Source organism: Gobio gobio (genome assembly GCF_949357685.1).
Source record: "Gobio gobio genome assembly, chromosome: 9".
Lineage (NCBI taxonomy): Eukaryota > Metazoa > Chordata > Actinopteri > Cypriniformes > Gobionidae > Gobio > Gobio gobio.
In genome coordinates, this window is record NC_137115.1 from 49,091,016 (window position 1) to 49,379,373 (window position 288,358).

At 39.2% G+C, this 288,358-nt stretch overlaps 8 protein-coding genes across 23 annotated transcripts in view; 7 read left to right on the plus strand and 1 right to left on the minus strand.

Annotated features, from left to right (window-relative positions):
* The window catches only part of plekha7a (pleckstrin homology domain containing, family A member 7a), a 159,947-nt gene extending 158,119 nt beyond the window's left edge, over positions 1 to 1,828 (plus strand). For 13 of the 14 annotated variants that reach the window (XM_079825010.1, XM_079825015.1, XM_079825014.1 and 10 more), the window contains 3 exons: positions 965 to 1,098; positions 1,175 to 1,317; positions 1,399 to 1,828. In XM_079825010.1, coding sequence (XP_079681136.1) covers positions 965 to 1,098; positions 1,175 to 1,317; positions 1,399 to 1,421 — 300 coding nt within the window. In that variant the 3' untranslated portion in view covers positions 1,422 to 1,828. The remainder of the gene's footprint in view (positions 1 to 964; positions 1,099 to 1,174; positions 1,318 to 1,398) is intronic. The other variant, XM_079825007.1, reaches the window with a different exon arrangement.
* A 1,247-nt stretch (positions 1,829 to 3,075) lies between these two features.
* cUnh11orf58 (chromosome Un C11orf58 homolog) lies at positions 3,076 to 7,500 on the minus strand. Its single transcript, XM_079825032.1, has 5 exons — positions 7,338 to 7,500; positions 6,753 to 6,836; positions 6,586 to 6,646; positions 3,878 to 3,987; positions 3,076 to 3,711 (listed from the first exon to the last, which is right to left on the minus strand). Exons 1-5 carry the CDS (start codon positions 7,392 to 7,394, stop codon positions 3,511 to 3,513), a joined length of 513 nt encoding a protein of 170 aa, XP_079681158.1. The 5' UTR covers positions 7,395 to 7,500; the 3' UTR covers positions 3,076 to 3,510.
* A 2,713-nt stretch (positions 7,501 to 10,213) lies between these two features.
* cd81b (CD81 molecule b) lies at positions 10,214 to 23,780 on the plus strand. The gene is made up of 8 exons (XM_079824754.1): positions 10,214 to 10,390; positions 12,078 to 12,192; positions 18,819 to 18,916; positions 20,041 to 20,115; positions 20,210 to 20,323; positions 20,422 to 20,523; positions 22,915 to 22,998; positions 23,105 to 23,780. Exons 1-8 carry the CDS (start codon positions 10,325 to 10,327, stop codon positions 23,165 to 23,167), a joined length of 717 nt encoding a protein of 238 aa, XP_079680880.1. The 5' UTR covers positions 10,214 to 10,324; the 3' UTR covers positions 23,168 to 23,780.
* A 627-nt stretch (positions 23,781 to 24,407) lies between these two features.
* LOC307131387 (tripartite motif-containing protein 14) lies at positions 24,408 to 37,197 on the plus strand. Its single transcript, XM_079825018.1, has 7 exons — positions 24,408 to 24,705; positions 25,802 to 26,685; positions 27,015 to 27,110; positions 30,220 to 30,468; positions 31,283 to 31,305; positions 31,729 to 31,877; positions 34,529 to 37,197. The coding sequence occupies exons 1-7, from the start codon at positions 24,480 to 24,482 to the stop codon at positions 35,083 to 35,085; spliced, it is 2,184 nt and encodes a 727-aa protein (XP_079681144.1). The 5' UTR covers positions 24,408 to 24,479; the 3' UTR covers positions 35,086 to 37,197.
* A 3,057-nt stretch (positions 37,198 to 40,254) lies between these two features.
* On the plus strand, positions 40,255 to 43,363 carry LOC307131402 (uncharacterized protein). 2 transcript variants are annotated; one of them, XM_079825034.1, is made up of 7 exons: positions 40,255 to 40,589; positions 41,177 to 41,250; positions 41,491 to 41,530; positions 41,614 to 41,697; positions 41,848 to 42,053; positions 42,221 to 42,380; positions 42,479 to 43,363. In XM_079825034.1, the coding sequence occupies exons 1-5, from the start codon at positions 40,532 to 40,534 to the stop codon at positions 42,021 to 42,023; spliced, it is 432 nt and encodes a 143-aa protein (XP_079681160.1). In that variant the 5' UTR covers positions 40,255 to 40,531; the 3' UTR covers positions 42,024 to 42,053; positions 42,221 to 42,380; positions 42,479 to 43,363. The 2 variants fall into 2 exon arrangements, 1 of the variants encoding a protein (XP_079681160.1); XR_013817164.1 differs by having other exon boundaries at positions 40,495 to 40,589; positions 41,483 to 41,530.
* A 34,174-nt stretch (positions 43,364 to 77,537) lies between these two features.
* Positions 77,538 to 210,144, plus strand: tp53i11b (tumor protein p53 inducible protein 11b). The gene is made up of 8 exons (XM_079825030.1): positions 77,538 to 77,666; positions 152,346 to 152,483; positions 199,301 to 199,359; positions 202,569 to 202,617; positions 202,732 to 202,828; positions 205,944 to 206,045; positions 207,228 to 208,752; positions 209,309 to 210,144. Exons 2-7 carry the CDS (start codon positions 152,355 to 152,357, stop codon positions 207,359 to 207,361), a joined length of 570 nt encoding a protein of 189 aa, XP_079681156.1. The 5' UTR covers positions 77,538 to 77,666; positions 152,346 to 152,354; the 3' UTR covers positions 207,362 to 208,752; positions 209,309 to 210,144.
* A 5,629-nt stretch (positions 210,145 to 215,773) lies between these two features.
* Positions 215,774 to 255,489, plus strand: cd82b (CD82 molecule b). The gene is made up of 9 exons (XM_079825027.1): positions 215,774 to 215,930; positions 227,032 to 227,104; positions 229,535 to 229,607; positions 244,233 to 244,357; positions 246,175 to 246,249; positions 250,569 to 250,667; positions 250,901 to 251,086; positions 251,854 to 251,937; positions 253,472 to 255,489. The coding sequence occupies exons 2-9, from the start codon at positions 227,042 to 227,044 to the stop codon at positions 253,547 to 253,549; spliced, it is 783 nt and encodes a 260-aa protein (XP_079681153.1). The 5' UTR covers positions 215,774 to 215,930; positions 227,032 to 227,041; the 3' UTR covers positions 253,550 to 255,489.
* Positions 255,490 to 281,656: 26,167 nt separating this feature from the next.
* Positions 281,657 to 286,799, plus strand: LOC307132070 (uncharacterized protein). Of its 2 annotated transcripts, none has more exons than XR_013817254.1 (7): positions 281,657 to 281,746; positions 284,649 to 284,722; positions 284,925 to 284,972; positions 285,056 to 285,139; positions 285,296 to 285,495; positions 285,663 to 285,822; positions 285,913 to 286,799. XR_013817254.1 is itself a non-coding variant. In XM_079826217.1 (7 exons), exons 1-5 carry the CDS (start codon positions 282,329 to 282,331, stop codon positions 285,463 to 285,465), a joined length of 393 nt encoding a protein of 130 aa, XP_079682343.1. In that variant the 5' UTR covers positions 282,026 to 282,328; the 3' UTR covers positions 285,466 to 285,495; positions 285,663 to 285,822; positions 285,913 to 286,799. The 2 variants fall into 2 exon arrangements, 1 of the variants encoding a protein (XP_079682343.1); XM_079826217.1 differs by lacking the exon at positions 281,657 to 281,746 and adding an exon at positions 282,026 to 282,345.
* Positions 286,800 to 288,358: the final 1,559 nt, after the last annotated feature.

Below are 288,358 nucleotides of genomic sequence, written 5' to 3' on the forward strand. Positions count from 1 at the left end.
GCCTTTTATGGGTCTTGGGAGTGTAAATGTACTGAATGCCAATGGAGGCCTATCTGAAGCCTTTCTCAGCCATCAGCTTTCAACAAAAATATCTTCATTTGTGTTCCGAATATGAACGGAGGTCTTACGGGTGTCGAACGACATGAGGGTGAGTAATTAATGACAGAATTTTCATTTTTGGGCGAACTAACCCTTTAACGAATGAAAAATGCAAGTAAGTTATTACCTGTTCGTGGTCAGTCAATAGCCGCGTGTGGTGTACAAGTTTGTAAATAAAAAGGCTTACAGGCTCTGTCGTTTCAAAGAATAGCACAACGCTGGCAAGCGCGTCGAGTAAACACCTCAAACGACCGAGGTGCGCGGGCACCGGGCAGTCAGCGGAGGCTCGTGCCGCAGAGCCAAACGAAAGTATAAACGAGGCTTAAAAGGATAGTTCACCCAAAAATTAAAATTAGCTCATGATTTCCTCACCCAAGTCATCCTAAGTGTATATGACATTCTTCTTTCAGACGGATAAAATGGGAGTTATACTAAAAAAAGGCCTGGCTAATCCATGCTTTAACAGATTTGGTTCGTTTGTGATCCTTTCTTGCATTGTCTTGAGCCATCACTTTGCCAATGATATGCTATATTGTTAGTAGCCTGGATAGCCCACAGTCATTATGCTACATCATATCGCCTTCTACTGGATGTAAAATGCTCTGTAGTAACCTTCATTTTAGAATGTTAAGTTCTACTTCTGTAGTTATTCTGGTGAAAGTAACTCAAAAGTGATACAGGAGTAATGTAACGCATTACAATTCTGAGACAGTAATATTGTAAGGAAAATAATTACTTTTAAATAACAGTAAAAAGTAATCTATAATGTATTACAGTTTGGAAGTAACTTGCACAACACTGGTTACTTGTAATGTGTTACCCCAACACTGGTTGCGGCTAAACTTGCCCCCCTGTCCCACCTCAGCTGTCTAGGCCACAGAAGGTGCCCATCCCAAAGCGCCTCATGGACGTGGAGTCAGATGAAGACCTGACTCCAGAAGAGATGGAGGTTCGTTCTCGCACCGTAGCAAAGATAAAAAGCCTACTGTCTAAGTCAAGGTACGGAGGGAAAATAAGACGCAAACATGTAAATGGACTGTGCTTGGATGTTGAGTCTTCTGTTGTGACATTTCAGTGTGAAGTCTAGGCCACAGTCGGTGGATGCGGAGCAGGTAGATTTCACTGAGCTGGAACATGCGCTGCAGCAGCAGGACAGGATCATGAGCGTTCCTCGCGCTCTCGCCACAGAGGCCTCCATCAAGAGGAAGCAGGTCACAGGTGAGACATCTGGCATCACTGGGAATATTGAACATTTTATCGTGCAGTGTCATCCTGACATTTTAATGTTTTGTTTTGCAGCCAAAGCCATGTCTGAGTGCTAAATTGTGTTGAGAAGCTTTCTTGGGAATCCAAAGAACAATTTTTTTGTACCAAATATTTATAATTCACATTCAATCATTCAGGTTCTCAGATGTTCAGAACGATTTATATGTTTTTATACATTTTACTGGTGAGTGCTTTGCCAGCTTCACTTTGTTTTACTGTTCTAACATCAAAGTGGTCCATTTTGCGTGCTGTTATTTTTTGTTAAAAAATTATGTAATTGTGACTTAAGGTACTTAATCGTTTGCAGTGTTATGTATTTTAAAAAATACTGTTAAAATTGTGAGATACATTGTTTTCATTCTGCAAAACTCAACTGTTATTTGATTCATTAAAAATCATAATTTTCATACTCTGACAGACAATAGAGCTCATGCTCTAAATAAAGATTTTTTTTAAGTCGCAAGCTTATTAGTTTTCATGTCCCAAACAGTGGTTCCAGATACACCATTATTCAACTTCTAAATGATCTCTAATTTCATAATTGTTTGCAGACATGAGGTGTTATATTTCCTTTATATATATATTCAGGTGTTCCCATCACTTCCATGGCACAGGTGTATAAAATCAAGCACCTAGGCATGCAGACGCTTGTGAAAGAATGGTTCGCTCTCAGGAACTCGGTGAATTCAAGCGTGGTACCGTGATAGGTTGCCACCTGTGCAAGCAATTGGGAACAACAGCAACTCGGCCACAAAGTGGTAGGCCACGTAAAATCACAGAGCAGGGTCGAAGTGCTGAGGCGCACATTTCAATAGCTACAGACCTCTAAACTTTGTGTGGCCTTCAGATTAGCTCAAGAACATTGCGTAGTGAGCTTCATGGAATGGGTTTCCATGGCCGATCAGCTCATCCAAGCCTTACATCACCAAGAGCAATGCAAACCGTAAAATGCAGTGGGGTAAAGCACACCGTCACTGGACTCTAGAGCAGTGGAGACGTGTTCTCTGGAGACCAATCACGCTTCTCTGCCAATCCAATAGATGAGTCTGGGTTTGCCGGTTGCCAGGAAAATGGTACTTGCCTGACTGCATTGTGCCAAGTGTAAAGTTTGGTGTAGGGGGGATTATGGTTTGGAGTTGTTCTTCAGGGGTGAGGCTTGGCCCCTTAGTTTCAGTGAAAGGAACTCTTAATGCATCAGCATACCAAGACATTTTGGACAATTTCATGCTCCCAACTTTGTGGGAACAGTTTGGGGACGGCCCCTTCCTGTTCCAACATGACTGCTCACCAGTGCACAAAGCAAGGTCCATAAAGACATGGATGAGTGAGTTTGGCGTGGAGGAACTTGACTGGCCTGCACAGAGTCCTGACTTCAACCTGATGGGATGAATTCGACCGGAGACTGCGAGCCAGGCCTTCTCGTCCAACATCAGTGCCTGACCTCACAAATGCGCTTCTAGAAGAATGGTCAGAAATACCCATAAACACACTCCTAAACCTTGTGGAAAGCTTTCCCAGAAGAGTTGAAGTTGTTATAGCTGCAAAGGGTGGGCCAACTCCATATTAAACCCTACGGATTAAGAATGGGATGTCATTAAAGTTCATGTGCATGTAAAGGCAGGTGTCCCAAAACATTTGGCAATATAGTGTGTGTGTGTGTGTGTGTGTATGTATATATATATATATATATATAATTACAGCATAAGTGTAAAAATTGGAAGTTTTACGTTTATAATCACAATCACAGAACAACTTTTACTATTTATTGATATTCACAGACTTAATACACACAATTTACATTTTGTCTGCAAATGAATGTATCTCAGGTTCTTGATAACCTCAGTTTCTGCTCATCCTCGTGTTTATGTGAAATCTTAAGAGCCGAGGAGATTGAGACAGGATTTCATTTCTTGCAGGAACCATTTCTTTAATTTGTATAGAAGAAACCGTTCAAGCAAGTCCAAATATCATGGCACAAACGTAATTACATTTTAAAATTGAAAACCACCATTTTTTTTCTTCCAATTTTAAAGGAAATAAAAATGTGCTCTCACTCTCAATGAATTACGTCGACATTTAAGGAGATGAAGAAATTGCAAAAAACAAACAAACAAACAAAAACAAATGAAACCAACAAAAAGCCATTTATTTGGCTTTTACAAATGACATCTTAAAAGTTTTTTTCTTGTCGTCTGAGTCCGTTTCCTCTTCCTGTGGCTTGAGCTCTGTGTTAGATGAAGGCGTTTTCTCTTCCTCGTGTGGTTCTGATGGTTGTTCACTGGCCTTTTCTGAACTGTCCGGCTTCTCGGGCACAGCAGCGCTCGGACTCTCAGCGGGTGGATCGGGCTGTGAAGAGGACGCACGGTAGTTCACAACAAAACAAAACATTAGGTGTTCATCACTTATACTGTACATCCCTCAAAGTCATAGGCAATATGAATAGAATTTCAATATGAAAATCTCAATTTATCAACATTATTTCACACCACAGCTTATAAGAGAGAGTTCAGACCTCACTAAAGCCCAGGCCGCAGTGTCTTCGGTTCCTCCCGGATATCTTCCCATCCAGACCCTGCTGGTACTGGTGTTCAAGCTCTGCGTTAATCTTCTGATCCTCGGACCCTACAGACACACAATCAAATACAACATCACATTACAAACAATAAAAGGTCAATATTTTCAAATATCAGTATAAGAGCAAGTTTGGAAACATTAAGGTTATTTGATGTTTTTGAAAGCAAGTCTCTTAATCTCAGGGGTTCATTTATTTGATTAAAAAAATACAGTAATTCTGTGAAATATTATTACAATTTAAATTAACTGTTTTTGTAAATTAAAATGTAATTTATTCCTGTGGTGGCAAAGCTGAATTTTCAGCATCATTACTCCAGTCTTCAGTGTCACATATACATTGCTCAAAACACACCCCTTGCAGAAACTGAATATGTAAATACTTTTAACTAAATAAGAGGAATCATACATAATGCTAGGGCTGGGTAAAAAAAAAATATTGATTTCTCGATTTTAATCTATTCTCATTTTTACGAACCAATATCAATTCTTAAATCCCAAGAATTGATTAGTCATCCTGTTTTCAGTTGATGAATGAATTGTATCGCAATAATCTTTGTGCTTTGTTACTATTGATATGAAACAGTCTCAGATTTTAAATTACGTCCATTTTATTATGGAATTCAAAAACCTAAATACCGTTTTGGTGCGAGATGCTCTGGCACAGCTCAGCTCAAGAGAAAATGAATGGATGTTCTCTTTAATACCACTTACAGCGCAAAATAAACATGAATGAGCATCTGAAAGTGTGTTAAAAGAGAGAGTACAACTTACAAAAATCCGTGTCATGTCTCATGAAATCAGTGTTTCAACCGCGGAAAGATATCAGTAAAACGGCTTGTAAACAATGTCACGTAACGTCACATTTACCTCAGAAAACCCATATCCAGTGTCCATAAATGCGTTAGTCAGCAAGAAAAATGAACTCTAAAGAGAAGCATTTTGCTGAATATATGCACCATATTACATATTCATGATTTTTTTTTATTTTCTTCAATATTTATTGCAAGTTTGAATAAATCTGGAAAGTTATGACAGCCACCAGTTAAATGTTTATATTTCATATAACTATTATTATTTATTTATTTAAATGTTTGTATAGAAATCAATTTTAACCTTCAATATTATAGAAGGCTAATGTAGCCTAGTATCTGACTCCCATAGTTTACACCATTATTTTAGAGATTTGTTTTCCTTGAAAAAATGTGCCATGTACTGTACCTGATATATATATCCAAAATAATCAATATTGAATCGAAATCTAATCGAATTGTGAAATTTGTGTCAATACCAAGCCTTACAAAATGCATGTTATTTTTATTTAGTGTTATCCTGAATACGATAATTTACATAAATTATGTTTGCATATAATCCACTAGACAAAAAAATTTTTTTACATATTGATTCTTAATAAAGTGTGTCATTCCCTGGATGATCCACGGCTGTGTGTGTGTTTTGTGATGGTTGTTCTTGACTCTCTTGTTTGTCCTGAGCAGTTAAACTGCCCAACGTTCTTCAGAAAACTCCTCCAGGTCCTGCACATTCTTCAGTTTTCCAGCATCTTTTGAACCCTCTCCAGCAGTGACTGTATGATTTTGAGATCCATCTTTTCACACAATTGAGGGACTACTATTAAAAAAAGGTTCAAACATTCACTGATGCTCCAGAAGGAAACATGTTGCATTGAGCCAGGGGGTGAAAACTTTGAAGATCACAGTAAATTATATTAGTCTTCCGGAACACATGTAAGCATCATATGTAGCTTCTGAAGGGCAGTACTAAATGACTAAAAATATTATCTTTAAACAAAATAAATATTCATCCTGTTCAAACGTTTTCACCCCTAGGCTCTTAATGCAACAAGTTTTCTTCTGGAGCATCAGTGAATTCCAGCAAAAGATGCAAAAAAACTGAAGAATTTGCAGGAACTGGAGGATTTTTCTGAAGAACGTTAGGCAGTTTAACTCAAGAACAACACAAAACAGCCGTGGATCATCCAGGGAATGACACACAGTATTAAGAATCAAGGATACGTAAACCTTTGAACGGGGTAATTTTGATAAATTCAGCTATTTTTTTATCTTATGGACTATATGTAAACACCTTTTAATGTAAAATATCTCATTCAGGACAGTATTAAACTAAATAAAAAAACTTGTTTTGTATGATCCCTCTTTTTGTTAAAAAATATTCACAGATTCTGCAAGGGGTGCGTTTACTTTTGAGCAAGAACACCACATATGCGTGTGTGTGTGTGTGTATTTTTTTGCTTTAATGCTGATGATATAGCATCAAATAGAAACGAATACAAAGCACTAATAGAAATTCAAAAACAAAATGTCTCCCTCGTGGTTTGTCTCACACAGCTTATATCATTAAACTTGATAAGGTAGTTTTAAGGTAGTAATATTTTACAAGTGTACGCTGCATTGTATCATAGTCCTATGAGCACGGTAAATGACAGAACATTACCGGTGGTTTGTTTAAAGGTCAGAGCATGTTCTCTAAAGCTGCACAGTAGGGAAAAGGATATGCGGCGTACAGGATGTCATCTGATGCGGTCCCCATGCAACCGGGGATTTTGAAGGGTCTCATCCAACACAATAGATCACTTTCCAGCAACCCTTCACTTCCACCCTAGAGACTCACCACTGCGGAAATGGGACGTTGACTTGTGATCCCCAATTACAAGACGTCCAGTGTGCTCTTTCTGTCAATGCACGAAAACATTTGTAGCAGGTATGTGTGGTGTTCATGTTATGATTTCATAAATGCCTGAAACAGTTGAGACGATTTAATAACGGAAAGAAATATACCTTTCCTGCTCCCATCAGCCTCAAAAACTTCTGCTTCCTTTCGTCTGTCCCTAAATCTGCCGTTGTCCACTGTGTGGATCCTGTCTGCATTAACAGGTCAAAACAGATTCAGTTGAATTAGTGTTTTAGAAAAGCACATATACTTAATTATTTCTAATAATATAATATGAAGTATGTATGTATGTATATATATGTGTATACATATACATATATATATAAAAATAAATAAAAGATATGCATATATACATGTAATTTATGTATATACATACATACACACACACACACACACACACAGACATACAATTAACGTGTATCTATGAATGCAGAAAACGCTTAACAGATATCACCTGGAACTGAATTATCTGGTACAGTAGTTATGCTAAATTATTTATAGCCAAAGCGGAATAAAGTACCAAAAAGGCAGATAATACACAAGTAAGATGCATTTGTAACTCCTTTGGCACACGACTAACATTTAAAAATAGTTGCAACAGACTGCTAACAATCTGCTAACATTGCTGGTTCACCAAAATGTCAGATCAGCTGCAGTTAATTCAAACATTCATGAAGATGGAAACCACATACTTCATCTGGAGATGCGGGTCGTTTTGTGCCTTTACATTTTTCGTCTGAAGAACTCATTTTCAAAGGTTTTGAACAACAGTGGTCAGATCAGCATTGCTTGCGCCTGCCTGCTTCACCGTTTAACTAGCACAGCAGCTAGCAGCTATCGTGACCTGCGCGCAGTGCATCTTGGGTGTTGTAGTTTCCACGACGCAAACTCGAGTCTCTAATTTTTAACCTAATGTTTTGTTTGTTTGTTTTCAACCAACCGATATACCATATGCATTATAGAAAGCATAGTTGAAACCAAATTGTTGGTCTTCGAAATATGAGATGAAGTAGCCAATGTGTTGTTTACGATCATAGGACTTGTACTGTATTATTTTAATGGTCTTTTAATGTGATTCGTATGTTTATGTCTTTCCACCTTTGTCTTTGTTTTTACGTGTTTGTGTTCACTGTGTTCTGTATAGAAGTGTGTTTCCGCCACAAAAAATAAAAATTAAAAAGGTAATTGCGACGTACTTTTTATCTCAAAATTCGGACTATTTTTCTCATAATTTCGTGATATAAACTCGCTATTGTGAGTTATAAAGTCAGAATTGCGTAATATCAAGTCACAATTGCGTGTTATAAAGTCAGAATTGCAAGATAAAAAGTCAGAATTAAAATTAATTCTGTGGCAAAAACAAGCATCCATAGTTCTTATAGCTATGCTACTTAAAGTCACAATATGTAATTTTTCGCCACTAGAGATCGCTTATTCAAAACAAAGGCTTAGCTTGATGACGCCTGGATTTCGCAGAGCTTTTATTATGCCGCAGACTAGCACTTCCACCTTTTCCTATCATGTGTATGTGGGGTAACGCAGCGCTGTTTTATCATATTGCATGTGTTGAAAGTTATGTTATAATGCTACTCTGTGCGGTCACGTCTACTATGAGACACTACCAATATTAGGCATGGTAAATCATGGTACTCGCGGTAAATCAAGAAAACGGTGTTTAGCTATATAACAATTATTAGTTTTCTGTCGATGAAAGTATCCTGTCTAATAAAACATAATATATTAAAGCGTCTTTGGTGTTTCCATGGTTTCTACAAAATAAAACAAAACCGGAAATCGAAGGTAACGCGGACATGATGTCATTGATAGTCGACGCACAGACACGTTCCATGTCCTGGTTAAAATTACTTATTTCTCTGGATTTAAACATTCTTAGGAACATTTGAGATAATATATGTACAAAAGTCAACAAAATATAGTATAACATTGTTCAAGTGTTTTTTTTTTTATCCAAAAATCTTACATATTGTACCTTTAAATAATAAATGAATACATATATTCATAAAATGTTCATCAACACATTAATATTGTAGGCCTATATAACTTGTAATAGATACCTTATTGAATATACAACATAGAGGACACAATATATGTAAATGATCAGAGGTGGACAAAGTACACAACTCCATTACTCGAGTGAAAGTAAAAGTACTACTGGTCAAAATTACTCTGTTACAAGTGAAAGTTGTAAAACCATTTTTACTTAAGTAAAAGTACAGAAGTACTTGCTTTTAAAAGTACTTAAGTATCAAAAGTAAATTTCCTTTTTTATGTCAATGCATTATTTTATTTATTTTGTTCCATTGTTGTATAAATGCACGCTATGCCATGGTGGTTTAAGCCAGTCAGTGATGCTCCATCCGACATGCTAGCATACAACCACCTTGAACTAATTTAAATACTTAAAAGTTACAAAGCTTTTTACAAAGCTGCTGTCACTTTAAGGCAGAATGCACAAATCCTACACACTGATACACATCCGATATTCCCCCAACTGTTTACATTCACTTAAGACATAATCAACTTTGCTTACGTGAATACTTTCCAAAATGAAAATTTTGACATTTTGTGTGTATTGGTCTGTTTAAGTGCGAAAAAAAACATAAAAGAAAGCTATTCAGTACTCGTGCTCTGGCATCTCAGAGGCACAAAAAACAGACTGAACTGAGCTCTTTCATCATGCTTTTTCAGAATCATCCATTTGTCTACGCATCTCTTTCTCCCAGACATTTACATTTTGCAAAAAAAAACAAAAAAACGTTTAAATAGGGCTGTCAAAAGATTAATCGCGATTAATCACATCCAAGATAAAAGTTTGTGTTTACATAATATATTTGTGTGTACTCTGTATAATTATTATGTATATATAAATACAAACACATTCATGTATATATTTAAGAAATATTTGCATGTATATACTGTATATACATTTATACAATTTATATTATATGTAAATATAAATATTTTATATATAAATATAATACATTTTTCTTAAATATATACATTGTGTGTGTTTTTATATATAAATAATAATTATACACAGTACACACACATATATTATGTAAACACAAACTTTTATTTTGGATGAGATTAATCGCGATTAATCTTTTGACAGCCCTACTTTTAAAGAAGAAAAAATATCATCCACTGACTTGCAAAGCTGCTACAGAAACGACTTTTGACTTCGAGGACCTTGATAGAAATGTAGTGGAGTAAAAAGTAGGCTACGATATTTGTCTTTCAAATGTAGTGAAGTTAAAGTAAAAGCTTCCCTAAAAAATAATACTTCAGTAAAGTAGCCAGATACTCAAAAAGTGTACTTAAGTACAGTACTCAAGTAAATGTACTTCGTTACTGTCCACCTCTGTAAATGATACAAAAGAGCCAGTCTTTGTACCAACTGATGTGAATTTAGATTCGCCATGCATTGCCGTTTAATCAATTAAAACAAGGTTTTATACATATGTAAATTTGGGGCAGAGCTTGGCTCGGGAAATCTCTCTTTTTTTCTGGCTCGGTGCGTTTATATAAACACATGAGCTCGTGGGTAGTCTCAGAGATCCGGTCTGGCTGCACATCCACTCAAATCCATCTGAGGAACGGAGACTGACACTCATCTTCCTCTTCTTCATCATTTCATCGCCTTTGACGACATCAAGCCATGGCTGTAACCGGCTGCTCTCAGTGCATCAAATATATGCTTTTCTTCTTAAACTTCATTTTCTGGGTAAGTTTGTTTGTTTACCATTATAAATATGATTGTTCCCTGTACCATTATAATCATTGAAAGCAGTCCTAAAACACCTTCTAGTAAAACATCGTCGCTATGTTCCCATTAAGTTCTGAAAACGTTTTTCTGAATGTTCTCTGTCCAGTTTCTTCAGTCGCTAAGGAAACATTTATCTTTCTGCAAATATTTTTGGAACGTGACTTTTGAATGTTCTCCGAAGATTCAAAAAAATTTAACATTTTAAAAGCGTACAACTAAAATAATTGTAATATATAAACAAGTGCTAATGTTTTGAGAGCATGATTAAAGACCAGGTAACTTTGAACAAACTGGAGGAATGTTTGTTCTGAGAGAACCTATTCCCAGCCAAAGTTCTGAGAATTTGCCCTGTTTAGCTGGGATGTTTTATTCTTTATCAAGTTATTTTATGATATTATAGGCTACATTTGTACCATACTAATATTTGATATTACTGAAATAGTGTAAAATACTACTATATAAATATGACCAAACTTGTAATTTTTCATAAAAGATCCTGATTTAAGCAATTGTCCCATCTGAAGGGATTAGATGTGCTTTCCCCTCCATTTCATCTCACCATCCTTCTCACAGATTTGTATGTTTGTGTGTTAGAGTTTAAGGACATTTAAAACACATACCTGTACATTAACTAATAAATAATAATTGCATTCCATGTTATAGATAATTTGGTGTTTCCAAATTCCATGCATAATGTTTTGTGCATTTCACAGTCAGTTAAATAGTGTAGTCAGGGTTTGTCTTGTGTATGTGTTTCTTGACATAAAGAAAATTAGTGTCTCTGGCTCCAGAGAGCTTCCTGTAGAATGAGGGTTAGCTGTGGTTTTTCTATATTTTTACACTCTATAATTATGTCCGTGTGCTTTAGGGACATGAATACACATTAAAATAACTTGAGCAGTTACGAAAGAGCACAAAACGTACACACAAACACACAACAATTTACGAAGTTATTGCAGCATATGTTGTCTTTTTCTTTGTCTCTGTTGACATCACAAACAATGATATCATAGAGTAAAACTAACTATGAGTTTTGAGAGATGTCAAATTAGCATTTAGCAGCAAGATAAACATTATGGAATAACATTCATTACTGGAAATAAATGATGTTTACCTCAGTTCTGAGTTTAAAAATAAAAATCACGTAACTTTTCTGACTCATCTTAATAAAAGTACAATGCCGCAATTAAATTCACGTTTTCATTCAAGACCTTCAACATTCTTGCATGATGTTGTGTGATATCACATCCACAGCGCCAATCCCAAACCCTCTTGAGATGCGTATTGTTTCCTGTCATTGTACTTTACACACTGCCAACACAAAAATATATCTGCCTGACTGGCGCTTCCTGCTGCACAAATGACAAAAAAATAAACAAACAAAGAATATCACAGAGGACTGAAGAGGACCCCCACCCAACTTTTTTGTGCGTGAGTAGCGCTAAACCTATCAGCTGTTTCTTCCCCAAATGCAGGAAGAAATGACCTCCGGGATGACCTCCGGAAAAAGAATTCAAACAAACATTTGTGGGCGACAACGATCTGTAGAATGATTTTAAATTCCAGCTGTTTTAATCAGTCATCAAATGTATTTAAGTAGTGACCCTTTTCTCTGTTTTTCTCTTTGGTCTTCTCTTATTTTTAGCTGGCTGGTGGTGTGATTCTGGGTGTAGCTCTGTGGCTTCGCCATGACAGTCAAACCAGCAACCTCCTAATGCTCCAGTTTGAGGGGACTCAAGCACCAGGAACTTTCTATATCAGTAAGTGCTGGCTAGGCCATTGATGACAAAGGTCTAATTATTAAGTTCAGTTATACAATTGTCAGCCTCCTGTACAGTAAGAGTGAACCCATAGCCTTTTCATCCCTCAAATAGGTTCAGATTTAAAATGTGAACTACTATTTTTGTTCCCATGATCCAACCTTGTTATTTAAACCAGCCACCTAAACCATTATCTTGCCCATTCATTACCGACTTAATTGCTCACTTCTGCTCGATTAATTATATCCTCCTGAAGTGTGGTTTACTTGGACTGTGTCAGTGTTGAGTCTTACGTAACACTTATTTACTTATGTATGTTTTATTATTATGTATGATCCTGTACAATTTTGTGAAAATTAGCAGACCATTTCAAATTATTACTATAAATCATTATTTATTTCTCAACTTCTGTCTGCTCACAACAAAAATGCAGAAAAAACAAGATATGCAGAACAACTGAAGAAGAACATATATTTATTTTTTAGTAATTTGAACAGATAATGCATTGAAAATGTATAAACTTGCATTTGTCCTGTATGTGAGATAATCCATGGCTAGTTGTGCATTAAATGATTTTAATGCATGACATGGAGGGAAAGAACCGCTGTTATTGACGCTTGCCATGCAATATTTGACCGTAAGGATAAAAATGATGGTTATTTTGAATGGCGGTCAGTTGGGGGTCATTAGATCAAGCATTCTGCCCGCTTTAACCCTCATCCTCTCCACCCTTACCTCTAACAAATCCTTCTCTCACGGGTCAAGATGACCCGAAGCCCTAAAATTATAATTATACTATCCAGAAACCTTATATCATTTCATTTTTATAATTTTTTTTCTATTTTTAATGCAATTTATTTGGAGAGATTTTTTTATTTTATTTACCTCTAAATTACTAGATTGTATCAATAATGTTAATATAAATTAAATTATATGACACATTTATGTTCTGCGTTGTAAATGTGTTAAAATTTAACCACTTTATACCTGCGTGCAGTCTGCATTGTGACAAAAATTCAGTTGAAAAAAAAAAAAACATTTATTACTCCCATTCATTTTAATGGGAATTCCTAGGTGTGTGTGTGTACATGTCTGGATCGTGCCAGATTTTTAATAATTTGTTTGACAAAAAAACATTTGCCCTTTTTTTACATTTCCCATTCATTCCTATAGGGGGTCAAATTGACCCGCGAGGGAAGGATTTGTTGCTATTTTTATTACAACCACATAAACTCCTTGAATACAGTAATTTTTTGTGTATTCCAAGTTCAAGTGCGACAAAAATCCTAAGGTCTTGGACCACTCCGATGAATACTTAATATTTAAAAAATGTAAAGAAAATGAATTTCGGGTCGAAAAGACCTGAGTAGAGGATGAATCAGACACAGAGATCAAGTAGTGCTGTAAGATGACATTTATTTGAATGAATGAATGAATTATAGCATTTATTTGAATTAATTATTGAGAGAGAGAGAGAGAGAGAGAGAGAGAAAGAGAGAGATGATAGATGCGTTCGTTTTCAAATTAGCTGCATCTGTTCAACATCTCTCTCTATTAACAATGAAGCTGTGAGATGAATTACTTCAAAATCAGTGATGTTACCCCCAGTTGCTGAGAAATATAATACTTTATAATACTACTTTATTAATGAAAGTCATAGGGCAGTGTTGATAACAAGTGTCTTTGCTCCTGAATGTTTCTGCCTTGTGACTTGTGTGTGTGTGTGTGTGTGTGCTTCAGTGAAAACAGTACATTAATATAGAACGGTGATTAAACTGACTGGAATGACTTGTGCATTAAAACTGTTTAATGCACACCTTCTAGCCAATTAGAATCGAGTATTCAGACAGACCATGGTATAATAATAATGTGTTGAAGTTGGCATGAAGCCTATCGTGGCCTTTTCTTCCCAAATCTAGATTATGAAGGCAAATTAATCTTTAAAATAATGATGTGCACAGATAAATCATTTATAATAAATCCTGATGACCTTGCATGATCAGGAAGTGTTTGCACTATGAACTTTGAGAAACAATTACTCCTGAAATAGAGGTGCAAGTCTCCTCAAAAGATGCAAACAGGAAACTGGGTCTAAGCTGGACTTGGCTGGCCACTAAATCACTTGTGTGTCTGTGCGTGTTCAAATAACGAATATGACGGCAGCAGCAGCGCAGTATCATCGGCGCACAAGAGCTTTGATCCTGTTTGTCATGTAGTCAGTCATGTCGTCGTTCCTGTATTTTCTTTAATAACACTTCATTTTACTGTTTTCACATGAAGCCAGTGATTCTACAGACACACCCACAGGGTGTTTTAAAAGAACCAGGGAAAGACTAAAAGTTACCACAGGGCGTGTTCATACTCCACCCGTTTGTGCACATACATATGCTCACACACACACACACACACACTTAACCACAGCAGATGCACACAGAGAGTTCAGTGGCACAAGGTCAGCATGTTGTGGGCACTCGGATAGAGTCTGCGCCCATTCATTTTTGCAGAAACCATCGGGTTGTCTCTCTCCACTCAGTATAAGTACATGTAGGAACCAGAGCTCCGCCTGTTCCTTTTTTTAGCAGAAACAACCTTTTCTGATTAAAGAAGTTACGGTTGTTGGTCTGGCCCACCCAGAGAAGAAGAGAGAGATGAAGAGTTCTACTCCCACTGCTACTGAACATCCATGTAATTGAAAAAGCCCTGCTCATGTGCCCGTTACACCGCAAATTAGAATGAGCAGTGCTTGGGTTCGCTCAAGTGCCGGTTAAACAACCCTAAAAATATGTTCAAGCCCGGCCGCCCCAGCAAATCATTACAGCTTAGAGGGGAATCTGGCTGGAGAATACTTTCAAATCCCTAAATATAAGTTTTAAACAGAGAGTGGAGCTTGAGCGGCAGGGATGGCAGTGTGATTTGTGCAGTGAAATAAACCTAAAAGAGGATACATCATCATATTGTAACGGTCGGGTGAGCACAGGAACAGGCTGAAGACTCAGAAGATCAAAATGCAAACTTAAACTTTAATAATGATGCTCAGGAACAAACAAAGGCTGCGAAACCTACTCTAACATAACGGTGACAAAGACTGAAGGTGAGGGTGCAACTTAAAGAGATAGTTCACCCAAAAATGAAAATTCTGTCATCATTTACTCACCCTCAAGTTGTTCCACACCTGTATACATTTCTTTGTTCTGCTGAACACAAAAGAAGATATTTAGAAGAATGTTTGTAACCAAGCAGATAGAGCAACCATTGACTACCATAGTAGGGAAAAAAATACTATGGTAGTCAATGGTTGCTATATCTGCTTGGTTACAAACATTCTTCAAAATATCTTATTTTGTGTTCAGCAGAACAAAGAAACTCACACAGGTTTAGAACAACTTGAGGGTGAGTAAATTATGACAGAATTACAATTTTTGGGTGAGCTATCCCTTTAAGTAGAGAACAGAAACAAGATGATTTACTAAACAGCTGAACAGAACTTAACGAGGGTAACCAAGGAAACAAGTGGCGGGAAACTAAGACAAAGGAACACGTGACCGAATCAAAACACAACTGAAAAATCAAACAAACGGACAGACATGTGACACATATAGGCTACTTGTTTCATATAAAAGATGATATATGAGATAAGTATATGCATCATACACAATCTTTTTTTTCTTCTTATATACCCACATAGTCGCATCAGTGAGGGTCAAAAGCAACCCATGTTGAAAAGAAGTGTGCTTAATTGTATTAAATGCTGTACACTTCAACCATATTTAAAAGTCAACAGAAGTTATTATTAAGTTAAAAGATGTACTTAAGTCCTATAAATTTAAAGGGGTGATGAATTGAGAAATCAACTTTCCCTTGAGCCTTTGATATATAAAAGTTAATTGTGATAAAAGAATATCCTGTAAGTTTCAAAGCTGAAAACTTCCTTGTTAGTCAAAGAAAAGCTTTTATAGACACCAGGCCCAGCAAACGCTCCTTCTTAGAATATGTCGACCCTTGACCTCATCGTGTGATGAAGCACCGCCTCAACAGATAAATATGTACGCCTGATTCTGTAGCCCCGCCCACCGACTCGTGGAGCTAAACAGATCGTGCTACCGAGCAATAAACATGCCAAAGATAGCAAGATATTGCGCTGTGCCTGGTTGTGGAAGAACACTGCATAAGCTTCCTTCGGATTCTAATATTGGAAAATGTGTGGTTGAACTTTATTTTTAATGAATATCCAGCTTACGTGGGGAAGACATTGCACGTATGTTCATTTCACCACGGATTCGTTTGTAAACAAGAGACTGGACAGGATGAGATTACATGAATGAATGAAGCAATACACTTATGTGAGTAAAAATGTTTTTTTAATATATGACAGTATTGCATTGTTACAGATCAAATACATTGTTACATTGTGTACATGTCTAACCAAACACAACTTACCACGCTGTCACAGGGCTCGCAAAGCCCAACGTCCCAGGGCTATGTGTTTTTCAGACGGGCTACCAATAGGTATCATCTTAAATAGTGAAATAACATTCCTTTCTTGATGTACGTTGTTCACTCTCTTGACTTGATATTTGAAGGAAAAATACAATCGCAGAAGTTTTGATCATGCTGTCTGCAATGTACTTGGCACGCGCATGTATATCCACCGACCGGGCGGGCCAAGTAATATAAAAATACATTCATATTAATTGCGAGAGATAAATTATTGTGTTTGTTTCATAAAGACATTTTGCGAGTCCTGTGGGACGAATCAGTCCGGTTGCCATTTCCCACCACGCTTTCAAAACAATGCCTCATGCGTACTCATTGGGGAGCCGAAGCTCATTAAATATGCAAAGCTTATCCAATCATAGCAGTGGGCGTTTACTTCCAAGTCTTCAGTGCGGCACGCTAATCAAAACCGAGTGTGTCTTGAGAGAGGCTCAAAACCAGGGCAGAAAATAGCCTATTACTTATTCATTATGAAGTTTTTTAATGTAAAAACGACGCAAACGTCACAAGTAGACCTCAGACAACAGTATAAAAAAAAATAAAAAGCCAGTTCCTGATACCTTTAAACTACAATACATTTCCATTCATTTGCTATTAACATACAGTTTAGTGTCTAAAAACATTACATTCAGTTTGCATATTCTTTTAAAGTATATTTGTATATGCGTAGGCTTTATATTAGGACTGTGTAGTATACACTGTAAACCCTAATGCTCAAAATAATTAATTAATTTGAGTAGGGTAAACAAACTAAACAAATTAGTTCAGTCAAATGAACTTTTTTGAGTATTTAGCACTTTCTTTTTCTTTTGAGTTACAAAACTGACACAGTAAGTAATCTGAATTGTATCATAGTTTTGAGTTTTATGAACTTGTTTCTTTTAATTTAGTCAAACTTATATTTAACTGAAACTGGGCTGGGATTTCTATTTCCCAGCATGCTTTGCCATGAGACTTAAAAGGGAGAGTAAATACTAAAATTAAGTGTTATATAATGTTTGTTTTTTTGTGTGCAGGATTTTGTGTGAGACTTTGTAGTGTTTAATGTTTTGCTATGCTAATTTAGAAGAGTTTCTGTTATGTGAGGTTTTTGGAGGGTTACCATCATGGCGACGAGTGAAGCATGAGTTTGATTTGAGAGCAGATTTCTGTTAAATGTTATATAATGTCATACTCATTCAGCAATTGCCATGCTAATGCTATCAAATCATTGTGTTTCCAATTAGCAAGTTAGCATTTACTGAATTGGCTAGTTAAAGCTACATTACATGATCATTCTAAGCTTACTCAAATATTTCAAGTTAAGAGCAATTATCTACATTTTTTTTTAGTTTGTCAACTTATTCACTTCCTGGAGTATTAAACAGTGGGGTGTTGTGAGTTTAATACTAGGGTTTAGAACAAACTCCATAAACTTTATGAGCAGTAATAATAATGATACATTTACAGAGAAGCTGAAAAGCAGATGTTTTAGATGTGTTTAGAGACGGGCTTGTTTTCAGATGCTGTTGTACGTGTCTGATGGGCACAGAAAGCAAATCTGGCTCTGCTATGTGGAAGTTTCCTGTTTAGACTAGATCTTCCCATGCCTGTTTATAGTTTGTATGCAACATGCTCTTTTACCAATAAGTCTGAGCCTGAGATGTTCTCGCTCTCTCTGTTTTTGCAGTGTTTAAAGCGAGTGTTTAAATCAGACTGGAAAATTTCAGTACTCAGTAGCTTTTTAGTTTTTGCCTCTGAATCTCACATGAATCTCATCAAAGTGAGACATAAAAGAACGGAATTGACTGCAGTTCAACTTTGAGTTGCAGAAATTGCAAGAAGAAAAAGAGCAGTTAGTCAGTGCATTATTTTATTTATCATTCATTTATTTAGCTTTCATTAGGATGAAGACTATATACTCCACACACAGAAGTTTTAAATGCATTCACAAATATACTAATAGGGTTCAAATTTGAGGTAATGTTTAACACAGTTGCACACATGCCATCTAGTGGCAACATATTGCATTAGCCGGTTACTTTTCTACAAAATCACAACACCTGTTCATAAAAATGAGCAGTCCTGTAGAAACATGTGCAATGACTGTGAATCTCTCAGGCTCATGCATATTATTTGTGTTGCTCTTTCAGGTGTGTATGTTCTCATTGCGATTGGGGCTGTAATGATGTTTGTGGGGTTCCTCGGCTGTTATGGAGCTATTCAGGAATCTCAATGTCTCTTAGGAACGGTGGGTTTTGCTCGACTCATTCTGTTCATTCTGCATGCCTCTAATGGATTTACCATTCATCTTCAAAAGACCTTTACGAGAACTATGGGTTACTTACTCAAAACCATTGAATTTTGCATGATTTGTTCATTCATTTCATCAGACGTATATACTTAAGTGCAAACTGTTTGTACTTGGACACTTAACTGCACTGAAGTTAAATTAAAATGTAGCTAACACTTTATAATTTGTTAACATTGTAGTTAAGTACATTAGTTAACATGGACTAACAATGAACAATACTTCTACAGCATTCATTAATCTTAGTGTTAATGTTAATCTCAACATTTACTAATACATTATTATGATCAAAAATTGTTAACATTAGTACCCTGGGAACTAACATGAACATTTTTATTAACTAACATGCTGTAAGAATATATTGCTCATTGTTAGTTCATGTTAGTTAATGCATTAACTAATGTTAACAAATGAGTGTTACCAAGATGTATTATTTGCAATCATATTAAATGCAGTTAGCTGAATTTTAGAGTACTTTTTGATGCACTTAAGAAGGACTTAAATACATATTATATGTAATTTCATAATTCATAATCTTTTAAATATGTTTAAAGTGTAGTGCTAAAGGTAGTGACAACCAAACTAAAATATATGTAATTCTTCCTATTGAAATTTGTATATGATATAATTAAGTGTATTGGTAATTACACATTTATAATGACGATGTTGCAATTTAGTTACATTTATTTTAAAGAATATTAACTTTAAAAGTAATATCAAACAATACATTGCAGTTAAAAATGTGCCTCATTATGGTAGTCAACAATAAATGTAGCCTACTTCTTTAAAGCACACCTAATTATTAAAACATAATTACATTATGACGAAGTGCACTATTTAAAAGTCATGAAAGTGTCGACTTAAAACTAAACTTAAGTGGCCATTTGCAAGTTCATTTTTTTAAAACATACTTTTAAGATTTAAAGTACACTACAAGTACACATTCAGTACAAGCACACTTCCTTTTCACAACAAGGGTTGTGCTATTTAGTCATGATGTTTTTTTATGATTTTTTTGCATTAAATCGTTTATTATCACATATTTTTGTCTTCTTCTCCCTAAGTTCTTCACATGTTTAGTGATGCTCTTCGCCTGTGAGGTGGCAGCAGGAATATGGGGCTTTATTAACAGGGACACAGTATGTACACACACACATAAACACTCAAAGAGCCTGTCTGTATGTTAAGAACTTCCTTTTGAGCGCGTCACTTTCCCGCTTTCTCTCCATCCAGATCTCCACTGAGCTCATTAACTTCTATGATACGGCATACATTAAAGCGGTGGATCCTGTGGAGACACCATCCAGACAGGCAGCTGCCAAAGTTCTGGAGGTCTTCCATGACACAGTGAGTTGCCTAAGTCAGTTCTCCAATTATCAAAACCCCTCTGTTTTTTCCAGCTAATAATCCCTATCCCATCTTTTTCACACTCTTTCGATATCTAGCTTGAGTGCTGTGGTAAAGGGGATGATAATGAACTTTTCACAGCTGTCCAGGCCTCTCTGTGTCCCAAGAAAACCAACCCTGTTGATCTGCTCATCTCTCAGGTATGATAGAGATCTCATGTTCTGGAGGCAATAATGTATACACATAATCATGGGCGTCGGAACCATTGTATGTGGGTGGGACAAGACCCACCCACTTTTTACGATCAATGATATTGGACCCACTCACTTTTATCATCACTAACATTCAGCATGTCTGTTTACCTACCCCTAACCGATAAACACTTATTATTAAACACGTTAGACACTTTATTTCCACTTTTTTAATATTTTCTTCATTTTTATTGAAAATAAATGCCTTTCCGATCTGATATGTGATGGGAAAAGGGAGAAGATTGAGCTCGGCGAAAGGCGGACTCGAACCGGGGGTCGATTTGTGTCAAAACTAGATGCCGTGCGTCTTACCCCTACACTACTGCCGCTCTCATTGATATGGCGATTTCCGTAGTTTTGTCTTTCCGAACTATACGTTTAGCAAGCGAAGTGGTATATTTGTACTTAATGTAATTGACATCTACTCCAGTAAAAAAATTCTGAGGACCCACCCACATTTGTTTTGCTTCCGACGCCCATGCACATAATCACAATATTTCTATTACAATAAAAGACTGTGATGGTTTTAACTCCTCTAGGAATTTTAAGTTGATTCTTATGAAAAGATTTTTAATGAAATGAGGCCAGATTTTGTTTTAATCAGAGATATAGGGCCCTATCATACAAGTGTTTTTTGCCCGTTTCAGCCCGCCGCAGTTTTAATTTTCACATCCAGCGCCACGTTGTTAAATAGCAAATACACTCGCGCCCATCTGTTCTGTGTGCATTTGTTGGCACTTTGCTATTTTGAGGCAACTGAAAACGACTGCGCCCTTTGACCTACAGTATTTTTTGTGTTATTTAAAGGGCGCTTTACTAATATGCGGGTGCACAACGTGCGTACACTCTGCTTGTTACACACACAGGTATCTGCAGCAGCACACAAACATTTTTAAATATTAAAAATAAAAAATATTAAAATTCCTCTCTGGAGAAGCACTCAGTCTTTCCTCTCGCAAATTCCCCCATGGTGCAGGAGCAACTGGTTTTTAAAGGGAATGGGAGATGAGACTCTGATTGGTTTATTGCACGTTACGCCCAAAACACACCCATGACTCATTAAGAGACTAGGTACAACCCTTTTAGACCATGCGCCTGGCGTGCTGACCATTTTTTCCGTCGTTAAACTAGCAAAAGTGGATTCGGACACACCCTGAGTGCACCTGCACCATGAGCTTCAGACCATGAGCTCAGATCTTTAAAATGGGGCCCTTAGACTTTAAAACAAAAAAAAATATTTCTTGTTTCTATAGGTAATTATTTATTTACCTTTTCTATTTTTCACTTGTTGAATTGTTTTCACAATTCACAGATTCATACTAATTCTAAGCAGTTTGAAGAAATTAAAGGTGAAAAATATGATTGTTTAAGTAAAAACCAATAGATGCAAATAATTTAATAGATCCTTGAGAAATCGTGTCGGTTTATGACATTAGGTTTATTATAGTTTATGTTAAAACTGTAATCCAAATTGATAGAAATTTGATATGCAATTCAAATACATAAATCTTATATTTAGGCCTAAATATTTTTTGAGTTGCTGGCATGGCGCTAAATTATATATAAACAATCAGCCCATAACAATATAAAATATGATATTTTGATAGCTGACTTTTTGCTTGTGGATGGACTGTTTTTTTTTTCAATCGCTTTGGCTCAATTTTCGTATAATTTTTTTCCCTCAAAACAAAGAGTTCAGATTTGAAATTTGAATTTCTTATTTATGTAAGCAAATTACATGTGGGCAAAAAAAATAAGTACAATATTGTCTACAATTTGCTCAATAACTAAATGCACATGGCTTGTTGATCAAATCTGATGAGTTGATTCTCAATGAAATTGTCACAACTCTTCACAACGTCTAGACATTCTTTCATCGTGTGCGCCATCACACGCAAAACGATCCATTCAGTTATCAAAATCTGTCAGACATGCATTAATATATTCCATAAATATCTGACATGCAATGTTTGTAATGTCTGCTAAATTGGCAAGTGGCCTTTCATTATAATGAAAGAGGAATCACAATCGTATTAATCAAGTTTGGAATTGTATGGAGTTTGGCCAGCACAATCATTTTACAATTTTTGAACATGGAGGAACGTCACAACCCTAAACAGCAGCAGCAGCTACAGCAGGACTGCATGAAGACATTTATGTCAATTTACTGACACAGTAACTAGGTTTTGAAGCATGAATGAAATGTTTTGGGCGAGTTGCTACATTTTGCAGACATGCAATAGAGTTCTAATGTTGCAGCAAACCGATGCGACAATTGCACTTCCATTTTAGAAAATGTTAAACGATTGAAAAAACTATAACTGATGTTGTGCACTTCAGAGTTGCCACATGAAGCTAAGGGACCTGTTCTCTGAGAAACTCCATGTCATTGGATTGGCCGCCCTAGTGATTGCCGTCATTATGGTGAGAACGTACACACATGCACAATTACAGACTTGTACTAAGAATATATCGCCACCCCTCCCAAAATTTCCCTGCGTGTATAATTTCCTCTCTGCTTCGTGTCTAGGTTTTTGAGATGATCTTCACCATGGTCCTCTGCTGTGCGATCCGCAATGCTCCTGCGTACTGAGTTTCTGGATGAAGACCAGGCTGATCACAGTGATGGGCAGGAGGCCATTTGACTTTTGCATTCCCTCTCTTTTCAAGTTCAGATGTCCAAACACTGACCATTGATCCCTGTGTTTGTAGAGAGGACTTCTAGTGTGAATGCACACCGAACGCTATAATAAATAAACCAATAACTGATATCAGGGAAGAGGAATAATGTGATTGACAATAATATGGATAACATTGCTATTATGTTGTATTGTTTTACTTTTATTTAATCAGTTTATTAGATTTTCTCTTACATTGCTCTTACAGTCTATTTTTAACTTTTAGACGTTAAAGTAAAGTAATGTTAGTGTGTGTGTTGTGTGTGCTTGTTTTGTGAAGTAAATCAATGCTATGTTTATTGAGAGATAACCTATGAATCTGTTATGCAACAAGTACATTTGTGTCTTGCATATCCCTGTGCAACATTGCATTGGTTTTAATTAGTCCCTAATGATGATGGCATGATAATCTAATGATTTAAACCCACATGAAACAAATCAAATTATTAATTACTCAATGAGCCCATACTGTTTTTATTTGGGGGACATTCAGTTTATTTCTAATAAATCTTAACAAAAAAATCGGCCAAATTAATGTGTCATGAATGTTGTGTTAGTAATGAATAAGGGTGGGTCCACTTTAGGTTGGGGAAGTGGGGGTGTGTTCCCCTCGGTCCATTCGCGTTCACCGCGTGGCTACCTAAAGCCCGGGGCCCAGTGTGCTTCGACCAAACTTTACCAAACATATTTGCATAAATGTTTAGGGAAAACACATTATTGTACGTTTATTCCAATGTGAAGACTGTCGAAATTGATAGACCGGGTCGTGCACAGAAAAAAATGGTGCACTGTCGCTTTAAGAACAGTGTTTGCAGGATTAAAAATATAGATAGACAGACAGCTAAATAAATAGATAGATAGTCATGCAAAGAAAACATTGAGATAGATAGATAGATAGATAGATAGATAGATAGATAGATAGATAGATAGATAGATAGATAGATAGATAGATAGATAGATAGATAGATAGATAGATAGATAGATAGATAGATAGATAGATAGATAGATAGATAGATAGTCATGCAAAGAAAAAAATTTGCACTATCACTTTAAGAGCAGTGTAGATAGATAGATAGACTGCGTCGTGCACTGCACAGAAAACATTGAGCACTGTCGCTTTAAGAGCAGTGTTTGCACGATTCAAAAGGTGAGGCTCCGCCCACTCCGTGTTGGGTCAGTTTCGTTTCTTCTATCGTGAGACATTCTGCTGTAAATAAACCTTCAATAATGGGAGCATCTAATGGGAAACCTCTGAAATGCCCTCTGTGTCACGAGGAGTGTCGGGATCAGGTGACGCTGGGATGCAGCCACAGCTTCTGTCAGTCTTGTATCAGAGAGTTGTGGAGCGGATCAAACACCGGACCTTATTACTGCCCCGAGTGTCGGTACGAGTACCAGCATCTGCCGGACTACACGGACGGAGCCTCGACGTCTACAGCCACACCAGACACACGTACGTTCATTAACAGAGAACAAAATAAAATAAACGTTGACTTTGTTGACCTTGATGACTTCTAGCCTATGTTATATATGTAGTGTACATGTGACGTAGGCCACAACTACTCCTGTGTATTGGTCTGTTGTAGTTGATTAGTTGTCGCGTGTCAGGTTTCAAGATTTAGGCTATGTTTATTTATTATATTTTTGTCATTTTCAGTCATGATTATTTCCACCACAATATCATCAGTAAGGCAACATCAAATTATGTATTATATTTAAAAGCACTCTATTATAGAAATTACATTTATATTTATATATATATATATATATATCCAATATATATATATTTCAGGATAAAATAGCAGACGGTAGATTTGATTTTAATAGTTGAATAATATTTCTTTTACAATTTGTGCATAATTTTAATTACAAATTGATTTGAAATTATGCACAATAAAAAATATTAGTAACACTTTAGTTTAGGGTCCAATTCTCACTATTTATTAGCATGCATGTTACTAGGATATTGTCTGTTTATTAGTACTTATAAAGCACATATTAATGCTTTATTCTGCATGACAATATTCCCTTAATCCTACCCAATACCTAAATGCTACTAACTATGAATAATGAATAGGAGTTTATTGAGGGAAAAGATAGTGAGAATTGGGCCCTAAACCAAAATATTTAGTTTATTAGTGACATTTTGCACACTTCAAATAATTCATATTATCTCTTTGGTAAACAAGTTAAAAAAACAACGACCACAGCTTTATTTGGGGCAAAATTGGTGGTTGTGATGGAAATAACACCACAACTGGTATAATAATACAAAAAAATATTGGGTGAAGTTAATGATTAATACTTTTTATATTTTATTTAATAAATAAATCATTTTTATAATAGATTTTCATAGATTAAGAAGGCCAATCATATGGGTCTAGGATATTAAAATACGTAAAATGGTAAAAAGCTTTCCAAGACAGTTTTAATATGACTTTCATAAATCAAAAGTTTGATAAAAATCAACCTCTAAACAAAAATAAAAAAGCAGAAGCTGAAGAAAAACACTTATAGTACATACATTAATGTAATGTCATTTCATCTAGATTGGGGCTTTGGAAAGAAGCTGCATGGCCAGCACTCAAAGAAATGGCATGGGAAGAGGAAGTTCAGTTCGACGTTCCATGGTGGTGGATGGAGACTGGGCACATCACCGTTTAGTAACATTGTCAGTGGCCCTGATGCAATCAACATAGATGACTCTGATGAAGAAACACCACGGAAAAGAAGGGCCACCAGAGATGAACGCCCATCTGAAAGCCAGGCTCCACCTGTGGTTTGGGGGGCGACGTCTACGAGGGACACATCAACACAACGCACACCTCCAGAACCAGAGGAGACCACATTTCCTCATGTAGAATCATCTCCTGAGAGGAACACAAGTTCTTCTCAGCAAGACCAGCACACTGTGGCTCATGACACGGGCTCGTCCAGGACAAGCAGCCCACCTCAGGGAGAGAACGCCCCCTCAACAGAGCCATCAGCCACCTCTTCCAAAGCCAGTGACTTACCAGCAGTCAACGCCGCCACTCGTTCGCTTGGAAAACGGGGAAAAGACAGTGCTTCTAACAGCGAAGAAGCCCTCAGGATCTTCTCTACATCATCAGAGAGACTTTCCAGGAGCAGCTCTGTGCCCTGCCATTACTGTCCCAGTTCAGAACAGAAGGTGGCGGTAAAGACCTGCCTGGTTTGCGGGGCCTCCATGTGCTCCGAGCACCTGCGGGCGCACCTGGAAAAGCCGGTGTTCCAGAACCACCCGCTTGTGAACGCTGTGGCGGATGTGTCTCTCTGGAGGTGCCAAGAGCACCAGGAGATGAACCGGATCTACTGTCGGTCATGTGCAGTGTGTGTTTGTACTGTGTGTTCCCTGGTCGGGTCGCACAAGGGGCACGAGTGCATCAGCATCCGCGAGGCAGAGCAGGAGCTCAGAGTGAGGCATTATTTGGCACTTTTTCTTCTTTCTAATTGGGCATATTATCTTTTAAAAGTTTAATTTTCAGCATCATTACTCCAGTCTTCAGTGTCACATGATCCTTCAGAAATTATTCTAATATGCTGATTATTATCAATGTTAAAAACAAAGTTGTGCTGCTTAATATTTTAGTTTGAAACAGTGATACATTATTTCAGGATTCTTTGATGAATAGAAGGTTCAAAAGAACAGCATTTATTTGAAATAACGTGATAAATGTCTTTGCTTTCACTTTTTATCAATTTAATGTGTTTTTGCTCATTGGTTTATCTACATTCATTTCTCAGGGCTCACTGAAGAATGAGATGCAAAAAATACAAAAAACGGAAAAGTCCATTCAGGAAAAACTCTCTGAGCTCAGTGAGAAAAAACATGGTGTCCAGGTAAGTGTAAGTGTGTCATTTTGTTGATTGGGATTGTTGCAGTTTAGAAAGTTTTTTATAATTTTGTTAACTTGTTCATGTTTTTAAGCTTTCTTTGATCCAGTGTTGTTATAAACTAAAAAGTAACTTAAAATAGTTTTTGTTAAAGGATTAGTTCACCCAAAATAAAAATTTTAAAAAATCCGAGAGGTTTCTGAACACCATAGGCAGCAACGTCATTGCAACTTTCAAGTCCCAGAAAGGAAGGAAAGACATCGTTAAAATAGTCTATGTGACTTTAGTGGTTCAACCTTAATTTTATAAAGCGCACTGCAGCACTTCCGAGTAGTGCTGGATCAGAATATTTGTTCGATGGGTTGGTATTCGATTTTCAAATTCGGGATTCAAATATTTGTTTGTTTGTTTTTTCTTGCACACCTGGCATCCCCCTCTAAACGGTTCTCATTCACGCTTGCATATGTTTACACTATAAAATCTGGCGAAATACAATACTCTTTTTTTTTAGGATGGACAGTTGAATTGGAACCCAACCTCTTTATACTTAAAGGGTTAGTTCACCCAAAAAGTAAAATTCTGTCATTAATTACTCACCCTCATGTCGTTCGACACCCGTGAGACCTCTGTTCATATTCGGAACACAAATGAAGATATTTTTGTTGAAAGCTGATGGCTGAGAAAGGCTTCAGACAGGCCTCCATTGGCATTCAGTACATTTACACTCACAAGACCCATAAAAGGCACTAAAAACGTCGTTACAAAGTCCATCTCACCACAGTGGCTCTACAATAATTTTATGATGCGACGACAATAGTTTTTGTGCGCAAAAGAAAAATCAAAATAACGCCTTTATCCAACTTGTTCTTGTCTTCCGTGTGTGCCTCCACGACGCATGCGCGAGAATATGACGTAGCGCTGGCGTTCGGGAATCCATGAAATGCACACTTTAGCACCATTTGAGAACTACGCCGAGACCTAAAGCATGATCAATCAATGTAGAATCCAACAGCTTAGACACGCGCGTCTTCCTCTGCTCGTAAACAAATCGCTTCTGGGTCATGTGTCCGAACGCCGGATCTGCGTCATATTCTCGCACATGCGTCGTGGAGGCACACACGGAAGACAAGAACAAGTTGGATAAAGGCGTTATTTAGATTTTTTTTTTGCGCACAAAAACTATTGTCGTCGCATCGTAAAATTATTGTAGAGTCACTGTGGTGAGATGGACTTTGTAACGACGTTTTAAGTGTCTTTTATGGGTCTTGTGAGTGTAAATGTATTGAATGCCAATGGAGGCCTATCTGAAGCCTTTCTCAGCCATCAGCTTTCAACAAAAATATCTTCATTTGTGTTCCGAATATGAACGGAGGACTTACGGGTGTCGAACGACATGAGGGTGAGTAATTAATGACATCATTTTCATTTTTGGGTGAACTTACCCTTTAATAAATATATTTGCTTCTTAATGTTCCCTGCAACAGAGTATTCTCTGTCTAGAGCGCACAACTGCATGAACTTATATGGAAGAAGCGCATGCCTGAGCTTGCATTTTGGATTTTCGTTTGACATTGTGGAAAATAGAATTATATAATCGAATATTCGATGTTGATTACTACCAAAGCTTCGAAGCTCAAAAAATGGTATTCGGACCAGCCCTACTTCCGAGTTCTGCAGCAGAACGGCGGCTCACCATTGGCTAGCTCCTGCGTCAGCATCACACGCATGTGTCGTGGTGCTCGTGTGAACTGGGAAGAGCTCCACTGTATTTACTACGTCAACAGCATAAGAGAATGTCACATGGACTATTTTAACGATGTCTTTCCTACCTTTCTGGGCCTTGAAAGTTGCAATAACGTTGCTGCCTATGGATGGCTCAGAAACCTCTCGGATTTCATAAAAAAATATTTTAATTTGTGTTTCGAAGATGAACGAAGGTCTTACGGGTTTGGAACGACATGAGGGTGAGTAATGACAGAATCTTCATTTTTGGGTGAACTATCCCTTTAATTGAAATAAAACTTCAATAAAATAAAATATCAATATTAGATGAAAAACGGAAACTTAAAACGTGAAAATTAGAAATGTTGCCTGGGCTAAAATAAAATAAGTTGAAGTTGAAGCACTGAAATGACTAAAACTAATATAAATATTTATATAGAGATTTAAATAGAATCTGAAATTGCCAAATAGAAATTAACACATAGAAATAAGCACATCACAAAATGACTAAAACATAAACTACAATGAAAACTGAAAATATAAAAGTAAAAGCTAAAAGTACTATAATAGTATATAAAATAATTCTAAAATAATAGAATTAATTATTATAATAGTCTTGCACATGATCTCTTAAGTCAAGTCAATATTACTGTTAAAAGCAAAGTTTATTTGTAGATCAGCTTTTAAAGGGTTAGTTCACCCAAAAATGAAAATTATCCCATGATTTACTCAGGTGTATATGACATTCTTCTTTCAGACGTATAAAATCGGAGTTGTATAAAAAAATGTCCTGGCTCTTCCAAGCTTAATAATGGCAGCCCATATTTAAAACTTTATAAAGTAAAATATCTAGCTTCCGCCAGGCCGTCTTCTGTATTCAACTTATTAAAAAAGCGTGACTGGCACGATGCATAACGTCAGACGTAGAGTAAGCGTTTTGAACTGCGAGAGGCGTTACACTTTTTGCGTAAGCTGAATATGGAAGGCGTTCTGGTGGAAGCTAGATATTTTACTTTATAAAGCTTTAAATATGGATATTTTTCTTACACAAACCCATCATTTCACGTCAGAAGGCCTTTATTAACCCCCTGGAGCCGTGTAGTTTAATTTTTAAATGAATGGATGCGCTTTTTGGGCTTCAAATTTTGGGTTGCCATTATAAAGCTACTTTTTTATATAACTCTGATTGTCTGAAAGATGAAAGTCATATACACCTAGGATGGCTTGAGGGTGAGTAAATCATGGGCTAATTTTCTTTTTTGGGTGAACTATCCTTTTAAATCAACAGAAGATGGGAATGAACAAAGCAATACATAAGCATACAATAGCATAAAATAAAATGTGAACTCTTAGTGCAGTAACTCTCTTGTTTCCCTCATTGTTCCTGTTGTAGACGGGACTGGAGGACGTGCGGACGGCTGTTTTGCAGCAGTATCAAGTCATGCGGGAGGCTCTGGAGCAGGAGGAGGGGCAGGCATTACGCTGTGTAGCCCAGGAAGAGCACAGGGTGCTGGGATGCATTGAAAAGCAGCTGGACACATTACAGAGCGCCTTGATATCTAGCCAAACCGTGTTAAACACCTTGCAGGGATTGACCAATACTGAAGGGGTGTCACAGTACCAGGACCAGGCCTTCATCATGGTACGACAAGCAGCAGTGATCATTAGCTATGTTTCCATCTATTTTTATGCACATTTTGGGATATCGCATAAAAAAAAACGCTGGATAGAAACGGCGAGATGCGCATAAATTCAAAAAAACGTATGTGCTCAATTGAGGCGGTACATTTTTATCCGATAAGAAGACGTGCGCATGACCTACGATGGAAACACATTTACTGATTAAATCTTTTTATGCACAACACAAAACACACGTGACTGAGGATGTGATAACTGGACTAACTAGAAGATGCTGTAATTATTTGTAATTCAGTAATTCATTGCTCAGCATCTCAAATGTTGTTTTAGTTATTCTGAAATGCCTGAGCAAAAGTCTATCATCAAAATGATTTGGTTTAATTCCTTCCCAGAAGCGTCTCACATGATTGCGTTCACAAACACCAGCATCCGAACACAAGATAACATGACAGTGTTTATTGCGTTTTGTCTGTGCGCTCTGAGTCACAAGTCATTTATGATGTAGGGAAAAAAAAAGAGCTACAGTTGCTTTGCCGATTGCAGGAACTTTACCAAATTTCCCAGGAAGTGACGATTTTGTTCTCCTGAACACATGGTATAGAAACACAGCTTTTTTTGCGGATGTTTTATGCGATATTCTAATTTTGCTCACAAGTTAAATTCGCAACTTTGGATGGAAACATAGCTATTGAGTGATTTGTAGATCAATTCAACATATTAGTCTAATAGAAATGCCATTTTTTGTTTATTATTCATCATTTGGTACTTTCATTTTAGTAAAGTTGTAAATATAAAACTACTCTTACTGTTTATTTCAGGAATACAGCAAAATAGCCGGACAGTAAGTAAAATGGTTCAATTATTTTGTCATTTGGATAAATATACTCATTATAGAAGATAGTTCAACTAAAAATGAAAATTGTCATCATTTACTCACCCTCAAGTTGTTCCAAACCTGTATGAATTTCTTTGTTCTGCTTGACACAAAAGAAGATAATGTTGTGTTTGAAACCAAACATTTGTGGGGCACCATTGACTTGCATAGTATGGGGAAAAAATTCTATGGAAGTTAGTGGTGCCCCACAAATGTTTGGTTTCAAACATTCTTCAAAATATCTTCCTTTGTGTTCAGCAGAAGAAAGAAATTCATACAGGTTTAGAACAACTTGAGGGTGAGTAAATGATGACAGAACTTTAATTTTTGGGTGAACTATCCCTTTGAATGTGTTTGCTTATTTTTACTAACCATCCTGTCTTCATCCAGACTGACTGCACTGTCTGACCCGGTGCAAAACCTCCAGCCTCCTCAGGAGATAAACCAAGACCGACTGGACTGTCTTCATGACTGGACCGAGAGGAGAATGGAGTCTGTGCTCATATCACTGCCTCACAGAGACCCTTTCAGACTGCTGTGTGAGTCATTTACTCTCCTAATTATACTAGAAATACTGGGCATATACATATAAAAGCTATAATAGTGCTGCTGACTCAGAATATGGCCATTAAAGTTCTCTCTCTCTGTAAACTCACACATTTGGATGGTGGGTTGTGCTGCTTAAAGGGATAGTTCACACAAAAATAAAAATTTCTCACCCTCATGTCGTTCCAAACCCTTACTTCAGCGATTAGCATTAAGTTTTGTATCAGTAAAACCCAGCAGTATATTCGAATGATCGTGCTTCCCCCTCTCAGACGAGATTTATGTATTTTATGTCTGAAAAAAGCCTCCGATGACACAAACATCGTCATCGTCATTTGTGTCATCGGAGGCTTTTTTAGCCAGAGGCTAGAGACTACAGCCAGTAGTAGGAGTTAGTTCAGGATTACTAGAAGGCTACAGGCAGGTGAATTTGATCAGGGTTGGAGCTAAATTCTGCAGGACAGTGGCCCTCGAGGACTGGAATTGCCCACCCCTGAAATGCTCACGGCGAATGAACCTCATTGGTTCTTGAGGAAGCTCAAATGTGCTGTGTAACACGAGAACGAACCTCACTGATTATTGAGGAAGCTCAAATGTGCTGCGTAACACGAGAATGAACCTCATTGGTTCTTGAGGAAGCTCAAATGTGCTGCGTAACACGAGAATGAACCTCATTGGTTCTTGAGGAAGCTCAAATGTGCTGCGTAACACGAGAATGAACCTCATTGGTTCTTGAGGAAGCTCAAATGTGCTGCGTAACACGAGAATGAACCTCATTGGTTCTTGAGGAAGCTCAAATGTGCTGCGTAACACGAGAATGAACCTCATTGGTTCTTGAGGAAGCTCAAATGTGCTGCGTAACACGAGAATGAACCTCATTGGTTCTTGAGGAAGCTCAAATGTGCTGCGTAACACGAGAATGAACCTCATTGGTTCTTGAGGAAGCTCAAATGTGCTGCGTAACACGAGAATGAACCTCATTGGTTCTTGCTGAAGCTCAAACGTGCTGCGTAACACGAGAATTAACCTCATTGGTTCTGCTGAAGCTCAAACGTGCTGTGTAACACGAGAATGAACCTCATTGGTTCTTGCTGAAGCTCAAATGTGCTGCGTAACACGAGAATGAACCTCATTGGTTCTTGCTGAAGCTCAAATGTGCTGCGTAACACGAGAATGAACCTCATTGGTTCTTGCTGAAGCTCAAACGTGCTGCGTAACACGAGAATGAACCTCATTGGTTCTTGCTGAAGCTCAAATGTGCTGCGTAACACGAGAATGAACCTCATTGGTTCTTGCTGAAGCTCAAATGTGCTGTGTAACACAGGAATGAACCTCATTGGTTCTTGCTGAAGCTCAAATGTGCTGCGTAACACGAGAATGAACCTCATTGGTTCTTGCAGAAGCTCAAATGTGCTGCGTAACACGAGAATGAACCTCATTGGTTCTTGCTGAAGCTCAAATGTGCTGCGTAACAAGAGAATGAACCTCATTGGTTCTTGCTGAAGCTCAAACGTGCTGCGTAACAAGAGAATGAACCTCATTGGTTCTTGCTGAAGCTCAAATGTGCTGCGTAACACGAGAATGAACCTCATTGGTTCTTGCTGAAGCTCAAATGTGCTGCGTAACACGAGAATGAACCTCATTGGTTCTTGCTGAAGCTCAAATGTGCTGCGTAACAAGAGAATGAACCTCATTGGTTCTTGCTGAAGCTCAAACGTGCTGCGTAACAAGAGAATGAACCTCATTGGTTCTTGCTGAAGCTCAAACGTGCTGCGTAACATGAGAATGAACCTCATTGGTTCTTGCTGAAGCTCAAACGTGCTGCGTAACACGAGAATGAACCTCATTGGTTCTTGCTGAAGCTCAAACGTGCTGCGTAACACAAGAATGAACCTCATTGGTTCTTTAAACTATCTAAACTATACCTTAAATATTTTTGTGGAAAACATTTTTTCAGGATTCTTTGATGAATAGAAGGTCCAAAAGAACAGAATTTATTTGAAATAGAAATGTTTTGTAACATTATAAACGTCTGTACTCGATCAAATTCCATAAATGCTAATAAAAGTATAAATTTGTTTTCAAAAAATTATGCTGACCCCAAACTCTTGAACAATTGTGAAGGTACCACTTACACTTAACACATTTTAAAATAATTAATACCATGTTAAGGTTAAATCAATAATATCAAATAAGTAATATCAATAGATAAGCCAATTGTGCTAAATTAATTTTTATTAAATTTGATATTGTGATACATTATACTGTAATGGCAGATAAACTAAGTATATTAGATGTCAAAAGATGAAAGGTAGATGTGTAGTAGTTGGCGAGTTATGAAGGAAAATGATCGATTATCACCTACTTGCATATTTCATCATTGCACTATTTTATTTTATTAGTACTAATAAAGCACATATTAATGCCTTATTCTGCATGACCGTATTCTACATCCCTTAATCCTACCCTTAAACGCTACAACTACCTTAACTATTAATAAGAAGTCATTCGGAGTGTATTGAGGCTAAAGTCATAGTTAATAAAGTGTGATCTTTGTTGTTTTGCTGCCCAATGAAATAAAACGATTAAATGAAGTTTGGCACACACAAATATTATGTCTGACAGCTGATGTTTCTGTCTGCAGATGGGACAAGCCCAACTCTGGATCCTGATACTGCCCACCCAAAGCTGCTGCTGTCGGATGAAAACCGCACGGTGCAGTACAGCGAGAGCCAGCAGGACTACGCCGAGCAGGAGACGCGCTTCAACACTTTCCCCCAGGTGCTGGGCTCTCATGCCATAGACGGGGGCTGCTGCTACTGGGAGGTGGAGGTCTCTCTGGATGAGGGCCGCTGGAAGGTGGGCGTCTGTGATGGACAGATAGGCAGAAAGGGGCAAAAGGACGTCTGCCGTATTGGCTTCTACCCCAATTCTTGGTGTTTAATTTATGAGAAGGGAAAGGTGGAAGCTCTGCACGATAAGGTGGCTTCACCTGTGTGTGCCGCTGAACTTTGGAAGGTCGGAGTGCTGCTGGATTTTAAAGAGGGTCGCTTGTCTTTTTATAGCGTGTCCCGGGAAGGAGCTCTTTCTTTGCTGTACAGTTTTGAGCATAGGTTCACTGAGCCCTTGTATCCGGCGCTGGCGGTTTCTAAAACTCAGCTCAGCGTCTGTGATATATTTACCAAGACCACTGCAGACTAGACTAGACTTTTTTTATTATACTAAGCAACACAAATCACTTTTACATTCCACAAAACATCATTCCAATATCACTACTGCCGAAAGCAAGAGGTCTTGAAAATGGCCTATTGTTTGCTGAATAATTGATGATGATCCTCGGAATTTTAATGGGGAGTATTTACATATCTGAACCTTTTTAAACTCCATTCCAAATATATGTTTTATATACATTTATATATCTTCTGGAATTAAGTTTTTTCAAAACAATCTTGCACAGCCTTTGAACTTTTTTCAACCATTTCTCAATCCTTTTATGTTTTTTAGGATTCATTTTATAATTTTCGACAAATAATTTTGTATTTTTATATGAAGTAAAATATAAATGCGCACTGTATTTTCATGTACACTGAAGGCCAGGAGAAATATTGGTCAGTAATCTGTTGGAACTAAGCATTTTAACCAAGACTAGATTAAGTGAAACATTCCAAATGATAGTAAGATGTCAGACTTTCTGAAGCCTCGTGTTCTTATTTCAGTCTAGAATGAATGTAAAAAAGGACGTTTTTAAACATGGAGCATTTTTCTATCCAGTATCCAGGTTGTCTTTTAATATACAGTGGCAATAAAAAAGTATGTGAACCGCTTGCAGAATCTGTGAAAATGAAAATCATTTTAACTAAATAAGAGGGATCATATTACAAAATGCATGTTATTTTTTATTTAGTACTGTCCTGAATACGATATTTTACATGTTTACATATAGTCCACAAACAAGACAAAAAAATTGCAGAATTTATTAAAATGGCCCAGATCAAAAGTTTATGAAACATTAATTCTCAATACTGTGTCGTTCCCTGGATGATCCACGGCTGTGTGTGTGTTTTGTGATGGTTGTTCTTGACTCTCTTGTTTGTCCTGAGCAGTTAAATTGCCCAACGTTCTTCCGAAAAATCCTCCAGGTCCTGCACATTCTTCAGTTTACCAGCATCTTTTGCATATTTGAACCCTCTCCAGCAGTGACTGTATGATTTTGAGATCCATCTTTTCACACTGAGGACAATTGAGGGACTCAAACACAACTATTAAAAAAGGTTGAAACATTCACTGATGCTCCAGAAGGAAACTCGATACATGAAGAGCTGGGGGTGAAAACCTATTGAATTTGAACATCAAGGTAAATTGTACTTAATTTGTCTTCCGGGAAACATGCAAGGATCTTCTGTTGCTTTCGAAGGGCAGTAAAAAAATGAAAAAAAAATTATATTTAAACAAAATAAGAAACATTTGGACATCTTCATCCTGTTCAAAAGTTTTCACCCCCAGCTCTTAATCCATCGTGTTTCCTTCTGGAGCATCAGTGAATGTTTCAACCTTTTTTAGTAGTTGTGTTTGAGTCCCTCAATTGTCCTCAGTGTGAAAAGATGGATCTTAAAATCATACAGTCACTGCTGGAGAGGGTTCAAATATGCAAAAGATGCTGGAAAACTCTAGAATTTGCAGGACCTGGAGGATTTTTCTGAAGAACGTTGGGCAGTTTAACTGCTCAGGACAAACAAGAGAGTCAAGAACAACCATCACAAAACAAAACAACAGCCGTGGATCATCCAGGGAACAACACGCAGTATTGAGAATTAATGGTTCATGAACAATTTTTATTTTATTTTACAAAATTAAGTAAAATATCTTATTCAGGACGGTACTAAATAAAAAATAACATGCATTTTGTATGATCCCTCTTATTTAGTTAAAATTATTACCATTTTCACAGATTCTGCAAGCGGTTCACATACTTTTCTTGCAACTGTATATATATATTTCCAGTATCTCCAGCCATTTTCTGATGATTTTTAAATATTGACTAGCATATCTATATCATTCCATGTTGAGTAATCTTTCAGTCTGTGTGCTGGATATTCCATTTCAACTCTAGGTGGCAGTATTTGTTCAATATCTAATTTGAAATGTCTAACTGCAGCAAAGCTTATGGCATTACATTTAGATATTTCTTAAAAAATAACTGATTGTTTTTAATGTTATCTGCTTCACATATGTTTAATAGCACATATTTTTCTTTTTCTGTGCTGTACTGTGTTCATGAATTTCCTATGAGATATTTGTTGATAAAGCCTGTGTTGTCACAAAAGCTTTTCTCGTTTTGTACATTTTGTCATGTTATTTTCATTCGAGTCCTTCGGGAGTCATCCGTTCTAAATCTGCTCTCACAAATCAATTCATTTCAGGTCAATATAATTAGTGAAGGAAACATTACAATTATGTGGGGATAATAGAACTTCTTGGAAAGTCAATACATGGCTGTATTGACGGATTCAAACTGACTTTCTCTGTAAACCCCAGACGTTTGCATGAAAATCCCAGTAGATCAACAGTTTCTCAAATACTCGGACAGGCCCGTCTGGCACCAACAACCATGCCACGTTCAAAGTCACTTAAATCTCCTTTTCACGGGTTCACACTTACAAATAATCAGATATAATAAAATGTATGCGTATTTGGCGTGCTGGGGGAGGGCTCCGGGCTCTGAATTTTGGCCCGAACCCAGAGTACTCCCCCCGTCTCTTCTGATTAGTGTGAGGAGACGGGGTGGTGGTGGGATGCAGGAAACAGTCGAGGAACCTAGGTGAGTTGGCTATGTATATATACACTCACCTAAAGGATTATTAGGAACACCATACTAATACTGTGTTTGACCCCCTTTCGCCTTCAGAACTGCCTTAATTCTACGTGGCATTGATTCAACAAGGTGCTGAAAGCATTCTTTAGAAATGTTGGCCCATATTGATAGGATAGCATCTTGCAGCTGATGGAGATTTGTGGGATGCACATCCAGGGCACAAAGCTCCCATTCCACCACATCCCAAAGATGCTCTATTGGGTTGAGATCTGGGGCCTCATTTATAAAACTTTGCGTAGGATTTGCGTCAGAAGTGGCGTACGGATGAAACATAGGACATGCGTACGCACAGAAATATTCGGATTTATAAAACCGTGCGCACGCACATCCTACGCAGTTTTCCCTTAATAAATCACAATCAATTCTAAATGTAGCGCAGCTTTTGCGGCTTCATGTCACGCCCATAGTTGCCCATAAATAGTCCGTGAAACGCCCAAAAGTTAATATTCATAGGTTGCGAAATCATGGCAAACACAGAGAGGAAATTAAAAAAAAACGTAACTTCACTCAATGTGAGGTAGAAGTTATCGTTGGCGAGGTTGAAAAGAGAAGAAAAGTGTTGTTTGGAGGGCACAGTGTGGGCATTACTAATGCCAAAAAGACACTTGAGTGGCAAGGTTGCAGACGCCGTAAATGCTGTAGCCTCACAACCTCGGACAATCGCCGAAATAAAAAAGAAATGATCGGACATCAAAGTCGAGGCAAAAAAGCGTCTAGTGCTCCATCGCCAGAGTGTGTCCTCTTGCTGTCCGAAGATGCGTTCACTCCGAATCCTTCCATTCGCCACATCTTCTAGAGCACAAGATCAGCCATTGTGCGTCATTACTAGGGTTGGGTACCGAAATCCGGTTCCAATATGGCACCGGTACTTATATAACCGGTATGTACCGGACCGAATCAGAACGCAGATTTCGGTTCCTCATTTCGGTGCCAAAATTCAAACGTGCTTTCGCGCTTTGGCTGAGCCAGAGACAGACGCTCAGCGCTGGTCACATCACAACTCATGACAACTATTCAGTGTTTTCAACCACAACTCATGACAACTATTCAGTGTTTTCAATCATGTTTATTTCAGGTTTCAGACATTTAAATGCTCATAAATCGGCTACTAGCAAAAAACACACACTGATGTCTATGAAAGCGGCAATGACAATCCTTTCAGACGGTTATAATTTGACTAACGTTACGTGTTTTATTCACATCAGATAAATGCACATTATACAGTAACTATATAGTTTACTCTGTTCTTCTTCCAGTTCACTGGTCACTTACTTTCATGTATTTCGTGAGACGAGAATGAACTCAAGTGTTGTAAATCCGACAGATCCGATTCTGAGGCGCAAACTAACATGGCGCCGCCGCCCATTGCGCTTTATAGATCAACTTACACACATTCACTCACACATTTGAACATCAGATAGTTCGTGACACAGTTAAGAAGTTTGTGAATATTTTGAATAAAAAGAAAAAAACGAAATAAACCCGATACAGCTGAGCTGTCAGCGCTATTGCGGCTGCTGTGTGTCATGTGAGAAACATCCCAGATAGCAAAAAATATCGGCACGGCTTCTTTTTGCCGCCGGCCCTAAGCTGTCGGCTATAGGTGCGTCCCGCTGGCGGTGATGAAACGTTTGCCGCCGAATACGTCACTCCCATTTCTTGCGAGATGCCGCGGCCGACTAGCCGGCGGGCCGCCGGCTTCATTTTCTCTGGCGGTTGCCTCCGCCTAATGGACCGCGGCCGGCTGGCGGCAAGCCGCTGTGAAATACAAGGATTTCTACTCTCAAATTCGACCAGCCACGTTGGCTATGTTTGGCTTGTTGGGAAATAGAGTGGAACTGACAGCATTTTAACTAGTTCTCACATTTGAAGCGATTATAAAATCATAATAGCCTATATGTGAATTATATCAAATATTAGTTTTTTTTTGCTCCAAAGCCATTAGGGTTTATAACAGATTCTTGACTCTTGATTCCATGATAAGGTTAGGTTTAGGAAATTACATTTAAATTTTCACTTGATTATTTGCATGTCGAGTGTGTTTAAACAGTGTTGGTCAATTTGACCCATAATGGATGTAATACTTTTTTTTTTTTTTTAGCATAATAGGAGGGTTAAGAAAGTTTGAAAGTTCATTTTAGGATAACACTTATTTTTGTATTGCCCTTTTTTCTATTTCTTTTTGGACTGACTTTAAAATAGACATGACAAAAAATTAGAACTAACTTCATGACATTTTACTTTGTTTTCAAAACCCATATTTTTCTGAAAAACAAAAATATATTATTAATTATTTAGGAAAAATTCTACATTCATAAGACAAGAATAACTCAAAAGAAGCCCTCTAATATTACCTCTTATAAAGCTGATTTTTACAATATTTGAAACCCTCTCAAACATGAGGTCGCAAAACAAAAAGCTTACAAAAACAGAAACCTGAAAGCTTTTCAATTTCATGTGACTGCCTTAATATTATAAAGTATTTTCTATCTCAGAATTCTTATTTTTATTATTTATTTTATATACAGTGTTACATTTGTTGTTATTCTTTGTTCTACATATTCGGAACTGTACCACAATGCTTTATTATTTTTATTTTTCTCTCATTGTACTTTTTGTATTGTACTTGTCTATACATGTACTAATTTAAATAAAAATAAAATAAAAAAAAAAACAGAGAAGTACCTCCACCGGCCGAGAGGGGCAGTATACCTAAAAAAGACGGAAGACAAACCGGTAAAACATACAGATTTACCATCAGCGGCCGCTCATCACATGGTTTTAGTATTTGAAGAGAGGAGATCAGAAAATATCCTCGACTACGAGCGTTTAAGTAAGTACATGTTTCCTTTTTGTGTCACACAATATTATGTTCATTTTTGATGTATATACCGGTAGGTTGTTTTAATTAGTTTGTTCAGACACGCACGCTGATATAGTGCACAATACACAGTGTTAGCTAACACGTGCTGTTTCGCCTTTTTTACACACTGAGTTCAAGCATGTGCTACATGTTAAAATGTATCTAGCTACTGTAGGTAAGTTAGCCAAAGCTTTACATCTAGAAAGACTTAAGTTTAACTTTTGGTGTTTTCTAACAAAACAGAATGATGTATATAGGTTATTTAAATTATTTTGTTAGTCCGAACAAGCATGCTGCTAGGTCAGTTTTAGCAAGTGTTAGCTAACATGTGCTGTGTTGCTACTGTTCTTCTAGCATTTAAGGTCATTTATGAGTTATTTCTCTGAACTGCTGTACTTATTATGTTTGAGGACAATGCAGTTTACTTGATTCACTACACTGAATGAATACATTTTACTGTTCCACATTTGGCTGACCAGTTTTTCCCCCCACAGCATAGCTACTGTATATTCTGTATTTAACGTTAACAATGCGGTTTTGTTCACATTTTCTTGCAGATACCTTGACCAGAGCACAATCGGTTATCTTCATCCAAGAGACCTATTGTTGGACAATCGTTTCGGCTTTCAAGGTAAATAAATTGTTAGTCACAATGTCTAGTTATTGGGCTATAAGGAGAAGAATATTGAAAGGAGTTGAGATGGACAAACAGGAAATTGCAGATGTTGGAAACTTTAACAGTATGGAAAATTGTGCCTGTAGTTGTTGTTTTATATATATATATATATATATATATATATATATATATATATATATATATATATATATATATATATAATTAAAATAAAATATTTTTTATGTAGATTTCCAGAATGAGAACCAAGCCCTGAGGGAAAGCAATGCACGAGCAGGTGAGAACATGCACTCTTTCTTAAATTTTACTTTTTTGACTGTGATGTAGGTCCAAAATTACCAAATGCCTTTCATTTTGTAGCTTCGGATGACAGCGGCTCACTTCATGAGCAGGTGAAGCAAGTTGGGACAATGTTGACGACGTTTGCTCGTACTGGGCAATCAGGTACAACTTGCAAACAACACCTGTGGTTGTTGGTTTAATTCCCACTGGGGCCACCTGTACATGTAGTAGACCTAGTTGTAAATGTCATAGTTTAGTAGTTGAGGGACCAGGACTGACTGCTTTATTCTTTTATTCTGTGAACCCCTGTAGGTGCAGATCAGACCCTAATGCTGCGACGTCTTGGAGAGTTTGGCGATGTTGTGCGTAGCATGGACAACAAAATGGACACTATGCTGCAACATTTCAGTGCCAATGTGTCTTTTGGAGAGTTATCCCTGCCAGGGGGTCTGTTACTCCCCCTAGACAACCCATTTGGCGTTGCTTGACAACAGTTTGAGGCAGGATAAAGAGCTCCAGTAAGTGTGCTGATTTTGTTTATAATGCTGTAGGGTAATCTAAAAAGTAAAATTTAAGATTGTACACTGCATATTCTACAGTCTGAATCACAGCCTGTCACATTTTTATATTTATGTATGAGAAGCTTCAGAGATATGTAATTTGTAACACTTTTTTGTATTTTCAGCTTCGGTTTTTGGCAATCAAATGTGGGAGGGACCTAAAGACAACCGTGTGGCGAATGCTTTAGAGTATCTTCTCTAATCACCTTTCCATTAATACAACCTGGACGGGTGTAGGGGATAAAGCATGTTTTAGAGACATGTTCCTGAAGACCATTGTTCAAAGTAATATATATATAAATATATAAATTTGTTATATATTTAAGTAGATGTGTGTGGCCTTATGACATTCACATGGAATGACAGATCTGTATTTTCTACAGGAGCCATCCGGAAGAACCCGGCAACCCAGGATGCCACTGATGAGGCGGTCCAGGTTAGCGCTATGCGTTACCTGAAAGGAGCATCTGATCGTGAAGGTGGAAAAAGACGCCGCACAGCTGAGAGGGACCCACAGCCGACCTCTTACACCTAGGCTGACTACTGACACCTGGAACCCTTTCTTTATCCTGCAGTCAGTAACATCAAGACCCCTAAAGAAGCCAGAAGTTTCAGGCTACACTCACCCAATCCACACTGTTCACTGTGGAAATTACTTTTTTTTTATTCCCTGTGACCCTGCCTTGAAGGCAGCTCCTTGGATAGATATGGGATGGCGAGGTTGTTTGTCCTTTATATAGGCGCACAAGAAATCACTGAAGATAAGCCAATTTGCGCTGCCTCATTCTGGAGGTCGGGGAAAACCGGAGAACCCATAGTCAGGCTTGTTATAATGTTCTGTTCTACTACTGTTCTATTCTTCTCCAGAGCTTTACTCTAAATTATTACCATTTATGCTATTGTTAGAAATGGCTTGTTAAATGTGATGTTATACCTAGATTTATTTGGTATCCTGCACATTCTTTGGTACCAAATATCCTCATTATTTGATATAATATTTAATGGTAATTCTTTTCATCCCAGAGCTGACCTATTTGTTATTAACAAATATTGTAAGTGTTATAATTTGCTTGTAAGGCTGTTTTTTTTTTTTTTTTTTTAAACCAAAATTTAATTGGAAACATGCAGGTTCTTTAGTAAAAATGTTTTTTGTTATTTATAGGCCTATTTAAGCTTATTTATTGTCTGTTATATTTAATTTATATTATCTTGTATCATTGACAGTTAATGTACTTTGAAATGTGGAATAAAAATGCCAAATGGGAATGTATCTGGTTTGTTCAATTATTATCCATCATAAACTGCATGTTACAAATATATGAATAATAAATAAATATATATATTATTTATTACACAATAAGCGGAGGCAGATCGTTCGAAAAAAGCGTTTGCCTCCGCCGGGCCGCCTTCTGGTATAAAGGCGGCGGAACGGCGGTTTGCCTGCGGGCCGGCGGCGGTACGAAGGCGGTAGGAAGCCGGCTGCCGCTTTTAAAAAGCGGCTGCCGCCGGCGGTGCGCCGTCAAACGTGTTTGCGATTACGCAATTCTGACGCTTCTACAGCCGCCGGATCACCGCCGGTGGTCCGCCGACTCATTGCTATCTGGGATGACGCGTCACCATGGAAACATTAAGGCGATGCGTTCAAAAATATTTAGCCAGAGAATATGATCATATTTCAAAATAAAGCTGAAGCTCGAAGCTGGTTTGTAGCAGAGCAAGAATACAGACTACTGCTGTTATTACTGTAACTGTTTAGAGGGTTAGGTGGCTTAGGTTTTACTGTGAATTTGTAAATATGTCAATTATAATTTGTAAATAAGTAAATTGTGTTTTGTATTTATTTATATTCATACATTTAAGTATACATTAAACTTTTAATAAATTGTTCAATTTAAATAATAAATAAATAAATAAAAAGCCATTTAATGTCATCCACCTCGTTTGGTGGCCTTTTAAAAAAAAAAAAAGTATCGGTTCAGGCACCGTTTAGGCACCGGAACCGTTTTAAAAGTATCGGTTTGGCACCGGAATCGAAAAAAATCCAAACGATACCCAACCCTAGTCATTACGCATTGAGATGGGCATTTTATTTCCATCCATTTAATTGAATCTGACAAGCTACAGATGTCGGTTATAATCTACGTGGAAATGGGAAATAGTTCCGTGCAAATGTAATGTCTTGCAGCTTTCTGAATGGTTGAGACATAGTTCATACATTATTTTATCAAAAATAAAACTAAAGGCATATGCATGAATACCATGAACGTAGCTGATGAAGAAATTTTACTATGAAAACAACTTTCCCCAGTGGACAATTAATACATCTATCTATTTATCTATATATCTCCCTAATTATCTATCTATCTGTCTAATTGCATCTATCTGCTCCGCCAGACGGACACTTGACGAGAATATCAGTTTTGTACATTAGCTATTTCGTTGTTTACCATATTTATGAGGATGAATTGCAATGCATAACATGCCAATATTATTGCAGAACATATTTCACTTTTCTTTTTGCAAATATGTGTTAATTTGCATTTATGTTGTCATTTTCGTTTGATTTTGTTTGTTTTACACTGCAGATCGATCAAACGGGTGTTCGTGTAGGCTGTTCATTGTAAGACTTGCTTTGTGAAGTCTTAATGTTATTTATGAGAGGCATAGCCATTTCTTTTACACAACGGTCTACAGTTTCACACACTTCACGTGTTTCTTCCATCTGCCGACGGTGTCGCCATTTCTCATTTCACCCGTTTTTGTGCGTACGCCTGGGTCAGAGCTTGCGTGAAAGACCGCACATTTTCCCGTCAAGTTTGCTTTTTATAAATACCAATTATTGCGTAGAGAGCGGCGTACGCCTTCTTTTGTGCGTACGCAACGTTTATAAATGAGGCCCCTGGTGACTGTGGGGGCCATTTTAGTACAGTGAACTCATTGTCATGTACAAGAAACTAATTTGAAATGATTCGAGCTTTGTGACATGGTGCATTATCCTGCTGGAAGTAGCCATCAGAGGATGGGTACATGGTGGTCATAAAGGGATAGACATGGTCAGAAACAATGCTCAGGTAGGCCGTGGAATTTAAACAATGCCCAATTGGCACTAAGGGGCCTAAAGTGTGCATCCCCCGCACCATTACACCACCACCACCAGCCTGCACAGTGGTAAAAAGGCATAATGGATCCATGTTCTCATTCTGTTTACGCCAAATTCTGACTCTACCATCTGAATGTCTCAACAGAAATCGAGACTCATCAGACCAGGCAACATTTTTCCAGTCTTCAACTGTCCAATATTGGTGAGCTTGTGCAAATTGTAGCCTCTTTTTCCTATTTGTAGTGGAGATGAGTGGTACCCGGTGGGGTCTTCTGCTGTTGTAGCCCAGCCGCCTCAAGGTTGTGCGTGTTGTGGCTTCACAAATGCTTTGCTGCATACCTCGGTTGTAACGAGTGGTTATTTCAGTCAAAGTTGCTCTTCTATCAGCTTGAATGAGTCGGCCCATTCTCCTCTGACCTCTAGCATCAACAAGGCATTTTTGCCCACAGGACTGCCGCATAATGGATGTTTTTCCCTTTTCACACCAATCTTTGTAAACCCTAGAAATGGTTGTGCGTGAAAATCCCAGTAACTGAGCAGATTGTGAAATACTCAGATCGACCAACAACCATGCCACGCTCAAAATTGCTTAAATCAACTTTCTTTCCCATTCTGACATTCAGTTTGGAGTTCAGGAGATTGTCTTGACCAGGACCACACCCCTAAATGCATTGAAGCAACTGCCATGTGATTGGTTGATTAGATAATTGCATTAATGAGAAATTGAACAGGTGTTCCTAATAATCCTTTAGGTGAGTGTATAGGCCTCAATCTCGTACTGATTTGGTAGCCAATTTGAACGAGTTCCTCCCGAACTTTGTTTATGTTAAGTCCTCATGAAATCAAAATCGATCTTATTTACTTTGTTAGCACACATTACAGGTCTTAGGGTGAAAAATTAATCTGTGCAAGTTATATGGTAATCTTTAATCAACATCTGAAAAGTAACTTCCGGTCTGGAATGGCGTTTCCTTTCCGATGACGACTGTGTGAAGGCTTGGGTTTGAATATCCTTAACCTCTCCCCTCCAACCGTTAGTCTGCTATGAGCGAGAGATGGAGAGGAGGAGCGCTGAAGTAAAACCCTGCCCTCTATTCAATATTCCGTTTCACTTGGAAATACGCCACAGCACTGAAATAAAATCAGTTGCAACTTCCGGTTCACTGGGACTTTAAAGACACCTGTTACAACTGAGTGAGATTGTATCAATTTGAATGATATAAATTGCACTCATTGCGTATACTAGCATGTGCAACTCAGTTTGTTTTCTGAGCTTCACCTTTACTTCTGAATAATAAGTTCCACCTCATTTTTGGTAAAACATCTCTAGGTGCAGTGCCATGGCAACAAACCTGTGGCCTAAGCCAGGCTGTATCTCAGCGGTGCAGACATGTGGTCAGGGGTCATTTTGCTCCCAGCTGCCTGTGAAAACAGGTGCAGAGCTGCCTGTCACTCTGCGGTAACTGGCAGAATAATCGGAGCTGCCTTACAGCTGCTCGCCGTACTCTGAGCGCTCACACATCGCCGCTCCCCCAGTGTGAATTTACACCGTTCAAAACAGCTGAGACATGAAGGGGACACTCAGTCCTACTGACATAGAACTAATTCACTGAAGAAATGCATTTGTCATGTGACGTGTCTTAGGGCTGAGCGCACTCGATGCTAATTCCATCTTATTTTTGATATTCTAATATTCAGAATTTGTTTTTCTATTATAGATCACTTCTCTTTCATCGTGGTGGTGATAAACAAGCAAAGCTGTATTGATTACATTTATTGCATCTTTGTCTTTGGGTATTTGTTCACTGTAAAAATGATATGATCAGTACTAAATCATAACAGCATGTTTTTCCGTTATTTATAGGGGTTCTTGATTATGAGTTCAATATTTAAATTTGAGTTAGTGTGTAATGTTGCTGTTTGAGCATGAACGACATCTGCAAAGTTACAAAGCTCAAAGTTCGATGCAAAGGGAGATATTTTCTTTTACAGAAATCACTTTTTAAGGACTACAACAAATGACTGGTAGGGACTACAACAAGCTTCTTCATGGGTTAGTGACATCACTAACCTTAAAATTTACATAAACCCCGCCCCCGGGAACATGCAACAAAGGTCGTTGAGGCCATCGCTGCGTCCCAATTCGCATACAACCGTACTAAATAGTTTTCGAAAAAAAAAAATAGTATGTCCCAAATTGTAGTATGTTGAAAAAAGTATTCCAAAGATTCCCGGATGGTCTACTATTTCCGGTCAGAATTCGAAGTGCAGATCGATGCGCACTCTAACGGCTGATATTGCCCACAACCCATTGTGAGATGGAGGAGGATTCGATTAGGGCCCTGTCCCAAATGGCACCCTAAACCCTCACGGTCTTCCTCTGAGTCCGCACTTTCATGACGTAATGCGGCTTTGACTGCCAGGATTAAGTCCGCTGTGTAACCCGCACCAGTGCGGGCTCGGTAGAAGAGCGCATCGAGGGCGTATATCGACCTCAAAGGGGGGCGCTCGCAAACACCCTTCTGAGACCTAAAATGACAAACGGGACACCCTACGGCAGGGGTGGGCAATTCCAGTCCTCGAGGGCCACTGTCCTGCAGAGTTTAGCTCCAACCCTAATCAAACACACCTGAACCAGCAAATCAATGTCTTCAGGATTACTAGAAGGCTACAGGCAGGTGAATTTTATCAGGGTTGGAGTTAAATTCTGCAGGACAGTGGCCCTCGAGGACTGGAATTGCCCACCCCTGCCCTACGGTCTCGTGGACTCAGCGGCCATTGTAAGTCCACAAGACCGAAAGTGCACATGAAGTGTGCCATTTGGGACAGGGCCTACAACTACAAACGCAGACAAAAAGTGTTAAAAAACTATAAACATGGCGGTTATGCGAGTCCAACGGTAGTAGAGAGGGTTAGATAAAGGGGTTTGAGTGAGCAATTATCATTATTTAACCTGACGAAAAGATATTTATTCAATATTATCCACATTATATTTCTCTTGCAGCAGCATTTTTAAGTTTTGTAATGATAATTTTGGCCATTAACTTTTAAATGCATTATTATATTTAAACTGCAAACACATGAGGGAAGTCTCTGCATTAAAGACCCACGAATGGCAGATCAACATGCGTCTACATTTCTCTCCGATAGGGTAGGAAATTAAATTGAATGTGGAGGATTTGAACTGGGACAATGATTGACAGGGCAGTTTAAACGGTTAAAGTAGTATGTCCCAAAGCTTGCATACTCTTCTGCTACACACTCAAAAGTATGTAGCCTACTTTTTCTTCACAAAAAGAGTACATACATTTAGGTTGTAGTATAAGTAGGTGAATTGGGACGCAGCACATATGTTGGCTATACGTAACACAAATGCAATAGCATGGTGACAGAATATGCTAATCAATGACTTGAAGACAATAACTCCACATCAGCATCATAAATTCATCAACTAACCATTCAGAAACGTCCTGTTGCATTCTACCTGTTGTCACTTCTCCTTGAATCTCTCCATCATTGTCCATTTGAACATAAAAGGCTAAACAGTTTCTGACATTTTCAGTGCGTGTCTGCTTGAGGTAATCAGAGCTGCTAACATGAGCTCTTGAAGCTCCGCCCTCTTCTAGAAAGGGGGTGCAGCTCATTTGCATTTAAAGGGACACACAAAAACAGCACGTCTTTGCTCACCCTCAAAAGGCGACAATTTTAACATGCTATAAAATGATCCATGGGGTATTTTAAGCTAAAACTTCACATACACACTCTGGGGACATCAGAGACTTATTTTACATCTTGTTAAAATGGGTATAATAGTACCTTTAACCAGTTTCAGGGTTTTTTTTAAGCTATACACTCTAAAAAAAAGGCTCGTAATCATAGGGGAACCTTTTTTAGTGCTATATAGCACCAGTTTTGGTGCTTCAGTGGTTCTTCAGCGGTTCTTCAGAGGTGCTATATAGCACCTTAGTCAAAGAACCGGTGAAGAACCTCTGAAGAACCGCTGAAGAACCTCTGAAGAACCGCTGAAGAACCACTGAAGCACCAAAATTGGTGCTATATAGCACTAAAAAAGGTTCCCCTATGATTACGAGCCAAGAACCATTTTTGGTGCAATATAGAACCTTTTTTTTTTTTAGAGTGATTCAACTTGTTTTTTAAGTCAGTTTATATAATATTAATGTCCACATCCAGTTTGATTATACTTTAATACAGCGACTGAACTTAAGTTTTACAGTTGATAGACAGAATTAATTTACAGTAGCCTGGTTAGGTTGCACATGCTAGCATACGTAATGACGGAAATGTATATACCGCATATTTATAATTAGAACCTCTTTGATCAGTGCCTTTAAAAGCCCTAAGGAAGCCCTTTGTTGTTCACATGTGTGTATACAACATCTCTTTACACACTAGACAGTTCCTCTGGCAACAGTGCCTTTGACTGCTCTACATCCTTGAATATGCTATACCCAACGGCAATCCACAGTGCATGGAGCTTTTGTCTGAGGTTTGCAGACTTTTCGTGCCGTTGAAGCAAGTCTTTTTTTCTGAATATTTGACTTTGAATTCTCTGAGTACATCGCCTCATCATTTTCGTCACTTTTTCTCATTGTTCCCATGAGGATGTTCATTTGAGCCTTTAGCACAGATGGCCTGGGACAGAGAATGTGGCCAGCTGGCTAATATACATATTGCAAGACCTCTCTCAGAGGAAAAGACTTTTGACACTGTCCTCAATTTGACTTGACACTCAGAACACGGCGTACACTGTATCAAAGCGATTCCATCTACTTAACCCTAGAATGCATGACCCAAAAAAACGCATGAATGCTTAGTTGCGATGTAATTGATGTAGCAACAGATCTTTTACTCTGTTGTTACGTACATCCAGGTGAAACTTATTATCGAAAAAAGAAATGCAGGAATGGTTCTACCCATCGGTTGTTGATTGGATGGAGGCAAATCTGAATGGGAGCTTGTAAGAAAGGGCCAAATGAGTAAGTCTTTCGTTTTCACCAGAAGATAGAATTTTGATATTTTGAGGTGAATTTTTCAAAATGAAAACATGCATGGATGAATCATTTACAATAAGATCATAAACATACATTTAGAAAATGGATAGGGTGAATTTCCATTTAATGGTGACTTTAAAGGGGGTCGAAATCACCTGTTTTGGATTCAGTGGTGTTTCTTCAAAGTAAAGGCGTCCTGTTTTAACTGAATTTTCTGTGTATTGTTTATCTGACAAATTTTAATTTGCCGTAGTAAATATAATATGCAGTGCCTAGACTTCTGAGAGCCCTAAGCAAAACTTTGTAAGGGGGCTCCTGTCAATGCATTCATAAAAACCACAAAATGACCCCCAACCCAGCTTGATCTGTTCTTTCAGGGCATTTTTACTGTCACAAACAACAGTGAGTTAAAATAGTCTGTAAAAACATACAAAAATAAAATTACAAACAATTGCACAAATATACGGTGACGCATAGCTGCCACATAATAACGAAATATGTCATTAACACAACATATTTTTCTCGATAAAACGACATATATTTTCTCCTATTAAGGACATGTGTTGTATAGTGTTGTGTACAAAAATATGCCTGTATTCACATTAGAGAATTTATTTAGCTCATATGCCTTTGTCACACTTCCATGTTTGAAAAGCAGAAGCAAGCTCAGCGTAAAATAGGCTCTTCTGCTGCCTGTATCAGTGGCAGTGCCCATAGCTCGAAATTGTTGTAATATATTGATGTAGCCTACAGTTCAGATAGCCATGGGTAACAGGTGCCATTGGCCGCTCATGATTAGCCTCAGTGGCGTAACTCTAACCTAGTAATGACGGACCCCGGTGCAGCCACAAATGTCATAACTACACTCACCTAAAGGATTATTAGGAACACCATACTAATACTATGTTTGACCCCCTTTCGCCTTCAGAACTGCCTTAATTCTACGTGGCATTGATTCAACAAGGTGCTGAAAGCATTCTTTAGAAATGTTGGCCCATATTGATAGGACAGCATCTTGCAGCTGATGGAGATTTGTGGGATGCACATCCAGGGCACGAAGCTCCCGTTCCACCACATCCCAAAGATGCTCTATTGGGTTGAGATCTGGTGACTGTGGGGGCCATTTTAGTACAGTGAACTCATTGTCATGTACAAGAAACCAATTTGAAATGATTTGAGCTTTGTGACATGGTGCATTATCCTGCTGGAAGTAGCCATCAGAGGATGGGTACATGGTGCTCATAAAGGGATGGACATGGTCAGAAACAATGCTCAGGTAGGCCGTGGCATTTAAACGATGCCCAATTGGCACTAAGGGGCCTAAAGTGTGCCAAGAAAACATCCCCCACACCATTACACCACCACCAGCAGCCTGCACAGTGGTAACAAGGCATGATGGATCCATGTTCTCATTCTGTTTACGCCAAATTCTGACTCTACCATCTGAATGTCTCAACGGAAATCGAGACTCTTCAGACCAGGCAAAATTTTTCCAGTCTTCAACTGTCCAATTTTGGTGAGCTCGTGCAAATTGTAGCCTCTTTTTCCTATTTGTAGTGGAGATGAGTGGTACCCGGTGGGGTCTTCTGCTGTTGTAGCCCAGCCGCCTCAAGGTTGTACTCAATACTCAGACCGGCCCGTCTGGCACCAACAACCATGCCACGCTCAAAATTGCTTAAATCACCTTTCTTTCCCATTCTGACATTCAGTTTGGAGTTCAGGAGATTGTCTTGACCAGGACCACACCCCTAAATGCATTGAAGCAACTGCCATGTGATTGGTTGATTAGATAATTGCATTAATGACAAATTGAACAGGTGTTCCTAATCATCCTCTAGATGAGTGTATATGTCTTAATTACAGTAGGCCTATGTAGTTATGATATTTGTGGCTGCACCGGGGTCCGTCATTACTAACCGCAGGCCCCGGGCCTGCAACAGGAAGGCAAACGGATAGCAACACACACACTTAAGACAATACCGGACACTGGCCGTGTCCCAAATGGCACCCGAAACCCTAACGGTCTTCCTCTGAGTCCGCACTTTCACGACGTAATGCCGCTTTGCCTGCCGGGAAGAAGTCCGCTGAGTAACCTGCGGGCTTGGCAGAAGTGCGCAGCGAGGGCGCATATCGACCTCAAAGGGGGCGCTCGCGAGCACCCTTCTGAGACCTAAAATGACAAGTGGGACACCCTGCGGTCTCGTGGACTTAACGGACATGCGCACGCAGCGGCCATTGTAAGTCCACAAGACCGAGAGTGCACATGAAGTGTGCCATTTGGGACAGGGCCACTGAACTGAACATATGTTAAATGTTAAAAAACAGGTGTTAATGATGGTGACTGATGAGTGCACAGCTGAACGTGATTAGTGTCCGTGACAACAAATGAGTGTCGTAGGCAGGTGATGACAAAACATAACAAGTCCAAACTAATGTGAATGTTTCCGCCCTTTTGTGCATTATGGTACATAGAGTGGCATTTGTGAAACATTTGTCTCAAAATGAAACATGTATGATATTAACCAGGTTGCTTTGGTTGCAGTAACAATTTACGAACAATGTAGCCTACACTATATGACCTCTCAAAGGACTTTTGACATCATCCTCATTTTATTGACACTATTCCAACAATTTAGAGAAAATGCAATCAAAGAATTGAAATAAAAAGTGACATAGCCAGCTCCCTAATTCATTAAGCCGAAATATTTCACTCCGAGTTAGTTAACATAGACTAACAACACTGTTGTTTCCTCTCTCATCCTCATCATTTTCATTAAATGGGATTGACAGAGTATGTCATTCCTTTAATTAAGCTGTCACTCAGTGGATGGATGGAACAGATCTCTCAGTTAAGACTGACAGTCTGGGTATTGTAATCGAAATAGACATATCCAGCTCCTCGAAACTAATTTACATACAGCTCAAGCTCCTAAGCATGTTTGATCCTTCCGAGACTTTTACTAACAGTACGATCGAAACGTTTTCTGAGTCAGAGCTTTTCCCACTGCTTTGTAGGCTATATTGGTGTTGTGGACAGGTGTTGATGCCATAAATTCATGCACTGGCAGTCTATTCAAACCAAGCGGCAACCTCCCGCAGTTTCTCTTGAAGCCAATACGGAAGTGCCTCAAACTGCAATTCATCGACTGGCCGCTAGGGACAGGATCCAGAAGGGAGCAGAATCTCATTGAGCCCCATGTTAAAATGGCCAACTTTAGAGCAGAATAAAACATGTTTACAGCCTGGTACAAATTGTGCTTTTGGTCTATACGGCTCATTTTGCCCTTCATGACAACTGTGAGGGGGGTGAATTTTTTTATAACTCATTCGTTTACATTATATAAAGCCTTAAAATTCTGCATAATTAAGGGCGTGGCCATTTCGAGTGACAGGTGGATAGCCATTTATCTGCTGTCTGTTAGTCATCGCGTCACTTAAGCTCCGCCCACATCCCGCCTTTTTGCCCATTTTCTGTTATCCGGGAGTGACGCGCGATGACGCGCTATGACACGCTGCCAAGAAAAAAAAAATATGGGTTGCCTGTTAGTATGCAGACAGCCTATGACTAAAAATCATTAGAAAGGTCTAAGGATTTACTGTAAAATATATATATATTATTATACAAATCTGTGTTTTTTATCTGTGAAATCAATTTCTGAAAGTCTATGTCTTTAATATGAAATATGAGCTTCTTATGCATCCACTGTGGGGATTAAAACTCCTGTACACTGAAGGAAAACATGGATTGTCATATACATGTATTTAGAAGTATTCTTTTTTTTTATTTTCTACCAAAAGTTTAATTCATACTGGAAGCCAGAGGGCGCCTTCGAGCAGAAACTCTGCATTTTCCTCAGAGAAGTAATCGATTTCAGGAAATCCCCCAAATCCCTAACTAGCGCTATAAACAAAATAAAAAAAGACAGAAACGCTTTGACTGATTAAACATGAGGATAATACTTCTGCGACAAGATATGTTGTATTGAGTTCTTCAAGCCTTCTCGGGTATTTTCATATAATAAAGTATTCAGTGCTGATTGACATTCTGTGATAAGAAGCCACATCAGCTTGACTGACTAAATGAAGTGAGTTGAAACATGTTATTAAAAGTATTTTGTTGGACAACAGGTTTATGAACGCTTCACATTACTAGTTTTGAAGATGTTTCTTCACACTTTGAAAGATATCTTCACATTGTAATGGACTATAGTTTCTTAGCAGATGCATAAAGACAATATACAGGTAAAATTCAATTAATTTGAACTCAAATCAATATTTCATGTCCATTGCTTTGTTTGAAATCACCTCCTATATCCTCATTCACTATTCCCTACATTACTCCACTAAAAAGTCCACTTGAAGGAGTGAATGAAAACGAGTGAAAGAAAGCCGCTTTTACATTGTTTGTGATTTGAAACCAGGCTGGGAAAGATTTATCTTGAACCCTGCCATGGAAACTAGCATGTATAAACAGGAATTAAACCATTTAAAAATAAATTTAAAAGGAATTTATACCTCTATGATATTACAGCAGTTTGTAAAATGGATGGATGATTGATTTTGTGCGCGACTCTCAGTGCATTATGAGTATACTCTAGCCATTGAGCATACATCAGTTGTACACACTTTATTGTGGGATTGAACGAGTGTAGGCCTACTCAATAACGTCCACAATGGTTTCGGACACCAATACAAATGGCTGTCCCTTCAAAAAGTGCCCTATTTAAGGGTATATGGGGCAATTTCTGACACAGCCCATGATGAGCCCATGTACTTTTTTTAGTAGCTGTGTAGTGAGAAAGATACAGTCAGGTGGTCATTATCGCAAAATAAACCCTAAGCGTTTAGCAACAAAATGAGCTTTATCTGTGCAGCCATCCCATAAATCCTCAGTGACTCCCAAAAAGCCACTTGCATAAGAATCTGATTTGATCTCATTCGTGTTATTTCTTTGGAGACTTTGAGGCTGTTGGGGAGACAGTGGGAAATGCTCAACAGTGCAAGATCACATAGTCAACACTGTCTGTCTACCCCAGAGACAAGGGAGCATTGAGGGAACGTGCAGCTCATCAGTGACATTTAACATCCCAACAGTGATTTTACGGCGAATGGGAATATGATTCTGTTTCAAAGGCTTGTATAGATGTGGTCCTTCCTGTAGCAGTGGACATTTTCCTGGCCTCTTTCATTAATCTTGCTCTGGATGACATCATCACATTGCTGCTGTCACACGAGCCAATTGTTGTTGAGAGACTGGGTTATGACTTCATAACATCTTAAGCACGGTGAATATTTTCCAGCTGTGTTGCAGACAAGCTACACAAATAAAGTTGAAGTGAAGACTAATTAAGAATTAAAGGGACGCGTTCACCTAAAAATGAAAATTAGCCCAAGATTTACTCACCCTCAAGTCATCCTAGGTGTATATGACATTCTTCTTTCAGACGAATAAATCGGAGTTATATTAAAAATATCCTGGCTAATCCAAGCTTTATAATGGCAGTGAATGGTTGTGTCGTTTTTGAAGTCCATAAAAGAGCATCTACCCATCATATAACTGCTCCACACGGCTTCGAGGGGGGTTAATAAAGGCCTTCAGAAGCGAAGTGGCACGTTTGTGGAAGAAAATATTCATATTTAAAACTTTATAGACTAAAATAACTACGGCGGTCAGCGGTTCGCGAGTTGACTTGCGCTAAAAGAGTAACCCCTGAACCCTTGACGCATGCGTATTGACGACCGCAGAGGATAGAGCAAAACAAAACGTAGTGTCGGGGGTTACTCTTTTAGCACAAGTTGTACTCGCGTAAGTTTTAAATATGGATATTTTTCTTACACAAACACGCCACTTCCCTTCAGAAGTCCTTTATTACATTTTTGGGTGAGCCAGGAGCTGGGTAACAAAAAACTACCCAAACACTGGGTTGTTACGTCTGACCCAGGATCTGGGTAACACAAAAACTACCCAAACACTGGGTTGTTTTGTCTGACCCAGGATCTGAGTAACACGAAAACGACCCAAACACTGGGTTGTTACGTCTGACCCAGGATCTGAGTAACACGAAAACGACCCAAACACTGGGTTGTTTGACCCAGGATCTGAGTAACACAAAAACTTCACAAACACTGGGTTGTTACGTCTGACCCAGGATCTGAGTAACACAAAAACTACCCAAACACTGGGTTGTTACGTCTGACCCAGGATCTGAGTAACACAAAAACTACCCAAACACTGGGTTGTTACGTCTGACCCAGGATCTGGGTAACACAAAAACTACCCAAACACTGGGTTGTTACGTCTGACCCAGGATCTGGGTAACACAAAAACTACCCACACACTGGGTTGTTACGTCTGACCCAGGATCTGGGTAGCACAAAAACTACCCAAACACTGGTTTGTTACATCTGACCCAGGATCTGGGTAACACAAAAACTACCCAAACACTGGGTTGTTACATCTGACCCAGGATCTGGGTAACACAAAAACTACCCAAACACTGGGTTGTTACATCTGACCCAGGATCTGGGTAACACAAAAACTACCCAAACACTGGGTTGTTACGTCTGACCCAGGAGCTGGGTAACACAAAAACTACCCAAACACTGGGTTGTTACGTCTGACCCAGGAGCTGGGTAACACAAAAACTACCCAAACACTGGGTTGTTACATCTGACCCAGGATCTGGGTAACACAAAAACTACCCAAACACTGGGTTGTAACGTCTGATACAGGAGCTGGGTAACACAAAAACCACCCAAACACTGGGTCGTTACATCTGACCCAGGATCTGAGTAACACAAAAACTACCCAAACACTGGGTCGTTACATCTGACCCAGGATCTGAGTAACACAAAAACTACCCACACACTGGGTCGTTACATCTGACCCAGGATCTAGGTAACACAAAAACTACCCACACACTGGGTTGTTACATCTGACCCAGGATCTAGGTAACACAAAAACGACCCAAACACTGGGTTGTTACATCTGACCCAGGATCTGGGTAGCACAAAATCTACCCAAACACTGGGTTGTTACATCTGACCCAGGATCTGGGTAACACAAAAACTACCCAAACACTGGGTTGTTACGTCTGACCCAGGATCTAGGTAACACAAAAACTACCCACACACTGGGTTGTTACATCTGACCCAGGATCTAGGTAACACAAAAACGACCCAAACACTGGGTTGTTACATCTGACCCAGGATCTGGGTAGCACAAAATCTACCCAAACACTGGGTTGTTACATCTGACCCAGGATCTGGGTAACACAAAAACTACCCAAACACTGGGTTGTTACATCTGACCCAGGATCTGAGTAACACAAAAACTACCCAAACACTGGGTTGTAACATCTGACCCAGGATCTGGGTAGCACAAAATCTACCCAAACACTGGGTTGTTACATCTGACCCAGGATCTGGGTAACACAAAAACTACCCAAACACTGGGTTGTTACGTCTGACCCAGGATCTGGGTAGCACAAAAACTACCCAAACACTGGGTTGTAACATCTGACCCAGGATCTGGGTAGCACAAAATCTACCCAAACACTGGGTTGTTACATCTGACCCAGGATCTGGGTAACACAAAAACTACCCAAACACTGGGTTGTTACGTCTGACCCAGGAGCTGGGTAACACAAAAACTCAACCCAGGATTTGGGTAGAAAAATTAGGCCAAGATTTTTTAGTGAAAGAAAAACATCACAGGAAAGCATTCTTCAAGCCATTTCATGAGGTCTTTTGATTGGAGATTTAGCATGTTTCGCTGCTGCTGTTCAAAGGGATTTCAACACAGTAACTGTTGTCACCTTCCTTTATCAAACCAGGCCATGAAATGAAACATCTTGTAATTGATGCCAAAGAATTCTTTGTACCTCCCTACATATATCCCGCCTACAGCTCGCCTGTCTCATATAGAACAGACTGAAACGAATGCCCACTCAAATGCAGCTCTGACTGCCTGTGTCACGCAGCATCGCTTCGCTTTACCCACCTTTGCTCCTGTATCTGATCTCCTTCAGTCCACCACGACTGTGCTTTTAAGAGAGCATTATATAAACTGTTCTTTCCTCGTACAATAAACAAAACATTTTCAAGTAATATTTAACTTTTAAATGTATCACACATTTTACAGTTGAGTAGGAATTGTAATTGGTTGAGTTCCTGCTTGAGTAATCTTTCTAAAGAACATTGTTTTGGTTGTGCTTCAGCTCTGTGTGACTGCGGATGAATATGGTTCTTTCTCATAAATAAGAGAGAGAGAGAGAGTTTTACTGCTCATAAAACTGATGCATATGGCACACTTATCTGGAAACACTTCAGGAGTCTCGAAGACGTCATCTGATTGGTTGAATTCTACAGGATGTCTGCGAGGTGTGTGTGTGTGTTGCGTTCTTTAATGGTCCGCCTAGAAACAAATGCCCTGAGGCCAAACTCCCTCATGGAAGAACGCCATCCGGTTTAGAACTGTGACAATGAACATGCGCGGACCAGGATCAACTAATGACTGGATTTTCAAAAGTATTTGAGGATTAATTTATAGATGCACGCCTGTCTGTTATTGTAGGTACATTGACATTTTTACGTCCCTAAAAATGACGCGGATGCCAATGTTGATTCTTGTTTTATTACGAGCTCTGTTGCCTTTTCTTTTTGTCAGCAGACTCTCCTCTGTTCGGGGTTTTAAAACAGGTGATCACAGGCTGGAGATTTAGCTTCTCCATGTCAACCTTTCTCGCTCGTTGTGACAACTAACCTCTGCCACTCACACACCATAGGCCCTGTCCCAAAGGGCACGTAGGGTGTCCCATTGGTCATTTTAGGTTTCAAAAGGGTGCTCATGAGCGCCCCCCTTTGCAGTCGATATGCGCCTTCGATGTGCACTTTTCCTGAGCCTGCACTGGTGTGAGCGCCGCAGCAAACTTCTTCTGACCCAGGAGTGACCTTCTTCTTGCCACAAAAGTGCGGACTCGAAGACCATGAGTGTTTAGGGTTCCATTTGGGACAGGGCCATACACACGTCAATGTAAGGTTTGAGGACAGGCAACAGGAACGAGCGCAATTGACAATGGAAGGCGAGGAGACTTACACACTGTAAGTTGTTTTTTCTGTGCTTTCGTTTAGTATTTAGATGGATGTTGAGGCTTTTTAGGTCGAGTAGAATCTACGATCTCTGAGCCAGTTTGTTTGCTGGCTTCCAGTAGCTGTGTTTTCCGCCAACTGGCAACCTGTGGTGGCGAAATACTATTGGGTGAAGTGTCAACGAGCGGTATCTCACAGACCAAAACAAAAACAGACATTCCTATACGGAACGTACATTCAGAACTGTAGCATGTAGCATTGTTTTTCAGAGAAATTAGTTTGTGAACTGATCATGTTTCCTAAATATCTGCAAACATATTATGGTATTTTTATACTTTAGTACATTCAAAAATGTAAATACAGCACCTTTAAGATTGTATTGGTCATGTCAAGCACAGTACTGATTGCCTACGCTCTAAAAAAAAAGGTTCTATATGGCACCAAAAATGGTTCTTGGCTCGTAATCATAGGGAAACCTTTTTAAGTGCTGTATAGCACCAATTTTGGTGCTTCAGTGGTTCTTCACCGGTTCTTTGACTAAGGTGCTATATAGCACCGCTACCATACAGAACACGTTAAAGGGGTGGTAAAACACAATTTCACTTTTCTAACTTTAGCTAGTGTGTAATGTTGCTGTTTGAGCGTAAACAACATCTGCAAGGTTACAAAGTTCAAAGTTTAAAGCAAAGGGAGATATTTGCTTTTAAAGAAATCAATTTCTAAGGACTACAGCAAACGGCCGTTAGGGACTACAGTCATTCCTCCAGGGTCTCTGACATCACCAGCCCCAATATTTACGTAAACCCCTCCTCCGAGAATAAGGGGGACGAGGCCATTTTTTTATTGCTGTGGAGAAGAGTTGTTGTGGTATTCTTAGATTTCATGTGACGTCACAGTGGCACAGGCGCCATTTGTAGGACTGAAATTGCAACATGCCGTCTTTCTTCTGTGGGCTGTGAACAGCAAATCTGGTTAGTAGGCTGGAGTGTTGTTGCCGCAATGCAGACGAAAACACTGTTATTTTCATCCGGATTGCACGTCCACTTTGTTCAGCCTTCCTATGGACGGAGGAGTTAGGGATCAATGGTTATTTCGCTCTCTGTGCTGCTCATTTTATGGAGGAAAGCTTCCACAATCTTTGTGAGTTCAATGCAGGATCCGCTCAACGTCTTGTCCTGAATGATGGAGCAGTTCCAACTTTAAAAACAGAAGCTGTTTACGGGTATGATTTATTTTTCGTCAATGTGTTTTCCTGTAATAGTTTGTATTGTTAATTGTACGTTGTAGCAAGGAAGTAAACAGATGACAATGCTGTTTGGCTCTGCAAACCAGTTTGTTAAATGCTCATTCATACTTAATCCGACTTCATCCGACAAACACCTACGTTACAAACTTTTTTAAAATCTCAACAGCGAACTTGGAATTAGTGTAAATTATTCTTTGATTAGAGCTTTTATGTATTGTTTATCTACATGCTTGTTTATCTACAGGCATGCTAAACATGGTTCTGTGTTTGATTTGTCTACTATAGTAAAGCCAAGTTTAATGTTTAGTGTTCGTTTTGGGTTAATAGTTCTTGCGACAAATATTTGGCTATAATCATTCTAAAAATACAAAAGTAACGGTGCCATTCAGTAGCGATCACTATAGATCCGCAGTCTTTACTCAAAAAAATCCCTTTGAGGACTATACAGGCTATACAACAACAACAAAAAAAAAAAAAAAAACATTCTGAAACGTCGTTTAACAGCCGTTCTTGAACAGGTTCTGCTCGATCATCTTCACTAAAATGTTCTGGGTCCGATTCAGGCTCAAATTGGTATGGTTTTATTGACGCCATTGTTTCTAATACTACTCAAGCACAGTCTACCGGTAAAGGTAAGGGGCGTGACGTTTCCGAAAAATGTGCATTAGGCGGTTAGCGAATCACAACACACCGGGCCAGCTAACCAATCTGAGCCCATTGTGTGTTTTTGAGGGACCGGCTTCATAGAACCCAGAAACCATCAGACCGTTTTTACTAGGAGGGACAGAGCAGTGTAGAATAAAGGTCAAATATATTTAAAAACGAAGCATGAACACATGTTACAGTGCACCCCACAAACACAATCAAGCCTTCGAAAGAATGTGTTTTACCACCCCTTTAAGATTTGGTGCTATATAGCACCATAAGTGGTTCCTCTATGAGTACGACGAAGAACCATTTTTAGAACTTTTTTTTTAGAGTGTACACTCTAAAAAATGCTGCATTGTTTTAACCCAAATTTGGGTAAAATATGGACAAACCCAACAACCGTTGGGTTAAAAATATTATTAAAAAAAACCCCCAGTGGCTGGATTTGTCAATATTTGACCCAACTTTGGGTTAAAACAACCCAGCATTTTTTAGAGTGTACACCAAACATTGATCCGTAAACCTACCCATCACTGTAACCAATGAAATTAGCTGCAGGGCTGGATTTCTGCTGAAGTGGTTTGGAGGGGAAATCACACTTCCTCATTAACTTTGACACAGGAAGAGGAATTGAGAAGACCCTCACACCTAATTCTACTTCATTTACTTCTTATATTTCTCTTTTTATGACAGACGGCACTGAAACCCACTCAAAACCTATACCATTATGTCTAAAAACCCTTTAAATCGGGAACCTGCATAAAACAAATCTGGTTTCCAAGGCAAAACAGGGATGGGGAGTCACTCACAAGGTAACAATTTGGATGTGGGCGGGGTTGGATGTCCTCCGCAGGATGCAGCGAGCCCGACTTGGCCAGACACGCGTCAAAAATGTGTCTCTATTTACAGATATAACAAGACTTGCATGGGCGAGTAACGAATACGCAATTTCCTGTGAAAACCACCCCGTCAGGTCTAAAATATAAACATTTATAACAGGCTTACCACAGTTACCATCACTCTAAAAAATAAGGTTCTATATGGCACCAAAAAATGGTTCTTCGTCGTAATCATAGAGGAACCAATTTTGGTGCTATATAGCACCATATCTTAACGTGTTCTGTATATGGTAGCGGTGCTATATAGCACCTTAGTCAAAGAACCGGTGAAGAACCTCTGAAGAACCACTGATTGGTGCTATACAGCACTTAAAAAGGTTCCCCTATGATTACGAGCCAAGAACCATTTTTGGTGCCATATAGAACCTTTTTTTTTAGAGTGATGTTTTGGGAAAAGAAAAGGATTGATTAAGTATTTTCTCTTTATTTAAATGTAAAAAGTTGTGTAAAGTAGTGTAACTCTAATAGCTTCCTTTAATAGTGTAACATGAATACGCCTCATGAAGTCAGTCCGCAGTGTGTGAATCAGTGTGATACTATAAATCAACTCTTGCATTCAATAATTTATCCCTGTTTGCTGGTGCCAAGAGGTCTGAAGAGATCCGCCAGTTAATGTGTCAGACTCCTTTACTCTGTATTAATAAATTCAACGCTTCAGGCTCACAGGAGAGAAAAAAAGAAGCAATTGTTTGTTATCTGATGATAATCTATTTTTAACTGTTTCTATCTATCTATCTATCTATCTATCTATCTATCTATCTATCTATCTATCTATCTATCTATCTATCTATCTATCTATCTATCTATCTATCTATCTATCTATCTATCTATCTATCTATCTATCTATCTATCTATCTATCTATCTATCTATCTATCTATCTATCTATCATCTATCTATCTATCTATCTATCTATCTATCTATCTATCTATCTATCTATCTATCTATCTATCTATCTATCTATCTATCTATCTATCTATCTATCTATCTATCTATCTATCTATCTATCTATCTACCCACCTACCTACCTTTCTATCTATCTATCTATCTATCTATCTATCTATCTATCTATCTATCTATCTATCTATCTATCTATCTATCTATCTATCTATCTATCTATCTATCTATCTATCTATCTATCTATCTATCTATCTATCTATCTATCTATCTATCTATCTATCTATCTATCTATCTATCTATCTATCTATCTATCTATCTATCTATCTATCTATCTATCTATCTATCTATCTATCTATCTATCTATCTATCTATCTATCTATCTATCTATCTATCTATCTATCTATCTATCATCTGTGACAGAAAACAACTAACAAATATTTTATCTGCATTTTGGTTCGTTTCAACTGGTTCGAACCAAAGCAATCAGTGTGGTGTGAAAAGGAACCAAAAAAGCTGAAAAATGCTACAATGTATAATTGTTTGCCCTTGGTTCAGACCAAATGAACCAAACTAGAGATGTGAAAGCACCCTAAGAGGTACAGAAATGTACCCTTAAGGGTGCCACCCCAGTGACGGCCACTTGTACCTTAAAAGGTAAAATTTTGTACTCTTTTTTTTTTTTGAGAGTGTGAGCATAAGAGACTTCTTTCAGAAATATTACAAACTCTTATGTTCCCAAATCTTTACTCTTAAAACTATGTTTTTGTTGTTGTTCATGCAATGTTCTGGACCTTATTGACTTTCATAGACTATGGGCCCTATTTTAACGATCTGAAACGCAAGAGTCAAAGCGCGAAGCGCAAGTAACTTTGTGGGCGGGTCTCGGCGCTGTTGCTATTTTCCTTGCGGGATAAATGGCTCTTGCGCCCGGCGCAAATCTAAAATGGGTTGGTCTGAAGTAGCTTCATTATTCATAGGTGTGGTTTGGGCGTAACGTGAATAAACCAATCCGAGCGTCATCCAACATTCCCTTTAAAAGCAGGTGCGCAAGTTTCATTATGGATTGCTATTATTATGGCGTATTTACCAGGCGCACGCCAGGAGCGGTTCACAGCCGAGGAGACTGATGTGCTTGTAAGAGCAGTGAAAGACAGAGAAGTGAAGTTGTAATGTTGTACATTATGGTAAAGGTGATTTCACAGTCTTTTTTTTTCAGTCTTTCAGTTTTTTCAGTTTTTCAGTCGATTTTTTTTCCTGGTTCTTGACGGACAAACCAATTTGTCAGATGTCCTTATATACATATATGTCTTGCCACTATTGGGCAAACAGGTCTTATCCTTAATTATTACAATTAGCCTGAATCATTTGTAAGCTAGATTTATGCCTATTTTTTCACATCTTCGTGGCACACCACAATGATTTCCGTCATCTCATGTGTTAATATTTTTTTAGTGTAACAATTTATGATTTGCAAAAATAACTGTTGCATCTGTGTAGGTTACATGAGCAAAGTGTATGCGCGTTGTGCACGTTATACATTATGGTCAAGCATGCGCCCTTAAAATAGCATAATGAACAACGCGCAACGCGCCACTGACTTTAGACTAGTTTTTTTCTGGTCAGTGGCGCAATTGTTTAATGGAACAGCAAAATAGCACCAGGGATTGTTTGCGCCGGAACACGCCTCCTTTTTTGCGCTGAACCGCCCAGGTAGCGCAAGTTCATTCACTAGTTTAGCGACGTGCTTCTGTGGAGGGAAAAGCGCGCTTTGCGCGGGTGCAAAATAGGAATGACACATGCGTCGGTGTACAAAGTCAATTGCGCTGGGTGCAAGATAGGGCCCAATATATATTATCTTCAAAATATCTTTGTTGTGTTCCAAAGAACAAAGAAAGTCATACAGGTTTAGGATGATATGGGAGTGAATAAATGATGAGATTTTTTTCTTTTTGTATGTTGCATCCCTGACTGTTCTTTCTCATTCATACTTTCACGGACTCTAACTGGCATCAGAGGCTGCCTTAATTTCAGCCTCATTTAGCAGAACAAACATTACGTTTTAGCCTGAAAGCTACAATTTCACTCTCACTCTTCCTCTCCTCTCTTCGTTCTTTCTCTTCAGAGCTGTCCTCATTTTCCCTGTTGTGTTGTCTAAAGTTAATACTCCCACTCCTGTTCCTCCTTCCTCCCACACGTCTCAGTGCTTTATGTATTGAAAAAGAGCCCCGGGCTATGGCTAGAAAGCCCTGTGCCCCTGCTGTTCTGTGCAGCATCGCCACAGTCGATGATTTCCAAAACCTCCAATCCATCGAGCGTTTCTCATTAGAGCTGACAACTGCGCGCTGAAACCACCTGCTAGACCGGAGCACAAGGGCTACATGCAATTTGTCACCACAGATCACACTACCTACTGATTTAATTGCCATCTAATTGGAGCTTTTATCCCAGACGTAATTTATGAGAACAATTAAACCAGAGGAGGGTTCAATTATGAAGACTGACAACCCATTTTGGGGGGTTGAATCTTCATATCTCTCTCTAAATTATATATCCTAGTCTCATGCATGCACCTTTTCTTATAAGACTGTATATTTAATTGGGGTGAAAGAAATTAAATTTACTGAATGTTAGCTTGCTTTGCAACCAAGAGCATGATCTATTTAAATCCACGTCATGTTAACAAGAAACCACGATTAAATTGATCTTCAGCCCAACAAGACTGTACAAGACTGATTCATACAGCAATAAATGTCTGATTCTTGTGTTCTATCAGATGTGTGAGAACTTGATGGACAAGATGGTTCTGCCAGACAATGACATTCAATGTCCCCCGCTGTGCGCTCAAACGGTCAACCTTTCTGAGTTTCCTTTCAGAGATTTTTTTTTCAACACTTGCCTAGAAGGAAACTTTTTTTAGCCTGTAATAAAAATGTCAGGTGTTAAAGGCTTCCAGTAAAAACCTGACATTTCTTGGACTGAACACGTCCGTGACCTGGGGATTAAGATGCACGGATGGTCTAGCAGAGCAAGAGCACAGGGCATTTTAACAGCAGCGTGAAGAGAGCATCTCTTTTATTTACCAGTGTTATTAGAGGCGTAAATCACACAGATATTCACTGGTTTTATTTTCTGTTTTATTTAATCTATCTATCGGTCTGTCGGTCGGTTTATCCATCTATCCATCCATCCATTGTCTGTCTGTCCTTTCATCCATCCATCCATCAATCGTCTGTCTGTCCGTCCATCCATCCATCAATCGTCCGTCTGTCCTTTCATCCATCAATCAGTCATTCAATCCATCCATCCATCCATCCATCCATCCATCCATCCATCCATCCATCCATCCATCCATCCATCCATCGTCTGTCTGTCTGTTCATCCATCAATCAATAATTCAATCAATTCATCCATCCATCCATCCATCGTCTGTCTGTCTGTCTGTTCATCCATCAATCAATCATTCAATCCATCCATCCATCCATCCATCCATCCATCCATCCATCATCTGTCTGTCTGTTCATCCATCAATCAATCAATCATTCAATCCATCCATCCATCCATCCATCCATCCATCCATCCATCCATCCATCCATCATCTGTCTGTCTGTTCATCCATCAATCAATCATTCAATCCATCCATCCATCGTCTGTCTGTCTGTCTGTTCATCCATCTATCAATCAATCATTCAATCCATCCATCCATCCATCCATCCATCCATTGTCTGTCTGTCTGTCCATCCATTCATCCACCCATCAATCATCTGTCCATCTGTCTGTCTATCTATCTGTCGGTCAGTCAGTCAGTTTGTCTGTCCATCCATCCATCCATTGTCTGTTTGTCCTTTCATCCATCCATCCATCCATCAATCGTCTGTCCGTCCATCCATCCATCCATCCATCCATCCATCCATTGTCTGTCTGTCCTTTCATCCATCCATCCATCCATCCATCCATCCATCCATCCATCAATCGTTTGTCTGTCCGTCCTTTCTATCTATCTATCTATCTATCTATCTATCTATCTATCTATCTATCTATCTGTCGGTCCGTCCGTGGCGTCCATCCATCCATCCATCCATCCATCCATCAATTGTCTGTCTGCCCGTCCATCCACCCATCGTCTGTCTGTCTGTCTGTCTGTCTGTTCATCCATCCATCCATCGTCTGTCTGTCTGTCCATCCATCCATCGTCTGTCTTTCTATTCATCAATCAATCCATCCATCCATCCATTGTCTGTCCATCCATCCATTCATCCTTCCATCAATCGTCTGTCCATCTGTCTGTCTGTCTATCTATCCATCTATCTATCTGTCGTTCGGTCCGTCTGTCCATCCATCCATCCATCATCGTCTTTCTATCTGTCAGTTCGTCCGTCCATCCATCCATCTATCAATTGTCTGTCTGCCCGTCCATCCATCCATCGTCTGTCTGTCTGTCTGTCTGTCCGTCCGTCCGTCCGTCCATCCATCCATCCATCCATCCATCCATCGTCTGTCTGTCTGTCTGTCTGTTCATCCATCCATCCATCCATCGTCTGTCTGTCTATTAATCAATCAATCAATCAATCAATCAATCAATCAATCAATCAATCCATCCATCCATCCATCCATCCATTGTCTGTCCATCCATCCATTCATCCTTCCATCAATCGTCTGTCCATCTGTCTATCTATCTATCTATCCATCTATCTGTCGTTCGGTCCGTCTGTCCGTCCATCCATCCATCCATCCATCCATCCATCCATCCATCCATCCATCCATCCATCCATCCATCGTCTGTCTGCCCATCCATCCATCCATCCATCCATCCATCCATCCATCAACCAATCAATCAATTAATCCATCCATCCATCCATCCATCCATCCATCCATCCATTGTCTGTCTGTCTGTTTGTCTGTCCGTTTAAAAAAAAAATCAACTCGATCTTCTGGTGAAACGACAGACTTCTCTCTGGTGACATATGCCAAACTTCTCCAATTATTTTGTCCTCACAAAACCTGACCCTTTCTTAAAATCAACCATAACTTTGCATTCAGATTTGCCTCCATCCAATCAACAACCAATGGATAGAACTAAAGTCCTGTCTTTTTTCTTTTTAAACAATTTTTATTCTGATGTCACAATATGGGGGGAAAAGGATCTGTCGCTACTTCCATTTTAATAGCGCAACATTAATTGTGCTGGACAATAGTGCCTGTTTCCAGTGCCTGGTTAAACTGGATTGCATTTGGTTATAAGATGCAGGTTTTTTTTTTTTACTGAAATACCATATTATACACAACTTAAGACCTGGTTCAGTAATATGTGTGTAAGGTTAGAGAAGAAGAGAGACCACATAAGCTCAAATGTGAACTCATTCTCTGTAAGAGCTGCACTTAGACATTCAAACAGATGAATTTTTAAAACCTCATTACCGATGACCCTAAGTCTTCATAGCATTTGCAAACTGTAAATAATAATTTTCTGGCAAGCTTGATCTGAGGAGGTGGTGGGAATGAACTGATGCAGGAGGTAAAACTTTTTAATTTTTTTAAAATACCATTATCTCTGTATTTGTATGTAACCTTATACACTATAAGTGTACAAAAATGTTACCTTTGCTACAAGAGCTTGTCACTGGGGCAGCACCCTTAAAGTAAAGCTTTGATCTACCCATAAAAGGTTCATATTCGTATCTTGGAGTACCCTTATAGGATTTCTATTAACGTTGTAGGGGCAAATAAAGTACAACAATGTCCCTTTGATGGTACAGCACCAGTGACAAGCTGTTGTACCCCTTAAGGTACAATTTTTGCACATTCTGATAGTCTAGTTGCAATCCAAAAGTTATCTAAACACATATATCCAAGGAGTCGAAAGCTGCACTCTCATGACTTGTCAAAAATGTTTTTGTTGCCACACATTTATGTTCAATGCTTTTTATTGTACTATTTGATGTCGAGTCGTGCATTCAATTAAGCTTCAGAGCTTTTCATTTCCAGTTGTGAACCTGAAAAGGTTATACTGAGTGTATTTGAAGTTCTTTCAGCGTTTAAACATAATTTCTGTCACAATGAAGTCTGTACAAATGTAATCTTCTTTAAAGCTCTGGTGCTTTACTGTCATTATTTATGATAACAAACCTGGGTTTTCTCTTTTTTTGACTGGGAGACAGAAAGAATTAATTAGTGACTTCACTCAGCAATTTAGTTAAGTGTGTAGTTTGTGTGTAAAGGTATGTTTATAACTTGCTTTTATAGCTTAGCACAACTTAAAAGAGGCTGTGTACGCTTTCACTGCACTAATTTAATCAATTTATACATAAAACTGGAAGTTGTGCAACACTTAAACGGTCATCATTTGCTTACTTAAAGAAGATATTTTGAAGTATGTTTACATTTTCTTTTATTTTTTGGGGGTCCAATGACATGACGGTGATACAATTATGACTTTTTGTGTGTGTGTGAACTATCCCTATAAAAACCAGCCTCAGGTGCATTTAAAAGATAAGTGTTTATAATTTGGTTCTTGTGTTAATGTTATATTTTTCCCCAAGTGAGCCACATGAATCCTGAAAAGGGAAGCCAAAGCGTTTTCGATGGTTGGTCCGAGTATAGGTCATAAACCCCGCCCTCTCCATGTAATATAATGGGACATAGACAAACTAAACAATCAAATTACACTTCAAATACATTTTTTCCCAAAGATGGTTTCTGTCATTTTAGGCTGTTTATCACGTTGATGTTAGTTCGAGTGTTAGTTCTTTAAATAAGTTTGGTTTTAGTTAGTTATTTGATGCTATAAAAACGGGGGTGTGACGTTATGATTGACAGCTGAGATTGTTCAGGGGCGTTTGATTGATTACATGGGAGTATTGGTGGGACCTTGATATCTCGGCTCCACTTCGCGTTCACTATTGCGCAGAGTCGGGCTTCAAGATGTCAGCGCCATATTTGGACACTGGCGGCTTCACTTACTATCAATTAAAGAGAGTGAAGGTGTGTCCATCTTTTTTTACAGTCCATGTTTTTTCCACTATCACAAAGACCGAACTCAAAGCTGACATTAGCTCATCACAGGTCAGTTTCATATCGATTTAAGTCAGTCTGTTCTAGATAAGTGGAAAACTGAAAGGGGATCAAATGGTATATGGTGCACAATAATAGCCAGTGTCATTGATTTGATCAACAGTACGAAGGGTCCATTTGGGTGGACTAAGTTTGTGAGCCATGAGGCTTTACATAGGGAACTCGCTGTCTATTTCTGGTTTAGTCAATGTAAAGGAAGTCAATGTAAAGGAACACCCACCCCAATAATGACAGCTCTCCTAATGACAACAGAGCAGCAAAGTGAACAAAGCATCGTCTTGACATGTTCTGATTGATCTAACTGGCATCTCTGAGCTCAGATCTATGGGTAATCCATACAGATGTGTGTAGGTGGTAGAATTAAACGACACAGTCGTTCTGCAGTCTTGTTAGAACTGTTGAATAATTGGGCCTCATTTATCAATCTAATGTTGAAACGAGCGCAGATCCAGTTCGGAAATCTTATGACATGATTAATGTGTGATTCATGAAACATTCGTATGCCACCAATCCCATCGTACAAATGATTAGAAGTTGATAAATGTGGTGGCTGAAAGCAATCGTCATTTAAATGTCTCGCCCCGATAAATTCACGGTTTAGAAGCCTTGCGAGTTTACAACATGGACTGCGTCCGAAAGCTTGACTTGTTGCCTCACTTCCCTATCAGGCAATGACTTTTCAGGCAGTGTTTGTGCATGAAGGCATCTCACAAAGCTTATTCCAGACAGACTTCTAAGGTTTTGAAGATCTAAAATCTAAAAAGCAAAATACAGAGAGCTTTGGTGATAATAACTAAGCAAATATGTATTTACTACAATAGTAATTTATTACTAGAAAGGACATCAAAAGTTGAAAACATTGGTCAAGAACGTACATTTACACACAAACTGACCACCAACCGCAACTTTCAGACGGCATCTTCATTTTAGCTGAACTGTCACCAAATGGAAAGCACAGGATTGTGGGATATCAAAGGAATTCTAAGGATAAATCTATGCTGCTTTCGATCAGATAAAAGTATTGCTACCTTCACATGCTATTGGAATGATCGTAAATACGAGTTTCCTAGGTAAAAATTGCACATGAACGCCCTCTGATGTCATATTTACCTCTGGGAAGTTCTGAAATAATTTTGACACCCAAATTCCTGAGATGGGTATGCCATAAACTTTAAACATAGAACTACTTAAGTCAGATTTATTAGGTTTATCCCAGTAACAGCTTGATTGTCTTGTCCTTAATGTAGTGCATATTTACATATGAATAATCATTTGAAGTATTGTAGCTATGTTTTATACACAGCCTGCATTTGACCGAAATTACAGAATCGGCAACAAGTGAACTATCATTGTGAATGTTTATATGGTTGTCCGGGCATGGGGTACTACATAGCCTATTGAATAATTTATTTTTTTCCCAATAAATAGGCAAGAATAAAACTGATTCCTGTTCATTCCGACCACAGAGCACTTGAATGCAGCAAGCATCTAGCAGCTAGCGTGCCTCTTGAAGCCAGAGGAGTGAGGTTTACACACACAGCTCTTACTTGCCAACATTACACTCACCCCCCTAAACCTCACTCTCATCTGAGTCATGGCACCAAAAGTAACTGGTCCTACCTGACCCTCTCCGAGCGGTATTCAAACTGGGGTGTCTGGTGTGGGAGGTGGGCGTACTAACAAGGACGCTAAAGACCGAAGCCTCTAACATCAGTTGCTAGTGTGTCTCTTGAAGCCAGGGGAGTAAGGTTTACACACACAGCTCTTACTGGCCTATGTCTGTTACACTCACCCCCCTAAACCTTACTCTCATCCGGGTCACGGCACCAAAAGTAATCGGTCCTACCACCTGACCCACTCCGAGTGGGATTCAAACCGGGGTCTCTGACGTTGGAGGTGTGCGCACTTATAAGGATGCTAAAGACAGGAGCATCTAGTGTCAGTCGATAGAGTGTCTCTTGAGGCCAGAGGAGTGAGGTTTACATGCACAGCTCTTACTGGCCTACGTCTGTTACACTCATCCCCCTAAACCTCACTCTCATCCGGGTCACGGCACCAAAAGTAACCAGTCCTACCTGACCTGCTCCAAGCGGGATTCAAGCAGGGGTGTCCGGTGTGGGAGGCGGGCGCGGTAACAAGGATGCTACAGACCACAGCCTCTAGCGCCAGTCGCTAGTGCGCCTCTTGCGATCAAGGGAGTGAGGTTTACACACACAGCCCTTACACAGACACGAGTTGAAACCTGATGTGAGATTTGATCATAGCCACCACTCACGTCCATATTGATAAATGCGTATATGCGTACAGAATAACTGTAACTATGTTTTATATAACATTGTGAATGAATGTTACAGAGGCAGTGCATGCTAGAATAAACAGTCCAGATTTCATTGGTGCAATGCAGTGCTCTTGAAAAAAAAACATCGGAGCAGCTATACAGAAGATCAAATGTGATGAAGAGCTGTGAGAATGCATTGATATTCATATCATTTATCCTCAAAAGCCTGCATGTGACATTTATAAATGCCTCTGTCCTTAGAGAGGTTGAAAGATGTTGCTTGAGTAAAGAATATTGTTTGTTTTCCCTGCAGTATCAACACATTTAACATGTGTCATCTTTATCAGAGCAGTTTTCATAAAAGAAAACTGTTTATATCATTTATTTTTCCAAAAATGATGATGGAATTATCTTGGTATTACTGTATATACCGTCTGTAAAACGGTTTGATTGTTTTCCAGCTGACAGACGTCTTAAAAATCTGAAGTTGAATTACATGAAGTGAAAAGCCATGAAATTGCTATTAGGGGTCTGGATGAATTTGTTTGGTATATGAAAGCTGCAACCATTTGCATAATATTTGTTTATTATTAAAACTGCAACCATTTGCATAGCGTTTGTAGGCCTATTTTAAGGATAGTCAAGGAAACTGAACTGTACACTTCACAAAAATAGGCGACAGTTTCAAATAGCAGACTGAAAAAATGAATGAATCACGATCCGGCAAACACGCAGCTCAAGGTTATGAAATATGTTCTTCCTCTAGGCGTCTAATAAATTACTTCATAATTGCTTCTGGAACTTTTTTCACAATACAAAACAATAGGCATTTAAATGTAATGGCCCTCAACACTGCACTGGATTCAGTAATCCAGATCTTATGGCAAGAATGTGCAAATTACTGTTCTCATTAAGGATCCTTATAATCGTTTTAATTGCCCCGAGTAATGAGTCAACACAGACACGCATATTACAAGAATAACCAACCACTTATTACAAACTTTTGGCATTTTGATCACATTTTCTTTAAATACTGAGCTGCAGGACACTTCATTCCTTCTCTTAAATAGATTCAAAAGTTAAGGCGTCAATCAGTTTTCAGGAATGTCTTGGAGGAAATATGCTTTTCTGTTACGTAAACTATATCTCTTTTCACATCATAATCCTTTTCCATCTTAAATAGTAAATTTTTACATGCATTCTTGGGTAAAAAGCAGTGGCGTAAAGTATTTGAGTAATTGTAATTAGTTACTGTACTTAAAGGGTTAGTTCGCCCAAAAATGAAAATTCTGTCATTAATAACTCACCCTCATGTCGTTCGACACCTGTAAGACTTTTGTTCATCTTCGGAACACAAATAAAGATATTTTTGTTGAAATCCGATGGCTCAGAAAGGCCTCCATTGGCAGCAATGACATTTCCTCTCTCAAGACCATAGACTGTAAAAAAATATGGACGTAGTGTCCGTGACGTCACCCATAGGATTCTGAAGAGCAGTTTTAAAGCGTAAAGTAGGGACGATCTTGGCAGCGCGTCTCCCGGATAATAGAAAATGGGCAAAGAGGCGGGACGTGGGCGGAGCTGAGGTGACGCGATGACTAACAGACAGCAGATAAATGGCTATCCACCTGTCACTCAAGCTGGCCACGCCCTTAATTATGCAGAACTTTAAGGCTTTATATAATGTAAACAAATGAGTTATAAAAAGATTCACCCCCCTCACAGTTGTCATGAAGGGCAAAATTAGCCGTATAGACCAAAACCACAATTTGTACCAGGCTGTAAACATGTGTTTTTCTGCTGTAAAGTTGGGCATTTTAACATGGGGTTCAATGAGATTCTGCTCCCTTCTGGAGCCAGTCGATGAATTGCAGTTTAATGCTGCGTTCCAGGCAGGTTTCTGAGCCCGTAAGTTACAACTTCAAACCACGACTCATGACTTTGTAGCGTTCTAGGCAAAGTCACGCCAAACTGCCTGAGCGCAAGGAATTGTGTGGTAGCTAGATGTAAACAAAGCATGGCGGACCGGACGGGGCTTATGATCATTAAATCATTTCTATAGCTAAATTTGCTTACTTGCTTATCTGAGGGAAAACGGAGCAGAGAAAAACGGTGCATACGGCAAGAAAAGCTGTTATACCTTTTATTTAACGTTATTTGTATATTTGTTTCATAAACACCGCATCCGTAGGGGCTGTCATTGTTGTTTCGCGGGCTATGTGACGTCAGGTGCCGGTTGCATAAACCGTTAAGACTAGTCTTACAAGTTAGACATACATTTTTTTCTTTAAGACTGTTCATAATTTTTTTTAATCAGTTACATAAAAACATAGACTGGCCTAATTTGAAACGAAAAGTAAGATTGAATGCCACTTGCCTAACTGCTAGTGGCTCATACTAGATCTTAAGACACTATCTTAACATAATGCCTTAGTTTATGCAACTGGCCCCAGATCTTGTAACTGGGAGTACATCGATCTAGTACGAGTTCACGGGTTGGAGGTCACGGGTTTGACTGCCGTTCCAGTGCACTTTCATGGGTAGAAGGATGGAAAAACACGGGTTGCGGGTTGCCTGGAACGCGCCATTAAGTCACTTCCGTATTGGCTTCAGGAGAAACTGCGGTAGGTTGCCGCTTGCTCAAGACCCATAAAAGGTACTAAAGACGTTGTTAAAAGGCCATCTCACTACAGTCGTTCTACAATAATTTTATGAAGTGACGAGAATAGTTTTTGTGTGCAAAAAAAAAAATCTAAATAACGACTTTATTCAACAAGTTCTTGTCTTCCGTCTGGGCCTCTGACGTGAACTCACGAAGCACCACGACGCATGCGCGAGAATATGACGTAGAGCCGTACTTTTACTCAAGTATGGTTTTCTGGTATTCTTTACACCTCTGGTAAAAAGTAAAATTGCACACACAAACTGTCATCAGCATAGCTCACAATGATAGAGGCATGCTTATATAATATTATTGAAGTTCATGCATCACTGGGAAAACGAGGACATTGACAGTGTTTTTTCTTTTCTTTTGCGAGCATATACTACCGTTGAAATATTAAACATTATGTTGGCAAGATGCTTCTGTTTAAAGAGTGAGTGGGTTGGTGTCTCATGAGACTATTTCAGAATTCTTCATGGGCTGCTTTCATGTCCAGACTTTGCTTTTACACTCCTGTGGAAGATTGTCTTACTACGGAGTCAACAGCTGAAGCAATTATCTGTGCGTATTTGATTAATCGCAAATAGATTGTAAGCTATCAGTCTGAGGTATTTTAAGGTGCACAAGGTTATTTAGATCATTTATGACACCCGCTCCTCACCTGTAAGGACAATACAGAACAATACAGAGGAACCACATTCACCTCTTCGCCATCTTTGATAAAACAATTTGATTGTATGATTGCCTGTAAAATAGCAATGGAAGCTCATTTACGCCACAAAAAAATCATGCTTGTGTAAATTGTAATTATAAAAAGTCAAAATGATGATATAAACATTTCAAAATGATGACAGTAAATCGAAATTATACCATAGAAAGTCAATTTTAAAATTTTAATCTCATAATGATGTTTTCATAATTGTCATAATTTAAAGAAATGATGACAGTAAATCGAAATTATGACAAAGTAAATTTCATTTTTTCATATCATAATTATGACATATGATCATCATGTCATAATTGTCATAATTTTCAAACATTATGGCAGTAAATTGAAATTTTGACAGATTTTTGACTCTCATAATTGAGTTATTAATCTCATAGCTATGACCTTTATTATGTGATTAAGACTTTAATATGTCATAATTTTAATATTTCAAAATCATAATTTGTCAAAATTGTTATTTTATTAATTGCATCTAGTGTGGATGTGTAATTTCGTTGACTGGTACAATGAGAGTTTAGACATTTCATGTTAGAATTTTGACTTTTTATTTCACAAATATGACTAAGTTGGCTGTCACAATTACATTATGTCATATATTTAAGATTTGTCATAATTTTTACTTTTTAGCTCATCATTTTGTTTTGGGAGGCTGTCAAAAATTTAACTTTAAACATTTCTAAATTTTGACATAGTAAATTGAAATTATGACAAACATTGAAATAATGACATAAAAAGTCAATTTAAATGTTTTTTTCTCATATGATAATTGTCATAATGTTGTCAATTTTAACGTTTTATATTATTATTTTGACATTATTTCATAATTATGACTTAGTATGTCATAATTATGACGTCATAATTGTGACTTTTTGTCTTATAATTATGACTTAGTTGGCTGTCACAATTACAGTATGTCATAATTTATGATTTGTCATAATTTTGATTTTAAGATCATAATTATGACGTAGTATGTCATAATTATAGAACAACATAATCATCAGTTATATCATAACTTTTTATCTCATAATTATGACTCAGTAAGTCACAATTATGACGTAATATGTCAGAATCCTATGACAGAAAGTCTATTTCAATTTTTTTTAAATCTCATAATGATGACTTCATAATGTCAATTGTCATAATTATGAATTTTATGTCATAATTAACACCTTAGTATGGCATAATTTTGCCTTTTTATTTCACAATTATGACTTTGTTGGCTGTCATAATTACAGTAGGCCGTATGACATAATTTATGATTTATGTCATAATTTTAGTACATAATTATGACTTAGTATGTCTTTAATTATGGCTTTTCATTTCATAATTGAGATTTACCAAAGCATTTTTATTTCTGTGGTGGAAATGGCAGTATAAGTAGCATACTAAACAGCAGTATTAAGCTATTTCTTGCCTAAACGTATGATCAACACCACTCATATTAATGAAGGTGTCTGAAATGCATTGGGAAGCAGTGCTGCAGCCACTTTAAGCATTGAAGGGGACACTTCACATCAAATAGCCTACTCTGATTGCTTATTGACCAAAATGTTTTTCAATGCTTTTATCCTATGTTTACCTTTAATCAAGGGCACAGTTACAGCCTTGTTTGGAAGTCAACGGTATTTTTTTTACAATCTTGTTTGAGCTATAAAAAAATAAACCTTAACAAACCACGTTCTCAGACTATAAAGATATAAAGATAAAGATTTGATGTGAAGTCACGTGTACACGAGCGCTCTGTGTATTACGGTAGGCAGAGCTGCGCTGACACTGTGTATGTGTGACATTACGGTAAATTTATAGATCCGTCGGGAGTCTTGGTTGTTTGCAAACCCAAAGAGCACTGCAATGTAAATTTATCTAGAGAATAATCGGACAGCATACCGAAAATCGCGCAGGAGAAACGCAGAAGACCTCCGAAGCTTCTTTCAACTAAACTGGTGAGAAATATATTAATTTTGTGGATTTTTATTACATGTTAAATATCTTTTTTGTGCGGACGCTACACCTATCCATCTCACATAGTTATACACATGAGTGCTGGCTATTCTCTTTTGATTTATATCCGAGCAAACCTATAAGAGAAACGCACGCGGTGTCGCAGGCATGACAGAAAAGTGCGTTTTCTTGCTGTAGGAAGTTAATTTTAATTCACTCTTGAACAGACCACGCGCAACACTGCTCAACATGTGTTGTATAAAGTGTATGGAGTATACAAACAGCTTGGAGTACTGAAGGTATGCGCGCGCGCTCGAGCACGCGACAACTTCACCAAACGGACTCCAGTTATGAGCGTTTGTTTAAGAAGACTTCCTTCAAAACGTAAGATTGGATTGCCAAGACTTGGGTTGAGTAATATCCCACTTGCTGAGTTGCTTGAAACACATTTCTGTTGTTAAAAGCTTATTGTCACCAAGCGGTGCGTCTCGCGCGGCTCTGGACGTTCCCTCACATCACAGCCTTTAACGCGCACAGGTTTGTCTATGTGTGTTTTTTTTGTCTCTAGGTTCGGTCTTTCCTTCAAATGGGTCTCTTTTTCATCCTGAAAAGTGATTTTAAAGTAAATTTTAAAGATTTGTGGAAATTGCTGCCATCTCAAACTAAAAGGAAATTTGTAGGCTATACATTTTGGGACATAGAAGCATAAGACATGCCGTTTTTTTAAACAAATAATGGGTTTTTGGATTATATACTAATTATATAACAATTATAATATGCATAATTGCTATTGAAGTAAGGAGAAGTTGAAAACACAGGGTCACAAAAGGCATCCTTTTTTGTGGAATGATATTTATTGCAGTGTTTGATTTATTCTGTACCATCAGGTTTCATAATCATCCTTTAACTATATGGAACATTTTCATTGTACAAAAGGTTTTTTAGATTATTTAAATGTTCTTCACACTTGTAGGGAAAAAAGTAATGTTAAAGTGCCCCTATTATGGCTTTTCGAATATTCCCTTTTATGCAGTGTGTAATATAGCACTGTTTGTGAATGTAAATGTTCTACACAGTTGAAAGTCGAAAGTGTATGATAAATAAAGTTATGGTCTCCCAAAAGAAAGAATCGACTCTGAATTGCCAAAAAGCGTTGTCAGGAATTCGAATCCCAGTGCATTACGGTTCTACGTCACTAGGAAATATATTTGCATAATGTCCGCCTATGTTGTAGCCTACATAGTTTGCCCGCAAACAACTTGACCCGCCCTCAAACACGTCATTTTACTGACGACTAGGGCTGAACGATACATCGAATTTTCATCGTCATCGCGATATGAACTCGCGCGATGAACACATCGCAACAGACAGCCTGACACGATGAATAAGGGAATACAGTTTATTACATGCGCCAATCTGAGTAACGTATTATGAATACTATTACTTCCACATTGAATTGCATTTTATACGTGTAGGAATGCGGCCATCAAATCCTGCTTACTAAACATATATTATAAAATATTTAGCTAACGTCAAACGGGGCCAACGGCTCTTGGGCTGGTAAATCAGCGCATAGGAGAACATAATGCGCTGATTTACTAGCCCAAGAGCCGTTGCACGTCAACTAAGCAGGAGCACCTGCGGTGGTCAAAATACTTTTTTTTTTTTTTTTTGTATGTGAAGCTGTACGTGAATATTATGACACGAGTGAAGCACAAAGTTTTAATTACAAAATAAATAATAGGTTCGCAGTTAAATGTTACATCACAGCCATGGAAACATATGGATTCATGCCGATCGAGGCTTTATGTGGTGAGCAAAATTTAAGTTTGCTTGCGTTTTGCTATCTGGTCACACGATTTTCCCCGAATTTAACAATAGGCTTACTCCATTTTATTCTACTGGACATGGAATCTCTTATTTATTTTCCCAAATCCTCATTTACGTCTCTGACAGGGGATTAAACATTTCTTCCTTGTTTGATTTATTTAGGAGTAGGCTAGGCTATATTCGAATCATTTACTGTGGTAAAGTAGAAAAGGTAGGACAGATACATTTTACTTCAAAATTTACTTTATTTAACACAGTTTGTGCTGCTATTAGACTTGGTTTTGTGAGTTTTTGTGTATAGCGCATTTCATACACGCCGGAGATTTTTAGTTTCGCTTTCTCAAACAAAGCCTACGTTCTTGACCCTGTGGAAGATAATTTCGTTCTTCACATTTTACTACAAGTAGCCTATCAGTTTTGGAACATCAGAAGAAAACATGAAGATATTAGAAAACGATGCTTCTTTCCTGCTTTTGTCATCCCTTTCAGCGCAAAGGCATATGACGCACGTCTGTGGGGAAATATAAACGTTTTTTTTCTTTAACTAATATTTAACTTATATTATTTCTCAATTCTCAATTCTCAATTAAATAGCCTACATTTTGAAAATAAAAAATATAAACGAATAATATATTTAACGAATTTTTATATATATATATATATATAAATGGGTAAAAATATATATTGGCCTAGGCGTGCGTGCGTATCTGCCACCGCGCCACTGCACAGTTGCACTGCCGTGTTATATTTCGTTCTCCATTCTCTTTTTTTCTTTAATATGAAATGCTGTTTGAATACATGTATTCCGTTACTGCCAACACTGAACACGACCTATTAAAGCAAGCACTAAGACATGGGAACAGTAGGCTATAGCTACATTCACATTTGAATATTTATCGCAAGTCATATCGTCATCGCAATATTAAACAATGTTATCGCACATCGCAGCTTTTCCTCATATCGTGCAGCCCTACTGACGACTGCTTCTCAAATCCCGGAGTTCAACGCGGGATTCGCACAACACTCGTTCTTGAAAGATGGGTCAGTACCCCGTTTATTTGGACCAGCTTGCTCCTCAGAATCACAACCTGTAATTATGATTAATTATTGATGTATATATTTTATACCGGGAGTTCAAAATACGTAGTTTTGTGTTTTATATCGTGTAAGTTTCAGGCTAACCGGCTAACTCACGTTATTACTGTCTTGCTGAAATACTTCTGCTCATCAGCTGTGGGCCACTATTACCTAAAACTGTGTCTATTAGTGCAGATTGTCTGTCGTTTTTACTACTTTGAGTAAAGATAAAGGATTTGTTTTACAAACTTTAATGTTACATTAGTCATTCACTTTTAGTGCTCGGCTAATGTATGCACTGTTGTTGATACAGTTCCCATACGTGTGCCGCAATAAATTAGAAATATTTACATGGGTTTGTTGATGGACATAAACTTGGAATTACAGTTGCATCATCTTATGATGTAACTCAAACTGAGTAGAGCTATGACTGAGAAACGTCCTGCTCAAGTCGTCCTTGCGATGGATGTTTGGGTTAATTAACTAGTTCTTCCAATGTTTTATCATCGTACTCGCGGATATGGTAAAATCAATGTCATCGTTACTGTCTTTACAGTGTGTATTATCGCTGAGCTTTAGGAAGCCTCTGGACGGAGCTGAAAAAATGGGTGTTTAGCTACCGACCATAGACTGTAAAAAAATATGGACGTAATGTCCGTGATGTCACCCATAGGATTCTGAAGAGCAGTTTTGAAGCATAAAGTAGGGTCGAGCTGGCCGTTGCCATCTTGGCCACGCGTCACACCCGGATAACTGAAAATGGGCAAAGAGGCGGGATGTGGGCGGAGCTGAGGTGATGTGAGCAAACAACAAACGTCGATCCACCCGTTAGGGATGTCAAATAAAATTTCGAATATTTGTCGAATTTACAAAAAAATGCATTTGAATTTTTGGTAGAGGCGTGCGAGACATGACGATGACGGAACTGATGCGGTTTGTTTATCCAGTACAGCACTGTGCGGCCGTGTTGTTCATTTGAAAAAGGCGGAAAAAACAGTGAGGACTCGGAGTCAGAGAGAAAATGAGCGACAGTGTATACAGTCAGACACAGAGCAGTGCAGAACAAGGTAATCAGGGCTTTGGAGCATGAGATGGATATAAATGAAAGAGAAGATATACGCTTTCTGCTGACGAAAATCCTCTCTGTTGGTGGCAAAATCATGCAGTTTAATGTTATGTATCCACATATTGCACAGCTGGCAAAGACATATCATACCTCACCAAAAACGCTCAGCACTCGCTGCAGGTCAAGTTGTCCGTTTGGTGTTTTTGACGAACAATATGTAGATGTTTATTGAGTGGAAATGAATTGTTTCTGAATGTCCGTTTGGTGTTTTGTGTTCACGTTACGTTTCTCAGGTTACTGATGCACTTGCAGTTTTATGCACTTTTGTTACCTAATTTTCCTTACATGCTCATTAATGAAATTATATTTCATTTAATAACAATTGTTTGAAAAGTTAATGCTCTGTAAAAAGTGAATGTCATTTCAATAAAAGACGCAATGCTTGATTTGGTTTGCATTTGCTTGTTCCTTCTTGTGGGCATAGGAGACAATACAGTACTTCTCCCCTCTTAAATTAAGTATTGCTTTTAGAATTCGAATATAATTCGAATTTTGATAATATTTAAGAAATAATTTCGAATTTACCACCCGTCACTCAAAGTGGCCACGCCCTTAATTTGCCGAACTTTAAGGCTTTATATAATGTAAACGAATGAGTTATAAAAAAAAATCACCCCCCTCACAGTTGTCATGAAGAGCAAAATTAACCGTATAGACTAAAACGACAATTTGTACCAGGCTGTAAACATGTGTTTTTCTGCTGTAAAGTTGGGCATTTTAACATGGAGCTCAATGAGATTCTGCTCTCTTTTGGAGCCTGTCCCTAGCGGCCAGTCGATGAATTGCAGTTTAAGTCACTTTCGTATTGGCTTCAAGAGAAACTGGCGGAGGTTGCCACTTGCTTCCGACACGCGCTGTAAACGATTGACCAATCACAACAAACTGGGCCATCTGACCAATCAGAGCAAAGTAGGCTCGCAGAAAGGAGGGATTTAGAGAGACCGATTCATCCATCAAGTCGGTTGAGAATCATGGAACAATGTGGTGATGTGCAATGTATATTATGAGAGAATTAGTTTTTGATGCATGTAAACCTGTTGTAGGAGACCTCCAAAACCAAATTATTGCATAATAGGGGCACTTTAAGAACTGCTCAATTCTTTGAGGGGCCAAAAATGGTTCTTCTATGGCATTGCTGCGAAAACCCCTTTTTCAAACCTTTATTTTTAACAGTGTACTTTCTGTAAGTCATCTTCAATTGTAGCCAAAAGAATTTCTTAAGTGTGTGTGCATATTTTAATGCTTGTAGTGTATCTGTTGATGATTCCTGGGCAACGGAACATTATATTATGTAATAAGTCTAGAGTTTTTTTTTATTTTTGAAAAACTGCAGCACTGTTTACTCTCGGAAATGTTTTTAAGCCACTGTCTTTGCAGACAGAGATTTTGAGCGAAGCAGGGGCTGAATTTTAAACTTGATATAAAACAAAAAAACTGCACACTCATGGCATTTCTATGCAAGAAGCTTTTGGAAAAGACCCACATATTGTGTCAACAAAGACATTGAACCTTACCAGCATCTGAGCTTTGTTTTGGTTTCAAGTATTTACTATCAGTAGTTTTGCTGCATGCAATCCTGTTCTTGGCATTGTAAATGTTTTCTTGGAAGTATCCACTCCCTGTCTGTGTTACTGGCTCTGTTTAAGGTCAGAGAGTAATTGTTGCTTACAGTCTTAGTCAAACGCCGTGGACAAGGACAGCTGCAAGTATATGTTTTGATAATGTTTTATGTCCTTGTTTCTTGTCACATTCACACCAGTCCTTTTCCACCATTTGTTTCTGTGTGGTTTGTCACGTAACAGCTCAACTCAAATAACCATCATGGTCTCCTTTAGGCTGAGGTGATTCCTCAAGCAGCTGATTGATGAGAAAATCCACGCCGCTGCGATCAGCAACCCATAACACTTTTTGAGCTGCTGATCATAAAGCATAAAGCACAATGCAGCGGTCGTAGTCATTTGTGTTTTCCTGGTCTTCTTTCTGGAGACAGGTGTGGGCGGTGAATGTGTGGGAATTTATTACGCAAAGGAGAAGGAAACGCTATCCCGTTCTTCCCGATTCTGTTACCATGGTAACATAAGGAAACAGGGGCTATGCATTTTATATGAAGTGCGGATACTGACCGTTTGCTTTGTTTGAAATGGGGGGGCTTGAAAGGGCATGGTAATCTAAATCTAGATCATATTTGCACAGGACCAGAATTGCCTTTTGTCCAATTTCAGATGTCTCGAGAGAACAGAATGTGTAGTTACGCCTGTCAGTGTGGTTGAAATATGGAAGAAAACACCTTTCTGTGTGCAGTCTAAGATTGATTATGGTGAGCTGCATGAAATATCTTCACAAATGATGACATTTCTGGGTGGCAATGATATGAAGTGACCTGTAAAAAGTGTCTTTATCCTTTAGGCTGTTGTAGCTTTTACCCTGCTCTCACTCTGTGAGGCTGGGAAGTGCACTTCAAGTCAATATGATCACTTTGTTTTACTAATCACATCGATAGTGATGATGAGGTTTTAATGTCACTGGTAAGAGGCAAACCACTCTGTTGCTAGTCATCGAGAGCGCGGCACTCTGGGTAAGACAAGCAGATGGTGACCTGCTTTCTGTCCTGTCTTATTCTATCACTGGGTTGATTTATCAAGCACTGTACTGTGAAACTGTGACGGCACCATATTTTCAGATACTCGCACCAAAGAATCTTCAATTGCCGTTTGATCCCATGGTGATGGACAGTTTAGTAGAAAATGCTGCTGTGATTAAAGATGATTTATCATTGCTGATGTTAATAGTAGTGTTTTGGATAAAGTATTGTAAAAAAAAAAATTCTACACTGCCTGGTCAAAACAGTCACAGTGTGGATTTAAATAGGCAAATGCTTTAAGAGTCGATGATTGGATCATTATTGCTGTGATTATCATGTTTCTTGCATGCTATATGTTTGGCAACAGTTCTTCTAACTCTAGTTGACGGAGTGTGTAGCTTTTCAACTCTTAACCAACCATGTAGGAAGACACATCATGGCCATATTCCAGGAGGACAGTGACAAGATTCATCAGGCTCAGATTCAGTGAAAGAATGGTTGGGAGGGAGCATGAAGAAACGGCACCTCCGAGTCCAGACCTTAAATTCATTGAAAGTCTTTGGGATGTGCTGGAGGAGAGTGTTGGACTCTTGCATTGGCAATACAAGATCTTGACCAAAAATGAATGCATGATGATGGAAATAACATCACCACTAGGGGTGGGAGAAAAGGTTGATGCATCAATGCATCGCGATTCATTATCCAACGATTCAGAATCGATTCTCAAAAATTCAGAATCGATTCTGTGTTCAATTCAAAGGCCTCTTCACCACTGTGCGCGCGCACACGGTCACCGGTCAAACAGAACAACCCGTTGATAGGCGAACATTTGTATGCTGGTGAATTGGCTTTGTTTAAGATAAAATGGACAAACTACGACCTGCTCAGAGGCGTCGCACCCGTGGGGACACCTTTCCCGGTGAGAGGGTTCAACACCCGCACGTTTTATGCAGTTTTTCCACAGTTTTGCTCAAACGCCTTACAGCAGTCGCTCCTCCGTTTCTCTGGCCGCTCTTGTGTCTGCGCTCGCTGCGGCTGCCTCCCCATTTCAAAAATGTATTTTGCCTATTAAATGCAAAGTTTTTAATTTCAAAAGCACTTCTAAATTAAGTTCATATTTCCAACAAACGAAATTCTGAGCCAAAATAACGAAGTGGTGCTCAAGTAGGTTATAAGGCGCTTTCCTTGCCATTAATGCTTAATAACACTCCTATTTCTCTGATGCGGTGGCCGGGACATAAAACTACCAACATCCGTGTCAACATCAAAATTCTGAACAAAGACTTCGTTTTGGTGAGTGATTCGTTAAATGCCTCTAACATGACTGTTGCAGCTCGGCAAGTTTTCTCATGTGAGATGTTATGCGCACACACTGAATTTGGCATCTCAGCGAGCGCTAAAGTTGTTTTTCTTCTGCATTAGCCTATGTTTGAAAGATTTTTTTGTGGCTCTAACCAAAGTAAACTTTTTTTAAAGACATTTTTTGTTAAAATGTTCTAAAGAAACTAAACAGTTCTCAATTTACAACTAAGTGTGACAATTTTTCATTCTTAATGATTGTTCTTTGCAATTGTATATAGCCTATGGCTTACCATGTTTCATTCAGAGCTTGTTAATCTTGAATATAACTTTGTTAATAAAATAAAAGTATTGAAAGAAATCTTCATAATAATTTTTTATATGGCAATACTATCAAACAGATATTCTAACTAAAAACAAAACGCATAGCTCCAATTTTGGTTAAAATGTAAAGTTAATGTATTTGCCCAGCAGGATAATTAGTTACCAAAAATGTATGTTAAGAATCATTTTGGGAATCGAATCGTTACTCCCAGAATCGTAATCGGATCGAATCATTAAGTGCCTTAAGATTCCCACCCCTACTCACCACAACATTTATTTCCACTTAAACATTTGCCTATTTAAATCCAAACAACGTCTTTTATCCGGCAAGGCAGTGTATAAAACGTACCTGTTATCAAAGTGCTTTTCACAGGACTTCAGAGTTTCTAAAGTGAACAAACACTTGAGTTGAATGTCTGATTGGGACAGAGTCGTGTTTCCTTCAGTCATAGACTGTGCAGCATATACAAGATTCAAGATTCAAGAGATTCAAGAGATTCAAGATTCAAGAGTTTTATTTGTCACATACACAGTTATATACACAATATACAACTGGCAGTGAAATGTAAACAGGTCCGCTCCATGGACAGTGCAAATAACAGTTACAAGAAATTAAAATAGAAATAGAATAAAGTTAGAATAAAAAGTATTAACATAAGTAGAATTATAAATAAATCAAGTAAAAGATAAAAATAGGAAATAAGATAAAAATAAAAATATAAAAAATATGTGGATGATAAGTGAGATAAACTGTAGACTTAAAAATAAGTGGTTAACATAAAATATATAATATGTATATATAAAGAAGTATAATGTGCAAGGTTTATTACAGGTTGTTACGCAGTAACAATAGGGACGTAAAGTAAAGTGCAGTGCAATTGCAGTATGTGGATGTTAATGTTGAAAGACTGGATGTTTATGTGTGTGCGGGGGTGAAGTGAAGTCACGTGACTGAGTTCAGGAGTCTGATGGCCTGGGGGAAGAAACTCCTCCTGAGTCTTTCAGTCTTTGCCATCAGGCTACGGAAGCGCTTACCAGATGGCAGCAGGGTGAAGTGAGAGTTTGCAGGGTGATTAATGTCTCTGATGATTTTAGTAGCTCTACCTCTGCAGCGTTTGGTGAAGATGTCCTGCAGAGACGGGAGAGCTGAGCCTGAGATGCGCTCGGATAAGCGCACCACTCTTTGCAGGGCTTTGCAGTCGTGACTGGTGCTGTTCCCGTACCACGCTGTGATGCACTGAGTCAGGACACTTTCTATCGCCCCTCGATAGAAAGTTTTCAGGATGGCTGGTGAAACCCTGAATTTCCTCAGCTGGCGCAGGTGGTACAGTCTTTGCCTGGCTTTTTTCACCTGTGTCTGGATGTGTGTAGTCCAGGTCAGATCCTCGGAGATGTTCACACCCAGGTATTTGAAGCTGCTCACTCTCTCTACCGGTGTCCAGCTGATCATGAGAGGGGAGTATGACCGATGCTGTCTCTTCCTGAAGTCCACAATCAGTTCTTTGGTCTTGTTAACATTCAGAGAGAGACAGTTGTCCTGGCACCATGATGTCAGTTGCTCCACTTCGTCCAAGTATGCCGTCTCATTGTTGTTGGAGATGAGACCCAGGACAACAGTATCATCAGCAAACTTGATGATGGAGGTGGAGCTGTGTGTGGACAAACAGTCATGGGTGTAGAGAGAGTAGAGCAGGGGACTCAGCACACAGCCCTGTGGAGCTCCAACACTCAGGGTGATGGAGGTGGAGGTGAACTGGCCTACTCTCACCGCCTGGGGTCTGCCAGTGAGGAAATCTTCAATCCAGAGGCAGAGAGAAGAATTCAGGCCTAGATCCAGGAGTTTGTGTGTTAGCTTAATGGGAACTATGGTGTTAAAGGCTGAGCTATAGTCAATAAATAGCAGCCTGACATAGTTCCCACTTTTGCTGTCGATGTGAGTGAGGCAGGAGTGAAGGACGTGAGAAATGGCATCTTCAGTCGATCTATTGGGACGATAGGCAAACTGAAGAGGGTCCAAAGTGTCAGGAATGGAGGAGCAAATGTTGTTTTTAATGAGTCTCTCAAAGACCTTCATGACTAAAGATGTGAGAGCCACTGGACGATAGTCATTTAGGCAAGAGGGTTTACTGATCTTAGGTACAGGGATGATGGAGGATCGTTTGAAGGAGGTGGGGACAACAGATGTAGCAAGGGACTCGTTGAATATGGATGTAAAGAGCCCTGCGAGCTGATCAGCACAGGACCGCAGAACACGACCTGAAATACCATCCGGCCCAGCAGCTTTCCTGACATCCACACGTTTGAGTGCCCTCCGAACCTCGTCCTCCGAGACAGAGATCACGTGACCGTTGCTGCTCTGAGGGACTCTCTCTGACGCGTCACTCGCCGGAGTCGCGCTGCCGCGATTACCATCAAAGCGAGCGTAGAAAGAGTTTAACTCGTTCACCAGTAACGGATCAGCTCTCACCTCTGCAGAGGATTTAGTTCCAAAAGCACAAATGGTTCTCAGTCCCTGCCACATCCGCCGGGAGTCGTTGAGTTGGAAATGAGATTCCACTCGGTCTTTATAGCGGAGTTTTGCGGCTTTAACGGCGCGCCGGAGAGCGTAACATGAAGCTTTGTACTCCCTCATATCCCCCGTTAGGAGACCGGCATTGTAAGCGGTGGTGCGCGAGTTTACTGCAGTGCGAATTGAACTGTCCACCCACGGTTTCTGATTAGGGAAGGACGTTATAGTTATTGTTTGTGTGGCTTGCTCTGTCAGTGTGTTAATAAAGCAGAGCGCCACTTCTGTGAACTCGCTGACGTCCTCAGAACTCGCGCGGAACATGTCCCAGTCGACGTCATCAAGAGCTGCCTGTAGCGTGATCTCTGAATGGGATGACCAGCGTTTGACTTCCCTCCTCACCGGGGGCTCTTGAACGAGCCTTTGTTTATATTCCGGTGTGAGGAAAATGGCGGCATGGTCCGATTTGCCAAAAGCTGGCTGTGAACGAGCTTTGTAGGCGTTCTTAAACGGAGAGTAGCAATGATCCAGTGTGTTTGCTCCTCGTGTGGGACAGGAGACATGCTGGTGAAAGTTTGGCAATACTTTCTTTAGGTTTGCTTTGTTAAAATCACCCGCGACGATGAAAGCAGCGTCGGGGTGTTTGTTTATGAAGCCGCTGGTCACATCATGGAGGGCAGATAAAGCCAGCCCCGTGTCTGCTTGTGGTGGAATATAAACGGCAGTGGTGATGACCGAGGAAAACTCCCTCGGCAGGTAGAAAGGCCGGCACATGAGAGTTAAATGTTCCAAGTGAGGCGAGCAGGATCGCGAAAGAATGGAGATGTTCCTAGGATCGCACCATTTCTTGTTTATCATGAAACACACTCCACCGCCTTTAGATTTCCCGGCCTCGGCTGTTCTGTCCATCCGAAAAACAGAGAAGTTCTCGGACGGCGTCACGGCTGTATCCGGGACCGCTGGCGTGAGCCATGTTTCGGACAGACAATAGATGTTGCAGTCTCTCATGTCCCGTTGAAAACTTATCCTGGCTCTAAGATCGTCCATCTTATTCTCCAAGGATTGGACATTTGCGAGCAAAATGCTCGGGAGAGGAGGACTGAATGCTCTTTTTCTCAGTCTGTTGCGGATCCCAGCGCGTTTCCCGCGGTGTTTTTTGAATCTTCGCCGTCGACTCGAGTGGCCATTGTTCAACTCGGCGTCCCGGCGAATCTCAGATGGAAGATTGGAGAAAGTGTCTTGAAACAGGTCAGTGTAGCGGTAACCAATTTCCAGAAGTGTTTTGCTGTCGTAACAGATCAAAGCAGATGATCCGTTGGAAAAAATAGAGAGTAAAAGAGAGTAGAATAATAAATAAAAGCAAAGTCTTAGCGGAGCGACCTGAACGGCGACCAAGCACGGCGGCGCCATCTTAGGATATATACTATATATATCTTCGGATATATATCTATACCATCTTAGGATATCTATACCATCTTATAGATATTGCATATACAATATCTTGGTGTGCGTTACAGGCTTTAGAATGTGATATGATCCATTGTAGTCGACACAATACTTTTTCCTCCTGCCCTCCATGAATCGTTTCACAATTCCCGATATGTATGCCCTTGCATTTACATATTTTTAAATCGTTTTCTTTGTAGATACTATCAACCCAGGCTCATTGGAAATCCTTGACACTGGCTACATTTCTGCTAAACTGCACAAACATACCTACACTCTAAAAAATGCTGGGTTAAAAATAACCCAAGTTGGGTTCAACTTGGGTTCAACAACAACCAGCGGTTGGGTTAAATGTTTGCTTAAACAACCCAATTGCTGGGTTAAAACAACCCAATCGCAATTAGAGTGTACACTTCACTGCAGCTTGGAATGAACACTACAGGCATTAAAAGCAACAACAACTTTTATTCCTTTTCACACAAATTATGATAACTGTGGCAGATGAGATTATTGATTTAATAAAGTTTATTTTTGCACAGTTTCTTAACAAATACACAATACTATTTTGTGACCTCAAAACACGTTTACCATAGTGTATGATGTGTAAAGTAATACATTTTTATGTTTGAATCACTTGACCAGCTCCATATGTATTGCTTTTTGGAAGTAGTAAACTTGCTTGGTACAGTAGCTCACCTGGTATGCGGAGCGCTCGGTTTCAGGTCCCGTGAAACACAAGTCTCGTCACTTGATAAAAGAGGTCAACGTCTTGAAGAAGTGAACTAAAACAGCGTTAATTAACCATTGTAATAAGATGTTGCCGAAATCAGGTTGAACTGTTTCAGAGAAAATTAAACACTTTATTTAGCACCAGTCACTGGACATTTCACATGTGAACTGCTGTGAAACATGCTGCAAGAAACACAATATAATTTTGCTCAAACTAATTTTTAATTACACTGGGCTGTTTAATAAACCTGTATCTGCAATGTAGTAAAAAATTATATCGCTTTATAGTGCCTCTTGTGGACGTGCCACCAACATGTAGGGATGCGTGATATATTGGTACCATCTCAGTTATTGGCCAAAATGACTAAATCTTTACATTTTTTTGATATGACAATGATCCTATATGAGATATATATCGGCAGATATTTGATGCTTTATTTAATTGGATATTTGCCCTATTAAGTTAATTCTTAGTAGCTGGTCTCAAAATTATAATATGTGGATTATAATGTTGTGATGCTTAACTGATATCGACCATATAATGAAAATGATAATTGGCTTCAATCAATATTGGCCAGAATATTTTTATCGGTACTCGGTAGGTACATCATTCCCTACATGCACACAGACCCCTGTCCAATATTTGGTCTTGAACTTGAAATCTACAAACATGCTCATTTATTTTGAAAGAGTGAAAGATTGTGTTTTTTTATAACCGTTGTTTTTTTAGAACCCTCTTTCTGAAAACATGTACAGCACTAGAGGTGGTATTTATATATAAATATATGCATATTTTTTATATCAAGTATCTGTGACAGAAGGGGAGTGCTCTGAGAAAAGGCCACTGTGTTCTGATTGATTGGTCCCTCAGAGTGAGGATCTAGTTTAGCTTCTAGTTTAATTTCCTCCAACACTGTTATGTCAGCAGGGCACCACTGTGCCACAAAATGAACAGATGTCCTCTCCTGGATTTCTCACAGATTGAATTACTATGCCTAGGCAGCCCAGGCTCTCTAGAGACTGCATTGTTGCAAGGCTGAAAACAATCCATATTAAAACAATAAAGGTTTTAATATGGTTAAAGCAAAGAGAAGAATGTGTTACACATTTTGGGGCTAAATATTTCTAAATAGGCGAATTATCTTCCAAAAGCATCTAAGCCCCTGAAGCTCATGGCCTTATCAGGTTACAGACGTTTGGGATTTAGGAGTTCGTTGCATGGTTTGATTCGAGTTGTTCTGACTTCTGTCTACACAACCTGCTTTTGTTTGGCATGACGCAGACAAGCTGACATCTGTGTAGAGGAATATTACGAGTTCAAAACAACTTAAGCTCTGTCAGAAGCATCTGTCAGTTGCTGCAGGAAATGATGAGCTCATTGAAAAGACGGCATGAAAGTCTTAACATCAAAATAATTATAATTACAATTTTGTTTACTTTGGTGCCTCGCTAATTAGGTCATTTTAAGGACTGTTTTAATTATATTAATAAAAATCTATTGATTTCTGAAGTTTTTTTTTAGTAATCTAAAATGTCTTAAATGATCTTTTTATTTGATCAGTCATGGTTAGTTTGATTGATTTAGGTGTAATTAACTGGATTGAGATTTTCAATAAATGAACAGCCCTTATGTGTCCCACTCTTTTGCCCGGTTTCACAGACAAGGCTCAAACTAGTCCCTAAAATGCATGCTTGAGCTGTCTTAATTAAAAGCAACTTACACTGACATTTCTCAAAATATGTCACTGCCATTGTTTTGTCTCAGTTATGTTTTTAAGCCATGTATAAAAGCTGCTCAAATTTTCTAATTTAACTAAGGCCTAGTTCTGGTTTAGTCTAAACCCTGTCTGTGAAACCAGGCCTTTATGTATTTAATCTCACTTTATCAACCAATGCGAAACCAGGGGCCAGTTGCATAAACTAAGCCATTATGTTAAGACAGTGTCTTAAGATCTAGTATCCTTTGATTTCTAAGCTAAGCTCTGTGCACTTTCAAGGCTCTTTGACTGCTCTCTATTGTTATATTTTGCAGACTATACGAAATGGAAGCAGGTAAGATTACTGACTGTTTATGCAACACATTGCAGCACATGACCATCTTAAATTTAGATGGGGTTGATAAAACACAGAATTGCTTTCCCATACTGTTAGAGATGGTTATGATGTTAACTGACCAGGGCTCGACATTAACGCTTGTCCGCTTGTCCGGGACAAGTGGATTTTTTGAAGGGGCAAGTGAAAGATAATTTTACTTGCCCGACGGACAAGTAGCCTGATAAAACGGCATTAACAAAAAATAACTAGGGAATAACCAAAATGCAAGAATGATTCTGCATTCATTAGTGTACGTAAGTGGCGATTGATAGTGGATAATAATATATAATGTATAATGAACTGACGGTAACTATAACGTTGCACTGTTGACGCTCGCACAGCCTCTCGAGGAGAAATCGAAACAAATGTGCACCGCTCACACAAAGAAACTCACTTAACACACTACCTTAAAAATGTAGAAATTTATTTATATTTATAACACATGATACAGTTGCAATGTCGCATTACCAAGAGTTCTGTTTTCCTGAATAACATCACGACTGAAAATGACACTGATTTCATATGACAGTTCCATAAACAATTATTAAGATTAAGTCACTTACATTTTAGATGCAATATTGAGTGTTTTTGTTCCATTTCAGCAGCGAAAATAGTTCTAAACTAAGATCACAGCAGAACGCGTGTCACCGCAACAGTGTGCTAGTGAATGATTCAGCGTTTCGAATGAATCAGTTGAATAAAAGATTCAACAAACTATTCGCAAACGACTGCCTCATTCTTGAACGAATCAGCCGTTTGAACGAATCGTCTCAATGACTCGCTCATTCAGACGTTCACCTGCCGCCACGTTTTAGTTTCATGTTGAAACCTTCTTTCCAACTTTTCTTATTTGTATATTCAAAAAATATTTGAAACAATCTCATAACACTATTTAATGCAGTTATCATTTTTCAGTGCAAAATTATTTAATTTGATTGGTAACAGCCCTATAGTGTCTTATTCTAATTTAATTTATAGATCAAGATAAAAGGAAAGCTGATGCATAGCCTATATTTAATAAGAAAAAATGCCCTTTTTAAAAGGTAAAAATATCACATTTAAATATGTCAAAGCTGATTGAACACTGAGAATATTGCTTCAGAATAAATTATATTTACAACACACAATTTTTATTTTTTTCCCGGACAAGCAAATTTTTTACTCGGACAAGTGAATGACAGACAAGCACGTGAGCAAGCTTAATGTCGAGCCCTGCTGACGTTCTTCTCATTATTAGCTCTGGCTCAACTATGGTTTATTGTCATTACTCATGCTCTTTCTTACACTACTGGACCTCTCTCTCACTTGTGTGAGACAAACGGCGACCAATAAGCAAAGCACTACAGGGCTCGGGGACATACTGATATAATTCTCTCAGTATGAGTGACTTTCTTGTGAAATGCTCTTGGGTTATGCTGTTAAGATGCTATATTGCCACATGAGTATCCAAAGGTCTGTTTAGCTGGTGCCAGTGTTCAGTTCTCTGCAATCTTTTCAAGGACTCAGCATGCAGTTTTTTTTTTATTCCTCTCTGATATTTGGTGATGCAGGTCAACACCGATTAAGCATTTTTTTTGTGTCTCTTAAGATTTGGACAGATACTCTGTTTTTGATGAGATTCAGGGCTGGAATGCACTACACTACTTTTAAAATCTGAATCAGACTTTAAAACACTAGGAGCCACAATTTCTAACAGCTTGCGGCAGCGCAAACCCTCTTTTGGCATTAAAGGAACACTCCACTTTTTTTTGAAAATATTTGAAAACTCCCCTAGAGTTAAACAGTTGAGTTTTAACGTTTTTGAATTCATTCAGCCATTCTCCAGGTCTGGCGGTAGCACTTTTAGCATTGCTTTGCATAGATCATTTTGAATCTGATTAGACCGTTAGCTCAAAAATCAAAAATGACCAAAGACTTTCAATATTTTAAAATTTGACTCTTCGAAAGTCTTTGGCCATTTTTGAGTGAGATGCGAACTGTCCTGGTACTGAGTTGACCACAGTAATTGTTGTAGCAACTCTGGACTCCGATATATAATAGTCCTTTACATTTGTTCCTTGTCAGACTGTACGAACATGATCCCTGCTAAGTTGTCATTAATGTCAGACTGTACGATAGTCAAGGCGTGCTAAAGACAGCAAGAACATGCAAGAAAACTTGTCCGGAGTTTTATATCATCATCGTTCGGTGACTGTGAGCTGCATACACTTTGAAATGGTGGCTACAAAGAAATCTCTAGCGCTCATTTTGGTCATAGTTTATCTTGAAAAACTAAGATAATTTGACGGTCGTCCTAGGAGAAGTCACACTGCAGGATTGTGTGCCAAATCTTCAGACACTGCCAGAATTTCGTCTGAGGTAAAATTTGATCGCAGCGGTCATTAATCGGCTGGCGGTGAACATGTCAAACTAACGATCAAAGACTTCCGATTTTAGCCAAGGATCAGAAGAATCTTTTAGGATTTGCAAAATGTGTCTCAGAGGGCCAAATCGTGGCCAAAATTGCACAGTGTGCACCCGCCTTTAGACGTGGTTATTATGGACTCTACAGATTACAACGGGAGTTAGAGGTGAGTGGCGCAGTCAGTTGTTTTAACTGCTGAGGAGTCAGATATTGCATTTACATTTACATTTATGCATTTGGCAGACGCTTTTATCCAAAGCGACTTAGTGACAATTACAGGGACAATCCCCCCTTGCTCAAGGACACACTGGTGGTGACCGCTGGGATCGAACCAGCAACCTTCTGCGTATCAGTTCCATGGTTTAACCCACTGGACCACCATCTCACATATTGAGGCTACTTTGTTACACGTTTACTGTTAATTTACTTTTTTTAATTGTTTTAGTATTTTATTGCAACACCGGTAGCTAGAGGACAGCTTCGGTTTCAGTAGCGATGCGCCATACACTGCGATATGTGTTCTAAAATCGGCTCAAAATATCAAACATGGTTTGATATCCTCTGACTGGATGTAACCAATCAGTCTGTGAGACTTGCGTTAACTATTGTTAATTTCTAAACTGTAAATCATCTGAGCAAAAGTCATGTAGTGTATTCCAGTCTTTTAGATGTACTTCAGAAGTGTTTTCTATTCTTTCCTCAGTGGAATGTTGTGGTAGTCATTCCACTTCAACTGAAATGGCTACTGCAGTTCTTTAATCCGTGCTTGGAGTGGAAACATAGTTATTTTAATCCTTAAGATTACTAGCCAGAGCAGCAGTAACAATAACAGTCCTTTGTTTGATAAAATATATTTTTATCTCTGTTCTTCTGGTTGTTGAACAGTCAAGCCTAGTTCATCACTGCAGTTGTGTTCTCTAAGCTGTTTAAAATTGAGGCAGTGGGGGTTGTCCCGCATTCTCCTGTCCCTTTCCAGACCTCCCATAAGCATTAAGTGTTGCCCCAAAAAATTAAAAAACTAAATTGTAACATTTGTAAAAATATGAATTCTTCTTTGTTTTATTATTGCTTGGTACACGTAATTTACTGATATTGATTAAGCAGTCACTAGGTTATAATTTTGATATGCAAGAAGTCTTTCTTTATTTTACGCCAGAGGTGTCCAATCCTGTTCCTGGAGAGCCAATGTCCTGTGGAGTTTAGCTCCAACCCAACCAAACCCAAATAAACACACCTGATCATCTAATCAAGGGCTGTGTTTGAAATGGTCCTATACCCTCTTACTATTCCCTACATTACTCCACTAATATAGTCCACTTGAGGGAGTGAATGAAAACGAGTACGTGAGTACGTGGACACTTCGGACACAAGCTGTCGCTTTGAAATTTGGCTGCTCCAGTAGTAACAAAACCAGCATGTATAAACCTTAATGAAACTATTTAATAATTAATCAGAAAGGAATTTATACCTGTATGATATTACGCTGTACCCACATTGGAAATGTGCTGTTTGGAAAATAGATGGATGGATGATTCACCATCTTCTGGGGAGATGTGGGAATTAATTTAACACGACCCTCACAGTGCACTATGGGTATTCTCTAGCCGTTGAGCGTACATCAGTTGTACTTTCATTATTGCGGTGCATTATGGGATTGAATGAGTGCACCCGATAACATCCTCTTTGGTTTCGGACACCACTACAAATTGCCGTCCCCTCAAATAGTGCCCTATTTTAGGGTATAGGGGGCAATTTCAGACATAGCCCATGCAGGGCTTAAAAACGGAAAAAAATATCAATCGGTTCACTCCGAGCAGAATCGATATTATAGCGTTTCCGTTTTTGCGTTCCTCAATAAACATTACTGTTCCGAAAACGGTTTGATATGAAAAATACCGGTTAATAACGTTATTTTAATTAAGCCTATACTTTAAACAAATATGTATAAATAGACTTATTTTCACTCAATAATAATATAACACATGGTAATTAAACTTGAATATTTATTTAATAACATTTTTAAAACCAGAAATACATGCATTAATTACAAGGCATAAACAGCGGACCTGTTTTAATGGAGCGTTAGACAATCTAAAGTGGCCTCTAATGCCTAATTATTTTCAGAAGAGTGATAACATTCTTTGTACATAACTTTTTTTCAACACGACTTGTTTTAAAAAATGCATGAATAAAGAATAAATAAACTGGATAACCATTGCTCTTTTAATGCACCGTCAACTGGTAATTTCAAAGCAAACACTGCGCAACACATCCTTGCATCACATAATCAAATTCAGTCAGCTATAAAGCTTGATCATTTAATGCAATATAACATACCATTTAATACGAAGCATCAACCGTCTATATAGAAAACATTGACCTGTCCTGTATTGGCAATCTGAAAGACTATAGGAAAAATGTTTGATAGATGCTAGTAACCTACTTGGACAGGCTTAAACAAAATCCATAAACTAAATCAGCCTAAATCAGACTATTTGAGTTTAAAGTCCGTACTGCTTATTTAAACATTCGAAAAGAATGTCCTCCAATACCTGCACATTCATTTTAGACCTCAGCGGGGAAAGAAATGTACTTGAGGCATGAAAATGCGCGCGCTCTACACTGACTTGCGTTACCGGTAGATTCATAGATGACTGGTGCGCGGGCATTTCACTCACGCTTGATCCGTCAACGTCACATGCTGTTCATGATTGGTCACTGCCAAATTAAAATATTAAAGAGAACGATAAAATAACGTTATTAACCGGTTAATGGTCATTTCAAATTAACGTTTCTGTTCAGAACGATTCAAATTGATTTTGATTTTGTTTCCGTTTTTGTTCCTCTTAAAATTTCGTTCGTTTCCGGTTTTCGTTTTCGTTCCTTGAACCGGTTCAGAGCCCTGAGCCCATGTCTTACCTGGCATACTAGAAACTTCCAGGCAGGTGTGTTCAAGCAGGTCGGAGCTCCAGGACCGAGTTTGGACACCCCTGTAACATGTTATGTTAGCTCACACAGTGGTAATTAGCCTTATTATAATTAGAGATGCACCGATTGTATCAATAATCGGTAAAAGCTATTATTTTCACTATCGGCCATTGGCAGATTGTTTAAAAACAGCCGATGATCAGGGCAGATGGTATCCTTTTAATCCAAAAGGGTATGGAAAAACGTGTCCGACTGCAACTCATACTGTGTGAAAATGTCTCATGTTGAAGTTAACGTGACAATAGCTACATAAAAGCAGGCTCTATTTGACCTTATGAATCACCCGTAGTTCAAGCCAGGGTTGCCAGGACTGCAGTTTTTCCCTACACTAAACACTATTTGTAGCGCACCTCTCATCCAATAATCGCAAATAGCACTGTGCTTTGTTACTTCTAAAAAGAAACAAAGTGTAATCTTTCAAATTCTGTCCATTTTCTCACAAAATACATACAATAAATGCAGTTTTGATGCTCCTAAATGTGTCAGATCACTGTAGCACCTCAGTTCAAGAGGTAGGGCGGAGTGTGAGTCATCTCTTCTTTTAATACAAGTCATATCTCGAAAAACATGTATGAATATCAAAAGGTATGTTGGAAGAGACACTACAACTACACCGAAATCCGTATCATGACTCATGTAATCACTCAATCAGTGTTTCAACTGCAGAAAGACACCAATAAAACAGCTTGTAAACAGTAGGTCACTTAACAATGTATTTAGCCTACCTCAGGAAAGTAATTCGATGTTCACAGTTTGTTCTTTAGCAATAAAGAAACCCTAGAGAGGAGCTTACTTAGTCTTAATAATTTGGTAAATGAAGACAAGTGCTTATGAAATGCAATTGAGTTCTATTCAAACATGTCAGTTTTTTTTATTTGGGCGTAATTAGCCTATTATATCTGAAAATAAATAGCAGTTTAAGTGACTTGAAACGTATCATACTAACCCCAAACTTTTGAATGTTATTGTACTTTTTTTGATGTACATTCCTCCTGGTCTTATTGTGACTGATTAATTTGTGCATTTTAATACGAATGGAAAAAATAACACATCTTTAATGAAAAATAACTTGCTCTTCCTCTGAAATAACTTTCTTTTTCCACTGAAGTCACTTACACAGACTATAATGTTAACTAATAGTTGTTTTTAGCAAAACTTGTATTTGGTCTGGCACAATTATGGTATTTAAGGGCCAGATTTCTCAATCCAAACAATCCCAATGGATATTGGATTGGATTGACTTTAAGGAGAACCAGTCAGCAGCCCACACAGATTCTGTGCTGATAATGAGGGGAAATTGCTTCCAAATTCCGTGAAATAAATGTAAATATAGTAAAATATGTTAAAGAGAGTTTCAGCAAAATGCAGTTGCAATATGGTAAACATAAAAAGTTCTGAGGAAATAGTCAAAGCTTTCCGAGAATATCTGAAGGCACTGATTCCATGCGGGAAACTAATCAGTCCAGTTTTTTTTTCTGTTAAATCGAGCAGAAATGGCTACAGTTGGAGCTTATCTGGTCACTTGAGCATGACTGAAGAATATTCTGCTAAATTCATCATAACTTATGATGGTGGTATAAGAGTTTGGTATATGCCCTGCTCATAAATGGGGCGTTTACAGTCAGAACCTCATAAAAGAACCATTAATGGTGACTTGCAAGCCTTGGGCAAAACTGACAGTGTTTCAAATAGAAGCACTGTTTTGACGCAACTACGGCTTTGTAGCAGCAATAAATGTGCGCTCATAGTAGATCATTGTGTGGTATGTGTGCCGGTGTCATGTTTCATTGGCAGTGTGAACACTTATCTCTTTCACATTTGTTTCAGTGGTGGTCTATGGCTGTAATTCATCGCTGAACTTGTTGCATGGCAATATTTGAGGGTGTAGTGATGGAAGCAAGACAAAGAAGTACAGTAAATCTCCAAAATTAGCTGGTCTCCTAGTCCGTGTTTAATCTTTCACATCTGTTCACTTCAGTGCTCTCGCTTGAATCCCTCTATTTATGAGCTTCTAGATAATAGGGCTTGAAGATAGATATAGCGAATGGGATTTTAGCACACCAGCTGGTGGGCAGTGTAGTTTACTGCATAGAATATCTCACATTGATTTTCCATTTTTGTTTTGATGGTTCAGACTATTTTTGGTCTAACTTGCATTAAGAAATGAACAACACTTTTGAGAAATGATGAGATTAAGACCTTGAAGTATGATTGACCAAGATGTTACTACTACTAATAATCAAAATCACAATAATAATAGTTTTACTTTCAGACATTACTCTGAGTTCTTTAGGAAGCGTAAACATAACTGTAGTCCATCGTGATGATATGGATCAACATTTGTATAAGATGAAAAGTAACAAAACAGGGTGTAAAGTGATAGCAGATAGTAAGCAAACTTCATACATCCACACCACCAGGTGTCGTATTGTATAGATAAAGTCTAAAACCACTAAAATGAAGAGCCAGCGAATTGTAAACCAAATCAAGTGCGTTCCGATTAACCAACACGTAAAGTGTGGTTCTACCATACATTTACCTACGTTTCCAAAGACATTGAAACATACAGTATTAGCACTAAAACGCCAATTATTTACGTATGAACAACTAAACAAGTCATACATATTGTACGTCTACTCTGTAAATTGTGAATATTAAAATTGCCATTCATTTTTTAAAATTCTATTGTATTCAGTTTTCATATCAATGACATTGTTTTCAGTCGCATTTATTAAACGGTTTACTCATCCAGTTATTAATATGAAATGATAACATTTCGCTCTGTTCTGTGGGACTTCTGCTGCAAACTCGCTTAGAGGGATTTCATACTGTTCAACAAGACTACACTTTAGACATTAAAATGAATAGCTTTTCTGTAACCGTTTAACCATTATTTATCATATATTTATTTGTCTAGATTTAAACTGTGTCTGAGCCCCGAACATTATCAGGAAGGCTATTCCAGAGTTCGGGAGCCAAATGTGAAAACGCTCTCCCTCCTTTAGTGGACTTCGATATCCTAGATACTACCAAAAGGCCACCGTTTTTTTAATCTTAAAGAGCGTCACGGATTGTAGAAAGCTAGAAGATCGGTTAAATACACAGAAGCCAAACCATTTAGGGCCTTATAGATCAGTAGCAATACTTAATCGATTCGGGACTTAATAGGTAACCAGTGCAGGGATGATTCAATTGGAATTATATCATATTTTCTTGACCTGGTAAGAATTCTAGCAGTTGCATTTTGGACTAACTAGCTTGTTTATTATTGAGGATGCAGGACAACCACTAGTAATGTATTACAGTAATCCAGTCTTTAGGTTGTGAGGTCATGAACAAACTTTTCTGCATCAGAAAGAGATGGCATGTTCCGCAGCATAGGCATGTTTCTGGGGTGGAAGGCTGTTTTTGTAACATATGAAATATGATTTTCAAAAGTAAAGTTGCTGTCTAATATAACACCCAGGTCTTTTACTGTGGAGGATGAAGTAACAGTACATCCTTCTAGATGCAGATTGTATTCTAAGATTTTCTGTGTATAGGTTTTTGGTCCAATAAGTAATACCAGAGCCATAGAGAGAGAGAGTTGCGACAACTCCATAGACTCCAATGGAACGTTTTTTTTTTACAGCAATGGCGGCTCGCGGAGACTCTCAATAGTTCCCGGAAGTAGCAGCCGCGCCGTAGAGTTACAGCAGAACAGACCGTTTGTGATGCACTTTTAAAAGGTAACACGTTTAATCAGTAAGATTTTAAATGATCAGCACATTTTAATCAAAATAACTTGTACATTAAAGCCTGCTTGTGTAGATTATTCATCATTAAAAAAATATATATTTTAAAAACAACATCGCTGTAACTACATATTCATGCTACATACACATGTCGATGTGTAATAAAATTATTGAAAATCAATGCATTTATTGACTATTAATTACCAAAAAGCGCAGTTCTGTCACTGTGACTATCAATTTGAATTGCCCGTCAAAGCACTTCCTGGAACTATTCGAGGTCTACATGAATCCCGTGACTATCAAGCGTTTTGAACTTCCGTTGTCGCAACTCTCTCTCTCTATGGCTCTGAGTAATACCTCAGTCTTATCCAAAGTTTATAGAAGAAAATGGTCTGGTCATCCAATATTTTATATCTGTAACACGAAGGGCCCTATCAAACACCTGGTGCAATGCGGCGCTAGGCAAGTGTTTTTTTGCTAGTTTCAGCCCGACGCAGTTATCATTTTCACATCCAGCGCCACATTGTTTAAATAGCAAATGCACTCGCGCCCATCTGTTCGCCCATGGGTGTGCTGGTCTAAAAACGGGGTGTGTTCAGGCGCATTGTTTGTGCGTTGCTATTTTGAGGAAACTGAAAATGACTGCTAGCCTGACAAGCCAGACCCACATCAAGATGTTGGGTCTGGAAACTCACCATTGACAGGGCTCAGTCCGAGGGGCGGGATAAACGGTTGTCTTTCAAATTCCCTCTGCACGCAATTGGGTAGCGCCATGAGCACCACAACCAACCAGAGCGAAGAAGGTGAAGCCGAGCTAACGTTAGTTGATAGACTTTCGCCATATCCGGTAGGCAAAACTTCGAACATATCTTCTTTTCTTAAGAATGACTTCAGTGCCGTTCTTTTCTCAAAGAAAAGCTTAACTCCAAGTCTTCCAGAGTCGCGGCCAAAGCCGATTCATAAGGCCGCTGTTCGCCAGCTTCTTTGTTTACGAGTAGCACACAGAACCTCCGCAACTCTGCCGTGACATGCCGTCATTATGTTAAGCCCGCCCACCGACTCTACACACGCTGTGATTGGCCTGACCAGAGTTTGGTTTTTCCAGCTCTCAGGTCTACCGAGAGTTGCTAGAAATAAATTTTCTGCCGCTAGGGTGCGTCTAGATTTCTAGGCTAAATGACTGCGGCATTGACCAACAAAAACCTGGTCTAAAGTCAATAGCGCAGTATTTTTTTGTGTTATTTAAGGGGCGCGTTAGTAATATGGGTACACAACGCACGTACACTGCTTACTATCCACACAGGGACACGCAGCAGCACACAAACTTTTTTAAATATTAAAAATAAAAGGATTCCTCTCTGGAGAAGCGTTCAGTCTTTCCGCTCGCAAATTCCGCCATGGTGCAAGCGCAACTGGCTTTTAAAGGAAATGGGAGATGAGACTCTGATTGGTTTATTGCAGGTTACGCCCAAAACACACCCATGACTCATTAAGAGACTAGGTACAACCCTTTTAGACCATGAGCCTGGCGCGCCGACCCTATGTCCGGACACGCCCTAAGTGCACCTGCACCATGAGCTTCCTACCATGCGCTTAGATCTTTAAAATAGGGCCCATAATGTAAATTTAGATCATTTAGAGATTTCGTCTGGATGTGATGAAATGTATAACTGAGTAGCATCAGCAGCATAACAGTGGAAATTAATTCCATGTTTTCAAATAATATTATAATATCACCAACGGGCAGCATGTATATTGAAAATAACAGAGGGCTTGTGATGTCAAACGCTCACTGGCTCTCACCTGCTTCATCACAGATTGCACAGCACAACTGCTTTTAACATTGACAATATTAAGAAATGTTTTCTGAGCACCAAATTAACATATTAGAATGATTTCTTTAGAATAATGGGACACTGAAAATTCAGCGTTGCCATCACATAAATAAATTACATATTGAAATAGGAAACACTTATTTTAATTTGTAATAATATTTCACAATATTACTATTTTCACTGTATTTTGGAACAAATAAAAGCAGCCTTGGTGAGCTTAAGAGACCTTTCAATAACGTAAAAAATCTTACTGATTCCAGGTTTTTAATGGTAGTGTTATTATCAGAGGGGATGTACATTGTGTCACAGTTTCCCGTTTCATCCCCCATAAGCAGTGAGGAATGTAGGCTATGCACAGTATGCTTCCAGCTTCCTGCTCATGCACACATTAGACATACTGTTTGTGTTTTACATTACGTAATACAGTGGCCTTAGTTCACTCTGTTTACTGTCTGTTATTTTGAGGTTTCTTGCAGAGAGGCCTGGAATGGGTGGAGGGAGTTTTCTGCCCTTTGATTATTTTCCTGTTATTTTATTTATTTTAATTCAAGGCCATGATGTGCTTACTCAGACGTATCTGGTTCTCTCAGTTGGTTGAACAGAACACAAATGCAATAACAAAGAAGACTGACATCTCCTACAGATAGGTCTGTATGTGCTGTCTAAAGTGATAGTTTTTGAAAATATTACATTTATTTAATTATTTACTCATCCTCATGTCTTTCCAAACCCATATGCTGGTATTGTTTATGTGGAACACAAAAGGAGAATTGGGTAACACTTTAGAATACTTTTCCGTCATTAATGAATAACTACACAGGAACAAATGAGTAACACACTATTAACATTCTACTATTACCTAACAAGAAACTCTGATTAATGAATTGGTAAGTAATAGTGCTCAGTTGAATGTGGTAGTTCACTATTAGCTAATCAGTAACTACTGTTGTTTTCACACCTCCCAGAGGACTACCAAGGACGACTATATGCAGGTTCATAATTAATGTGAATAATGCCTAATGTATAATTAATTCTAAAGTGAAGGTCATGGAAACCCACTAGTAATGACTCAAGTATTACCAAATCATTCAGAAGGAATTACTAATTATTTGGATCCGTATTCTAAAGGGAAAAACATGATAACGCCCTAGTATTGACTGAAGTCATTTTAAGCTTTTGAGGTTTTTGTAAGGTTTTGGGTAATAATAATGACTCCAATATTACTACATCCTTCTAAACGAAGTACTAATTATTTGGATCAGTATTATAAAGTGAAAATCATGGTAACCCACAAGTAACTACTCAAGTGTTACCAAATCCATCAGAAGGAATTACTATCCAAAATGTACAAAACGCTCAAAAGCTGACAATGACTTCTTCAATATTAGGAAGTTATCGTGCTTTTCACTTCAGAATACTGATCCAAATAATTTGGTAATATTTGAATCATTATTAGTGGGTTACCATGACCTTCACTTTAGAATGAATTATACATTTATGGATTATTCACATTAATTATAACCCTGCATATTGTAGTTGTTAGTAGTCCTCTTGGTGTTATGCAGTTATTGATTAGCTAATAGTGAATTTTTTTTCCCTAAGTGTTACCAGAATTGTTATTCTGCTCATGCCATACAAATGTTTATAATAAAAAGACTCCCTCAATATTCGAAGTCTTTTGAATCCACATGATAGCCTGAGGAACAGACTGAAATTGCTATTCATTGAAAAGCTGCATAATGATTCTTCAAAAATTGTTACTTTTTTTTTTTCATGAATCTTAACAGCACCATATGAGTTCGGAGAGACATAATGGTAAATAATAATAGGCTTTAATTCCGGGGTGAACTAATCTCTGAAAAGTTATCTCAAACTTTCTGATGTAGTTATTTGGATTTTCCAATATCTTTTTATTGCTAAAGGATTAATTTTTTGACAGGATTCAAAAAGATTACATAAATCAATGATTTATTTGTGTACATCATAATTCATGTGTCCTCATAATATTTAGAGGAAGAATTGTGCGCACATCCAATGAAACTTTTACAGGTGCCAGATTCAATAAAGAATAAATCAAAGTAAACAAAAATCTGCACACTGTTGATACTGCTCCCAAAGATTTATTAAAACATGCAACGTTTCAACACAAAAGGGTCTTCGTCAGGCAACCTGACCTCATTAATGAGCTGATTACCCAATCATCCAATCAAAATGGACACAATAAAAAAAAAAAAAATTAAACAAAAAAGGAAAGGAAAAACCCATAATTTACAAACCCAAAATAAAACAAAATTTCATCTTAAACAATTTACTAGCAGGGAAAAAGAAAAAAAAGAAAAGGGGGATTTTTATAGCAATACATGAAAAATAAAAATACAAAAAGAAATAGTAAATTTTCACAAAAAAGGTTTCAAATCAATCTCCATATTCAAACCTTTTGGAGAAAGAGTGTTAAGTGTGTATATATAAAAAGCTTCCCTCTGTAAAAGGATTTTGTTGATGTCACCACCCCTTCTGGGTATTCTTACTTGTTCTATTCCTAAATATCGGAGAGTTGACAAATTGTGTTTACAAAGATTAAAATGAACAGCAATGGGGTTCTTTTGGTCATTCAAACGTATATTGCTTCTATGTTCTGCAATGCATGTTTTTAAGCAGCGCTGCGTTTTACCTATATATGCTAGACCACATGGGCATTTGATCATATAAATAACGTTTTTGGTGTTGCATGAAATTATTCCCTTAATTTTTAGCTGTTTCCCAGAATGAGGGTGGCTGAATGTGTTACATTTATTTGTAAAATACATTGTGCACATTGTCCACACCTATATTTGCCATCAGGGACTAGAAATGGATTGTTCGATCGTGCCCAACCCTTGGTCAGCTCTCACCACCATTTGACGTAAATTTGGAGCTCGTTTGTGTACAAATCGTGGAGGCTCTTTACAAAGATGACTCATTGTAGGATCTGAACTTAAAATGTGCCAATGTTTACGAACTACATGCGCAAATTCCTTACTTAATGCAGAGTACTGAATCATGCAAGACACCCTGTTATCGGTAGACTTTGAACGTGTTCTAGACAAGCATTCTTTTTTATCAGTATTTACAAATCGTGCTACAGCCTCTCGAATCCAAGAATCAGTATAACCTCTTTTCTGAAACCTCTGACTTAACTCTTTACATTGTGTTTCATACATTTCATTATGTGTGCAAATCCTACAAATTCTTTTGAACTGACTAATCGGTAGACTTTTTTTCAAACGTGTCGGATGGAAGCTTTGACCATGTAATATAGTGTTTCTATCAGTAGGCTTTCTATATAGATCTGTCACTAGTTTATCATTATCTTTTATTATGAGTAAGTCAAGAAAGCTTACTTGACATTCATCATAATCAATAGTAAATTTGAGATGTTCACTACTACGATTAAGAAACTGATGAAACTCACATAGTCACTCCTCATAATATTCGACAATCTTTCCACCATCTTTCTATGATCCTATCAATTCCCAATGGATATAATACCAACAAAATCCCATAAATTTTTTTCTTGCTGTAAGTTGTTTCGCTCGGATACACATCACAATATTGAAGAAAAGTCAGTCGCAATTTCTGGTTCATGCCGACATAATGTGGTCTTGAAAATGGTAATGGCTACAAATAAAAACAAGCCATCACAAGTAAATGTTATTGCATTATTTTCATGGGGGCAGATGCAATATTGCATGACTTCCTGCTCAATTGACCTTGTAGACCTTTTTTTTTTTTTAATTCCTTGTCCTATTGGGCACCTTGTTCCTCAGTGAAACGTATCCAAATATTTGTGAGAGAAATTAAGCCAAATATATGTAAATGAATGCAAATGTATGCCAACAACCTGGCCACCTGCTGACTGAGTGATTGAAATCCATGATCCAGTTACATAATGCAGGTTTAAATCCTGCTAAATAACCTCTAAAAAAGTAGACCCCTATTATGGTGATGTACTCTGTCAAGAGATGAAGCAAGACTGACAGGCGTGGAGAGCGAGAGAGTCGAATGAGAAGGAACACTGGAGACGACGTCGATGTGCTGATATCTGTGATTTGAAAATCCCATGTCTATCCTCTTATAAAGCTGTTTCAGAAGACAGCCACGTTTCATCCTCACATATTATGCTTTCCTGCTTAACCCTTTGCAGTATATCTTCTTCTAGCTGCCTAGGCCAACAGGCATGTTGTTGAGGATGAATGGGCATTAAAAAGCACTCAAGCATCCGATTGCATGATGCTGATGTTCCGAATCCCCACGAGAAAACGGCTTTGTATGATTTTTCTTTTAAGCAAATTGAGCGCTGTAATAGCCTCAAGGAAAGTTCACTGCCATCAATATAATTTTGTATGAAAAGAGCATATTTGTGTCAGGAGGCTTTGATTTAATCTGTCCCAGTATAAATTCTCATTCATAGATCCAGATTCAATTGAAGTCATTCTTCTTAAAGGGGTCATAGAATGGTACATGCACTTTTACAAGTTGATTATACGGAAATGTGTGTTGGCAGTGCCTGTACACAACCATCCTATATTGATAAAAATACATCCAGTGTTTTTTTTTAATCTCCTTGTATATTTTCCCCTGTCTCAAATCGAGCCGTCCGACCGTGTGACGTTACACGGTGTACGCCCCTCCTAAGATTGTTGATTGACAGCAGCGTTTCAACACAGACCCGCCCTGAGCGAGCTGTCATCAGTCCGCCATTGTTGATACTCTGGAGCAGAATGGCGTCTAAGCGATTGTGGTGTTGTGTTGTTGGGTGTAATAACGAACACAGCAGTCATTTTGATGTTCCTAAATCCGAACTGCTGAAGACCCAGTGGCTGCAGTGCTGAGTTTTGTTTTAGAAGGGAATATTCCCCCCGATCAACGTCAATGTTTGCGCAATCATTTCTCAGCAGACTGCTTTATAAACGAGCGTCAGTATAAAGCAGGTTTTGCTAATAAGCTGCTCTTGAAAAAAGGATCGTGTTCCTGCTGCACCTCAGGAAGATCGAAGATGTGAGTGTAACGTTTTATTAACCTTTATATTAATCTTTGCAAATCGCTTGCACACTTCACGATGAATGAGGCTAAAGTTTACAGGGTAAGTTACATTACGGCATGCTTTCTGTTTATGACGTTCTCAATATAATTCATAATCCCACGTTTATAATGAACAACGCGTTATGTTTGTTATTACAAACTGTGTACTCGGGTGATAAAGTTAACGTGGTAACACTACACTAAGCTTACTTTTGTACATGGTTTATAACGGTGTCTGTTACTGATTAAGAAGTAATGTAAAAAAAAAAAATCTTATAACATAACATCAATCTGTCAATGAACTAACACATCAGTAAACACATAGCAACTACGCTACTCTGCCAGTACAAAGATAGATCAAAGTGACATGACGTTAACCAACCATTCAGAAACGTTCATCATCTGTTCCTGGTCCGACTCCGGTTCAAAATGATAAGGTTGCTCAGATGTGTCCTCAGAGACTCCCGTTGCCATTATTTCTCGAAAATATACCCTCAAATGTTGTCAAGGCAACACTCCACGTGTGTTGTGGTGTTGTGTCGGGTCGAACCAAACGCCCCACAGAGCAGAGGGGGCGGGGTGAGCAAAGCTCATTATCATTTAAAGTCACATACACTGAAATGACTTGCTAAAAACTGAGCTGGTTTTGACCAGGTAAATTGAGTGTTTTCTTACAATACTAATGAGAATTTTTAATTAAAGTATATTACAAACTTTTCATTTAGACACTAAAGAATCATATTAACTTGCACAAAAATGTCATTCTATGACCCCTTTAATGTGCTGTTTATTGCCTTTTCTACAAATATAGAAAGGTACCAACAGAAACACACAGCATGAGAGGAAGAACGCTCACTAAATGATTAACATAATTGGCAATTGGAAAAGCTTGCAAATTAGATTATCATGAAATGTACTGGAAACATTTGCGCCACTTGTTCACATTTTGCCCTAAAAACACAATGTTATTAAGGTGATATGAATTGGGAGATGTTATTGTCAACCATTATGAAGCACCATAAATTAAATGCTCTTATTATTGAAACCGTGTTGAACATTTTTTAATGGCAAGATGAAAGAGGTGATAAACCTCAAGTTTTTGCTGAAAGACCTACACACACACGCACGCACGCACGCACGCACTGAGTTCAGGTCATTTCAGGTAAAGGAAATAATGACAGATTATAAGGAAATTGACTTTGGTTAAAAAAAAAAACCCTGACAAGACGCTGAGTCCAAGGCTTTTTTAATTTAAAGCCTTGGAACTTACAGTATACTGTCTTTGACTATAATAGTATATTATAGTGTATACAATAACAGTATACATTATATTGATTTGAGGATATACATCACCAGATAATATGCACAAACCTCTGGTCTACACATACAGATTTTTCTTTTTAGTTATTTTTTTATCATCATTATTATTATTGTGTATACCAAACAAATCCTTGGCGGCGATTTTTAAAACAACTGTGAAAAACACTTGTTTTCACCTCCTTGCCGGGTGACATTACGTGTGTGTGGTGAGATAAAGTGTGAGCGAGGAAGAAAGGGAATGAGAGCGCAATAGAGACTGAAGTGTCATTTTTGGGTTGTTTATATTGAGAACAAAAGAACAATAAGTGTAGTGCTTAGGACTTGATGGTGTTGTCAAATGAAATATTGTTTCACATGCACTGTGTCCCAATCTTAAATATTATGCAAGATCAGAATTAGAAAGTCAAGTATCATTAAAATTAGTATGCCAAAGGTGGTCAGATGGTATATTGATTTACAAAGTGTGCATCCATTTAAGACCTTATCTAGTAATCATGGATGAATAATGGAAAAACATGTCTAAACATTGACCTAAAATCACCTGATTTGCAGCTTCTAAGTCTCACAGGATTAGTTTTACATATTTGTATGTGAATTAATAGTTACTTCAGATTTCCAAGTTTATGGTCTTTTCGGAGAGGATAAGTCATATATTGAAATTGTTGATGTGGGTGTGTCTACTGCACACTGCCGACACATTTAACTGACCAAACACAAATATATTTCTTTATGTATATAATTATGGAGGAAATATTAAACATTAACATATATCTGTGTTTAGCTGCAGAAATAAATTCGAATAGCCTATACAGTAAATATTAATACAGCCCTCTGTATTATCTACTATATTGCACTCTATTGTATTAAAAATGTATTCTAAGTATTCTAGTATTCTAAGTTTACCATGCATCATCTTGGAAATAAAGCCGTCAGTGTTATTTATCTCAATAAGTTATGATTATGTGTGTATTTTATTTCCTGATTGAGCAACATCATTTTCAGATTCTTAAAGACAACGCACATTTATGGCATTTGCAATGTTTTCTCAGAAAAAACATATAATTTCCTATTAATTCAATAGAATGCGTGAGTAGGGAATACCAATATGGCGGCGTGGCGGCTTCACATTTTATGACGTCATGAGCAATCCAGTTCTCATTCATCACCATTCGAGGAATGCATCAGGTTGTAGATTGTGTGATTACAACTAAACACTTTGGCATTTGAATCATTTATAGTTGAATCTATTGCACTTTTGTACTGTATTTTATTAGAACATTAGTATACAATATGTGCTTGGTAGACTTGGTATGCTGGGCAGTAAAAACCTATAAAATGAAATGTCATAAAATACAGAACACATTCAGCTTTGCTTAGTCATAATGTCATAAAGCCACAGAAAGTCAACATGAATGACTGTTTACAACCCATTTTACCTTTTGTAATATGACATTTCTGAGTGAAACGGGATTGAGAAAAGAAGTGAAAAATGTAGGGAATTGTTCGGATTGTAAAAAGTAGGCTTTATGTACCAGAGAGGAGACAGACTGAATGCTGATTTGCTACAACACAGCCTATTTGGCTATTGGTTAACGTCCATTATCTATGAAACATTTACAGATCAGGGAGCAGAAACTTGCATTAAGGAAGTAAATAGCGTTCATTTTTATTTCATGTTGGCTGTCCGAGTTAATTTGGAAATTAAAATATGCATACTTGTTGACGCCTTAACCAGCTCTAACCTAAAACTGAGTAGTGATTGTCTTTCTAAATTGGCTCTGCGAGCTATTGGTGACAGCAGGCGGCGCTGGCAGAATGGTGAAGGGTTTTTGATCAGTTGCTTCTGATGCTTGTCTTCAAGGATCTCTGATATTCTCTGTGGAGCTTCACCCACCACACCAATTCAAGAGCATGACTCATAAAGCTGTAGGGCCTGCTAAAAAGTTGCTTCACTTCTAAAAAAGCATGCAGGATTTAGCAGTGAGGACAGGTCAAAATATATCAAGATGTCTGTTGATGATATGCTTGCAGTCAGCGCTTTTCAGTGCTGGGATATAATGAAATGTCATATGTCAGGAGTGCTTCTCAGTTTGGCAATTTGATTGCAAAAATTAAGCCTCCGCTGCATGGGAAACTGGAAATTCTGGCTTTTTTGTTGTGAATACAATGCAGTACTCTGTGAAAGAAAACAATATAAACCTTGTATTATTTAACCCGAAAAATAGATCTTGCACATTTTCGATTCTTTGACGTTTTGTCTCTGGTAACATTGATGTAACGGTAAAGGTACATTGATGTAAATGGTTATAAACTCTGTCGTGTTTGTGCCACCCTGCTAAACATATAATGGTGTATGTGTGCGTCCACAGCTCTGTCAATATTCCAAGATTAGAGTCCAAGTAGCCTGAGACTGTTGCTACAGGAGACCAAATGTCATTGGTGGAGGCTCTTGCTGACGGCAATTGCACAATTATTGATGGTTGAGGTGAGGACCATAAAAACCTGCCCACTCAAGAGGAACATTTTGTCTTTCATTCTTTTCTTGCAAGATTTGCACAAAGTTTATGAATTTTGTTATGTCTGAGATGGAGAAATCAAAGGTTTCAGACACTTAACAGCTGTAATTTGTGAGTCTGTTGCTATTTTAGGCCGTCTTATCATCTTGCTTCATTTATTTCACGAGCCGTAAAAGACATTAGGCTTCAGCAGAGGTGCACTTGTGTTTTCGTCTCTCCCGCTGTGAAGTTGTAGATGACTAGGATCACTCACTTTACTGTAGAGTTGGGAACCGAGAATCGGTTTCTTTTGCAGAACCGATACTGATTTTTGAAAAATACCAGAACCGCGCGGAATTCCTAAGTTTCGGTTCCGAAAACGGTTCTGGTGCAATGTGTGTGCGAAGCGCTGGGAGCACATCCTTTAATAGCGAGCGACAGCTCCCCTCATCATGAATATTAATTACGTTGCCTGCCGCTTCCAGGAGTGCAACCAATTAACGCAGTTCAGCACTGAAAGCCCTCGCGCTACACATTCACGGTTTTGTGTCAGATATTTTCGCATGGTGAAGAGAAAGTCACAAGTATGGATTCATTTCCAAAGAATGAATGACGATGAAGCAAAATGTATCACATGTGAAAAGTTAATAACATGCAAAGGAGGCTGCACTAGCAATTTGACAAAACATTTGCTACAGCACGGAATCAACCTCAAAACATTTTTAAGGAAGACTGCTGCACCTTGCACGTCCCCATTGCCAGGTAGGAATTCATATGTACGAAATGTATGTATGTATGTATGTGAGAGTGAGAGAGAGAGGTAATGCTGAATTACTATTTATTATTTACAAGTTTGCTGAATAACTGAATTACTATTAAATTAATATACAACTAATTAATAAATATAACTAATAATAATTTATAACTTGGTTTTATTCAGAGACAGAGAGAGAAAATGTAATAAGACAATTTCAGAGGTGTTCATTTGAACATATTTAATTTCAATGTCCATAAATTCAATTTGTTTTGCAAGAATGGCTTAATTTATACTGTAATATATGTTCAATACAGGACTTTTTTTGACATTGCCAACCTGTAAATTAATTTGAGAGCAAGTAATAAACACAAAAAGGATTGTTTGAGTTGCGTATTGTGCCTTTTTCCTTTACCACTATTTGTTTAATAATTTTAATGGAACCAGAATCATTAGGTGGAACCGCAACCAGAACTGGAACCAGAAAATTTCCTCACGATTCCCAACCCTACTTTACTGTATTGTTCACACTCGTACCCCTTTTCCACCAGAATTGTTCGCGTTCTGGAGCCAGAGCCTGTTCTGGGTCAGGCGAACTTGAGCCTGTTGCGAACCGGCCGTGTGTTTCAACAGACTTGAGGAACGAACGGTGACGTAACTCTACTAATGCATCTAAAACCAAAACCAAAAAAACCATTGCGTGCCCACAGTGAACCAGCAGTTTATGCAAGCTCTCATCTGTCCTTTTCTGAGATAAATTGAAACTCACAGTAAAATTAATTCGCTCTCTGGCACGATGGGTCTCTCTCGTACACATAGTTTTAAAGGTCCTGTTCTTCGTGATCCCATTTTTCAAACTTTAGTTAGTGTGTAATGTTGCTGTTAGAGCATTTATAATACCTGTAAAATTATAAAGCTCAAAGTTCAATGCCAAGCGAGATATTTTATTTAACAGAAGTTCCCTTTCAAAGCCTACAGCGAACCGCTGGTTAGGACTACATCCTGGTATTTCCTGCTTTAATTACGTCAGTAGAGCAGTATGTCGACTAACCTCCGCCCACAAGAACACGCGAAAAAGGGGGCGTGGTCTTGTTGCTCCCGCGTGGAGAATAGGAAGTGTTGCGTTCGGTTGCGTTCGTATAGTTTGTTTGTTGCCATGTCGTCGAGATGCTGTTATTTTCATCCCGGAGTCAAGTCACCTTTGTTTGGCTTTCCCAGGGACGCTGCACTTAGAGATCATTGAGCGCATGCATCTCCCCGTTATGGTAAGAGGCGTGACCTTTCCGGTAACGTGCGCTCTGCGTGTGCTAAGCTGCTGTCGAATCACAACACGGGAACCGCTGGCACAATCAGAACTCGTTACGTATTTCTGAAGGAGGGACTTCATAGAACAGGGAAATCTTTCAAGCCGTTTTGAGGACAGTGAAGACAGCAGTATACATATAAGTAAATTGTGTGAAAAATACTGTGTTTTTTTACACGCGAAACATGAACACGTTATATTGCACACTGTAAACACAATCAAAGCTTCAAAAAAACACGAAAAACGGGACCTTTAAATATTTAGATGTAAAGAGCAATGTAGTGCAACGTTATTACCTTGCTTAACGAGACTACGCCCGGTCAAGACCAGAATGTTTTTTGGCCGGAGTTGAACTGATCTATCTATCTATGATTGGCACCTATTATTCATTGCCTGGTATGTAGGAATGGCTTGCAAAGGAAAGCCTGACATGAAAGGGATATCATTAAAGATATTGGAATGCCTATTCTAGAGGATAATAAGCCTTCATCTCGTAATGAGGCAACAGAGAGTGATGTCAAAACCATGCTGGGGTCTGCTGTGTTTGTAAAAATATGATTTTCAGTATGATCTAAGGCGCTTTAAACTTTTTTTTTCAAGACAAGTTGTATTTTATAAAGCCAACATTGAAAGGTTTGGAATTTAAATTGGGATTTAAGAGACTTCCCAATTGAGTTTTGAATGGTGCAAGTATATGCATTAGTGTTTTCACAATATTGGAATTTCTAACTTCGATACGATACCTGGAAAAGTAACGATATTCGAAAACCATTTATGATACCAAAACGCTGCATATACTGTCAAATAGATATTTTTAATATACATTTTTTTGTCCATCTATTGAAAGTCTAGGCAATCAAAAATTTCTTCTGAAGAGATCACTTTATATGATTTTAAAAGCTTTTATGCTTTTTTCATATATAATAATTTACATTTATGCATTTGGCAGACGCTTTTATCCACTTACAGAGCCCTTATTACAGGGACAACATGGAGCCTTTTACCCTGTGTGTGTGAGGGGCAGGGGCGGTTCTAGGATTTTCATTTTAGGGGGGCTTAGCAGTGAGGGTATTTTAGGGTCCAAATTGCGCTATTAACTAGTAGCTTACTAACATGCATATCCATAGGATGGCTGTTTAGTAATGCTTATAAAGTAATACTTATGTAGATCAGAGAAATAAACATTTTCTCGGTGGAGCTTTATATGTGCATTTTAAGATGTTCTGAAGGCCAAAAAAATTGATAACAGTAGCTTGAAAACCATGTCATTGGGCAGTAGATTATTTGTCTTTCTTATCTCCACATCTCTCTTTTTTCTCTGTTTTTCTCTTGCCCAGTCTCTTCCCCTCCTAACGTTGAGCTTTAACTGATATAGTTTTTCCATTTTCGTCAGAGAAGAAAGTAAATATGGTTTACATATTAACATACTGATATTTATATGTTTTATGAATACTTTTCTTAGACATGTTAATTTACTCTTTATTAAAGTTTTAAGTTTATTAAATTAATTCACAAAATAAACACATTCATTACTAATCTTATGCCCAATACAGGCTGAAATAGCTGAGCTTTTTATTTATTTACTGAAGGCTACAAAACGTCCCCTTGGAATTATAAGGTTCTATCTGACATTTTTGTCAAAATTGAGTTATTCACATATTCTTATTCTGTGACAACTTCTTTACATTGTGATGTTGTTTTTTAAGTTTTTTTAAACTTTTTATTTAGAAAATAAAAAGATTCTTTCTACACAGTCAAATGGAATGCAAAAACTTTAAAGCTCAATATCTCCATACTAGTCAGAATGCAGATAGAACCTTATAATTCCAAGGTGTCGAAATGGAATAATATTAATTTACAATATGTACACATTCATTATTAATCTTGTGCCTAATCTGAAGAAAACGGTTTTGTTAATATTTCTTGTTTGTTAATTACATTATGAATCACATTGGTCTATTTTCAATTCAAATTTGCGAAATTAGACAAAAGTGTAGGCTATTCATTTGCCTGAATATTTTTGTCTTTGTTTAACATTTCTGATTTAAAGAAGCAGAGTCTTAGCTTACATTTCTCTCACTTGACGTTGAGTCGTGCTGCTAAAATTCGCGCCTTAAATTTTTAGCCTCAGCAGAGAGCAGATTCTATGTGAACATAAAGCCCGCCTTCTCTGATTTGATTGGTTTTCTCGAATATTTTGACATTGACGAGCGATGACAGACCAATGAGGCTCAGATGAACGCACACACCTCTGCTTCTGACGTGCGCTCTGCCCGGCGCCGCTGCGGATTGACGAACACGCTGACTAAAAGACGGGACGAAGCCGAAGCCTCCCGCCAGTTTCATATGCATTAAAGGTTAATCACACATTTTTTGTGATTGGGCTGAAGCCCCCCTAAAAAGGGTCTAGAACCGCCCCTGTCGGCCCATATCGCCACCTTATACATTTATACGATTTTTAAACAAAATAAATCACTTTTATTATTTATGCCTTTAGTGCCTTGCTCAAGGACACACTGGTGATGACCGCTGGGATCGAACCAGCAACCTTCTGCATATCAGTTCCATGATTTAACCCACTGGACCACCATCTCACGTATCAATAATTGATCAATTACCATTACAATTATTTCACAAATATTTACTAACTCAATGTATTTTTTACAGTGGGGTAATTTTGCAGTAGCTTACCCACAGCACAAGGAAGTTTGATATCAAATGGTAAATTGAATTTAAAAAGACAAGTAAACTGTAGTAAAATAAGAACAAATAAACAAATTACTGACAAAAGCACAAATAAATACAATAGAATAAAGATACAAATTAAATAGACTTTTTTTTTCAGGTAGGTCTAACAGTAGTATTCAGGTAAGAAACTGAATAAAACCCCCCCAAAGTAATCAAATTTAAATTAACATTGGATAATCTTTATTGTAAAATAAACACAGATTACCAAGATGGGCATTATGACATTATTTTTGAGAGAGTATTTGACCGTTAATAAGCTGGGAAAAGGAGCTAATTTTTGCACTTGTCAGAGGCGGCTTTATTACTTATTGTTTCTCTGAAAACAATATGCTTTCCGACACAGAGCTTCATGAGAAATTGTGCTGCATACTCGATATGCGCTTTTAAGCTTCAGTGTCACATGTAACATCACTACGTATTGGTATCGTTTCAGATATTTCAGTATCGATACATATCGAAATATCGATATTTTTGACAACACTAATATGCAGTATTGTTTTGAAAAAATTGTAACCTTATTTCAGCGTATGTGTGTGAAAACCGCAATTAATATTTATATTAACGTTAATTAAACAGCAGTTTATAACCCCGTTTCCACCAAAATTACCCGGAACAATTTGTACCAGGAACTTTTTTTCCCCCAGACCTGCTACTGTCTACGTTTCCACTGCGGTCTAAAGTACTGTGAAGATTAGGCAAATAAGTCCAGAGACGTGGGACTGCGCGCGACTGTTCCTCCCAGTCAGCGACTGACAGTAATCATTTTTGTGCGATACTGTCTGCAACAATAACAAGTATGGAGGAGATGCAAGCAGCGCTGCTTTTGCTAGTTATGTATTGGTTTACTAAAGAGGTCATTAACAAAACGGCGGAAAAGAGACAAGCACTGATACTAAAGCATATTCTGAAAGCTCGTAAAGCTAGATTTAAAATAAGACAACGTATGTTATTATCAGCTATTACGGACATTGACCGTGTGATTGCTGAGACGGCGCGCGCCATCGGACAGAAAGAGCAAGACTGATATTTACTGAACGCAGAACGAACCTTGCAAGACTTTTAAAAATGCCTGTTGAAATAAAATGCTTCGTGAGCTCAACCAATCAGCATGTTCAGCGCCCAAGTCCCACCCCCGAAAGTTCCTGAACTTTGAAAAAGTACTACCTCGCGAGCAGGTGCCGTTTGGAGGGGGAAATATTTACCCGGAACTTAATTTAGACCCTGGTTCCTGCGATCGAAACACACCGAGTACCACCCCAAAGTTCCTAGTTCCTGGGGAAAGTTCCTGCGGGAAACACGCGGCTTATGTACTGAATCTGCCCAAAACTCAAGTACTATTGGCTTTTGAAATTGTATTTTTCTGAAATGGCTGCATTTGTTTTTACATCATTTTACAACTTTTTGATGATCTCTCCCCTCATTCAAACCTGCCGTTCAGCTCCAATAGAGAATACAGTCACAGTGAGTTGTGCCAGAGGACATGCAACGAGATTTGGTTAGAAACTGGAGAGTTCCTGCTCTGTCACTGATTGTTGTGCCCTTGAGCAAGAGACTTGACCTACAATTGCTCCAGTGGTTGGTGTGCTAGAAGTCGCTTTAAATGAACGTGTGATTCACTCAATGACAAGGAACGAGTAAGTAGAGTGATCAGAGGTACTGGAATGGCTCAAAGGCTGTGCTGGTGGTGCCAGAATGATGTGCAGCCAATGGTCTTCAACATCCTGATAGTGCACTGTGACTGTCTGTTTCTGTGCTGTGAGGAGATCCGGTGTCATTTGTTGTTTACTTCAGCAGAAGACGTACATTGGTCGAATGATCAGGCGTATGCTGGGAGGGACAAGATGTTTGAGTGGCTTTTTCTTCACACTTTCATCACATTAGCACGAACCAAGGCTTAATGAGCTGTCAGCAAGCTGCTGCCACTCATGGGGCCAACCTCTTCCGAACATCTTGGGAGGGAGGCTTTCCGTGTGTGTGCTCGTCCTGCCATCCTCCACTTGGTGAAGAAGGGTGAAATAGCTTAAGACAGAGTATTATTATTATTATGGCACTATTACCATTGCTGAATCATCTCCTCTGCAAATGTTTTGATTTCAAGGCCATCTATCTCTGCGTGCTTGGAGCGCAAACGACATGAGTTTCACTGGCGGCGCTTCACACACCCACTCAAAGATAATAAACTAGTCTTGTATATGTAACGTCAATAAGTGTGATCCTTTAGTCTCTCAATGCCTGTAGAGTTGTTTATTTGTAGTCTTAAAACTCTGAAGAGTATTATGGGTTCCCATAGGAGATTTCGAGAATAGTGGTTTTTGATTTAGGAGGAAAATAAGGTTAACATTACCAAAAAAAAAATCACATTTTGTTCTACAACATAAATTGATTCTGCAGCTACAGGGAAGATGTGAGTTTTTGTGCTTATGATACGTAACGGCTCAGGGTCTGAAATGAACCTTTTAGCCTGCCAACCAAGGTGGACGTAGATGATAAAAAATTAAAGCAATTTTAAAGCAGTTTTAAAGCAATCTCTACGGCAATTATTGTTAAATATTTAGGTGTATCCTCTACAGTTTGTGCACCAAGCAAGAGATAATATACATCCATCTGATTTTTATTCTTAAAATAAACCCAGACAGGTTGATCAGTCTTGTTTATCACCCTTAATGGGTTTATTTTGCATTAATAACTGGCTGGATGCAAGTTATCCTGCTTATTACATGACATACCACATGAGTATATACAGTACTTAGCAGTGTTGGGGAAAGTTACTCCCTGAAAAGTAACTAATTGCGTTACTTACTTTTTATGGAAAGAATGAAAGGAGAGAGAGCGCATCTGCGGTGTGATACGAGAGACATGAAGAACCCCTTGCCTGGAGGAAAGGGTCATTATACAGCTTTTGACGAGGGTCATTAATGGGGAATAACTGAACTCAAAAATCTTGCAATTGACCAATCAGAATCAAGTATTACGGATAGCTGTTTAATAATGATGTCATATTGTTTGCTGAGGCAAACCCATATTAATGTGCTTTACCAACGGAGACGATGTAAGAATTACCATGTGTACCATGGTAAACATCAGTACGAAGTAAACCCAGAGATGATCATTCTGAACCACGTCAATATGACCGCATATGTAACATGCTGCACATATGTAACACCATTGTTGTGTCGGTACATGAAGAGGGATGCTAACGCTATAGCTAAATAACTGAATGGTCCTTTAAAGGGTTAGTTCACCCAAAAATGAAAATTCTGTCATTAATTACTCACCCTCATGTCGTTCGACACCCGTAAGACCTCCGTTCATATTCGGAACACAAATGAAGATATTTTTGTTACATTTACATTTTATGCATTTAGCAGACGCTTTTATCCAAAGCGACTTACAACTTGGGGGTACAATAAGCGATTGGTCGTGAAGAGTCGAGTGAGCACAACAAGTGCCTGAAATACTTGGTCCGTGTACATTTCTCAGTGTAGCACAGGCTAGAGTAGGGCGGGAAAGAGGAGGAAAAGAGGAAAGGAAAGTTTTTTTTTTTTTTAGGAGGTTAAGTGCTCACGGAAGAGATGAGTTTTTAGTTGACTTTTGAATGTTGTCAATGAATCCGCATTTCGTATGGCGGTGGGCAGATCATTCCACCAGCTGGGAACGTTGAATGAAAATGTTCTGGAGAGGGATTTTTTGCCTCTCTGTGATGGTACCACAAGCCTTCGCTCCTTAGCTGAACGAAGGCTTCTGGTGGGGGTGTGGCGACGTAGAATCGAGTCAAAGTATGCAGGAGCTGAGCGCGTGGTGGCTCTGTAGGCAAGCATCAGCGACTTAAACTTGATGCGAGCAGCGAGTGGTAGCCAGTGCAGAGAGATGAAGAGTGGTGTGACGTGGGTCCTTTTGGGCTCGTTGAAGACCAGACGTGCCGCTGCATTCTGGATCATTCGAAGTTTTTGGATTGCACAAGAGGGGAGTCCAGCCAGAAGCGCATTGCAGTAGTCAAGTCTAGAAATAACCAGGGCCTGGACAAGAAGCTGTGTTGCGTGTTCTGTTAGGAACGGTCTGATCTTCCTGATGTTGTAGAGCGCAAACCTGCAAGAGCGAGCTGTCTTAGCAATGTGATCTCTGAAGGACAACTGGCCATCAAATGTAACTCCAAGATTTCTGACTGATTTTGAAGGGGAGATCAGGGATGCACCTAGCTGGATGGTGAAGTCATGTTGCATAGTGGGACTGGCGGGAAAGATGAGGAACTCAGTCTTTGCCAGGTTGAGCTGTAGGTGATGTTTACTCATCCATGCAGAGATGTCAGCCAGACAGCCGGAGATTCGTGCAGCTACTGTGGGGTCGTCTGGTTGGAATGAAAGGTAGAGCTGAGTGTCATCAGCATAGCAGTGATATGAGAAGCCATGTGCCTGTATGATGGGACCTAATGAAGTAGTGTAAATGGAGAAAAGGAGAGGTCCAAGCACTGAGCCCTGAGGAACCCCCGTGGTCAGTTGATGCGCTTGGGATTCCTCTCCTCTCCAGGCAACCTTGAAGGACCTACCTGTGAGATAAGACTCAAACCAATGGAGCGGAGTCCCTGTGATGCCCAGTGATGAGAGGGTGGACAGAAGAATTTGATGATTTACCGTGTCAAAGGCAGCAGATAGATCAAGGAGGATAAGGACTGATGATTTGGACTTGTTGAAAGCTGATGGCTGAGAAAGGCTTCAGATAGGCCTCCATTGGCATTCAGTACATTTACACTCCCAAGACCCATAAAAGGCACTTAAAACGTTGTTACAAAGTCCATCTCACCACAGTGGCTCTACAATAATTTTACGATGCGACGACTAGTTTTTGTGTGCAAAAAAAAATCAAAATAACACCTTTATCCAACTTGTTAATGTCTTCCGTGTATGCCTCCACGACGCATGCGCGAGAATATGACGTAGCGCCAGCGTTCGGGAATCCATGAAATGCACACTTTAGCCCGATTTTGAGAACTACGCCGAGACCTAAAGCACGATCGATCAATGTAGAATTCAACAGCTTAGATACGGCGCATCTTCCTCTGCTCGTAAACAAATCACTTCCGGGTCGTGTGTCCGAACGCCGGATCTACGTCATATTCTCGCGCATGCGTCGTGGAGGCACACACGGAAGACAAGAACAAGTTGGATAAAGATGTTATTTTTTTTGCGCACAAAAACTATTGTCGTTGCATCGTAAAATTATTGTAGAGTCACTGTGGTGAGATGGACTTTGTAACAACGTTTTAAGTGCCTTTTATGGGTCTTGGGAGTATAAATGTACTGAATGCCAATGGAGGCCTGTCTGAAGCCTTTCTCAGCCATCAGCTTTCAACTAAAATATCTTCATTTGTGTTCCGAATATGAACGGAGGTCTTACGGGTGTCGAACGACATGAGGGTGAGTAATTAATGACAGAATTTTCATTTTTGGGTGAACTAACCCTTTAATATTTATAATATAAAATGCATATAGCTTTTCACAGTTTAAAATGACAATTTATGGTCACTCCTCTAAACATAGTAACTTGTTGGTATGATTGTATTGTCTTCTTTATTATGATGATCCCATTATGGCATTTTGAAAGAATTTTCTACCTTTGCCCATACAACACAACATTGGACCCCATTGACTTTCATTGTAGGGACATAACTGTTTTTAAAGTATCTTGTATTCCATTTTTTGGTGAACAATATCTTTCAGCTTAGGCACACTGCTTTTTCAAAATGTAGGCTACATTTGAGGTCCTTGGAACATGTAGTTGATATAATAGTAAATTAATAATTGATTCAAATAATTGTATTCACAACACCCCTCAGAAATCCCAAAGGAACCCATAGTGAATTAGTCTCCCGGGTTGATTGACGTCATGACTGAATGTCTGTATTTGTGTGAACTGTGGCATATACGTTGATCAAAGCAAGAAAGACGGTCTTGATGACCCTTTTGAGTAATGCTGGAGGGTTGTTTCCTGCCTGCAGTGGTATGAATCACAGTGGTGTCTGTTTATTATATAAAAGTCCAATTAAGAAGGCAGCTTTGTATGCTTGTTTCAGTGTGTTAAATGTGCAGAAGCTTGTGTGTATGCATATTTCCTGTTGAAAATATGATTCATGTCTGTGGTGTATGCACGGTGTCTTGAAATTGAACAAATTGTTTGGTCATATACTGCGATCCATCAATTATCTCATAATATTTCAAATGTCACCGAGATATTGTGGCTGATGTCCTGTCTGATGTCATTTTTTAAAGAGATCGCAAGAGTCCTTTCCCTATAATGGACTTTTTTGCAGCTAGTGCTGACATGGTGTCACATTCTGGGACCTCGATGAATATTGTGGATAGATGTACAACTTTCTGGTAGCATCCTCTGGGAGGGAGAGATGGATCAGCGCACCACATGCTAAATGTAACACAGATTGTGCTGCTGAGACATTTTAATCAGCTACTACTTTTACATAATACCACATAATTCCCAATAAAATACTGTTTCCTTCATTTCTTTCCTGAAGCAGATAGCATTGCATGTTCAGTTAAGCTCACTGGTATTATCTGATTAAGGAGAACTAGTTAACCAATAAATCCTGAAAATTAATAATTTTCATGATGTTCAGTTTTGTTGGCGGTTCTTGAATGGTTCGATTGGACACTTGTAGGTTGGTGTTCTGTTAAATTGTTCAAAAAGTGAATCTTTAATGTTAATCAAAGTTATCTTTAGCAAATCTCAAAATGATTGTATATTTTTCATACTGTACATTTGTGATGCCTTCTAAAATGAAACCCTATGATAGACATTTAACATTTTTTTTAAATAATTGATTTTGAGTTAAATTTTTCATTTATTTTGACTAAATAGTAGTAAAATAGTATGAGTCAAGCCCTACAAAATATCTCCGATATAATTTCCACCTGTAAAAATGTATTGCGATTTTAAAAAAAAAATGTTTTAATTGATTTATTAATTTTTTCTTAAAAATCAAATTTTCCAAACTCCTCCCAGGCCGTTGGTCTGATCTTCACCAAAATTGGCACACAGCAGCTAGGGACAGTGCTGGCAAAATTTATCAGAAGAACTTTGATTCGTCAAATCATTGCAAAGATATGTTAATTAATTGATTAGGCAAACCCATTTTTACGAATTGACCTAAAGCTGCTGAATGCAATGTCCAATCTTAACGAAACTTGACACACAAGGACAACAGGACATTCTGAGGACGCACACCAAGTTTTGTACAATTCTCCCAATAGGGGGTGCAACAACTAAAAAACAATTGTAGTTCTAAACAAATTATCCATATTGGTATGCAATGCATCTTCTTTGGTGTACATCCTAAAATATGCTCTAATATGACTAGGATGTCCTACCCTTCCAAAAATTGATTTATTTGTACATTGTGCTAAAATGAATATAAGTACCAAATTTTCTGAAAATCTGCTTCAAGGTGGCGCTATAATAATGGCGCATTTTCTTTATTTTAGCTAATAGTTCTGTAACCTTGTGTGGCAAATCAAAATTCTTGTTTCTTTTGAATTCTTGCTTAAAGCCCCAACAATAGCAAATTAAAAATATTGCTGTCCATTTAAAATGGAGACATTTTGAGTCTTTTTCACAATATTATATATTTATACAATTTCAAAATATTTTTTGATGTGGTATGAATAATAAAATAAACACTTATGTGTTAAACTGAAAACATGGTTAGAAGGCAATCCGTAAACAGTAGAAATGAGAAAAGTTGAGATAAATGCTTCAGATAAATAGTTTTATTATTTGAAATTGTCCTGTCCTTTCGTTTCATCAATTTAAATGTTGAATATGAATCATTCCATACATGTACATCATATATATTTTGATCAAACCATAACTTTCAGTGAATATTCAAGATGGACCTTGCTATGAAAAACCACAACATAATTAGGGTTGGGTACCGAAACCCGGTGCCAACATGACACCAGTACCTATATAACCGGTATGTAACCGGACTGAATCAGAACGCAGGTTTCGGTGCCTAATTTCAGTTCCACTTAAATTCAAACGTGCTTTGGGTGGCGCCAAGCCAGAGACAGATGCGATCAGCGCATGTCACATATCACAAATATTCTGTGTTTTCAACCACATAATGTTTATTTTAGGTTTCAGACATTTAAATGCACATAAGTATTAGCAAAAAAATACACACTTGATGTCTATGGAAGCGGCAATAACAATCCTTTCAGTTATAATTTGACTACATGTCTTATTCATATCAGATACACGGTATATAGTTAACTATATAGTTTACTCTATTGTTGGCCCAGTTCAGCGGTCACTTACTTTCATGTATTTCGTAAGACGTGGATGAATTTACATGATGCAAATCCAACAGAATCCGATTCTCTGAATTGCGCCGCAAACTAACATGGCGGCACCCTTCGGGCATGCATTTATAGATCAACTAACCCACATTCACTTACACATATTTGAAAATCAGAATATCAGATAGTTCATGACGTAGTTAACAAGTTTGTTAATATTTTGAAATAAAAGATAAAAAGAAATAGAATCGGAAATAAGTATCGGTTCAGGCACCGGTACCATTTTAAAAGTATCGGTTTGGCACCGGTATCATAAAAAACCCTAAACATTATATGCTATTCTTTCACATGGGCCAGTGTTGCTTGGACCCCAATGTCTGCTGCTTGCAGCTATATTTGATTATGTATTTGTTTTGTTTGCATGTGCCCAGCAGTCATTTGCTGATGTATAAGGTCATGCAATCACAATCAAGAGATTTTCCCCTCAGTGAAATCTAATCACAAGTGGGCTCAGGAGACGTATTGGAGATGCACGTTCATATCCGCTGTAAATATCAGTCGGTCTTGAGATCAGATTTTCCAAAGTGGATGTAAACAGAGCCTACAAGAATGTAACCATCCAGCACGATTTTCAACATAAAGGACACTAGAAGCTGGACACATAATTTTTAATTACAAATAAGATAGAATTGATACAGTTGCATAATTACTGATCTGAATTTGACATCACTTATTTTTTTATTAGTTTCCTTTCTGCATGTAAAATGCTTTGTCTTACAGGTGTACCAACACAAGGCAGTTGCCGCTTAGCCTCTCACTTGTGTTTCTGTGTAAATAAAGATAATGTTTATTGCTGAGCTCTGCCGAGGGAGCCAATATCTCAGCTGGGTGCATCAACAAGAACGCTCCACTTTTTTGGCCTGTCACTCACAGTAAGCTCTAGTGACAGACCATGAAATGGTGTAAATAGACAAGTGCAGGAAAACCCCTCAAGCTCAAACAGATAGAAAAACTCATCACAACTGTCCTGATGGAGCAAATGTGGGAAATTCATGTCCAGGTAGCAGGAAATGCCCTTTAGTTTAACACTGCTGATGTCTTTTTCATAGCTCCGTACTAAGACTGTGAAATCAGTGCTGTGATGATTATGTAATTCATTAAAATTGTAAATGTGTAGTATTAGCCACCCATATTAGTGCTTTTAACTTTGAAATGTTCATAAAAGTATGAGAGACAGAGTGTTAAGGAAAATACCAATTATAAAATGAATGCTTAATGATCAAAGCTGTGCGTGCCGCAACTGGAAGTTATGATGTAGTATCAAGAGACTTTACTAATATCTTTAACCAAGTATGTACTGTAGCCTTGTGCAAATACGTTCCACCACCCAATAATGGCATGTTATATATTAATGCAGTCTGCTAAATGGTGCCTGAAATTCATGTCTGAAAATGGAGGAAATTACTCCCTTATATGCCCCATATTTTTAATTTCAAATTTAACTTGATCTTTTGAAATTTAAGAGGTCTTTGTACCATTAAAACATCCTGCCAGTTCTATAGCTTAAAATGTCCTCCTCATTATCAACAAAGCATTTATTTAAAGCTGCAGTCTGTAATTTTTTTTTTGGTTAAAATGAAATTTTGGAGCAAGTACATACACTCTAAAAAAAAAAAGGTTCTATATGGCACCAAAAATGGTTCTTGGCTCGTAATCATAGGGGAACCTTTTTTAGTGCTATATAGCACCAATTTTGGTGCTTCAGTGGTTCTTCAGCGGTTCTTCCCCGGTTCTTTGACTAAGGTGCTATAAAGCACCTCTGAAGAACCGCTGAAGAACCACTGAAGAACCACTGAAGCACTAAAAAAGGTTCCCCTATGATTACAAGCCAAGAACCATTTTTGGTGCCATATAGAACCTTTTTTTTTTTTAGTATAACCAGCCGTTGTTCAAAACGGTCTGCATATTCTTAGCCGATTTACAACGGTAAGCTTGTATAATAATGTGTTCAAATTTGAGTGGTACTGGTAGATTTCCGCAGGAAATATGAACTTTCCGTCTTTGCGTCATTACGCAAGGAGTCTGAGCATGTTTGGATACTGACGGTAGCGGATCGTATATGTGGTCTCTTCTTACAGCAGCTGAAATGTAATTAAACTTGTCATTTTGATGGCGACTTGTAATCCAGAGAGTTAAAATCGACAGTCATTGTTGACAACTGACAATTAGATTCTTCTGCGCTGAGGAGCCGTGCAGATGCACAACCCATGTAAAGAAGATAACTCCGCAGATAACTGCACTTTCAAAAGTAACTTGCGGTTCGCAGCTCCAAAAATGGCTTGGTTTGATATTGCTGGATCTGTGACGTCACATAGGCAAACACATTTGAATATGACCGCCTCCAGAGCAAGACATCGACAAATGGTTCTACATCATCACACAATTAGCCCGCCCACTGGCGTTTAGTCGCTTAACAGCTGACATTTGTCTACCCTGGATGTGAGTGTCGTGTCAAAAGCTAATAGAGCCCGTTATAATCACTGTCTACACTGGATGCAGTATACAGATGTGTGTTCAGTTTCTGACATACTCCACACACTCTGTCGACAACAGGACAAATGGAAGAAAGTTAGTTCTCTTTGACGCTTCCAGTTTAAACCGTTTAAATCATAAATCATTTGTGTCTCTGTACAGACTTCAGAAGGATCCCAGCATCAGAAACAAGTGGATGATTTACTTTAATTGTGTCCCGGATCACATCAGAGGATTATGTTTAATCGGCGTGTAATGGAGAGTTTGCAAATAAACTTTTGCTGAAAGATGAAGCAGCCGAATGTATTGAATCTGACAGCAGCTGCATCTCAAACCATAAATAAATGATTTGTCTGTAAATTATTTTATTTGGATAATATTTTCAAAACACTCACATGCATTAGCAAGTGGGCGCTGATGCGGTTTCCTTTATGCAATGACGTCAGCCAATCATAACAGTGGCCGTTTACTGACAAGCCTTAAAAATGGATGATTTTATATATATCTTTTTGTGCAAAAACTTTAAAAAACATTATAAGTGAACCTCAATGAACATTAAAACAAAAAATTTATGTCTTGACCTGTTTAATTATATAGGGTTTTAATTGCAATTATAGTATACATAGTATAACAACTAATTAGCAACTGCACCAAATTGCATATTTTTGCAATTTTTTTAAGTGTTTTTTCCTTCTTAAGTATGAGCTCCATATTTTCCTATACCATATTATATGAGCCATAAAAGCCTGATGTATCAAATATTATACTCAACAAAAATACATATACATTTTTTTTTAGTGCTGGGAATCGATTAAAAAAAAGTTACTAATTAATCGCATCTTTTTCTGTAATTAATCGTGATTAATCGCAAGTTTTTAATATTTTTGGAGTTTTTTAAATTTTTTATATTGTATTAATTTCAGTTACTCTCCAAATTAATGTAGAAACAATTTAAAGACAGTATATTTTAAATATGTGTTGTAATGGCATCTTATTATGAATGAAGGCCTCTATGAAACATTAATGACGTTACATTACAGTATCACTGAAATCTACCCATTTCAACATTTATTAGGCTTTAAAAAAAACTACTTTTAATTTAAGTGAACTTAACAATCTTTACATAAACCCATTATAATAAATGTTATATTTACCCATGGCCTTCCCTGTTAGACATTATACAGAAATATAATAGTTATCAAACACCTTTCAGAACTGCATAAATAATAAATGAAATATAGATTAATTATCATTAAAGCTACATTTTCCTCTGTTTCCATTGTTCTTTGATGAACATTAACGACAGACATCATCAGTGCTCCTGTCACTTTAAGAACGGCCGCTGACGTACATGACGCTGTCCCGCGCGCATCTCATTTCCTCACAACTCTTTAAGTTAATTTAAGACTCCTAATGTGAGAACTCTACTAAACTGGCGTTTTGGCAAAATTCTCTGTGTTGTTGTTATTGTTTGTTCAAGAGCAAAAGAGAACTCGATGTGTGCACGTGCCACGAGACTGGCGCGAGTCTGTCTGTGCGGCGAATGTGTGTGTCCCAGCTGACATGACACACACACACACACAGACACACACACACAGACAGGACAGCGCGTTCTCTTGTGTCTTGTCATGCTTAGATGGTTTAAAAGCATTTACATGAATAAGAGCGTGATCATATAATGTAACGCTGGGTAAAAATGGATATAAAAACGGACGCTGCGTTAATTGCGTTAAATATTTTTAATGCGTTAAGCTGAAAAAATTAATCGCCCGCGTTAACGCATTAATTTGCCCTGCCCTAATTTTTTTATATTATATATATTTTTAAAGGCTCCCATCCACATGGAGACGCGTTTAGCTGAATACGTTAAAATTTTGTATCGTATCAGCGTTTCGTCCAGACGGATCAGGCATTTTTGGAGCCTGAAACCGGTATTTTTTTAAACCGGGTCCCACAGTGGATAAATCTGAAACTGACACCCTTGTGTTTTCGTGTGTACAGCCAATCTGTATATTTTGTGAAACGGTGATGTACATTGTTTTTAGTCGGTTTCAGTGGTTTCGTGTGTACACAGATATTTCTGAAGACGAGGGGAAAAAAGATTGGATAGGGAAAGCTCTGGCTTCGTGTTGATGTGGCTTTATATTATAATGATATGTCATGCTTTACAGGGTTAATCATTGTTTTCTCCTATTCATTTTTCCACAAATGATCTGTCTCCTTCCCTTATTCTGTCTCTACTAACATTTATATTGTTGTTCTTGGCAGAGATTTCGTGACCTGACCTTTAAAAATTAGTTCAACAGATATTTAAATCCACAAGTCGGTAGTCTTAAAAATAGCTGGTTTAAATTGTACAGTGGCAGCAGATATAATCCTGAGAAACGAGACCTCGCTGCTAAATCAGTTATCGGATATCAGTGTAATCATTATATATGAAGTATGAATATGTAAATAAACATGGAGTCAAGCTAACCATAACAAACAAAACCGTAAGTGACTGATGCAAAGAGAATACTTGTATGTACGTCCCAGATGGATGTCTAGAGAGGAGAGATGTAACAGGTGTGCTGTAAAGATGAAGGAGTCTGTTTTAAGTAGGTCTCTTCAGCAGCTGCACTGGCTGCAACATTTATACAACTCTGCAAGTTTATACAGTGCAAGCGAGTGGAGGGGCATGGTGAGCCCAGACACCACAAAACTAGATCGTTTGCAGTGTAAACATGGAATAAAACATGCCTTTTGCATGTCAGATTAATATATACATTGAATACCATTCATTGATAAATGTCCACGACTGTAAATTTTCTACAGAATTGTAAACTGAGCACCTCGTTATTTATTTAATCCACTTGTATAGTTTTAACCAAAATGTTTATTTGCATTTCATCCAGCAGTCCATCTTTAACAGACATTGAGTGTGAATGAGGTGTGATTTTTCAAAAGAAAAGTTTGCTCTGGCTGGTAAACCACCATTGGTTTGCGCCAATTACGTAATAGTTTGAACAGCCACAAAAGACCACCTACTCTCCAGACAGGATTTAAACATCTTTTGATTGAAGACCCAAGTTAGTTTTGAAGATGAAAAACGTCCCAAGCACAAAGTTCCCTCACCATTCCTGATTTCTAACACACATTCACAGCGTTCGGCTGGTCTTGCGGCTCTCAGAGCAGAAACTCGTCTCTGGTTACGTTCATATGTCAATTGCTCGAGCTTATTTTATCCATTAGATCGAAAGATCTAAAAAAAGTCCATACATTTGCCCACCCATAGACCCTCCTCTCGAAGAAATCGGGACAGAAGTGGTGAAAGTGGACAAAAGAGACTAGCTTACATTTTAAGAGAGAGAACATTATGTGAATAAATTACTTTGTTTGCGGCTCTTCAACAGCACGTCTCTGTGTGCATCACTCCGTGTTGTGCAAGTCAAATATAATCAGTCATAATAAATAAATGTAATTTATTAAAATATTTTTGGTATTAGTATTTATTTATTGATTATTATTCATTTCAAATACAGTTTCTGAATATTATTTAGGCCTACATATAGAAATACCTATTATGTTATTCATAATTGAGTAGTATTGTATTTAATGGAAATGTATTTTTACCATTCGTTACCAGAGGTGTAGTTGGAAAAAAGAGGTGGGTAAACTATAAATTCTGGGTGACCGCATCGTGGTCACGGTAAGGTGGGCCACTGCCTACCGGTGTATAGCCTATCCTGATGATAGCTATTGTTCTCAGAGAGAACAAAAATATTTAAGAGAGATAAAAGGGAGGCTTATATCCAGAGGTTCCAATGCAATGCACTTGTACATAATGATTAGATTTGGGATTATTTTCATAGTCGATTAATCTATTGAATATTTTCTCAAGTAATCGATTAGTTGTTTGGTCTATAATATGTCCGAAAAATGTGGTTCAGTGTTTCCCAAAAGCCCAGGATGTCGTCCTCAAATGTCTCGTTTTGTCCACAACTCAGTTTACTGTCACATATGAGAGAACACACTAGAACATATTCACATTAAACAAGCTGGAATCAAAGAATTTTACTTTTGTCTTAAAAAATTATTCAAGCCGACTAATCGATTATCAAAATAGTTGTCGATTACAGTTTTTGCCAATTGCTAATGAGGCAGGTGCAGATTAACGACAGAAGGATGAATTTGGTGAAGAAGAGCGAGAGCTTTGTGTTGATGATGACGGTGCAGACAGCGATCGATTGCGATTGCATTTAGAATGTAAACTTTTGATGAATTTATGAGAAATCTACGAACGCAAACAGGAAGTAAAACTCCCATTGATTTTTCTCCATAAGGATTTAGATTATCAGCCATAATGTCTAAAACATCTGAGGTAGACTGACCACGAGTTGTGAAACGAAAGTTTCTGCTTCTGTAGCTAGAGGTCTGTAAGAAAAACTACACTACCCACAGTCCTAAGCTTAACAGCGACGCCTCTGATTGGTCCAACTCGCTGTTATTACCATAGAAACGTTTACCGTATAGGCGTCGATTTCGGGGGGACGGGGGGGACGCGTACCCACCAGATTTCGTCATGAGTCCTTTTGTACCCACCACTTTTTTTTTTTTTTTTTTAAGCCTCGAGTTCAATTTTGCGGTGAAGCATTGCTGACACACACATATTATTTTTTCCACTCAATTGTGTCGTAATAACGATATCTTATGTCATTTTAACTACATCTTTTCTCATAATAACGAGATCTTATGTCGTTTTAACGACATCTTTTGTTGTAAAAACGTTTGAAAAGCAGAAGCAAGCTCCGTAAAATATGCTCTTCCGCTGCCTGTATCAGTGGCAGTGCCCATAACACGAAATTGTTGTAATGGATTGATGTAGCCTATACAGTTCTTAACAGCCATGGGTAGCAGGTGCCATGGACCGCTCATGATTTAGCGTAATGACGGACCGCGGTGCAGCCACAAATATCATAATTATCTATAGGCTAGGCCTACTGTCATTGAGACATTCAAGAAATGTATTAAAAAGAAAGACGCTTTCAGCCTTACTCAAAGTAGAGCCCTACATTTCTGCCCGAGCCCGACGGGCCCGACTTTTTTACGCCCTAGGGCCGGGCTTCGGGCCAATTTTCCAGTCATAGCCTACCTCAGACGCGGGCCGGGCTTCGGGCTTTTTTAGGCTATAGGACGGCGCTATGCAACACGCATCGCCGCAAATGAGTAAAGCAAGCCAACACGCAAACTGCCACAAGTGAAACTGAAAATAAGCTAAGTTTTAGATGCTCAAAAGCACAATCATCTTCATTAAAATTAATGAGACTAAATGCTCTTACCAGTGTTTAGGTCGCTCGTTCTCATAATACGGTCTTTGATGTTGAAAAGAGCTGATGAATAAAATACTCATATCGGTTGATTTCGTTGACATGAACTCCGTTAAATGTGCATATAGCACGGGAATTGAAGACCGGATATATATTCATTTCGCGGAGAGGTGTAGCCTAAGGTAAGACAACCAGCATGTTTTTTATTTTTAATTAGGCCTATTTGTTTAGATTGTGTAGCCCGTTTTGTTTGCGCGCGCCGTTGCGATCTGCCTGCCTCATCTTGTCAAAAATGCCTTTTTACTGTGATGGTGGTGATAATAGGCTAAACATTTAAACGATGCTTTAAGTGTTTTTTATGGATTTAATAAGCAAGACAAGTCAAGTGTTGATTTCAGAGGCTAAAGTGTTGGGTTAACTCACTGTCGGCCGCTGGCCGCTTGGTCGTCACTTTAAAAAGCAAAAACTTTAGTTTAACAAACATTAAATGCTTTAAACATTTTTCTAAATTAACTTAATAAAGAAACAAAACGAAATATATCTACTTTGACATTAAAAACAAAACTGAACTATTTTAATGGCTGTAACTAATGTGTAATAGGGAGGATAAAAAAACCACGGGCTCCAGTGGGACTCTGATAATGAAGTGGGAAAAAAAATTGCAAAAATGAAAAATATTAAAGAATTCGCGGGGCGCTTTCATCGGCATGAGTAAGATAGGCTATAAGACCCGCAATATGTCTCTCATCTGACATTTTTATTTATTTACATTAGTAAGCTGCAGGACAGTCTTTCAAAACATGACCTGCGCGAAAGAGAAAAAAAAATGTACCCAGCACTTCTGAAAATGCACTTCTGAATGCGTCTCTGTCCCCAGCACATTTCAAACCAAACTGACGCCCATGGTTTACCGTACCCGCGAACGGCTATAGCGATAACAATAACTAGCTAGCTGACTAGCAAGGAGCTTGTTGTCACAAACTTTCAGTGGTTTAAATACCAGAGAATGCATGTAATTACATCCAGTTATTTATCTGATAATAATGTATCCTGAATTTTACTTGTAGGCCTACATTGGCTAATGGGAAAAGGAAGAGGTGACTTGAGTCAGTGGCATGAATCTAACCGTGAACCAAATTAACCCCAAAAACATAAAGTTTAGTACTGTTTTCCAAGCTCACTCACTTTGGGCTTGTAGCCGAGCCCGTTTGCTGGCATTAGGAGGAGGGCTGCTGTCTTGACGGCGCTTAAAAAATTGCCGGATATCCATGTTTGAATCTTGGTTGCGTGTCGTTCATGAATGATTCGTTCATTTTGAACGAATCTTTAATATGACTCGGGACTACCGAGTTGTCTCAGAGAGTGATTCGTTCATTTTGTGTTGACCGCGCATGCGCATTACGCAACATATGGGTTCTGATTCTGAATCGACAGGCGAGATCCGAGTCTTTTGTTCTTCCTGTCAGTCCCAAGCCTGTAGTGCTCCAGTCAGAAATTGAAGCTTTCGCGCCTCGATCGCCCCCCGGTGGCCGGTCCCAGTATAGCTCCTAAACCCCACCTCTCCATGTATTTGAATGGGCACGAGACACACTAAACTATTTAATTACACTTCAAATAATTGTTTCCTAAAGATGGTTTCTGTCATTTTAGGCAGTTTTTATTACAATAATTTCATTTCAAGTGTTCGTTTTTTAAATAAGTTTAGTTTTAGTGAGTTATTTGATGCTATAAAAACGGGGGGTGTGACGTCATGATTGACAGCTGAGATTGACGGCTTCTCTGAGTGAAGTTGTCACTGAGGCACTAACGGACTTTTTTCTGGATTTTTGGGAGGAGATTGGAGCTTTAGCTTTAATTTCTACACTTCCATAACTGTTTATTTCACACCAACATAATTAATTGTTCTGCATCTGCGAGAGTGTGGGCGGGCTTTTGATAATCGCGCCTCTACTTCCTGTTCTCTACTGCGCAACTCCGGTCCCGAGATCGCTACTGCGCAGACTCGATCCCAAGATGTCAGCGCCGTGAGCGGGCCTATGAAAGCTTCAACTTTGGTCAGCGGAAGTCAATGAAGTCGCGTCGTCCATATTTTTTTACGGTCTATGGTCAGTCCCATAGAGACGGAAAGAGAAAAGATTAGTTCATTTTGCTGAACGAGACTCAAAGATCCGAGTCAGTAAAATGATCCGAACTTCCCACTACTCACACTGGCAGTTGCATCGCAATATGAAAGACTTTGTCTAACTGTACAACAAACAACCAATGAAAATGAACAATATGAAACTAAAACGACATAAGCTTAATTTAAAATGGCTTAGGAACTGTAGGCTATTTAGAGGTGGATAAACTCAATTTAGAGGTGGATAAACGCACTTTGGAGGTGGGTAAACGCTATTTCCGAATTTTGGGAGGTGCGTTAACGGCGTTTACGTTCGTTTAGCCTCCACTACATCCCTGTTCGTTACGTGAGGCAAAAGAAGTCGGAAGGAAGGATGAACTAAAATTCAGCGCATTTACTTCTGCTCTCATATTTGAAGGCTGCTATTGGATCATTGAAGCTGAATGTCATTTTATGTGGCTACAGATTTTTTTTACCAAGAGCTTACGACCGGCTACCTTACCGTTAAGAACAAATGGTGCAACCGTATAAATTACAAAGTTTAACTATTAGTTACTAAGCCTCTAGTGTGATCTTTACATTCCAATATAAGTAAGAACTTGCGAATCACTGTTGCAATCCTACCCTGGTCGGTATCCATGTCGCTGTAATCAGATGCTTTCTTAACTACTGCTGTTTTCTCACCACGGCCATTTTGTTGTGTGTTTATTTTTATATTGAAAGGAAAGTGCGCAGCACATATTTACATATCATCTAAATGTTCACTAACAGTTATACCAAACTTCTTTTTACCCCTAAGTGAAGAACGAAAAATGACTTTATATAAAGATCTAATGCACTATTTTCATGACATTAGAAGTTTTCAATTTCAATGAAGTCAAAAGTTTACTAAGTTTTTAGTTGAATCAAAACAAGGAAGTAAATTAGTTCAACATGGCCACAAATTATTCAAATGAGGGAACAAATTAATTAATAGTGGGAACAAATTCATAATTCATGGCCACGATTTAACTTAAACGAGTGAACGAATTCTTAATTCATATATATATACTTATATATTTTTCATGTGTGGGGCTCTGTAGAAGTAAATGAACTGAAAAGCGGCTATCAGTTTGACATTTGCGTGGCTTCGGTGCCAACTTGTGCTGCAGCTGGCTAGTATCAGGAAGAGATTCCTTGCTTTGTTTTTGTCATGTTGTCACCGGCTGTCAATTAGAGGCCTGTTCCTTTTAGCCTGCAGCCGATTTGCCCTTTTCTCACAACGCTCCCTGCCTTAGTCAAGAGGACGACTGACATGATGGCAGCAATTATTGTAGGAGCAACCCAATGGACTCTGGGTGTAATCTGATGATGGTTCTCAACTGGTTTTGCTTCTAGAACCAGATTTTACATTGGACGACCAGTGGCATTTGGAAAAAGTATGGATAAATGTTTGTGGTTCCAGACTATTACCCCTCTTCAGTTTTCTAAACTATAAAATTAAGAATTTCTCAAAATAAATGCATCATACAAGCAGAGAGTTTTCATGTGATTGTCAAACATGACTGAATTAATTCAAGGCACATATTTTCAATACGCAAAACTGCTTTTGAACTTCACTAAACGGGTGTGTGTGTGTGTGTGTGTGTGTGTGTGTGTGTGTGTGTGTGTGTGTGCCACTCAAACCAGCATCAGATAAAGGAGCGAACGATCATCTAAATCTGTACTTTGCTGTTTAGTTACCGTGCAACATCAAACCACATTTGCAGTGTGAAACTAATGGTGAGGTCATAATATATGCAGGTTATAAAGTGTTTTAGGTTTTTCTCACCCATGTAAGCACATGCTATGACTTTGAGAAAAAATGAATGAAAAAAAAAGCCCCCAGAGAGAAATAAATATTTACAGATGACCATATAGCAAATATAATGCTGAGAATAATGCTGTATGAACCATTTATGTTAAATGTGCATAAAAATAGCTACAGATAGGTTGAAATAGAAAATGTGTAGGAACCCTGATTAATGGGAGTATCGGCCATATTACCAAGTGAAAGATGAATTTGTACCAAAATACCATTTAGTTTAACCCTGTGGAGCTGCTTGCGTGTCGGTCAAAAATAACCGTTTTTTTATTTGATTTACAAATGATTGTTCTGTATTTTAGTATTTTTAGGGGTTTTATGGTAATAAATTGTATTTATGCAGTAGTTATAATTCATTTATTAACTTTTTTTTAAATGGACCTGAAATTGAAATTTCCAACGTAAATGGTCCTAAATCTTTAATGCTTTGGAGCACAGACTTAAGTTTGGTCTCTTTTTAAAGACGACACTTGGCAGATTATTGCTGAAGTGAAAAGAGTTTGAAAAATGTGAACTTGAAGAAAAGTTATACAATTTTACATTTTTTGTTTATGAAAAATGCACAAAAATAAAAATTGAAATGTAAATAATTTCCAAAACTCTAAAACTGTGAGAAAAACAAAGCAATAAATCTAAACAAGCTGTATTCCAAATTTGAGGTCATCTCAAAAAAGGAGCTTTCAGTAAGATTTTATTTGGGCGCTGTACCAAACGTTTCCACTAGATTAAATTCGTCTCCCATTCATTTCCAAAGTGGTCATTTTTGACCGCGAACAAAACAAGTGTGACTATGGGTCCTATTTTAACATTCTGAGCGCATGGTCTAAAGTGCATGGCACAAGTCCACTTTTGCTAGTTTACTGACAGGAAAAATGGTCTAAAAGGGTTGTACCAAGTCTCTCAATGAGTCATGGGTGTGTTTTGAGGTTAACATGCAATGGGAGTCTCATCTCCTATTCCCTTTAAAAGCCAGTTGCTCTTGCACCATGGCGGATTTGCTATTTACACTGCGGAATTTGCAAGCTGAAAAACTGAACGCTTCTCTAGTGAGGAAACGGATCTGCTTGTGTGTGAGGTTACAGCGCGCAGGCAGACCATCTACGGGACAAGCCGGATTCCACCAAAGCTCCAAAAATGTTTCATCCTTTAATTTTTCATATTTATATCATGTGCTGCTGTGTGTAATTGTGCACCGCCTATAGGCGCATATTACTAACGCGCTCTTTAAATAACAAAAAATACTGGCAAATGTCAATGGCGCAGTCGGTTTCAGTTGCCTCATAATAGTTATGCGCCTGAACTAGGGATGGCTCGATACCACAATTTTGTCTTCGGTACGGTACCACAATCTAATACCGAAGTACCGATATTAAATCGATACCATACAGGGTCTGAATTTTGCCGCGGGTATTGCGCATAATTTTACTCTCCCAGGTTTGGGGTTTATAAAGCAGAAAATTAACAAAAAAATTTTTTATTATTAAATGAATCAACAAAGATTATCAAATCAGTCATTTGGAAACTTTCTTGTGCAAAGTAATTTCAGCAATACTCCCTTCTCTAGCTCTCAAAATGAGCAAATTGCTTTTAGCTTCAAAAGACATCACACATGCACTATAAAAGCAATCTGCGCGCTCCGATTCAAAGCTTTCGTTTCGGGACAGCTGACGGAAGTCACTGCCCACGTCTTTTTAAACCTCGCCAATTTGAACATGCAGGCGATTTTATAGCATTCCGTCATACATGGGATGGGAGCTAAGAGAGAGGTTTCTTTGCGCTCATACCAACAACAAACAGACAAGCCTAAAGAGCGTTGCGCATTCCAAATTAAGTTGTTTTTCCTTAGTCAGATACACACAAACTTATGTAAAAAATGTCCATCTTTAGTCAGTAGTCACATAAACACAGTTGGTTATGTCTTACGCGAATATAGTGCAATAGTATGCGTGCAAATATTATGAAATCTAAACGTCATTGGTTGAAACGAACGCTGTAGATTTCATAATATTTAAACGATACGATCTTATGCATGTGCGTTGATCAGTGTTAAAAGAAAATAAATGTCTAAATTAGATTGTTTGATTTATGCACTCACCTGTCGATCTCTTAATGTCTTGTACAAGTCAGGGCAAGTGGCAGATGCTTGGCAAGGTTTGATGGTTCTTCAGCAGTTTTATAAGCAAAGTAATTCCAAATTTCACTTCTACTTCTCTCTTTATTAACTCCTTTTGGGCGTGTTGAGTGAGATTCAACTGCTGTATTCATTTTGTTCTATGTTGCCACATTTGCCGGTTTCGCGTCAGTTTGGGTAGCACACTGCCACCTAGTGGTGAACTTTGGAACAGCAGCATATACCGAAATGAGCAAAATCTTGATATCGTACCGTTTGAAATAAAATACATACCGGTATTTTCCCAGTACCGGTATACCGTGCATCCCTAGTCTAAACACACACCGTTTTCAGACTAGCTTGCCCATGGGCGAACAAATGCATTTGCTATTCAAACGTGACGCTGGATGTGAAAATGATAACTGGGTCGGGCTGAAACTAGCATTGCACCAGGTGTATGAAATAGGGCTAGGGCTGTACGATTAATCGGAAAATAACCGAAACCGACATTCAGAACCTCTAACCGACATATTTTTCCCATGTCGGTTATTTCGGTTTTCACGTGACTCCGCCCCGTCAGTCACATCAAGTGCAGTTTGCAGGCACACAGAGATGCAGGAGCGGTTATCTGTGTTTATAGATGCCCAGAATCACTATAGTAACTGCATGTTTTACACAGTTTATACAGGTCAGTTAATTGCTGTTCTTATAGCCTACGCGCTGACACACACACACACACACACACACACACACACACACACACACACACACACACACACACACACACACACACACACACACACACACAGACGGTGCGCGCAAGCCCCAGAGCCGCTTTCACTTTCGTGCTCATAAAGTTTGTCAAGTAAATGCGTTTAAAGGCTTGCCAGTTTCAACATTTAAAGCGATTGTGAACTATTCAAAAACAACAATACGGAAAACTTCTCCGTTCAGTGCTCAGCTTCTTTCTGTGACACAGAGAGCCGAGGGGTGTCGCGTCTCTGAAAACGCGCGCGCCCTGAAGGCAGATCTTTCACCTGCGTCCACACAGAGCTGTCATTTGTATGTGGTTTAAGCCCTGCCAGTTTGAACATTAAAGTGAGTTTAGACCATCAGATGTGTATTATGTTGAACTAATGCCTGATATATTTTGACAAACGAACACTCAGACAGAAGCCGTGACTAAAGTAAAGTAATAAAGTAGCTTAGAAACTCAACAGTTAGGCATACATTTTAATACCTTAGAAGTAAGTACAAACCACAGCTTCATAATGAATAGAGACGGTATGAGTAATTCACAAACACAATCACTCTCTCATTAATGCATTCAAATAAATGTAATGTAGGCCTACAGTGTTAATTTATCTGTATCTGATGTACAACAAACAGAAATCTGCTCCATAGACAATAACTGCTGAAAGAGAACCGTTTCCTTCAAGTATTTTAAAATCACAATGCACTTTTTCATTAGAAAAAAAAATTCCACCTTTAATAGTAGAAAATATTTACAGTACAAACCTTATCAGTGAACTTAAACCTTATGAGGGCAAAAAAAAAAAAAAAGCAAAATAATCGTTCATTAATCGTAATCGAGGTCAAATGTTCAATTAATCAAGGTTTTTATTTTTGGTCAAATCGTTACAGCCCTAAATAGGGCCCTATGTTTTTCAGGATCTTAACCTTTTCGAATCATGTCCGTGATTTTTGTGTGTGCGTGTTTACACCGCAAGTGCCGAAACCTTTACAAAGTTTCGTACCATTCCGGTGAAGTAAAAAAAAAAAAAGATCTAACAGCATCAGGGGGTTAATTGTGAGGCAGCAGACAGCGAAAAAAAACAAACAAAATTCACGTTTTTTATTTTGCCAAAATTCACTCCTAATTTTTTAATGGTTGTCAATGGGGAACTTTTTGTTCCAGAAATTTGTTACCGTGTCGACCATGGGCTTGTGATCTTAATTTGAAATAATTTCAGCTGTAATGTTAATGGACAACACAAGCTCACTGATCAATGAGAGAGATGCATTTGCAAGCCTGAACACCCAAATCAGAGGCACGACTATGTCTATGACAGATGCTTTCAGGAAATAAAAGCACCTTGCTTTGTCCCAGTGTTTAGTACTAATGGACCAGCAACAGTATATCGGGTTGTAGCTGTTTGTTAAAATGTGCAGATTGCAATTATATTGTGTATGAAATGCTTTTAGAATGGGCTTTGATAAAGGGCTTTTTAATTAAGATGTTGTTGTGGGTGACGAATGCCATTCAGCCTCTGCACAGTCTTTATTTGAGGTGTGTACTCAAGAGTTCTGATGAATACTCTGAAGATGGATTATAATTAAATGCAAAGTCAATAAGCCACAGATTCTGCAGAACAGCACGCTTTGAGACTGATGTAGTCACTTTGCTTCTTGAAAATTATAAATGGTTTTTCTAATAAAGGTTGCCTTGCAATAATTATGCATTAATTTTTCAACTAGGTTTTATATTTTATATACAGGTTTCAGTATTTTATCTATTTATTTGTTTTTAATAAGATTGTTTTGCACATCCTTAGCAGTGATATATTATATTTTAAAAAGTGTTTTAGGTTTTTATCACCATGTAAGCACATGCTATAACTTCGAGAAAAAGCAATGAAAAAAAGCCCTAGTGAGAATAAAATATTTACAGATGACTGTATAGCAAATATAATGCTGAGAATAATGCTGTATGAACCATTTATGTTAAATGCATAAAAATGGCTACAGAAAATGTGTAGGAACCCTGATTAATGGAAGTATCAGCCATATTACCAAGTGAAAGATGAATTTGTACCAAAATACCATTTAGTTTAACCCTGTGGAACTGCTTGCGTGTCGGTCAAAAATGACCGTTTTTTTATTTGAATGAAATGATTGTACTGTATTTTAGTTTGATAATATTTTTTATTTTTAAGGGGTTTTATAGATAATTTATTAGCACTTATTATTGGGTGTGAGCAAAAACATGTCAATTTTGTGAGTTCCTTTTAAAATGCAAATGAGCTGCTGCTCCGCGCCCCCCTTCCAGAAGAGGGGGGATCCTTTACACAAGCTTCGGATACACTGTCAAAAACAAAACGGGCAAATCTCACTCAGCCAAAATGTCAGAAATAACCAGTTGTGAAGTGCAGCCTTACATGTTTGAACCAGAGTCGGACACAGATGGAGAGACTCAGGAAGAGGTTTAAACTTTTAGACTGCACCTGACCCTTTCTAAATGGTTGGTGGATTCATTTATGTAACGTTAGTTGTTGAGTTTGTGGGATTACAAATTTATAAATTGTTATATCTAGGTTCCAATGTAATACTATGTACATAAGGTTTTCAGTGTATATGCTGTTATACAGTTTGAGGTAAAGATTGACGACGATCAAGTTAATCAGCCCATGTGTTTGAGACATTAGTCTTTTGTCTTTGTGCACTTCCTGACCATTTAGTGTGACAAGCTCCGAGCACAGTTGTGCTTTTGTCTCTGATAATGTGAAGGTATGAGCAATACTGTCAGTGATTGAATTTGCATCTATGCATTTGAATGACACTGTTATGCTGATCGGATTAGGACTGGTGACATTGTAATGTCTGGGGTGTGTCCCTTTAGCTGGACACAACATTTGCATTCTTTTGTTTAGATTGTCTCCTCCTCTACTGTGTGAATCCCTCCCCCTGAAATGTGGATAAATTACAGTGTTTTATACTGTTTTAGCTAGACTTGTTCGACGACCACAGCGAAAACCAAGCTTGTGTCTCAATAAAGAGTAACGTCTGCTTGAAAGATATCCCAACGTCTCCTGGTGTTTCCAACAAGTTGTATAGGTGCTCATGCGGGAACGTAAAAAAGGCATTCACCTGACTATACAATGCATAATAAATGTGCGTTTATGAATAAAACTAACGGGATAAAACTAACGACATAGCTCTAGACTGTGAATACAGTCAGAGACTATGGTCATTTTAGTCATATTAGCCGTACAGCATTCTAGAAAGCTAATTCAGAAAGGAAATTTGCAAACATTCACAAAATATGAGGTGCCATCCTTACTTGTTCTAGATATGAAGTTAGAACACGAAGCGTTGGTATTGACCCATCCTGCAGAAACACATTTCAGTCATGGGTGGGGTTTCCCTACTCTTACGTAGGAGTAGGGGGAAATATGAAACATCACGTTATGAAAGATTGATAATGATTGATGGGGATTATAAAAAAAGTATTGGGTGGATTTTTACCATTATAGGCTGGTTGTTTACACACACTGTGAACATGCATCTTTGTTCAAACATATTATAAAAGTAAATTTTGCATAATAGGTTCCCTTTAAAGTGTTGCCAATTTTTAACCTGCTTTGTATTGTAACAATGTCGGTGGTATATTTAAATGAACAATGTTTACTTGTTCTCCGCGTTACCGAGAAATTCACGTTTATTTGTCTGTAAAAGTCTGCCGGATTACTTTTGACAGCTCCAGGTCAATCGTGAAAACTACATATTATAGAATTCTTGCACCCTACGTCTGCATTTTTGTATCCACAGGCAGTCAGATCGACAGAGCGTTATTAACAAAACAGATATTGTAACACTGAAAATTGTATCATACTTTGTCTACTGTTTAAACAGCATTATGGTAAAAGTGGAAACACAATTGCAACAGCTTTCTTACATGTATGCAACTGGGGTTTGGGCGGAACTGACAGAATGTCAGCTTCTTTCAGTTTTCCCCTCCGTTTGGCCTAAAACACTGTGTTTGTGGTCATCCAGTTTGAAATGTTGACTTTTATCATTTTGGGATTCTGTGTTACGATTCTTTGCAGCCTTTATCCACTGCCTACAACGGGCTGAAACCTTCACTGGAAACTGAAAGTAACTCACTCCTCCTTAACGTTAACTCTTTGAATTCTTGCACCCGGGAACAATAAAAGTTTGTGAAGAAGTATTTCCTACTAAAGCAAGGCGGTATTTGACTCTGTTAAGCATATCAATATCAGACTAGTGGGATTGGCCTTGGATGGCATCATGCCCCTGTGATTTATGGGCGTTGAAGTTTACCTACCTATTTGGCAAAAGGGACGACGATAGCCTTTTTTTCTGTAGTCAGTTTGCATTGATTTAATTTTTTCCCTGTCTTCTTACTGTACAGGCAGTAGAAAGTAGAGGTCTTCACGGGTCCAAAAATTCATACCCGAACCCGAAGAGACCCGTAATGTGCTTAACGGAACCGACCCGGACCCGTCTATTATTTCAAAAGCTGGACCCGGACCCGTAAAGATCCGAGAAATGCCAAAAACGTAGTACCCGGAACCGACCTGGACCCGTCTATTATTTAAAAGCTGGAACCGAACCCGGCGTGAAGACACAGACCCGACTGGACCCGTTTGTCACATATTCCACAATAACTGATTAACAAGTCAATAAACAAGTTATGAAAAATATAACTTTTTGTCTTACCTAGCCGTCGTCTCCCTTCCTTGTAACGTTACTTGTGATGCATTACATCCTTGCCAAAAAGTTAAATCCATGTTATTCCTCTCTTGTTATTCCAAGCATGCTTAATTCACTCATCATTTCAGCTTTAAAAGTCCACTTTATGTCACGGTGACGGATGACAAATGCGTCTTTGCAGATTTGCATTTCGACTCGAGTTAACTCGCATAATAACTTTGACTGTTTGCCTTTTTGAACTATAATAGCGATTGCTCGTTCGGTGGCCGCTGACGTCCGCATTATTTATTTGCTATAATCTCTGTGAGCCGAGCCTGACCACCAAAACTTTAAGAAATAAGACGGTTCATTCATATTATTATTAAAGTCAATCACAGCGGAAGCTCGGGTTGCCATAGAAATGACACGCGCTTGATACTGCGCACATGCGCGGTGGCTGGAGCAACCTGAAATATGAGCTTTTTTACGCAATTTGAGCATCATAGAAAACATTTGTGACAGTTCAACTGAGATTTTGTTGCTGATTTTAAATATATTATTTTAATATAATTTCAAATCAAACTTCAACAGTGCGTCACACGTAGACAGCACTTACTTTTTTCTCATGTTTGTCCACAATATGCATGAAGGATGCCCGGACAGAAGAGGTGCCGTGGGTTTAACTTCTTTATATTCGTTGTTTTTTAGCTTTTTTCACACATCACTCATGAAGGTAACCATTATTATTACCGTGCGCTTGCAGAGAGAGCGAGCGAGAGAGAGAGAGAGCGAGCGCGTGAGGCGAGCGAGCAAGAGAGAGAGAGATCGCTCGTGTTTTTCTTCTTTCTTTTTTTTAAACCTTATTTCCCGGCTCACACTTTTCTTATCCTAATTTTACAGTTGCAAGTTACAAAAAACACACAAGCAGTGCTGACTGACTCTGATCACGGGCAGGTGTTCTCCGAGTCCGGATCGACTCGGGTATTGCACACAATTGTTAAACAGACCCGGGACCCGTAGTAATAGATTGGGACCCGACCCGGACCCGGCTGATCATTTAAAATATAGACCCGAACCCGTACGGGTCCCGGGTCGGGTCCCGGGTCCACGGGTCTCGGGGGCTCCGTGAAGACCTCTAGTAGAAAGCCCATTTTTGCCAGTGGTGAAGTACTACTTTTAAGTAATGTCACAATTCTCTCCTCAGTAATATATCGGCTGTAAATATTATTTATTTATTTATTCATTTTTGTATTAATTTATTCATTTATTTATTTATTTGAATCCCCTTTTTAGCTCTGGCAACAATATCATCTTTTTTCTTGCCTGTTCTAAATTACTGTCATCATTTGTAAATCCATAATGTTTCACGTATATGTATTGTCATTGCCATAATGCATTATATTTGTTTACAAGACCATAAAGAAAATTACCTAAAGGTGTGTGTATAAATTAAAGTGCCTTGACATGAAGAGGGAAATGGCAAACATTTTATTGTATTGCAAGGGCTATAGAAGATTATATGACTCATATTTACACAAGCAATTATATGTAGGCTAATTAATGCTAATGATGATTGCTTACTTGCTTCATTCATTTGGTTTGACTGGCAGTTCTTATATTATACAGTAATAAAGTAGCATAATTTATTTATAGCATGACTTCTCCAAGATTATTGATGAAGGTTTCCAAGGTGTGATTGTAGTTATAAAATTCCATTGAGAACACATGCTATCATGATCATTCTCATTGTCATATAATAATAATTAATAATTTGTTAGATTTATATAGCGCTTTTCTGGGTACTCAAAGCGCTTTACATATAGAAGGGGGGAATCTCCTCAACCACCACCAACGTGCAGCATCACCTGGATGATGCGACGGCAGCCATATTGCGCCAGAACGGCCACCACACACCAGCTGATTGGTGGAGAGGAGACAGCGACGAAGCCAATCACAATATGGGGATTTTTAGGAGGCCATGATGGACAGAGGCCAAAGGGCAAATTTGGCCAGGATGCCGGGGTTACACCCCTACTCTTTTTCCTGGGATTTTTTATGACCACAGAGAGTCAGGACCTCGGTTTAACATCTCATCCAAAAGATGGATATACATGTTTAATATCCCCAACATACTGATGCCGAGGAGATGCTGGTGGGCTTTTGTCCTGCTGCTAAATTTCTTCCATTCACACACACAAGCGCATACTTGTCTGTTTTTCCTGCAGTTGCAATGTGTTGCTGTTTAGCAAGTCTATTAATATTTTATTCCTCCTTTATATACTCAGCACCTAAGGCTGAAGTCTTCTCAAAGTGTCTGGCTTGGGATATTTGAAATGAACAATGATTCCTTTGCTTCATCTTTCCATCTGTCATTAGCTTCAGAATTCGATATAAAGTAGCCGCACTTTAAAATTCACCATCACATGGAGCCTTTAACCTGACAAAGCCAGACGATAAAACTCGCACATGCCCGCAGGATCTTTAACTTGCGTCAAAGGCGTGATTTGACCGCCAGAAGGGTAACAATGGGGTGAGTTGTCAAGATGAACAGAGCCTCGTCACAGAATATATACTTTCAATAATGAGGGAAGGTGCCAAATGCGCAATCTGAGGGGTTGCTAGGCAACTGCATCAGCATCACTCCAGCAACCTCATGTCAAGAAACGCCCTGGAACCACGCTTTTGAATGGCATCGCCTGGCTCGCTTATGTGATTTGCAGCACATTGATTGAAGCATGGCCCATTGCCTGCCTATTATCCGTGATGGTAGATTCACACACACAGGCTGAATCGCTCCGTAAAGGAAGTAATGATTCATTGCCATCACCAGTTCAGCACAGTTGGCAGCATTAGTGTGACTGTTGTTGTGGATTTGGTGTCTGCTCAAGTCTTTCGTCACAAAGTATCACAAGTTGACAAATGAGCATGTTTCAGACCTTTCCGTTGCCCTTCGCCTGAAGGATGTAATGCTATGATCAGTTATGAGCAGCCCAGCGTTTAGAAGGTCTTGCTGTGTGATCATTAGTTAGTAATCAGTAGAACATGATCAAACTGTGAACTGCGTCGATGCTGACGGCAACGGAGCACACATATAAAAGAGAATCTGTGCTCATTAATTCAGAGTTACAGCCCTAGCAGATTATACATTTATATACTTAGAAATAGGCATCACAAAACTACTATTCCTACCAGGATTTAACATTAGTCTTTTCATCTTCCCTCGCTTGAAGTTTTGTGTCCAGTTTTCCGGTGTTTAATTTCCTGATGTGTGTTTTAAATGCCAATACCAATACCTTTCACAAAAAAGCATCCACACACCAGATACTGACCACTACTTTTAATATATTGACCCTCTCTCGTTCAGGGACTTATTATTCCATTTCTGTTAATCAAATGTCTGTGAAATTTGTTTAATTTATGTCTCGGTTGTTAACTTTTTATGTTCATATAAATGTTTATACATAAAAAAATTGGCTGGAAAAAAGCAGTTGAGAGTGAGAGGATGTTTCTTTTTATTTTTTTTTGCTGAGTATATATGTGTTATACACCGCCCGGCCCAAAAAAAAGTTGCTGTTTGGATTTTTCACCTGTCATAAATAACATCACAGCATTTATTTCCATCAAGAGCCACATCAATTTTTGGTCAAGATCTTATATTGTCAATGCAAGAGTCCAGCACTCTGTAAAGTCTCCTCCAGCACATCCCAAAGACTTTCAATGAATTTAAGGTCTGGACTCGGAGGTGCCGATTCTTCATGCTCCCTCCCAACCATTCTTTCACAATCTGAGCCTGATGAATCTTGTCACTGTCCTCCTGGAATATGGCCATGATGGGTCTTCCTACATGGTTGTTTAAGAAATGAAAAGCTACACACTCCATCAATTAGGGTTATAAAAACTGAAGCCAAACATATAATATGTTATAATGCTGGAAACATAATAATCACTGCAATAATGATCCAATCATCGACTCTTAAGCAATGGCATTTGCCTATTTAAATCCACACAGCGACTTCTTCTTTTTGGCCGGGCAGTGTATATGACTTCTCAAAGGTTTAGGTAAGACTTTTTTTGTTGAGTCTGCTCACCAAGGGTGCATTTATTTGAACAAAAATGCAATAAAAACATTAATTGTGAAATAAAATAACTTTTTTTTTTTCAAAATGTCTTCAGTGTCACATCATCTTTCATAAATCATTCTAATATGCTGATTTGGTGCTCGAGAGACATTTCTCGTTATTATCAATTTTGAAAACGATTGCTGCTTAATATTTTTGTGAAAATCATGAAAATTCTGGATTTTTGAAAATTCTAATGAACTGTATTTTAAAAAGTAAATTATTGTAAAAAAATATATATTCTCACTTTCGATCAATTTGATCATTCCTTTCTGAATGAAAGTATTAATTTATTTAAAAAAAAAAATCCTTACTGACCCCACAACTTGGTTGTGTGTATATATGAATTATATATTTATTTAGTTATTTACTGTATATTGCACATACTGTGTGTGTATTTTAAACAGTGCAGTTCAAACAGAGGCAGGAAGCTTTCAACCATTATTTCTGATTAATACCTTTTATTATTCACAGCATTTAAATGACATGTTCAATCTTTAAATTAGTCGCCTGTTTATCTATGATTGAGTAAGTTTCATTTGATGGTTTTGGTAGGTTCGTTTCAGTTCGTCTTGAACAGTGAATGAAAATGATTGCAATGTGTTGCAGTGATTGATTTATTCATTTATTAATGCATTCATCTATAATTTAATTCAAAATGTTATATTTTAAAGATCTGCTGGTCTAATGACATACTCAGACATATTTTTTTTATATATACTTCTACATCTTGCTGTCTGAAGATCGCACTAGTGATGGCTGTACTTTTCAAATCTACCCTATCTTTTTGCTCTTGTAGCTTCCTGAACACCTTCAGGCTCGGTAGTGCTGGAGCCTCAGGCACATATCATCCTTTTCCTAATCGATTGTGACGCCTTTCTCCTCTCTCCCTCTGCTGAGACGAGCACTTGCCGTCCGTACCTTTTGCTGTCCAGTACACGAAAGCAGGCGACTTCAGTACAGACACTGAAAGACAGTCCTTTTATACTCACAAGTTCCCTGTGCCTTTTCATTCACCCGATATATCATATTCCTGCAGACCAAGAATGCTATAGTTCTGTTTACATCTGACATTCAGATGTCCTTTTTCTACAAAAACTACATTTGTGCCCGGGGAAAAAACCTGAAAAGTAATGTCCAAAAATTACATTGCAGACATTAGAAATAAGGCCACAATTGCTTGTGTCCACATTTCAGGATGTTCATATCCATATTCTCTCATAGAAGGACTGTCCCCGAATTGACCGCAAACGTGCAGCAGGAACTAAGGAGCTTGTCACAACCGATATTCTCTCATGTGACATCTTTTTATTGCCTTTTTGAGAGCAAAATATAATTGATTCCCCTTGAGTAATACTTTACTCATGTCATTTCACATATGTATGACTTTCTTTTGTAGAACATAAAAGATGATAATTTAAGAAATGCTTCAGTATATATATTTTTTCATACAATGGGAAGTCAATGGTAACCAATTGGGATTCAAACTCTTGAGGTCTGGCAACCGCAAGCATGAAAGCTCGTAGTAGAGGCTTGTACAGCAGTCTGTAATATATAAAAATAATAAAAACAGAACTATATATAGTTACACTATCTTGCCAAAAGCTTTGGGACGCCTGCCTTTACATGCACATGAACTTTAATGAAATCCCATTCTTAATCTGTAGGGTTTAATATGGAGTCGGCCCACCCTGTGCAGCTATAACAGCTTCAACTCTTCTGGGAAGGCTTTCCACAAAGTTTAGGAGTGTGTTTATGGGTATTTCTGACCATTCTTCTAGAAGCGCATTTGTGAGGTCAGGCACTGATGTTGGACGAGAAGGCCTGGCTCGCAGTCTCTGCTCTAATTCATCCCAAAGGTGTTCTATCGGGTTGAGGTCAGGACTCTAGGCAGTCAAGTTCCTCCACACCAAACTCGCTCATCCATTTCTTTATGGACCTTGCTTTGTGCACTGGTGCGCAGTCATGTTGGAACAGGAAGGGGCCGTCCCCAAACTGTTCCCACAAAGTTGGGAGCATGAAATTGTCCAAAATGTCTTGGTATGCTGATGCATTAAGAGTTCCTTTCACTGGAACTAAAGGTCTAAGCCCAACCACTGTAAAACAACCCCACACTATAATCCCTCCTCCACCAAACTTTACACATGGCACAATGCAGTCAGGCAAGTCCGTTCTCCTGGCAACAGCCAAACCCAGACTCATCCATTGGATTGCCAGAGAGAGGAGCGTGATTGGTCCCTCCAGAGAACACGTCTCCACTGCTCTAGAGTCCAGTGGTGATGTGCTTTACACCACTGTATCCCACGCTTTACATTACACTTGGTGATGTAAGGCTTGGATGAGCTGCTCGGCCATGGAAGAGCTTCCATGAAGCTCTCTACGCTCTGTTCTTGAGCTGATCTGAAGGCCACACGAAGTTTGGAGGTCTGTAGATATTGACTGTTGGCGTTGGTGACTTCTACGCACAGTGCACCTCAGCATGCGCTGACCCCACTTTGTGGCTGGGTTGCTATTGTTCCCAGTTGGTTTCACTTTCACTGTTATAATGCCACTAACAGTTGATCGTCGAATATTTTAGTAATGAGGAAATTTCACGAATGGACTAATTGCAATGGTGGCAACCTATCATGGCACCACGCTTGAATTCACTGAGCTCCTGAGAGTTACCATTCTATCACAAATGTTTGTAGAAGCGTCTACATGCCTAGGTGCTTGATTTTATACACCTTTGGCCATGGAAATGATTGCAACACCTGAATTCAATGATTTGGAGGGGTGTCCTAATACTTTTGGCAATATAGGTATTTCACAATGTTAGTATTTCAAAATATTTACACCCTTTTATTTTTTTATTTTTTTACTGTGATTGCAAAGCTACATTTTCAGCAGCCATTACCCCAGTTCCCAGATCCTTCAGAAATCATCCTAATATGCTGATTTGGTGCTGTCCCCAATTTGACTGCAAATGTGCCACAGAAACTGAGGATCTTGTCAAGACTGGTTATATCTCATGTGATGTGTTTTTACTGCCTTTTTGAGAGCAAAATATAATTGATTCTCTTGAGTAATCCATTGCCTCACAAAGGAGTTCACCGGTATGTCAGGACAGTCTGATGCGCTAGAGGATTGTGCATAGTAAAGATCTTGTCTTGTTAAGAAGAATTAGAACTCCATTCCCAGTGTACACACGAGTACATGCATGAACATGAAGTGTCAAATCAGATCTGATCTTGTTCTCACACTCCTCTTCTCCTCTGTAGACTGCTGGAATGGCTTCTAAACCTCATCCGCCTCTGATGAAGAAACACAGTCAGACCGATCTGGTGAGCCGACTCAAGACTCGCAAAATCCTGGGCGTCGGTGGAGAGGATGATGATGGAGAGGTGCACAGGTCAAAGGTTAGTATTTATGTTTTGCGTCCTTGTAAATTTCCTTACCCAAGTTCCATGACTTGCATAGCAACTTAAACACACGGACATGCATGTTAATGTTTTGCATTCTGTTTGTTTGAAATACAATGAAAAAACAAAAACAACAGTGAAAAACAACAATTGAAAAACAACAATGCAATTGGATTGAAATAGTTGCAATATATTTAGCTAATTTGGCTCATTTAGCCTCAATTTTACCTGCTACTTTTTGAGTAGTGTGTTGCCAAAAGTAGTGTTGAGTAGTGGGTTTTTACAAAATTCTAGTCCAAAACTTGCCAAAATGTGAGTAAAAATTGGCCTTGTCGAATAAATACATTTTACTCAACCTTAAACTGTAATATTATAATACATGGCTATGTCAAATAAAATTATGATGTCAAAGGACCTGTTGTTGATGTTGATGCAGACATACAAACCGTCTACTAAAGAAAACATCATGACTCTATCGGAAAAAAAGATTGATCTGAAATTTGTTTACCTCCAGAACTCATGACACATTAAATATTCTTTGCCCTACAGCAGCAAAACTAAATGATAAGGAATGTGATTAGGATTTTTTGACCTGCAAAGCTTGACAATTTAAAATGTAGTTGCCATAAGGGCAAAAATATTTATTGTTTATCACCTGTGAAATGTATTTGCATGATTTTTTGACATATAAGAGGTCATGGTGCTATAAAAACATACAATTTAAGAGCTCAAAACTTCTTTGTTACTCCAAAAACAGCTTTTCTTTTTAAACCAAGCTGCCAATATGACCGGTTTTCTGTTTCCAACTGAATGTATAATCACATGACTTCCTGGAGAAGGGTCATTGTGTTTGTGCGCTCATCAGACATAACTGTGAACGGCTACAATGCTCAGCACTGCAACCTTTTATGCAATGGGAGTGGATTTAAATATAATGCTGCAATCAACATTTTTCATCATTGGTTAATCTTGGCAGCTGTAATGGTAAAAACGTACTACTTATTTCATATAAGTATTATAAAGTCAAAGTTACCCAATCACAGCAATGGGCTTTTATTTTGAAGTCTTAAAGGAGACCCGCCCATTTAAACAGAGAGTTTGAATTAAAGGAGCTAAAGACAGGGTAGAAAATTACTTTTATTTCCAAATTATGGCAGTTTTTAATGTAAAACTTCTACTAGCGTTACTAGTGCACCCCAGGAAACATTCCAAAATAAAAACAAGGGGTCATGACATGAGAAATCAAATTTACCTTTTGACATATTTAAAGCATTGACCTCATAAAGCATTTATTTAATCAAGCTCCAAGAATGTCTCTTTCTGAAATTGGATGCCCTGTGATGTCACAAAGGCAAATACATTATGACTGCCTCCAGAGGAAGACCTCGACGAATAGTTCTACATCATCGCACCATAGAGCTCTGGAGGTCACGTGACCCATTCTGTTTACAACACCATTTTGGCAGGCAGGGCCAGCCGGCGCTAGCGCACACCAGCTGGCCATCATGTTGAAATAGTAAGATTTAAACAGTCTGGTTTTAAATTATTTTATAGATACCAATGCAACAGCCGCTCTGGCGCTCCCCTGATTGCCTGACAAAATGGCGGAGTTTAGGCTGCGTGACGTCAAGCTCCGGAGCTCTATAGGCCCCGCCCACTGCCGTTAACGGCAGATATTTGCCTACACTGCATGTGAGTGTCGCGTCAAAAGCAAATAGAACCCATTTTAATCACTAACGCTGTCTACACTACACAGTAGGGGTGGTTAATCTGTCTGATTTCCCAATTCGATTCGATTACGATTATTGAAGTCCCGATTCGATTACAGTCGATTTTCGATTATTAACGATTCTCGATTAGCGATTATTGATTTTCCATTTCACAACAGTAAACGAAAATACACTACAAAGTGATTGCAGTATAAAAAAAAAAGTCAGCCACTGAATTACTTAACTCTTTTATTGAGTAACAACAACTCAAAGCACTTGTCGTGTAGTGTCGTGTAGTTACACAGAAATGAATACATCACATTGTGTTGTGACTCATCAAGTTGAACTAAACAATAACAAATAAATGAAAGGCTTATTTCCTTTAGGAAGTAGATCAGAACCAACATACTGTAGAAATTGGACAATTTTCTTCTAGAAAGACAACGTGTTCAGGTGGAGGAAGACTGCAGGTTGCAGTCGAAACATGTCAAGGTAAAGAAGAAGTTTTTTTCTCCACCTAAACACCTTGTCTTTCTAGAAGAAAATTGTCCAATTTAATCATATCAGACGGGCCTGTCCGGTAAACACATCACATTATCAGACATCTGTGCTGCTTTAGTGTGGCGCTGTGTGTGTTTCCAGCATCAGTGTGTGTGTGTGTGTGTGTGTGTGTGTGTGTGTGTGTGTGTGTGTGTGTGTGTGTGTGTGTGTGTGTGTGTGTGTGTGTGTGTGTGTGTGTGTGTGTGTGTGTGTGTGTGTGTGTGTGTGTGTGTGTGTGTGTGTGTGTGTGTGTGTGTGTGTGTGTGTGTGTGTGTGTGTGTGTGTGTGTGTGTGTGTGTGTGGGTGGGTGTGGGTGATCCGCTCATCGCATCCTCAGGATCGCCTTTATTCCCGCGAATGTGCATGTCGTTGTGTGTCGCACTCGCTCATCTGACGCGCTCATAAATCTGCGGATTGAAGGCGTTTATTCAGTGTTTGTGCGCGAATCTGAGCCGTGCTAACGCGCTAATGCTAATGTGCCTGAGCTCCAGAGGAGGCGAGGCAGGAGGATTTCTAGAGTGTTCCCTCAGAATCATCTCAGCATTAACGACAGATTTACATTCATCTAATGAACACACACACACACACACACACGGTGGTAGTGTCAGGTTTAGATAAATAAAATCGATTTTTGAAAATTTAATTATCGATTCATACTCGTCCATAACATACTCGCGATTAAACAATAATCGATTTTTTTGAAAATTTAATTATCGATTCATACTCGTCCATAACATACTCGCGATTAATCGATAATCGATTTTTTTTCACCACCCCTACTACACAGTACACAGATGTGTGTTCATTTTCTGACACTCCACGCACTTGAGTCTATCAGTAATAGGACAAATGGAAGAGTGAAAGAGGGTACACTTTGACTCGTCCAGTGTTCAGCTCATCTGCATCTCTGTACAGACTTTAGAAAGGCTCCGGCATCAGAAACAAGTGGATTTTAATGGCACCCCGTAACGCGTTGGAGGATTATATGTTTGTTCGGAGCATTTTGTTTTGTAAATGAGGTACAGTGTAATGGAGAATTCGCAAAGAAACTTTCACAAACTGCAAGTAAATGATTTCATAAAGCTTTGTCAATAGATGACTGTTTTATATGGGTAATGTTTTCAAAACACTCACGCGCAATGGCAAGTGGGCGTTGATGCTGTTCGTTATGCAATTATGTTAACCAATCATAACGGGGGCCGTTTACTGACAAGCCTCAAAGGAGCCGCACCTAAAAAATTTATCATTTCAGACAGAGGGCCAAAATGAAGGTTGAAAATAATAGTTTTTCCACAGAGATGTTTTTTTTGTGTGTGTTTTTTTGTGCATTATAAGTTAACCTCAAGGAACATTAAAATAGTAAAAAAAAAATGTAATGTCCATGTCATGACCCCTTTAAAAAACAGTTTGACCTCACTGTTATATTATCTGATAAAAATAAACAAGAAGAGCTTAGTGCACAACGTAATACAGCATCTCTTGGGTGATATGAAAAATTTAAACATCTATATACTTCCATGCTATATATATATTTATAGTGCTCATGTTCACAAATATGCTCTGTGATGCTTGTACCCATTTCTGAGGCGGTTTGTCCTCGCTCGTGAGCTACAAAATTGTTTATCTGGTTTGGAAGAGAGGAAGATGGAGCCATTCACAACTAAAAATAAATGAAGGAAGCACTCCATTTTTTTTTTCACTCGTCCTTAAGCTGTACACCCACAGGAAAGTGATGCGGTGAAACGGCTGTTGTTTTCTTCATGAGCAGCAGGGTTGAGTTTCCTGTATATAGAGTGAAGGGTCTTGGTTTGTGTGAAGACGTTAGAGTTACTCAGAGCTGTGGTATATGGGCCCTGTCGTGCACTTCCCCTTTCAGCACTTCTGATTCAGCTCTGTGGTTATTTCATATGTATAGGGGTCTTTTGTAGGATTTAACAGAGCCATTCAGCAGTATTTCTGGTAAATACACTATGGCTATTCAGTATCATTTGAAAAGACTAATGGAATTGTATGATTTAGGCATCTAACAAGCTCCCATTTGCAGAGATTGCAATGAAAGATGTTCTGGTTTGCACAACTTGCTCCAGTGTTGAGGAGGCGACTTTAAAAATGTAGCTTGCCAGTTACAGCCTCATGATTTAAATTAAACTTCAGTCAAGCTATCCTCATGCAAAAAGTAGTTAACTACTTTGAAGCTGCAGTGTATTTGTAAGTAAGCAAACAGGCTGTATATATTAATTAGAGCAGTATTTCTCGGACTCAACAATAATATGAATTTAAATGAATGAATTTCGACAACTAAACAACTCAGGGTTCCCAGGCTCCTAAAAAGTACTTGAATTTCAGAAACACGGATTCAAGGACTAGTATGTGAAAACAAACATAGGTCCTTGAAAATGGTTGAATTTAATATTAACAAAAATGTTGTTAGAGTAGCATGGTGCTATTACAAAAATGGGACAATTTGGTTAATATTGTAAAATATTATGGCAATTTAAAATAACTTTTTTCTATTTTAATATATTTTAAAATGCAATTTATTCCTGTAATGATGAAATTTCAATTTTCAGTGGCTCATTTGGCTTACTTCAGTGTCATAAGATTATATTATTATAATTTCTGATTATTATCAATGTTGAAAACAGTCGTGCTGCTTAATAATTTTCAGGAAACCGTGATACATTTTTCCAGGATTCTTTGATGAAATGAATTGAATTCTGTCACTTTTGATCAATTTAATGTGTCGTTGTTGAATAAAAGTTTTAATTCCTTTAAAAAAAATCTTACTGACCCCAATCTTTTGAACATTAAAAGGTATATTTTGAGGCAAAATGTAAAATTTTGTAATTTATTCAGTCACATTCATATTGCTTCAAAGTATGACAAACAAAGATATTCTGAAGTTTTTGTCCATACAATGAAAATCAATGGTGTCCAAAAAACACTGGACGTCATAGGCTTTCATTGTATGAACAATGTACACAGAAGAATGTAAGTCATACATGTGAGTAAATTGACAAAAGTTTCATTTTTGGGTGAACTATCCCTTTACGGGAGTTTTTTAACCATCACATCTTGTTTTGTTGTAAAGGTGGATTTACTCCGCTGTTTGTTTGTTGTTAGATTAGATTAGAGGTGACAATAGTACTCCCTAACACTGTGGCTCACATCCTTCCAATGACAGATTTACTGTAGGTTTTCTGTTGCTTTCCTTTCCCTGCTTTGCAAACTTTTCCCTTCACACATGTGCCAGTGCTTAATGAAGAATGAAGGAGCAGGCGGTCACACAGAGCAGATTATTCTCTTCAAAACAGCATTGTTTATTTCTTCCTCTTCCTGCCTTCCCTCTGCCTCTGTTTGCTGGCCTGTGCCACTCTATTCTGCATTATTATTCCTGATAAATGCGTCGCACGCTCATGATTCAGGTCTGCTTCCTGGAGAAGGGTCTGTTCCTGTGAAAGCCACGCATGCTTGAATGACTGTACAGATGCATGATTCAGTAATGTCACAGCAGCCAGAGGCCAAACTCCCTTTCAAACAGATGCACATGTCAGAACACATGCGCAATCACATGATACACACCTTATAACTGTCATACATATTATTTCTGTTATTTAACATGTTTTTTGTTATATTTGTTTAATCTATTCATGAATATTGAGTGTTGAGGTTAACAAGGAACTAAAAGACATTTGCGTTGCACACGGACATTTTCTTAAGGTGCAACAGGAAAAGTTTTTTTTTTTTGTGAGAAGTTGTTCTCCGTGTGAAGATTACAAGTGTTACTCGTGTTTTGAGTAAAGAAGTCAAGAAGATGTTTTTCTTTTTTGTGTTTTGAAACGGGTATTTTAAAGTGATCTCATTCCCTCTTGGTTATATGCAGCCAGCGAGGTGTGTATTACGTTTGTATTTCCCGAGTGTATTTGTATTTACCTCTTTATAGTGTATGTGAACGTGTTTATCTTTTACATTGTCATACTGTAGTTTGACGGTGGATTTCATTGACGGTGAATATGACGACGGAGAAAGGGATGACAAATGCAATAAATCCATCAGTAACCAGAACCGTATGGCGAGCGGATAATGCCACGGATAACCTACCGAAGTAGACAGTCGTGTACTTTTACGTGAGAGAAGGGGTACGTCGCCACAACAGACGCGTGACACCAACGTCGCTGAGAAGTACGTCGCCACAACAGACGCGTGACACCAACGTCGCTGAGAAGTACGTCGCCACAACAGATTCGTGAGACTAACGTCGTGAGAAGTAGCCTAATTGCCACCACAAGTATCTTATCCTTGTTTTTTCTAGATTTTCTTATCCCTCCTTTATTTATTATTAACCTATGTTAACTTTTTTTCTTTTACTTTCCTATGTGTTCTGATGACATTGAATATATTAAGCCTATTGCTACATATTGTGCATTGTACGTTGTAAATCGTTGATGTCATCTATTTACAAGCATAATAAAACAAGTTTTTTTTTATCACTCACTTTCTCCTGGTGATTAAGGGCTATGTGCAAATTATTTTATTTTATTTTCACAATTATTAACAACTTTAAAGATTGACCCATAAATTCAGTAATTATCTATAAACATAACATTCTGTAATGTGTCATTCTGAGCTTTTACCTTTGAAAATGGTAAGAATTGTACTTTACACAGTTGACCATACAATGGGTGATACACTAGTTCACAATATTGATGTTGGGATGTTGAAGGATATATTTTACTATACCTCTTAACATAAATATTATTTCTACTTAATTTTGTTATTTTTATAAAACAAATTATGACTCAACTGCCCTTTCCATAGCTTTCTTCCACTTAAGAAGAGTTGGTCACTTTTAAGGAATTTTTATTTTACTATATCTTTACATAAATATTTTTTTTCTTCTTAAAAACTATTTCGTTATTTTAAAAACCCAATTAATGACTCATCTGCACTTTCCAATAGGTTGGATGTGAGGGGGAAGTACGTAGCTTTCTTCCACTTAAGAAGAGTTGTGCACTTTTAAGCAATTTTTATTTTACTATATCTCTTTACATAATTATTATTATTATTTTTTTTACTTAACTATAATTTCGTTATTTTACTAACCCTAATGAAGGTTGCACGCACTTTTCACAATCCGTTATATGGAGCTATTCAATTTTGATTTTGCATATTGTTTGTTCATGTGAGCACTTATTTCAATAACATAATTTTTCTTTACCACTTCGTTATTTTGGCTTGGATTTTCGTTTGTTGGAAATATGAACTGAATTTAAAAATGCTTTTGAAATTAAAAACTTTTATAAACGTTTAATAAACAATACATTTTTAAATAAAGACGGTGCAACAGCGCGACAAAGGCACATAGGTTATATAAATTCTCTAATGTGGATAAATGCATATTTTGTACACATCACAATACAACATATAGCCTATATATGTCCTTGTTAGGAGAAAATATATGTCGTTATTATTACGTGAAAAGATGTTAAAACGACATCTCATTATGACATAACTGAGTGGGAAAATAATATGAATGTGGCAGCAATGCGTCAGCATATAGTTTTGTAACCTCTTATTTGGTTAAATGGGTAAACTATAAACATGAAACTAAGCATGTTGGCTCACAATGACTTGTTCTCCATTTAATGTTGAAGAAAATGTTGAATGAAATTAAAGAAAATTAGGGTGAGATCAAGAGAAAAGAAAAAAGTGTGCAATGGCTCTTATAGGGCTTTAGCGTCCAAGTAAAAGACAATGTCTTAAATGTTCAAAACATGTTTAATTGGTTGTACTTCACCACAACACGAACATAACATTAAGTGGCGCACAAAGTGGGTATGCGCTATATGCGGCGCATAGGGGCGCAGCCAAAGCGATGGATATATATATATATATATATATATATATATATATATATATATATATATTAGATATATATATATATATATATATATATATTAGATATATATATAGCCTATATATATATATATAGGCCTATATATATATTCTATATGTAGCTGCTGTTGTGCGTTTCTAAATCATTTCTGTATTTCCTCAATATTATATAACATTTTAGAGGACTAACAGTCTATAGGTGCCCTCATAAGATTACATAATAGAATTTTGGATAATAATGGAATATCGCGAGTGGGCGCGCCTGGTGGGGGCGCTGGCGATTTGACAGCAAAACGCGCGTCTTTGACGCGTGGTTTACCACAAAAACGCGCTCTTAACGTGCGCTTTGGGGTCATTGAAAACGGGCGTTTCCGTTAAGAACGCGCGCTTATATGGTAGGCCTAAATCACGCGTCGAGAACGCGCGCTATGAGTCGGACAAAACGCATGTTACTAACGTGTAGGCTAAACAGGTAAACCAAACAGGCTGTGCAAACTTGTGTTTTAAGTATCCAAACAGACTAAAGAACGTGCCCTTTCCTTGGTGTTCTCAAAATTGCATGCTCAATTTTTAGGGCACACCTCTTATAAAGTAAAGTTACATATTGTTGACCATCTTTTAAGTAATTACACTATTTACCACGAAACACTATGGCTGTTATAAGAATTAAATTAAATAAGGCTCAACAAAATCCATCTTACTATTTATCAAAATCCACTTACACTCAGAGGTTAAATTGGGCCGGAGCGCACCGGAGCGCAGCTCCGCCTCCTCAGGTCCACAACACACCCTGCTGGAGCTCAGCTCCGTCTCCTTCAGCACGAAATATTATTATTAGACTTTAATTATTGTTCGTCTCCTGACAAATACAGGCTATATGGAATTATCAGATGCCATAAGGCATTAATCGCTGCGTTCTCTGGTTCAGCACCGCGCCCACAGCCATCAAGGTAAACCCGTCACAATTCTAACAGTGAGTTACCATGGAAATCCGCGAACTGCTAGAGGTCTCTCACACTTTACCAACATATCTAACATTTACTAACATGATCGATAAAAATATTAGACACACGCATCAACAGAGATCCGTTCTCTGCAGAAAAAAGCAGCCAATTACAATTCCCTTGTTGTGCAGCCTACCGAAGTTAATGACAAGTTTATCATAATATTCAAGTTGTGTGTTCAGTGCTGTTCGCGAGTGTCATGATAAAATAAACAATAAAAGCATGATAAGTCACGAAAGACAACTGAATTACTGACAGGATGCTGTGCGCGCTCCGAGCGCAACACGGACAAACGGACAAGCATTCTAGCCTTTGTCTTCGGTTGCGCGCCTAAACGGCCAAATCAACACAGAAATATAGGCTATCAAAAGTATTCAAGTATTCACATAAACATAGTAGATGTAAGCACTGTGGGCGTTCACACACACGAAGAGGATTTATACTCATCATTTGGCCAACCTCACAGTGAGAGCCCTGCACAATTAATTCCATATTGCAACTTATTTATTGTTTGCTGCATAATTGTTTGTTTTTAGTTGTGGACCTAATAATTACTATTGTTTACATTTTATTGGGGAAAAAAAGCTTTTTAATAATAATTTTATATAATTTTTGATTGTGGCTCTTTTGGAAAAATGCATTTAACAAAAATGAAAAAAAAAAAAATGGCTCTTTGGTCAAAAAAAGTTCCCAACCCTTTTCAGGGACACTCATCTTTAGGGGAGTATTGTCAAATAATCTACTGCCCACTGACAAGCTATTTATTATTCATTTTTTGGCCTTCAAACTTATTAAAAATGCACATAATGTAGATCAGAGAAATCAAATTTTTCTCGGGGGAGCATTCCCCCGAACCCCCCTAACTACCTCAAATTTGGGACTTCACTGATTTTAAAAAAAAACCTGCTTATGGTCCTAAGTGAACTGTAAAGTATTTCTCTTTGTTTGAATAACTCAACTCTAACTTACACAGTAATACTGGAAAAAGAGCCCCTTTGGTGTAAAAACACATTAAGTATTTTTCCGGCGCGATTTTGAATGACCATTCACCGTAAATAAGGGCTCCCCCTCCCTACAAAAGCCAATTTACCCACTGCTTACACTGTAATTTCAATTGCCTGAATAATGTAATGAGATTTTAAAATTTATGTTGTAATATAATATTTTAATAATAGAAATATGAATATGTTGGGAAAATGTATTTATTCCATTTATTTTGGCGGCGTAATGGATCATTCAACTATTCGTTCTAACCGACTGTTCAAAAACGGTGATTTATGGGAGAACGAAACCCATAGGCCTACTTTGTTTGAATCTATTTTTGTTGGAAAAATAGAGCAAAACTGTAAAAAATGACTACTTGTTGTTTATTGAACTGTTGTATAAAATTAATATCGCATTTTGCAATCGTGCTGATATAGGCTAGTATCTCTGGAAAATAGCACTCTTGCTCGTATGATATTGCTTACCTCATAATTTCCTCTTGAATTACTTTCAAACTAATGTTTTTTTTTTCGTTATTACCCTATTTTTAATGAAAATACAACAGCAATAAAATAGTAGGCCTACCATAAAAAAAACTTGCGTTTATGGAACTTTTGTTAAAAAAACGAATAAGACGGATGACATAAAATAGCTATACCCGAATTATAACAAATAAATAAAAGATATTTGGAAATTCCTCAATGGGAAACCCTCAATTTGTGGTTTGTGTTTTCTGTTATTAACAAAATTGATCTTGCTTGTGCCTCCGCTATCTTCCTGTCAATCATCTCGCTCGCGCCTATGATTACAGTTATAGTAAAATTTAAATTCACCATCATCGGTTCCCATCCTCAGCCGATCTGCATGACAGTTTTTGCAACGACCATCAATACTAGATAAATGGGCAAGTAAAAAGGCACGCCATGTTACAATTTAGTAGGATCTAAAGAGCGCTCTAGAATGTTTGGTATGCGACATTATTAGTATTGGGCATGGAGAACCGGTTCCTACTTGGAATCGTTTTAAAATTCAGGGCCGGGTTTCCCAATAACGATGTATCTTAGCTCTAAAGAGCATGTTCTACGAGCGAAGTTACGATCACTCGCAGCAATTCCACGTGCGTTTCCCAAAAATGTAATTAACATGAACATAAGTGCTACTTAAGAGTCGCTGTCCATTTGCGAAGTGCTGAAATATAACCTTATATGGAATCGTTTCCTCTGAACGTTTCACCTAATAATTGTCATCTGATGTGGATTAGCAATCAAAACACGTCTATAAAGCAACTACCTACAGGCTGAGGCACTGACAAAATGGCTGAACAAAAAAAAAACAAGAAAAGATACCTTTCAAAAAGACGAAATAAATATCCTCATTTAATTCAGATGTGTATTTATATTTTTGTTTGTTTGTTACCTGCCCAGTGAAAAAAATCCAGTGATCATAAAGTCAGTTTCCACAAAAATATTAAGCAGCAGAACTGTTATTTTTTTTAATCAACATTGATAATAATGAGAATATTAAAATTAACAAAAATAATAAAAAAAAGTGTACAATAAAGTACAATCAAAACCTTATACACTTGAATAAATGCACAATGCACTTGAATAAAGTTAAAGGTGTAATCTGCCGGTTGTCCTGTAGGTGACCTCATAACTCTGTCTTCTTACGATAGCCTACACTTAGAGCTTTATGATTAGGCTACTCAAGAGCACTCGTAGATCTACGCTCATTTTCAAGTGCTACTTAAGTTACGATGCTTTTGGGAAACAGACCTTAATATTAAGATCACTCGTACGATCGTTTTTACGATCAATTTAGGTTTACGATGCTTTTGGGAAACGCAGCCCAGATTATTTTCTTTCTTTTCGTTTCTTTATTGGAATCCGATCATAATGTTAATGTTTGTCAATTTGTGACAGTTTTTTTTATTTGTTAACATTGTTAATAATAATAAAAATGAAATAAACTTATAAGTAGTAAACACTATTGACACTTTTTGGGAAAGTTAACTAATAACTGTAAAATAAATAGCCTATAACAAATATCTAGCCTATACTAATGCAAACTTTTAAATGCTTTCAAAGGCAAAATACATGGAAACGATGTATATGTATCAGGTGTTTTAATTGAAAAATAAGCAAATACTCAAAAGGCAGACGTGGCAAATTACAATAAGTAACAGCAATGAAGTCTCGAATCAAGGGCAAGGAATTAAAAAAATTAAATGAAGAAAATAAAATAAAATACATAGTAAGGAGCTATATTGCTCTTAGCTTATTTAAAAAACTGGCTAATGAAGAAGCTTTTTCACTTGAAAGGCTACAACGTGAAGCAGCAAAAGCTTTAAGTTCATTAGTAAAATGAGAAAAGGAGGGGTTTTCAAAAATCTGCAATTATGAATAAAGTGTTTAGCAAGTTCAAATAGGTTATTAATCAATTGTGATCGATCTTTCTTAAGTAAACCAAAATGAATTTGTTTGTATTCAATGAGATTTACACATATAATAATATATGACAGTTTGTACAATTGAGACCAAAGCAATTTGGAGTAATAATAATAATAATGAAAAAATATATATGCTCAGTGGTTTCAATATTAGTTCCACAAAATTAACAAGAGTTTTCTCCAATATTAAATTTAGATTTAAGGAATTATTTAGATGGGTATGTAATTTATTATATTGAAATAAAGTTATTTCATTTTAGGGAGAGATGGAAAGGTGATAATTAATTCTCTGTATAGGCGTATTGTAAGGCGACGACGTATATATCAGGCGTCTTCTAAGGCGACGTACATAGAAACGACGTATGTATCAGGCGTCTTATAAGGCGACGTGCCTAGTTCAGACGTTAAAATTTAGTCAATTTCTCACATACGCCGTCGCCACGCCGCCGTAGGTATTCGTTCCTACCATGACGTCGCCGTGACTTCGCCGCCGGTCTGTCGTCTAACGTCTCTATCAATCCCATTCAAAAAAAGACACGGACTGACGGCGACGGATGGGTAGACTGCTCCTTCTCCTTCTTCTGGGAAGTTTGTGAAATGTCACTTTTCGCACGCCATAGAACCGTGGTGTCGTTTATTTCCTGGAGGGAGTGATAGTCAAACTCGAACCTGCGTCAACGTTCCCGAAGCTGCTCGTGCCCGGCGCGAACCCGCGTCAACCCGCTTCAACGTTCCCGAAGCTGCTCGTGCACGGCCCAGACCACCAGCTGTGTCACACTCGGAAGGACGGGATGTAACGTTACACAGATAAGCCCACGTTTATCGTTAAGGACCTGCAGTTCATCAGTGTTTCATTAAGACGTCCATAAGTCGGACACTTAAGCTTGTGTTCTGAAAGGTGACAATAAGTTTGAACACTACAAGGGACTGTGTAACCTTAATAATAACAACTGTGGTTTAAATTGTATAAGGGGAATTTATTGATATTGTCTATTGAAGAAAGTAAGTGATTACAAAAAACAAAAAAACATTTTTGTGCACATTTAAGCAAGCCAATATCTTTCAGGGTTTTTTTTGTTGTTGAGTTTTTATTATTTTCTAAGGATGTTCACTTAAATGCAATATTACCAAGCCTTTACAATATTGATTTAATCAAAGGGTTGATCTAAAGGACATTGACCAAATTTAATTTGATTGTTTCAAAATAAATTCTGCTGTTAACTACACAGCTAATTGTAAGTGTGTACAGGCAATTCCCAGATAATGTAAGATGTCTCAAGCAAGTGAAAGGGAACTAGTGTCAGGGAAGTCTACCATTGTACAACAAGCAGTACAGCCTGCAGAGCCTCGTAGAAGTGAAAGAGATCGAAGATTAACAGAAAAGGGAAAGGAATTTCAGAAGGACAAAGTGAAAGGATTATTACTTCGCTTTGGCAGTATTTATGAACGCTGGAAAGTTTTGACTAAGGTGGCTAAAAAATCTGTAATCAAACAAGATCCCAGTGATATCCTCCAAGAACACATTAAAGGTATTCAAAGAGAAGAATCTGAGCTGAACAGTGTTTATGATGAATACCGAAAGATTGACAGCCCAGCTCATGACATGAGACGCAAGTTGGACAGATGTGCATCCGTCACCAGAATTGTAATACAGAATGCACAGTCTCAAATTCAAGGAAATGAGGAGGAGATTATTTGGCCTGATGCTTCATCTGTATTCGCATCTTCAACCTCCAGTGTTTCATTTCAGAGCAATAATTCTAAGTCTAATTCCATTCACTCTGCTGTATCCTCATCCAAAAGACAAGAAGCTGCTGCTGAGTATGCACATACACAGGCTGTATTGAAGATTATGGGTGAGCAAGAAAGCCACCAAGCAGAACTGCAGAGACTTGAAGCTGAGGATAAGTTAATAGTTGCAGACCAAGAAGCAGCTGCATCGACTCGCCGTCTTCAAAGAGAAAAGGAAGAAATCGAACGCAAGATAGAAAGAGAGAGACAAGAGGCTGCTTTGTTAAAGAGACAGCATGAAGAGAATGCTGCAAGAAAAAGGTCAGTTGAAAATTTGAAAAGAGAGCTTGAGCGTTTGGAAGAGCTAAAGAGGCTTAATGCAGCCAAAGCGAAGCTTCGCGTGTACAATGCAAATGAGTTCTATCCAACCCAGGACTTTGTACCACAAAACTCTGAGGCTGAGTTGCCTACAGATATGCAGATAATCTATCAAGCGAGTATTGCTGATCAGCATCCACCACTGCCAAGAGATGTGACTCCAAGAGGTGAACTCCAAAATGACATGCGAGAGCTGGTGAAGGTCTTAGCTGAAGCTATGACAGCAAACAGGCTACCCATTCCAGAGCCTTCAATATTTAGTGGGGATCCACTCAAGTTTAATCATTGGAAATCATCCTTTCAGACACTTATAGAGAAAAAGAATATTCCTACCGCAGAGAAAGTCTTCTTTCTTCAAAAATATGTCGGAGGAGCTGCAAGAGAAGCCCTAGAAGGTCATTTTCTGGCTGGTTCAGAAGATTCATACAATGCAGCATGGGACCTGCTCAATGAAAGATATGGCCAACCCTTTGTAATTGCCAAGGCTTTCCGAGACAAACTACATACATGGCCAAAAATAACTTCAAGAGAGAGTTTTGAGTTGAGAAAATTTGTAGACCTTTTACGCAGTTGCGAAAGTGCTATGGCTAACAATGACAGTCTCCACATTCTTAATGATGGAATTGAGAATCAAAAGCTTACTGCCAAGTTACCTGACTGGTTAAGCTCCGGATGGAACCGAAAGGCCACACAATATCAACTTGAACACGGAAGGTTCCCAAACTTCAGTTATTTTGTGACGTTCCTTTCAATGGAGGCTAGCATCGCTTGCAACCCCATTACATCCTTCCATGCATTACGGCAAAGTGAATCTGATAAATCGAAGATCAGGAGCCAGAACATTATAACTTCAAAGAACCAAACCGTAGGTGCCAAGATCTTCACAACAAACACCACTGAAGGAAAAATAGTCACATGTGTGTTTTGTAAAAAGCCAGGACACAGCTTACACAAGTGCTATAAATTAAGAGAGAAGCCAGTTGCTGACCGCGTAAAATTTATGCAAAGTGAAAAACTGTGCTTCGGCTGTTTGAGCCCTGGCCACCAGTCTAAGAGCTGCACTAACCGGATGGTCTGCGATTCATGCTCAAGGAGGCACCCCACATGCCTGCACGAAGAACGTTCGAAAAGGGACCAAGAACTAAAGAAGGAACAATCTAAGGAAAGAACTCAACCACAAGACGTCACAAAGGAAACAACCTCTAACAGAGTTGTACAAGATACTAATAGTACACAGACGTCGGCAATAGTACCTGTCTATGTGTCAACGCCAAGTGATCCAGACAAGGAAGTTCTCGTCTATGCTCTGTTAGATTCACAGAGTGACTCTTCATTCATTCTTGATGAAGTGGCAGATGTTCTTGATACAAACACTGAACAAGTTAAGTTAAAACTATCTACAATGTCATCAAAGGGGACAATCATTCACTGTAAAAGACTTAATAGCCTACAAATAAGGGGCCTATTTTCCTCCAAGAAGTTAACTGTGCCGACAGTTTACACTCGTGACTTCATTCCTGCTAATCGCACACACATCCCAGTGCCTGAGACAGCAAAGGCATGGCCTCATTTGGAGCATCTTGCTGACCACATCGCGCCTCAAAAGGATTGCGAAATTGGTCTGTTGATTGGGTACAATTGCCCACAAGCTTTAATGCCACGAGAAGTCGTTTGTGGAGAGGAAAGCCAGCCATTTGCTCAGAAGACCGACTTAGGATGGAGCATAGTGAGCTATGGTGACCCAGGTGAACACTACGGTGATGCAATTGGAGTAAGTCATCGCATCATTGTAAAACAAGTCATGCCTGAAGTGAATGCAATGGTCAAGCTTAAAGGAGAAGTCCACTTTGTTTGCAACACCCAGGTCAGTGAAATGGTCACTCCAGATGACATAATTAAGATGTTGGAATCTGATTTCAGTGAGAGAGCTGGAGACGAGACAACCTTCTCTCAAGAAGATCTTCACTTCTTGGCTAAACTGAAAGACGGAATCAGACAGAAGCAAGACGGTCATTTCGAAATGCCCTTACCTTTCAAACAAGACAGACCAAATCTACCAAATAATAAATCATGTGCTGTTCAACGCCTAATGTCCTTGGAACGAAGGCTCAAGAGAGACCAGCAATACCGCACTGACTACTTGGGGTTTATGAAAGACATCATTGCTCGTGGCGACGCAGAAAAGGTCCCTGGAGAAGAGCTTCACAATCAACCAGTCTGGTATATTCCCCACCACGGCGTATACAACCCCCAAAAGCCTGGGAAGATACGAGTGGTTTTTGATTGCTCAGCAAGGTTCCAAGAAACGTCACTGAATGACCAACTTCTTACTGGTCCAGAGCTCACAAACACCTTGGTGGGAGTCCTTTGTAGGTTTCGCAAAGGCCCGATTGCCATCATGTGTGACGTAGAAAAAATGTTTCACCAGTTCCATGTAAGGCCTGAGCACCAAGACTACCTCAGGTTTTTATGGTGGGAGAATGGTGATCTAGAGTCTCCACCCTCAATTTTTCGGATGAAGGTCCACCTATTTGGGGCAGCCTCCTCACCTGGATGTGCCAATTTTGGACTTAAGCATCTAGCCGCTCAAGGTCAGGATAAATTTAACCCAAGCACTGTTAAGTTCATCCAAAGGAATTTTTATGTTGACGATGGATTAGTGTGTGCAACATCTGATGCTGAAGCAATCCAACTGATTAAGGAAGCGAGAGACCTGTGCAGCACAGGCAAGCTTAGACTACACAAATTTATCTCCAACAGCAAGGAGGTGTTGAAATCAATACCGAAGGACGAATGTGCTGAAAGTGTCAAAGACATGGATATGGCTTTGGGAGAACCACTCATGGAAAGAGCTCTTGGCGTTCAATGGTGTGTATCCTCTGATGACTTCCAGTTCAGAGTGACCGTCAAGGAACACCCAAATACCAGAAGAGGAGTGCTTTCTACAGTAGCCTCCATCTACGATCCATTGGGTTTCGTAGCGCCTTTTATTCTCCGTGGAAAGCAGATCCTACAACAACTGTGTCGAGACAAAGTAACTTGGGATGAGCCGCTCCCACTAGAGCTAAGAGCACAGTGGGAAATCTGGCTAAAAGATCTTCGAAACTTATCTAATGTAAGGATCAGAAGGTGCTATATCCCAGATAACTTCAAGGATGTCAAGCAGTACGAACTTCACCACTTCTCAGATGCAAGTGTCATCGGTTATGGGGAATGTAGTTACCTCAGAGCAGTCGACATCAAGGGAGATGTTCACTGCACGCTAGTCATGGGAAAAGCACGGGTTGCTCCTACCAAGGTAACCACAGTACCACGGCTTGAGTTGTCAGCTGCAGTCGTAGCAGCAAGAACAAGTGTTATGCTCAGAAATGAGCTCGAAATAGAGGGTCTTCAAGAACATTTTTGGACTGACTCAAAGGTTGTCCTCGGCTATATAAACAATGATGCCAGGCGGTTTCATGTGTTTGTTGCGAACAGAATCCAAAGAATCAAGTCCACTACAGATCCTGCACAATGGCACTTTGTAAAGTCTGAAGATAATCCTGCGGATCATGCGTCGAGAGGTCTCTCCGCAGATCAGCTTGTTGCTTCAAATTGGTTCACTGGCCCAGATTTTTTATGGGAAAGAGAGCTACCCAGAGGAGATGTTATGGTGGGAGAAGTCTATGATGATGATCCGGAACTTAGAAAGGCCCTGGTGCTCAACACCAAGGTGAGGGAGAAGAGGTCATTGTTAGACCGCTTAACAAAGTTCTCTGACTGGAAAAGAGCTGTCAAGGCTATTGCTCTTCTAAAGCGCCATGCTAAGCAGATCAAGGGCATCAAAGATAAAGTAAGTGGAGCTACAAGTATTGAGGAAAGGCAGGAAGCAGAGCTGTTTATAATCAAGTTGGTTCAGAGGGAAGCATTCAGCAGTGAAATCAGAAGTATAAAGCAAGGCAAGGAAGTAAAACCCAAAGACAAGGTAAACAAACTACACAAACTGAGTCCGTTTGTAGATGAGCATGGTGTGCTTAGGGTTGGAGGACGTTTGACAAGATCTGTTCTTCATCCTCATGTCAAGCATCCTGCCATTGTGCCAAATAAGAGTCATGTATCGTCGTTGCTTATTAAGCACTACCATGAAAAGGTGCATCATCAAGGAAGAGGAATAACTGCCAATGAATTGCGATCCAATGGGGTATGGGTCATAGGATGCAGCAATGCAGTTGCCTCACATATTTACAAGTGCACAACATGCAGAAAGTACAGAAGGAACACACAAGATCCAAAAATGGCGGATTTGCCAGAAGAAAGAATGGAAATGACACCTCCTTTCACATATTGTGGCATAGACTGTTTTGGACCATTCTATGTGAAGGACGCAAGAAAGGAACTGAAGAAGTATGGTCTTGTTTTCACCTGTATGTGCTCTAGAGCCATACATATTGAAATGCTTGATGACCTCACTACAGATGCTTTTATCAACGCATTGCGTGGATTCATCGCAATACGAGGACACGTAAGACAGTTGAGATGTGATCAAGGTACTAACTTCGTAGGTGCAAAAGGAGAGTTCATGAATGCAATGAAGAATTTGGATCATGAACAGTTAAAGGAATATGGATGTGAGTTCATAATGAACTTCCCATCATCAAGCCACATGGGAGGCGTATGGGAGAGGCAAATAAGGACGATCAGAAGTGTTCTAACTGCAATCCTTGATCAGTCTGCTAAACGACTCGACAGTGCCTCGCTCAGAACCTTTCTGTATGAAGTGATGGCTATTATAAATAGCAGACCTCTGACAATCGAGCATTTAAATGACCCAACAAGCCTTGAACCTCTCACGCCCAATCACATTCTTATGATGAAGTCTAACATAATATTCCCACCTCCAGGTGAGTTTGTGAGTCAGGATCTATACTTGCGCAAGAGATGGCGTCAGGTGCAGTTTTTGGCAAACGAGTTTTGGACAAGGTGGAAGAAGGAGTATCTCCTTAATCTTCAGCAAAGACAAATATGGCAGAAAGAGAAGAGAAATACGAAGGTTAACGACATTGTCATCCTGCAGGAGGACAGTTCTCCACGTAACCGATGGAGATTGGCTAGGGTGACTGAGGTGTATCCGAGCACTGATGGAAAGGTTCGAAAGGTGAAACTGTTAATTAGTGACTCAACCTTAGACAGTCAGGGAAGACGCATTTCCAAGCCAGTCTACCTTGATAGGCCTGTACAAAAGACAGTTGTACTGCTTGAAGCCGAGTAAAGGTTATGGTTGCCATTTCATGAATACAGTATTTTATGTTACTGTAAGGTTTAAAGGCATACTGTATGGTTGAAATTAAGGTGTGAAAAGGTTTAAATTGTGAGGTGAAATGACAAATAGTCATTTGGTGGGAGTATAACTGTCATACATATTATTTCTGTTATTTAACATGTTTTTTGTTATATTTGTTTAATCTATTCATGAATATTGAGTGTTGAGGTTAACAAGGAACTAAAAGACATTTGCGTTGCACACGGACATTTTCTTAAGGTGCAACAGGAAAAGTTTTTTTTTTTTGTGAGAAGTTGTTCTCCGTGTGAAGATTACAAGTGTTACTCGTGTTTTGAGTAAAGAAGTCAAGAAGATGTTTTTCTTTTTTGTGTTTTGAAACGGGTATTTTAAAGTGATCTCATTCCCTCTTGGTTATATGCAGCCAGCGAGGTGTGTATTACGTTTGTATTTCCCGAGTGTATTTGTATTTACCTCTTTATAGTGTATGTGAACGTGTTTATCTTTTACATTGTCATACTGTAGTTTGACGGTGGATTTCATTGACGGTGAATATGACGACGGAGAAAGGGATGACAAATGCAATAAATCCATCAGTAACCAGAACCGTGGTGTCGTTTATTTCCTGGAGGGAGTGATACACCTAGTGAAGCTCTGTTTTTATTTGTGCATGGCCTTTTGGTGTGCATGGCCCGCTAAGTATCCTAATGGAAGTTTGTATCAGCAGTTGTTTTGACAGCAGTACAAAGAGACAGAGGCTGTGTAAAGATGCGGTAATAAACCCACTGATCCCTCCATTTTCTTTTCTAATGTTTGATATCCTCAAAAGCACAATTTATGTTTTTATATCTTCCAAGCAAGTGGACCTGGGCTTCGGTTATAGCTCTCATGAGATCACTCTCATTGCTATGCTTGGCTTTTATATTCTGTGTACTTCTCTGACCTGCAGTAGCCTCTAATCAGGATGTTGGTACTCGCTGAGAATCTCTCGCCAAAGGCCAAAGCAGTCAGCAAATTGAAATATTTGTGCAGTTTTAGAGCTCAGAAAGGTCTCGGCTGCTCGCACTGCTTGAGTAAGATGGCCATCACAGAGCCAACCACCTAATGAAATGCAATTTGCAGTTAGGCAGATGGAAAAACACACTTTAGAGCCTGAAAACTTTACTGCTGTGAATCTTAATGAAATATGACAGCTCTAAAATTAAAACCGGATTGGATTTCAATTTAATCTAATCTTGTTTCATCACTACAGTTGATCACCTCTGGCCTGGAAGCAGAAGTTTCTGCTTAGTGATGTAACTCTATGTAACTTCTTTGTAATCCTTGTAAGTTGCAGATAGATTTTATGTATATGTATTTTATTTATTGTCATAACCTAGTTGTCTGGAATTTTTCCTGGTGAGCTTTAAAAGACAATAAACGCATATAAATATAGCCTGACGTCATCATACTCAGATTCTAGTCAGAATATGAGTCTGATACTTCTCCATTGGGCTGTGATTATGGGGCGTGTTTCAACCGAACCAGGAAAGAAAATGCCTCTGCACTCAGTTGGATAGACCTAGGCTACAACCAATCAGAGCAACGGAGGAATTGACGTATGTTGAGCGACGGATAGTTGTCAACAGAACTCAACTGCACACACTCTGGAAGAAGTAGAAGAAGAAGATGAGTGTAAACAATCGTTGCCGGTGTTGTAAAAATAATTTAAGGATATACTGAGTACTTACCAACACGATCATCATTTTTGAGAGAAATAGTAAAGGTGAATGCATATACGAACAAGTTCTCTGTTTAGTAAACGAATTCAACCCAAACGCTCTTTGGTGACGTGGAATGTTACGTTACTGTTGATCATCTGTCCATCATCGTATAAAGCCCGCCCTGACAATTTGATTGGTCCAAACAGCTCTGGTTCGAGCATAGTTGCTCCACAACGGATCAAGTCCAGACCGAACTGCCCGACCTCAAATGTTGTGGGCTGGGCTAAGTTCAGCTGGCATCCAGGCTAATATAAATACATAGAATGAGGAAAAAAAACACACACACATACATGCACACAGAGCTTGACATTAACTTTTTTGCTCACCAGCCACTGAGGCTAGTGTTTTTTCCAAAATTACTAGCCACAATTTTGAAATAGATACCATGGGGAAAATTGTTATACTGTTAAATATTAGGGCTGTGTATCACCAACAATGTCACGATTAGGCATGTGCCGGTATCAAATTTTCATGTTGCGATTAATTGCTGAAGCTTTTATCACGGTATACGGTATTATCACGATATTGAAATAAGTTGCAAAAAAAGTGGTGTCATACTACAACAGGTTAAATCACTTTCTTATAACAAAAGAACCAAACATTTAAATACAATAAAGCAATACACAAAAATGTATAAAGTAAACAAATATTTAAAACAGATTAAAGTGCAAAAGAATTATAAAGAACAATAGGTATGCTGAAATGTACATTTAACTAAGATTAATACATGCTTTAGAAGTATTTTTCATTGTCAGTTTGTTTATGAATGAACTAATGTTAAATACTGGAGCCTTGTTAAGTGTGTGATTGAACAACAGTCAGAACATATTCAAACAATATCTAGGGCATGTAATTTAGTCCAGATTAAAATATAAAATGCAAGTTTGAAAATGAATAGCCTTAAGTCTTTAAGTATTATGTATTAGGTTATGTGATTACTGGGGAAACGGCTGCATTTCTGCTGTTCCTTCAGTGCCCTCTGCTGTCAAAGAATGAATGTGCACTTCAGCGTGTCTCCTCATTCCGCCATGTGCTCGGCTCATGCACGGTCTATAGAGTGCCGAAGTAATGACGTCACTTTGTAGGCCAACCCGGAAGTTAGCGGCGCATGGGTTCCCTCGATCAAAAAGCCATTCATTTTCCCCATAGACTTTTGGAAAATCGCAAAAAATAAGATCTGTGTTCAACAAAGAGTAATGACCCTTACACGTTTTGTCTACCAAGATAATCTTTACAAGTTAATCCAAAATGTATACATTTTGAAGCCCAAATAAAGCCGTCAGATATAAAATGCTAACGGTAGGCTATAAACGGACTACAGCACACCATGGTCGCGGATCAACGTCATCATCAAGCTTCCTCAAACTTTATTTAAAAGCACGCTCGCTCATTATGATCTGCGCTGAGTATGAACACTTATCCACTTTTTCATGAGAAATATTGCCCATTCGTTTTTTCCAAAAATGTTAGAAACTAATTTTGTTTATGCGTGCCTCTCTGAGATTTATCTTTTGTTAATGTTTTTTTCAGACAATATGATTATCACTGTGATAACATTAAATGACATGAAACACAACACAGTCTCTTTTTGTTAAATGCAAGTTTATGTATGATCAATAATACAAAACGTATAATAAGCTACACATGAAATAAAGCAAACAATTCAGTCAAACATTCAAAGTCAGTGCTAGTCGGCTAACTTACAACGGTAACGTACAGTTATAGCCTAAAAATAAACAAGTAATGAAACTTATCTTTGCACTCAGCCTAAACGATTTGCCAGGGAACAAATTATAGATCCATGAGAGCAAATATGGGCCGTTAAATCTCCACAAGACTAATTATAGCTGGAGACGCCACAGAGACATCAGAGCCAGCGGCAGACGGCAGAAGGACTAGCCGAGGAAAGTCAACTCTCGCCAGCTAAACAAGCGCTGACCGCCGCTGACTCACTGGAGCTCACAACTCCGATAACACCAGATAAAATGTTTAAATAGGCACTCTTCTTATAAATAAACCACAGATTTGAGCTTTAAACAACTACATTATCGACTGAAAAAGTCTTAAAACTAAGTTTTGTCACACATTAACAGTAGATTTTAACACAAAAAGACGTGTAAACACAGCCCATGTCATCCATTTCTCAACGAGACAAACATGTGAAGAGAGTAAACTCCAAATGTTCAAGCATCCAACTTTGCGCGAATAGCGCGATTTATTCACATAAGTAGGCTGAAACGCGGGCTAGTGAGAGATTGCCTGTTTGTCACGATGACGTCTAAAGTCCCCGCCAAAGGATGTAGTCCCTTTTAGCAACTTGTTAGCAACCATCGTTTTTAAGACACAATAAAGTCTTAAAAAATCACAAGCAGGTTATAACTAGTGTGTTTTATGTCATAGATTAAAACGTGAAAATATATAGAGGCTTTGTTAACCACAGACCTTATTTCAGGCGATTTAGCAAAAACCCATTCAAAAAACCCATAGACTTTAGGGCGAGGGAACCCATAGGGCTAAAATGCTAACTCACTTCCGCGTTTTGGCCTACAAAGTGACGTCATTACTTCGGCACTCTATTTACATCAGTGCGCGTTCCTCTTTGACTTGTTGTTCATTTTAAACGGTTGATGGGTAAAGTATTCTTAAAATTCATTCTAAAAATCTGAATAATTCGTAATAAATAATTCTTCACGGCATTTTGAAGTGCCCACGATAACAATATTGTGCATGTTCATTATTGCGGTATATCATATTACCGTTTACCGGCACATGTCTAGTCACGATACGATACGCATCACGATACTAAAGTCACGATACGTATCACGATATAGATCAATTTGGAATTTAAATTTATTTAACAGTTAATATCTGTTTATTGAATAACCAGTGTTATAACAGTTGTAATAAGTGAAAAACTATTTTGTTTTTGTCATTAAAAAACAATGAGTTAAATGAAATAAATAATTTGTCCCAAAAAAAAGAGAGCTTGGAATGGCTCGATTCAATATCGATTATTTTGGAGACATATCAGGTACACACATCTCTCAACTAATGCTGTGAACTATGGGAGTCAGCTGTAGCCTACTATAATATTGAAGGTAAAAATGAACTGATTTGTCCAAACACTTAAATTACACTGAATTAAGTTTTTTTTAAATAATAAAGTTATAATAGGCTATTAACTTTTACAAATTACCTACTCCATTTCGTTTTTGAAATATAAACATTTAAATGGTGGCTGTCATAAAAACTCCAGATTCATTCAAACATGCATGAAATATTTAAAAACAACATTAAAAATTATAATGAATATGTAATATGGTGCATATATTTATCAAAATTCTCCTCTCTGGAGTTAATTTTTCTAGCCGACTAACGAGTTTATGGACACGGCATATGGTTTTTCTGAGGTAAATGTGACATTGTTTACAAGTTGTTTTACTGGCGTCTTTCTGCGTTTGAAACACTGATTGAGCGATTACATGAGACATGATATGGATTTCGGTAAATTGCACTATCTTTTAACAGACTTTCATTTGCTCATTCATGTTTATTTTGCACTGTATTAAGGCGGAGGATAAGATCAGTTCTTGTGCGCTGCACGCCGTCGTTTCTCATGAGCTGAGCTGCGCCAGAGCGGTATTAATGTTTTTAGATTTCGTAATAAAATGGACGTAATTTGAGACTTTATTTTGTAACAAAGCACAAAGATTGTTTTGATTTAAAGGATGGGAGGCGAGCTGCGCGTTGCAATGTTCCGTTCATTCTTCAAATGAAAACAGGATGACTTTAAAATAGATATCGGTTTGTAAAAATATTTTTTACCCAGCCCTAACTTATAGTGACACTTAAGCGTGTCAACAATGCTCAATGACTAAACAAAACTTAAAACATATTCCATAAAAGTAAAAACTATATCATCTTAAAATCCTCTTATCCATTTTGAATGTCTTGCACTGCAGCTTGACTCACGTGATAATTGGTTACATTCAAAAGCGCACAGCATCGATACGGCAGCTGCTGTATCGATACACGCAACGTCAGGAGTTCATGACGATGTATCGTTGTATCGATATTCTGAGCACAGCCCTATTAAATATGCGTTTTCTTTCTCAACTGTTTACGTTAATGACTGTGTTTATGTGAATTCCCACCAAGACCGGCATTTTGACATCATTTTGTGTGTATTTGACTGTTTAAGCGTGATTTAGCACCGAAAAAGAACTCCTTTTAGTCCTGAGACCACTGCATTTGTTGGGTTGGCAGCTGTTAATGTCAAGCCCTGCATACATGTATATCCCATCAATTACAAGAAATTAAATATAGATGCATAAATACCAGAGGAATTAAGAGCATGAACAATGCTACAATTAGTGCTGTTCAAAAAACGTGGACTTTAATTACTCTGAGGCGTCTGAGAGTTTAAGAGGTGTCCGGCCGGATGTGTGAGATCTTTCAGAGTTGATGACATTTATGTCTCACGTTTGCAGAGAAAAGGTCTAACAATTGTGGAAAGATCACAACCTATAATTTGAGGCAGGCTGCACTATATTACTGATCTGTCTTGTACTGAACTGTGGAGCTGCCAAACCACTCTGTAATTGAGAAAGTCAGCACACTTTCTATCACAGATCTATAAATGTTGAAAACCAATTTAGATAAGCTAGACTTTTTAAGTTGTCTCAAGTGTTTAATAATGCCTTAGGTTATTATCCCACTTCAACAATGCAGAAGTGCTGGTGGCTTGCAAGAAACTTCAACACATTCTCACTCCTAACTCATCACATTTTGACATTTGGTCGGGATCTCTCGCTGTCACTTTTCAACACACAGGGTACTCCTTTGGCGCCATTTTTCGATGTGCAGGATACTCCATTGCCTTCAATGAGAAACATTTAGCATGGGGATTATATCGTCATGATTGGGGTATAATTTTGTCGGTAACACTTTACAATAAGGTTCATTAGTTAACTACATTAGTTAACATGAACTAATAATAATGAACTGCACGTATAAACCATTTATTTATCTTTTTTAGTGTTAATTTCAACATTTACTAATGCATTATTAAAATATTGCTAACATTAGTTAATACACTGTGAACTAACATGAACAAACCATGAACTGCTGTATTTTTATGAACGTCTCGGTTACGTATGTAACCCTCGTTCCCTGAGGAGGGAACGGAGACGTACGTTAGTGACTAACGAATGGGGGTTTCGCTTAGAAGCCAATCATCTTCATCGTATTCAACAGCGCCCAATGGCAGTGCCAATGCCATGGGCATGCGGAATTTGCATGCGTAACTCCGCCCCACCTCGTGGGTATATAAGGAAGTACGCTGCGAACATCGCATTATGTTACTGCTGCAGGAGCCAAGACTGAACTCCGCGTTCCAGGCAGCACAGCTGACGTGGCTAAGGAAACGTACGTCTCCGTTCCCTCCTCAGGGAACGAGGGTTACATACGTAACCGAGACGTTCCCTTTCGTTCAGTCACTACGACGTACGTTAGTGACTAACGAATGGGGGATCCTATTCAACAACGTCAGCTGTCATCCAGTGCCCTGCGTAAGTGTGAGATCCCGCCACTTAAGGCCCTAGGACTCCCACTTATCACAGGAATACCAAGGTACACTGGGAAGCATATCCCAGTGAGGGAATGCCAAGATGCCTACCGTAGGGAGGACTTAGAGAATACACATATGACCCGCTGAGGGTTACATATGGAAGATCTCTAGGGTACCAGCCGAAGGTGGACTTTTAACCCTAGGGGTGGCAGGGACTTGCCAAGGGAAAGACACCTGCTCACTGAGGAGGCTTACGGTGGGAATACTCGTGTGGGGGTCGCCGGAGGGGAACCATGCACACGGAGCACCTGGCCGGACATGAGGGTCTGGGCTCGAAAGAGCAGACTGAACTGATGTCGGCGTCGACAGTGCTGGAGGAGCTCAGGGCTCTCGGGGAGCTCACCTGAGGAAAATATCGCACGTATCCAGTCCTGGGAGTGGAATGGCGAGCAAGCGAAGACACCTGAGCCTGGCCCATTACCGGCCACCCGTAGGGGCGAGTACATAGTCGGACACTGGCTCCACTCGGAGATTGTAGAATCTGGCGAATGTGTTGGGTGTCGCCCAGCCTGCAGCTCTGCAGATGTCTGTTAGCGAGGCGCCATGCGCTAGAGCCCAAGAGGAGGCCACACTCCGGGTGGAGTGTGCCCTCACACCAAGGGGACATGGTCGGCCTTGCTGCTGGTATGCCAAAACAATGGTGTCCACTATCCAGTGAGACAACCTCTGCTTTGAGAGAGCGCTTCCCTTCCGCTCTCCACCATAACAGACAAGAGCTGGTCTGAGGTCCTGAACACTGCGTCATGTCTACGTAGGCGCGGAGAGCGCGTACTGGACAGAGCAATGCCAAGGCTGGGTCTGCCTCCTCCAAAGGCAGCGCTTGCAGGTTCACCACCTGATCTCGGAACGGAGTGGTAGGAACCTTGGGCACATATCCGGGCCGGGGTCTCAGGATCACGTGAGAGTTAGCCGGCCCGAACTCAAGGCACGCTTCGTCAACCGAAAATGCTTGCAGGTCCCCGACCCTCTTAAGCGAGGCCAATGCGGTCAGCAGAGCCGTCTTCATAGACAAGAGCTTAATCTCGGCCGACCGCAAAGGCTCAAGGGAGGCCTCTACAGAGCACTTAAGACTACTGAGAGGTCCCAAGAGGGAACGAGAGGAGAGCGAGGAAGATTCAGTCTCCTCGCCCCCCTCAGGAACCTGATGATCAGGTCGTGCTGCTACTTACCTTATTGTCTCCCAGGAGATCGTGGTAGGCAGATATTGCGGCCACGTACACTTAAGGGTGGAAGGAGACAGCCTTCGTCCCACCCCCTCCTGGAGAAACGAAGCACAGACCCGATCGGGCATTTCCAGGGGTCTTCCTGGCGGGAAGAGCACCATGTGACGAAGAGGTCCCACTTCAACGCATAGAGGTGTCATGTAGACTCTGCCCTAGCGGAAGTGATGGTAGCGACCACCGCAGGTGGAGGCTACTCAAACCAGCCGCGTCCCGTCCAGAAGCCACACGTGGAGCTTCCAGAACGCTGGACGCGGGTGCCAAAAGGTGCCCCGTCTCTGAGTGAGGAGTCTCAGAGGAATAGGCCAGGGAGGGGCTGTCGCAAGGAGTAGCAGTTCTGAGAACCAGGTCCGGCCGTGCCAACGGGGCGACCAACATGACCTGCTCCTTGTCCTCCCTGATCTTGCACAGTACCTGTGCGAGAAGGCTCACTGGGGGAAACGCATAATAGCGTAGCCCCGACGACCAGCTGTGCGCCAGTGCATCCGTGCCGACCATAGGTCAGGGAATAATACAGGGAGCAATGGGAAGAGTCCTGGGAGGCAACAGGACTACCTGTGCGTCGCCGAACCGTTCCCATATCAGCTGGACCGTCTGGGGATGGAGTCTCCATTCTCCAGGAAGTGGCTGAAGCCGTGAGCTCGTAGGCTGCACGGTTCAGGACTTCCGGGATGTGGACAGCATGAAGGGACCTCAGATGCTTCTGACTCCAAAAAACGAGATGGCGGGCGAGTTGAGACATACGGCGGGAGCGTAGACCGCCCGGCCGTGTCGTCTGTCCTGACTAGTACATGTTGACCCTTCAGCAACGCTCGGAAGCGGTGCAGGGCGAACCGTACTGCCAGCAACTCGAGGCAATTGACATGCAGAAGGCGCTGGGGTCCTATCCAGGAGCCCGCGGCTGCTTGTCCATTGCACATGGCTCCCCAGCCCATGGATGACGCATCTGTTGATACAACAAGATGCCTGGAAACTCGTTCTAAGGACACTCCGGTCCGTAGAAAACTGAGGTTCGACCACGGGGAGAGAGTCTGTAAGCAGGCCCGAGTCACTTGAACCCGGAGCGTGCCAGACCGCCATGCCCATCTCGGGACTCGATCGCGTAGCCAGTGCTGAAGCGGTCTCATATGAAGCAATCCGAGCGGCGTTACCGCGGCTGCAGATGCCATATGCCCCAGGAGCCTCTGAAACCATTTCAGTGGAACCGCACTCTTGCCCTCGACTTGTCGAAGGGAAGTCAGCAGAGACTGCGCGCGCTCGCTCGAAAGCTGCGCGCACATGGCGACCGAGTCGATATCCATACCGAGAAAAGAGATCCTCTGCGCGGGGCAAAGTTACTCTTTTCCCAGTTGACCCGAAGGCCCAGACGGGCTAGGTGATGGAGCACCAAATCTCTGTGTCCGCAAACCTGCTCTCGAGAGTGACCCAGTATGAGCCAGTCGTCGAGGTAGTTCAGGATGCGAACCCCGTGCTGCCGAAGGGGCGCAAGGGCTGCCTCGGCAATCTTCGTAAAGACGCGAGGGGACAGAGATAGCCCGAATGGTAGAACTGCGTACTGATATGCCCGCCCCTCGAAAGCAAACCGTAGGAACGGTCTGTGTCGAGGTAGAATGGAGACATGGAAGTAGGCGTCCTTCAGGTCGATCGCTGCAACCAATCGTCTGGACGAACGCATTCGAAAAGGCGTTTCGCTGTCAACATCTTGAACGGAAACCGGTGGAGGTAACGGTTCAAGACGCGCAGGTCCAGGATCGGTCAAGCCCACCGGTCTTTTTGGGTACAATGAAGTACGGGCTGTAACACCCGGAATTCACCTCGGCTGGAGGGACAGGTTCGATCGCACCCTTCGCCAGTAGGGTGGCAACCTCCGCTCGCATGACGGGGGCATTAGCCCCGATCATAGTGGAACGGACTCCCCGGAAGCGGGGAGGAACCTGCGCGAACTGAATCGCGTAGCCGCACCTGACTGTCTTCGCGACCCAGCGGGACAGCCCTGGAATCTGAAGCCAGGCTCCCAGGAACTGCACCAGCGGGGTCAATCGGACTACAGGTGTACCCGGAGTGGGGCAGCGATGCAGCGTTACCGACCCGGACAAGGGAGGCTGTTGGGCGTCCCGGTGTGGGGGTGCGGTTAACGGCTGCGTCCTGACAGAGGAGACCAGGGAAGGACGCGCGTTCCACTGGGGTCTGCTCTGCCAGGAGGCTGGCGACAGAGAGGGATGCGAGTGGCGGGACCCGTGGGTGGCGCGCACTGTCATCACCGGTCTCTGGGTCCTCAGAGACAGGAACATGAGTTCTTCCCAAGCGCTGCTAGCCCGGGGGCCAGCAGCGGAAGGATTTTCCCCCGGCCCTCCACCGGGGGAAGGAGAGGCCCTGCTACCATCCCCTGGGAAGAACTGGAACCCATCTCTGAGTTGTCCACCTCCAGCGTGGCGTTTAACCAGGCTGGGGAGCGGACTGGGCGACATCCTCAACCACCTCCACGGCGCGGCCCAGGTTAAGGCTGCTGCGGGGCCGGGCGGGAAGAGGGAGGGCGCCCTCGGCGGCGAGCGGACTGAGGCGACTGAGCCGGCGGCTGGTGCAGCAGCTGGCCGCCGGGGCAGTACGTGTTACAGCCTCAGTCTGCTCTGGGGCGGCCGAGAACTGTTGGGCGCAGTTCCCAGCCGCGCCGCCGAAGAGGCCAGCCTGGGATATGGGTGAGTTGAGGGGGCGGGCCCACTCAACGTCCTCCAAATCACCAGGTAAGGCCAGGTGTTCTCCCGGACCACAGCTGTGGACATCTCCCGACCCAGGGAGCGTGTGGCCACCTTCACCGCCCGGGGGCGGGATCAGTCGCGGCACGCAGCTCAATGAAGAGCCCTGGGTCGGCTCCACCCTTGTGCATGTGCAAAGGGGCGGCGGCCTGCCCGTAGCTCTGCAGGACCACGCCACCGAAGTAGACGAGCCCACAGGCTTTGGGAGGGTGCTTAGGACAGCCACACCACGCCACGTCAAGCCCTCTGTGGACACCGTAGTGCGCAACAGAGAGTTCAACAGTGGGGGTGAGGGGGCCCCAGTGTACCCTAGGCTGCGGCCCCATCAAGGGCAGAGAAGGCGGAGGAGGCCACCAAACGATCGCGGGAAGCACGGGGACTTCCAGGACCGCGTGATCTCCTCATGCACCTCGGGAGCGAAAGGCATTGGGGGCGGGGCCCAACAGCTGTCGGGTGCCGTCCCCAAACACCAATCGCGCAACCACGAGCACTCGCGACTGGGCGGAGTTCCACACCAGCGCGAGACTCGCGGCTGCCCGAGATAACATGGCTGTCAACCTTAGGTCGGATCAGGCAGCGCTGACACACCCGGAGGCGGAGCACAACTCCTAATCGTCATCCCCAAAGGACTCCAGCCCACCTTGGGATGCGGCGATCGACATCTCACTGCTATCTGGAGCGTGAACGAAACGAACGAGGCGTCAGAGACGGGCCGCTGTTTCAGTCCAACACTCGCGGGTTTAAGCAATGTGCAAGAGGGGGCGTGGCCCGAGGAATGATCGTCGGGGTTCTTAATACCACGGCACCGCACTCAGGTCACCCTGGCCACCAACCAAAGTACCGCCTCACTCGGAGACGGTAGATTGGGGTGTGGCAGAGGGGACTCTCTCTCCTCACGGAGATCACTGAGTCTCGACCGCAACATCGCGATGGTCACGTTCCCGCAGTGGGAACATGACGCATCCACAAACACTGCCCGAACGTGCTGAAGCCCAAACACATCGAGCAGTGAATGTGCCCATAGACAGCAACGGAGATCGATCGCACCCGGAAGTGCACGGGCGAACCGTCTTGAAAAAGACGTGCCACGCGCAAGCTCTTTTTGTGAGAGGAAAGCTCTGCAGAGTGCCGAAGCGCCCAGGGAAACACACACACAGCTGTTGCAGATCACTGCACAGATCAGCAGGCAGGCAGCATGAGATCGCTGGAACGCGCCGTAACACCAACACCCTGGAGAACCGCTGGTCTCTCGAAGACTGAAGAGAAGACTTCAGAATTCAGGCTTGTAGGAGTGAAGAGATCCTCTTGGCTCCAAAGCAGAAACATAATGCGATGTTCGCAGCGTACTTCCTTATATACCCACGAGGTGGGGCGGAGTTACGCATGCAAATTCCGCATGCCCATGGCATTGGCACTGCCATTGGGCGCTGTTGAATACGATGAAGATGATTGGCTTCTAAGCGAAACCCCCATTCGTTAGTCACTAACGTACGTCGTAGTGACTGAACGAAAGGGAACTAACGTTAACAAAGATTAACTAATGCTGAACAGAGGTTTTGTTCAAGTTTAGTTCATGTTAACTAATGCAACCTTATTGTAAAGTGTTACCATTTTGTCATTATGACATATGTTGGGGTGTGATTTTCAATTTAATCAGCCTGTATCATTTTGTTTACATTTATTTAACTTTTTTATGTATACCATTTAGATAGATAGATAGATAGATAGATAGATAGATAGATAGATAGATAGATAGATAGATAGATAGATAGATAGATAGATAGATAGATAGATAGATAGATAGATAGATAGATAGATAGATAGATAGATAGATAGATAGATAGATAGATAGATAGATAGATAGATAGATAGATAGATACAGTACACACAACAACAACAAAAACACAAAAAGATGTAAGTTCAGCTTTGTAGCCTGTTAAGAATTGAAATTGCAGATGGTACAAAGCTCTTTTTGAAGCAAGCTTTTCTCCATGTCAGGGTCCTGTACCTGCGCCCGGAGGGCAGGTTGAGTGAAGTGAAAGTTGAGGGTGTGCTCTGGGTCTGTTATTATGGTTTGGGCAAGGCGGGCTATTGCTATGTCATTGAGTTCTGAGATGTTGGGTGTAGGGGAATGTATTATTTTTGAAGCTACGTGTGTTATTTTATTCAGTTTATTTTTGTTGGTGACTGACAGCATGGTGTAAAAACTAGTGGAGCAGTATAACAAGATGGGCTGAATAATGCTCGTGTACAGTAGTAACAAAAGATGAGGGGCAATGTAAAAGGAACTGAGTTTTCGTAGAACATGCAAACGTTGTTGTGAGCGTTTATAGATGTCTGTTATATGATGGTCAAAAGTGAGCTTGTTATCCAAGGTAAGTCAAAGATATTTGAATTTCTCAACCTGTTCTATCATGTTGCCATGAATGGAGATCTGACTGAGACTGGGTGCATTAAAGACCAGTTCTTTTGTTTTCTCAACATTGAGATGGAGAAAATTGTCTGTGCACCAGTGTGTGAAATATGATATTGTATCGTGATAAGCAGCAATGGTAGTGTGATCATTGAGGAGAGCCAGAATTGCAGTATCATGTAGACATGTTTGAGCACATAACCCAACCCCTACCCATAAACCAACAGTCACAATTTATGAAAAAACTACAAAGTCCCAACGATTGATTTGTTTGAGAAACAGACCCCAAAACCACTGTCAAACTCAGGTCTTGTGCACACACATTCAAAAATTGCCACCAGAAGAAGTGTTGCATCAGCTTTGATTGTGAAATGGCATTGGCTCTTGTGTGTCTTGTGACTGATTGCATCATGCTAATGTTTGGGTGTATCTTTTGAATGAGATATGAGTGTGTGCTTTCATGGAGTGGTATCATTTTCTGTGATTTAAAAAATTAAAGGGTTAGTTTACCCAAAAATGAAAATTAGCCCATGAATTACTCACCTTCAAGTCATCCTAGGTGGATATGACATTCTTCTTTCAGACGAATAAAATCAGAGTTATATTAAAAATGTCCTGGCTCTTCAAAGCTTTATAATGGCAGTGAATGCCATTTTCGAAGGTCATGAAAGTGCATCTATCCATCATACAACTGCTCCACACGGCTCCCGGGGGTTAATAAAGGCCTTCTGAAGGGAAGTGGCGCGGTTGTGTAAGAAAAATATCCATAATTAAAACTTTATAGACTAAAATAACTAGCTTCCGGTGGTCAGCGGTACACAAGTCGACTTGCGCTAAAAGAGTAACCCTTGACGCGATGTATAGGAGCATCGCACGCTTTGACGCCTCTCGCGGATAGTGCTGGGCAACAAACTCAAGCCCCTCTGCTCTTATATTGAAATCCTCCACCTTTTCTCTTTAAAAATTCTTGTTTTAGACTCTAATTCCCGACCAGTGTTTTGTTTTGCACCATCCTCTGCGCTTCTGCGTTCGTCAATACGCATGCGTCAAGGGTTCTAGGGTCGGGGGTTACTCTTTCACAAGTCACAAGTCAACAATTCAAATAAGATTTACACAAACGCATCGATTAGCTTCAGAAGGCCTTTATTAACCCCCCCGGAGCCATGTGGAGCAGTTATATGGTGGATAGATGCACTTTTATGGACTTCAAAAACGACGCAACCATTCACTGCCATTATAAAGCTTGGATTAGCCAGAACATTTTTAATATAACTGATTTTATTTGTCTGAAATAAGAATGTCATTTAAACCTAGGATGACTTGAGGGTGAGTAAATCATGGGCTAATTTTCATTTTTGGGTGAACTATCCCTTTAAGTTCCTCTCTGTTCGTATGGCTTCAGAAGACTTGGAATGCAACAGTTGTTTGCAATACTTTTATACTGTTTTTTTTAATCAGTTTTTGCAATAAATACCTATGACTAATGTACTTTTATTTGCCTGTTACGCATTTTATATCGGTTATAAGTGGGTAGGAGTGGGGATAGGTGCTCTAAAATATCTATTTATAAATATTTATAAAATCCTTTCCTCTTTTACAAATGCTTGATCTGACGCATAAGAAAAAGATTCAGAAAGCAGTGGAGTACACCGCACGTCGAAAAATGATGCTAAAGGGTACACCTTCACGGAGTGGATCGGTGGATAAGATTTTCAGTGGTTAATAAAATTCTGCTCTGTACCTCATACAAAACTATTATATACCACCCCAGAGATACATAAACTATTGTGATTTACACTTGTCTGTCTGTTATGTTTTTCTTTTATAATTGGAAATATTTTTAAGAAAGGTTTATGGATAGGTTTCAAGGTTGGAGTGGGAATAGCAGCCCAAAATATATTTTTAATACTGTATTGTCAAGCTCAAAGCCAAGAATACATGAAATAATGATTTTTCACAATCCTTTTTTTCTTTTGAACAACGCATTTTCAAGATATGATACAATCTGATCAAAGTACTTGAACAACATCTGACCATCAATGATCGGTGTCACAATGTCTATTATTTTTGTCAAAATGTAACAAAAATAGTCCAGACAATAGACATTTGGGACAATATGACATTTTTCCTCGTCATTTTACTTTTGCATTTAACTTTAATTTGCATTTTACGTTTCAAAATCTCAAAGAACCTTTCACACAAAGAGCGATAGCTAATTAAAATAACTTTAATGATAACTATTATCATCCACACCAATGCACAATATCGTTGTTTATTATAAGTGTGTGCTGCAGTTATGCCGTCTGCTGCTTTAAATGCTCAAACTCTTTAAAGAATGATAGATTCTGATTGGCTGTCGATGTATTTATCATTCATCAGCTGGAAAAAGTAATTCTGAAAGTGATTCCAGTGATATTGTGTCTCTTTGCTGTTATATTTGGTGTGAACTCGGGCCTTGCATTTTGACGTTTGCACCCCATTCTATGTTGTTACATTATATTTATTCATTGTGTTTTATAGCTTGACACTTCTTGTCTTGTCATGCAGAAATCTGATTTTACTCTTTGCTCTTTCAGCACGCCTCACACTCTCACGCGGAAAATAAGTCTGTCTGTCAGCTCTTTGAAAGATATTGTGGTATTGTGTTGTCATTTCATTAACTTGAACAGTCCCTCAGCAGAGGCTGAGTTGAAATACATGTTGTGTGGCAGCACGAGGCGGAAGTATCGGGTGTATCGAAAAAAATCCTATTATTAATCTTGTTTACTTTGGCTGATATTGGAAGTTGTGGTGATTGTTTGGGCAGCTCTGGGCGTCTACATTCTGGCAGTCACCAAATCTAATTTATTTTCATGTCATTAGCACATCCCGGTATGAATCCCAGCAGCAGCGTCTGCTGTATCACTGTGGCGGGAATCTAGGGACCTGCACAATCACAGCCCTCATAGTGGGCTTTCTCTCTTTATCTCCGCATGCTTATTTCCACGCCTCTTTGCCTCCATTCTGTCTCTTACAATCGGTTTCTCTTTCTTATCTCTCTATTGCGCTGCCTTTCTGTTTTGTTTCACGGTCTTTAAGGAAATCCATGCAGAGTGGGATTCTGGAGGTTTGGCTTTTTATCGACATTAGTGGAGCACCCACTGAGATTAAATGAAACGCATGCAGCTTCATATATGTCACAGCATTTATAATGTCATCAATCAGCAAACCTGGAGTTGTGGCTGAAATTAAAAGGCTTCTTCCTTGCGCAAATCAATAGAATAGCAATCCATCATGTGATTCCGGTTCTACTAACCTCCCATCTCAACAGACCTTGTACAACCCCAAATCAGAAAAAGTTGGGACAGTATGGAAAACGCAAATAAAAAAAAAAGAAGTGATTTCTAAATTTACTTTGACCTGCAACACATTTCAAAAAAAGTTGGGACAGTAAAGCATTTACCACTTTTTAATGTTGCCATTCCTTTTCACAACACTTAAAAGACGTTTAGGGACTGAAGACACCAAGTGATGAAGTGTTTCAGGTGTAATTTTGTCCCATTCTTCCTGCAAACACGTCTTAAGGTGGGCAACAGTACGGGGTCTTCGTTGTCGCATTTTGCGCTTCAAAATGCGCCACACATTCTCTATTGGAGTCAGGTCGGGACTGCAGGCAGGCCAGTCAAGTACCCGTACCCTCTTCCTCCGCAGCCAGGACTTTGTAATGTGTGCAGAATGTGGTTTTGCATTGTCTTGTTGAAATATGCATGGACGTCCCTGGAAAAGATGTCTTCTTGAAGGCAGCATATTATGCTCCAAAATCTCTATGTACTTTTCAGCATTAATGGTGCCTTCACAGAAGTGCAAGTTACCTTTGCCAAGGGCACTGACACAACCCCATACCATGACAGACCCTGGCTTTTGGACTTGTTGCTGGTAACAGTCTGGATGATCCTTTTCTTCTTTGGTCCGGAGCACACAGCATCCATTCCTCCCAAAAAATACCTCAAATACTGATTCATCTGACCACAGTACACGTTTCCACTGTGTGATGGTCCATCCCAGATTCCTCCGAGCCCAGAGAAGTCGACGGCGCTTCTGGACACTGTTAACATAGGGCTTCATTTTGGCACAGTACAGTTTTAACTGGCATTTGTGGATGTAACTACATATTGTGGTACTTGACAAAGGTTTGCCAAAGTAGTCCTGAGCCCATGTGGTGATATCGCTTATAGATGAATGACGATTCTTGATGCAGTGCCGCCTGAGGGATCGGAGATCACGGTTGTTCAGCTTAGGCTTGCGCCCTTGTCCTTTACGCACTGAAATTCCTCCAGATTCCTTGAATCTTTTAATTATGTTATGCACTGTTGAATGTGAAATATCCAAATCTCTTCCTATCTTTCTTTGAGGAACATTGTTTTTAAACATTTCAATAATTTTCTCACGTATTTGTTGGCAAACTGGCGATCCTCGGCCCATCTTTGCTCCTAAAGGATTAGACCTTTCTTGGATGCTGCTTTTGTACCAAATCATAATTACAATCACCTGTTGACATCACCTGTTTCAAATCACATCATTATTTAACCATTTTACCTCATTACTAGCCCTAAATTGCTCCTCTCCCAACTTTTTTTGAAATGTGTTGCAGGTCTGAATGACAGGAAAGGATGCATATTTACAAATGACATGAAGTTGACCAGACAAAACATGAAATATTTTGTGTTCATATTGTCTGCAATGAAATACAAGTCAAAGTCAATTTAGAAATCACTTCTTTTTTTTTTTTATTTGCGTTTTCCATACTGTCCCAAATTTTTCTGATTTAGGGTTGTAACATTTAGGCCACAAACTAAACTTAAAGACATTCTGACATTCATGCTGACTTTGACTCCAGTTGTTATGCTGAACATATACTCTACCGTTCAAAAGTTTAATTTTTTTTGTGTGTGTGAAAGAAATGAATGTTTATTCAACAAGGACACAATTGATCAAAAGTGACAGTATACACATTTGTAATTTTGCTCAAAATAAATCTTTTCTTTTGAACTTTCTATTCATCAAAAAATCCTGAAAAATGTATCCGTTTCCACAACAAATATTAAGCAGCACAACTGTTTTGAACATTGATAATAATTAGCAGCAAATCCTCATTTTAGAATGATTTTTGAAGGATCATGTGACATTGAAGAGTTAAATTTACAATAGAAAACAGTGCAAATCAAATTGCAATAATATTTCTTTCATTTCTTTCAAAAACATTAAAAAAAAAAACTTTACCAAACTTTTAAATGAGAGTGAACAAACTGTAACTTTTTAGGAGTGAATTTTCAAATTGCAGTGGAAGGAGTGTGTATTTATAAACTTTCAGATTCAATTCCGATTCACAAGCTCTTGATTCAATTCCGTTTTTTGATTACATTTGATTAAACTCCCATTCATTTTCAATATATTTCAGTTCATTTTACTTGCATTTAATGAAAAATCTCTCTTGACTAATGCTGTATGCAGGACATCATCATTTTATAGATTCATTAAGAGAACCTAGTTATTTGTTTCATAAATCACATTACATTGGTAATGATGTATGTTTTGATTCATTGAAAAGAACCTTAATTCATTAGACTCATTTGTTCATGAATCTGATTGCAATGAAGCTCTAGTGGCACTCCTTCCTCCAAAAGATTACTCTTATTGGTTTGTTCTTTTATTGAATCATTTCTTGGTTCTGTAAGACTGCATGAATTCGCTCAAAGGATCGGTAGCGAACCGCGGTGAAGGCCGCACGCGTTCAGTGTCTCAGCTGGAAGAATGGATTTGATTATAATATTCTTTATCTGACTCCATTTATCAATGTTGTCGCATTTAGAAGAGAATCCCAACTGGTTGTTTGATCATTTATATTTGATAGTTAATCATACATTTAATCAATTATACCGTTCCACATTGGAGATAGTTAATAATTACAGATTAATTCAGAAAGGATCAAAAGGTAACAATTTATTAACAATCAAGTAAATGTAAAATGTCAATTACATCATAGACATAAATCTCTTCTAAAAGGAAACACAAATTCTAGTTATGGTTACACTTAAAATAGTTTAAAATAAATGTAAACATAAACCGTCTCAGGTTACGAATGTAACCATTGTTCCCTGAGAACAGGGAACGAGACGCTGCGTCAGCTTCGACGCTACGGGGAACGCCTCCAGCGTGACTGGTGCCTGAAATCACATTGAATCACGTCAATCCTATTGACCGGCGACAGCCTATGATGTCATCAAGGTGCGACCAGGAAGTATATAAGGGAGCCTTGCCAACATGACAGTATCTACTCGTCTGAGGGGACTGTTTTTCGGCAGGCAGGCCCTGCGGCATGGCACAGCGACGCAGCGTCTCGTTCCCTGTTCTCAGGGAACAATGGTTACATTCGTAACCTGAGACGTTCCCTTTCGAAAGGGAACTCGCGCTGCGTCAGCTTCGACGCTACGGGGAACGATATACCCACGCCGCCATGCCGACGGGAGTGCATGCCCACTGGCAGTGACAACTGTCAAGACAAGCAAATTCTACTGAGATGCCTGAACCACTCCCCTTCTGGTCACATTAGGCTGTCAGTGACAGCGCCCCCTACGGTCAAAGCCCAAGCTTATCGCCTGAGAAGGAAACCTTCACACACATGAGTTCCCTCCCAGGCCTTGCTCGAAGGCCTGGAACCAACCCATTCGACTCAGAAGGGGTTCCTTTAAGGGAGCGTGGCAAGGGGACTACGAGGGAACCCTATGCCAGTCACTATTCGGGAGATTATCACCGAATGCCACCAGGGAGACCTGACCAGGTGACCCAGTCTAGTATGGGACACGTAATACGGTCAACCCTGTCTGTACAGTACAGAGCCTCTGGTACTCGCCTCCGAAGAGACATCCCGCTAGGGTGCTGCAAGAAAGGGCAGCATCACCGACTAGCCGGACCTCAGAGACGGGTTATCCCGGAGAGCAGCGCTCAGCGAAGTGCTTTCAAACCCTTGCTAGCGAGGGGAGTCAAGCCGCTCGATCCTCGGATCTACCAAGCACTTATTTTAAAACGTGCTTAGGAGGCCAAAGGCCTTATAGGCTGAATATATCGGGAGGGGCCCCTCGGGACCTACCACCAATAGATCAGCCCCAGGAGGCTGTAAGCTCACAATAGACCCTCGTTTGAGAGGAGCTCATAAGCCTGCCCGGTAGGCAACCATGCCGTAGGTCCCGTCCTGTCGGGACCACATAGCCGCAGTGACACTTCGTCGTGCTAGGGTAAGAACACCGCCTTCAGGTCTCGCAAACGGCCAGAGGCCAGCGCCTGATAGCGGGTAGCCACTAGCTGTCAGCAAAAAAGCCAGTTGTGTGTTCCCGCCTAGGGAACTCGTCCCCCAGGGAGGCCGAGAGAGGCCTCCACCTGGTAACCTGATAGACCGCTCGCGCATCCAAAGCAGCGCTCGTCCTCAGGAAGGCCAAACGGGCCTGATACCTGATCGCAGTCGTGCTAGCCCTCGAGGTAGCTGGGAAGACCAGGGACTCGCTTAATCAGGGAGGCCAAGCGGGCCTACCAACTGCAAGACATCGGGCACTCACAGTTTTCCAAACTGAATGTGCTACTCATAGCGCTTCAAGCTCACCACAGCGGCTGGGGACCGGGAGCTCGCTTTCAGGGAGGTACCATGCCTACCACCTGATAGCAAAAAGTGCCACTTATAGCACTTTATGCACACCACAGCGGCCGGGGAGCCGGCCTCTGCTCATTGACTGGATTCATCCAGGAACCACGAGACCAGAGCGTGCCCTCAGAGGAGGCCACGTGGGCCTACTACTCCAAAGCGAATCCCCTCAGGGAAGCCCGTGCAGCTTTGCCTGATAGCAGCCCATGCTACGATCCGTTACCGAAACTGGGGACCGGGGAACGATTCCAGGGAGGTGCAATGCCTCCACCTGGTAGCAGAGCATGCCGTCCGTCGTGCTTCGCTAACCGTCTCACTCTCGCGCCTGAGAAACAGGGGCTCGTTTTCAGGGAGGCAACAATGCCTACCACCTGATAGCAGAGCATGCCACGCCTAGCGTTTTGTTTCGCCAGTTGTCTCAGCGCCTGAGAATCGGGAGCTCTCTTTCAGGGAGGCAACCGTGCCTATCAACTGAAAGCAAAACGTGCTACTCATAGCACATCACGCTCATTGCCACAGTGACTGGGAACCGGGAGCTTGCTCTCAGGGAGGCCATAATGCCTACCAACCTGATAGCGGAGCATGCTACTCTAAGCATGCTACTCGAAGCACTTCGCGCTCACCATAGTCGACCGGAAGCCGGGAGCTCGCCCTCAGGGAGGCAACAATGCCTACCAACTGATAGCAGGACATGCTACTCGTAACATTCCATGCTCATTGCTACGGCGACCGGGAACCGAGAGCTCGTCGTCAGGGAGGCCACAGAGCCTACCAACCAACGGCAGAAAAGTGCTTATCCATAGCGCTCCATGCTCATTACCACAGCGACCGGGAACCGTGAGCTCATCGTCAGGGAGGCCACCATGCCTACCACCTGATAGCAGAAGGTACTACTCATAGCACTTCATGCTCACCGCCACAGTGGCTGGGAACCGGGAGTTTGCCTCCAGGGAGATCACTCAGGGAGGCCGGATGAGGCCTACTACCTACTAACACTCGTGCTAGCCATCCAGTGACTGGGGCCCAGGAACGCCATCCGCAGAGGAGGTCAAGTGGGCCTGCTTACCCCACAGCAGGCCCATAGGGAGGCCCAGTAGCGCCTACCACCTATTCAGCAGCTCGTACCAGCCGTCGAGGGACTTAATGCCTATGGTGCCCCCTCAGGGGAGACCAAGCAGTGCCTGCTGACCACAGCAGGCTCTCAGGGAGGCCAAACAGGGCCTAACTCCTGAGCGAAGGAAACCCAGACTGGGAGCCTACCCCTCAGGGAGGCCTGGCAGGACCTGTCCCCCCGAATAGGGGGTCTGCTTCAGATTCCAAGGATCCTGCCGAAACTCTAAGAAGGCTGGCTGCTGCTACCTGGGCTGACGGCAGCTGTCTGCTGCTGACGAAGGCCTGGAAATCCAGTTAACACCTGGGGACTCATCCCCAGGGCCAATGACGGGTCACTGCTGACGTCGACACCAGTGGAGAAGAGCCTCCGAGGCCCACTCGTGGGCCATAGTGTCGGGACTTTCCTGCAAGGAGGCCGGTTAACGCCTACTACCTGTCCTGAAGTCCAACTGCCCAGACCGTCCAAGCTGGCCACTCAGAGCCAGCTGGCTCCTATGCCCGCACCTGGGGCTGGCTCCATCCCAGAGGCAGCTAGGGACAACCTGCTTCGCCGTGTCCTAGGGCCCCCAGGACGGCGCAGTCTCTTGGGCAGTGCCTACAAACATGGACCTAATCACATTGCCAACAGCAGTGTACTCAGCAGAAGTGCTCAGCAAAGACCCTCTGAGCGAGGGGAGTACAACTTACGTCACCTGCATCGGGGCGGCTGTCTTTCTTTCCATGCAGCGGCCAACCTTGATTGCGAGGGCGTCAGCCATTGGCAATGCTCGGGCCTCAGGGGACCATCCGACCAGAACCGTACAGACAGAAGGATTATCCGATGTTCTGCTCAACCCGGGCCCTAAAGGAGGTGAAGCAGAGACATAAAGCAAGGGAACAATATCACAGGAATGTGAAAACCCACCGGCCGTACCATCCTCCAGGAAGAGGCCGGGGGCCGCCAGCAGATGGCGGCCACCAAGCTCCGAAAGGCGGAAACAGCAGATAAAGTCTAGTCGCAAACCGGCGAAAGACGCTTAATTCCACCCCACGACCACTGGCAAAGTCGCTGTCTCCTGCAACATCCTCGTCTGCATTACACGTGACCCCAGAACGCAGAGAAGGGGGCGGGCCTTGGCCGGACGACTCTGTAACAGAGGAGGCTGAAACAAGGATGCATAAACAAGACCATGTTCTTAATTAAAAAGACAGGCCAGGGGCGAACATCTTTATTAAAAGGGGACGCGCCCATCCTTGACAAAGCCTAGGCCAAGTGGTGCGACATAGGTCCGCACTAGATCTACTCAGGGCCCGGGAAAGAAATATTATCACCTCTAATATTACACAATGAGGCCCCAAAAACCCCTTTCCCAAAGCCCCGCAGAGCTGGGCGCAGATCTCACTACAGCTCGTGCATTAGCGCGTACCCGGTCTTCAGCTACTTTTCAGTTTACGCTAGGAAAAACGCAGCTCGCCCCTTACACTACAAGCCCTCAGGCGAGAGCGCGATTCAGTTACCCAAACAATGGGGAAAATATAGCACGGAGAGGCAGCAAACTCTCTAGCAGAAAGTGAAGTATTCACACACAACCATCATAATGTTGCAAAGAAGATCATTCTTAGCTTACTCACGGGGAGCTGCAGGCCCTGCGAAGATCCAGCGGCGATCCAAATTTCCCCAAAAAACCTCTCAGGCGAGCGAAGGTATAGGAGTTCTGAAAAACATAGTTTTGAAAATGTTTCACCCTCAGCGAGGGGACTCACCAATCGCTCCCAGCGGTGCTTCCAGCCAGCCATAGGCTAGTATCCGCCCGCCATCCTGAGGGGGGCGCTCTCACAACCAAGCCAGGCGGGCCGGCAGAACTTTTTCTCACATTTTCTGCTCATCAGAGGTCCACCGGCCTGATGTAATGCGCCCGTGGGAAAAACCAGAGGAAGGGAAAAAAGGCAGCGTTCATCTCCGCGCTCCTCGGGGGGTGGAGTCCGCTGCCTGCGCTGGTTCCGGTTACCAGCCCCGGCTTCCTTCCTCTTCCTGTTGCGGGTGTCCCGCCTCCCCTGCACCCCAGTCCTCCGCGGGGGGCGCTCGAGAGGCGACGCTGCTCGCTATTCCCGTCTCCAGCCCTCAGACTGGGACGGGCCGGGGACACCCGACTGCCTGTCCGCGGTCCCGGACCTCAGCGGGATGCATGTTCTGAATGCCGCCAAGCGCGCCTCCACCTCTCCGAACTTTCCCATCACCACCTCCACGGAGGTGCCGAAAAGTTCAGATGGCGAAACCGGGGCATCAAGGAGAAAGGACTTATTTTTCTCCCCGATGCCCAAACGGTTAAACCACAGATGTCTCTCCGTGGCCACCGTCGCCACCATCGGCGCTATACTGTACGGTGGCCCGGAGAGAGAAAAACCGCGGTCCGGCGCGACTCGACTACCGCCTCAGGGGGTCCCTCCCCCTGATCGAGGTCCCTCGACAGGTCCGCCTAGTAAGCCTGCAACACCGCTGTGGTGTGCGAAGCCGCTGCAGCGTGACCCATTGACATGTACGCCGTGTCAATCAGAGACCGGCAGGGTGGGAGCTCTCAGTGCCGCCGGCCGCCCAGAGGCGAGATAAAAATAACATCTCGTCCACGGGCGGCACCGACACATACTCAGCCTAGCCCCCGACATCAGCGAAACTTCGCTAGATGACGTCGACAAATGCGGGGCCGAGTATGGTTTCTTCCATCCCCTCGAGATCTGCAGACGGAGATCTGGAAGGAATGGAAGACTCCCAGGAGTTGGGAGGTCATGGGCGGAGAGAAACCGATTGTCCGAACTGTTTGGACGCTCAGCCTCTCTCCTACGCGCCGCCAAGGCAGCTGCAGTCTACCCGCCGCGCATTCCATGACCTCCAGCAACTCCCCGTACATGGGACAGGATGGTTTGAGAAGCTTCAGTATCTTAAACTGACTCACCCATCCTCTGCTCGCGTGGAAGAGCAGCAGACGAGGAGGAGACATATAAATCCTATTTTTCCTCCTCCGAAGTCTGCCTCTCGCGATCTTGATCGTCCTCGAGAACCACGTCTGTCTCCAAGCGACGAGCCAGATCCATCTAGGAACCACATGCTTATGTTTAGACGCCGCTCAGCCTCAGCTCGAGCAGGGTCGTTCCCAGATGCTGAAAACCTCTCCCCTCGAGAAGAGGTCCAGACGAGAGCAGAGCGTTCCAGAGGAAAACGCTCGCAAAACTTTCCACAAGAGGTTCGCAAACCTCTCGTGCATGCCCTTCTCCCAGACAGTAAAAGCAAAGTGTGTGTGTATCCAAAGCGAAAGCTACCTGGTACACATTCAAAACACACCTGCAGAAGTGGCGTTGCTTCTCAGCACACTTCATTGCTATCCTCTTTGTAGACGTTTCACGTGAAGACAGGCAAAAACAGTCCCTGAAGACGAAAAGATACTGTCATGTTGGCAAGGCTCCCTTATATACTTCCTGGTCGCACCTTGATGACATCATAGGCTGTCGCCGGTCAATAGGATTGACGTGATTCAATGTGATTTCAGGCACCAGTCACGCTGGAGGCGTTCCCCGTAGCGTCGAAGCTGACGCAGCGCGAGTTCCCTTTCGAAAGGGAACTTTAATTATGCTCAGTAGGCCTCTGCCTAGAATGGAGAGAGAGAGAGAGAGAGAGAGAGAGAGAGAGAGAGAGAGAGAGAGAGAGAGAGAGAGAGAGAGAGAGAGAGAGAGAGAGAGAGAGATTTTAAGCAGCCATATGGGAATGGGTGATATGCCTCTAATGTTAGCACAGGCTCACCTTTCAAACAAGTAATTAAACAAAGGAGGAGTTTGCCAACATTTAGATTTCCTTGTAGTGCTGCCATCTTTGTTCAACAGCTATGAAGAAGTAGGTGGCTGCATTGAACGACAGCCAACAAACCTGAATACGTGTGAATCTGGAAATCATCAGAGACTCAGAGTGTGGGTGGCTGCATTTGCTAATTTATCCTCAAATTGGGTTTCATGCTAAATATATTGTGTTATTAATCCACCTATTCACTGGTGGCTACCAGACGTCAATGTTGACAACAGGTGTCTTCACTTAAATTAAAGATGCTTTCATGATTTGCACCACATCGCTGTAGATAACTCACCATGCACTATTAATTCATCATGCTCCAGACTGATTTAGTTGTTTTTGTGCATCCAAATTCAAAATGGAAGTTTCTGTTGCAAAACTCTTCTGCTAGATGTGACAATTTTTTATTATACTGAGTGTCACGTTTTTCTCCCTTGTGTCTTTCTCTCTTTCTTTATTCTTCACTTCACTTTCTCCGTTTCTCTCTCAGATCAGTCAGATGCTGGGGAATGAGATCAAGTTTGCGGTTCGAGAGCCTGTGGGACTGAGGTAAGAAAACATCCCTGTGCTGTTCCACCGCTCACTCCTCACTGTGGTGCTTAGGGGAGATTGCTCTCATACACCTCATTTATTACATTCTGCCTTGGGTCACCAGTGCAGAAAATAGCAGGACTTTAATTAAAGCACAGTTACTTTGACAGACCACAGCTGAGCCAGCTGAACCCTGAACGATAATTGTACAAATTCAGCTTCTGTTTAAATTTTGTCTTTCTTCGGACACTAAAGCAAATGGTTTATGTAGAATCCCCGGCAATGTTATTAGCTCCTAATTTCTGTGCATTAGCTGTGTCGTTCGTGAAGTCTCCATACCTCAGTTTGCATTTTGCACCATTCGGTAACATAACACATTTCTACTATGCATTCAGTGAGGTCCAAAAAGTCTGAGACCACTAGTGAAAATGCTACTATTTCGCATTTTTCTTATTAAAAGCATTTTTAAATGATAGTTTACACTATTGTTCAAATATATGGAGTCTGTAAAAATGGTTAATCTTTTATTTTATGTTCTCTTAATGTTATTTATTTCATTATTTGGAAAAAAAAAATAGGGTACAATCTAAAATATTTCTTATTAATTTATCTGACCTTCTGTAAAAAGTATCATATAATCAGTGTTACAAATGTATTTATTTGATTAGTTACCCAAAATAGGGTAGAATCTAAAAAATGTAATATTAATATTTTCATTTTATATTAAAAGGGTCATATGAGAAATCACAGTCTTTTGTTATGTCACAAACTGTGTATTTAGTTTGACTCTTTTGTTGTTGTAGTTTGGTTATCGTCAGTTTCCTGTCTCCTTTGTCCCTAGTTTCCCGCCAGTCATCAGTTTTCATGGACACTCATTAATCATCAGAGCCGTTTGTCATCGTCTCATTATCACTGTGTATTTAAGTTCCTCTGTGTGCTCACTTCAGTGTCCGGTATTGTTGTGTGTTACACGCTGTCATGTTACCTGTTTATTTATCTGTGGATCTCTTGAGCTTGTTTTATGTGAAATACCTTTATTTTGGAACGTTTTGAATCTTCATCTTTATCTTTATCAACTGGACCTTGACGATAAACATGCTGCAAGTTTTATAGCTTGAAAACGTCCTCCTTACACTCTAAAAAAAACACTAAAATACACCCAATTTGGGTTGTTTTCAACCCAAGGACAGAACACATTTTGGGTTAATTTTACCCTGGAAATTGGGTTGTTTATTTAACCCAGCATAGTTAATACTAGTTTTTTACATTATATTATATCATACATTAATTAATGTTTACGGATTCACTTATCCTCTATACTTTAAAAAAAAAATTGACACAAACACTGGTTTGCATGATAATTCCTTTATTTTCAATCTTTTTTTTACAGTATAGCGATATATCATTTTTAAATGCATATTGCCAACATTTAAGGTCTTTTATCAAATATTAGAAGTAAAAATGAACCATTTAGAAGTAATTCAGGTGTAATCGACCAGTCTCTGTTGTCCCATTTCCACCGTAACGGTGCTGGATCTCGTGCCGGAGCCTGTATCATGTTCAGCGGGGGAACTTCTTACTTCAGACTACCGCCCTGCGTTTCACTCGTAGATGAAATATGCAGTGACTGGCTCCATAACCTGTCCATAAACAATCAGTGTAGGTAATCACTCATTTAGGTGACTCTCATCGCATCCTGTATTTTGCTTAAAATTAAACGATATACAGTGCAATAACAAATTTATAGATAAAATAAAATGTACACAACCCTGTATTTTGCACCAATTTTGCAGACATGCAACCAAGCTTCACTGCTCTCTCCTGAAGAGATGCAAAAAGCCCACATTTAATAACTCAAGCCCTGGGTTAAGTCTGACCCAGGATCTGGGTAACACAAAAACTACCCAAACACTGGGTTGTTACGTCTGACCCAGGATCTGGGTTACACAAAAACTACCCAAACACTGGGTTGTTACTTCTAACCAAAACTACTACTAGAAAAAATAACCCAAGATTTTTGAGAGAGTATTATAGACAAAGCTTTTGCATATGCTGTTATTATATTTGTTATTTCTACTTCTTTCCAGGCACAGAACACTTATTTTTTGAAAGTTGTTCAAGTGCGAGAAGATCCTGTTGTAATGTTTAATAATTTATTTTATAATAAAAAAAAAATTGCTTTGAAGAAAAAGTGGATTTTTGTTTGTATGCTGTCAATTATAGTTCTTAGAAAGAAAATCGGAATCTGCAAAAATCGGTATCGGCCGATCTCATTAACAAAAAATCGGAAATCAGAATCGGCCAAGAAAAATTGCAATCAGTGCATCCTTATTGCCAAGTCCACTGGGCTACTTTAACACTGTTTTAAATCACTGTTGCTGCGGGCTATTTTACATGTCTGCGGGTTGAAGTGACCCCAATAAAGTGATATTTAGCCCCGGTAATCCGAATTTTAGCAGGGATACAGGGATGCTGATTTTACCCCCCCTTTTGGGCTAGTTTTGTGTAGCAATTGGGCAGGTTTTGATGTGAAAACCTGGCAACCCTGACTGGTTGTGAGCGTCACATCAAAAGCACACAGAACCCATTATAATCACTGACGCTGGATGCAGTATACAGATGTGCGTTCAGTTTCTGACTTACTCCACTTGAGTCTGTCGACAACAGGACAAATGGAAGAGTGAAAGAATGTGTGCTTTGACGCGTTCAGTTTAAACAGCTGGTTTGTGTCTCTGCACAGACTTCAGAAGGATCCCAGCGACGAAAACCAGTGGATGTTTTATTTTAATGGCGTCCTGTATTACATCGGAGGATTATATGTTTGTTCGGAGCATTTTGCTTTGTAATCGAGGCACAGTGTAATGCAAAGACACTCGTTGAATGATGAAGCAGCCGACTGCCCTGAATCTGACAGCAGCTGCTTCACAAACCGCAAATAAATGATTTCATAATGCACACTTACAAAAATATAGGCCACATCATTTTATTATCATACAGCGGCCAACAAATAGACAAAAGTGCAAAAGGGTTGGACCTGAAAACGTTCTGCTGCACTTTGTACACTTTTGCAAAGTTTCTCTCAGTTTATTTCCAGGTTTAAATGCAATTTTGAATCCCGGTCTGAGGCTTTTAAATCCCTCTGTATAGCATTGATAAACAGGCCATGGTATTTTCGAAAAGAGTGAGATGTTTTCTCTACTGACTCTGATGTTTTTTTCTTTCTCAAGGTTATGGATTCTCTTCTCTGCTGTGGTTTTCACAGTCATGGCCCTTATGGTGAGTTTCAGCACTTGAAGCTCTATAAGTTCTCAGGACCATTGCTTTCTTACCATCTTCAGTGTCTCAATGCGTCTATTCATCATTAAGTGATTTTGTGTGTGTGATTTCTAGGCCCTGGCCTTCCCCAACCAGCTGTATGAGGTTGTATTTGATCAGGAGCAAACAGCCACCAGTGTCTCAATACGCCTCTATGGAGGAGCCATTCTCAGTAAGTCATATTCATCTCATTCTGTGTTTTTAACCCTTAATCGTCCCTTGGGGTCCAGTTGACCCCACTGGACTTTTCCTCCATTTTTAAAAAGTGTTCCCTTCATCTCAGGGCCATGAGACTCTGTGACTTTTCCTAAATAATCTAATCTAATCTAAACATGATTTTCATACATAAATGAAGGACTAATACTAGAGCACAAATGCAATATGGAACAAGCATGTTCACTCACACACACACACACACACACACACACACACACACACACACACACAAACACAAACACAGGTGTCTGGAGCATTTTTTTTTTATTTTGGCAATGAATGGGAAAATGTAAAAAATGCACTTTGTTTGTTAAATAAAATCAACTAAATCCAGTGTAAATCTGAAAATGTCTACATTTATATCAAGATCTTGTCCTAGAGCATAAACACAAAGTGGAACGACCTTTCTGTCTCATACACACACACACACACACACACACACACACACACACACACACACACACACACACACACACACACACACACACACACACACACACACACACACACACACACACAAACACACACATGTGTGTGACTGCAACAGAGAGCATTTTTATAGAAACTGGCAAATAAAATCAACAAAACTGGCATAAATGAAGGACAAATACCAGAGCACAAATGCAACATGGAACAATCATGAGAAAGAGAGGGAAAAGGGCAAATAAAAGAAAGATGAAAGGCAGCTTAACTTTTGCATAACTTCCCTATGGACCTCTAGTGAATAATGTGGTCATTGCACACTTTCTCTTTAACTATAATTCCTAAAGTTTTTCCACAAACCTACAGATGGCGGTATTCTATCCCTAACACATAGAGCAATGTCCAAAAACTATTTATATTTATTTAAGATCATAATTCAAGTGATTTTTTCATTGCCAATTTATGACATAGTTAAGTATTGGTGCAGTAAATAGGTAAAAAACTACCAAATACCCACAAAAACACAGCATAAATGTATAGCTGAGAAGTAAATAAAAAAAATTATATATAGTTTTCCATGTAAAAAATTTATATTTCCTTATGCAATCGCTCTGTAAAAGTTTGGGGTCTATCTGACCCCAAGGGACTCAAACGTAAACCCTGAGGGACGATTAAGGGTTAATAACGCAGCATTACCTAATGACCTATCACAGCCTTAGTTAGAAGTTGCCAATTTATTGTTGGGCTGCAAACAGACTCCTCTGTCTTTTTACCGTTCTACTCAAAGGGCTCTTAGTACGTGTGTTTTTGTGTTTAAGCGAGTAAATGGTCAGTGGATTGTGAAGGGAAGCAAGGAGGAAATATTCCCTGCAGGACTGCACGCTCCCCGCTGCTCATTCATTTAATTGCACATTAAATGGGACTCGTTCTGGCCCACTGCAAACCACAAATTTGCACAAATTAGTACTGCAATTATTCCCCTCTCTACCTGCTACCTTTTCATTTCTTGCCATCAAAAATTAAATGGATGAGACATGTTTTTAATATTACTCATTAATCCTCCTGGTAATTGCTAAATCTGTCAGTACATGTCAGCCGCTGTTCTTTTGTGACTCTGTGTACAGGAAGTAGAGCTGCATGATTCTGGATAAATTGAGAATCATGCATTTTTTTTATCCTCACACCATTCTGAACAGACAACTAAACAAATTGCTGTAGTCTATTTAAAATGTTTAATTAATCTGAATGGTTTGAATAAATGATTTAAAGACTCGCTCATAAAGACTTCACTTGTTTCATTACTAGATGAATCAGTGTTTTTGAACGGATCTCTTGAATGAATGATTCGGTGCAGGGTTTCCACGGGTCTTAAAAAGTCTCAATTTGACCTTCGAAAAATGTAAAGGCCTTAAAAATAGCTTAAATTGGAGCAGAAAGTCTTAAATTCAATAGCATGGCATTAAATTAGGACGCTATGTTTTTGGCGATGGGGAAAACGTGTATGGAATCACAGAATCCATTCATAATAATGGAGTTCAGAATTTGGCAAAAAAAAATATGGAATTTGAAAAAAATATATGTAATTCATAGGGCCCTAAAAATTTATTCTTTCTTAAACTTTTAATAAATTGCTGTTAAACTGTATGTTTCATGATTTCAGTTAATTTGACTATTTATTAATTTAACCGTTAAAAAGGAAAATAATAAATAATAAAAAAAGATTTTTATAGGGATCTAAATTAAATTCCAAAATTAAATTGCATGTTCTGCAAAATAAATATAATATCTTCCTTTTTATTTTTGTTTTCCAGTACAAATATCTAAACATCCTTAAATCAAGATATTTACTTGCGATGCAAACTGAAGAAATTAAGAGAAATTAAACAAGATTAGGGGAGTTTATGCTTAAAACAAGTACAAATATATGTCATTGGTTATGAAAATGACTTTTTTATATAATTACTAATTCATTTGAATTAAGTTTATTTTTCTGAACCCATTGGCAGATATTTGTTCTTGTTTTATTCATAAAATCACTTTCAGATATCTTCTCTCATGTAATTTTGCTTCTCAAGTAAATGCATCTTGATTTAAGAATCTTTTAGATATTTGCACTGGAAAACAAGACAAAACTGAAAAACAACATCACTTTTTTGCAGTGTGATCAGACGGTACAGTAAAAGTTATTTCCAAATTTTAGTGTTTGGGAGCAGAGCTAATCAAATATGCTATTTCTTTGAAAAATAATGGAAATTGTATTTTCAAACGTTGTATTTTCAAACGTGCTTCCTAGACATGTACGTTTAGAGAACATATTGATGTATGTTCCCTTCAAATTATTCCTTAAATTAGCTTTAATTGGTCTTTAAAAAGGTCTTACGTTTACCTTCAGAAAACCTGCAGAAACTCTGCAATGACAAATACATATGTTTAAAAGTCTTGTCAAAACCTGGTGGCGTAACAATGTAATCGATACAATAATTGAAGCTACTCCATGCTACCATTTTAAAAGTTGATTTAAAGGTGATTTAAAAGGGTTTGATCGCTTAATAATAGTATTAATTTCTTTTAACAAATCGTTCTGATCCAACCTTTTGAACGGTAGTGTATATTTCTCACACTACCTCATGTTTTGCTCTTTTTGGCAGGTCTCTCTCTGATCATGTGGAATGGCTTGTACACTGCTGAGAAGGTCATCATCCAGTGGACGTTACTTAGCGAGGCCTGCTACTTCGCCATCCAGTTTTTAGGTTGGTATCAATGAGAACTAGAGTCTTATGTATGCTGTATTTTGTCAGCTCTAGATGGGCTCTGAAATGTTATGATGACACTGCCCTCTTGTGGTTGTGGTCTCTCAATGGATTTATTCAATACAGTACATACACTACACATACATTATATATTGTAATGTACATTTTCTGATAATTTTTACACGTATAGTAGCTTGAAAAGTTTCAAGAAGTAATATTAGTTTCTATTTTTATGTATAGTAACTATATATACAGTAGTAAAACAATTTTATATTGAGCAAATATGGTAGTACAATAGCATTATCAACAAATAAACTTCCTGACTGTAGTTTTCCACCTGTTACATGACTACTTGCCAAATAAATCAATGAAAAATGTATACTGAAATTGTTTTAGTCATCCGTTTATTATCTTGCTTTATGAATTTGCATTAATAAACTTTTTTGTATTAGCTTTATTAACTTATTATTTACAGTGTAACATGTAATTTTTAATACCGTTAATATCAAAAACAGAAAACCGTGATCATTATAGGGTTAGGGCCATTATACAAAAATACTGTCATAATTTACCAATCAGAATCAAGTATCCCAGAGAGCCATGTAGCATTTCAAAATGTTATGGTCAGTGCCCCCCCCCCCCTTTTTTGTTGAAAGAAATGTATATTTTGATATAGAAAAGTTCTGTAAATTAATCAAAAGTGACAATGAAGACAATTATGTTTCAAAAAACAATATTTAAAAAAATATGTAGTTTTGAACTTTCTATTCATCAAAGAATCATGAAAAAAAAACAGTTTTCAACATTGATAATAATCAGAAATGTTTGATAATCAGCAAATCAGCATATTTGAATGATTTCTAAAGGGTCATGTGACACTGAAGACTGGAGTAATTATGCTGAAAATTCAGCTTTGATCACAGGAATAAATTACATTTTAATTATATTCAAATATAAACAGTTATTTTTAATTGAAATTGTATTTTACAATTTTACCGTGTTTTGATCAAGTAAATGCAGCCTTGGTCAGCATAAGAGACTTTCAAAAACATTGAAATTTCTTGCTGACTCCAAATATTTGAGCAGTAGTGTAAGTCTTTTAGTAATCGTGATATTTATAATCATTTACCATGTTTCCTCAAAACTATCTTGATATTTTGATCATGTATGTCTGTGTTACAGTGACCTCCATCACTCTGCTGGAACTGGGCTCCCTTCCAAACGCTGCCATCCTCCTCCTCCTCAGTCGCGTATTCTTCCTCACCGTCACGCTGTCCTACTACTACCATCTGGGACGCCGGCCCAAGAAGATCTGAGAGCCCCCGCACACACCGTTACCACACACACCTGGTGCTCGGGGAGCTGAGCGACGGGCCGCTGGGCTGGAGTTTCCATCAGGAGCTTTGAACAGTGACACAGTCAAACAACATCAACCTGTTCATCTGGCGTTGAGCCTTACCGCAAGGACCACGCCAACCGGGCCTTTGTTTTAATTTCAACTCGCACACAACACAGGAGTTTGTCTTAACAGAGCAAACTTTTTTTTTTTTTTTCTATGGGAAATGCATTTTTTATTTCTGATACACAGTGTAGCCCTCCTCATTCAGAGTTTATCACGTAAAGTGTTGCACACCGTAGCCGAGCTTGAAATGCTGGCGTTATTGTCCGTAGCTGTTAATAAACAAAACTGTAAATCATTTCATGTAATAATGCCAATGACTTTGAGCTTGTAGTCATGTGACGTGTGTGAGGTTGGCTAGTAAACACTAGAATGTGTGTTTTCCGTGCAGGTCGTTCAGTATTTGAGCAGTAGGAACATTGTCACTGGTTGGTGTATCTGTGTCACACTGAACCAGGAACAACGTGGAATGAGTTCTCACATGGGAATGATTATGAAAAGCTGCGTTATACCTTATGGATGACAGACACAACAAGTTAGTTTGTTTGGCTAGCTAGTTGGTGCATTGATCTTGAAACCCCGTTTAGTTGCACTGTTTCAGGAACTTCATTGTTAAGAACTAATTATTCACATTTCAGATAAAAACTTTATCCGTATTTTTTCTCACTGTCAACTTCGTTTTCATCAAGATTTCCAAGTGTATATGAACAAAGACTTTTTCTTTAAGTAGTAATGCCACAGAAAACGGTTGTGTAGCACAATGGCATGTTTCATTCATTTTAACAAGCAATGTAGCAGTATTTTCCCTCACGTATCCCTAATATTGCCTTAATATGCTAAACTGCACAAGCGTTCCACATGTCAGCACACTGCCAGTTGTTTGGATTCCTCAAAAGAACTGTATATGTACATATTTTTTGTTGATTTGCAATTTTCCAGTTGCTTATTTATTGGCCTGCCCAAAAGTTTTTGCATACAGGGTTTATGGTATCACGTGCATGTTTATTGAGTTTCTGAGTTGTTCAGTCATTGTATGACAATTCTTCTTGTGCAAATTCTGCTGAGACGCACTGCAAAATCAAAATGAACGGTGTGTGTGTGTGTATTTACACGTTTGCTGCCTTGTGTGTATTTGCTATTATTTTTGAAATCGTCCATTAGTTACTACAGTGACATCTTCCGCTAAAAGCATAATAGAATTGAGAGCTTTTTATAACTTTTAAAGGAACACGCCGACTTTTTGGGACTTAAGCTTATTCACCGTATCCCCCAGAGTTAGATAAGTCCATACACACCATTCTCATCTCCGTGTGTGCCATAACTCTGTCTGACGCACCCACCGCTAGCCTAGCTTAGCACAAAGACTGGAGGTAAATGGCTCCAGCTAGCCTACTGCTCAATAAGTGACAAAATAACGCCAACATTTTCCTATTTACATGTTGTGATGTGTATAGTTACATCGTAATAATCAAGGAACTTTGCTCCCGTACTATGGGTGCACAGGCAGAATGATATTACACAGCGCCTGAAAATAGGCTAACTTCCGTCAACATATCCAACGTGACAACCTGCTTGCACAGAGAATGTGCTGGGGACTATTTTCAGGCGCTGTGTAATATCATTGCGCCGCTGCACTCATGGTACGGCACAAAGTTACTTGATTAGAGTAAGGAATGAGAGTATAGTTCCTAGTCATATCGGTCTAGAACATCGCAACTTTAAATTTTCCGTTGGTCTTAGGACACAATGTAACTATACACATCACAACATGTAAATAGGAAAATGTTGGCGTTATATTGTCACTTATTGAGCAGTAGGCTAGCTGGAGCCATTTACCTCCAGTCTTTGTGCTAAGCTAGGCTAGCGGTGGGTGCGTCAGACAGAGTTATGGCACGCACGGAGATGAGAATGGTGTGTATGGACTTATCTAAGTCTGGGGGATACGGTGAATCAGCTAAAGTCCCAAAAAGTCGGCGTGTTCCTTTAATAGCGTAACTTGGATATTAGAAAAATGTTGATTGGCTATATTGAAGGAAGCAATACTTTTAGCAAGAACCTAGACAGGAAATGTCTGTTAAATGTTTGTTGTTTTCATATATGATAGAGCCTCAGTGGAGAAAAAAGTCTGTTTGTGTACAGTACGTGGACAAAAGTAGCAGTGACTCTTTCCAAGGTTTAATTGGGTTTTTGCATTTAGCTTAATAAAGAAGGTCCAGGTGCTTCTTTCACAACCCGGTTTGATTTAGTCTCTTTGTTGTCTTTACTTGCGAACAGGTTCATAGTTCAAATCTCAGTGCAAACCTTTCCTCTTACTGTCCTGAAAATATATCGTCTTTGACACAACCAAACCAATCCCAAGTAGTAATTCAGAATAAGCACGGCTGTTACTGTATGTTCTGTCTCTCTCATTAAAAAGAAAGCTCTCGTCCCTCTTAACACTCTCCCAGCTAAATAGGATGACGGCAAATGGCAAACATGAATCATTTGTTATTCGCGTCTCCAGATGAGAATTGTGTTGCCATGCTATTAGAAATAAATATCCGTATGCTAGTGGCTTCAGCTGTCTGCCGACGGTATACGTAATGCCTCTGAAGGGATGTTAATGTACTTTTTAAATGTGTGTAAATATTTTATTGAGAAAAATGTTATTGTTATGGAACTGCATCGGTATCTTTTTTGGAATAAAGAAAATGTACATTTATTGCAACTGTCACTCAAGGTCTTTTGTTGTTGTTGGATCATGAGCTTCCACCTCGCAGTAGCTTTAGCTTTTTTTGTTGGCATATACAACTGAAATCTTGCTTTGAACCATTGCCAAAAGAAAAAAAGAGACCTACTATGGTCTCAATTAGGTCCTTGCTGAATTATAAAGGTTATTTGTTATAACCTTAGCACTTTGTGACACGTATTCCAGGGACTGTATTTTGTAGCTTTTCCAAGAATTTGTACCCCCTTGAGCTTTTGTATTAGTAATTTTTCAGAAAATGCCGCTCCAGAAACTTTAAAGATTTTATTTATTTGTAATACTAATGGTTATGTATTATCATTGAGGTTTAAAAAAAATACTCTTAATCTACAGCTGTGGCCGATAGATAGATGTGTTTATGGGTATTTCTGACCATTCTTCTAGAAGTGCATTTGTGAGGTCAGGCACTGATGTTGGACGAGAAGGCCTGGCTCTCAGTCTCCGCTCTAATTCATTCCAAAGGTGTTCTATTGGGTTGAGGTCAGGACTCTAGGCAGTCAAGTTCCTCCACACCAAACTCGCTCATCTTTGTCTTTATGGACCTTGTTTGTGCACTGGTGCGCAGTCATGTTGGAACAGGAAGGGGCCATCCCCAAACTGTTCCCACAAAGTTGGGAGCATGAAATTGTCCAAAATGTCTTGGTATGCTGAAACATTAAGAGTTCCTTTCATTGGAACTAAGGGGACAAGCCCAACCCCTGAAAAACCACCCACACCATAATCTCCCCTCCACCAAACTTTACACTTGGCACAATGCAGTCAGGCAAGTACCGTTCTCCTGGCAACCGCCAAACCCAAACTCGTCCATCGAATTGCCAGACAGAACAGCGTGATTTGTCACTCCAGAGAACGCGTCTCTAGAGTCCAGTGGCGGCATGCTTTACACCACTGCATAGTTTAGTCTTGGGGTCAGAAAGCCTAAAAAAATAAAAAATAAACTACATTACCACATGTTGTTGGGGAGGGATTCAAGAAACACTCTTCTTGCTCATCCAGAAACAAACTCCAGCAAATTCGGTTATCAGACTCGACTGGAAATTCAAAAGGGACCTGGTTCTGTGGTCAGATGAAACCATAAAAAGAGCTTTTTGGCAGAAAACCCACCAGATGGGTTCGGTCCAAACAGGGATATAAAGAACTCCATGCCCATGGTTAAAAATACCGCTGGATCTTTAATGTTGTGGGCCTATTTTTTTGCTGGAGGTCCTGGACATCTTGTTCAGACATGGTATCATGGATTCTAGCAAATACCAACAGATAAAACAAATTTAAACCTGACGCCCTCTGCTAGAAACCTTATAATGGGCCATGGTTGGATCTTCCATCAGGACAACGATCCAAAAAAAACCCATCAAAATCAACACAAAAATGTCTCACTGTGAACAAAATGAAGCTTCTGCCATGGCTGTCACAGTCCCCTGACCTGAACGCTATAGAAAATGAGTGGGGTGAACTGAAGAGAAGAAACGCCAAACATGGAGCTAGGAATCTGAGGAGATTCTGTATGGAGGAATTGTCTCTGATCTCTTGTCAGATGTTCCCCAAACTCATCAGGCATTATAGAAGACGACTCAGAGCTGTTTTCTTCGCAAAAGGAAGTTGCAAAAAGTATTTCATAAAAGGGTGCCCATAATTATGGCCAACGTGTTTTGGAGAAAAGCATTTATTTCATAATGTGATTTAACCCCTACTTTCAATTCTTTTACTTCAATGAAAGGTTAGGTTAGGGAATTTTTTGAATGATAGATCAAAAGGAAAGGATAAAGAATGCAGATTTATTTTTACTGCCATCTTTGATCATACTGTATTTACCAGGGGTGCCAATAATTCTGACCACACCTGTACATACATTACATACATACTGTGAGGGAACTTTTTAATTAATCATAACTAACATTCCTTTTTCTGCAGGATTAACATTTATATGCTTTTGAAAACTAAAGGCCCCCGACACTTGGGCCAAAATCAGTGCGTGTAAAAGAGGAAACGGCTGTCTGAATATCTAAATATATAACCTCATGACTTGAATAGCAAGCTGAAGTAAATCAAGAAATCCAGATTTGTTTTTACCTAGTAACAGAAGGGTGAGAAGGGTCTGACTGCTGAGCCGCAGAGCCACAGTTTTACCCCACAGCAGTTTTGCCCACGCATGCGCATTTCGTCGTGAGAGTTTTATGTCGTCGAGATGCATGTTACAGCACTGGAAGGGAATAATTTCCCGACGTTTTCAAAATGCTCTTCTTGCACTTATTCACGTCAGAGGTTAGGGACAACAAAAACGCTAGCGTGTCATCCTTTTATAACCCTGAAATTTGAATTTATTTAATTTTTTTGTATAATTGTGCTTGTATAATTTATAATATAGTTAGTGATCAATGGTAATGGTAAAATAATGGTATGTTTAAAATGTAAATTTCATAAATAAATGTAAATTAAATTGTATTTTAGGTTATGTCTCCAGCAAATGAATATGCTCACACTTTCAGCCTGTTTGAAATTAAGTTTTATTTGTGTTCAAATGTATGCATTTACCCCAGGCAGAATTAATCAACTTGAGGACTTAGAGTTATCTTGACTTTAGACTAATAATTACCCTTTGAGTGTCTATTCGAAAGTTTGTTTGTTATACCAGAGTTTGAAATATAAAGTGTGTTTATTATACCAGACTGTTCGTTTTTGGAGGGAAAACGTAAAAGATTAAAGTGTTCATGACACAAGCATTGTTTTATTTCAGTAAAGGAGTCTGAAGGCCTGCAAGCAACAGCATATGCAAAAAAATAACAGCAGAAGCAACAGTAACATTAGATTTTAGTTTTAGGACAGAACAGTAGTGAAACTGCGCATGTGCGGGCAAAATTGCTGGGGTGAAACTGTGGCTCTGCAGACAGATATTATTGAGAAGGATAAAGAGTGCATATTAAATTACAGTGCTGCTGACCCTTCATAACCTCTGCGATTCACTCTGGCATGCTGGATATCAACTTCTGGGCCAAATCCTGACTGATGGCGATCCAGCCTCTTGTCCACTCACCTTATGAGGACGGACACAGGTTCTCTATGGGATTACGATCCTGGAGTTGCCTGGCCACTGATCTATTTTTTTAAAGAAACACGCCGACTTTTTGGGACTTTAGCTTATTCACCATATCCCCCAGAGTTAGATAAGTCCATACACACCATTCTCATCTCCGTGCGTGCCATAACTCTGTCTGATGCACCTACCGCTAGCCTAGCTTAGCACAAAGACTGGAGGTAAATGGCTCCAGCTAGCCTACTGCTCAATAAGTGACAAAATAACGCCAACATTTTCCTATTTACATGTTGTGATGTGTATAGTTACATTGTGTACTAAATGAAAAGTTGTGATTTTCTAGACCGATATGGCTTGGAACTATTCTCTCATTCCTACGTAATAATGAAGGAACTTTGCTGCCGTACTATGGGTGCACAGGCGCAATGATATTACGCAGCGCCTGAAAATAGGCTGACTTCCATCAACATAACCAACGGGACAACCTGCTTGCACAGAGAGTGTGCTGGGGACTATTTTCAGGCGCTGCGTAATATCATTGCGCCGCTGCACCCATGGTACGGCACAAAGTTACTTGATTATTACGCAGGAATGAGAGTATAGTTCCTAGCCATATCGGTCTAGAAAAATCGCAACTTTTAATTTTCCGTTGGTCTTAGTACACGATGTAACTATACACATCACAACATGTAAATAGGAAAATTATGCCGTTATTTTGTCACTTATTGGGCTAAGTCTTTGTGCTAAGCTAGGCTAGCGGTGGGTGCGTCAGACAGAGTTATGGCACGCACGGAGATGAGAATGGTGTGTATGGACTTATCTAACTCTGGGGGATACGGTGAATAAGCTAAAGTGCCAAAAAGTCGGCGTGTTCCTTTAATGTAAAGATCTCAGAGTCACTTTATAATCACTCTTGCCTTGGGAAATAGTTCCCCATCATGCTGGAAAATACGTAATCATAATCAAATTGCTCCGTTGGGAGAATGTTTTGATGCAGTTCTTTATTCGTGGCAGTGTTTTTGGGCCGAATTGTGAGAGAGCCACTCACTTGGATGAAAAGCAACCCCACACATGGATGTTCTCAGGGCGCTTCACTGTCAGCATGACACAGGACTTTTCCAGAAAATTGATTTTCCAGATGTCCCAGACAGTCGGAAGGGAGCTTCATAAGAGAAAATAACTTAGCCCCGAACTTCTGCTGTCCAATCCTTGTACTTCCTGCAGAATTTCAAGCTGTACTTGATGTGGAGAGAAGTGACTTCTTTGCTGCCCTTCTTGACACCTGTCCAAAAGTCTTGGCCTAACTTTGCAGAAGCAACACGCACACACACTAACTCACTGCAGTTGAACCTCTCTTCATGAAGTTCTTGAAGATTCTGTAAATGGTTGGAGGAATATTCTTTGCAGAATTTCCTTGCATGTGAGGCCATTTTGATGCAAAATGATGATGGCTGCATGTCTTTGATTAGAACACATTGATTAGAAGCACTTTTCCCCTCCTTTTAAATCAATCAGATTATAACGCTTTTATAATCCAATCAGAACGATAGAGTGATATCATCTGACTAGTACCTATTCACACTTTTCCCATGTGCCGATGATATGATTAGTGAAATGATGTGCCAGGGCCAAATAATAATCTTTTTGGATGAGTAATCTTGCTCATGTTTCCACTTTTGACCTGAGGAGGGCAGTATTGTCAAAACAATACATTACTGACAATTTGCATTGTAACATTAATGGGGTCAGACTTCATCAGTTGGTGGGTAAAGATTCTCTCTAACTATTAGTAAGTAGAAATTACGTTCATGTCTTTTCTGGGAAAATTTCTGGGAAGACTCATTCAGTTAGTTTGGTATAACTGGTGTAAACCCTAAATTTAAATGTCATATGTCTATGTTATTTCATTGTATTTAAAGAGGCAGTTCACCCCAAAATTAAAATTGTCATCATTTACTTACCCTAAAGTTGTTAAAAACCTGTATGAATGTCTTTCTTCTGTTGAACTCAAAATATGAGATGATATTTTGAAGAATGTCTGTAATTAAACAGGTGATTGACTTCCATAGTTTTTTTTGTCCTATGGAAGTCAATGTCTACCGTCAACTGTCTGTTTACCCATATTCTTCAAAATGATCTTCTTTTGTGCTCAAAAGAAGAAAGAAACTCATACAGGTTTGGAACAACAGGAGGGTGAGAAAATGACAGAATCTTCATTTTTGGGTGAACTGTCCCTTTAGGATAGCCTACATAAAATGCTAGCTATAAAATTAGCCAAACAAAAGGTGTTAACAGTGTGATTTTTTTTAATTACCATCCTGTTATTACCATCCTGTTTTTATCCTATAAAAAAAGAGGAAACAAGATATTTGCCAACTCTGTAATAAAAACGCAATTAAATAAAACGGTCCTGACAGCTTTTTTTTTGTTTTTATTGAAAGGGTTATTTTTTAAGTTTTTCCTTTTTTATTTTTTTACAGTAGGCAGTGCAATAACTGTGGCGAAATTCTGACTTTGGCGGAAACTATGGTCTCCGTGGTAACTTGGTGTTCAGTCAGTCAGTCGGGCAGGGCAGGAAAGGGTTAAAGAGTGGTTTCTTCTCATGCTGGTGCTCGCGTCTTTACTCTTTTTGTTCAGACTCCAGTGGCACGATAACGAACTCACTGACATCTGCTCAACGGATCTTCCTTGAGACTTGACACAAAAGAGGTAAATGAATTTCCCTTCCATCTAAAATGACAGTACAAATCGTAAAAAGGGTGATTTAATTTACTAATGGCGTGCCAAAAAGTGAATCATACTAGTTAATAAGATAGGCTACTGATGAACTTTGTACCTTATTCGCGCTTTCTTTCATTGTAAACTATGTCTGTGTAACTATTTAGGAGTGCGTTTTCTTCTTTGTGTATTGCTTTAAACCTCGCTGATGTGGCACTGGCAGCTTTCATCAATTTCACTGCGTTCCTGACTGTGAACAATCGCCAACAGCTGAATTTAACGCAATACCCTCAACACGCACATGCACTTCTCGTTCACACGTGAGGTTAGCCAATGCTTGCAGCTGTGGTTTTTAATGACGATTAGGCTTGTTGTGAAGTTAGGAAGCTGATAATAACCAACAAGTTGTCTACTTTGAAACAGTGAGCAGCGAGACAGCCTCGTTTTTAAAGAAGCTGCGCGTTCTAGTAGTTGGTACAGTATGGCAAGCCGTCTTAACATTTAATCTTTAATACAGACTAGTATCGAAGTTCATGCGACTAGTACTTATTCCATTTGACACTAGTATTTATTCATTAGCTACTAGTGGTAATTGAGTCGAAACATGTCAGACCACAATTCACAAGTTTTCTCTCTCAAGTAAACTATTAACTGTTTTGAACAGTTTGCAAGCAAAAAGTTGAAGAGACTCTCTCTAAGCAAGTTTGTAAAAACCATTAGGCCTATATTTATTTCCCCAATAACCCATATGGTTTAATGGCACATATATTTGTAGGTAACTCCTTATCATCTTCCTTGAGTACTGAGATTTGTCACTGCTAGGGCTACGCAAAATGCAAATCAAATATACACAACACTTGCCAGGCCTTCAGATCTTATATATTTAAGTAAAATACGTTTCTGATCTTGGGTTTAAATGTCTGAGCCATTAATGGGAGGGTTCACCCAAAAATGAACATTTAAATCCTCAAGTTGTTCCAAACCTGTATGAATTTCTTTCCTTTGCTGAACACAAAAGAAGATATTGTGAAGAATATGGGTAAACAAACAGTTGATGGACGCGATTGATTTCCAGTATGGAAAAAAAACAACTTTGGAAGACAAATCTCAGTACTCAAGGAGTTAACTACAAATATTTGTGCCATTAAACCGGATGTATTATTTTCAAGTAGTATATTGACATTAGGTAACCTGTTTAACAAGTTTCTCTTGAAACTGTTGATCTGACATGGCAGTACATGTCCTGAACGAGTCAGAAAAACATTAACATTTAATAAACATGCTCTGGTATTTTAGGGGCACTGGTTTGCTGTCAGAACGGTGACCGTTGCATGAAAACAATGAAAATGAAAAATGAAAACACAGATGTGAAAATGGGTCAGAATTGAGTTTGGGCTAAGTACTGGATGCTTCTTCAGGCCCATAAAAGGTTAAGAGCTGGCAGACCTCCCATGATGTGTCTTTGACTGGAATGAGCCCACTGAGAGAGAGAGAGAGAGCCAGGATACAGATGTTCCTCTTCTTTTACTTCGAATTTTCCTTGCTGGAAAACTCCTGCTCTTGGAGCCAGCTAAAAATGGGATGCCACTGTGTGTTTGAGAGTGGCCTTTGCCAAGACAGGCCCGCAGCAGAAAGTTAATAGGCAGCTCTTTTTCATGAGAGGAATTTAGGTTTGGGGGCTTCCTAAAAAAAGATTTAATGTGGAACAATATTTATTTTTGCAAACCAGTTGTAGCTTTGCTTGCATGTTCGTGCACACTGCATTTGAACATGTAGCGTTCAATAAAATGTCTTTCCAATTCTGATTTCTCGTAGGCTTAGTTATAAGGTGTTTAAAGTCAGCATCAATAGGAAGTTACTATACTCTTTTCTTCCCTGTTGTGACATATCTGAGTGAAACCGCTTCTCGAACAAGAAACACTGTAGGAAGGGACTTGATTTTGTTCATCTGTAATTGGTTGGATTGTTGTGTTTCGCTATTGCTGTGATCTCATGTAAGTGACAACGAACCCTGGTGCGGTTAATTTGAATAAGTGCGAACGCTGCTATCCGAACCCTGGTGCACACCAAACAAACGGACAAAGACCGCTGAAAAGATGGGCATCGGTCTGCTTCCAAACAAACTCTGATGGGATTCGAATGAAATATGAACGCAACACGGACCAAAGATGTAAACAAACCAAAAACAGGACATGATGCCACAAGATAGGACCCTAAAAAGGACCGAATGCTTAAGCACACCTGTTTTTTCTCGTCATAGTCGCGAAGTTGCCAATCACAGTTCGGTACAGGCGTCAGAAACACGTCTCCTCGCAGCAGATCTTCGTTTGTGTGTGTGTGTGTGTGTGAAGGAGGGATTCCTGCTGCTGTTTTGACTCCTTTACACATTTTATAAGCTTTTCATGAGTTCCCAGCTGGTCAAAATATTAGGGCTGTAACGAATTGACCAAAAATAAAAACCTCGATTAATTGAACATTTTACCTCGGATACGATTAATGAACGATTATTTTGCTTTTTAATTTTTTGTTGTTTTTTTTGTGGCTTTCCATTTTTTGCCCTAAGTTTTTTGAGTAAGTTCCTGAATTAGATTTTTACTGTAAATATTTTCTACTATTAAAGGTGGAAAAGTGCATTTCTTTGTGATTTTAAAATACTTGAAGGAAACGGTTCTCTTTCAGCAGTTATAGTCTATGGGGCAGATTTGTGTTTGTTGTACTTCAGATACAGATAAATTAGCACTATAGGCCTACATTACATTTATTTGAATGCATTAATGAGAGAGTGATTGTGTGTGTGAATTACTCATACCGTCTCTATTCTTTATTAAGCTGTGGTTTGTACTTCCCTCAAAGGTATTAAAATATATGCCTATAACGGTTGAGTTGAGTTTCAAAGCTACTTTAGTGACTTTACTTTAGTCACAGGACGGTTGACACTGCATTTCTGTGCTGCTCTCTGCGCGCGATCATCACGTGATGTGCGAGCTTCTGTCTGAGTGTTCGTTTGTCACAATATATCAGGCATTAGTTCAACATAATACACATCTGATGGTCTAAAATCGCTTTAATGTTCAAACTGGCAGGTCTTAAAACATACAAATGACAAAGCTTTGTGAGGACGCAGGTGAAAGATCTGCCTTCAGGGTGCGCGCGCGTTGTCAGAGACACGACACGGCTCTGCTCTCTGTGTCACTGAAAACAGCTGAGCACTGAACGGATATATTTTCCGTGTTGTTGTTTTTGAATAGTGCACGATCGCTTTAAATGTTCAAACTTGCAGGCCTTTAAACGCATTTACTTGACAAACTTTATGAGGACAAAAGTGAAAGCGATCTGGCTTCGGGGCTTGCGTGCGCCGTGTTTGTGTGTGTGTGTGGGGCAGCGCGTAGGCTATAAGAACGGCAATTAACTGACCTGTATAAACTGTGTAAAACATGCATTTACTATAGGGATTCTGGGCATCTATAAACAAAGATAACTGCTCCTGCATCGCTCTGTGTGCCTGCTAACTGCATTTGATGTGACTGACGGGGCAGGGTCACGTCACTAAAACCGAAATAACCGACATGGGAAAAATACGTCGGTTAGAAGGTCTGAAGGTCTGAATTTCGGTTTAGATTATTTTCCGAATAATCGTACAGCCCTACAAAATACCATCATATATAGCTATGCACATACAACAAGCGGACAGCATTGTTTTGGATGTTTGTTAAGCTCTGTAGCAAAATATATGTAATAAAAGTCGACCAATCAGGTTGTGAACGGATCCCTTTTACTTTTAGATTTGGTATCTTAAGGCTTGGTGTTAAGATGCCAATGTGGACACTAAGTGGACCAGACCAAACGAATCAATCGAACCGAAATTACAAGTGTAAACAAATCTTTAGTCTCACGTTCATCTGCCTCCACTTTTGAGCACAACAGCCGCATTTAAATATCCAGTCAACAACCGATCATGCATATCAATGTCAATAATTAATTGCGTTCAGATGTACATCACAATATGGAAGAAAAGATACGACTACTACGGTTTTACTGCTACTTTTAAATGAAAGTCCTATATTGCACAAATGGGTTTTCATACGGTGTTTAAAACCTCATTAGTGAACCACACTAAAGGCCAATTCACACCGCACCGACAAAAGCCAACAAACACCAACATGCTCGTCTGTTGGAGTTTGTTGGATTAGTATGATACCCCTGACGGTGTTTGTTGGCGTTGGTCGGGGTTTGTTTTCTCCCAACTCAACATGTTCAATCTGCGTTTGTTGGGTCGTGGAATGATTTTCCAACAAACGACAACAAACTCTAACCGTTGCCATGACGATGAGGCAAGTCCCTTGCAAAGACTGCGTGTAGCTCCTGGACGTGCTTAGTAAATTATCCTTGTAGGGAAAATGGCAGGTTTCTGGACAAATCAGAAGACAATTGACCTATCGGTAAGCCCCTCCCCTCTAATGCAGATGAGCCAATGGCAGTTGAGAATCAGTTGCACGGGGGCCGGAACTCGGACATCTTTAGGTTTCAGCTTCCAAATTAATCTCCCACCATATTTATTTTAAAATATTTTATATATCTTATTATACAGTATATAGACTTTATTGTGATTTTATCTTCTAATTTGTTTTTGTATACATTTTTTTTTTTTTTCCTCCTGTGAGTTTAAATATAAGTTTACGGTCTGTCTTACTAAGGACTTCAATCGGGGCGGGGTCCGCTACATTCTGTATCCAAAAACAATTTGGGATAAAAAAAAAAAAACTGACAGTTGTAAGACAGTTAGCAACTCCGTTTGCTTGTACAAGTTAGCAACAGTAACTAAGGGGGGTGGGGCTTACTGATAGGTCAATTCTAGACACTGGACAAAATTTGAGCGCCTTCACATAAGATCTAAGCAAGTAAGTTTTGTACTAGAGTGAAAGAAGTCCGCCTGCGAGTGGAGATATTCGTTAGATGGACATTTAACGGCATAGAAACGGGCTCAAATTAACCCTAAAACATGTCTGAAAGCTGCGGTCTTCTATTTTTATTGGTTAAAACGAATCTCGTGTTTTTCTGTGGGAGCTGGACCATTTCCGTGGGTGCTCGAGTTTGTTGGTGTCTGTTGGGGCAGTGTGAACATGACATTTATTTTTCATAAAATTCTAAATCCAACGGCCAACTTGTTTGTCTGTGCGGTGTTAATTGGCCATAACGGAGCAATCGATCCAGAGTTTGTTTTAATGGAACCAAACATGCCAAGTGAGAGCACACCCTAAAAGTGCATCAATGCAAAGTAGCATTATGGGCCAGAGATGTTCAACAGACTGCCCAAACCACTGAAACTGTGGGAGGCTGTGTTGTGAATATTTGCAGAGAATGATGTAGGATTACTAACATGTGTTGACAAATAGCACAGGAAATTTAGATAATTGTTTCCCCTTCTATGATCGTAATGCTTGTGATGTGGCTGTTGAAGACCCGGCTCTCATTTAGCTATGGCTCGACCGTCTTCTTGATGGAGGGGTGAGAGGGGGGCACTCATGGGTAACTGGGGCGTGAGACTGTTTCCCCTCTTAAGTGGAGCATTCACGCTGCCTCAATTATGGTTGCTATAGGAATGCCCTTAGAGTATAAAAGATGTTGGCTGGGGTGAAATCATAGGGTTATGCAAAAATAGTGTCTTGTGTGACCCAGAAGGGGCGAATTAGTACTTGGCTAGTAATTTGGGTCTTTGGGATCAGCCTAAATTACTAACTGTTTGAACTGTTTTTATGGTTGACATTTGAACTTGAGCGTATAAAGAAAGAAGACAGATCCTTTTGATGAAATCTGAGAGCTTTCTGTCTGACTACCACTTTGACGCTTCAAAACGTTCATAAAGAGATCATAAAACTAATCCATAAGAGTGGAGCGGTTTAGTCCAAATTTTCTGAAGAGACTTGATCGCTTTATATGATGAACAGAATTAATTTAGGCATTTATTCACATATAAACTTTGATCAGCCAACATAAACAGAAGCTCAACCGAACGTGAACACAAGAGCAAACTTCATTGGTTCTTGCTTTCGCTCAAATGTGCTGTGTAACACGAGAATGATCCTCATTGATTCTTAAGGAAGCTCAAATATGCTGCGTAACACGAGAATGAACCTCATTGGTTCTTGCTGAAGTTTAAACGTGCTGTGCAACACGAGAATGAACCTCATTGGTTCTTGAGGAAGCTCAAACGTGCTGCGTAACACAGAATGAACCTCATTGGTTCTTGAGGAAACTCAAACGTGCTGCGTAACACAGAATGAACCTCATTGGTTCTTGCACGTCAAGCGAACATGCTTGAGCTTCCATTTACCACAACTGGTGTGTGCGTTTATAAGTGAATAAAATCTGTTCATCTTCAGAAAATGTGGACTAAACCGCTCAATTGATATGGATTAGTTTTCAATCTCTTTATGAACTTTTTGAAGCGTCAAAGTGGTAGTTGTGTAGCTGTCAATAGAGGGACAGAAAGCTCAGATTTCATCAAAAAGATCTTCATTTGCGTTCTGAAAATGAACGAAATTCTAACGGGTTTGGAACGACATGAGGGTGAGTAATTAATGACAGAATAACATTTTAGGATGAACTATCCCTTTAAAAAGCTTGATTGAACTAAAGCCATAGCAAATATTGTTATTGTCCATAAAAAATATCCTGGATTACATTTCTGGTCATGTGATCAATAGTAAGTGTCTAACATCAGCAGTGTGAAGCTTGGTCGGGTGTGTTCAGATACCCCTTTGTGTTGTGCTAAAAATCCTAGGATAAGACGGCTTTTGTCTATTGTATGTAATGGGACAGCATGCCATCATCGTATTATGGAGGGGATGTTGTGATTGACCAGAGAAAGGGAGACATCAGCACAGTTACAGTGCAGCTGATAGTGAGTGACTGTAGAGATTAGTAAAGAACCTAGATGACAGGGTACCTCAGCTTCCAGATCGCAAAACCTTCCTGCAACTGAGGTCACTATAATCCTGAGAGAGATTGTAATGTACTTTGGCCTTTTAAATGGGATAGTTCTTGTGGCTGCGGGTTCTGATGGCTGCTGCAGTTTTGTGAATGCTTTTAACACATAGGATTTTTTGGGATAGGAAGCCAAATCATCTGAAACCTGATGAAACTTGCATCTGTTGCCATTTGTACTTCCCCTTCCAAATTTAGGATTGTTTTCTCCGGCTAAACTGCTGAAGGTTGAAGAATAAGAGAAAGTCAAATCTTGTGTAGTGCAGTAGTTTTAACTTTTGTCATGACCGTGAACATGTGGAAAGAGGGGGAAATACATCGGCTGTGTTGTTATTCCTCTGAACTCCCCTTTGTAAATTAATAAAATCGAGAAAAAGACTGCATTCAGTGCAGAAAAGTCCAGACTCTGGTTTATAGCTCCCTGGAGTACTTAGAAGAGATGAAGCCAAGTAAACTTGGCTCTCTGACTCTCTGGCTTCATATCCTGATATATTGCTTATTACTCTGGGTTACTGGATTTTGTGTGTGTTTGTGTGTGTGTGTGTGTGTGTAAGAGAAACTGTCCAAGTGAAAAATGAAAATCTCATGCACTCATGGTTGCATTTTGAATCCCCTCACAGAAATCTCACACTTTATTCCCAGGGTCTTCATAGAGAACTTTTGAAGAGAGTGCAAATATTTTTAAGAGCCATTTCGTATGCCCTTTAAATCATAAACCAGTCCATCTGAGCAATCTTAACATTTAAGTCAAGTCAACTTTATTTATATAGCGCTTTTAACAATGCAGATTGTTTCAAAGTAGCTTTACAGTGTTAAAGGGGCTATATGCGTTTTTCTGAAATTTAAACACGCGACTGACACCTGTGCCCAAAAAACAGAACTGCTCTCATTTTCTGCTCGCTCTCGCAGCGGTGGTGACGTCACATCCGCAGACAGCGCGGGAAAAGACGACCCGCCAGAAAATAGGAAAAATAGGATACAGGCTTATAGGTGCACCCACTGTGAGCGGACAAGGTGTCAGTATGCTCCTCAGGAGATGTTTGAGTCATAAATGGTAAAATAAAAAGGCTATTGTTACGTTTATTTTGGGGGAAAACGTTGCATATAGCCCCTTTAAACAGGAAAATAATGCAGCATAATTTTATTCAGCCGTCTAGCCGTTCTGGAGAAAACGGTGATGCCATCAGTTCATTTCAATTATCATAAAGTGACAGTGTGGGCTTTAGATCAGTAATTAGATCAGTAATTTAGTTTATATGGTTAATTTAGTTTAATAATTAGATTTATTTGGATATTTAGTTGAAAAATGTAGTGTCCTCAACTGAGCACGCCAAGCCAGAGGCAACAGTGGCAAGGAAACCAAAACCCCATCAGGTGACCTAATGGAGAAAAATAAACCTTGGGAGAAACCAGGCTCAGTCGGGGTGCCAGTTCTCCTCTGGTCAATCAACAAACAGCGTATGATTATTATTCTGACAACTTTACAGGTCAGAGGTCATAATAGATCGGAATATTCGAAGGATCGGAGGCAACACGCCGGAGACGGGTTTATTGAGGATGATATATCGATTTAAGTATTAATAAATTGTAATATTCTAACAAGCGGAGTCATCACGCCGGAGACGGATTTATTGAGGATGATATATCGATTTAAGTATTAATAAATTGTAATATTCTAACAAGCGGAGTCATCACGCCGGAGACGGATTTATTGAGGATGCCGTGTCGATGAGGCAATTCCAGGGAGCGTCTAATTGACACGGTCTCTGCAGACACTTCAGGGTCATGCGTTGGTCTTGTCTGGGCGCAGGTCCACCATCTGATCTGGATACGGCCCGGATCCGGCTGACTGCAGTAAGCCTCGGGATAAAACATAGAGACTATCATTAGCGTAGATGCCATTCTTCTGATGATGTAACGAGTACATCAGGTGTTATGGGAAGTGTTCCCGGTTCCGGCTGACCTAGTTAATGCAGCCTAACAATCATTTAATTGAAAAAGTGTTTTATGTGTATGCCATAGTAAAGAGATGTGTTTTTAGTCTAGTTTTAAACTGACAGAGTGTGTCTGCTTCCCGTACAATGTTAGGAAGACTGTTCCAGAGTTATGGTGCTAAATAGGAAACGGATCCACCGCCTGCAGTTGATTTGGATATTCTCTATATTTGGATATTCTGGCCAGAATTTTGAGAGCACAGTAGACGTGATGGAGTATAATGTGTTAAGAGCTCGCTCAAGTATTGGGGAGCTAAACCATTTAGTGCTTTGTAAGTAATAAGCAAAATTTTAAAATGTATGCAATGTTTAATAGGCAGCCAGTGCAGTGTTGACAGAACTGGGCTAATATGGTCATACTTCCTGGTTCTAGTAAGAACTCGAGCTGCTGTGTTTTGGACCAGCTGGAGTTTGTTTATTAAGCGAGCAGGGCAACCACCCAGTAGAGCATTACAATAATCTAACCTTAAGGTCATGAACGCATGAACTAACTGTTCAGCATTTTGCATTGAGAGCATGTGCCGTAATTTAGATATATTTTTAAGATGGTAGAATGCAGTTTTACAGATGCTAGAAACGTGGCTTTCAAACGAAAGATTGGCATCAAAGAGCACTCCCAGGTTCCTCACCGACGACGAGGACTTGACAGAGCAGCCATCAAGTGTTAGACAGTATTCTAGGTTACTACTTGTGGAGCTTTTTTGTCCAATAATTAAAAATTCAGTTTTTTCTGAATTGAGTTGCAGGAAATTACTGGTCATCCAATGTTTTATATCAGCTATGCATTCCGTTAATCTTGTGAATTGGTAAGTTTCTTCAGGGCGTGAAGAAATATAGAGCTGAGTATCGTCAGCATAACAATGAAAACTAATGCCATGCTTCCTAATGATATCTCCCAGTGGTAGCATGTACAGGGTGAAGAGCAGCAGTCCTAGCACTGAGCCCTGCGGTACTCCATACTGAACTTGTGATCGGTGTGACATCTCTTAATTTACTGCTACAAACTGATAACGGTCACATAGGTATGATTTAAACCATGACAAAGCAATTCCACTAATGCCTACATCATTTTCGAGTAGTAGTATCAAATGTCGATAGTATCAAATGCAGCGCTAAGATCGAGTAACACTAATAGAGAGATACAGCTACGATCGGATGATAAGAGTAAATCATTTGTAACTCTGATGAGAGCAGTCTCAGTACTATGATACGGTCTAAATCCTGACGGGAAATCCTCACAGATACCATTTCTTTCCAAAAAGGAACATAATTGTGAGACACTGCCTTCAGTAGTTTAAGTCAGTAGTTCTCAACTACAGTTGTTTCAGGAACTTGATTTTACGTTGTACATCAAGTGGCAACCCATCACAGAATCAAAATGATTTATTGTATATAGCCCTATTGGGACGGTAATTGTTTCTCGTGGGGTCATAAGGTATTTTCATCATTGACAGGGGCTAGTCTGTGATTTTATTGCCGTCCGAATCCAGAATGTCAGTGTTTTTCTCCCACCACCCACATAAAAATCCCATATACTGTTTTGACAAACACCAAGGTTGTGTGGTCATTTAATTGCCGTCCGAATCCACATCTGTGAGTTTTCAAGAATATATTTTCTATGTTGATACCACCAGTTGAGAATACATTATACTCCTGAGATCTATTTGTCCAAAAAGAAAAGTCTTTTGATAATTGTGTATTATCTTTGTTTGCTTTCACCAATACTAATTATACCTTTGCATGACTCTCTGACATGTGTCAGACACAAACAAGAAAACGTTGAAATATTTCCCCCACCAATGTGGGTTATTATTGTGACGTGATTCACTGGAACTTAATCAGAAACCCTACAAAGATATGGAAGGCTAATTTCTAAAGCGTTAGATTAATATCATTCATAAATGGAACCGAAACTCCCCATAACACTTGGACTAAAAACTATATTGCAGCTGTGATTTTATAAAACTGTTGTTTCCACTTTATATCAGCGAGAGATTACACCTGCAGACTATTTATTACCATGAAACTTATCTTTGTCATGTCCAAAACTGGTCTTAATCATCACTGGTGTTTTCATATCTCTGAGTTTTGATGACATTTCCTCTCTTTTACAGAGCTGCAGTCATGGGGAAAGGATGCGTTGCCGCCACCAAGTACTTCCTGTTCTTGTTCAACCTCCTCTTCTTTGTAAGTGTGCACACTCCTACACCTTTATTCTGTATCTCAGCAGGATCTCTGCCCTTGAGCTCCGCTCATTAGTCATGTGGCTCCCTGTCATTAGCTCTGGTCTTCAGGTCTACCATGAGGCTGAAACAGAGGTTACTATTGAGAGCGGAATATTGAAAATGGAGCCTTTTGGGAAATCTTGAAGAAAATGTAAATATTTAGAGAAGTTTCTAACCACTGATGCATATAAAAAACTTTTTTGCATAAACCTCAATTTATGTAAAAATGATTTTAAAAAGAAAAGGAAAAATAGACTGCTCAAATTATCATTATATGGCAGTTGTCATTAATAACAAAAATTGGTGGTGGAAAAAAAAAATTAGTAATGTGAAAACAGGCTCTATTTGACCCTATGAATCACCTGTAGTGGTCTGTGTTTTTTCACTAAACCAAACATTATTTGTAGCGCACCTCCCATCAAATTATCACAGAGCTTTGTTGCTTCTGATATGTCTCAAATCAAATTCTGTCCGTTTTATCAGGAAATTTAAACGATAAATGACGTTTTGACGCTCTTTAAAGGGGTAGTTCACCCGAAAATGAAAATTTGATGTTTATCTGCTTACCCCCAGGGCATCCAAGATATAGGTGACTTTGTTTCTTCAGTAGAACACAAATGACGATTTTTAACTCCAACCGTTGCAGTCTGTCAGTCGTATAATGCATGTGAATGGTAATAGAGGTCTACACGGAGCACTCGGGACCCGTACGGGTTCGGATCTATATTTTAAATGGTCAGCCGGGTCGGGTCCCGATCTGTTACTCCGGGTCTGTTTAACATTGTGTGTAATACCGGAGTCAGTCAGACTTGGAGAACACCTGGCCGTGATCACAGTCAGTCAGCACTGCTTGAGTGTTTTGTGTAACTTGCAAATTGTAAAATTAGGATAAGAAAAGTGTGAGCCGGGAAATAAGGTGAAAAAAAATAGCAATCTCTCTAGCTCTCTCTCTCAGCCACTAGAAGCAAAGCGGCCAGATTTAAAGCAAGCGCACGGGGGTAAGCAGATAAACAGCACATTTTCATTTTTGGGTGAGCTATCCCTTTAATGTGATGTGACAGATCGCTCAAGTCTTTTCTTCCACTTTAATACAAGTTATACTACAAAAAACATGCATGAACATCAAAAGGTATGTTGAAAGATACAGTACAACTTACCACAATGTGTCATGTCTCATGTACTCGCTTAATCAGCGTTTTAAGATGCCAATAAAACAGACAATTAACATTGCATTTACATCAGGAAAGTTATCCAGTGTTCAATTTATTGAGAGAGTATTTTGTGTTAATTATATATGCATGTTTGAAAACATTTGTCATGAAGACAAGTGTTTATAAAAACTATCTACAGATTTTATTTGAGTGCAAGATCAAATCAGAAATAAATAGCAGTTGAATATGATGTTATTGAATATAACAGTTTATGCTGTTTTGTTAAGTTTAACCTCTAATATTATAGTAATGTACCAAATGAGAGGGTTCTCTGTATAGCATTAGTTGGGAGAGACTTTTGTTTTCTTTCAAAAAATGTAACTGTATTGGTATCTGCAAATATCATTCAGAATAATCGGCTTTCGGATCAGAAATGTAGTATCGGTGCATCTCTAGTATTTATGCTTAAGTAGCAAGTGGATCAACTGTGAGTATGAGCTAAGCTTTCAGGATCTGAACGATAAGTATTCACTTAATTTGAGTTGAAACATGCTTTTTTATTTTCATGCTTTTTTAGAAATTTAAAAATATATATATTTGTGGAAATAATGTTTTGCCTCTGCCATGTGTGTGACATGTAAAAAAAAGTACTTTTTTAAAATATATTTTGCTTTTATTTATTTTTCTTTTCCATTTTTGCATTACATAACAAATAAAAATACGCTGCAGTGTGATATTTTGGAAATCCCTGCTAGGAAATCCTCAGTAAGGAAGCAGGGCTCTGATCTCTGTTGCGTTTCTACAACCTTCATCTAGACATGTTATAAAGGGTCAAAGGCTAATGAAAAGTGTGTGTCACTGGTTCTCCCTCCTGAAGGCCCTTTAATTGTACAGTAGCCTGGTGTTTTACTGCTTCCCTCTCCACAGTTGCTTAGAGGACAACCCTCAGTGTTAGAAGCCACAGACGCCAGACTGATACAGGGGAACTGCCCCCTGACAAGAGGAAATTAAACTTCTCTGATCCAGTTCATTTAGAGGACACCTTGGATCCATTAGTTTTGAACTTTGTGGCCGGAATGCATGAGAACTCAATTCTGTGGAGAATTGCTGTCTCTCTTTAGCAAATCTTAATGGCAGCACAGTTTTATCATCCTTGAGGAACCAAACAGGTCCAGAATGAGACAAACACTCATGCAACATGTTCGTTGTGTTTGTTCATGCCTGTTTCTTTTGCCCTTTAGATTTTTGGAGCTGTAATCATGGGCTTTGGACTGTGGGTCATGCTGGATAATCAGAGTTTCATCATGGTTTTGCGTAAGTACAAAAACAGTAACATAATTTCCTGTTCTGATGTATGTAACAGTGTCCCTGTTAGTATATGTTATTAAAACCGGCTACAACTATTATTTGTTATTTGATATTGGTCAGAAATTGAAAGTTCAGGATTTGTGATGGTAGCACAAATGCTTACTCAAAAACTGAGAAAACATTTGTGAAAAAAATGCTTTAAAAATGTGGGTTTGGATATTTTTAGGATCAGTTTTGGCTCAGTAAGGTGTTTTTATACTTTTTTTTTCAGCAAGGATGCATTAATTTAATCAAAAGTGACAACATTGATAATAAATGTTTCTTGAGCAGCAAAACCCCATATTAGAATGATTTCTGAAGGATCATGTGACACTGAAAGATTGAAATAATGATGCTGAAAATGCAGCTTTGCAATCATAGGAAAAAATGCATATTCAAATATATTCAAATATTTTTAATTCTAGTAATATTTCATAATATTGCTGTTTTTACTGTATTTTTGATCCAATAAATGCAGCTTTCTGTCAAAAACATTTAAAAAATCTTATCAACCCTTTGAATTGGTGTGTATTGGCTATGTGTCTCTTCTCTTTTTATGTCCTGATAGAAAGTTAACCGTATTCATTGAGTCAGAGCATTAATGTTGCTGGTTATACATTTTTCTGTCTTCACTCTTGAGTTCAAACTGGTGTTTATTTGATGTACATGGGAATGCACAGTACACGCAGCTGTTATATGTGCGCTTGGCATGGGGAGTTTTAATTTTTTTGCCATTAACCAAGTTTTTCCATAAACCCCCTCCCACACTGTACTCTCTGTGTTTATTCACGCACACATGCGGCCACACAGATGTTAAGTAAACCATCTGATGCTCACTTAAACAGAGAGCGAAAGTTTGCGAAATAAGGGAAGAGAGATATTAAATATTAAATGAACGAGATCCAAAAGCCGAACCGAGATCAAACGTACTTGATTTGTGGTGAATCAAACTCATACCCATACTGCCTCTGTCTGGACAGCCAAAGCCATGAAGACCCCGTACTGAAAGAGAGTGGAACGTGAAAACGAGGGTGGAAATCTAGCATAAATCTCCTTGATTTGTTATTAATGCTTCCAAACTCTTCAGCACTGATTTAGCATTGAACAAAACTTTTAAAGGGAACATTCAGAAAATTCTGTCATCATTTACTCACATGCCATTCCAAACCTACATGTCTGTCTTTCCTCTGTGGATCAGAGTTGTCAATTTTTTGGAAAGGCAGAGCCAAATGGGTGGAGTTGACACAGCTCCTCCTCTCTGGGTGTAATGGGTGGAGCTTGACGTCCAGTTCCCCCTCTCTAGGTGTAATGGATGGGGCCACACCCTAATCTTACCCTATCCCCTATCCCCTATCCCTGAACCTAATAAGGTTAAGCTCCACCCATTACGTCCAGATTAGGGGAGCTGGACGTCATTTGGCTCTGCAGTGAGCACTACTTGTTTTTTTGTGTCGAAACAATGAAAGTCAATGGGCACCTGTTTGGTTACCAAGATTCATTAAAATATCTTCCACATGTCCACATTAGAAAGAAAGAATGATGTGATGGTGAGTAAATAACACACTGTAAACCCAAATAAGTTGGCAAAACTCAAACTTTAAATTTATTAACTTAAATTTCATAACTGATTGCCTCAATTTTTTTATGCAAACAGAACTTGTATTCTATTTTGTACTCGTACATTGTAGGGCTGCCACTAACGACTATTTTTATGTCGATTAATCTATCGACTAATTTATCGATTAATCTATCGACTAATTTATCACAATTTTCAACAAGTTTACTTTAAAAAATTGCATCGTTGGCCTTCAGTAGTGTACCCTAGACAAAATGTAAAACTAAAAGAGTAAAAATGTAAAAAGGCACAAATTTGTAAACCAACATAACAAAAAAAAAAGAGAATCTCAGCAAAGACTTTTTATATAGAATAGTCTTGTCACGATACCAAAATTAAGACTTCGATACAATACCAGACTAAAATACCTCAATACCGATACTGAATCAATACCATGGCAAAAAACTGTAATAATATGTAATAATATGACAGAACTTACTATTCATTGTTTTATCATTGTTTTAGGGTTAAAAACCCTAAATACTCACTTGGCCGGCATGTTCCGGCCCTGCTTCACACAGAATATCAGGTCCGGCTCCTTAAAGGGTTAGTTCACCCAAAAATGAAAATTCTGTCATTAATGACTTGCCCTCATGTCGTTCGACACCCGTCAGACCTCCGTTCATCTTCAGAACAGAAATGAAGATATTTTAGTTGAAATCTGATGGCTCTGAAAGGCCTCCATTGGCTCAATGGCACGTTACACTTTCAAGACCCTTAAAAGGTACTAAAGACGTCGTTACAAAGTCCATCTCACTACTGTGGTTCTAAAATAACTTTATGAATCGGCGACAATAGTTTTTGTGCACAAAAAAACCCTAAATAACGACTTATATAGTGATGACGATTTCAAAACACGGCCTCATGAAGCTTCGAAACGTTATGAATCAGTGAGCCGAATGATGATTCGGCTCGCGTGTCAAACCGCCAAACTGCTGAAATTTGGCGATTCAAACTGCTGAATCGACTCACTGATTCATAACGCTTCGAAGCTTCATGAGGCCGTGTTTTGAAATCGTCATCACTATGTAAGTCGTTATTTAGGGTTTTTTTGCGCACAAAAACTATTGTCGCCGATTCATAAAGTTATTTTAGAACCACTGTAGTGAGATGGACTTTGTAACAACGTCTTTAGTACATTTTAAGGGTCTTGAGAGTGTAACGTGCCATTGAGCCAATGGGGTACTTTCAGAGCCATCAGATTTCATCAGATCCTAACCCCCCCCCCCCAAAAAAAAAAACCCAACATAACAGAAACTCTTCTGAACTAGCATAGCAAATATTAAACTCCAAATTAACATTAATCTTGCACAAAAAAACATAACCCCTAATTTTAGCATTTACTCTCCCTTTTTAAGTGTCATAGCAAAGCATGCTGGGAAATGGAAATCCCAGCTCAGTTTCAGTTAAATTTAAGTTTGTCTAAAAGTTTATGTAACTCAAAACAATGAAACAATGCAGATTACTTAAAATGTGTCAGTTTTGAGAGAAAAGAAAAAGAAAGTTCTAAATACTCATAAAAGTTGAACTAATTTGAGTTGGCTCTACTCAAACCAATTAATTATTTTGTGTTCGGGTTGACAGTGCAGAATTAAAATGTTTGGGTGAACTATCCCTTTAAGCTAAAAGTTTTTTTTTTTTCTTCACACCATTGCTAAAGAACTTATTTTCAGAATTTACTGAAGTACAGTGTTTGAAAATAGGCATTCAAATTAAATATTTTCATAAGACCAAGCCAAATTCCCTCAGTCAAGATGATTAGAGAAGATTGAGGTTTAGAGAAGTCTTTATATAGCACATGCTCGGTTAAACAAATTACTGCAGGGGTATATTTATATGAAGCTGACAAGCTCCAAAATTGTTTGCCAAGCTGGTCACACCGCCATTCTTTCCACTCACTTTGTCTGTTCCAGTGTCTCCAAATATCAGTACTGGAGTCTCTGTTATCGTGACCATTTTTGGAAACATTGTTTTTCTAATTCCGCTGTTCCTCTGGAGATAGCAGGGAATATCTTAGGATATCCTTATACTTCGGGTCCCTCAACTCCAACCTTGCCTTTTTGCTAACACATGGTCCATTAGTCCTCTGTTTTACTGTAAGGGTCCATTAGTGGTCACTCCCACACTGCGCTGCACGAGGAGTTTGTTTGTTGACTTTGTTAGTCTGTGGTTTAGGGCCCTATTGAGCACGAGAATAACGGGAAGGTGTGTTCTCTGATCTCTGTGGTATTTTCTTCCCTTCCTCCCAGGTTGTTTTTTTATAGACTTCCACACAACTGCATGGCTATAAAGTCTAAGGGAGTCTTGGGAATTTTATCATTATCTATATTGTTGCAATCTCATCTCTATTGTTCACATAAAGGTTTACTTCCTTTTCAAGTAGCCCATTAATTTGTGCAATGAAGTTAAACAGCAATAGTATAACTCAATACCTAGAACATGTTACTAGTCAATGTTTGGTTGTTTGAAGCCTCAGAGGCTGGTACTAGGGCTGCTCGATTATGGAAAAAATCATAATCACGATTATTTTGGTCAATATTGAAATCACGATTATGTAACACGATTATTTCACATGACTTTGGGAATGTGTTGTATTTATTAAAAATACACCTTTCAACAATTCAATTGAAATTGTAACATTTGTTGTACTTTTTGAACTATTAAAATAAATAATATAACATATATTCAAATCAAAGTATAAAAGTATTCATGTAAAAATGATAATCACAAATAAATAAGATCAACAATATGGTTCGGCTAGATATGCTTTTCAGGTACGTCTAACCTTAGTTTTCAGGTACAGAAATGTCTCAAATGTAAAATAACATTGCATATTTGAGTGCATAAATTAAAGATGAATCCTATTAAACTTACAAAAGCTATTCAATCCGGATCGGATATGCGTCGTCTTTATCGACTGTATAAAGTTTACTTAAGGCATATACAGACTATGTCTGCTAGGATACTCATCAAGATGGACATGTTGACATACGTTTTGTGTGAGTTTGTCCGTTCAAGAGCAAGACTTGAAAGAGAACTCAGTATTTGCGCGCTGAGAGATGTGTGCGCGCTCCCGGATGAACGCACAGAGATACAATTCCTCACAGCGCGCGCGGCTTCTCATTCGCGTCTTCTGGCACTAAACCCGGGTGATGACGGGCAAAACGACTGGTCATATTCAAACATACGGCAGCACTCGCATGCATTGAACAAAGTTTACAAAGAGAGAATTATTTGAAAAATATGAGGGGAAAAAAGGACGTTTACACGGCACCCCTGCTCTCGTCAATTTTTGTTTCTTTATTAGATTGTCATAGGTCACACTGTTTAATTTTCAAGTGGTTAAACAAATTCGTGATGTTCCCTTGCGTTGCAGCCACTACCATGTAGCAAATCTTGCACGTAGCATGTTTCTGCTCGTCGTCTGATTCCTCAAAGCCAAACTGTTCCCAGACAACGGAGTTGGTTTTGCCTTTTTTGCTCACCAAACGCTGCTGTAACTGCCCTCCTTCTGCCATCTTTACTCGCGCAGAGTTTTTAAATTCCAGCGGATGATATGCACACGAGACTCCCGATCTGAGAAAGTTTGTGGCTTCGGGAGGGGCGGATGAGCGCATGCGCGTTTCATTCAGAACGCAAGGCAAAATAATCGTTTTTTCTCGATTGTACTATTTTGGTGATCGTTGGGAGGCAAAATCGAAATCGAAATCGAAATTCGATTAATTGCACAGCCCTAGCTGGTACGTACATTTTCAACTGTGTGCAGGGTCCTAAAGTTGTACATGTTTGGGTGTGTTTACATTTGTAGTTTGTTCATCTTGGTTCTTTTGGTCCGGACAATTTTTTTATACATTTAGTCTTGTTTGCATAGCAATCATTCATTGTCTTTTTTTAACATTGAACCTAAATGCCGGTACACACCAAGCCGATAGTTTGCCGTTGGGCAGTGTCGGGATGTTTTTGAGTGTTGTTCGTCTTAATTTTACTGGTGTGCTCCACACAGTTAGCTCTAGTCAGATGGCGTCTGGGTTTTTTGGGCCGATTCAGTTTGTTGAATCGCCCAGTGAGAGAGAGAACTCTAATTGGCTGTTCAGTTTAACGAACAAGTCAGTGCACAAAAGTGATGAAAGCGAGTAAAGAAGTAAAGACAGAACGCTGTTATAATTTTACATCATCTTACCTGGAACATTCGAATGCACAAATATTTTTATAATGACATGAGCCGACTTGAATGAAGAAAGTGATCAGTGTGATTGATATTTAAAATGCTAAGCAAGCGCTGCTTTGTTTTGGGTTTGTATATCTGCAGTCCTAGTATCGGTTTCCATTTTTGAGTGATGGAAATGGACTATTGATACCTGCTGATATAGACGGATATTAACTTGCACACAGGAGCAGAATACACATGCTAGTTGACAGTCACCTTTAGTCCTTTAGATGTGATCAAGCGCTGCTTTTTGGCCGAGACGCAGCCGACGAGAGGCGACAACACAGTCAGCTTTCGTTGCTGCTAGTTCTTTGACGTCAGCTTGGTGTGTCCCTGCTTAAAGATATCAAAGCAAATGGCATAAGGATAAGTTCACAGCCTCATTGGACCGCTTTTATGACGTATACTTTGCAAAAGAACTTACCGAACATTCAAAACAATGCTGTGCGTAAATGCAAATGCAAGCCAAAATTGTACTTGTAAGGCGTTTTGGTGCTTTGAAAAATTATCTTGCGTCCGTTTTTCTTTTCTCTATCATTTTATCTGGCCAACAACGCAAAGCAAAAGTTGTTTATATATTCGTTATCATAGGTTCACCACATGGTAATATAATTATTAAAGGTCCCGTTCTTCGTGTTTTTTTGAAGCTTTGATTGTGTTTACAGTGTGCAATATAACATGTGTTCATGTTTCGCGTGTAAAAAAACACAGTATTTTTCACACAATGTACTTATCTGTGTACCGCTGTTTCCACTGTCCTAAAAACGGCTGGTGATTTCCTTGTGCTATGAAGTCCCTCCTTCAGAAATACGTAACGAGTTCTGATTGTGCAAGCGCTTACCGTGTTGTAATTCGACCGCAGCTTAGCGCACGTGCCAGCAGTTCCTGTGTTATGATTCGACAGCAGCTTAGCGCACGTTGGAAAGGTCACGCCTCTTAACGGAGAGATGTATGCGTTCAATAATCTCTACAGCGTCCCTGGGAAAGCCAAACAAAGGTGATTTGACTCCTGGATGAAAATAACAGCGTCTCGACGACATGGCGATAAACACACTCAACGCAACAGTTCCTTTTCTCCACGCGACACGTCCGCTTCTCCACGTGGGACAGCAACAAGACCGCGCCCCCTTTTTCGCGTTTCTTTGTGGGCGGAGGTTAGTCTGTTCTACTGCTCTACTGACGTAATTAAAGAAGGAAGTACCAGGATGTAGTCCAAGCCAGCCGTTCGCTGTAGGCTTTGAAAGGGAACTTCTGTTAAATAAAATATCTCGCTTGGCATTGAACTTTGAGCTTTATAATTTTACAGGTATTATTTATGCTCTAACAGCAACATTACACACTAACTAAAGTTTGAACAATGGGATCATGCGGAATGGGACCTTTAAATTATCTTGCTTCCACATAGTTTTGAGCAAAACCCAACACAGTGGTAGATCTAAAAAATTAGCCTAATATCAGTTCACACATAGGCTTATCGCCGTGTTAAATGTAGTGGGTGACCTTACAACAAGCTACCAAACAACAAGCGTTAAAGTATCGGACTTACGGAAAAATACACCGGTTATCATTTTTTTTGTATTAAAGCTGCACTATGTAACTTCCGTCCACTAGAGGTCGCCTTTTGAAAACAGGCGTAGTTTGATGATGGCACGTTTGAGCGCAGAATCTTGGGACGTGGTCTTCACCTCACAGCCGGTGGAAAAGGGATAGGACTCGGGCAGAAATCATGTTAATGGATGCGATTATTAACGTTACTGTAGTATAAAGCAGAAGCAGGAGCGATTGTTAATAAGATGAACGCAACACAAGCCTCGCGAGCAGCGGGACTGTTATTATGACATAGTGGCATTTCCGCTTTTCCGGTCATGAGTATGAGGTAACACGGCTCTGTTTTTCATATTAGATACATCTGAGTGTGTTGAAAATTATGACGTTACTCTGTGCGTTCTCTCGCCAGATGCTATGACACTTGTTCACACTGCAGTGAGAGTAAAGTGTTTCTGCAAAATAAACCGAGGGAACGCAGATATGACGCCATTGACAGGCGACTCCCTCACATGTCCCGGTTCCTTGGTTAAAATAGCCTTTTCTCACGATTTACAAATAGTTGGAAACATTTGGGATATTGTAAGTACTCAACTGAACAAAGTATATAACACTGTCATTGTGGTTTTTGGAAATTTTACTGGAAATGTTTTACATAGTGCACCTTTTAAAGAGAAAATAATCACTTCATCCGATGTTTAAAGTGAATAAAATAGCCTTAACAGCCTAAAGTTACTACTACTGAAGAACTTTGTTCTCTCCCACCGGACTTGTGTGTGTAGGTGAGGTGCGTGGTGGACCAAATCACTGAGGCAAGAGAGGGGGGACTCGAAATCTTTCTAAACTTAAAATGCATTTCTTTGCCCCGTTTGCTTTATTGTTTTACTACTTACACAATAATTTTAAGTATATATCATTATATTATTTACAAAACACAATGTGGTTTTTAATTATATATTTTTTTAAGGGGGGGACAACCCTCAGATGGGGTCCTTTTTATTTTATTTGTTGTATTTTACTTTCATAGCAAGTAAATTTGCATTTAAGATAATTTTTCCAGTGGAAACCTCAGCTGGGATTTCCGCCGATGTACAGGGGTGTTTGCCATAATATCTTGATAACATCACAGAAACTATGAGCAAGCACACACTGAGGTCGTGGAAACTTCAAATTTACCCTCACACAGATGTTATGTGCTAGACAGGATGCATGTGTTTAGAAATGTGACACAGAATTCTTGCTTGAGTTGAGAGGTAATCTACGGACCATTTATTATTCCCAGTTTATAAAACAAAATAGTTATGTCACAAATGTGATGTCACGGTTTTGCTTTTTAAGGTCATACAAGGGCAACACAACCTCATAGTTGCGCGGGTTGCCAGATAGATGGCGCGCAACATCAAGCTTTTTAGGTCGGGAGGGACCTAAAGTTTGTTTTCTGGCTGTTTTCTGGCTGCAATATTCTGTGCTTTCAACCAACTGGTTTGGGACATAACTTGATTTTGAGGTCAAGGTTCGGTACTGGTTCGGTACAGCCGAGGAGAGAAAACTAAATAATATTTTTTTTATTTTTTATTTATTTAAGTGGTTTACTGAACAAATTGTCTCTGTCCTTAAACTAATTAAATTATAACTTAAAGTTTCTTAAATATAAAAAAAAATGTATCTCTGCTAATGCTGTAAATTAATTACTAAACTATATAGGGAGCCCTTACTTGCACATTACTATAATATAACCACAGAAACCAAAATAGCCTAATTTCAGTAGCTATTTATTAAGTTTTTACTCCAATTCGTTGTTATGCATCATTTTCATGACAGATTCATTTAAACATACATTAAATAATCAAGACATCATTAACAGGTTAAGTAGAATATAATGAGCATATAGGCTAATACTGTATAGTGCATATATTTAGTGTAAGAGTTAATCTCTCTAGTGAACTAACAGCTGTGGTCACTGAATGACTTCTGAGGTAAATGTGATGCTACGTGACATTGTTTACAAGCTTTTGAAACCCTGAGCGATTACACAACATATGATACGTTTCAGTATCATATCAAGTTGTAATGTTGACGACCAAGATGGCGGCGCGAGTAGATCGCGAGGCTCAGCGTCTCTCCAGATTCTGCAATTTTGCGGTATTTTTCCTGTTCTTCTCGGGTCTGTTCGCACAGAACAGTTGTGCCTTTACATCGTACACCCGCGCTGAGCTTTTGGATATTGGTTTGCGAATTTCCGACAGTTTTATGGACAATCTACAACTCCTTCCTGAGATCGCTAAGACACCGGTGACTCTGCACTCTACCCGGCCGGGCGGAAGTGCACGCAGACGGCGGCGTGATCGTAAACAAAGGCGAGGGAGACGTGGAGGAACGCGTGCTAAGCTAACGCTTACTCCTCATCGGCTCTCTTTACCCAGCATTTTCCTTGCCAATGTACGGTCGCTAGTGAACAAAATGGAGGAGATTCGACTCAGCATCACACACAGTAAGAAACTTTTGAACTGTAACGTCCTAATATTCACGGAAACCTGGTTAAACAGCGGAATACCGGACACCGCTATCGAGCTAGCGGGACGCCACACACTCCGGGCGGATAGAACATTAGATGGCTCTGGGAAGAGCAGAGGGGGTGGATTGTGCATTTATATTAACAAAGCTTGGTGCACAAACTCTGCTATTGTTGGGAGTCATTGTTCAGCTAACCTGGAGTTTCTCATGGTTAAATGTAGACCGTTTTATCTACCGCGGGAGTTCACCTCCACTATTATCACAGCAGCTTATATTCCACCCGATGCTGATGCCAAGCTTGCTATGAAAGAACTTCACGCAGCCATCAGTAAACAACAGACTGATCACCCGGAAGCTGCGTTTATTGTTGCAGGTGACTTTAATCACTCAAACTTAAAGTCAGTGCTACCCAAGTTTCACCAGCATGTTTCCTGCCACACCAGAGGAAACAAAACCTTAGACCATGTCTACACAAACATGGCCGGAGCTTACGTTGCGACACCCCTCCCCCACCTGGGACAGTCAGACCACCTCTCTTTGTTTCTCAGACCCAAATATTCACCCCTCATCAACCGCGTGAAGCCATCAATGAAAACCATCAAGGTGTGGCCTGCGGGGGCAGACTCCACACTCCAGGAAAGGTTTCTAAACACAGACTGGAGTATGTTTGCTTCTCAAGCCACCAGTGGCGCTCACACGGACATTGACTCCTACACCTCCTCAGTATTGGATCATATCAATACCACCATCGACAGTGTTACAACCCAGAAACAGATCACCACATACCCAAATCAGAAGCCTTGGATGAACAGGGAAGTACGACTCCTGCTGAAGTCACGCAATACTGCCTTCAGATCAGGAGATGCACAAGCCTACAGCGCATCCAGAGCTAACCTGAAGAGGGGCATCAAAAAGGCCAAGCACTGCTACAAGCTAAAGATAGAGGGTCACTTTTCCAACTCTGACCCTCGACGCATGTGGCAGGGCATCCAGGCCATCAGTGACTACAAACCCCCCCACTCCACCCCCGCAGCCACTGATGTCAACTTCCTGAATGAGCTAAATTACTTTTATGCTCGTTTTGAAAGAGACAACAGAGAAACTGCCACCAAGCTCAAACCCTCCGCTGACCACCCACCAATCACACTCTCCACCACAGATGTCTGCAAGGCACTGAGCCGGATCAGCGCGCACAAGGCTGCTGGACCAGACAACATCCCTGGACGTGTGCTCAGGGCATGTGCGGAGCAGCTCGCTGGGGTTTTTACAGACATTTTCAACCTGTCTCTCGCCCAAGCAGCTGTACCATCATGCTTTAAACGCACTTCCATTGTGCCAGTGCCGAAACACTCCAGCCCGAGGTGCCCTAATGACTACCGCCCTGTAGCACTCACACCCATCATTATGAAGTGCTTTGAGCGGCTGGTCCTGGAACACCTAAAAGACTCTATACCATCCACATTGGACTCACACCAGTTTGCCTACCGCAGCAATAGGAGCACAGAGGATGCCGTTTCCATGGCACTGCACTCTGTGCTCACCCATCTGGACAGTAAAAACACTTATGCACGCATGCTGTTTGTTGACTTCAGCTCAGCATTCAACACTGTCATCCCATCCAAGTTAATTGCCAAACTTGGAGACCTGGGCATCAACACTTCAATGTGTAACTGGATTTTGGACTTCCTAACTGACAGACCCCAGAATGTTCGATCAGGATCCACCTGCTCCACATCCATCACACTCAACACTGGTGTACCACAGGGCTGTGTGCTAAGTCCGTTTCTCTACTCCCTCTTCACCTCCGACTGCAAGCCTGTGTATGGAACTAATTCCATCGTCAAGTTTGCGGACGACACTACGGTGATTGGTCTCATCAGCAACAACGATGAGACTGCCTACAGGGAAGAGATCCAGCACCTGGCCACATGGTGCGCTGATAATAACCTGCTCCTCAACACCACCAAAACGAAGGAGCTCATCGTGGACTTCAGGAAGGAGTCAAGAGGCACACACGACACCATCCACATCAATGGAATGGCTGTTGAGCGTGTCTCCAGTTTCAAGTTCCTGGGGATCCACATCTCGGCGGACATGTCGTGGACGACCAACACCTCCAGCCTGGTCAAGAAGGCTCACCAGCGCCTCTTCTTCCTGAGGACACTGAGGAAGAATCAGCTCTCCTCGGCCATCCTGGTGAACTTCTACCGCTGCGCAATAGAAAGCATCCTGACCAACTGTGTGGCAGTGTGGTATGGGAGCTGCTCTGTTGCGGAACGCAAGGCACTGCAGCGGGTGGTGAAAACTGCCCAGCGCATCACAGGGACTCCACTGCCTGCCATCGAACACATCCAGAGGAAACGCTGCCTGCATCGAGCTCGCAGCATCCTCAAGGACTCCTCTCACCCAGCCCACAGACTGTTTTCTCTCCTGCCCTCCGGCAGGCGTTTCAGGATCCTCCGGACCAGGACCAGCAGACTAAAGAACAGTTTTTTCCCCAGAGCTGTCTCTTTATTGAACTCAAACCCCCGTTGATCCACTTCCCTCATAAACTGATAACTCTCCTACCTCACATCTGCCTTCACTTTGTTATTTGCACTACTGACTGTTTATTACAGTAACAACTGTTTACTTATGCATTCTGCACCACCATACCGTAACTGGATAATGCTCATCTGCACTGCCGACTGTATTTACAGTAACAATGTTTACATTTGCATTTTGCACCGTACTTCTAACTGGAATATGCAACCACTTTCCACTGCACTTTTACACTTTCTTTCGGATAGCTCTGTCCATAATTTATTGTACTAACTTAATCCACTGCTATATTCCTCATATTAGCCTAACATATTCCTGTATACCTCTAACTGTAAAATTCTGTTCAAGTAATAACCGTCTGTATATTTATTCATAGTACATAGTCACCTGTAAATTCTGTTTATAGTAATAGCCATCTGTATATTTATTCATAGTACATATTCACCTGTAAATTCTGTTTATAGTAATAGCCATCTGTATATTTATTCACTGTATATATTCATCTGTAAATTCAGTTCTACTTATAGTAATAACCATCTCTCTACTTATACATATTTATATATATTCAGAACATTTTATGTCCTGCACTTACGCAACCATTGTATATATCCTGCACTTGCTGCTATTGCACTTCTGGTTAGACCTAAACTGCATTTCGTTGCCTTGTACTTGTACTTGTGTAATGACAATAAAGTTGAATCTAATCTAATCTAATGTATTCTCAACATACCTGTTGATTCATGTTTATTGTTTGACACCGAACTGACGCACATATACAGTGATCTGTCACATCAAATTAAAGAGCGTCAAAATGGCATGTATCGTTTTAATTTTGTGATAAAATGGACAGAATACTTAATATGTTGTGGAAGCTCGGATTGAAGCATGTTCCGCGTGTAAAACAAGCCGACTGTTAACTGTTAAAGATTGCATTCGTACTGTTCGGTACACGTGTGCACCGAACCGAAAGCCCTGTACCGAAACTGGTACTAATACGTGTACCGTTACACCCCTAATGAGCATAGCATGTTTCCTAAATCTCATCGTCATTTTTTTTTTTGACTATACTAAAGCATTAAAAATACCATAACACTTGTATTTCGTTTGTACTAAATCAACAAAAAGTGGTATTTTTGCACATTGATCAACATGTTCAATTGACAGCTCTACTTTCTACTCGCATGCTTTGTGGTGAAATGCTAGCAGGTTTATGTGGTTATAGAAGTTTTGACGGTTCCTCAGAGCCACAAGCCAAGCTTGTTTACCTTTTAAAGAATCCTCCTGAACAACTACGAGCAGCTGAACTCGTTTCTGCTTTGAATTGCAGGAGGGACGTGTACTCCCTGTCTGTAGAGAAACAGTACTTTCCACTTTCTTGACGGCAGGTTTCATGTCTTTTAAAGCTACTGATTTGTATGTAGCTAAGGATAGTACGAACATCCTGCCGCTCACATGAGCACCAAAGCTTTAATAAGAGATTGAGAGAAAATACATGATGGCAAATTTTCAGGCCATATTTTATATGCGGAGCCAATATAGAAGCATAGAAAGCTTTGCTGTGTTGGCCACACCGATAGTGGTGATCGTAAGTTGGTTCAGCCATTAATTTTTTCTTGCTCATTAAATTCTGAACCCTTTCTGAACATTGTTATTAGACAATCAAAATTCATTTTGCATACTTCTAGGTCACAATAAGACCTGCATCCATTGTTTAAAAAAGTGGGTACGGTGAAGTGCAATGACATTTTGCTTACTGCAGCCAACAGATTTTTTTCCGACAGTATGTTTGTGTCAAAGAGACTTCTTCCTCTGCATGCATTTGAACTTCAGCTTTGAGTTGCAGAGCCTAAAGCAAGATTGATGTGTAGAAAGCGTCACTGCTACTGTCTAAAATCTGCCATTCCTTCACCACCAAAGCCAAACTCGGTTTCATTTTCAGCCTCTTTGCTCCTGTGGGTCTGAGTAGCAAAACTCACATCTGCTGCATGACTGATTTACACATTTAGGGTGTAATATCAAATAATAATAATCACTTAAGAGAAGTGATCTTAATTCATTCTTATCATCCAAGTTACTTTTTTGTACCTTTTCCATCATGAAAATAGTTTTTTAAAGTTGACCTTGTCAGAGAGTGTGACTGGTGTCTTCTGTGTTTTTGTCGTCCATGCAGACGAGTCCTCCACAACGCTGAAAGTTGCCGCCTACATCTTGATTGGGATTGGATCTCTGTCCATGCTCATGGGTTTCCTGGGCTGCATCGGTGCCATTTATGAGGTCCGCTGCCTACTTGGAGTGGTGAGTAATTATAGAGAGTTATAGAGTCTTTTATTATTTATTTTTTATCATTTTATTTTGCATATTTATTTATATATAAATAGCTGCTGACTACATCAAAGCCAGCCAGTTTTGGTCTCTGTTATTTTTTTTATTATAATTTTAATTTATTTTATTATTTTTAAGTTCATTTTTATTTAAATTCATTTAATTATTTAAATTATTTTATTTTGCATATTTATTTATATATAAATAACTGCTGACTACATAAATAGCTGCTGACCTGCTGAATACATCAAAGCCAGCCAGTTTTGGTAACTGGTTTCTGTAATTTTTCTTTTATAATTTTATTTATTTTATTATTTAAATTGTTATTTTCTTTTTGTTTATTTTATTATTTAGATTTTTATTTTATTATTTAGATTTTTATTTTATCTTTTTCTTTCATTTTTTTCTTTTATAAAATTATTTTGCATATTTATTTATATATAAATAGATGCTGACTACATCAAAGCCAGCCAGTTTTGGTCTCTGTAATTTTAATTTTAATTTTCTTTTCTTTTAATTTTAATTTAATTTAATTTTATTTAATTTTATTATTTAGATTTTTATTTTATCTTATTTATTTTAGTATTTAGATTTTGATTTTATCTTTAAGAAAAATGTAAATAATAAAATAAAGATAAAATAAAAATCTAAATACTAAAATAAATAAGATAAAATAAAAATTTAAATAATAAAATATAAATAAAACAAGATAAAATAAAATAAAAATCTAAATAATAAAATAAATAAAAATAAAAATGTAAATAATAAAATATTTAAATTTTTATTTATATTTTATTATTTATATTTTTATTTTATCTTATTTATTTTAGTATTTAGATTTTTATTTTACCTTTATTTTATTATTTACATTTTTCTTTTTATTTATTTTATTATTTACATTTTTCTTTTATTTTATCTTTTTTATTTATTTATTTTATTATTTACATTTTTATTTTCTTATTTTATTTTCTTATTTAGATTGTTATTTTCTCTTATTTTCATTCATTTCATTCTTTTTAATTTAATTAATTAATAGCCAGCTCATTCTGTTCTCTGTGCTATTCACATAAATTATATTTGGCTTCTAACCATATTTAGTTGCAGCAAAAAGCATTACGTGAGAATTATTATATTATTATATACATTAGTAATAAAATAAAATTGTAAGTGTCTGTTAATAGCTTTAGGTTTTGCGGCCCAGCTTCATTGAGCACTGGTCCGTTCACAGAAGCTGCCATGTGTAGAGTTGCTGCTACGCTGTCGTATTCAGTCACAACAAGGCCAGACTTATGTGTGCCCAGACCGTCTGCTGAGGGAGGTCCATAAAGCCCTTCCCCATTAGCATGATAAAGAGTTAGTTTGAAATGGCTCTGTGAGGTTAATGCTGCTGGATTTACTGAGCTGGAGTGACGGGGATAAGCCAGTCAGATTTAGGGGATGTCCGTGGAAGAACTGGGGGCCATATTAGTATCCACAAGATCACTGGACAGTGGATAAGCTTAGTGGTCAGCAAAGGTCTTTATTAAACAGTTTGACCCATTTAGAAAATGACATTAGCTAGCGGTCATGTGCTTTATGTAATCATGCATTGTTGTAAGTTTTGTTAATATGTCCAATAAACAAATGAATGTGTTTGTCTGACCTCTAATGACTAAGATATCAGCTAGAATAAAAGGTTTGTCAAGACCTTTTGGATTGAGAAAAACTAGCTAGAAAGTTTGAAGTAGTTTAAAAGGTTCTTGCTTTTGTTTGAATGTCCAGTAATTGTAAATTGACGTTTCTGTTTGCAGTACTTCACCTGTCTCCTCCTCATCCTCATTGCCCAGGTGACAGCCGCTGTCCTCATCTACTTCCAGCGAGACCTGGTAGGTTACCATATCTCTGAAAGTGTACACTATGGTTTTGTAATTTTCAGTGTTGGGTGATGCAAGTTGTGTAATCAGATTACTTTTTCGAGTAAAGCAAGTTACTTTATTTTCCTATTTATTGACTGACCCCTGTCCTGTCCTCATGTTGAGAGAGTGCAGAGGCGTTGTGTGTGAACATGATGGTTATTCAGGGCTCCAGACTAACTTTTGCCTCGGTTGCACTAGTGCGCTTAATTTTTTTATTTAGGTGCACCAGCACAAAATTTAGGTGCACCCAAAAATTTCCCCCGGCTCGCGTCGCCTTTAACGCCACAATTTCAAGGTCACCTTTTTATCACGCTCCATATACATTCATATATATATATATTATTTAAATGACAACATGATATATGCAGTTACTCAGGAATTAAAATCAAGGGAAATAATGCTTTGAACATTACTATTTTAAAACTACAGTTTTAACAAAGTGTTGTAAATTAATTTAATAGATAATGAAATAATAAACAATGAAGTACAACTCATAATAAATAAAAATACAGAATTTTTAATTTCCTCTGCCTGCTATTATTATTATATTATATAATTTATATTATATTATATAATTTATATTATATTTATATTATATAATTTATATTATATTATTTATATTATAAATAATATAATAAATATAATATAATAAATATAATAAAATATAAATAATATAATATAATAAATATAATATAAATAATATAATAAATATAATAAAATATAATAAATATAATATAATATAAATAATATATTATATTATTTATATTATATTATATTATTTATATTATATTATATATATCTCATGCTTTGATGATTGTCATAATTATGTGGTAACGTTACTGATAGGCTATTGTAGGCTATGGTAGCCTATAGGGGAGATTCCCCCCTTCTATATGTAAAGCGCTTTGAGTGGATAGAAAAGCGCTATATAAATGTAACAAATTATTATAGCTTTTTATATTTCTTAATATAATTGTGCCTGCTGGAACAAATGCTATAATGAAATTATGAATTATTACGGGTAGATCACCGATTAAAAGTGGTCGAACGTTTTTTCAAAGAGCCAGAAAGTAACTTTGCAGCAGGCACAACCAATTAACAAAGATACCACTATACCCTCAAATATGGCATTATTTGAGGGGACAGCCATTTATAGTGGTGTCCGAACCATAGTGGACGTTATTGAGTGCACTCATTCAATCCCACATTGCACCGCAATAACGAGTGTACAGCCTATGTACACACAGCGGCTGTCCGAATTCGCTCACTTGTTTTCATTCACTCCTTCAAGTGAACTATATTAGTGGACTAACGTAGGGAATAGTGATTGAGGGTCTAGGGGAGATTTCGGATTCAGCCATTATTTCTCCAAAAGAATAAAAACGGTGAAATGCAAACTCAGAAAATTACACAAACCTACGATAATTAAATGTTAAATAGCACATATATACTTTGTGTATTTAATCTCACTTTATTAAGATCCAATTCAACCATAACCAAAAATGACTTGCACATATACATCACATTTGTTTAATTTTTTTGTAAAAGTGTTGAACCCAGGTAAAAAACCTAACGCAAAAGTAACACATTACTTTCCATAAAAAGTAACTAAGTAACTCAATTAGTTACTTTTTAGGGACTACTGCAATATTGTAACGCATTACTTTTAAAAGTAACTTTCCCCAAAACTTTTTTAGGATTATTTATATATAGTAATAATATAAATAATAATGGTATAATAAATAATAGAATAAATAATAGTAATATAGTGTTTTTATTAATATTTCAATTTTTCAGTTTTCATTTTAATTTTAGTAATTTTATGTGACATGCTTAAAAGGATTTTACCACCTTATATATCTTTAGTGTAGTTAGCTACACTTTGTTAATAGCTTGTGGTTTAGCCAACACTTAACTGTAGTTTAAATTATGATTAGCGTTTAAAAGTAGCTTCTCCAACACTATTCTGAAAACTTCTGATTTAGTTCACCTGGAACAGTGTTAATATAAATACAAATATTTCTTACATTTCTCTTGACCTAGCAGTATGAATAGATGTGTTTTGATGGAGTTTCTGATGTTTGCATGTCATTGCTCTGTTAAAAATCGCGTTTTGTGCAACGGCGTCACAAGCTTGCAACACAGTCTCTAGTGAACTGTGACTATTCTGTAATTTCTTAACCTTTTGATTGTAGCCCGTCGTGTTAGGTGGTAACAGGAAATGTGTCAAGTGAGCAGGTGGTGTAGAAACTATGATTTTAAATTAAGTAGCTGTTATTAAAGGCATGAGCGTTCACTGCTATATTTCACTTCCTAATTCATTTCAATGCAGAAAGTGGAACTAATTCACTTTCCACTGCACAACATTCACCTTTCAGACAAGATGGTGTGTGTGTGTTTCCGTGAGTAACAAAAACAAGAAGCGTGTTTGATGTGGGTGATTCCACTCATATATGTGAAACTTTTCGACAACAGTGCCCTCTTCAGGAACAGGAAACACACAAACATTTCACACCAAATGGCTGAGATGATTAAAAAAGGCATTGTGGTCTTAACAGCCTTTCTATAGTATTAGGAAGGATATATACATCCTCTAATGCAACTTGTGTTTAGTCAGCCTTTCTTAAATCAGTTTTCGTTAAGTAGCACCAGGCCTAACCACAGCCATAAGCTCATGCTTAATGCTCTACTTATTTCTTTATGTCCATATTATCAGACATTCAGTGCATAGATATTTGACTTTTAGTTATAGAGTGTTTAGTCTTCCTGTAGAGCAGGTGGAGTCTGTTGGAGTCTGTGATTGGGCATGCTCTCTTTTCTCTTTATACTTGACCACAGGGCATGGTGACTGCTTTCCCAGAACAGGGCGAGGTTCACCGCCGTCTCTTACGCCCTATCTGCATAAGCAGTGTTTTGCCGTTTTAGTTTATCATTGTTGTAGCCCCTTCATAGCTGCACCACCACACCTCCTACACACGCACACCAACTTCAAACAAGTCTTCTCAAGATAAAGTTCACTTTAACAGTGATTTACTGTTGAAAGGTTTTCAACGTAAAATGTATATGTTGAAATTGTAAAGGGTGTTTTTTAAACTGGTTTATGCCAATTTTTCAACTCTCCAAAAATACTATGTTTAAAAAGTTTGGGGCAGTGAGTACTTTTATTCAGCAAAGATGCATAAAATTAATCAAAAGGAACAGTACAAACATTTCTAATGTCTTGAAAAATCCTGGTTTCCTCAAAACTATTAAGTAGCACTACTGTTTTCAACAATGATAATAATAAGAAATGTTTCTTGAGCAGCGAATCTGCATATTAGAATGATTTCTGAAGGATCATGTGACACTGAAGACTGGAGCTGAAAATTCAGCTTTGCAGTATGAATAAATTACATTTTTAAATATATCATAATAGTTTATGTATTAATATATTATTATTGAAATTGTTGTTACTTTTTCACCAAATAAATTCAGCCTTGGTGAGCATAAGAGACATAAAATATTACAAAATCTTAAATTAGATTAGAAAAAGTAAAAAAAATCATAGCTATACATTTTTTGGCTTCAATTAATTTAACATAAATGCAAAAAATTATGCAAAAATATTAAACATTTAAATGTAGAGTATATGAATATACTTGTGTTTCCAGCAGTAGTCCTTTTTCAGTGGCGCTGGTTAAAGTATTTTTAGTATTTAAAAAAAATAAAAAAAAAGTAATTTTTAAAGAGTTATGAAGCCATAACCTAAGCCAATCAGCTTCGAGGTGAATCACAACATTGCAAACTTTGGTTTGAAGCAAAAAAGATTCAAAAAATTGGACAAAAAGACAAAGCCTGTGTACTTAACAGTGTTAGTGAATGAAATAACTGCAATCCCATCAGGCATTGCAAACTGTAAAATATAAAACATTTACAAAGGTTGATTATATATGCAAACATTTTGAGAGCGTCATTCACAGTGCTTCATGAGTGGGTGGAGCTAAAGAGCTATTTTGGTGTGTTGCTTTTTTAGACCCTCTGATTGGTGTAATTTTCTGTATAGCATCATGGGTAATGTAGTTTTCACCATGAATGAATTCCGCTCTGTTAAAAACAATTATAATAAAAATTCTGCATGTACCATTGATTTAACAACATCGGAGCTCACAAAAAGTGTGTCTTTAGAAGTTATTGTTCAAAATCAATTTCCAGAAAAATGCACTTTAAAAAGAATACAGTGTGTCGTTCAGTTCACAAGAAAGTTCAAATTGCAGATCCACCTTAACATTTGTCCATGTGCTTCTTTTCAGCTGAGAAACGAGATTTCCACTATTGTGAACACAATTCTGGTGAACTACACCGGTCATAACAAGACATCTGAGCTTGCCTGGGATTACCTCCAGAGTACGGTGAGCGTGAGCTATTGTCTGCCATTTCCTCCTTCACTGCCATTTTCCATCCTTCCCTCACAGTGAAACAATAATATTTTCCAGATGAGAAAAGATTGCCAATAGTATTTTTATCATGGCTTTTTATTTCTTATTTAACAAGCAGCTGTTTAAAGTTATTTTTATTGAGTTTAATACAAATTTTTTGCTGTAGTGTAAAATTTCTTTCCTGCTTTTTTTCCTTTCTCTCACAGATGAAGTGCTGTGGTTGGACTGGACCATCGAACTGGACGGAGAACATGTTGATAAAGTCAAGTCAAAAGAACAACTCTCAGATTCTGTATCCATGTTCCTGCAGAAATGTGTCCATCAGTGGCACGGATGTTAAAGAATCAGGCCTGTGTCAGTCTTTGTACCCTGAATGGCCTGTCTTCACTATGGTACAGACGTGCAGTACAGCTTTAATGCACACATTGACGCTTCCAGATGCAATTTCCTGCATAAACCTTCCTGATTCTTGGACCCAATAGCTAAAGCTTCAACCCTTGTAGCGCTCGCCATTATACACACACAGCTTCTCATTGCTAGTGCAATAATTCTCTCTCAAACCTGGCGTTTGTGTTTCATACTGCTAGTGAGAAATCCCTCTCCATCTGTGCCTCATTCTCTCCCTCCTTCATTTTGCTTCTTTGCAACATATGGATTTCCTTTGTGAACTGGATATCCGCTTTTCTCAGCCTGCTAACCATTGAGTCCCCATTCAAACATCTGGCACTTTTATTAATAGTGATTGATTTATGACTCTGATACAGGTTGTGCTTCTGCTCATTAGGTCTCAAAGGCCGGGGCAGTTTTCAGACCTGTATTTGCATATTTGCATAGAACAGGCTACTTGCATTTAAAGGACAATTCTGAATGTTTTTCCATTATGCTATTACGTGTGTCAGGAGCATATACACAGTCCAGTTGTTCAAGTAAGCGAACAAAGCGTTTGCTGTAAATCAAAATGTAGTTTCCTGTAAACTAGACCACTGACTGTTCTAGAGTTTGGCCTAGCTTGAGTTTGGCATGTTCAGTTTGTCTCTTCTGATGTTATCTCTGCAGAGCTCTGTCTGTTTAGGATCATTTCCAAACCATGCGTATCTTGTTTCACTTTTCCTCCCCAGTTGTTCTGCTTGTTTCATTTCTCTTCATTCCCTGTTTGCAGGGCTGTATATCTAGTGTGGAGGACTGGCTCCTGAGGAACTATGGAGTTGTTCTGGGAGTCTGTGTTGGAATAGCAGTGATTGAGGTAAATGTAGAAAGCGTATCTTGTGAAATGCATTCCCAATTCATTAATATTTCTTTTGTAGGTGCGTGTGCGCGTGTCCGGTATGGCTTTCATTAAAGGTGCACTATGTAACTTTTCCGTCCGCTAGATGTCGCCTATTCAAAACAAAGGCGTAGTTTGATGACGCCAAGTTTGAGCGCAGAATCTTGGGCAATGTGGTCTTCACCTCACAGCAAAAGAATCATGATAGGACTTGGGCAGAAATCATGTTCATGAATGCGATTATTAACGTTATTGTAGTATGAAGCAGAGCAGGCCCGTATGTTGTGGAATTGAGTGATTGTTAATAGACCCTTTTCACTTTTCCGGGTTTCTCAGAGCGGAAGTCGTCATCGTTGGGTTAAATATTATAGCTGTGAATGAGAGAATACAATAAAAATTTTGTGTGCCCATTTGCTCACATAGCAAAAGAAAAACGCCACAGTAGTGAGATTTCACAACTTTCAAAAAGAGGGAAAAAATAGTGTGAGATTGATAACGGCAGTAAAAAGAGAGAAATATGTTAATTTTTACCATCACTCCCATAGATGCTATTACTAAACACCCTCACAGCAGCGGTAACTTTTTTTATTGTAATTTGATGCAAAAGTAATAAAATACAAAGTATTAGTGTTATAAGTGTACATATATTTAAAAAAAAATACAAAAAACGTTGCAGGATTTACGATATTGATGACCGTTAAAATGCATCATCACAGTCTGTGAAAAGGGTCTATAAGATGAACGCAACACACGCCTCGCGAGCAGCGACTTTTATTATGTCACAGTCGCCGGCGCCACTTCCGCTTTTCCGGTCATGAGTATGAGGTAACGCAGCTCTGTTTATCATATTAGATGCATCTGAGTGTGTTTATAATGATATTATGACATTACTCTGTGCGTTCACTCTGCGGCTGCTATGACACTTGTTCACACTGCAGTGAGAGTAAAGCGTTTCTGCAAAATAAAACCGGAAACCGAGGGAACGCAGATATGATGCCATCGACAGGCGACTCCCTCACAAGTCCCGGTTCCTTGGTTAAAATGGCAATTTTCTCACGATTTACAAATAGTTGGAAACATTTGGGATATTGTAAGTACTCAACTGAACAAAATATATAACACTGGCCTAGTGGTTTTTGGATATTTTACTGCAAAAATGTTACATAGTGCAGCTTTAACCTTCATTTCTGTTATTTTTCCACAAATACTGTGCAACTTGGTCCCTTTTTGTTTGTTTTGGCACATTATACACTAAAAATATGTGAGTCAGTCCAGGAGACATGATCTGTTCACATTGAAATCTGCTATTGGCCACATTTAAAACAACAATGTGAACTATACAAAAAAATGTCTGATCTGAGCAATAAATTGGGATTGAGCACTAAGCCTCGAAGTGTGAATGTAGCCTAAGTCCTCGTTTAGCTTGTAAACGTGTGTTTCTGTGTGTGTGCTTTGTGTGTATGAGAGAGGTGGGGGACCAGATTGTGATCTCTGTCTATTCTGCTTACTCCAGCTTTTAGGGATGATCCTGTCCATGTGCCTGTGCAAGAGCGTCCAGCAGGAGGATTACACCAAAGTACCTAAATACTGAGAGCAAACCCCCCTCCAGTGAGTCCGTGTTACAGCCTCCGCACACCAGCAGAACAACTGGAACAAAGCAGGCCAGACGTCATCTGGTCTGGTCACACACACATACATTTTATTATCCCCTTTAAACATTGAAAAATCACCCTGTATAGGATCAACGTTTTTTATTTTTGTTGTATCTTTTTCTGTTGTGTCTTTTTGTTCTTGTTAGGGTCTAAATAGCTTAATCTCACTCTTAGCTACACTGTGGCGTTTATGGTTTTCATCGTTAGTTGAATCTGAGAGCACTTTAGGGAATAGAGAGTTTGATATGGGATTATTTTACCTTTTATAAAAAAAAATTGTATGAGAATTGTGTACGTTCAGTTATGTATATATCAATACGAATGGCATACTTCAGTGAGGTTCGTTCGGAGTGAATAACTACATCCTAGTTATCGCTGCACTTAATGATGGTGTTCTGTGCGTGTTATTAGCCGGGTTGGGTCACTCAGGGTGGAGGCAGGAGCGGTGAGGGTAAAGATGGCTGCGGTTGAGGAACGTTAGGGCAGATGACAGGCCTGAAGGCTGGAACGGCGTAGTGGAGCGTTTCTTGTGGTTTACATGTGAGTCGGTCTACATCGCTCTGTAGATCAGGGTGTGTATGTGGATTTAGGTTGTGCACGTATCCCACAGTTCCTCATGCTGCGCTGGTGTGGGTAAAACAGCTGTGCAAGTATGTCAATAACAGGCATTGGATACAGCCTGCAGCACCAGAGCGAAATCCACTGACCCATTTCAGCTGAACCAAAAAGTGTGTGAGGCTTTTTAATATCTTTGCGTTTCGTCGTTTTAAGTATTTTAGTATCTGTGGAGTATTCGTGTGAAGCTGATGTAAACTGGTCCGCTTTTTGAAATGAGTAAACCTGATTTTTGTTTCTATCAAAACCCGGCTTGCTTAAATCAAAGGCGTTTCTGAGGAATAGTTTGGGCTGTTTTAGTGCTGTCAGTGTTAGTTCAGAACAGAAACATCCGAAGCTTCCTCTGAGAAGATAAGAGAAAGGAATGACCCGGCCGCTGTCTGTAAGGCCATTTCAAAACACTTTGTTGGTTTTTTGACAAAGAAATCTTCTTGTTTCATAGATCAGTCCTTTACAATAAAATGCCGGTTGTATTGTAATGTGATGGACCTAGAAGAGAGAGAAATTAGTCATTTATCTTTATGATTTTCAACATTTAAAGATCTATTAATACTTTTTGTCAAAAGTCTTTTTTTGTATCTTGTCAAGATGCCGTCTCCTCTAGAACTCTAGTTATTTAAGAGCATTTTTTATTATCTGAAAACATACCAACGTTGTACGGAAGCTTGTTTCCGCCACAAATGGAAAATAAAAAAGATAATTGCGACTTTTATATCGCACAATTCTGACCCCCCCCCCCCCGAATTGAGGTATGAATTCGGAATTGCGAGATACATATTTTTACTCGCAGTTGCAATTCTGATTTTATTTCCGTCTCAATTGCGATATATAAAGTCGAGTAACGAGTGACTCTCAGAATCGCGAGTTATAATGTCAGAACTGTAAGATATAGCCTACACTTGCAATTGTGAGAAAATGTCAGAATTGTGAGCTGACTTTTTTCTCAGAACTCACAATTGCAGTTTATATCTCACAATTCAGATTTTTTTTCTTTCAATTGCCACTTTAGTTCTCAGAATTGTGAGAAAAATAGTCAGAATTACCTGGGGGTTTTTTTGTATTGTTGTATTCGGTGGCAGAAACAAGCTCTCATAATGTTGGGATAATTGTGTATTTCCGAGGTAAAGTGAAGGGCTTTTTCTACTTATACAAAATGTTATGTTTAAAGGGCAAGCCATGTTTATGTAGTTTTACCGGCTGCTTCAGTAGTACAAAACATGTCTATGCAATAGTTTCAGTTGGATTAAAAGAAATCTTTGACACAATATGCTTTCCATTGTCTTTTTTTATTGTCTTATTTCAGTTTGAATGTGACACTGGAGTTGTACGGCAATGGTCGGTCCGTTTTTGTTTTGTTTTTGAAAGTTGTCTCTTTTGCTCACCAAGGTTGAATTTGTTTCTTCAAAATGACAGTAAAAACAGCAAACATTGTGAAATATTATTACACCTTAAAATTAAAGTTTTCTATTTTAATATATTTTAAAATATATAATATATTACATTGATGGTAAAGCTGAATTTTCAGCATCATTACTCCAGTCTTCAGAGTCACATGATCCTTCAGAAATCATTCTAATGCTGATGTACTGCTGAAGAAACATTTCTTATTATCAATGTTGAAAATATTGATATTTTTGTAGAAACATACACTCTCGTTCAAAAGTTTTAGATTGGTAATATTTTTTATGTTTTTAGAAGAAGTCTCTTATGCTCACCAAGGCTGCATTTATTTTATTAAAAATACAAAAAATCTTTAATATTGTGAAATATTATTAAAATGTAAAATAACTTTTCTATTTGAATATATTTTAAAATGTAATCTATTCCTGTGATCAAAGTTGAATTTTCAGCATCATTACTCCAGTCTTCAGTGTCACATGACCCTTCAGAAATCATTCTAATATGATCAAAAAACATTTATGGTTATTATCAATGTTGAACAGTCGTGTACATTTTAGGATTATTTGATGAATAGAAAGTACAAAAGAACAGTATTTATCTTAAATGGATAGCTTTTGCAACATTATACAACCGTTCAAAAGTTTTGGACAGTAAGAATTATTATTTATTTATTTTTTTTTGGGAAAGAACTTAAAGAAATGAATACATTTATTCAGCAAGGATGCATTAAATTGAACAAAAGTGACAGCAATGACATTTATAATGTTACAAAGGATTCTATTTAAAATAAATACTGTTAAACACTTTCTATTGATCAAAGAATCCTATCAAAGTCACATAACTATTTTCAACATTGATGATGATCATAAATGTTTCTTGATCATATTAGATTGATTTCTGAAGGATCATGTGACACTGAGGACTGGAGTAATGATGCTGAAAATTCAGCTTTGATCACAGAAATTAATTTTAAAATGTATTCAAATAGAAGTTATTTGACATTTTTAATAATATTTCACAATATTACTGTTTTTTTTTGTTGTTGTATTTTTTTATAAATAAATGCAGCCTTGGTGAGCATAAGAGACTTCCTTAGAAACATAAAGAATCATACAAACGTTTGAACGGCAGTGTACATTTGTTTTCAGGACTCTTTGATAAATACAGTTAAAAAGAACAGCACTTAATTAAAGTGTCAGTAAAGAGTACATTGCTACCAAAAATGTGAAAGTATTAGAAAATGAAAGTTTAGTAATTAAAACTATTAATTTTAAAAAACTTTTAAATGCAAGGACTGTCTTCATTCTTGCTGTTGAGAGCTGCATTGACGGTTGTAACCAGAAGAGGGCGCTATTGGAAAACGAAATCTTGTAACTCTAATGGTGCGGTTCCCAAATCCCAACTACTGAAACCCTGGACCAATAGGTAGGTTTTTCAGTCTGAAAGTTTAGCCCTAACCCTACCCATACATTATCCCTAAAATCAGATTGAAATTATAGGTGAATAACACTGATGTTGAATCACCCAACCCTGGTTGCAAGTAAACTGTAAACTTGTCCCTCAAATCTGATTGGAATTTTGCTCCAGGATCAACAAAGATGTTGATCCAGGAAAAGGTTGTGCTTGGTTCTACTAGGTATATGCTAGTTTTCATGCTATTTCATGTCGAATTGTTCAGCATGGCGTAAAATCATTCTTTTATCTCACGAAGATATAGGCTATTAATAATTACAGACAAAATACAGAATTTCCAATTCCTTCTGATGTATTTATAATTAAAGGGTTATGCATGTTATTTGTGGTTAATAATATATTCTCAGCTTCCCAGAAGAGATCAGTCGTTGTTCTCATCTGAGGTCCGGTGGTCTGTTCTAATGGGAGAAAAAGAACGTGGTTTGAGACGATCATGAACGTCTGCGGTCCCATCGAGAGAAATGAAGAAACCGCTTGGCTGTGTGTCACGGAGGATGAGTGACCTCAGAGCCGCTGCCAGGAATTCTGGGTCCGTAGTTACATTGACAGTATCTGAACGCAAGCTGCTGGTTTGCTTTTGCATATGATCTAAATCCATGACCCAAATTCAGTTATTCAGTTCCATATCCAATAAATTATGTAAATGCTGCATTTTTTTTGTCTTCCTCTACACTTTACAAAGCTGCATTGCTTTTCAGATGACTGTGGTTTGTACACCCACAGGTTGTAGTTGCAAATAGTAGCAAATGTTGCATCTGTTTTAATTGCAACATTTTCAGTGATTAGTTATGCAACACCCATATGAATGACAGTAAATGCAACCGAATATGGAAGTTGGCTCATAAACGTGTGCTGCATCCTTTGTGTGCCCTTTTCCTCAGTCACAGACTTTCCTGGAAATGGTTTTACTCATCCACAGCACAGGAGTCACCTCCTCCACCTGATGGCCTCTTCCTCATCCTGCCGGAACGCCCCTGCTGGACTTCCTGTTTTCAGATGTTGCCTGGCATACTCGTACTGTGTGTGGAGCTCTAGTCAATGACACACTCATATCTTACTCGACCGTAAGTGAACTTTAAAGCTTGCACATCTTGGCATCCTTGAATGCCAAGCTCATATGGGTGTTTTGTGACTTTTTTTTTTATTTTATTTTTTTTTACATTTGTATATTTCCTTTGAGTCCTTGTCCAGTTTATTTCAGCATAAACTACTGAAATATTAGCATATGCATATGCGCATCAGCATATGTTTGAGAAAACTTTTTAAAATGAGCCAATGAATGAGTTGTTTGAATTTGAATGGAATTGTCCCCGCTTTGTGATTTTGCTGAATAAGACGTTCCTGGACATATTTTGTTGATCCTGGAACAACATTCCTGTCCAAAAATGTAGTCCTAATTCTATCCTTACCCCTAAACCTAACCCTACCAATAACTTATCCCTAAAATCAGAGGGAAATTATGTGAATAACACTGATGTACACCAATCAGGCATAATAACATTATGTATAACTTTAATGTTGTGTAAACAGCCCTGACCCATCGAGGCATGGACTCCACTAGACTCCTGAAGGTGTGCTGTGGTATCCGGCATCAAGATGTTAGCAACAGATCCTTTAAGTCCTGTAAGTTGTGAAGTGGGGCCTCCATGGATCGGACTTGTTTGTTCAGCACATCCCACCGATGCTCGATTTGATTGAGATCTGGGGAATTTGGAGGCCAAGTCAACACCTCAAACTTGTTGTGCTCCTCAAACCATTCCTGAACCATTTTTGCTTTGTGGCGGTGCATTATCTGCTGAAAGAGCCACAGCCACCAGGGAATACCGTTTCCATGAAAGGGTGTACATGGTCTGCAGCAATGCTTATGTAGGTGGTATGTGTCCCTCAAATCTAACTGATTGATTGATTGGAATGTTGTTCCAGGATCTACAAGGATGTTGTTCCAGGAACATGCTGTACTTAGTGAAATCATGTTCACCCACCGCTTACACTATACTGAATTGACAAGATGATTAAAAATTCTAATAAATTCATTGTCACAACTTCGGCCCAGCACACATTTCGCAACGAATCAATAATATGGTATTTAATAATGTTGGCCCTTTCATGTTGTTTGAAGACTTGGAGGTAAATTCGATCAATCTGGGAATGTGTTTTATATAATACATTACCGTGTTTGGGTTTGTTTAGTTTTTTTGTTAGTTTTTTTATTAATACTTTTATTCAGCAAGGATGCATTAAAGACTTTTATTGTTACAAAATATATAAATGATTAAATAATGTTCTTTTGATCTTTGTATTGATCAAATATTACTTGAACAGCAAAGCAGCATGTGGCACTGAAGACTGGAGTAGTGATTCAGAAAATTCAGCTTTTCATCACAGGGATGAATTAGTTTTAAAAATATTTTCAAATATAAAATGGGTATTTTAAATTGTAATAATATTTCACAATATTATTGTATTTTTGATCAAATAAATGAGGCTTTAAGAAACATTAAAACGTTTTTCTGACCCCAAAATTTTGAACGGTAGTTTAATTATATAATATATCAGTTAAATAAATGTTTATATAGGTGACATTTCAAATATGGTTAATATTATTCAAGTATATACAGTGCATCTGGAAAGTAACCTAAATAACGACTTACATAGTGATGACGATTTCAAAAGAAGGCATCATGAAGCTTCGAAGCGTTATGAATCAGCGAGATTTAGTTTTTTTTGCGCACAAAAACTATTGTCGCCAATTCATAAAGTTATTTTAGAACCACTGTAGTGAGATGGACTTTGTAACGACGTCTTTAGTACCTTTTAAGGGTCTTGAGAGTGAACCGTGCCATTGGGCCAATGGAGGACTTTCAGAGCCATCAGATTTCAACTAAAATATCTTCATTTCTGTTCCGAAGATGAACGGAGGTCTTACGGGTGTCGAACGACATGAGGGTAAGTAATTAATGACAGAATTTTCATTTTTGGGTGAACTAACCCTTTAAATAAAAGCAATATGTTGTGCATATGCTAACATTCAGTTCATACTGAAAAATAATATACAAAAATAATGGTAATTCTCATTTTAATTCTGATTGGTGCACAAATCATCAAACAGAGCATAAAACATTGACTACACAGCAACAGCTAAGAGATTTCCATTACTAAAACAAGTACAAAGACTCTTTACAAGGCACATGTGTATCATAGTTCAGTATAAAGTGATAGGCCAGGCCATCGGGGTGTACTTTCCGGCTTAAAGGTCTCTGGATTTGCAGTATCTCCACAGTTTTTGAGTCAGGCATTAAATGAGCTGACTCTGCTGATAACTCTGAAACGAATGTCCACATTTCCGCTGTAAAGTAGGTAAAAGAATTTGTTGAATCAGGATTTTTTTCCCCCTCACATTTGTACCTCTGTGGTTTGAATGTAAATGCAGAGTCTGTACTGCTACTTTATCACTGTTCAGCCACATGACCATTTCTCCACTGTGTAGCAGATAACATGATTAGCATTACTTTTGCATACCTGCACATTATCACTTGTGACAAATGCGTTGTGTGAATCCGGTCCTGTGCACTGGCTTTCGCCATTTGGCAAATCCTGACAGTTTTCTCCCCCCATTTAATGGTTACTCCTAATATCTGCCTTTTTTTTGAGTCTCATCTGTCGTCTGACTGTCTGAACTCATTTTGTTGATGGACACATGGGGGGAGGAGAGTGGGAGAGTGTGAAAAAGTGTTTACCTGCTCTGTGTGTGTACCCTACTACCCTAGGAGACCGTTAAGATGCTTATTAAATCCATAAATGAGCTTGTTATCTAAAGATGATGCCTTAAGATAACTAATGCAGAGACATTCAATTCGCATTTATTTGTATGGCGCTTTTCACAATACATATCATTTCAGAAATGTGTTCAATGTAGCTTTTTTGTTCAAAATTAACAAAATTTAAGTAAGTCTATTCATCATCAATACTTCTTCTATGGTAAGCCTGTTATACGTGTTTATTTAGACCTGCGGGATGGTTTTTGCGGGAAATTGCGTATACGTCACCCGCCTGTGCGTTTCTCGTCATATCCGTAAATAGATGAAAGTTGTCTCGGTTACTTTGACGAAGCACCTGTTTTAAACAAACACCGAACAGACGAGAGTTTCGGGCAAAAAGAGAACGAACGATTCTTATCCTTGATACCTTATTGCTTTTATAAAATGGTTCCCACACAATACAAATATTAAAGCCAAAATGTATGTATCAATGCAACTTTCATGAAGTAAAATCACTAAAAGCATTCCTTCCACTGAAAAAAATAGTACCTGACCGTGAACCAGTGATCTATATAAATGATAAATCAGGCGGTGAAGCCACCGGGAAGTGTTCGAGCGGCCATCTTACTATTCCCTACCGTCAGGGCATCATTGACTTAGAGCCAAAACATTGACCTGAAATCAACCGATTTGCAGCTTCTAATAAGTCTCACAGGATTAGTTTTACGATATATGTATTAAAACTAATAGTTACTTTAGATGTATTCTGTAAAGTTTATGGTCTTTTCGGAGAGGATAAGTCATATATTGAAATCACTGATGTGGGTGTGTCTGCACACTGCCAAGGTACTGACCAAACACACAAAAAAAAATGTCTTTATGTATATAATTATGGAGGAAATATTAAACATTAATAATCTGTCTTTAGCTGCAGAAATTGATTTGAATAGCCTACAATAAATTATGTTTTATTAACAAAGTTCGGAAGGAGCACGTTCAAATGATCTATCCAAACATCTCGTCATCAGCAATTACCACATCTATCCTATCAGCATGAGAGGAAACGTATATATACACACACAGTCGACTCACCGACATTCCTCGACTGATGTTTACTACTGTAATGAATATGAACATAACCTTTTAATGAGCAGGGGAAATTCCTGACTTAAAACAAATAACCATTTACATGCTTAGGACGTTTGCGTTTTAAGAATGTACAGGGAGACTTTCAGAGAAACACTGATCTCCTTAGGCAATGTTTTCTCAGTAAAATCATATAATTTTCTATTGATTCAATAGAAATTAAATTAAATACCAATATGGCTGCGCAGTGGCTTCACTTTTTATTTCCATGAACAATCCAGTTCTCTAGTTTTCACGTGATGTCACACGCTTTTAGGAACGCCCACTTGGAGGGCAAAACAAGGCTTTCCTCCATTGCCCGCCAGTCATTTTTACCAGTTTTGTAGTCAGTATTAAAGCAGTAAGACAGTGATATTAAAATACCAAATTCAATATACACCTTATTGATGTTGCATACTTTGTACAGGAAAGCAGATGAACACAAAATATAAATGCAACACAAGGTTGCTCCTTAAAGGGTTAGTTCACCCAAAAATGAAAATTCTGTAATTAATGACTTAACCTCATGTCGTTCGACACCCGTCAGACCTCCGTTCATCTTCGGAACAGAAATGAAGATATTTTAGTTGAAATCTGATGGCTCTGAAAGGCCTCCATTGGCTCAATGGCACGGTTCACTCTCAAGACCCTTAAAAGGTACTAAAGACGTCGTTACAAAGTCCATCTCACTACTGTGGTTCTACAATAACTTTATGAATCGGCGACAATAGTTTTTGTGCGCAAAAAAACCCCTAAATAACGACTTGTATAGTGATGACGATTTCACGGCCTCATGAAGCTTCGCAGCGTTATGAATCACTGAGCCGAATGATGATTCGGATCGCGTGTCAAACCGCCAAACTGCTGAAATTTGGCGATTCAAACCGCTGAATTGACTCGCTGATTCATAACGCTTCGAAGCTTCATGAGGCCGTGTTTTGAAATCGTCATCACTATGTAAGTCGTTATTTAGGGTTTTTTTGCGCACAAAAACTATTGTCTCCGATTCATAAAGTTATTTTAGAACCACAGTAGTGAGATGGACTTTGTAACGACGTCTTTAGTATCTTTTAAGGGTCTTGAGAGTGAACCGTGCCATTGAGCCAATGGAGGCCTTTCAGAGCCATCAGATTTCAACTAAAATATCTTCATTTCTGTTCCGAGGATGAACGGAGGTCTGACGGGTGTCGAACGACATGAGGGTAAGTAATTAATGACAGAATTTTCATTTTTGGGTGAACTAACCCTTTAAGCGTATTTGTCCCATCGAAACCCATTATAAAGAAAGCATGTTGCGTTCATATTCTTGGTTCAACTGCTCGCCTGTATATAGTATGCATCATCAAAAAGTTGTAAACTGAATTTGATCTTTTAATATCACTGTTTTAGTACATTACACCACTTTAAGGTTGGTTTGCACAAATAAGGATTGTTTGGTCTGTTGTCAGTTCACCCTTCGTCTGCTGCTTGATCAGCTCTATTATTATAACGGTTTTTACTGCGTAATTAATTTGTGTTTAAAATTAAATGGTGCAACAACCCGATTTAAAATAAAACACAGATAAACAAATCCTAGATTAGCGTTAAACTTTGCTTAATTGAATCCTTATTGGTGCAACACACCCTATAGTGTTTTTCACATTAAGCGTTTTAAAAAACGTCCCGCTGATTTTAGTGATTGAAATACTGCAGCAGGTGCTGTATATGGATCATAAGTGCCCAAAACGTGCATCTTGTTCATATTTTTGTTTTAAGATGGAAATTTGACATGCTTGTGCTGCAGTTCAATGGCTGTTTTCTTTTACTGTCTATGGCTTTGCCCTCCAAGGCTCCGCTAACAGCAACAGAAGTTACATTATTACACCGTTAGATGGCGGCAAAGACTGGCTTTATGAGTGAGTCAGTCAGTAGCGAAGACTTTTATGTTGAAAGGATTGAAACTCGTTGTGAACACGGGAACAAGATGCAACTGTCAAATGCTTTGACAAGCGCTGTCAGTGTCAGGACCAAGGGGGTAATCCAGCACCCAGAAAGCGTACCTTCCATTGGGGCAGCCATTGCTAACCAAGCCATCACCTGCTGTTAGCATCCCATTGACTCCCATTCATTTTGGCGTCACTTTGACAGCGAATTACTTTACATCTGAGGCGTTTAAAGACTCCATTTGTCCATTGTTTAATTCTAAAGAAACACGACAATGTATAAACGGCTCCATTACCTTGTATCTTACACTATTCTCCCTGTAGAAGCCGTTTTTGTAAAAATAGGCTAACGATTGCATCATAACCACGCGACTCTGTTGCGCAGTAGAGAAATTACCGTAAATACCCGTATAGACAGGATGCATTAACTTAAAATGGCGTACTGGCGTTACATTTTAAAATAAATAAATACTATGCAAAATGACAAAATAATTAATCAGAATACTTACCAAAAGACTCCCCGTCTTTGCAAGATTCGGGGATTCAGATTTCATTTTGCACAACTACTAGAAGACTTACAACTGTCAGACAGGTTGCTCACGTCACATCTACGTCGTCTAGCTCAGTCTGCGGCTGCGCAGTAAGCTCAGCCATCAGGAAGTGAGTGCTTCTAATTGACTTCACTTTTCTGTGTTGAAGTCTATGGGGTCGCTCTGTCCATTTCTTTTACTGTCTATGGTCAGGACACGGGAAAACCCATTTACTGTTTAAACGACAAGATATTGCAGCGGACATTCAAACTGATTTTTTATTGGAAAAGGAAAATGCTAAATCTGTATGCAGGTAATCTCTCTCACAATACTCTTCTACATAATACGCTCCAATAAACACTATCAATTTGAGAACAACGTATGTTTACGTTGCTAAGAGTGGTTGCTAAGGGTTGTGCAGTGATACACAGAACCCTTCTTTGGTGAAGCGGTATGTTTTATCTTGAATAAAACACAACTATTGACCAATCAGAATCAAGGCCTGGAACTCACCGTTTTATAAAATGTTTTTTATGTAAGGTTCCGTGTCGCCATCCACTTCTCAGTGCAAAGAAAGCAGTGTGAACCTTTATCAAAACATTTTCTTTTTGTGCTCCACAGAAGAACGAAAGTCATACAGATTCACTCTTATAAATAAAGGTGCTTTATTTGCGTCCGTGGTTCAATAAAGAACCTTCAACATCCTTTACACAGAAGGTTCTTTATAGTGTAAAAAGATTATTTAGATTATTAAAAAGTCATTAGCACTAAGAACAAAACTGTTTATTTTAAGATCTGTTCACTGAAAGGCTCCAAAAATGGTCCCTATAGCATCACTGCGATGACAGAATTTTTATTTTGAGGTGAACTAATCCTTTATTCAGTGTGATTTGACGCAATATGTAATCTGATCCTTATTCTCACTTTCCTTTTTTGTAATTTAAAAACAAATTTTCTTATTCGCACACATCTGCAAATGATCAAATTAATCCACATAAACCTGTCATTCATAACCTTGCTGGTTTTGGTCCAAGCCTATCGAATTTGAAGCTTTATAAACGTATTTGCGGCGATAAAGTATTTTCAGTGGCTGAAAGTGATTTGAAATCATTTTTCTCCCTATGCTAAGCAGATGTCATCTCTCTCTGTTTATTCACAGCAGACTCATTTGCTATCTAATGTATGCATATTGTATGCTCCCTCTTGGCAGTTTTGCTATCATTAGTTCACAATACACACTACCCACAGTAACAACATTTTTCAATCCAAAGTCTTTAGAATAATATGATTACCCATCAGCCCATTGTTTTAGTCTGAGACATGAGGAGAAGCATAGAAAAAAAGATATGGAATTAAAGGAAAAAGATGAGCCGAACATTAATAACGTATAAAGAAGGATGTTTTTGCTGTATAATCGAATTACTTTCTGTCAGTTTCATCATCTGAAACATTAACATAATATTTTTTCTATCATTAGCACTTATCTTTCTTTTAAACTTAAGTCTACCTCACAGAACTCCACAGTCTGTTTCTCAATATTGCTCGAAACAGCATTTTCTTCATATTTTCGCCTCTGTCGAGAACAATGGTGCTGTGCCCTTTCGCTAATCATTTTTGCTTCAATGGTCAACAATAGCAAAATGTCAATGGGAAACTTTGCTTTGTGTGCAGATGTAAAGCGATTAAATGCTAATGATGCAAACAATTGCGTGCAATCCATTTCCAATGCCACAACTGAGCTTTGTTTTGCATCCGAGACATGTCATTATTTCTCTATGTCTCTTATTTTGTTGCCGTATTCTGATATTAGAGCAGATGATGACTAATGATAATGATTGACAATGCTAATTCCAAACCTCTTTTGGGTGATTTTGTGTATTTCAGTTGCTAATGGGTAAAAATGTGCTACGGTTAAAAGGAGCCTTACATCCTGCTTACATTTTGTTCAGCTCTGACTATAACTTTTGACAGCAATTTGACTGATTGTGAGTTTTGGAGTGAATATGCAATAGTATTTTCTTGTAAAACGTACTCCAATAAACTCTGTTTCTTTTTGAGACACTATTTAAATCTTTCTACTTCAAAATTCCATGTTTAATTCAATGTGTTACTGTTTACTAGCAATTTACTTGCAATTTTGGAGAGAAAATTGTTTCAAAGCTGTTTTTTCCCCAGCGTACAGTACACAAGTTTTGCTCAGAATTTTTTGGTCCTGGTTTGCGGTTTGGAGTTGATGCTAGTTTGCGAAAGTAAGAGCCAGTCTGCAGATTTTGGGAAGTCAAAGTTGAAAATCGCATAGTGTATGATGGCCACAGATGCCACGGACCCCCATATATAATCACTCTGATGCCACAGACCCCCATATATAACCACTCTGATGCAAGAGACCCCTATATATAATCACTCTGATGCAAGAGACCCCCTATATATAATCACTCTGATGCCACAGACCCCTATATATAATCACTCTGATGCAAGAGACCCCTATATATAATCACTCTGATGCAAGAGACCCCCTATATATAATCACTCTGATGCCACAGACCCCCTATATATAGTCAATCTGATGCAAGAGACCCCCTATATATAATTACCCTGATGCAAGAGACCCCCTATATATAATCACTATCTGATGCAAGAGACCCCCTATATATAATTACCCTGATGCAAGAGACCCCCTATATATAATCACTATCTAATGCCACAGACCCCTATATATAATCACTCTGATGCAAGAGACCCCCTATATATAATCACTATCTGATGCCACAGACCCCTATATATAATCACTTTGATGCAAGAGACCCCCTATATATAATCACTATCTGATGCCACAGACCCCTATATATAATCACTCTGATATAAGAGACCCCCATATATAATCACTCTAATGCCACAGACCCCCATATATAATCACTCTGATGCAAGAGACCCCCTATATATAATCACTCTGATGCAAGAGACCCCCTATATATAATCACTCTCTGATGCAAGAGACCCCCTATATATAATTACCCTGATGCAAGAGACCCCCTATATATAATCACTCTCTGATGCCACAGACCCCTATATATAATCACTCTGATGCAAGAGACCCCCTATATATAATCACTCTGATGCCACAGACCCCCTATATATAATCAATCTGATGCAAGAGACCCCCTGTATATAATCACTATCTGATGCCACAGATCCCTATATATAATCACTCTGATGCAAGAGACCCCCTATATATAATCACTCTGATGCCACAGACCCCCATAAATAATCACTCTGATGCAAGAGACCCCCTATATATAATTACCCTGATGCAAGAGACCCCCTATATATAATCACTCTCTGATGCCACAGACCCCTATATATAATCACTCTGATGCAAGAGACCCCCTATATATAATCAACCTGGTGCCACGGACCCCCATATATAATCACCCCGATGCAAGAGACCCCTTATATATAATCACTCTGATGCAAGAGACCCCTATATATAATCACTCTGATGACACAGACCCCCTATATATAATAAATCTGATGCAAGAGAACCCCTATATATAATCACTATCTGATGCCACAGACCCCTATATATAATCACTCTGATGCAAGAGACCCCTTATATATAATCACTCTGATGCAAGAGACCCCCTATATATAATCAACCTGGTGCCACGGACCCCCATATATAATCACCCCGATGCAAGAGACCCCCTATATATAATCACTCTGATGCAAGAGACCCCCTATATGTAATCACTCTGATGCAAGAGACCCCTTTATATAATTACCCTGATGCAAGAGACCCCCTATGTATAATCAATATATGATGCCACAGACCCCTATATATAATCACTCTGATGCAAGAGACCCCCTATATATAATAACTATCTGATGCCACAGACCCCTATATATAATCACTCTGATGCAAGAGACCCCCTATATATAATCACTCTGATGCCACAGACCCCCATAAATAATCACTCTGATGCAAGAGACCCCCTATATATAATTACCCTGATGCAAGAGACCCCCTATATATAATCACTCTCTGATGCCACAGACCCCTATATATAATCACTCTGATGCAAGAGACCCCCTATATATAATCAACCTGGTGCCACGGACCCCCATATATAATCAGCCCGATGCAAGAGACCCCCTATATATAATCACTGTTGCAAAAGACCCCTATATATAATCACTCTGATGCCACAGACCCCCATATATAATCACTCTGATGCAAGAGACCCCCTATATATAATCACTCTGATGCCACAGACCCCTTATATATAATCACTCTGATGCCACAGACCCCAATATATAATCACTCTGATGCCACTGACCCCCAAATATAATCACTCTGATGCCACTGACCCCCATATATAATCACTCTGATGCCACAGACCCCCATATATAATCACGCTGATGTAAGAGACCCCATATATAATCACTCTGATGCCACGGACCCCCATATATAATCACTCTGATGCAAGAGACCCCCATATATAATCACTCTGATGCCACAGACCCCCATATATAATCACGCTGATGCAAGAGACCCCATATATAATCACTCTGATGCCACGGACCCCCATATATAATCACTCTGATGCAAGAGACCCCCATATATAATCACTCTGATGCAAGAGACCCCCTATATATAATCACTCTTATGCCACTAACCCCCATATAATCACTCTGATACCACTGTCCCCCATATATAATCACTCTGATGCAAGAGACCCCCTGTATATAATCACTCTGATGCCACAGACCCCTTATATATAATCACTCTGATGCCACAGACCCCCATATATAATCACTCTGATGCCACTGACCCCCAAATATAATCACTCTGATGCCACTGACCCCCATATATAATCACCCTGATGCCACAGACCCCCATATATAATCACGCTGATGCAAGAGACCCCCATATATAATCACTCTGATGCAAGAGACCCCCTATATATAATCACTCTGATGCCATGGACCCCCATATATAATCACTCTGATGCCACTGTCCCCCATATATAATCACTCTGATGCCATGGACCCCCATATATAATCACTCTGATGCAAGGGACCCCCATATATAATCACTCTGATGCAAGAGACCCCCTATTTATAATCACTCTGATGCCATGGACCCCCATAAATAATCACTCTGATGCAAGAGACCCCCATATATAATCACTCTGATGCAAGAGACCCCCTATATATAATCACTCTTATGCCACTGACCCCCATATATAATCACTCTGATGCCACTGTCCCCCATATATAATCACTCTGATGCCATGGACCCCCATATATAATCACGCTGATGCCAGGGACCCCCATATATAATCACTCTGATGCAAGAGACCCCCTATATATGATCACTCTGATGCCACAGATCCCCATATATAATCACTCTGATATAAGAGACCCCTATATATAAGCACTCTGATGCAAGGGACCCCCATATATAACCACTCTGATGCGAGGGACCCCCATATATAATCACTCTGATGCAAGAGACCCCCATATATAACCACTCTGATACAAGAGACCCCTATATATAAGCACTCTGATGCAAGGGACCCCCATATATAACCACTCTGATGCGAGGGACCCCCATATATAACCACTATGATGCAAGAGACCCCCTATATATAATCACTCTTATGCCACTGACCCCCATATATAATCACTCTGATGCCACTGTCCCCCATATATAATCACTCTAATGCCATGGACCCCCATATATAATCACTCTGATGCCAAGGACCCCCATATATAATCACTCTGATGCAAGAGACCCCCTATATTTAATCACTCTGATGCCACGGACCCACATATATAATCACTCTGATGCAAGAGACCCCCTATATATAATCACTCTAATGCCACAGACCCCCATATATAATCACTCTGATACAAGAGACCCCTATATATAAGCACTCTGATGCAAAGGACCCCCATATATAACCACTTTGATGCCAGGGACCCCCATATATAACCACTCTGATGCAAGAGACTCCTTTATATGATCACTCTGATGCAAGAGACCCCTATATATAATCACGCTTGATGCTACGGACACCCATATATAATCACTTTTGATGCCACGGACCCCCATATATAATCACTCTGATACAAGAGACCCCTATAAATAGTCACTCTGATGCAAGAGACCCCCATATATAATCACTCTGATGCGAGGGACCTCCATATATAACCACTTTGATGCGAGGGACCCCCATATATAACCACTCTGATGCAAGAAACCCCTTTATATAATCGCTCTGATGTAAGACATCCCTATAAATAATCACTCTGATGCAAGGGACCCCTATATATAATCACTCTGATATGAGGGACCCCCATAAATAATCACTCTTATGCAAGAGACCCCTATATATATTCACTCTGATGTGAGGGACCCCATATATAACCACTCTCAATGCGAAGAACCCCCATATTTAATAACTCTGATGCAAGAAACCCCTATAAATAATCACTCTGATGCAAGAAACCCCTATATATAATCACTCTGATGCGAGGGACCCTCATATATAACCACTTTTTTGATGCGAGGGACCCTCATTTATACTCACTCTAATTCCACAGACCCCCATATATAATCACTCTGATATTTATGTTTTAAATATTTTATTATTTATTTATTTTAATAAAGAAATAATTCACCTTGTTTGAAAACCTCTAGTTTAGTATATGATGCCCAGTCAGCAACTGTATCTGTCCTGATTTTAAAAGTCATGTAGTGTATTGAGCTGATGTTCAGTTGTGTCTACATTGTTTTTGTCCCAAAAGAAAAACCCAGACAAAGGTTAAGGCTCTGCCATCAGTATCAAGTGCAACAGACTGCATGCAAAAAGCCACTTTCCCTGGGTGATTTAATCAAGCCTCTTAATAAAAGGAATTCAAAATTTATGCATCAGTGCTGGCACAGTCTAAATGAAAATGAGGGATGACAAGGGGGCGGGGAGGAAGCAGGGCACAGGGCTTGTGGAGAATATTCCTGGAGACTGATTAAAGAAGCAGTGATAGCTAATGATATTCATTGGCACAAAAATGAAGCCCTTGGTGTGCCGTGTCTCTTCTTGTCCCACATCTGACTCTCCAGACTCTTTATGAACGGCAAAAATATTTTGTTCAGCGCAGGCTCGTTCATGTGGGGATCACTTCTTCTGATCACCATGTTGATGTCCTCCGTTCAGTGGTGCCAAGGAATCGTACGCGCGTCCCTTTAGTGCGTGCCCGCTGTAGGGAAGGAAGAGACAGGCAAGACTCCCTGGGACTTCATCTAGCAGCAGCTGTGGTGTGTCAAGTGAGCTGGTGATGAACGTGTCACTACTGTTGGGTCCCTCTGTGGTTTAGTGCTTACAGATGTGTCAGCTCTCAGAAGATGCTCATTACTACAACAAACCACAAACTCATATTGATCACCAGAGTACTCAAATAACAATCAAGTACGTGTTCTGGCTTAAAAACTTCAGTGGCTGTGTTTGGAATAGAGTAATAGCTTACTGATGTATACAATCAAGTGTGTGAAAACATGCTTTCCTTCTTTTTCGTCCTTAGCTAATCACGTCTGACCCTAAAACTGCCTGTTTTTAACAAATAGTGAGGGAAACTGAGCATCATGCAAAGATAAATAGAAGAAATAGTAAATTGTTGCCACATGACACCATCATCTGTGGCAGTGTGATGAAATAACGAGTTCAACATTGCGCTTGATATTACAGGTACTGGCTGATTATTCTCATATTATCTAGTTCATTCATCATCATACTGTTCTGTTCAGTGTGCCTTGTATCCTGGATATTTGTAGTACATGTTATCTGTAATCTATGCATGCAAAAAATGTCCATACTGTACCCAGCATACATACGCCATACTGCGGCAATAAGTAAGAGTAGTATGCTAATATGCTGTTTTGAACATAGCCTTTGTCTTTGTGAATACTTTGAATAAAAAAATGGGCCTCTTTTTGCCATTCATTTCAATCGCAAAATGTGGTCCAATTTACCTGAATTCACCAGGGGGCTCATGGTCTGTGATTTACAATGAATATTCCAATAGTCTGACTCCTTTTGGGGATAATAGTTAATGAGATGAGATGGGGGAGTTATAAACGAGGCTACTAAAATTGTAACACGATGAGGAAATTCTGTGAGTCTGAGAACATTAGTGACATCATATACGAAGTAGTTATTTGAGGTCAGCAGTGACTTCACTAATCAGTGAATGACCTCACCAGAATCCACGTTGATCAGATCATCAGTGACCTGTGATCCCATTGAATACCTCAACAGTCATTTGATGGCCTCAGTGTTTAGTTAGTTACCTCATCATTGAACCTTCTGCTGATTCCAGTGATTAGATCAATATTAAAGGGGGGTCTAATGCTATTTCATGCATTCTGATTGATTTACACTGTTAAAGAGTTGGATTCTAATGCTAAACATGGCCAAAGTTAAAAAAAAGTATTTAAGTATTTCCGTGCCAAATACACTCCTTCAGGAGTCAAACAAATTTCGGAACGTTTTTTTAATGTATGGCCCTGTATGAGGTCATAAAGGGCGTAATTCCTTGTATGGGCACTTCTCCTGGATAGCGAGAGCAAGAGCTGGGCCATCAACGAGCTTCGTTCGGGTTACAGAAGCTGTCGGCAGCGCTGTCATTTTGTTTTTAGACCACGAAATCAACAATGTCACCAAAGAGGTTTGTTTTTGGTTGTGAGGGAAAGATAACCTTGTACAGCTTCCCAAGTAACCCAGTGTTAAGGAAACCGTGGATGCAGTTTGTTTTTCCGGAGCAGCAACAGAGTTCTGCAAGTGTGTTTGTTTGTTCCCGGTCACGAGTGGAAACCGCAGGCGGTGAGTGAAACTGCATCAAATGTCTGTGTTTTGTTGGCAATCGGCGTGCAAGTGCATATAATGTCAACAACAAGAGCCTATTATCCAGGGATAATGCAATTATGTATTGTGTGTGTGTGTGTGTGTGTGTGTGTGTGTGTGTGTGTGTGTGTGTGTGTGTGTGCGTGCGTTTATGATGCTTTAGCTCCGCCCACTACACGCCTGCACGCTCGTGTTTTCGGAAAGAATCAGTACAGCGTATCTGTTTTTTATACACTCACCTAAAGGATTATTAGGGACACCTGTTCAATTTCTCATTAATGCAATTATCTAATCAACCAATCACATGGCAGTTGCTTCAATGCATTTAGGGGTGTGGTCCGGGTCAAGAAAATCTCCTGAACTCCAAACTGAATGTCAGAATGGGAAAGAAAGGTGATTTAAGCAATTTTGAGCGTGGCATGGTTGTTGGTGCCAGACGGGCCGGTCTGAGTATTTCACAATCTGCTCAGTTACTGGGATTTTCACGCACAACCATTTCTAGGGTTTACAAAGAATGGTGTGAAAAGGGAAAAACATCCAGTATGCGGCAGTCCTGTGGGCGAAAATGCCTTGTTGATGCTAGAGGTCAGAGGAGAATGGGCCGACTGATTCAAGCTGATAGAAGAGCAACTTTGACTGAAATAACCACTCGTTACAACCGAGGTATGCAGCAAAGCATTTGTGAAGCCACAACACGCACAACCTTGAGGCGGATGGGCTACAACAGCAGAAGACCCCACCGGGTACCACTCATCTCCACTACAAATAGGAAAAAGAGGCTACAATTTGCACAAGCTCACCAAAATTGGCCAGTTGAAGACTGGAAAAATGTTGCCTGGTCTGATGAGTCTCGATTTCTGTTGAGACATTCAGATGGTAGAGTCAGAATTTGGCGTAAACAGAATGAGAACATGGATCCATTATGCCTTGTTACCACTGTGCAGGCTGGTGGTGGTGGTGTAATGGTGTGGGGGATGTTTTCTTGGCACACTTTAGGCCCCTTAGTGCCAATTGGGCATCGTTTAAATGCCACGGCCTACCTGAGCATTGTTTCTGACCATGTCCATCCCTTTATGACCACCATGTACCCATACTGTGATGGCTACTTCCAGCAGGATAATGCACCATGTCACAAAGCTCGAATCATTTCAAATTGGTGCCCTGGATGTGCATCCCACAAATCTCCATCAACTGCAAGATGCTATCCTATCAATATGGGCCAACATTTCTAAAGAATGCTTTCAGACATTGTTGAATCAATGCCACGTAGAATTAAGGCAGTTCTGAAGGCCAAAGGGGATCAAACACAGTATTAGTTCCTAATAATCCTTTAGGTGAGTGTAAATCTGATAAAACTAAAGACTCTTCTGAGATATGAAGGATGCCATACTACTCTACAGGCACTCAAGATTAACAAGAGACTGGCAGAGACTGTGTGCGTTATGTACCGTTTATATACATCAATCAATCACAACTAATCTCTGAATAAAATATATAATTTGGATAGTAATTTTTTTCAAACAGTGCCATCGGGTTTCTGTGTGAAGAGAATGCAGCATGTTAATGATTTCCTTGAACACATTCAATTGGTTTATTCAAGGGCTGTATGTGCGGCAGGAAGGAAAGTCTTGAAGATGAGAGGAGGAGACCAGGAAAAGACCCAAGGGCATAGTTTACACACAATGAGGTTGGAGGAGTGGATACCATTATGTCAATATAATGCATAGTAAGCAACTCTGGACACAGGTCTCAAAGGACAGAGATACCCATTTAAATCCTCCTGTTGAGATTAAATTACCTTCGAATTACCTTTTATTCAATTAAATTCATTCCTTCAGTGTATACCGATCCTCTCTCAAAGCTGAAGTGTGTATTTTTGTGAAACTGTAGTCACCCAAATTAATTGCAAAAATAATGTCCATTTTCAAACAGGTTTCCCTAAACACTCCTCTCTCATCTGTTATTGGTTGGACAAACTCACCAGTTTTGCTGTGTTGGGCTGGTTGAGATGCTCAAACTAACATTGGCTTATTTGGTTGTCTCTGACTGAACTGGGATTGGGGAAAGTGTTTTTAAATCGGAAAAAATACACACTTTAGCTTTTAATAAAGAAATAAACAAGATAAAGTGAGTACAAATGGTATTTAGTAGAGTTTGCATGAAAAATAAACCAAAGTGGGTCACCATTCAACTGAATTAACTAAAGAGAGAAGTGATGCAAGAAAATGAATAACAGCTCATTCCTATATTTGGATGTGCTTAACGGGCCCTGCAAGTCACAGGAATTCAGAGCTCTGATTTACTTTCCATTGGCTTAATGTTAACAACAGCAGACTCGCGTGGCTCTTTTCCCCCCATGCACACACAGATGTCTCACAATCTCAGCGTCACCTCTCATGTGTCTTTTTGGCTAAAGTTGCAGTGCTAACCGGAGGATTTGAAGGACATGTCTCTAATTTTCTCTCAATGGACCTCTTTTGATACTGAAGCAGAAATTAAGATTTAAAGGTGCACTATGTAGCATTTTTGCAGTAAAATATCCAAAAACCACTAGTGTTATATATTTTGTTCATTTTAGTACTTACAATATCCCAGATGTTTCCAACTATTTGTAAATCGTGAGAAATTGCTATTTTAACCAAGGAACTGGGACGTGTGAGGGAGTCGCCTGTCAATGGCGTCATATCTGCGTTACCCTCGGTTGTATTTTGCAGAAACACTTTACTCTCACTGCAGTGTGAAGAAGTGTCATAGCAGCTGGCGAGCGAACGCACAAAGTAACGTCATTTTCAACACACTCAGATGCAGTGATGCCAGTAACGCGTTACTTAGTAACGCGTTACTCTAATTTGACCACTTTTTCCAGTAACGAGTAATCTAACGCGTTACTATTTCCAAACCAGTAATCAGATTAAAGTAACTTATCCAAGTCCCTGTGAGTTACTTTTTTTTTGTCATTTTCCTTAGTAAAAATATATATTTTTGCTTTCTTGTTTAGTCTCAGCAGAGTTTTCCTGCATAGAGAACTACGAGGCGGCCGCCTCCGTCTGTCGACAAAACTCAAGACAGGCAGTCACTTGCTCAGATTAGGCATGTCGTGATAATTAAATAATCATCAGAAATATATATTGTCACATTATCCTTCAGCAATCATTATTAGAATATTATTATTTGCTAGTAGCCTACAAAGTCATCTAAAGCCATTCCATAGCTGAATGTCTTTCCTCCGCTGTAGCTGTCAATCATTCTCCGTTCAGCAAAACTGCGCGTCGCGTTCGGTTCCAGTCAGCAGCACGGTAAAGCTCACTCCATATGATATATTCCCGTTATAATACTTGATATGTTGATAAAATAATTTATCTTCCTGGAGTTTATCTAGCGGTTTCTGAAAGATGTTGTGCTCGCTACTCAGGTGACAACACAAGGACTATTAATTAGCATCACACGCACAATAACCAGAATTAAAAACTGTGAAGAAACAAATAATCAGTGAATGTTTGGACCGATATAGGCTACATAGTAGACTAGGATTTGTGGGCTCAACGCTCATCTTCTCTTTATGCCGTGAACTTTTCAATGTGCACTCGCGCTGCACTGCACACACTGATTCCATGTTGCTTTAAGCGCATCATTCTGCACCCGGGATGCGCATAAGCGCTTTGTTGCCGCTCTGTTTTGAAGCGTTTCATATATTTTCATAGTTTTGTGCACTTAAAGATTATTAAAAAATATATTGTTCTCACGGAGCGATCAAATATTTGTTGTCCCTTTACAGAGCTGCACATTACGTTTACAATAAAATATAAATCTTGTAATTTTATATTATTTGTGTAGGCCCATATCATTATTTACATTCATATATAAATTAAAAATGTTTTTCATAAATGTATTTAATAAGAACACAAAGTAATTTGTACCTTTTCATTAACATGTTTAGGGTTTTATGTTTAGTGTTTTATGTTTAGTGTTGGCAAAAACGGTTGTCATTTTTATGTTGAGGCTGCAGAGGTGTTGTTGGCAACTGATGAATGTAACTAATAAAGTAACTTGTAATCTAACTTAGTTACTTTTAAAATCAAGTAATCTGTAAAGTAACTAAGTTACTTTTTCAAAGTAACTGTGGCAACACTGCTCAGATGTACCTAATATGAAAAACAGAGCTGCGTTACCTCATGCTCATGACCGGAAAAGCGGAAGTGGCGCCGGCGACTGTGGCATAATAAAAGTCCCGCTGCTCGCGAGGTGTGTGTTGCGTTCATCTTATTAACAATCGCTCAGTTCCACAACACTCGGTCCTGCTCTGCTTCATACTACAGTAACGTTAATAATCGCATCCATGAACATGATTTCTGCCCGAGTCCTATCCCGATTCTTTTGCTGTGAGGTGAAGACCACATGTCCCAAGATTCTGCGCTCAAACTTGGCGTCATCAAACTACGCCTTTAGCCCCGTTTCCACCGAAATTACCCAAATCAATTTGTACCAGGAACTTTTTACAGGAACCCCCCCCCCCCCCCCCCCCCATAAAATGCTGTGTGAGCTCAACCAATCAGCATGTTCAGCGCCCAAGTCTCACACCCGAAAGTTCCGGAACTTTGAAAAAGTACTACAGCATAAGCAGGCACGTTTGGGAGGGGGAAATATTTACCCGGACCTTCATTTAGACCCTGGTTCCTGCGGTCGAAACACACCGAGTACCACCCCAAAGTTCCTAGTTCCTGGGGAAAGTTCCTGCGGGGGAAACGCGGCTTTTGTTTTGAATAGGCGACATCTAGCGGACGGAAAAGTTACATAGTGCACCTTTAAGTAGGTTTGCAGATTACAAGTTACTATATCTATAAACAATTTGAGTTTATTAAGATTTAGGCAAAATTCAGAGGTTAATTCAGAGGCAAAAAATAATCAAATTCATGCACCATGAAATGATTGTTTTGCTATCGTTTAAATGACCTACAGTTAGTTACCCTCAGCTCTATGCAATTACATTAAAGAGGCATAAAGACCCACAGAAATAACCACTACAGCCTCCAAATCACTTTCCTGATTGCTCTTAAAATTCATGTTTGTTGCATGACTGAACACATTATTGACCCTGTAAACTGAAGCCACCCAAGCATCAACCAGATGACTATGGCATCCTAGTGATAAGCCAATGAAATCTCTCAGGGTGTTTTTACAAGCCGAGCTCAACTAGCAAGACAAAACAGAGCTGAGGGCTTATGGTTTTATGCACTTTATGGGACTGAGCTCTTCCATTACAACCATATTAAAACTGCAGTTCCCCAAAAGCGGTTTATTTTTTAAAAGATTCTCATGCATTTTAGCACCTGGTGTCCATCTATGAGAGGATGTAAGGATAGAGCCTCTGGCAAACTCTTTTAAAAAAGATGTATATTTTACGTTTTTCAATTGAAATTTAACTACGAAATACACTGTTGGGAGAGAGTGAGCGTATAGCTTCGCTGCTTCTGACAGCATGATGCATGTATGAGCTACCAGTCGATGTGTCTCTCCCTATGGATGTGATTAAGGAAACATTCTGTGCTCTGCTATAAAAGCCTTGTGACACAGGTGGGCTTGGAAGAAGAAGATAGATTGTGACTATTCCCTTTTAATTCTCAACAGAAGCAGTTGGCCATTAATTCAGGGCCGGCTCTAGCTCTTTGGTTGCCCTAGGCGAGATTGAGTTTTGCCCCCCCCCCCCTCCTTAATTGTTAAGCCCACCGGCAACTATGGTTGCCAGTGTATAGTTGTCATTTTCCTTCTGAAAGTATTTTTCTAGATATTATCCATGTTTTATATCTTAATGACACACAAGCAGACAACCAAATAAAGGATTTCAAGAAAAAAAAAAGTATTAATTTCCTTCCTGTCACATGAGACTGCCAACTTCCTACCCCTACTTCCAGGGAGCACAACGAAGGCAAACCCTCCAAAAGAAAGGATATTTTCATGTTACTAATAAGTATTTTTTGTTGACATATATCAACATAATCATGAAGGTCTCTAGAATCATCCAAACATAAATCTTACAACAGATCTATAGCTTTTTAGTATACTTAATCAAATGTATTATGTTTGACTATGAATACAGATTGATCTGTTGAAAGCAGTTATTTTGATTTAGATGCTAAATGTTCTCCTCTTATACATATTTGACATTGAAGGGGTGCATAGGCTACAACATATTTGCCCACCGGCAACTATAGTGTGGCAACTATAGTTGCCACAGATTCAAATACGATTTTCAAGAAAAAATACAAAAACCTGAGGAAAATAAATGCAGGACATGCCATTCAGAAAAAAATTGGGCACAAATGGGTTAAGTATTTATAAAAACTATACAAACAAAAATGCTCCTATAGTTACTCCAAGACTTAAAAAGCTAATTATGACTTAAATGATACACTCTAATAAATTGCACATACAAAAATGTTACAAAGAACGTTGGAGGATATTTAACAAATTATGACTCAAACTATGGATGAACAAACAAAAAGGCTTTTATTGTCACTCCAACACTTAATCAAGAAAATTAAGACTTGAAGGATCAACTGCAATAAATTGTTCATACACAAATGCTAGAAAGAATGTTCAAGGATATTTACCAAATATTAACTCCATAAACTGTGCAAAAACTCTGTAAAGACACTTAAGCAAATTATGACCCATAAACTGGATTAACTATACCCTCTACAAACAAAAGTGCTATTATGGATACACTTACCACTACAAAATTAAAATATATAAGTTCTTGTAGCTCTATCCCTATATCTTAAATAATAAAAGATGAACAGTTGTTTCTGGCATTTCTATTCACCTTCAAAATTGACGCAGCATTAAAATTTGGCTCGTCTGGATTTCCTTATTGTCAGTGAAATGCGTAGTTATATGTAGATAACTAGCTAGCTAGTGATAGCTTAGTGACAGCAATAAAACGTCCAATGCCGTCCAATATTAGTTGATAATATCGATAATACGAAGTAAATTTATTTCGTTTTACACCTTTATGGCTGAGATGAGAAGACTTACCTCTATACTGGGCTTTCTTTTGATCGTCTGCCTTTCTCTTTTTCCGTCCCTGTGCACTCGAGGGTTTAGACCGCTTCATCCCAGATAGCAAAAAATATCGGCACGGCTTCTTTTTGCCGCCGGCCCTAAGCTGTCGGCTATAGGTGCGTCCCGCTGGCGGTGATGAAACGTTTGCCGCCGAATACGTCACTCCCATTTCTTGCGAGATGCCGCGGCCGACTAGCCGGCGGGCCGCCGGCTTCATTTTCTCTGGCGGTTGCCTCCGCCTAATGGACCGCGGCCGGCTGGCGGCAAGCCGCTGTGAAATACAAGGATTTCTACTCTCAAATTCGACCAGCCACGTTGGCTATGTTTGGCTTGTTGGGAAATAGAGTGGAACTGACAGCATTTTAACTAGTTCTCACATTTGAAGCGATTATAAAATCATAATAGCCTATATGTGAATTATATCAAATATTAGTTTTTTTTGCTCCAAAGCCATTAGGGTTTATAACAGATTCTTGACTCTTGATTCCATGATAAGGTTAGGTTTAGGAAATTACATTTAAATTTTCACTTGATTATTTGCATGTCGAGTGTGTTTAAACAGTGTTGGTCAATTTGACCCATAATGGATGTAATAGGCCTACTTTTTTTTTTTTTTTTAGCATAATAGGAGGGTTAAGAAAGTTTGAAAGTTCATTTTAGGATAACACTTATTTTTGTATTGCCCTTTTTTCTATTTCTTTTTGGACTGACTTTAAAATAGACATGACAAAAAATTAGAACTAACTTCATGACATTTTACTTTGTTTTCAAAACCCATATTTTTCTGAAAAACAAAAATATATTATTAATTATTTAGGAAAAATTCTACATTCATAAGACAAGAATAACTCAAAAGAAGCCCTCTAATATTACCTCTTATAAAGCTGATTTTTACAATATTTGAAACCCTCTCAAACATGAGGTCGCAAAACAAAAAGCTTACAAAAACAGAAACCTGAAAGCTTTTCAATTTCATGTGACTGCCTTAATATTATAAAGTATTTTCTATCTCAGAATTCTTATTTTTATTATTTATTTTATATACAGTGTTACATTTGTTGTTATTCTTTGTTCTACATATTCGGAACTGTACCACAATGCTTTATTATTTTTATTTTTCTCTCATTGTACTTTTTGTATTGTACTTGTCTATACATGTACTAATTTAAATAAAAATAAAATAAAAAAAAACAGAGAAGTACCTCCACCGGCCGAGAGGGGCAGTATACCTAAAAAAGGCGGAAGACAAACCGGTAAAACATACAGATTTACCAACAGCGGCCGCTCATCACATGGTTTTAGTATTTGAAGAGAGGAGATCAGAAAATATCCTCGACTACGAGCGTTTAAGTAAGTACATGTTTCCTTTTTGTGTCACACAATATTATGTTCATTTTTGATGTATATACCGGTAGGTTGTTTTAATTAGTTTGTTCAGACACGCACGCTGATATAGTGCACAATACACAGTGTTGGCTAACACGCAGGGCCGGATTAACATAAGGGCTAGGTGGGGCTGAAGCCCCAGGGCCCGAGCACGGAGGGGGCCCGTGATTGGCCGAGAAAATGATTGACAAACTTTAGGTGCTCCCGATCGATTTCCTGTTGGGCCGCTCGCAAAACCACACCACGCCCCCACAAATTAAGCGCTGTTATTTAGGCTACTGGAGTGCTGCGAGTGCATGGGAAAATCAAAAGCCAGGTGAAGAAACGGCGCTACCTGAATAAACCGCACGCGCATCCAGCAGTGGCAGCGCGAGAACAGCTGAGTCGTCGCTGACAAACTCGTTCGGCGCTTTCGCCGCTCCATTGAAGTCATAACGAGCGCCAGGCAGTCGTTTTATCCATTTGAATTTGATACAAGCTCAACATCATGTGTACAGTAAAGGCTCTGTGGCGAAATTGGCTGAACCAGACTGAAAAGCTCCGACCATGTCTGAAGTGTTGAGGTAAATATAGACTACACGATGGCCGTAGCCAGCTATGAGGTCTCCGAGGTCCGGACCGCTGTATTTTTCCGAGGTGTAGGCTACATAGCTAATAAATGTTGTGAAATAATTGACCACCAATAGAGTGCTTTATGTACACATAAGCTGCTGCGCGAGTCACGCGACGCTTCAGTAAACGGTGTGAGATGTAAGTAGCCTATACATTATAGCCAAACTAAACATTTCATATTTCAAACAACGTTCAATGTTAAACAACGAACAGACTATCAGCCAGAGCTCAGCTTTAGGAGGGGAAGAGACAGGGCAAGAGAAGGAAACTGAGAGAAAAAGAATGAGAGAGTGATGAAATGAGGAGAGAGCAGGTATGACCAGTGTTGCCAACTCTGGCAAGACAAATAAGCAACCACAGCTTCAAAAACAAGCCCAATATTATTATATTATTTATTATCATCAATATAATTTATTATCAGTTATTTTGTTATCAATAAATGAGCCTGCAACATTTTAAACTGAAACCTCTCTGAGTTTGAAAAGCAAAAACAGATGTGATTTTACAAAAAATCATCAAATTGCAATAAAGGGCATGAAATATCCTCCAATCAGCAGTGAACAGAAGAGGTTTGGAGATGGAAAAAGTGACGTGAAGGCCAATTTAGTCGGAGTTAGTGCACACATATTAGGTGCAGAGTAGTTAACACGCACTACAAACTGTGAAAAAGACAAGCCCTGCATCTCAATCTGATACTATCTGCCCTAAATAGTATTGAAAATTACTAATGTCACATGCTATTTAGGATGGATAGTATGCACATTGGGATGTATGCAAGCACTAAGGGAGTGCTGCAATATAGCCACATATTTATTATAAATTAATTGGGAACCATACCTACTGTTAGTATACTAGTTTTTATTTTTATTATAGCCTGTAATGATAAATATGTTATACAAATATTTTTTTTAATTAAATGAGGTGCCTGTCCTCCCTGTTTCCTCTCCATCTCTGTTCATCTCTGCTGGTGGCATTGTTTGTGGAAATGTATACGTCTATTTACGTCTACTAACTATCATTACGTGCATTTATAATGTCACATTGAATGCAATTTTTCTTCAATGAGGGGGAGAAGGAGGCGGGATGTGAGAACTAATTACTACAGCATTTGTATCATAGCACTGATTGGCTATTAGCTTTGAGAAGACAGTGTCAGTCAATGTATTGGACAAAACAGCGACCATAAATGTAAAGAAATGAAGTTGCTTGTCATATTTCCCTAACAAGCAAACACATTTTTTAAAATAAGCCCAAAAAACTGCAACACGTGTTTTTTTTTACACGACCTGCCATAAAAATAAGCCCAAAGTCGCGTGTTATACTATGGGTATGACAATCTACTGCCCACCTGCATGGTTTTGAAAGCTTATTATTAAAAAAAATTTAGCCTTCAAACATCTTAAAATGCACATATATAGATCAGAGAAATCAAAATTTTCTTGGGGGACCATGCCCCCAAACCCCCCAAAATACCTCAAATTTGGGACCTCACAGGTTTTAAAACTCCTTAAGGCAGTTGTATATACTCAAAAGTTGTTGCTTTTTCTGGAAACCGGTTTGCTTTGACCTCATATCTGGAGTTAATGCATTTATGCATTTAAGGCCTACCGAATATTAAAATGGAAAATTCAGACAGTATATACTCATTGTATCTCTGTGCTTTGAAGATTTAGTTTTTAAAAAATACTAATTATTTCTGTGGTAGAAAACGTTGTGGCACTAAGATCGGCTACTATGGGGGCCCTTGGGTTTGTCATAGCCCCAGGGCCCTACATGTTCTTAATCCGGGCCTGCTAACACGTGCTGTTTCGCCTTTTTTACACACTGAGTTCAAGCATGTTCTACATGTTAAAATGTATCTAGCTACTGTAGGTAAGTTAGCCAAAGCTTTACATCTAGAAAGACTTAAGTTTAACTTTTGGTGTTTTCTAACAAAACAGAATGATGTATATAGGTTATTTAAATTATTTTGTTAGTCCGAACAAGCATGCTGCTAGGTCAGTTTTAGCAAGTGTTAGCTAACATGTGCTGTGTTGCTACTGTTCTTCTAGCATTTAAGGTCATTTATGAGTTATTTCTCTGAACTGCTGTACTTATTATGTTTGAGGACAATGCAGTTTACTTGAATCACTACACTGAATGAATACATTTTACTGTTCCACATTTGGCTGACCAGTTTTTCCCCCCACAGCATAGCTACTGTATATTCTGTATTTAACGTTAACAATGCGGTTTTGTTCACATTTTCTTGCAGATACCTTGACCAGAGCACAATCGGTTATCTTCATCCAAGAGACCTACTATTGGACAATCGTTTCGGCTTTCAAGGTAAATAAATTGTTAGTCACAATGTCTAGTTACTGGGCTATAAGGAGAAGAATATTGAAAGGAGTTGAGATGGACAAACAGGAAATTGCAGATGTTGGAAACTTTAACAGTATGGAAAATTGTGCCTGTAGTTGTTGTTTTATTTATATATATATATATATATATATATATATATAATTAAAATAAAATATTTTTTATGTAGATTTCCAGAATGAGAACCAAGCCCTGAGGGAAAGCAATGCACGAGCAGGTGAGAACATGCACTCTTTCTTAAATTTTACTTTTTTGACTGTGATGTAGGTCCAAAATTACCAAATGCCTTTCATTTTGTAGCTTCGGATGACAGCGGCTCACTTCATGAGCAGGTGAAGCAAGTTGGGACAATGTTGACGACGTTTGCTCGTACTGGGCAATCAGGTACAACTTGCAAACAACACCTGTGGTTGTTGGTTTAATTCCCACTGGGGCCACCTGTACATGTAGTAGACCTAGTTGTAAATGTCATAGTTTAGTAGTTGAGGGACCAGGACTGACTGCTTTATTCTTTTATTCTGTGAACCCCTGTTGGTGCAGATCAGACTCTAATGCTGCGATGTCTTGGAGAGTTTGGCGATGTTGTGCGTAGCATGGACAACAAAATGGACACTATGCTGCAACATTTCAGTGCCAATGTGTCTTTTGGAGAGTTATCCCTGCCAGGGGGTCTGTTTCTCCCCCTAGACAACCCATTTGGCGTTGCTTGACAACAGTTTGAGGCAGGATAAAGAGCTCCAGTAAGTGTGCTGATTTTGTTTATAATGCTGTAGGGTAATCTAAAAAGTAAAATTTAAGATTGTACACTGCATATTCTACAGTCTGAATCACAGCCTGTCACATTTTTATATTTATGTATGAGAAGCTTCAGAGATATGTAATTTGTAACACTTTTTTGTATTTTCAGCTTCGGTTTTTGGCAATCAAATGTGGGAGGGACCTAAAGACAACCGTGTGGCGAATGCTTTAGAGTATCTTCTCTAATCACCTTTCCATTAATACAACCTGGACGGGTGTAGGGGATAAAGCATGTTTTAGAGACATGTTCCTGAAGACCATTGTTCAAAGTAATATATATATAAATTTGTTATATATTTAAGTAGATGTGTGTGGCCTTATGACATTCACATGGAATGACAGATCTGTATTTTCTACAGGAGCCATCCGGAAGAACCCGGCAACCCAGGATGCCACTGATGAGGCGGTCCAGGTTAGCGCTATGCGTTACCTGAAAGGAGCATCTGATCGTGAAGGTGGAAAAAGACGCCGCACAGCTGAGAGGGACCCACAGCCGACCTCTTATACCTAGGCTGACTACTGACACCTGGAACCCTTTCTTTATCCTGCAGTCAGTAACATCAAGACCCCTAAAGAAGCCAGAAGTTTCAGGCTACACTCACCCAATCCACACTGTTCACTGTGGAAATTACTTTTTTTTTATTCCCTGTGACCCTGCCTTGAAGGCAGCTCCTTGGATAGATATGGGATGGCAAGGTTGTTTGTCCTTTATATAGGCGCACAAGAAATCACTGAAGATAAGCCAATTTGCGCTGCCTCATTCTGGAGGTCGGGGAAAACCGGAGAACCCATAGTCAGGCTTGTTATAATGTTCTGTTCTACTACTGTTCTATTCTTCTCCAGAGCTTTACTCTAAATTATTACCATTTATGCTATTGTTAGAAATGGCTTGTTAAATGTGATGTTATACCTCGATTTATTTGGTATCCTGCACATTCTTTGGTACCAAATATCCTCATTATTTGATATAATATTTAATGGTAATTCTTTTCATCCCAGAGCTGACCTATTTGTTATTAACAAATATTGTAAGTGTTATAATTTGCTTGTAAGGCTGTTTTTTTTTTTTTTTTTTTTTAAACCAAAATTTAATTGGAAACATGCAGGTTCTTTAGTAAAAATGTTTTTTGTTATTTATAGGCCTATTTAAGCTTATTTATTGTCTGTTATATTTAATTTATATTATCTTGTATCATTGACAGTTAATGTACTTTGAAATGTGGAATAAAAATGCCAAATGGGAATTTATCTGGTTTGTTCAATTATTATCCATCATAAACTGCATGTTACAAATATATGAATAATAAATAAATATATATATTATTTATTACACAATAAGCGGAGGCAGATCGTTCGAAAAAAGCGTTTGCCTCCGCCGGGCCGCCTTCTGGTATAAAGGCGGCGGAACGGCGGTTTGCCTGCGGGCCGGCGGCGGTACGAAGGCGGTAGGAAGCGGCAGCCGCCGGCGGTGCGCCGTCAAACGTGTTTGCGATTACGCAATTCTGACGCTTCTACAGCCGCCGGATCACCGCCGGTGGTCCGCCGACTCATTGCTATCTGGGATTTTTTGAAGAACGCGCCAGTGATGAGCACATGCCAGACCAACCGCCTGAACTCGACAATACTCACTATCAATTCAATCTAATAATCAGGTTAAGTAATTAAACGTGTGGCTGAGGGGGCGCCCAAGGATGATCATGTTTAATAAACAGTATGTTTTATTTCGCTTGTTTTAATTCTATGCTTAATGGGAAGTAAGTTTAAGGGCGCCACAAGAGGGCGCCTGGCTGCGCCCCCAACACATTTGTCGCCCTAGGCAACCGCCTAGTTCGCCTATAGCAAACGCCGGCCCTGCATTAATTGAAATGTCAGCTTTTTATTGCTGTTGTGTTTTCTTTTATGGCTGCAGCGGCCACTCGCAGGATAATGTTTTCATTGAGAATACGCCTGGTAAAACTCCCTCATCGGCTGTCTTTCTCTCTTCTTCTCTCGTGCTGTGTAGAGACTGTCCTGTAGAAATGAGAGGAAAACTGACAGTGAGCAGACAACATGAGCTCCCACATCTGTCCCTTTGCCTCATCATTGTGAGTAATGTCCAAAATAACCCAAACTGATTGTGGCACTCTGGCACGAACATTGCCACTGAGGAAAATGAGGTGGCCCGCCTGTCTGACAGCACCTGTCAAGCTAGGCCATGTTTGTGGACTTTGCGAGGAATAGAAATGCAATAAAGACATTACACCAACTGCTGATTGGCTTTATCTGCCACTCATTTATAGACCAAACTCGTTTACATTACATAACCTCTATAAACCTCTCAGAAATACAGTAGATTCCAATAAATCTGCTGTGGCAATTAAACAAACTTGGTCTTTTTAACAGGAAAGGGACATCTTTTATTCTTTCACATTCTGTCAGTAATTTGTAGTGTATGACGAATAGGTCATTTTTTATTCAACGCTCCATTTACTGCAACGTCCACTGCAATCTCACTTATCTTTTTCTCAATCTCTCACGTTCTCTAACATCTGTGTGAAAATGTGCATTTCAAGCAGACAGTTTTCAGTGGCAAGTCATTATCCCCATGAATAGTTCTGCTAGACTAGAGCACTTTCTTGCACTCTATTTATTTAAAAAATAACCATACTTTTTTTTTTTTTTTTTTACAATATAGCATTCGATATTCTTTCTGCTTTATTACAATAAATGATCCTTAGCCTTGAAATACAAAGCTGTTGCCATCAATGTTGTGTTCTTTAATGTCATGTTTTATTCCACACATGCGCTATGTGCTCAGCAGTACAG

Excerpts from the sequence above, each read along its gene's own strand:
- cUnh11orf58 (XM_079825032.1), bottom strand. The coding sequence starts at position 7,394 with ATGAGTTCTTCAGACGAAAAATGTAAAGGCACAAAACGACCCGCATCT. Across the intron at positions 6,837-7,337 it reads GACCCGCATCTCCAGATGAA|ACAGGATCCACACAGTGGAC; the intron begins GTATGTGGTTTC and ends CTGTTAATGCAG. Across the intron at positions 3,712-3,877 it reads GCGGCCTGGGCTTTAGTGAG|CCCGATCCACCCGCTGAGAG; the intron begins GTCTGAACTCTC and ends TCCTCTTCACAG.
- cd82b (XM_079825027.1), top strand. The coding sequence starts at position 227,042 with ATGGGGAAAGGATGCGTTGCCGCCACCAAGTACTTCCTGTTCTTGTTC. Across the intron at positions 244,358-246,174 it reads TCCGCTGCCTACTTGGAGTG|TACTTCACCTGTCTCCTCCT; the intron begins GTGAGTAATTAT and ends TTCTGTTTGCAG. Across the intron at positions 251,938-253,471 it reads TTGGAATAGCAGTGATTGAG|CTTTTAGGGATGATCCTGTC; the intron begins GTAAATGTAGAA and ends TGCTTACTCCAG.
- LOC307132070 (XM_079826217.1), top strand. Across the intron at positions 284,723-284,924 it reads CAATCGTTTCGGCTTTCAAG|ATTTCCAGAATGAGAACCAA; the intron begins GTAAATAAATTG and ends TTTTTTATGTAG. Across the intron at positions 285,140-285,295 it reads TGCTCGTACTGGGCAATCAG|ATCAGACTCTAATGCTGCGA; the intron begins GTACAACTTGCA and ends CTGTTGGTGCAG.
- cd81b (XM_079824754.1), top strand. The coding sequence starts at position 10,325 with ATGGCTGTAACCGGCTGCTCTCAGTGCATCAAATATATGCTTTTCTTC. Across the intron at positions 20,116-20,209 it reads GCTTTATTAACAGGGACACA|ATCTCCACTGAGCTCATTAA; the intron begins GTATGTACACAC and ends CTCTCCATCCAG. Across the intron at positions 20,524-22,914 it reads TTGATCTGCTCATCTCTCAG|AGTTGCCACATGAAGCTAAG; the intron begins GTATGATAGAGA and ends TGTGCACTTCAG.
- LOC307131387 (XM_079825018.1), top strand. The coding sequence starts at position 24,480 with ATGGGAGCATCTAATGGGAAACCTCTGAAATGCCCTCTGTGTCACGAG. Across the intron at positions 24,706-25,801 it reads TACAGCCACACCAGACACAC|ATTGGGGCTTTGGAAAGAAG; the intron begins GTACGTTCATTA and ends CATTTCATCTAG. Across the intron at positions 30,469-31,282 it reads AGGACCAGGCCTTCATCATG|GAATACAGCAAAATAGCCGG; the intron begins GTACGACAAGCA and ends TGTTTATTTCAG.
- tp53i11b (XM_079825030.1), top strand. The coding sequence starts at position 152,355 with ATGGCTTCTAAACCTCATCCGCCTCTGATGAAGAAACACAGTCAGACC. Across the intron at positions 202,829-205,943 it reads CTATGGAGGAGCCATTCTCA|GTCTCTCTCTGATCATGTGG; the intron begins GTAAGTCATATT and ends TCTTTTTGGCAG. Across the intron at positions 206,046-207,227 it reads CTTCGCCATCCAGTTTTTAG|TGACCTCCATCACTCTGCTG; the intron begins GTTGGTATCAAT and ends TCTGTGTTACAG.
- LOC307131402 (XM_079825034.1), top strand. The coding sequence starts at position 40,532 with ATGGTTTTAGTATTTGAAGAGAGGAGATCAGAAAATATCCTCGACTAC. Across the intron at positions 40,590-41,176 it reads CCTCGACTACGAGCGTTTAA|ATACCTTGACCAGAGCACAA; the intron begins GTAAGTACATGT and ends ATTTTCTTGCAG. Across the intron at positions 41,531-41,613 it reads GGAAAGCAATGCACGAGCAG|CTTCGGATGACAGCGGCTCA; the intron begins GTGAGAACATGC and ends TTCATTTTGTAG.